General features: G+C 30.6%; 1 protein-coding gene and 1 non-coding gene across 2 annotated transcripts; both read right to left on the reverse strand.

The window, feature by feature from the left end:
* Positions 1–710: 710 nt before the first annotated feature.
* Positions 711–225,692, reverse strand: LOC142328370 (uncharacterized). The gene is made up of 5 exons (XM_075372076.1): positions 225,392–225,692; positions 24,838–24,950; positions 11,807–11,848; positions 4,826–5,015; positions 711–739 (listed from the first exon to the last, which is right to left on the reverse strand). Exons 1-5 carry the CDS (start codon positions 225,660–225,662, stop codon positions 711–713), a joined length of 645 nt encoding a protein of 214 aa, XP_075228191.1. The 5' UTR covers positions 225,663–225,692.
* Positions 1,215–1,296, reverse strand: TRNAS-GCU (transfer RNA serine (anticodon GCU)). Its single transcript has one exon. It is a non-coding gene; the product is annotated as a tRNA-Ser (tRNA).
* Positions 225,693–288,358: the final 62,666 nt, after the last annotated feature.

A 288,358-nucleotide genomic window follows, 5' to 3' on the forward strand; every position in this document is an offset into this window, starting at 1 on the left:
TCGCTTTATATGGAAGTGAAACTTGGACGATCGGAGTACCTGAGAAGAAAAGATTAGAAGGTTTTGAAATGTGGTGCTATAGGAGAATGTTAAAAATCAGACGGGTGGATAAAGTGACAAATGAAGAGGTATTGCGCAAGTAGATGAAGGAAGAAGCATTTGGAAAAATATAGTTAAAAGAAGAGACAGACTTATAGGCCACATACTAAGGCATCCTGGAATAGTCGCTTTAATATTGGAAGGGCAGGTAGAAGGGAAAAATTGTGTAGGCAGGCCACGTTTGGAATATGTAAAACAAATTGTTAGGGATGTAGGATGTAGAGGGTATACTGAAATGAAACGACTAGCACTAGATAGGGAATCTTGGAGAGCTGCATCAAACCAGTCAATGACTGAAGAAAAAAAAAAAAATCAAATTCTTATTGTCTTTAACTATATTGGTAGATTAAGCTACCTAGAGTCAGTTAATTAACCAAACTAAACAAGATTCTGTTTTAATTTTAACTCTTAGCATTTTATGTTTGTTAATGGAATTCTAATCAAATGTATTTTTCAATTTTTCATGAAATTTTGCAATAAGATTCCTTGCTATTAAAAACAAATAATTTAAGATATTGGATGAATTAAATATTAAAAGGCAGTGAAAAATAGTTTAGTGTACAGAAGTGCCTCGACCAGACAACTAACGATGACAAAATAGTTTTTTATATCTATGTATAATCAACATCACTTGCACACACTATAAAAGATGTATAAAAAAATTAAGCAAAATATAGATTTTTTTTTTAATAAATTGCAATTTAAAATAAAAGTAATACAAAAACATATATAATAAATTCATTTGCGAGAAAAATATTAATTGTTATAATTTATGAAGTAAATTGTAATTATAAGAATAATAAAAACTGCCAAGATTAAACATCCGATCTGTTACCTGATTTTTAAACACTTCCATTTTAGATTTATAAATTTTCATTGTCTGACAATATATATCGCTAGTCAAAAAAAATACCTGTGAAGTTTTCCAAACTAAGGAAAACTATACATACAATCTTAATAAATTAGTATTCATATAATGAAAATTTTATTTAAAAACTATGTTTAGTGATATAAAAAATTAAAATAATAAATTCAAATAATTTTTTTTAAACGACTGAAATCGAAAGACTTTTTAAAAAATTTACACTAAATAATTTATAAAGTAAAAAAAAATCCGACGAGGATGGGATTCGAACCCACGCGTGCAGAGCACATTGGATTAGCAGTCCAACGCCTTAACCACTCGGCCACCTCGTCCTTGAATCATGCAATGAAAAGATTCTCTATAACAGTATAACCTCTTTTAATGTTTCTATAAAACAAGTTACGTCGTCACGACAATCGAGAAAAAGAAGTCTTGAAAAATTATTCTATCAAAGATACGATTACTATCAACAGTAATTAAACTATACACAAAGACTTAAAAATAGCACAAAATTTAATTTTTAGTTTAATTTTAACAAATTTGTATGGTATGTAAAAAAAATTTAATTAACATTTTCCTTTAGATGTCACATTAAAAAAAAAAAAGTAATAAATACAACTGTATAAACAAAAAATATCAACACGTAAATCAGTACAGATTATTCCCTAATAAATTTCTGTACGAAAACTTGGAATCCTTAATTGATACTATGAAAAAGAAGCGAATTTCTTTCTGTGCACACTTGTTACCGCATGATAGGATTACTAAGAGAATTATCGATCGATTTTGGTCTTTAAAAAATCGGCCATTATGGATCAATGAAATTAAAGAAGAGATGCAAGAATTAAATTTGACTTACGAAGATTTACTTAATAAATCCGAAACATTAAAAGTTGTTATTAAAGATCCGAATACCAACTTTAAACTAAGAACTTTTAATTATACAAAAAAGGTTTATTCCGAAGAGGATCGTAAAGCAAGATCATTAAGAATGACTAAATATTGGGAGAAAGTGAAAGCTAAGTGCTTAAAGGTCAAAAGATCGCCAAAAAAGACTTGAATTATTCTGACTAAAGTGGTCCTTAGCGGCTTTAAAAGTAAAAAAAAAAAAAAAAAAAAAAAAAAAAAATACAACTGGAAGAATGAATAGTAGTACATATCATAACAGTAACTTTATATTATTTTTCAATTTTTTTAGGCTCACCAAAATGAGAATAATTTTTAAAACTATGTTGCCAGTGATGTTTATTTGATAAATATTTCTATTTATTGGCCACGAATCAGAGGCGATACAAGTGAAAACCTAGAGTAATCTACGAGAAAAAAACCAACAGAACTGTTCAGTAATTTCTGAGCCAACGGAAAAAAGATTCAAATGAGAATTTTTAAATCTGCATAAATAAATACATATTAAATCTACATAAATATAAGTACAGGAATTTTCTTCATATCCACAAAAAAAAAATGATATAGGTGTACGTGGATTTAAAAAAAATATTTTGAAAAAGGTGTTTTTCTCATTCATTAAAAAACAGAAAAGCTTTACAGATTATTAAAAAATTACTTTAACAACTTAATCTAATTTTTTTCTCATTTAATTTTCATTTTAATCTAACCTAAAATAAACATAAAAAATTCAAGAACGAGAGGAAAAATGTTACTGTAATGCGTCATACAAATAAAATTCACTGGTACTTCACAAAACTGTGGTAGATATAAATAAAGAAATTCTTCTACCCCAGGCAAACATTCAAATGCGTTGTAAATTTTTAATATCTGTAGTAGAAAAACAATTTTTATCCGTTTGAAATTATGTATAAGATTTCTAAAGTACATTTATTAATACATAAGATTTAAATTACTAAACTTTTAATTATTATTATTTTTAAATTAAAAAAGGTAAATTCATTAAAAGCAACTATTTTATCTATTTTGTCTTTTTTATCTTCTAAACAGTTCAAATTTTATTAATTAATTAATTTATTTTTTTTTTATAATTTTAAGCAAATAATATTAAATAAAAATTCATATACGTGAATAATAAAAAAATCTGTTGAATTGGAAAATTACGTAATAAAATCAAAACCTCTTCATTTTCTTTAATTTTCTGTTTTAAAAAAGGTTTTTTATTTTTTCATTACGAATGAAAAAACAAAAGACCAAGATTGACAGCGATTCAAATCCAGACTATCTTTCTGCTTTAAAAAAATATATATATCGTACAGAGTATTTCTAAAATGGGCTGGCTATACTTTTTCGGATTCTACTTGTAAAACTGAACAAAAAATATCCTTAGGAAAAATGACAATTTCTCCTTCGTTCTTCCCGTCCACAACTTTGTTATTTTATATATAATAATTTATATTTCAAGTTCGGATACACGAATGACATTAATATTTGGTAAGCGTCTCAGTAATAAGGTTTTAAATTTTAAAGGTTTTAAAAATGGCGGCCATGTTTATTTTTCAATCCATTATATCTCCATAAATATTAGTTTTATCAAAATTTATGTATGTTATTTATTAAAATATTAAGCCATTTAGTTGGAACAAAATGACATTTTACTTTTGAAAATCGGTTAACAAGTAGCCGAGTTATGACAAAAATTGATGTAATTATGTGTATATTTTTATGTCCTCCACTTTACGTTCAATTAAATGAAATATTAATTGCTTTTATTTATTGTTAATTCTAGTACTGCAAATTAGTATCAAAGAATCAATTAATAATTTTCTCACAATAACAGACCTAATAATTATGACACAACATTACATAAATTTTCTGCTATAACTCGATTACTTGTTAACCGATTTAAAAAAAAATAAAAGTCATTTTGTTCAAAATAAAAGGCTTAATATTTTAGTAATAACATAAATTTTGATAAAATTAATATTTATGGAGTTATAACGGATTAAAAAATAAACATGGCCGCCATTTTGTAATTTGCGAAGGTATTGAAGCCCTTATTTTTTTCTAATTTTAAAACTTTATTACCGAGATGCTTACCAAGTATTAATGTGATTCGTCTATCCGTACTTGACATAAATTATTTAATAAAAATAACAAAATGGCCGACAGGGGGAGAACGAAGGAGAAACTCCCATTTTTCCTAATGATATTTTTTGTTTAGTTTTAAAAGTAGAATTCGAAAAAGTATAGCCAGCCCACCATTTTAGAAAAACTCCGTATATAATTAATGATGTTTTAAAATAGCGTTCTTTTTTTATAATTAAAAAATATTTTTATTTATATTTTTAAATACATTTATGATAATTAAACATTTTTTCTTGTAACGGGAAAAGTAAATTTTTTCCTTAAGTGGCAGGATTTGTATTTTGTTGGGAGTAGTGTAAACGCGCCTCAGTATGGGATGGACACTTCATAGTCGTATAGGTATTATTCAATAATTATTCAATAATTTCTAAAAAAGATATTGTTAAAAACGAAGTGTCTAAACACCATTTTAATCTTACATTATAGACCCATACTAAAAATAAAAAAAGGTTATTTTATATTTCGAAGAACAGACGCCGACAAATCTTGTTAAAAAAAGTCATTGCTCTTGAAACCACAGCTATTCAATTATTACACCACCCACAAACGTTTTCAAAAAAAGCGTTTTCTTTTGTAGAAAGTAATGAAACACTAGAAAAGACAATAATAGCTAGATTTTTGTAATACAGTACAAATACACAACATAAATGACTTGTGACATAACGGCATTCAAACGTTGAAATCATTAAAACATTTACTGGAAAAAGATTATTTTTAACTATGGAAAAACTTATCTAAAACTGATAATTGAAATAATTACTTAAATAAAAGCTTAAATAAATGTGATTAATAAATATATTGACTTACCTAATGGAGAAGATGGTGGCATGACTTCCTCCCTCAATGAAACAGTTTCACCTTCTTGTTCCTCTTCATCCTCCTCTAAAAGAGGTGGGGCAGCAGGGGCACCGCCATCATATCCCCATCGTTGTCTAAACGCTTTCGCACCTCCATCTAATCGTACGCGTGGTAATTCCACAAACAATGCGTCTCCTATCTATAAAATTAAAGTTAAAAAAGACTTTAGAATGGTAAACTAAATTATTTTTTTTAGGGTGTAAAAAATTTGGTTTATTTATTGATAATTGTAAATGTGATGATAAAGTTCAAACCAGCTTTAAAAATTCTTTTGTATTGTGATTTATATTAAAAAAATAATTTGAAACATACAACATTATTTATTAATTTTTATAGGAATTTGAATGCTAGATCGTCTATACCGGCGTTCTATGGTGACTCTCACTTTCTCTTTTCTTTTTCCTGTTTAGCCTCCAGGAATTACCGTTCAGGTATTACTTCAGAGAATGAATGAGGATGATATGTATGAGTGTAAATGAAGTGTAGTCTTGTACATTCTCAGTTCGACCAATCCTCAGATGTGTGGTTAATTGAAACCCAACCACCAAAGAACACCGGTATCCACGATCTAGCATTCAAATCAATGTAAAAATAACTGGCTTTACTAGGACTTGAACGCTGGAACTCTCGGCTTCCAAATCAGCTGATTTGGTAAGACGCGTTCACCACTAGACCAACCCGGTGGGTTTTTCTTTGGTTGCTGGGTTTCAATTAACCTCACGTCTCATGAGTGGTCGGCTTGAGTTATCAAGACTACATTTACCGTTTAAGTTGTTGATGCGACTATAAATAAAAATATTAAACAAACAACAACTTATCTTGATCCCGCCTAATAAAGATAACACATACTGTAGGTATGTTAAAAAGCCTTACTTTTAAAAATATCAACATCAATCGATAATTAAATTGGTAACCAATATTTAGACCAATGTAATAAACTTAAATTAAAAATACAAGGGGGTATTTTTTAATAATTACATTTCAAAAAAATTTATAATGTATAAAATATATTATCAAGTAAAAAATAAATTTTAAATGACCTTTAAGAAATGTTGGCCGTTTCTATTTATAGATTTATCAAAAAAAAATCATCTACCTTTCATTTGTTAACAAAAAATTCAAAGATATATATATAAAAACTATCCACTAAATGTAATAATACGCTTTCTCATTTATTTTATCCTACAAAATAAATTCACTAAACGCCTACTAACGAAGGTACGATAAATCCACATAACAGTGGTATAGAAAGGATTGCCTACAAAAAGAAATGAAGGAACTATTTCTTAAACTGTAACAATGTAAATAAATGGAGACCGGATTATATGCAACATAAAAAGCTTGAAATATGCATGAAAAGTGTCAAAACATGCAACTTTAAATAACAAATAAATAGTAATTTTCAGTTTTTTTTTTTTTTAATTTCAAAATCAGCATCAATTAGTAAGCAGTTGAATAACATATCGATAAATAACAATTATTTAACATTTTGTTACTTTTGTATACATAAATAATCAGAGGTACTGTTCCGCAGCTGCTAAGAGCGCTCTAAGAACCGTGGAGCTAATAGGTTTGGCCGGCTACAACGTAAGATTTCATTTATTAACAAGGTACCCTACCGAAAAATATTGTAAATATACTGAAAATATGCATCACCACTAGATTTTAAGGAAAATATGCAATAACCCGTGAGAATGGGCTTAATATGCAAATGCATATAATGCGGTCTCTATAAATAAATAATAAACTTTATTTTTCTCAGTTCTAAAGTTACAATTAACTTACATATAAATTAATATTAATTACTATCGTTAGTAAAATAATACTTAATAATAATTTTCACTGTTTAACAAATCAAATAGTACTAGTTGTAATATATATATATATATATATATATATATATATATGTACTAGTTATAATAATAATATATATATATGTAATTAACATTTTGATAAAATTAGTAAAAAAAAGCACAATCTATAATCTAGAGTCTATAAATGCAAAAAAAAATAATGGAAATATAAAACAATTTCTATTTACACGTATTAAAACTGTAATATATAAATAACTGTATTATATAAATCTGTAAACCAATTAACTGAGAACGTAAATAATTCACAAATAATGTTACAATTAGTTAATTTTTAGGAAGTTAATTAATAAAGATATAAAATATCATAAACATTACAAGTTGTTCAACTTAAAGATCTATAACTTAACAGTTTAAATAAATACTTGAAAAAAAAGCTTAAATATTCACATCAATTTCATAAAACAGCAATCTGCTTATTTGCTGTGTAATAGTAGCACATCTAACTTTTTTTTTTTAAATACAAAGGAGATTCAATAAAATTTTACCCGGATTTACTGTTCACGTTTCGATAGATCTGCCAATATATTTACAAACTGAATTGTAATTTTTCATCCAAGTAAAAATATACAAAACCTATAAATGTTAATTTTGCCTCCAATCAAGTTTATCAATTCTCAGCATAGTCAAAAAAAGTTTAGCACAATCAATAATTGTCTGTTTGCCGTGCATTGGATTGGATACAAATCCAGATTGTATCAATTGTACCAATTTTATTCACGTTTGTATTAGCTGCTAGAGAAATTCTTATTTACTGTTAATTTCCTTATAAATTTTCGAAGAGAACATAAATGTTTCTTGAATATCATACATTATCTTTGTTGTTGACAATGTCCCGTTAAAGCCCATCACGGCTAAGAACGGCGGGGGGGGGGGGGGGGGGGGTGACGACCGAAATTGTCACAAGGTCTTCCCCTACGGGGGTTAGGATGTTGTTGACAATGACCACATGAATTTACCTTAAGTTTTTTAAATAAATTGTTTTCTTTAATTATTAATTTATTTGTGAATAAAAAATTACAAAATTATATAATGGATAAGATACAATCTTATCTTCAATCTATCATACCTTAATAACTAGGATTTCCCCAGTAATTCACAAAACTCGCACATGTAGGCCCTGATCCGGTTTTTGATACTAACTACAGTTTTACCAACTTTGTGTTCATATCAAGACATTTTACATCAATAGAAAAAAAAAAGACAAACAACGAAATTTTATTTTTTCCTGGCATTGTTTATTCATTAATAATTACATAGTGGAAAAATGATAAATGAAAAAAGTTAAAAAAAATCGATATTTACTTTTTTCTGTTCTAAATTTTTAACTCCCAAGAACATTTTTGGATTTCTCTACGCGTTTACCATGTTTGAAAGAAACTAAAAAAAAAAAAAAAACAACCAATAAAAAGTTGTTGAAAATCGTACAACCAATAAAAAGTTATTTAACAATTGGGAACTTCAGCCTTACATGACTGATAATGTTTACATTATTTTACCTTTTGACGATAAATTGTTATATTTATAATTTTTGTTTTTAAAATTCAAGTTATTAACGATATGTGAAGTAAATAATTATAATTATAACACATCAATGTTCCTGAGAATGGATTACTTATCCGAAAGCCTCGAACATATTATTAAAGATTGTTGGTAATTGGAAATTATGTAAATATATAAATACACAATAAAAAGTTAACTAAGATTTCTTATTTTTGGGGAGTGCGGGTGAATTAAAATGAAATTTTAGTTTATTTAAAAGATTAAATAAACCAAAAAGTTTTAAAAAATTTCAAAAATCTATATTTTTAAACTTTGATTGGCTCCCCCCTAATCCCAATATTGCCCCAAATCTTTTTTTTTTGGTCGTTTTCACTATTAATAAGCTTTTTTTTCTTGTTAAACCTCCGGGACTACCGTTAGGTATTGCTTCAGAGGATGAGATGAACGATTTGTAGCGTGTGTGAAAATGCCATGCCTTACCGGGATTCGAACCCGGCATCTCCGGATGAAAGGCCGAGACGCTACCACTCCCGCCACGGAGGCAGGCACTACTAATATGCCTAGAAAGACATAAAAAAAATCTGTTAAAAATATGCAATAAATAAAAAGCTGTTGTCGATTTTGTAAGGGGATTTTTTTAAAATTGGTGAAATAAACATTTCGCATGTACTGAGAGGTTAACACATAAATTTGGAGTTATGTTTGGAAAATTTTAAGAAAATTTATCCCAAAGAAACTATCTGTCCCATCTCTTGGAAATACTGTTCCCAAACTTCTCACAAATTACACCGTATACACGACGAGTCTCTGTACCAAATTTCATTAAAATGAGTTTACCCAGACAAAAGTTATTAAGCTTTACACAATATACGCCAACACACATACATACGAAATTTAAACCCAATTTTTTTTTGTTAGGGGGATCCCTGGGTCATCAAACGTCGAGAAGAAATACAGAAAACCCATACTCCATTTTTTGACTAACTATCAAACTTTCCTTCCTACAGCATAGCTCTAGACTTAAGATGCCAAGAAAATAAAATTGTAGATAAAGGAATAATTAAAAATTTACGGTTGAAACTGCAATACGCTTTTAAGTTGAACAATCTGTATTATTGCAAGAATGGTTTAATAATTATAGAGATAAATGGCTGTAGAAGAATTATTATTTATTCAATGATAATGAAGCATAATCCCTGACTACAAAGACATTTGTCCCTTCTTCCTGTGAGCATTCTTATTCTGGTAATAAAAAATAGATCATTTCATTGTCTGAGCCATTCTTGAATCGCTTTTTTGCCCTCCTCATTACTTCCAAACTCCGTGCCAATAAAAATCTTTGAGAAGACCAAACAAAAAATTGTTTCATAGTTCGCGATGGGGACTGTCAATTGGACAAGGCAACACCTCTCGGCCTGAATTTTGAATAGTTTCTTGTGACTTTTGTGCGGTATAGAAGTGGGAATTTCAGGAAGTCTCATAAAGCTCAATTTTAAAAATTAAGCTTTCTGCGGAAGAACGGTTTCCTCCTTAAGGCGGGTTTCAATTTACTTTCTAGTATATTACAATAGTATTCACTGTAAATTGTACATTTTTTTTCTCAATAAATTGGTCCTTTATAGCCCAAAACACAAGCAACATTTTACCGGTTGACGCATTGGTTTAGAATATTTTCCTGATGGAATCATTCCAGTTTCCATTCTATATTGTTACGTTCGGATTAGGCTCAAAGTGATAAATAACTGGTGATGAGGTTTCACCACGAGTTATTATGCGACCTTAAAAAAGTCTTACCACCATCCTATAAAAACCGTCGTTGAAGTTCCGTACGAATGTGAATTCGAATGGCTTAGTTATTTTCAGCTGACCGTCTCGGAATTTACATCTAACATGTTTTATGGTAATTCATCTTACAATAATAATTGCTACCCGCACTACAAATTTCACCGACTAACCAAATTTTAATGGGTCTATCCTTGCGAATAAAATCATTAATGCAATCTTGCAGAGCGCCACTCGAAACTTCCATCTATCTTTCGCTACAATGATAATCTGTAAAACTTAATCTGGTCGATTTAAACCGTTCGAACCACATATAAAAATTTTCACAGTTAATATACTTTTTACCATACTGTTTTAACATCCATAAGTGAATTTCGGTCGGTTTTAGATCTTAGGAAAATAAAAATCTTACCACAGCTCGATGCTCTTCCAAGATATACAAGCGGAGCCAACGATTTAAAATAAATTAAAGAGGTTATAATAGTGGAATTTTTTTTGAAACAGCTGATCTGATAATTTCTACTTCAGGAGTGCCAACGTGAACATAACACAGTTTAATTTATTTAACCCATCGGCTTAGTCTAGTGATGAACGCGTCTTCGCAAATCAGCTGATTTGGAAGTCGAAAGTTCCAGCGTTCAAGTCCTAGTAAAAGTTACTTTTATACGGATTTGGATGCTAGATCGTGGATACCGTTGTTATTTGATGGTTGGGTTTCAATTAACCACACATCTCAGATATGGTCGACCTGAGACTGTAAAAGACTGCACTTCACTTACACTCATACATGTCATCCTCATTCATCCTCTGAAGTAATACCTGACGGTAATTCCCGGAAGCTAAACAGGAAAAAGGAAACGGAAGTTTATTCTATTTAATATTTTTCCTCTATTGCCATTTGTCTCTTTAATTATTAAACGACTCTCGTATTATAACGTAAATTAAATATAATTATTACGTAAATGAAACGAATAATTAATATATTGAGTAAATGTATAATTTAAATTTACCAAAAACGGATTAACACAGCATAGAATACACAGCATAGTAGATATATACAGCATAGAACTCAATTTATGTGTGCTATTTTATCGTATGAAATCTAAACGCAATTGCAACCTGTAACTTTTCTCTTGTTTGTTATTATTTTAATTTTTTAGAATTTTTTTTTTTACATAAAATATTTGAAACTGTACATCAATAGCTCTGTTATATACCACGTGATTATATATATATATACATATATATATATATATATATATATATATATATATATATATATATATTGTCCCTATATATATATATATATATATACAATACTAAATAATAGGGACAATACAAAATGTCCCTATCTAAACAAGTGTAATGTAAAATAAGAAAGATTATTTTATTACCAATGGCATTTCTTGGTTATAAAAGAACTTTTAAAAAATTATTATACAAATGTATAATATGAAATTAAATGAAAAACACAGATTAAAATTAAATTTAAAACTACATAACAAGCAGAATTAAATTAAACACACTAAAACAATTAATATTAAAAAAAACTATATTTAAATAAATAAGTAAACTCGGGTAAAATTCGGGATAAAACAGAATCAATTAATAAAAATATATACAAACCAAAAAATTAATGAAATAAAATCAAAGCTTAAAAAAAGGAAAAAAATATTGAAAACACAACATACAGATGCATGCTAAAAAAAATCAAAACAGAAATACAAATGAAAAAAAACACACTAATTATGTAATCATTTTCTTAATAACAAACCTTCATTCGATTTCTCAGACCAAAATAAGTTCCCGGGAAAAGCTGCAGAAAAAAAGTATGATTTCATTTAGAATTATTTAGTACGTATTAAATTTAATATTAATTTTAAACATATAACTTGTGAATTTTTAACTATTAAGTTGAGAATAACATTTTTTAATTGAGTTTAATTCTTTAATGATTTCGAGATACTCGAGGAAGTTCTTATATAAAAATTAAGAAAAGATTTTGGAGTAATCTATAACTTTTCGTTACTTTAAAATTAAATACCTATTATAACTTTAAATAAATCTAATTCTTGAAAATTTTATTTAATAAAGTAAGTTTTCGATTAACGTCGTTTCATACAAACGACCATTTCTTTTGTTTTACAAATATTTTGAATATGTTTCAATTAAAGTTCTACATATTTCAGTATTACATCGTTTATGAAAAAAATAGCTTTCCGAAAAATATTTCCTATTATGAATATCAAATATTAGAAACGTCCAAGCAAGTTTCATAATTTCAACTTCCAAAAATATTTCACGTATACCGGAATTAATAAATCAATATATTTAAAAAATATCGTAAAATCTTAAGGAAAGAAGGCAATATAAAACATTTTCCTCAAAGGAGGCTTATTATCTTTTTAAAGGCATTTCCATAGCTCATTCCCCTATTATATATATATATATATATATATATATATATATATATATATATATATATATATATATATATATATATATATATATATATATATATATATATATATAATATAGACATATTTTACTTAAAAATATTATCTTTATTAATCACTTGGGTTAACCAGTCAACTATACAAACTTGTAAATTAAATTCATTATGATTCACTTAGAATTCTCAAAGCTTTTTCAGGTGACAATACACATTCACACAAAATTGTGTGCATGAATGTGTACTGTCTTGTTACCTGAGGAAACTTAGAGAATTCTAAGTGAAACGTAGTGAATCTAATTTATAAGTTTATATAGTTGATTGGTTAACCCAAGAGATTAATAAAGATAATATTTTTAGATAAAATATATCTTGTTATATTTAATTCTATCCAATCAAGAGTTATAAACTTAAATAAATTACATTTAAGTTAATATGTATATATATATACGGAACTAGAAATTAATTAAATAAGGGTTGTCAGGAAAGCTCCAAGATGTTACAATGAACTTAACGAAGTAAAAATTAATAAGAATATTGGCAATACTTAAAAACAGATTGTCAAAATAACTTGTTTTGTGATAGGAGAATATAAATTAATAAACATTACTGTTTTCTTGAACGTAACTATGATGAACGTTAACACTTAAACTAACTAATCGTATATAACAATTATTATTTTCAATAAATCTTACAATTATTTTTACATAATATTAATCTAAGAGTAAAAAATAATAACTTTAATTTAATTGAGATATCGATAGGTCCAACCACACTTGGATAGAAAAGTGATCAGACAGTTAGATAACAAAACAGTGGGGAAATAACAAACGAAGTGGATAAGAGAAATGTAGATACATAGATAAATAGATAGATAGAGAAAGGGAAAGAGGGAGAGAGAGAGAGAGAGAGAGAAAGCATGATAGGGAAAGAGAGAAGCTAATCGGTTTGATTTTACGTTACACTATAACGTAATATTTAAAACTGTTAAAGCAATAATATTTTAACGCCTTACAAAACTTAATAATAAGCCATTAAAAAAATAAATAAGTATAAATTTTAAAAGAAAAAAATCCAACCTGTAAAGAAACTGAAGAAGCAAACGAAGATCGTGACGGGGTTATCTGTATATACGTATGGAATCTGTTATGATTTTTTGAAAAATAACGACGTCTCCTCTGCCAGTTCTTCATCATGACTGACTGACTGACTGACTGCAGACTAAGGTAGGATTAGGCGATGTTACAACCGACCTACAAGGTCGAAGAATATAATACGACGCATTGAATTAAGACGGGATGAGTAACAAATAACTTCCAAGCCAGCCGACAACGTAATAAAATAAAATAATATAAATTAGGTGCGTGTGAACCTAGAGAATTTTCTTTTCTATTTTATGTTCTTTTATTTACAGACCTTGATGAAGGTCACATAAGTTTAGATATACAATATGTAGACAAGAAGTTAAATAATTAAACCATTTGATATTCATTTATATCGGAAGTGGAATATTCTCAGAAATACTTTCCTTTGGTAAAAATATATATATATACATATATAATAATAAAAATAAAAAGTTCAATGTACTTTAAGAAATCAAAATTTTAAAATGGATAAATAGAAAGAAATTAATACATAAAACAATTTAAACGACTAATTAAATGGACTATTGATAATTTTAGATAGATTATTTAAAAAATAAAATACAGTATTATATCCATGAGAATGAGAAAGATATGAATGAATAAAATACAGAAAAAACTTTTTTATAAATGAATTTTTTTAATATTTTCACTAAAAGAACATTGAAAAACAAAAATGAAAGTGTTTTTTTTCGTGCATCTCTTAGGGTTGATCGTTAACGTAATTAAAGATCGGCAATTCGATATAAAAAATAAATTATTGATTAATCCAGTTAAATTATTATTGTTTTTTTTTTTAAACACAATTCGTTAATTTACAATCTGTTACAAGAAAGAACCAAAGTAAATACAATTACAAAAAGCGCTTGATGAGGCGTTTCTCTTCAATGAATCTCATCAATAAAACGTAAGGCAATAGTTTATTTATATAAATTCTCTTGAACAGATTTACTTTATAAAAAGTGCAAAGTTCGTAAAAAACAAACGAAAAATCAAATAATATTAAAGGACAAAGAAAAAGAAAAACAAAACAGTTACATAATTTCCTTATTAAAGGAAATTAGGCTCTTCAACAGGCGTAGAGAAGATGCTAATCACTTGGTAGATAGATATCGTCTCAACTCAAGAGTCACTCAGAGTACCCCACGTCCAACCCGCGAAGGCGTTTGAGTCGCCGGACATCCTTGCCCTTGTCTAGGAAATTCAGCGCTAGAGAGTTGTTCATACGATTACCTAGCCGTTGTTTGTAATATGAACCGAATAGCTTTATTTCCTCACGAACGTAAGGCAATTTCAGACAGCTAAGAATTTCTTCGTTCTGTGCCAACCACGGCGCCTCTGTGATGTTTCTTGTCAGCTTATTCTGAAAGCGTTGTATAACACCTCATGTTGCACTTCCTCGACGTAGCCCACAGCTGTATACCGTACGTCCAATTCGGTTTCAGAATGACCTTGCATATTAAAAATTTGTTGGGCATAATTAAGTTACTGAATCAAAATTCAGTACGCATTACAGTAATACGACAATATATTGTTCTATTAATTTATTTCATATTATTCTTCCAATAACACAACACTGTGAAAAATTGAATTACAGTTACTTAATGGTAGATAATCGGGATTAGAACCCAAAACCTTCCGTATGAATGACAACAATTTGTTATTATTCCGAAAAAAAATATCGGCCAATTATTGAATTATTAAAATAAAATAGTAAATAGAACGCATTAAAAAATCGTTGATGCAAATTACGATATCGTAATTTGTATCTAGATTTTAATCTATATATATAAAAATGAATGTTTATCTGTCTTTATGTCTCTTATGCCTTCCTAAACCGTTCATCCGATAGCGATGAAACTTTAAGGAATGGTTGGACGCATGCCAGGGAAGGTTTCTGAATTAGTTTGGACACGCTAGGTGGTGCTGGCGTCGAGATATTTCGAAAAATTGTATTTATGGTCCGATTTGGTTCGTATTCAGAATATGAATATTAGTTACGTGAAAAGAAATATTTTTGCAAAACTACACAGGCTAGGTGGGGCCGGTGTCGAGATATTTACGAAACAAACAAACAAATATATAAACAGACTTTTTTATTCTATATATATATAAAAGGCATGTTCGTATGTGTGTCCGCTAAAGACCACACACCAGTTACATTGTTAGTAAATTATGTAAATTGCTAATCCCAAGAATAACAAACACCTAATGCCAAATATACTAAAGAAAATGATGAGTGAAGTGGCTTCCCGTTATCTTATTCAGTAATATAAATTCCATTATGGACTAAAATACAGAGAGAGTACTCACATTTTATTTGATTCATGGAATGTAGTTAAGTACAACTGGTAATGTCTTACAGCAAATGTTGGAAATGTTCACCACTTTCCTAAAGGCAGGTCCGAGCTCTTTACAATATATTTTTTGACACCCTTCGTAGGATATTAGGACTAATGTAATTCATCTCTGGAGTAATGGCTCGCTCCAGGTCTTTTAGAGAACGGGTTAACTCGATATACACATCCTTTCAAAAAATGCGAGAGAAAGAAGTCTGGAGACGATAACTAAAAGGAACGAGGCAGCCACAGACCTTTTGATATCATGATATCAACAAACATTTCTTCCAAAAATTTCCACGATGTTTTTAGATGTATGGCACGTTGCCCCGTTTTGTTGAAAGTAACAATAGTGTTCATCAGGCTGGAAAAGAGCTAAGAATTGGATAATTAAGTCCTGGTATGCCATACTTTCAAAGGTTTCATAAACAAAACACAATCGGGCCCATTATTCTTCGTCGAGAAATCGCACATCAAACCCGCTACCTACTGTGAGTGTAGCGGTGATTCATGCTTCAAGATGTGTGGTTTTTGTATTGACCAGTATCTGTTGTTCTGACTACTGATGTAACCACTAAGGTGAAAATACGCCTCATCACTAAAAAACACATTATAATCCAGTATGCCTAACTCATTACTTTCCATCTGGATGATAAACCACTAACAGTATCTTATTTCTTTAACAGTGTCTGGGGTTTCAGTTCCTAGACGCAACGTATTCGGTATGCAGTGTAGACGACCTAATTTCTTTGCGACCTTATATGTTCTCCTGTATGATATTCCTATCTGCGATGAAATAATTTCTACCCAAACCTTTCCTTGGAGACTGTTCAAATAATGCATGTAGGGCGCAATAAAATAATCGCACTGTACAATTATTTCAGACTGTCAAACATAATGCTAATCATTAGCCGTACAAAAAATCTCACAACTCAGCTGTCTACTCGTTGTCTAACATCATTCCTTTCAGGAAGAGCAACTCAGATTAGTAAATTGTTCTTCAAATGGTCTACATGAATTACCGTAATAAAGATGGAGACAAAAAGGAACAAATTAACTTCTGAAAAGATTAATTATATAAACCGTCTTCAGTAATCAGGGAAATCGTTGGATACAAAAATATTCTCAAAGGGTGAAACACTTTACTTTAGGTATAATTTGCCATTTCAGGTCATCCGTTCTAGTTGATAGATAGATATTCATCAACGTTGATTACTATATAGATTGATTTTGAACTCATTACTGTGATAGTTACAGGATTTATTAAATTCCAAAATTTTGGAAAGTCGATATTCCGAAATTCAATACTTCGAAAAGTATCGATATAAACATTCATCTATCATTCTCTACAAATGACACAAACCCCAAATTTCATTTTCTAGGTAACTTACGGTAACTAAAACGAAAAAAAAACGTTTCAAATCGATACCAAAAAAACGCTGCAAATCCGATTGATAAAATGTAAAAGATTTACATAAAGCTACAAAAATTTTCCTTTACCTTAAGTTATATTAAACAAAATGACACTGACAACATAATATTACCAAATCGGGTATCATTTTAGAAAACTATTACGATTTATAAATTAAAATATTATATTTTATCTAGCTAATATATATATTATATTTTAGTTATCATTCAATTAATTATAATTAAGTTTTACAACTTATTTTCATAATTATTTACGTATTGGATGTTATTAAAAATGTAAATTTAGGTAGTTCATTTAACACCCCATAAAGGAATCTTTAATTTTTGATAATAAGTAGTGTATATTCTATTTAGTAATCTAGATTATTGAAACGGATACGTCTAATGACTACCGCCTCAATTAGAAATCATGTTGTGTTATTTTTAACTAAATAAATAAACTTATAAAATAATTTAAATATTTTATTGAAAGTTTCTAACTAATAAAATAAATAGGGTTAACAGGTCAATTTACCGTTTTCGGAAATAAACAATATTTTTATTTTAATCTACTCATTGTGATCTTAAAAGCAGTGGCAACAAAATGTAGATTATTAACACAACAAAAATTGATAACTGAATTTTAGGTAGATTTCATCAGAAATCTATCTATTGTTATGGGTACCATGATTCGACTTCTGGAATATTTCGACGTCTTCGCGTTTCACGTCCCCCACACTCCAAAACCACCGTCAGTTCAAAGTTTACACATACATACATATATATCTATATATACTCGTGTTTCCCTTTCTTGTGAACACGAGAACTGCCGTTATAATGGGCCAATCACTTTCAAATTGATACATAAACTATAACAACCCAAAATCTCAGTCGAGTTCATTAATGGAAAAAATCGGATCATGATCATCGGAAATAGGAGGGCTTTTTCGAAAAAAAACAAAATATAGCTATAACTTTCGTATTAAGTAAAATATCGAATTCGTTTAAAGTTCCTATTATTTTTTGGATAAGGTCCTGAAACTTATCTAAGTAAAGTTATTTGATTGGCCCAGGGGGTGGAAAAAAATGGGGTTTCGAAGATAAAAAAAAATCATACCTCCCTTAATACGCACAGCATTGAATCGGTTTAAAATGGTCGTTATTTCTCTAAACATTACCTAAAACTTTTATATTACTGTTACAATTTTTGATATGACCAATCCTTACGACAAGGGATGATCAAAATGTTACTGGAATTGTAAGGTGGGACTTGTCGTATGCTAAACATGTGAAAATCTCTTTCACATGCAACCGTTGTCGTATTGAGTAAATTTTAAGTTTTTCTTAAGTTTAGCGAGGAAATCTTTTTTATCCCCTACTTAGCACCGGTGAAATCTAAAGGGATCAGGTGTGCCTAAAGGGATTTTTTGTTTTTAACCTGAAATTTCGTTACGCTTCGTTTTATGTTATTTTTTTCAATTTTTAATCGCTAAAGATAATTTTTTATATTATAATTCTATTTTCTGATAAAGTAATAACTTACTTTTTTTAATTGTTTAATCTCTTAATGTTTAGTTTTGAAATAAAAACGTAAGTTATTATTTTTTAATTAATTTGCATCGTCATGGACGGACAACGTATATTTAACAGCGTCATTAAATAAACAAAAGGTAAATATTTGAAATTAAAAGATACGATATTTGAAAGATCATTGCTCTTTTTGTTCTTGTCTAATTCCACCGTGATTTTGTATTACATTAGCAAATACTTAATTTGAATTTTGAAAATCAGAAGATTGGTAACGAAGATGTAACAACATTTCAGAATAACCGTGATCTGTCAGATCGAGGGAGTACCCGACGGGCGCAAACATTAGCCTTTTACCTATAACAAATACCCCGTTTGAATTATAAAAATCAGACGATTGTTTGCAGAGATACTATAAGAACACCCCACTGTACCTCCCAAAACAGCGCCGCAGAGGCAACTCGCTTTTTACCCGTTGATGGTGGGGATCGGTCTAGCCTTCCACGAGGTTCTCGCATCATTTCGCCGCTCTAGCCCACGCAACATAGAGCGCATCATACGTATGATGCGCTCTAGCCGCGCATCATACGCTGTTCCCACGGGAAACCCATTATTATTAAACAAACATTTTTTAATTTAATATTTTATTTAACGTAAATTTAATTTTATTATTTTTGTAATATTATTCATTCGATTGATTCGAATAATTCAATTCAAACCCTGATCACACAGTGATAGAGAATCACCAGTTCACAGTTCATTAAGTCAATTCATTAAATTTTTGCTTCAACCGTCAAATCTCTATTAGTACATTTATATAGCCTATGGCACTCCCTGTAACGTAAGGATTCCAACGCGGGGTCATACATCAAAATCGTTCAATCGTTGAACTGGTACGATGGAACAAAATATGCATATTTTGTTCCACTGTACCATTAAATATAATTAATATAAGTTGAGGGCTTTTGCAGAACTCTTTGCTTCATCAGAATGTATGAATACATAAATTCCCGATTAAAAATATACAGAAATATATATTATGTCAGGGGATTGAGATAATTAACATACCTTTTCATACTTAATTTTTTTTAAGTATTGCTTTAATCCAATTTTTTTCCATATTTTTGACGAATAGAGAGATCTGTGCAAAACGCTTAATGCAGAGAAAAAGAGACAAAAAACAATAAAAATCAGTAAATAAAAAATTTAATTTTTATAAATATTAATAGTAATAATCGAAGAACATAAGAAAGAAGCCGTAATAAGAAAGGGAGTCCGACAAGGATGTTCCCTATCTCCGTTACTTTTTAATCTTTACACGGAACTAGCAATTAATGATGTTAAAGAACAATTTAGATTCGGAGTGACAGTACAAGGTGAAAAGATAAAGATGCTACGATTTGCTGATGATATAGTAATTCTAGCCGAGAATAAAAAGGATTTAGAAGAAACAATGCACGGCATAGATGAAGTCCTACGCAAGAACTATCGCATGAAAATAAACAAGAACAAAACAAAAGTAATGAAATGTAGTAGAAATAACAAAGATGGACCACTGAATGTGAAAATAGGAGGAGAAAAGATTACGGAGGTAGAAGAATTTTCTTATTTGGGAAGTAGAATTACTAAAGATGGACGAAGCAGGAGCGATATAAAATGCCGAATAACACAAGCTAAACGAGCCTTCAGTAAGAAATATAATTTGTTTACATCAAAAATTAATTTAAATGTCAGGAAACAATTTTTGAAAGTGTATGTTTGGAGTGTCGCTTTATATGGAAGTGAAACTTGGACGATCGGAGTATCTGAGAAGAAAAAATTAGAAGCTTTTGAAATGCGGTGCTATAGGACAATTTTAAAAATCAGACGGTTGGATAAAGTGACAAATGAAGAGATATTGCGGCAAATAGATGAAGAAAGAAGCATTTGGAAAAATATAGTTAAAAGAAGAGACAGACTTATAGGCCACATACTAAGGCATCCTGGAATAGTCGCTTTAATATTGGAAGGACAGGTAGAAGTGAAAAATTGTGTAGGCAGGCCACGTTTGGAATATGTAAAACAAATTGTTAGGGATGTAGGATGTAGAGGGTATACTGAAATGAAACGACTAGCACTAGATAGGGAATCTTGGAGAGCTGCATCAAAGCAGTCAAATGCTGAAGACAAAAAAAAAAAAAAAATTATATACAATCCTTCCAATGCAAAGCAAACGATTGAAGGAATGCATTCGTCTCTATCTTTTAATTCATTAAGATTTAACAAAATATAAACAGCCTAAGGAATTATGGCCAAAAGTAATAAAAAAATACAATAGATAATTCAAATAACGGAAAAATTTGTTTTTTTTTTTTTTTTTTTTTTTTTTTAATACGGGAATCGATAAACTATATATTATTAAAAAATATCAATTAATATAAATTTTGATTAAGATATAACGAAACTCTCGTACAGAAAGTGTGTAATATGCAATATAAAATGTGGAAGATATTTTAAATATCAAATGCATATATTTAAATCTGTAGGAGTAACCTGTTGAATACAGGACCTACTAATAAAACCTGTTAATGTGGAACACAATTCAGAATGCAGACCGCCAACCAGTAAGCCCAAATATAGCGTATGCAATGACCAGATCTGGTCGTTGCATACAATATTGAAAGACTTTCTTGTTTAGCAAATTAAATAAGATATATTAAAAGAAACTAAAATTTAAGAAAAATATATTCTGTTTGTTATATTTAAATGGAAATTCAAATATTGAAATGAACATAATTAACTTAAATTCTTTCTTTAAAATCAATTTAATTTCTATGAATCGAATAATGCATAATATCTAATGATAAAGACTAATTTTTTTTCTAATTCATCACTGGGCAATATAAATATAGTGGAAATATACGTATTTTTCATTAAATTTAATTTTCACTGTAGTTAATGTTTCAGAAAGTTTCTGCCACACTTTATAGGTATATTCCTTTCATTAAAATAATGAGAATAGTCTGTATAAACATAGATCTGGAAATACTACGTTTTTTAAAGTTTCAGGTAGTAAAATAATTCGCTTAATTTCCTCTTTAAAGATCAAGTAATTTTATATTTAAATTGTAATGAGAGAAATCACTGAACAAAATTAATATATTTTACATGCACGTAGATTCTTATTAATAAAATAGGCCACAAAACAGTAGCAGTTCTAAAAAAAATTAGTATCAAAACCCGAGAGTGTAATTTGAAAAGTTACGATTTTTTTGAAATTTGACGTAAATCTACTTTGTTAAATTGTCATAACAATAAAAAAAAATTATGGATAATTTTACCCTGAAATAAGTAATGTAAGTAAAAATCCAGTAACCCGCCGGGTTAGTTTAGTGGTTAAGCTTGTCATCGCAAAATCAGCTGATTTTCGAAGTCGAAAGTTCTGAAGATGAAGTTCTTGTAAAGGCAGCTGCTTTTATATGGATTTGAATGCTAGACGTTGTATACCGGTATTCATTAGTGGTCGGGTTTCAATTAACCACACGTATCAGGAGTGGTCGGCCTGAGTCTGTTCAAGATTACAAATTTACCGGTATATTTGTAATTATACGCCAGACTGCGCGCAGATGCCTTGGCATCTCTGAGAGTACTTTCTTTTTCCTGTTTAGCCTCCGATAACTACCGTTCAGATAATACTTCAGAGGATGAATGAGGATGATATGTATGAGTGTAAATGAAGTGTAGTCTTGTACATTCTCAGTTCGACTATACCTGAGATGTGTGATTAATTGAAACCCAACCACCACAGAACACGGTATCCACGATCTAGTATTCAAATCCGTGTAAAAATAACTGGCTTTACTAAGACTTGAACGCTGGAACTCTCGACTTCCAAATCAACTGATTTGGGAAACGCGTTCACCACTAGACCAACCCGGTGGGTTTCTCTGAGAGTACTGTTGACATCATGTCACTGTGCTGTTACTCAGTGACTTGGTATTACAGAGACAAGATGAAAATAAGGAAAAGATCCGAACTGGTGAGCCGACTTGCCATGCCGGACGTACTGCCGGTAGGTGGGGAGGCTCATTAGATTCGCAAGGACACTCCCCTGGGCTGAGTAATACTTGATTGTTGAGCCGACTCAGGGAAGCAAAAGAACAAACACAATAAAACCAAAAAAAAATCTGGTATTACATATATACAATCAAACCTCTCCAATTCGAATTTCAAGGGACCAATATTTTTTTCGGTTTAGAGAGTTTTCTATTTATAGAGATAAAATAATGAAACTCAAAAATTATAAAGAGAAATTTCATAATTTAATAAACATTTAAGTTAATTTATAATAATGTACTTCAATATTAAATTACGTTATAACAGACAAAATATTATGTAAAAATGAAATAACAAAGAAAAAAAAAACAAATGAAATACAGTACAACTCGTATTTCTATTTCTTTTACTCGTATTTCTTGAAACCTTTAAAATATACGTTTATATTATTACTTGAAAGAACCTACAATTATTTTTTTTTTTTAGTTTTCTTCTGGTAGATTTGAAAATCAAAGGCATTTTCAATCTTCATTGATGCACTAAATATAAATCTTTAACATACTCGTGAAGATAGTGTATCTTCACTAAATATACCATCTTCGCTTGAACTTTCGAAGAATGAAATTGAGAAAGGATATACAAATTCATCTTGATTTTATACACTATTAAACTGAATTTACTGCTATCTATGCTTATTTGGAAATCGTGTACAATATGTATATTCTTTATTGAAAATGTTTAAAAAACATTTTCATCAAAGAAATAATATGTATATCAATCAGGTCCTCGAAATTTTCGAATAAAGAAGGTGATTTAATTCGATTTAAATAGGATTTTTAAAGGAGAATAAGTAAATATTCGATTTAGGGAGTTATTCGAATTAAGGAGGTTCGATTTAGGGACGTTTGACTTATACTGAAAAACAAACAAAATCAAAAAATTCTGAAAATTTTGCAATAAAGTAATTGTTTGCGAGTGTATGCATTAGTTCAGTTATTCCTAAACTGTGCACCGCGGCGCCCCAGGAGCCACGGTCTCTACACAGGGGTGCCGCGAAATATTGTAAAAGCTTCATAATTAATTGAACCGAGACATTTATAATTATTAATTTAATGTTAATAAAGTAAAAAAATAATGAAGATACACGAGTTTTATTTATTTTTATTTCTTACTTACGAGTAGTTATACTTTTACTTACGGTAGGGCGCCACGGAAAAATTTTAATTGAAAAAGGGCGCCGCAACTCGGAAAAGTTTGGGAACCATGCTTTAGTCTCTATCTCATTTAATCTTAAAAAATAGTTGTTGAAAAGACTTATAATTTTGTACGTTGATTTCTTTGTACGGGCTTTCATATCATTATTTTTTTAAAATTCTATCTACGAGATGACGAAATACAAACATATAAAACTAATTGAATTTTTTTAACGAATTCTTTAATAATTTAATAGTAAATTATTATTGAATATTATGTTGTAGGGATGCTTTAATTATAGTTTTCATAAACTTTTTAAATGGGTGGAAGGGTACCCGATTTCATTTTTCGGTTACATCTTAGAACATAGTTTTTATTAAATTTTAAATTAGGTAAATTCCATTAACGAGACATTAATGATATTAAATTGTAAAAACATTACGTTCTTATCTATTTATCTCCTCTAAAAGTAATAATTTCGGGGGAAAGGTTTAAAAATCGTTCCCCTACCAAAGACAACAAATATACAAGTTTCTAACTACTTTATTAATTGTGTTGATTATTAGTGTACAAATGTTTTAGGGAAATTTCTCCGCTTCGTTGTTAATTTTCATTATTTAATGACAGGAATAAAGTGTGACAGAAACTTCCGATTTATAAATAAATTCTAAGAAATTAATATTTAAATAAATAAATTTAGACTTACCGCGAGATCCTCGCTTCGGTAAGCAGTTAACGTTTGTTCATCCTGCAAGAGAACACAAAAGTATGGTTCCCAGGCAACATCGTTAATTCTTGTACCAGGTCCAATCTCTTTATCTGTAACAAATAAATAAAAAAAAACAATAAATAATAAAACAAAAAGAGATGTTATTAAATTAAGAAACAAGCTTATAATTCTATTTTTAAATTTATATCATACTTCCATGCCTGTAAAAAAATGAAATATGCGTCATAAAAATGTCTAGCTTTTTTAAAAATTAAATTGTAAAAACTGAATTTAATGTTTATGAACGAGCCATAAAAGTTTTTTCCTTTTTTTTAGCCGGTTATATATATATATATATCGTACGTTTATTATTTTAAACGGATTCCTACAGTAATTTAATTACAATAATAGTATCTTCATTTAATTATTCTTTAATTAGCAGAGTTAATTAAAGAATAATTTAATATTTACTTTTTATTTGTAGGATAGATAATTAATAATAATAATTCCTATTAAATTTTATTAACGTTGATAAACGATTATTGCAGATCATATAGAACACAATTGGTCTCGGATTCTATTCCTGGTTCTCGTTAAAATAGATGTAAAAACATAAAAGAGCCGTAATAATAAAATTGAAAAGAAAAGAAACTTTTTTCTATAACTAATAAAAATATCCGTTCCGGTATATTTATTACACGGTAGTTAAAAAAAAAAACAGATTTTAAAAAGTATTTTTTCCAGCTAGAATTAAATCATTTTGAAAAGATACACTAATTTATTTTCTTAGTAGTTTAGTCTCTGTTAAAATAAACTATCTTTAGTGGGTGGAGTTATAATAATTAGAGAAAAAAATTAAAAAATGATTGGATGCGAACTGACCACGCTCTACTATGGGCTAAGAAATGAAAGAACTCTAATTATTATATTTTTTATAATAACATTTTGTTATCGATAATAAAGTATAAATTGTGGTTAATATTATATTAATAAATATAATAATTAATTAATTCACAGTGATTCATGAAGACTGTAAATGAAATCAGGGCGTATTCCACTGAAAGAGAAAGGTTCATATAAACATATGTTCGGAAACGCTTCGTTAGCGAGTGTCGGCTGGCGAAAGATTTCGCTCTGATTTCTGCGCCTTCGGTAAAATTAATCCAGGCTGTAATAATTCTTCGGACACAAATTAATGGATAAATTTAGTGGTTTTATATGAAATCTGATGTGGAAAATCGAAAAAAGTTCAAGAACTATATTTTTAGTAGTTTTCGAGAAATTTTGGATAAAAAACAAATGATTGGAAAAATTGACTAATTCGAGAAAATCACTACTTTATGATTGATGTAAAATAAATTTGTTAATTAGGGAATAAACACAGAAAGTTTTAAACAAAAATTGCAGAGAATTTTATTCTGACTAAAATTATATGAATAAAGTTCACATAAACTATGAATAAACTAAAGAATTTTGTAGTATATTAAAAACAAAACATATCAAAATGTGACAAATTTTAAGGATTAATCGAAACAAAATTTTCAATATTAAAAAATAAAAGAAATCAATAATTAGGAAAAAATAAACTACAATAACTTGAAAAAAAAAAGAAATTTTTTTATTAATAATTCTACCCTACTAAACAGCATTTGTCTCTCTCTCTCTCACTCTCTCTCTCTCTCTCTCTGTGTGTGTGTGTGTGTCCTTTAACTCAGTACCGGAATGTACCGATCATTTTTGGAAAATCCCGATCTGTTAGTACAAGTCTCGTGGTGGTCAAGTGCATACTTTTTATATTATTATACATCGATATAACGCATATATATCATTATGTGAAATATAAATCAATAATATATTTTTATATATATGTAACTGTTTTTCTTCATAAAATAGTGAACTATAATCAAAAAGTAGGCACCGGAAGGTACCGATCACTAGCGGAAAATCCCAATTCGTTAGTATTAATGTTTAGAGTTAAATTTCTAATTTAACTTTCGTTATATCAATTTTCATCATTCCAAAAAAAAAACAACAAGAGGTAATCAGTTTTGGATACCTAATAATCCCATTCTGCGACGCCACCCGCCAGGACAACCAGCCCGGAGGGCCTAGTTGTGGAGGGCGTACCCACGGTACGCCTCTGCAGCTAGTTTTATTAATAAATTGATATATACTACTAATAATATTAATATTTAAATATATTTATATAATAAAATAATTAAGAAATAGCTACATTCGTCCGAACCTCCGTTTATCATCAATTGATGATGTAGATTAACCCGATTATCCGGATCTCTTTCATTCGTATACAGACTCGACGTCAGAATATTTTATGGTTAAAAACAGATAGTAGAGCGTGTCATGGCGTCCCAAATACACCCATAAATATGTAAAAATCAGTACAAACAGGCAGCGACTTGTAAACCACCGGGTTGGTCTAGCGGTGAACGCGTCTTCTCTCATCAGCGGTTTAGGAAGTCGAAAGTTCCAAGTCCTAGTAAAGTCAGATATTTTTACACGGATTTGAATACTAGATCGTGGATACCGGTGTTCTTTGGTGGTTGGGTTTCAATTAACCACACAACTCAAGAATGGTCAAACTGATAAGGTACAAGACTACACTTCATTTACACTCATACTTATCCTCATTCATCCTCTGAAGTATTATCTGAACGGTAATTACCGGATGCTAAACAGGAAAAAGAAAGAAAGATAGGCAGCGACTTAATATCAGAACGGAGAGTATAGTGTAGGGAATTCAAATTGAAATCTTTGTTTTCAACAGCGTTCAGAGTCTTCATTAACGTTCAGATCCAAATAGCAGAAATTTATGGAACTATCTATTTGGTCAAATCGCAGCAAATTACATCATAACCGTATTAAGTAACGAAAAAATTGTGAAATGAGGTAAAAAATGATTTAAATACAAGTAAATTATCATTTAAAGAATGAAAAGAATACAATATAATATAATGTAGCTGTTCACATTCATATGTAATCTAAAAATCATAACACGTTTTTCCATAAAATGTGAAAAAAATTTGGTATTCTCTATGGAAGATGACAAACGTTTCACTCGTACCGACACAGTTATGAGTATCTTTCCCGTTCCGTTTTATATACGTATTACTTCCCTATCCTTTTAAAGTTCCACATTGTAATTAATTATTTTCACTGCGAATAATCTCTCGTGACAGTTGAGCAAACGGCATATTTGTAACGGTAGGCTTGCTTACATGACTAACAATTCCGCTCCACATTGATGTATGTAGACAGTAGGCTCCCGCCACTCCACGCTCCGCTATTTGTGTATTTATACACTTACATACTATAAGTTTTTTTAATTTTTTTACAGAACTTCAGAACTATTTATTTCGTAATTTTAGTGTGATTTTTTAATTTAAAATCTGTATAGTATTGTGAAATGAAATTTATTTCGTAAAACATGTTAGAATAAATGAAATTTATTAATATTTTCTCAGATCAGAAAACTTGACTTTTTTTCTTCTTTTTTCCCCCCCTGCCTCCAGGAACCAGACCCCCAATTAAGTATGAACACGGTTCCGGGAGGTGCGTTTGCCTCTAGTCACTAGACGAAGAAAATGCCAGCCTGGCTATGCCGTTCCCGGCCTCTATCACCCAGCAACCGGGACTTGGTCCTTTGTGCTAAAAAGAAATCCAAGCATTCGAGGTTTATTTTTATTATGATTAATTAAAATTCATGGACAGCGTAATATTTTTTTGTGTAAAAGATAATCTTTTAATAATATTTAAAATAAATTAATAGAAGAACATTTAAATGTTTTCAATTTATAAAAAGGTCCTTTTTTGTACACTGAATTACTTCGCTGAGTTATGGAGTCAACTGTATGAAAGCAGTTTTGTCCGATTTGACAAAGTAGATATTATTTTTTTTTTTATTAGCGAAGACATTATTCATAAATATAAACGTAATACAGAAAAAAAAGAAAGAAAAAAATTCATAAATAATTTTTTCTTTTAAATCTAAACATTAAAATTTTCAACGAGAGAAATTAAAATACATATATAGTATATGGGTATAAAACAAATCTAACAAAAAAATATTTTCAGGGTCAAAAATCTTCAGAATAGAACAACAATTAGAATATTCTTGTCACGACTTATACGTAAAATAACGTACGATATGATTTTCATAATTTCACTCGTGTAATAATCAATAGCTTTTATATGAACTAAACTACTCATTAAAGAAATAATTTGATGTGCACATTATATTTTTAGTTCAATGACATCAACGAAGAATGCGCTGTAAAAAAATAAGAAAAAATCTTAAGATGTTAACAGGCAAGGTCATTTATTTGTTGGTTTGAATGAATGAAAAAGAGGTTTGAAGACACTTTGATCGTGCTTAGTATTTTTCATTTTCTTTATTACTTCCTACCTTACAAATCCTTCTAAGTTTAGAAATAGTTAGAACAATTTGTCAGAAGATTGGTCTCGGATGAAAGAACTAAGAATCTGGTGATGTGAAAAACTATGCGTAAGAGTAGAAACGTGCGGTGTTAGCAAGCACGTATACATTATTATTTTTTTTTTTAATTTCATTTAATCTTTTTTCTATTTTTAACAAAACCGGTCTTAATTTTGGTAATTCACGTCGATTGCGTTATATAGCAAAGCGCATGGAAACTATATTGCTATGTTAATTTTATTTAATACGCTTAACTCTAGGCTACATCATACCCACAGGTTAACATTTATAATATATAACTTTTATTAACTTATTATCTTAAAAGTAGTTTTCCTATGGATAATTATTTTATAGTTTAAATCTGTAATTTTCATAATGTTCCTTAAGCAGCAACCATACGATATATGGAATGTAAAAATGCCTTCAGGCGTAATAATTTTATTATCTTTTACAATGCACAACATAAACAAAAGCTTCAAAAAAATAAAAGATTTTAATGGAATTTACCCAATTTATTTAAAAATAATTACGCCAGAAAAGTAAAACCTAATAACTTTTATAAAATCCAAAATATTGAAAAAACTTTATTAAGAAACTAAATACACCAACAAAAAAAATTATCGAAATATTTATTTGTTAATAAAAAAGAACTACAAAAAATCAGTTTTTAATTTTTATGTCCAAAAAGAAAAAATAAATATAAAAAGTAGGATATAATAAAGGGATACGCTAAACGATTATTGAAAATAAATTGAGATATATTATTATGCTTAATAACCGTTTACTAAAAACATCAGTAGACACTCAGGAAATAATATATATATATATGCATGTGTGTATGTATTTATAGAATGCTGATCCACGTGGTAGAGAGTGTTAACGTCTCTAATGAGACAAGGATTTATTTACATTTTATCGGGAGGTTCCGGATTCGAATCCCGGTCAGATATTGCTTTTTTATACGCAATAAAATGAATTATAAAATATTTCTTTAATAAGACTAATGTCATTTAATAAAAAAATTAATAAATCCGATTAAAATGGAAAAGAAGAGAACATAAAGAAAGATAAACACAAAAATAGAAGATATAACTAATAAATAAAGTTTGCATCAAATTTAAAACCTAAGTATGAATTTTTATAAAATAATTTACATCACAATATATCCGTACACTATTATTATTTTTTATTTTTAAATGCAAATGTGTTCTTTTGCGACATGTGATATCCTGAAATATGGTTGTATAAATTATAAGTAATGTATAAATAAAAGTTTGTAGCTGTTTCAAAACAAAAGAAGAATAATTACTATTTATTTCTAAGCCATTTACTTTATATCAATGCAAGATCAGGAATAAATTATAATTTAAATCAAAGAAATTGTTTTCACATTTTTATATTACTTATGTTAAAACAGATATTAAAAAAATAATTCAAATCTAACAGAAAGTACTTAGTAAATATTTTTTTTATTATTAAATGTCTAATACACCCATGTACCATGCGCACTATTTTGTCCGGAATGACGGGTGCAAAAATAACCTGAGCATCGTACATAGATTTATTTAAGGTTTCAAGTGATGATGATGATGCAGTCATTAAACTTACATTAATATTAATCAATCCATACAATTTGTTATACAAACTGCTTTGTTCTACGAACCTACATCTAGTGAAATTAAATGATTGGGATAAAACAAAAAATTTGGCTTTGAATAATAACCGGTATAAGAAAATTTAACTCTTATCTACGACGTGGCGTCAGACTTATATGAAACTGTCCTCTGCATTTTGACAACGAACGTTCAATATATAAAAGTCTCGTGTACAGTAAAACTACAGAATGATTGAAAAGATTGCGTTCATGCACGGTTGCAAAAAAGAATAACACCTTTACGCAAAGCAGCATGGAAATCAAGCTACAGGTAGAAAATTTGGTATAACAGAGGCCTGATTTGATACCATAAAAATTTGAGGCAAATTTGATAGCAGAGGTATTATAGTATAGTACATAGACGGAATGCGCCTATCCATTTTAGTAAAATATGATAAGTGAGCGGTGGGACACGCAAGCGAGTGGTGTAGGGCACCACGCTTATTCCGCTCACGCAGTTAGGTAAGCTCTAGTAGCTAATTAGGATATTGGTTGCTAAACCGTTTTGAGGAACAGTAGCCGTTTGTGGTATGGACATTCGGTCTTATGCTTTATGGCGACCAAATGGGGTGGTGGTAGGAGAAATGCCAGACAAACCAAAGTAGCAGAGGCCTACATATGTGAGTGGCTAAAGTAAAAAAAAACGAATCTCTCGTTGCCGATTAAAACAAGAGAAACTTTCGACAGAAAATCTCAAAATATCCGGAAATAGAAAAAAATTTGCAAGTTTGGATACTATCGTGATGGAAGTCCAGTTAATGAAAATCCATTCTCCCATTTCCCCAAAATCCATCAGGAGATCAAGGTATCTTTTAACGAGAATGGGAGCAATGATCCATGCAATAATTTGCGCGGATCCGAATACAATTTAAATACATGCTACAACTAATTCGTTTTCATCCAGATACTAAAACTATTTAAGGTGAAGCTACCAAAAGAAAAACCCTCTTTCATCATTAAAATCTTGCCCTACGGGTAATATTTAATTTCTTTTTTTTAAAGTTAAAAAAACGAAAAGTTAATACTTCAGAGGATGAGAAGAAATGACAATTTTGTAACGTGTGAAAATGCCATGCCTGACCAGGATTCATCGGGATGAAAGGCCGAAATGCTGCCACGTAGGCCGACCGGCAATAACTAATGGAATTACATAAACCGTTCAATTAGATCTGTAATGAGGTATGTCAAAATAAACACTATACAATTCCGATACATTTAATTAACATGGAGTTGCGGATTGATGCATAGCGTGCTATTATGAACTAAGAAGCTAGTAAAAGTATATATTTCAATATCGATCGCCATAATTTGCTTGTCTATTGCTTATAACATTAAGTCATTCATTACTCACCATATTAGAAAACAATAGAATCTGTTCTAGAAAAAAGCTACCAGGAAAACTAATATATTAGAAAAATGAAAATGATTCAAGAAAGAATCATCTTAGACGTGGATATCTAAGTGAAAATGTTATCGAGTACATAAATCTCTTTTGGATTTATTTCCAATCGCAAAATAAAAGTCCTCTTACAATCAACGAAATTAAATAGATAGAAGTAACCCATATAAATTATAGACACTGGTCAGACACTGATAGTCAAGAATTACGAGTGCAAGGGTCTCTACCAATCGATTTACTGGTGAAAGTTCGGGCAGCCAAGTGAAGATTGCGAAGAGGCCGGGAGGCCGAGGTATTTGGGATGCGGTTTCGAACCGGGCCAGTATCGAAACGGAACTGTGAACACAATGCATCGGATCTAAATTTCGTTCAATTGCTCATCTCCCGCCTGCGGAAGAGGCTGCAGAGCCTCGCGAGGAAAGCATGGCAGCTGGAATGGGACACCACGACTAAGGGAAGATTCCTGTACAAGTTTAGACGGGATCTGGGGGGATGGTATGCCTCGAGTTCGTTTTTAAGGGCAACGGGTCTCCAGGTGCTCACCAACCATGTTAATTTGAACCAATATTTGTTTCTGTTCCGCCTGGCAGCTGATGAGCTGCGCTCTTTGGGGGAGGGGGAAAGACCGAGCCATCTTGGAACTAAGAGGTCAAGGGGAAAATTAGCCACTCATAAGCGATGAGTCAATGTGGCGAGAGCTTCATTGTCGGACCAAGTGGGAGTTCGTAGATGCGGTTGCTATGTTCAACCGACATCAGTAGTTTACTTAAGGGAGACTCCTACCGCACTGCTGTCGGAAGCTAACCTAGAGATATATGGCCGACTACCAGCCAATTAAGGCTCCAAGCGCTTTAATATGGTGGACAGGTACTTGTTGGCATCCAGCAACCTAGGCGTGGCAGCAAATTACTCTCTAGACGAAGTAAATTTTAATTTATGGATCTCATATACATTTTTAATAGCTGATGGGGTGCGCCTACCCATTTTAATAAATATATGACACGTAAGCCGGTGGTGTATGGCATCGCGTTTAGTCCACTCATACTGTTAGATAAGCTCTAAGAGTTATTTAGGACACTAGTCGCAAAAACCTTTTCGAGGTTCAGTAGCCGTTTGTGGCGTAGACATTCGATCTTATGCTTTAGGGCGACCGAATGGGTTGGTGGCGGAGAAATGCCAAGCAAACCGATAACTTACGGTATTCTATAAAAAAATAAATAAATGTGTATTTTGTACCGCTAGTTTTTTCAAAATAAATAAGTTAATTACACGTAATAAATAAACAAAAAGTAAGGAAAAATGAAGAAAGATCTGAAAATTAACAGTTTATTAACAGCAAACAGGTAATAAAACGGTTAAAAAATGAATTTAAATCTCACCAATAATGTGTACCGTTCTACGGTATTTAATTATGAAAAACATTTTCGTGCAATTCTTCATATGAAGATCGACATTTCATCATTTTATTTTGTATAATATTTCTTGTATAATTAATTTATATAATTTTTTGAGCAATAAATATACAAAAAAAAAAAAAAAAAATTAAATGAGAAAACTAAAAGAGGCACATGTTTTTAAAAATTTAATATTAAAATATATTTTCTGATTATAAAGAAATTAAATTATAAAACCGTAATTTCATGAAATAATTAAAAATGACGAATACACTCTACACACAAGCATCAAGTTTAACTCGCCCACCAGTGTGACGCGCATAAGCGCGTATGAAAAATACACAAAAACAATTAAACATAACCTCAAATGGTGGTGTTATGTTGTATGTTGTTGACATTAAATTGAGCGTAACTGATCAATCAATTTTCATCAAATTTTTAGATGCACAACTTCAAATAAACGACTACAGGATATTTAAGTTTCGATGAAATTGATGTAATAGTTTTAGAGATTTTTTAGCCACAAAAATGTACATATGAATGATATTTTCGTAATCCTCATACCTCCAAATTGAAAGAAAATTCATTTTCACCACCTAAACCAACCATGCGACCGAAAAAAAAACAAATTTAGGTTATGTTTGTTGTCTATTTTAAGTTGAACGTAACTCAGGAACGACTCGATCAATCTTATCAAATTTTCATCCGCACAACTTCATGTAAATTGCTACAGCATACCTAAATTTCAATGATAATGAAGTAGTTTTGGGTATTTTTGAGCCACATATTTCACACACACACACACACACACACGCGCGCGCACGGTATATGAGGAAATTACATTTTAAGTGTATTAGAGGAGTATTTTCGTACTTCAAAACATAAAGAAAATTCAATTTCACCTCTTAATCCCACCGTGCGACTGAAATTAATAACGTACTTTCTTCGAAAAGTCGATGAAAAACGATCTTTGATAAACGTGTAAGCTAGACAACAATTTTGTACTCGTATGTATTTTTTAATTTCATCAATATAACAAAAATAAATAAAAAAATTAACTTCAGTACAATACAGTTTTCTGTAAATGTGAATTCATGAAGGTCAGAATAATTAAAGACCAGTTTTAAACAGCCGTATAAATACTTCTACCTTAACATTTATAAAATGTCAACCAAAAAGATAAAAAGACAAGAAATGCACTTTTAATTTTAAAAGTAGTTATAATAGTAGTAGTACGTAATAGTAACTTTATTACGTTCATAGAAATTAGAAAATATTAATGCATTTCTTATGTTATTTTATTGTAATTGCAGAGTATTTTATTGTAATTGAATAGACAAATAACTATAAAAAACAAAAATTAATACCTCCATTCAATCGTTTACCAGATCCGCAATCTTTTGGAAACCGTTATTATCTCTATTCTTCTACTGTTGTACTGTGAAGTCTCGAGTAAATTTTGTTGTACACATTTTCAAGACTGTAATCCGAAACTAATTCTGATAATTTTTAATTTAAAATTAAAAAATCTGATGTGGACACCACATAATTTCCATGAATGTATATTAAATTATATTACACATTTTTTGCTGCACATCATTTAAACTTATTTCATTTGACAGTGAGATACAATCCTCCAATTCTTTAATAAAGTGGACAGTTACACAATTGCATTGTGGTGGACATCACATTGCATCACATTTTTTTTGTGGTGTCCGTATCAGCATTTTACATTAGTTTATGTATTAATTTTGTTTTATATCGCTCAAGTAGTTATGTGGTGTAAGTGAAAATGTGTTGGATCTGTAACCATGGTCACATCGGTTTGAATCCGACTTCATATACATATATTTTTTTACCTTTTTTTTAATTTAAATATATTGAGTTGTTAATAATAATTATTAACCTCTGAGTAAAGTTTTGAATTAAAACTGATAAGTACATAACATTTTATTTCACTAATAACTTATGACTTCTTTTCATATTTTTTTATTTATTTTTATTATTGAATTATTTATCGTAAAACCTTTTCACAATCAGAGATTAATAATAGTTAATAAATCAATATATTTAAATTTTAAAAAAAAGTTAAAAAAAAAAATAGGATGAAGTCGAATTCGAACCGATGTGCCTTCCCCTATGATAAAAATATTTCATTAATTAAAATTTTATTTGGCTATAACTTTGGAAACAATGAAAATAAGTACTACTTATAATATATCGTTGAAAAGCTATCAATGAGGGCTTATTACTGCAGTTAAGAAAAAGTCCAAAACCAATTTGTTTTTAGATTTTGGGCTTTATGAACGATTGGTTCAGTCGATTGCAATCAAAAGGAGAGGTTCACAAGTAGATGTTAAAATAGTCCAATCCAAAATTTTAACATCCTACGGCTAATCGTTTTTGAGTTACTGTTACTTTTTTGAGTTAGCACGTACGTAAAAACGTCACGCCGTAACTATTCAAAATGGATTCAGGATGGTCAAAATGGATACTTCCATTGAAATCTGAAAACCGAAATTTATCGCGATCACAACACTTCCTTTACTTCGTACAAGGAATTAAAAACGGAGTGAAAGTTCATCTGGAGGGAATATTTTCATCAATACGGAGGCTATATTTATTCTATAACGTTATAAATTAAATTCAGTAAACGTTTGGGTAGTAATACTTGTCCACTTTCGATATTGGACAATGATATGATCATTTAAAGCGTCGGATGAAGAAAAAATTGATATTCTAATAAACTATCAGCTTTATATTATTACTATTATTTTTTATGTGATTAGTCTATTTATTTATGCTACCTTATAATTAAACTTACAATATTTATCGTGATTTTTTAACTGGGAAAAAAACAACTTTTATAAAACTTATATACACGAATTAAACAGGTTACGTTCTTGTGAATATAATCTCATGTAAATGATTATAATCTTTAAAAAAATAACAAAAAACCAGTAATTTGTTCGTAATTATAAATAATATACTTTCTCCCTGAAAAAAATTATCATAGGTAAGGAATTAGAAAAGTACTATAAAATCGAAAAAGTAATCGATAATTTGAATTTATAATAATAATAATTAACATTCGAATTAAAACTTATCAAAATATTTAGGATTTAGATTGCAGCACCGATCAAGAAATACCATATTACAATTTTCTTTTGACAATCTAGAAATATTGATTCAGCTCGATTGATTACGATCTATGCAATTTATTTGCTCTAGACGAAACCAAAAATTTAACTGAGAAGTTTACTTTGGACAATAATAATTAGCACTCCGCAAATATTGATTATTATTTTTATCCAATGTTATACGTGCAAAATCTATCTATCTGTATATATATATAACAGATTGATGAAAATTTGTGTACTTGTTCTTACTATGTAAGTACACATTAACAAATGTTTTTTTTTTGGAATTTCGAGTTTGAAGTGTTAAAATGAAGAAACAATGAAATTAATATTTTTTTTTTTAATTTCTCGATAACAAGTCAAGATATCAAGTTGATTTTTGTATGTATGTGTAATCTTCATGTGAATATCTAAAAACAGTTTCTACATTTTTTGAAATGTTACCTTGAAAACGGTGAAGAAAGGCAAAACATATTAGAACAACGACTGCGTAAATTTTCTCCATTTTTGACTGTAATAAACAAGATATTCACCAATCATAAGACGAAACAATGCTACCTCCCAGCAAAATTTGCGTTCAATTATGAAAAATATGGGAATAGACTGTTCCATTACTCGATATTTACAGAAGATAAATTGTGATAATTCTAACAACGTCCCGATGCTCTTGTTAAGGCTATGCAACATATACGCTCTTCTCGCGGAATATATAAAAATTACTGTGATAAAAACAGTTTTGGTCTCCTTTCATTTATAAAGTACTCATTAGTGTCAAAACCGTTCTTGAAAATTTTTAAGAGATTTTAATAGTTACTCATTTTTATAAGAATAACTATTATAAAATAAATGGGAAATAAACACTTTAAATTAACGAAAAACTGAGGACTTAATTTTCAATAACCCAATATAATCATCCAAATAATCCGCCAATTGTATCACCTTACGATTTTAAAACCTATCAAACAAAAATTTAAAGATCTGTTAAGATCCGTCGAATTGATCAATACTAGTGCGCACAAACGTAAATGTATGTATAAAACATGAAACATATATGTTGTTTTCTCCAACTAGTTTTCCAGTTATTGCCGGGTCTGGATGCAAGCATATAGATAAATGCAATTATCGCTATAGACTTGCCAGGCCTGGCGTAGCTGCAATGTACATGTACTGGTTAATATGTAGTCTTGTAGAAACTCAGATCGAAAACACTTTTGAGAAGTGTGGTTAACTGAAACCCAAGCACCAAAGAACACGGGTATCTCACAGTTTAGCACTCAAATCCATATAAAAACTCCTTTACAAGGACTCGAAAATTAAAGAACTCTCGACTCCGAAAATCGGCTGATTTTGTGATGGTGAGTTTAACCACAACAGTAACCCGGCGGGTTGTGAAACATATATATGAAAAAAAAAAAAAATATATATATATAAAACACATATTTTATATTTTTTCTAATATAATATAAAATATTATAAATATATATATATATATATATATATATATATAGTCGAAAGTTTTACAATTTTAATACCATTAAGTTGTGAAAACGATAACACATAAAAAAAATAAGAGTAACAAATAATAAACATTAGGAAATTATTTCAAAGAAAAATAAATATTACTAGTAAATTGTATTGATAATAATGAATGTAAAATAGAAAAAATAGATAAATATATTCTCAGGAATAATATTTATACTTAATAACAAGAAAGAATATTCGTAACGTACGTCACAGTTTAGTAATAAAATAATCATACATCGATCAGACGTTTTGAAGCAGAGAAAGTTTCAAACAATTTGTATTATTAAAGAATAAAATGAAAAGATTACTTAATAAAATTTATAGAAAACTTGATGATGATCAGTTTTGGGTTTTATGGAATATTTGTAAACCGTTTGGATTAGTTCCTTTCAAAATTTATACAAATAAAAATATCATTAAGAATGGACGTAAGGTAGGTGTAAATAAGAAAACTAAACTTACAGTTCAAATCTATAATTTTTTCTTGAATCTTTACCGCAATTCAATTCTTATTTATTCTACATAACTATGTCTATTATTAATAATCTTAAAAATGATTTACGAGGTGTGTGAGAAAAGTAATGAGATTGGTAACACTGCGAGTGATCTGGAAACGCTGTGTCTAGACCGGTTTATTCATCCCTTCCACATGCCAATTACGAGTTTCAACTCCGTACAGCCAACACATTATTTTTGACAGCGCCATCAGTGAAGTTGTGTTTTTGTTGTGCGTTACGAAAATGGAGTATCGGAATTTAGAGAGACGTTGTGCAATCAAGTTTTGTGTTAAATTTGGGGAATCCGGTTAAATTTGGGAAATAGGCCTACGGGAAACATTACTTATCAAGAGCACAACTTTTCCGCGGGCATAAATAATTTTTGGAAGGCCGAGAACACGGTGAAGATCAACCTCGCTCAGGGAGACCTTCAACTTCAAAATCTGACGAAAACGTTGAGGGCGTGAGGGTTCTTGTGGGATCAGACCGTCGTTTAACAATAAAGATAATGGGTGAACAGTTAAATTTAAACGCTTTCACCGTACATCACCGTACATTTTGACAGACGATTTGGACATGCGAAAGGTTTGTGCGAAATTGGTGCCAAAAAACCTCACAACGGAACAGAAGAACAATCGGATAGATCTTCTTGAGAGGACTGACAATGATCAAAAATTTCTTCAATCGTGTGATCACAGGTGATGGATCACTGGTGATCCAGGTAATCCTGGATATTTGAGTACGATCCTAAAACAAAGCGGTAAAGCGAATAGTGGCACACTCCCTCATCTCCTCGACCGAAAATATGTCGAATGCGGAAATCAAAGATTAAAACCATGCTGATTTGCTTTTATGACAGTAGGGGTGTCGTGCATAAAGAATTTGTTCCTCCAGGACAAACTGTCAACCAAGTGTTTTACAAAGGTGTCTTTGAAAGGCTCAGGAAAAGAGTGATTCGCGTGATACCAGACATTGCAGAAAAGTGGATGCTTCATCATGACAATGTCCCGTGTCACACGGTCATTTCCATCAGGGAATGTTTTACCTCAAAACGCATTCCTACGGTTCCTGAACTCTCCTAAGCACCTGATTTGAGTCCTTGTTACTTTTTCCTTTTCCCGAAATTGAAACATATCTTAAAAAGACTTCATTTTGGAACTCCGGAGAACATTTAAAAGACTGTAACCGATCAGTTAAATGCCCTACCAGTTGAAGCATTCCAGCGCTGCTACTAGGAGTGGGAAGAACGAATCCGCCGGTGTATAGCTGCCCAAGGGAACTACTTTGAAGGTGATAATATTGTTGTTTGAAAAAAATAAAAACTTTGGTAAGTAAAAGGTCAGTCTCATTAATTTTCTCACACACCTCGTACATGTACGGAATAAAATAATTAAATTTAAAAATTAGCGTGACTATAGTGTTAGTCATAGAGTTTTTCATATTTTTAATCAAGAAGTTGCTGTTTAAAGAAAAAGTAACTCTTCATATTTAAATTCTTTGATCGCTTTTTTTTACTTTCCCGTCTAGATAGAGTTACAGCGCTGCTGTATTTCTAGAAGGGAAAAAACTGTGATCGGTCCAATTTGGGCATACACGGTTTTCACCGAATCTTTACGTTTTGATACCTAAGGAACCCAAAAAACCGGATGGAAGTTTTCCAGATCTTCGTATGTACATACAAATGTGTGTTCGGGGTATTAGCCTCTAAATCACCTTATATCTCCAAACAACTCCAGTCTGACTGGGTCTCGAACTTGATCGTCCGATTGACTCGTTATCTGAAGCGTTAAGTCTCAAGAGTATACCAGTCTATCGACCGTCCCTCTCCGATCCCTCTCCTGAAGAACCCTCTTCACGAATCCTAGGGTGCTCACCCGCTCACTAAGGTGAAGCCCCGTATCGTCGTTGTCGTGCCAGTAAATTCGGGAGATTTTACGTTAAAGCCCCCCGTTACCAGTACACGTCGAACTCTGCACCTGGCTATCTTCTCCCCGAAACTGTCCAGAAATTCTACAAAGTCGTCGATCCCGATGTTGGGCGAGTAGTAGGAACTGAACAACATCAAGCTAGTAAAGTCAGCCCAAACAAAGCCGCTCCCTCCACCACAGCCGACGATTGGTACACTGGATAAAGGGAGACCAATGGCAGCCTTGGATGTCCGATTCACCATCCACCATCCACGGAGGCCACCTCTACCACCTCGTTGGGTTCTGATATCATACCTATATCCACTGCCTCTCACTGGGCCACCTCCTAGCAGAAGTCCATAACCCGCCTACTTCGGCCGGAGTTAAATTGCAGGAATCTTATTTTGTGGTCGGACACCCCCTAGCTCGGTGGGCCTCCGCACCACAGAACGCGCATACCGTTGTCCTTTACATTGCTCCCTTCTCTGCCCCGGATGTTCACAAGTGAAACGCAAACCCATCCTATTCGGATCCGAGCACTGCGACGCTAGGTGTCCCACTCCCAACACCTGAAACATCTGTCATCAACTTCTCCGATATAAGCGATTGTTTACAGAGATATAAGAACACCCCATTACACCTAACAAAATAGCACCCAAGGAGCAACCCGTTTGTTAGCGGTTGATGGTGATGATTGGTGTAGCCTCGCATGAAGTCCTCACATCACTTCACCAGTCTAGTCTCACCGCAGTCCCTACGAGTCTTGTAATAATATACAATATTTTCAACAATTAAGGATCAAAAGTAGATATCTCTAACAAATTAACATTTTCTTTATGGTTTATAAAGAAAGCAGAGCTTTCTATATTTTATTTAAATTTTTATTTATAGAAAATCTCTTTATGTGCTCCAAAATAAAATGGAGAAAACTAATTTACTATAATAAACTCCTATTTAAAAGTCTCATGAACGGATGAATAAACAGAATGTTTTAATTAAATGAAAATTAGACACTGATTTTAAAAAGATAAAGAGCTACAAATGTATCTCGTTATGAAACAAACAATTAAAAAAGAAACTACAAAAGTGTATGGGATTAAAATTAAAAAGTTATCTATTTTCAGTTTCAAATATTATATTTTTTAAAGTTATCGATGAACTTATTCATCTGAAATATAGCCGGTATAGATATAAGTAATTTAAAATATTAGTTATTAAAAAAAAAATACATTTATTATTAATTAATCTAATAAAAAAATAACATAAACAATTTTACAGGTATTTGAATGGGATATATTCGGTACAACTATGACAATTCTATGGATTACAAAATTCTCTTTTCATTACGCAAATCAACATCTACATTTAATCGAAGTGAGTAAGGAAATTTTAATATTGACATACTCAAGAATAACAAAAAAATTGTAATGTAAGGATGAAGATATTTATTTTTTATACTTTAAATACAAGTTTTAATTCATCAGTCAAAAAAAGTTTGGAATACTGATTTAAGAAATCCGCTAATATAAATCAACGAATTATCGCCGTAGAAAAATAATGATACATTATTCCCTCCTACAAAGCTACGAGTCAAAGCGTAGACGATAAAAGCATTTAATATCTTATTAGTATTTAAAAATATATACAACTCAGATTTACTATATTTTTTTTTTTAGCAATCTAAAAATTCATTATACAAATAAGTGAAATAAATAAACCTTTTATTCAGATCGATCTACTTTTTTTAACTCTAATCTATACAAAACTATATAAATCATCATAGATATTGGTAGAGAAAAGGGTAACAATGATGATTTATAATTTTGAGACAGATTATTAGTAAATAAGAAGAAAAGTAAGGGGTCTAAGGTACTTCCTCTTTGGAACCCCATGTTCTATGTCTTAAAATGAGCATCTAAATATTACGTGGGTTTTCTTATCGAAAGATATAACTTTAAATGTCTGTTTATAATTGATAAGATATCAATTTAATCAGTTATAAATAGCTCCTCTGATATCATTATTACTAAAATTTCTTAAACAGTAAAAAATAAGGAATTTAATGCTTTACTCGAATGCAAAAAAATAAAAAAGTACAAAAAAATGTGTCAGTACAAATGGATTTTTTTAAACTAAGCTGAAAGTTTCTCAATACGTTATAATTTTCAAGACATATTAAAAGTCCTTTTTTCATAATTTAAAAAAAAACCTATACTATACGTACTATACGAGAAATAAGGAAATTAACCAAATTTATTTTATTTAAGGACAAAAACTTTCTTTGAGGAGGAAAAACAATGGCTATCTGAAAGGAGCTGGAAAATACTGCGTTGTTAAAATATTCATTAATTACATTTATAAAAGGAACAGTAATAGCATTTACGACTTTTTTAAAAAAATAGTGGAATTAATTTCATCAATAGTTTATTTTTTATACTTAAAATGAAAGTTTTAATTTTTTTAGATATCGGGAAATAGAAATAATCCTTTATCAACAAATGTACAGACTTGTTTGAAATATTGGTGTTATTGGAATACAGGAAAATAATTTATTAAATTCCTCTGCAATAAGAAAAACAGATGAAATAACGGAAATCGGGCCCATAAAATTATTTATAAAGATATCCATGGCGGAGTGATAGCATCTCGGACTTTCATCCGGAGGTCCCTGGTTCGAATCCTGATCAGGCTAGGCATTTAGCCTAGCCTAATTTTACTAATTTTTAGCCACACTACAAATTTCCATCTTCATATTCCCTCGTATAAGTTTCATCAGTCCAAAAAACAAAAAAATTAGAAATATATATATAAACTATTTATTTTTAGTAATTCAGTATAATAAATCTAATAATGTTTATGTTTAAAGGTGATTTATATATACATAGAAGATGTAATTCTATCGATTAACAGAACAGTAACATTAGTTTTACTAATAATCACGACATATTATGGTCATAAACTAAAATACTTTTTGATTGATCTTCACAATTTGGAAAATTGTAATAAGTACGTATATGAAAAAGGTAGGTACCAACAAGATTATATAATCATACTAGGTTGGCAACAAAGTAATTTCGGCTATGTAGTGTGAAATAGAATTCACTTTTCTTCTTTTTTTTTTTACAAAAAATGAACAAATTAATTACATATTTTTTGTTTTGTCAGACAACCATTTTGCCATATTTCTGGAATCTACGTGATTCCGCGCTTATAGAAATTCTGGTCCTTATCAGCAAAAAACTGAACAGAGTGCGATTTCAGTTCATCATCATTAGTGAAAGTTTTACCATTCAAAGAGTTTTTCAAACTTCGAAATAAATGTTAATCTGATGGTCAAAGATCAGGGAAATATGGGTGTTGAGAAATCACTTCCCAACCAAGCTCCAGTATTTTCCCACGAGTTTCCAAAAATGTGTGAGGCTTGGTTCAACAAGATTGCTTTACTATTTGTCAATTAGTTGTTGACAGTAAACATCTGAATTGAGCGTTTGGTTCCTTGGAAACAGCTCGAAATATACAACACCTTTGTAATCCCATCAAATTGACATATGACCTTTATTTTATGAAATTAACCTTTCGATGTGGCTTATGCTGGTTATTACGCTTGGACCATGATCGTTTTCGATTTATGTAATTGTAGACGATCCATTTTTAATCACTGGTGATGATCGTTTCAAAAAAGGATCGACTTTATGAGATGCCCATCGCAGATTCGTTTTGTTAAGTAATTCTCTTTGGATTTAAGCGAAACCCGAATAACGAGCTTCTTAAGGAATCCAAGTCGTCGGATGTGATTTATAATTGTTATCCATGATACAATTAACCTCTCTACAATCTCTCGCACAGTTATAAGACGATCCGATTTAATTATGGCATAATTTAATTTTTTTGGAATTTTTTTGAAATTTTCATTTTTAAGTTTAATTTCCAAACAAAAAAATTTCTGTTATAATAAGATATTTATATTATACCATGGAATTGATTAATAATCATATTGCATCAAATTTTAATTCATTACTAATTATATTACTCTTGATAGACTTGGGTAGGTCGACCAAATTGTTGGTCATTTTTGAGTGAAAATGATCTCCAGAACGGAATTCTTTAATCCGATTATGACACGTATGTTCTATTTAGCAATCAACAACATAAACTTCACATATTTCTTTGTGAGCCTCAACAGCTTTCTTACTTTTACGGAAATATAAAAACTAAAATATGTCGAAAATGTTTGTTTTTGCACTCCACGTTACAATTGACCATAAAATAACAGGTGTAAACAAAGTTACGCGCAATTTTCTTCTAAAGTATACTAAAAGTGACAGCTATCAATACCAAAAGAAAAAAAAATCATAAAGAAAAAAACAAACATAAAGTTATCTATTTGTGAAAACCGAAATTACTTTCCTGCCAACCCCAATAAATAAATAATTTCAAAGTTAATATATTTTTTTATAAGTAATATATTTTTTTTCGTAGATTACATGAATTTTGTAGATTGCATGTTATTTTAACACTCTTGGTAGCTGATCTAAGTTTGAAATATATAATGGATTTTAAATTTAAATGGATCAGAATTGAGTCTTAAATAAGTTGTACCAGTAATGGACCTGTAGCAGAAATTATCTATTTGAACTGAAAAAAATCAACTGCCCTATAAGTTTAACCAGACTTACGATTTGATAGTAATATAAAAAAAAAAGATTTTTAAATTACTGTTCCTATAATTTAAGCGATAAAAGATTTTATGAAAGAAAAACCGTAAAATATGGGCAAAAAATATAAAAAAAGAAAATATTAATACCACAATCTTAAATCACCCATTAAAACTTTGCAGTATATAGAGCAATATGTAAACAATTAGTTACAATTTTAATAATTACGATTCTTTTATTTATTTTTATGAAAAAATAGGGAAGATGTCATCCGTTGTGTGAATTTGAAACACATTTTTTTATGTATGCCATAACGATAGAAAGTTATATATCGAAGATCTTTCCTGGCCATTCGAGTAAAATTGTTTTTAACATTATTGCGGCAAATTGATGAAGAAAGAAGCACTTGAAAAATATAGTTAAAAGAAAAGACTTATAAGTCACATATTAAGGCATCCTGGAATAGTTACTTTAATATTGGAGGGACAAGTAGAAAGGAAAAATTGAGCAGGCATGCAACGTTTGAAATATGTAAAACAAATTGTTAGGGATGTAAGATGTAGAGGGTATACCGAAATGAAACGACTAGCACTAGATAGGGAATCTTGGAGAACTGCATCAAACCAGTCAAATGACTGAAGACAAAAAAAAACCATTAATATTCTCTATATATACTATGCTCTGTAATTAGTAGTTATGTTTTTTTATTACAGAAAACTACAGAACAAATGAAAATTACTTCTTTAAAATAGTTTATTTTTATTACTTTACAGATATCTCCTAAGACTTCAATAACAAGCAGATACTCTCTCGTTTAATAAGCTCGTTGTCACTATATATGTGTGATTTGCGGGAAGTTCGCTCACTTAACTTATCATTTTCAGTCTACTACCACTGGTAGAGTATAACATCTATTACTGTGACATTTGGAGTGGGTGAGTCGAACTTCTAAATTCCAAACTGTATAAAGAAACTGGTACTTCTCTGGTCTACTTGACCCTAATTCTCTTATATTATTCGTATGATGATGATCATCATCAGCAATAAAAACAGCTTAAGCATACATACTTATGCACTATTACGCGTTCCTACAAAGAGATTATGTAATTAATTACACTGTCTATAATAATTAATTATAATTAGTCGCATTATATAATCATGTAGTATTGTTCAGGCAGAAATTAACGAACGTTACGCATAATTGATGTCAAGATGGTCAATATTTCCACTGATAATATAAGACAAGTTTTTTACACGGTTTATTGATTTATGATAACGGGTTCGATAAAAAAATATCAAATTAGTAAAACTTGTTCTTCGTTTTATTTCATAATTACGCTACACTATTACCAAAGAATTTGAGATTTCATAATGATGGCAAAAACTTTTCCGTGGTATTATTTTACGGTCTAGTTTTTAATATATTTCTATTTCGCTAGTCATAATTTCTTTTTAATAATTAAATTCAATCACGCCTACAGAAGTATGTCATGTTTACAGCTTAACTTGTAATTTTTAAATAACTTAATTGTTTTTCATTGTTCTCCCTCAATTTTAACTTTATCTTTTCCAGTCATTAAACATTTTTTAAGTAATGGTATTTATAGATCTAGAAAAGGCATTCGATAATGTAGACTGTAATAAAATGTTCAGCATTTTAAAAAAATTAGGGTTCAAATACAAAGATAGAAGAACAATTGCTAACATTTACAGGACCCAAACAGCAACAGTAATAATTGAAAAACATAAGAAAGAAGCCGTAATAAGAAAGGGAGTCCGACAAGGATGTTCCCTATCCCCGTTGCTTTTTAATCTTTACATGGAACTAGCAGTTAATGATGTTAAAGAACAATTATAGATTCGGAGTAACAGTACAAGGTGAAAAGATAAAGATGCTACGATTTGATGATGATATAGTAATTCTAGCCGAGGGTAAAAAGGATTTAGAAGAAACAATGAATGGCATAGATGAAGTCCTACGCAAGAACTATCGCATGAAAATAAACAAGGACAATACAAAAGTAATGAAATGTAGTAGAAATTACAAAGATGGAACACTGAATGTGAAAATAGGAGAAGAAAAGATTATGGAGGTAAAAGAATTTTGTTATTTGGGAAGTAGAATTACAAAAGATGGACGAAGCTGGAGCGATATAAAATTCCGAATAGCACAAGCGAAACGAGCCTGCAGTCAGAAATATAATTTGTTAATATCAAAAATTAATTTAAAGGTCAGGAAAAGATTTTTGAAAGTATATGTTTGGAGTGTCGCTTTATATGGAAGTGAAACTTGGACGATCGGAGTATCTGAGAAGAAAAGATTAGAAGCTTTTAAAATGCGGTGCTACAGGAGAATGTTAAAAATCAGATGGGTGGATAAAGTGACAAATGAAGAGGTGTTGCGGCAAATATATGAAGAAAGAAGCATTTGGAAAAATATAGCTAAACGAAGAGACAGACTTAAAGGCCACATATTAAAGCATCCTGGAATAGTCGCTTTAATATTGGAAGGATAGGTAGAAGGAAAAAATTGTGTAGGCAGGCCACGTTTGGAAACAAATTGTTAGGGATGTAGGATGTAGGGGGTATACCGAAATGAAACGACTAGCACTACATAGGGAATTTTGGAGAACTGCATCAAACCAGTCAAATGACTGAAGACAAAAAAAAAAAAATTAATAAGAAATAAGCCAATACACGTTCATACGAACATTACCCCTATTTTTAGTTTTTTGGGTCTCTGGGTCGTGAAAAGTCGAGAAATAAAAAAAACTTATACACAGTTTTTTGACTGATTGCCTTCCTCCTTTCAAAATAGCTCTGCAGATATGACGCCAGGAAAGTAAAATGTGTAATTATTTAAAAAGATGACGCACATTCAAAAGTCTACAATCTTGATACATGTTGTTATGGTCATTGTGTTAATTATCGATAAACAAGAAAAAAGTGTTGCTCGACCGTAGCATTTAACTTTTACAATCTTTTTTTTATGATAGTGATTCTTTTTTTTTTACTTTTTCTTAACGTATGAGAAGGGAACAAAACTCAATTATGACACAAACATTAGTATTCAAATAATTGTGTTCTCTATTCTAAAAAAAAAAAAAATGACTCATGGCTGGAAAATAATTCACATATAACATAAAAAAGCTTAATTAGGCGAGGTTAGCGAGATAGGTCATGTTTGCTGATAAATTACGAAATTCAGAAATTAGTTAAATTTAATTTTTGAAACTTGATCGCGTTAACTTTTCATTATAATTTTTAAAACTGAAATCAGTCACACAGGTTTCAATGAAGTATATGTATATATACATATATATAAAAAGTAATAATAAAAAGAAGAAAATGCAAACACGAGGGGACTGATTTAAATTCAAAACTTTACCCTCGCCGTTAAGATAATATCTCATTTTTTTTATTTTTCAATTTGAAACCGTTATAAGTCAAAAAATACAATAAAGCGAAACTTTTCTGTATATTTACAATAAGAGCGAAGAAAACAACAAAAGCCAAGATTTTCGAATGCGGGTCATTTTTCTTAACAACTACCTAAAAATATTATAAATACTCGTATATTTTAAATAATTATGCAAAAGAAGGAAAACAATAAATGATGAAACATCAGCTATTGATTTTAACTAATTAAAATAAATTAAGTATTATTTTTTTTCATTACTATTTTAATAGAGATATTGTTACTACACAACTTTGAAGTAATCTCCATTCTTGACTCATCAACAAACGCCTTGAGTTGATGATTCATCATTATTAAACAGCTGGACAGATTTTAAAACATTATTTATAAATTTAGACGTCAGAATTGCAACAAGATATACGTAACCACGCAAAGTTTTGTAATAAAAAAAATACTTAAATGGTGTGTACTGTCAATATGGTTATTTAGTAAAATACTTTGATATCTAAAGCAAAATAATTAAAACTGCAAATATCTATAACTAATCTAGACGCTTCAGTATACTTCAGCCGTTTATTATTGGTAACTGGACGTAGTTGTGTAATCGTAAAATTACTCCCTCCAAAGAAGAAGTACGCATGTATTTTCACCAAGAACAAAACTCAGCTACAAAGACGGTACAGTCATAGTCAAAATTATTTAAAAAAGCCTCTTCAGTTAAATGAAATTTTTTTTAGAAGATCATATTTAAAATTTGATATAAGTAGAATACCTTTGTTATTAAATACATGATATTAACATAATTGCATGGTAATACGCTTCTCACTTCTTTTGCTGACTGCACACGCACTGATGTTGAGAGCACGAGCCCAGTTATGGAATGAAATGCGCACGCGCTACTATTGCTAACTTCTAACGAACGCTTTAAAGCCAACTGTCCGTTGCCTCGCGCCGGGTGTCTGTCAAAATTGATTTCCCAAAATCGAACAGCCAAAATAAACTGTTCACTTATTCACAAATACAGCGATCACCACATTTTATTCCATCAGTTGAGCTTCTAATCATTTAACAACTTAAACTAGAAACTTAAAAGAAAGGATAACAAAAATAAAGGAACAACGAAGAAAGAATTAAATATTGTAAAGGAGTATGTACATCAATGAATCTGTAGGATGCGATCGGTAGGTACGGAGAATGATTTTATTTTCCTACCAATTGCTATAGTAGAACTACAGTTATAAAAGGTAAAGTATAGTAATCGGTCAAATTTAGGCATATGTGGTTTTCACCAGATCTTTACGTTTTGACGCCTAAGGAACCCAAAAAAGCCGGATGGAAATTTTCCGAATATTCGTATGTACGTGTATGTGTTCAGGGTGTTGGCCTCTGAATCATCTTATATCTCCAGAACTACTGGACCGATTTTGACCAAAGTTGGTCAGATTATTTCTACATACGGGGTTATGATGTCATTCAATTTTCTACTTAAAAGTTCAAGGGGGTGAGGCTGTAGAGCAAGTTCACCTTCAGTATCTCGAGATTTCGCCTAATTAAGGTCTTATATTTCTTAAGGACATTTTTTAAAATTAGAAAATAATATTTCCAAAAAAGATTTTTGCAAAATCGCACCCCGATCACAAATAAATGTTCTAAATAAACTAGTGGCTAAGTGGGTACAGTGTATCATTAGTACCACCTCTCACCAAAAGTATCGCTAGTGTAGCACTGACGTACGGTTGGTATAGTCGTTTTTCTTTCTTTTTCTGTTAAGCTTCCGGCACCAGCTGTGTTGTAACGTCGCAGGTGAGCGGTAGAATTAAATAAATAAATAATTTAAAGTGTAAAAAGTATTTAAAGTGGGCCGCTAGTACCGCGACACCCGCGCGAATGAAATACGGTATGCGCGCGCGTGCTTTAGTTAGAATTATTGAATTAAATAAATTTAAAAAAAATATTAAATTTAAATAAAGTGATAAATATTTTAAATTAGGTTGTGTGTATAAGCCGTGCATCAGAAAAAAATCCGCGTGGCGGAAAAGTCCTACACTGTGTTATCAGCGATTTAAAATGGCTACTGTTTAAGTACGATCTGTTTAAGGGAGTACGGAGAAGGGACCTGTAAGCAGTCCGCATTTTTACCATTTTTATTGGATGGAGTAACTGGAGTTAAGTAACGCTATAATGACTTTTGGGGATTAATACTTAATAACTTTAGTGACCTTAGATGATTAAAAGTTGATGAATGTTTTCCAAAGTATATCCAAATCAAACGTAATATTCATCATACGAATATAATAATAATAATTTAATTTGTGTGTGTGTGTGTGTGTGTGTGTGTGTGTGTGCGCGCTCACACACACACACACACACACACACACACTATATATATATACATGAAAGAATATGATTGGTGTTACAGAGGTGATTTTAAAAACCAGGAGAAGTGAAGCGATTTACATCAGTACATTTACGATTATCTTATTAAATATTTTGTTACTTCGAGAATATCTAGTCGTATATCCTAAAACGATGGGAGAATTTCAATATTTTTTTATGTTGGTAAGTCAAATTCTATTTAATTATTCAAATAATATAAAAGTAAATACAAATGCTGAGAAGAAGTACATACAAATTAAAAATTCTTGTTTAATTTTCAATACTATTAAAAGCAAAATGATACACGAATAAGACCAGCGTGGAAAAAACTTAAAATTTTTAATTAAAATTCCATGCACTTGTGAAATATATGCTGAAGAAACACATTCTTTCACCTAATCTACAGCCAGCCGAGAACAAACAGGCTCAAGTTGGGAGTCAACATGTGCTAAAATAGAATGGAAGTGATAAAAAAATTAAAATTTTTTTGAAAAAATTACGTGCTGCGACATCAGAGAAAAGTTTTATAAAAAAAATCATTTATGGTTTAATAAATCTATAATTTTAAGAAAAATAACAGAAATGGCCAACCAAAAATATGAAAAAGAAACCTTTATTAAAAAAGAAAAAAAGGATATTCCTTTGTATCCGTCTTCAGCAAGTTCTAGTTAATCTACTTCCCCTTAATTCAGAGCTATGTATTCTGCCGCGTACTTAACCACATAGCCCAATGAGATAAGGATGAATTGTAGATGAGATGTAGAGCAGTATAGACTCAGGTCGATAATTCCTGAGAAATGCGGTTTATTGAACCCCAACCACCAAAGAACACCAGAATCCAGTGTCTAATATTCACATTCGTATACAATTAACTTACTTATACCAGGATTTAAACCTCAGAACTTTCGTCTTTGAAAAATTGATTTCATGACGATTTTATCACTAGACTGTTGGTGGATATTGTAACAAGTGAATTGCAAAATATAACTGTAAAAATTCAGACTGTAAAACTATAATAATGTTAAAAAAAAAATATTTTATCGGGTTAAATGGTGGTACTACTTCTCCATATACTACTACATCGGCTGAAATTAAAACGGTTAAACAACATTAAAATGAAAAAATTATCTATATTGAAGGAATGAGCAACTTTTTAGTGAAGCATTGGCGTGGCGCGGCGAGTAAGCATATAGATGGTTAAGATAGGGTCTTTTGGAAGTTATTACAACGACGGCTGTCAATCAGAGATTTAATTTAGAAATTCTTTTTTTAATGATATGAAAAGTTTGGTTTTATTCGTAATTAAAAAATTACATATTTTATACATTTTCAGAATCTTTGGAGGCCTCCAATGATTTTGGCAGTTTGGCAATTTTGCATTCTGTGCTGGGTAATAGGAAACCGGTTGAAAACAATAAAAAGTAAATTGTCGGTATTAGTCTATAATGTTGAACATTTAGATGGAGAAAACAGGTGGTGCATAAATAGAGGTAAGTACTGTAAAATATTTATTTTAATTTTAAGTTTATATTAATAAATTAATTCTTTTTAACTGAAAATAATCATTTAAGCGTAACATTTTCAGGTGATTTGGAAAAAAACATTTCAGAAGTAATAAAAACAATAGATGATATTTACGATTTAGCATTGAAAACATTTGATGCGTTACAATTACAGATGATGTTCGTGTTATGGAAGTATTTTGTAATAACCCTATATTTAGGAAGTTCTTTTACTTTCCACGTCAATAAAGAAACAAGTAACGGTTATAATTTTCAGAAAAATTTTTTTTTGATATTTTACTTTTTAACAGTTTTTACATCTATCTGCTGCATCCTTCAAAGAATGGAAAATCAGGTACTGTAAATTAAATATTCTTTCTTATATTTAAGAAAAACTGTAATTATAAAATTTGGCTAAGAAAGATCGATATTTAAAAGAATCATTTCTTTATATATATCATATAATTTGGTTGACACGAACAACCCATTGATATTTCAACACGTTACGGTTCAAAGTGGTTTTAGATTTAACATATTTTTACAAAAAATTCCTTCTGTGGCTGCCAGCCAAGAGTGGCTGTTAAACTGATGGTCTTGATTTTCATTTCTGTCCCAGCTATGGTCTGAAATCGAACGGCGAAATAAAAACACCTTTCTCATTTAAAAAAAAAGGAAATGATCATTTTCAAACGAAGTAAAATAATTATAACATTGTTCGGGATGTCCGATACAAACTGGGATTTGCGCTTCCGCGAGCTCGGTTAGCTAGTTCAGAGGGTGACGATGTAGGACATTCAAAATATCCGGACGAGGTCTACAGCGAAGGAAATAAACTGAGTTATTAAATCATCCAACGAGGCCAGGCTTATTACTATGAGGTGTAAAAGTAACGAGGGCGATAGACGACTCCCGTTAAAGTCCAACATGGCAAGGAACGTGGGGGGGAGGGTTGTGTAGCGACCGGAAAGTTACTAGGCGGGTGTCTTCCCCTAAGGGTTGGGATGTGCGATACAAACTGCAAGCTATCAATCGGCTAGCTATAAAATTTGAATCGATTATCTTACTCCCCCACATTTTATCGGAATGGACTTGTCCACAATCTGTCTATTACACCAATATAGTAGATTACAACGATATCCATAACAAAGCGACCAGAACACTCAGTGCATTTTTAATAAGATGGTGTTTTCAAAAGAACGTATTTATTATTGGGTCGTACTTCAGTACGCGATCAGTACCTACAGGGCAAGAATTTTTTCGTTGTAAGTACCGCAACAGACCGTTCTTAATAAGACATCAGTATTAAAATTAATTAAAAAATTTAGAAAGACACGTTCTGTTAATAACAATAACACAAAATATTGATGACAGTGTTGAATGCTTGTCACTGAAATCAATGACCAATTAACTACCTCGTCAAAATAAATTAATTGACAGACGCTTTTCAGCTGAATTTAATTTACCAAAATCTACCAATCATCAGGCGACAAACAGTTAAACCTACGATCACATCCAATTCAAAAAATTCATCGACTTGTTTGTCCTGAAATAAAAATTCCTAGAATATTGTTATCAGTTTCATTGATTTGTGTACGAGAAGATTAGTTGAACTTTGTCTGACGAGGCGTTGTTTCATTTGGACGGTTATGTAAACAGTACGATTAGGAGAGCTGAAAATCCCCACGCGAATCATGAAAAACCACTTCAACCGCAAAAGTTGGTTTGCGATAACACGAAAATAAATTATTAGTTCTATTTTCTTTGAGTATATCATGAATGCAGAATGATATCAGAAAATATTTCACTCTTGGAGAGGAAAATTGACACTGTTGATTACAACACGGCGGCACAATATAACACTAAGCAAACTCAAGTACTAGCTTCATTAACGAATTCTTTGGTGATCATGTACTGGTCGTGGCTTATCACCATAAAGATCTCTTGATTTGACAATGCTAGTTTTCTTCTTGGTGTGGGGGGGGGGTTGTTTCGGAGAAAACGTCTACAACAAACCACGTTCACTACAAATAAATGAAGGTCAAGTCGAAGACACTATATTAAATATTACAAGGCAAACAGTTTCATGAAACAGTAAAAGGTGTTGAAGTGTATATTCAGGAACATGGAGACCACTTTCAGCATTTAGTTTAGAATTAAAGGTGTTATAACGTATTTAATAACTTATTCTTTTTTCAAATATATCTACTGACATAAGGCTGTGAAAGATAGGTTCCATTTTATATGGAACACTCGGTATAAAACATTTTATTAACTAATACGGGTAGTGAAAAGACAGCAAAATAGTTAATCTGGAGAAGTCCGATAAGACAGTGGTAAATTGAAAAGATTGACCACCATGAATTGCTGTACGTGACCGAGCACCGATATTCGTCTTCCATCATTACAAATATTAGTGAAAATATTTCAACTAATATTCCAAATATTTCAGAAATATTTTAAATATATCGTTTGATATACTTAAATGATGAGGCAAGATGAGGCTCGGGGACTCTCGCATTCCAGAGCAAAAAAGACCGAGTCCCGGCTGGGAAGTCTCATTCGGGGTGTCCCCGTTAGAGGCATTGGCATAAAGACCGAGTCCGGCTCCCGGAATGGGGACCCAGGGACGCCATAGCCGGGCCTGGTGGATCCTACTCTGGAGGTTTGAGGCGGGGGCAAAGTGAGTCAGAGGTGACCGAGACGTGGAGACTCCTCGAGTAACGGACACTCCCCTGGGCTGTATAATACTTAACTGCAGGATCCGAAAGGGGGGTGAAGAAGAAAAAGTGGAAAAACACTGGTTATCTATTATCATTGGATTATAGGATAAAACAATTCACAAATGGAAATAAAAATATTAACAGTAAAAAATCTCATTAGCAGCCGTTCAATAAATACCTTTAACTGACCAAAAGTAACTAAATATTATAATGCAATACTTTCGTATTTAAATAATATATATAATTTATACACAAAGATATCTTAATTGTTTTATACTCAAAAATTAATTTTCCAGTAAATTACTTAGTGCTATATATATACCTATAAAGCTACTTGTCCTGACTGGCTGATTAATCAACAACGCCCAGTATAGAGTGCTGAAGATAAATTGTTGAAAATTTGTATACAAGTTCTTCTTATGGTGTAAGTGCACACAAAGAAAGGACTTTTTGAAATTTCGAGTTTAAAGGGTTGAAATGAAGTAACAATGAACTCTCCTATTTTTTTTTTTTTTTTAATTTCTAGGTAAAAAATTAAGATATAAAATTGATTTTTGGTGTGTGTAATTTTCATATGAATATCTAAAAATTAATCTGTAGATTTTTTAAAATTCCAAGTTTAAAGAGGGGTAAAATGGATTTTGAATTTTTTTTTTACACCAGGCTTTTTTTTTAAATTCTCGGTTACAAATGAAGATAAATAAACTTGATTTTTGGTGTGTATTATTTTCACGTAAATTTCTAAAAACTAGTTTTAAAATTTTTCAAAATTCGTCCTTGGATAGGGTGAAGAAAGGTAAAAAATATTTCAACAATCGTTGCAAATTTTCCCCATTTACGACTATACTAATCGAGATTTTTTCCTAGATTGGGGTCAGATACTTTTCAAATAAATATCTAAAAACCATTTTCCAGTATATTGAATTACGATTTTTTAAGGATTGCGACGGTGTACGGCGCGGAGTATATTATATTAAAGAATCAACGTAATATATGCTCTCTCTCTCTCTCTCTCTCTCTACATATATATATATATATATATATATATATATATATATATATTATATTATATTAAATATACATAATTTAATTTTTTGTTTACAAGTTTGATAAAATCTAAAAAAAAAACTAAAGTGTGATCATAAGTTGTCTTCATAAACTCAATGGTTTTATTTTGTTTTCATTGTCAAAGCACGAAGACCTATTATAGCTTCAAATCCATGTAACTTGTATAAATAAAGAAATAAGCTACTGACAGAGAAATAACAGTGTGTATATGAATATATTTTTTTATGAAACACAATTTTATGTTTATGTACATATAATTTTTTTCAGGACAAGGATATAAAGTGCTTGTTTAATCAACTAGATAGCACGTTTTACAAAAAAGAAACGAGACATGCAGTAAGTCAATATTATTATTTTTTTTTTTTTATTATAAAATACTATGGTACAATCAATTTTTCACGTTTCTTTCTGTTGTGTAGAGGAAATGCTCATGTCAGTAAAAAACGATCACACTTTTTTTTTTAATTAAAGTTTGTTTAAACATCTTGAATAATGGAGAGTAATGTAATTTCAGATGTTTTAAATTATGTTTAAGATAAGAGTAGTCTACCTTAGCATAGAATAAATTTTTACTGGTTTAAAAAAAATCATTTTTTTAGAACGAATTTTTGTTCTAATTCTGAAAATTGTTGATTTTGCTCAACTCATACTGAATTTAAAAAATTAAGCTGTATTGAAAAAAAACCGTAATAATAATAATAATAATAATAAAGTGGAAATTGAAAAAATATAAAACGGAATAGCTTATCGTAAACGATGGTGATAGGTTTAGTCCATTCACAAAATATATATAATATATATTTTAATGTGTTTTTCACTCTTTTTTTTTATTTTTAATAAAGTGTCTGAGAAGAAAATTACAAAAATAAGTTATCAAATAACAACTTAAAATTAATATTTTTAATAGTGCATTGAGTCAAGTGCGATATTTACAGTAACAAAAGAGTGGTCTCAGAGATAAACGTCAGTCTTATAAAATAGAGTAAAGCATTTAATAAGTGAAGTATCTAACGGCAGCCGCTGAGGAAAACATTGCAAGTAGTGTGCGATGTCAGGAGTTTATGGGAAACAACGTGCTAAGTGTGCAACAACGGTTTCTTGGCGTAGCGAAACTAATTCTGACCACAAATTTCCTTAACAAATTGTGTAAAAGGGATGACCCCCATTTTAAAACGGAAAATCTATTGAAAAATCGTTTCACATACGTCGTTCCCCCTGCTAGTAAGAAACCGTATATCAAAATTTCAAAAAATTGGTAAACTTGTAACTATGTCACAAAAAAACGAGTGTCTCAAGATCAAGCCTAAATAGGACCTCGATTAATAATGTTAATAATTATTTTTCATAATAAATAAACAAATAAAAAAAACAAAAATAATCTCATAAGAGCACTAACATTTATCATTTGATGAAGAAAATTAAATTTCAAGCTGTTTGCAAATACCAGGAAAGGTTACGAAAATAACATGACCAATGTGTTTCTTTTATTTAAGATTAGAATGGCGTGTTTTTTTACACTGCACAGCAGAGAATCACCATCCTAATGAAAGTGATAAAAATCATTTAATCAATCCTCTAATGACAAAACTAAAACAAAGAAAAAGTTAAACTCACAAACATAGTTAAGTAGAGATTTTTAAAAAGAACGACATATGGTACAAACTTAAGCATAACACTGTCAGAGAAAACAAGTAAATTATCACAACTAAAAACAAAAACCAACATTTTATATTTAACGAATAACAATCGGAAACTTATAAATAATTAAAAAGCAATGTAAATTTATAGTCACGTAGGTATTTATTTTAACTTATGAGGTATGTAACTTAAAGAGTTATAACGAAGAATTTATTTCCTACATTACTATATAATTGTACACACCAGTTAATATATACATTAGATTCTTTTGTTTTCATACGTCTAAAAATAAATTTAAATATAAATAAAAATTTAATGAATAAACACAAATACAATTTTTTAAAATTAATTCAGTATTATCCACAGAATATAAAAGCTACCACTAGTACATCTGTAAACTGTAAACCTCACTTATTTCGTATTGAATTTAATAAACTCAGATGAACAATAAAAATAATTAGATAAGTAAAAACTAAAATACAGTATAAGACGAATCATAGATTGTGGCCGGTATGCCTGGCTAATGCCAAAAATAATCTACAATAGAAATATCGTAAGGACACTGTTTCACAAAGTACAACTGACATTACTGAGCGATTCGAGAAAGTATAGGAAATATTCTATTTCTGTTACAACCGGTTTTTGTTGGTATTAAGGAAAAAACAAAATAAACTTATACAGAAACAAAAGTAAGATTAAGAATTTAATAATATTGTAAGATGTGGGTGATAATCTACAGTAGATGGAGAATTTAAGAGTGAGTAAAACGTGAAAGAGTGAAGTAACTAATGTGAAGCCGTTGAGAGTCAGACTTGAAATTTTATGAATACTTTATTTTTTGAGCTAACATAAGACCAGCTGAATCACTCCTTATTATACCTCTACTACATATGTATTTCGTTATATCAAACGTTACACTAAAAACGTTAAACTGAAAAGAAAAAAATATTGCAAATGAAATAATCGATTACGGAATTGTTGTTAATTTATTTGCTAAATTAAAACTGTTTTAAACTAGCGAAAGAATAATGATTGTTAACAATTTTACTTCCTTGTAGAAAAGACAATGAAGTATTTTAATCGCGAAAACTTTCGGTTTTCAATTTCAACGGAAATATTCATTTTGACTAGTTTCGGCATGACGTCTGTACGTACGTATCTCGCATAACTAAAAATGATTTGCCGTAGAATGTTGAAATTTTGGATTTAGGATTGTTGCAATATCTAGTTGTACACCTCCCATTTGTAATTGACTGGACCAAAAGTGTCCAAAAAAATCCCAAAATTTAAAAACTTTGGATTTTGGATTTTTTTCTTATCTGCAGTAATAAGTTCTCATTGAGAGCTTTTCAACAATATATCATAAGTGGTTCTTATTTTCATTGGTTCCTGAGTTATCTTACAAGAGGAAGGGATATCGGTTCGAATTAGACTTTATATCCTTTTTTTTTAATTTAAATATACAGATTTATTAATAATTATTAACCACTGATTGTAAAAAAAACAAAACAAAAAAATACAATAAATAATTCAATAACAAAAAAAAAGTATGAAAAAACAGAAGTATTAGTGAAATAAAATTTATTGTACTTGTCATTTAAAGAGAAATGTGTATACGTAATTTAAAAGGCGTACAAGGTGGCCATGTATGTAGTGTTCACATCAGATTTTTTTTTTCTACATTTAATAAAAAATATCGGTTATTTTTTTTAAATATTCAATATAAAATTAAAATAAAACCGATTAACTATTAATTAATTTAATATTAATGTATTTTATACAAAAAATATGAAATGGAATTAGGGTATAATATTGCAAACCTTACAATCTAAATATATTTAAAAAAATTAAGAGTATATTTGAAATAAACGGTTATGTATTGCTAACTACCACCATTGCTTACATCCGCATTTTTAAACAAAATAGATAAAATTTTAATAAAATATGAGAATATTTAAATAAATTTTCAATAGTTACACAATAAAATGAAATTCAACAAATTCTCCAAACACAAAACCATTTTTTCTTCGGTATAAGATAAATACACCTCCAAGCTACCACGGCGAAGCAATTAAACTTTTTTGAATGGAAAGGGCGAACACACCGAGTTGGTCTAGTGGTGAACGCGTCTTCCCAAATCAGCTGATTTGGAAGTCGAGAGTTCCAGCGTTTGTCCTAGTAAAGGCAGTTATTTTTATACGGATTTGAATACTAGGTCGTGGATACCGGTGTTCTTTGGTGGTCGAGTTTCAACTAACATCTCAGAAATGGTCGAACTGAGACTGTACAAGACTACACTTCATTTACACTCATACATATCATCCTCATTCATCCTCTGAAGAAATACCTGAACGGTTAATTCCCGGAGGCTAAACAGGAAAATGAAAGAATGGAAAGGGCGGATTTGTAACCCATCATATTAAAACGCATTAAAAACAAAACTTTAATGTAAAATAATTCGAAAGAACAATCCTAACAAAGATGGATACCATTTAATATTTTTCACGGCTAGTTTCAAAAGCAGCCAGTACACTCTTAGAGTACACTCTAAGAAGCGGTTTTAAACACATAATAAAAATAGATCTTTCGAGATATGAGCATTGTTGTGTAATGATTTAAAAGGTACTTTACACCACTTTTGAGATCACCAGCGAAAAATATTGTGGCCTTTATTTTTGTTAGGATTTTGAAGCTTTTTACGTCAACGTCTTTTTTTTCAGTGCCCTTTAAAATCATACATCAAAACCCGATCCTTTCCATTTAAAGTTTTTGAGCTTGGACCCATGGCCACCCCCTAGTGGTTTGGGTGTGCGGTGATCTCATACCGAAAACCGTTTGCTTCAAGGTAGGAGGAGATTGATAAATTTCATTTTTCAGTGTCCAACGGTAGAAAATTCTTTTTTAAGGGTTCCCATATTATATTAATATTCTGAATATATTTTTAACAACTTAATTAAAATAATTTCAGATTTTTCGTATAAAACAACGATTAAAATTACGTAATCTAACTTGTACACCGCTTGGATTAATGACCATTAACGTACAACTACTGAAATCTGTAAGTATTAAATATATTTTTAATTTAAAAAAAAAATTATTTAGGCTATAGCTAAAAACCGCATTTAAAGAAATTATGAAGAAAAACGAAATGAAAAATGTAAATGTACATAAAAAAAGGCCGAATCAGTTATTTTCAAGTATTTTTCAAAATAAAACTTAGGAATGCTAAATAGAAATTTAGAGAAAAGGTAAAAAATAAATATTTTTTAAATTAACAACAGAATTGGATAATATCAAAATGACAGCAGAATGGGTATGTTATAGTACAAATATTTTAAAGACAAAACCTAATTCCGGAAATAAAAGAAATTTCACCAATAATTTACAGAATGTATCACGACGTTCTCCTGGGACTCTCGTAACCCACTCTACTCGTGAAAATGGAAAAAGTTTATGATAAATACATGTCCTAAATGCTTCGTTTGCGAGTTACGACTAGTGAAAGATTTCGTTCGGGTTTTAGCTACCCCGATGAAATGAGATCGTACTAAAATTTTTAAGGAGCAGAATTGTGATTTCTAATGGTTTTTGACTTGAAAAGTCGAATAAACTAGATTCCGGAACCGTATTAGCAGGAGTTTATGAGAAATCTGGACAGAATACCAATAAATTGGGGTAAATAAGCTTACTTTTTTTACGATTGACGTACAGTATCTTCATTAAATTAGTAGCAAACACATAAAGCATTTAAACAAAACTTCTAGAGGACTTAATTCTGGGTAAAATGGTTTAAAATAAGTTGAATACATTCTTTTGAGGAATTAATTGTCTTCATTATGGCTGCGACTAAGCAATTTTAGGACAGACCTGAAGAATTAAGAAGAGCAACAAAAGTAGAACAGAAGCGTGCCAAGAAATGTGTTGAAAATGGCGATTTATGAACATTTATTGTAAACTAGTGCGTATAATTATAATGCACTTAGGTCTAGTGTACAGTTTCTAAATAAAATTCGAAATTTTCTAACTTTTCTTTGTTTTTTTAATTTATTTTACACCATTTTGTTCAAAAATAAATTCACTACAAGTTTTGTTTAAAAGCTCTATGTGTTTATAACCCATGCAAGAAAGATATTGTACGCCAAACATAAAAACACAAAGTTTTTTACCCCAATTTATTGATTTTCACCACAGATGTCTCAAAAACAACAGCAGATACGGTTGTGGGACCTGTCCAAGTCAAAAACCAATTGAAATCACTAATTCTGCTTCTTAATTAACATCCTAAAAATTTCATTACTTCAATTTACCGGCGTAGCTGAAATCCGAGCGAAATCTTTTACTAGCCGTAATCCGAAAACGAAGCATTTGAGAGCGTATATTTATATAAATTTCTTCGAGTAGAACAGGTTATAAAAATCTCGGGAGAAATTCATGATACACTGTATAAGCGATTAAATTGTGTAGTGAATTAAGAGAAATACTTTCAAAAAAGTGAAACAAAAATAATCGCAACAATAACTGATGAGAGAACGCAAACATACTATGAAATATTATTATAAAAAAAAGTCAATAAAATATTAATATGAAATAAAAGTATTTCACTAATATTTTTAGAATTTAAACCATACGTTTTGATGGAAACAGATCAGCTCAAGTTATTGTAATATCAGTGACTGCAGGGTCAGCTAAATGCAATCACCACAATCATTTTGCCAAATCAAAATACAGTAACTTTTTTTTGCCTTATAACTCACCACTCATAGGTTTTAGGTCAATAATTTTAGGGGATATAAAATGGAATAAAATGTTCAGCATTTAAAAAAAATTAGGGTTCAAATACAGAGATAGAAGAACAATTGCTAACATGTACAGGAACCAAACAGCAACAGTAACAATTGAAGAACATAAGAAAGAAGCCGTAATAAGAAAGGGAGTCCGACAAGGATGTTCCGTATCTCCGTTACTTTTTAATCTTTACATGGAACTAGCAGTTAATGATGTTAAGAACAATTTAGATTCGGAGTAACAGTATAAGGTGAAAAGATATGCTACGATTTGCTGATGATATAGTAATTCTAGCCGAGAGTAAATAGGATTTAGAAGAAACAATGAACGGCATAGATGAAGTCCTACGCAAGAACTATCGCATGAAAATAAACAAGAACAAAACAAAAGTAATGAAATGTAGTAGAAATAACAAAGACGGACCACTGAATGTGAAAATAGGAGGAGAAAAGATTATGGAGGTAGAAGAATTTTGTTATTTGGGAAGTAGAATTACAAAAGATGGACGAAGCAGGAGCGATATAAAATGCCGAATAGCACAGGCGAAACGAGCCTGCAGTCAGAAATATAATTTGTCAAAAATTAATTTAAAGATCGGAGTATCTGAGAAGAAAAGATTAGAAGCTTTTAAAATGCGGTGCTACAGGAGAATGTTAAAAATCAGACTGGTGGATAAAGTGACAAATGAAGAGGTATTGCGGCAAATAGATGAAGAAAGAAGCATTTGGAAAAATATAGTTAAAAGAAGAGACAGACTTATAGGCCACATAGTAAGGCATCCTGGAATAGTCGCTTTAATATTGGAAGGACAGGTAGAAGGAAAAAATTGTGTAGGCAGGTCACGTTTGGAATATGTAAAACAAATTGTTAGGGATGTAGGATGTAGAGGGTATACTGAAATAAAACGACTAGCACTAGATAGGGAATCTTGGAGGGCTGCATCAAACCAGTCAAATGACTGAAGACAAAAAAAAAAAATTTAGGGGAAGTAAAGGACAATGAGTAAATTTAGTACATAACAGTTTCAGATTGAGTTAACCCACTGGGTTGGTCTAGTGGTGAACGCGTCTTCCCAAATCAGTTGATTTGGTAGTTGAGAGTTCCAGCGTTCAAGTACTAGTAAAGGCAGTTACTTTTATACGGATTTGAATACTAGATCGTGGATACCGGTGTTCTTTGGTGGTTGGGTTTTAATTAACCACACATCTCAGGAACGGTCGAACTGAGAATGTACAAGACTACATTCATACATATCATCCTCATTCATCTTCTGAAGTAATACCTGAACGGTAATTTCCGGAGGAACAGGAAAAAGAAAGTTTGAGATTAAGTTGTTGAGGTACTTTGCGTCATGTATCCAAACTATGCTTACATCGAAGGTTCTTTCCCATTCATACTACAACTCTGTTGAATAGGATTGATTAGAATTAAAAATACAATTACATAATAAACTATTTTAATATAAAATCCCATTTCCGTTCTTAGACCAACAGTTTCAGTACCGAACAAAAGAGAGCACACGTTTCTTTTTTTAATTTCTTACAAAGCAAAAATATGAAAAATTAATCAATAAATCAAATAAGGATAAAATTGAAAAAATTTCGTATGAAAAAATATTCAAAATATTTTATATTAAATTTTATTTCTGTTCAAAATCGAATAGAAATTCGTATACAAAAGTCTGAAAATCAAAGAATATCATGAAGTAAAGGACATAGTTTCGTTCATTCAATGCTTAATTCAAATAATTATTTTATCCCTGTCACAAGTAACTTGCAGGAACCACAAATTTTTCAAATCTTGTAATATGAAACCCAGAAACAAAAAAATAAATAAATTATAAAACAAAGTATTTGAGTTTTAGAAGTTTTTCTTTGAACATTATATGAAAAAATTATATATCTTTTCTCTCTCCTTAATGGATCTATTTTTAAGTTAGAGATAATACAAATTGTATATTTTTATACAGTTATTTACATGTGTGTATATATATATATATATATATATATATATATATATATATACTCACATCAACAACTCATACATTTATGTTTATTTTCAGGCAATAATGGCTATTGTAAGTACGTGGATATTGCTATTTCAATTTCGTAATATGAATCTATCAAGCAAATATTATATAAAATAATAAATTGAAGAAAAAAATGGATCAATGAAATATTTATCTCCCGACAGATTGTAAACAAAATCCAATTATAAATAAATAAATAATATACCTACAAATAATATATTGATGTAATTAGCACTTAACAACAAACTATAAAGTGATTTATAGATAGGAAAATAAGAACATAAATAAATAAAATAATCAAATTTGCAGTATATATAAAACGAAAATTATTTCACCCTATGTTCTGGACAATGGACTGGTTATAGACGATTATTACTAATCGAAGTTTAAAAAGTGTAAACATGCAGATGTGTAGTTCTATCTGGGATAACCCACCGAGTTGGTCTAGTGGTGAACGCGTCTTCACAAATCAGCTGATTTGGAAGTTACTTTTATACGGATTTGAATACTAGATCGAGAATATCGGTGTTCTTTAGTGGTTGGGTTTCAATTAACCACACATCTCAGAAATGGTCGACCTGAGACTGTAAAAGACTACACGTCACTTACACTCATACATATCATCCTCATTCATCTTCTGAAGTAATACCTGACGGTGAATCCCGAAGGCTAAACAGGAAAAAAAGAAAAGATTCGCCCTGGATAATTGAATTACGGTACTGTTAATAGCTCAATAAAGAAAGTAATGTATCTTAGTGACATTCATCGTTGATAGCAAGAAGCCAATTGCAATCCATCATCATTATGCGGGTCAATGGAGTTTTGTGGGCTTTGATGAGTTATAACATTCATCTTTAGTTAACATACAGGTATAATAAAACATTCAGCGGATTTTAGACGTTAACAAAAACGTAACATAGCAATGTACTTACGCATGTTTTACTGTTAGTTAAACAGCGCATTTTAATCGGTTTTGTTTATAACACTTATTAACTTGAAATAAGCTTCATATGTGCAACTTCTGTCGAGCATAAAATGTCTTGACGATACTCAATTTCATGTTACACATTACGTAGAATATCTGGAGTTATTACATTAATTACACCATCGATTCTTATTTTTAGTTGATCGATGTTGACAACATCGTTGAGTACACCCTGTCATTGACAAACCTCCAACGAAAGAAGTGGAGTGACTTAAAGTAAGGATTTATACTGTTCTTAAATGTAGTCCCTAACATGTAAACACCAATGTGTGGTGGTGCGCCATCTTATTCGAAGTAAACGTTGGGTTGTCATATTCAATTTGTGCTACTGTATACTTCTGTATCATGTCAAGATAACTAGCGCTAGTAACTGTCGGCTCGGCGAAGAAGAATGGTCCGATTACTTCATAAGCAGTTAACGGAATAAGCACCACACGTTAATTCTCTAGCTATCAGGTTGTGTTTGTCGATTGGTATGAGGATTCTCGTTAACTCAAATCTAATTAAGACAGTTAACGTGATAAGAAACATGGAAGGTAGCTTTATTCAGAGAAGAATACTTTTGCTGAACACGCCTTTGTTCAATTTATCGAGAACGGAAAAATTATAACGTTAAGTTTCTTTTAGTCGATCCACAACTTCCTCGGTGACGAGAGGTCTACCAGCACCTATTTTTTGTATCCTTTTTCCGTATTCTTAAACTGCTGATGATTAAGATTGGTTTGCTTGGCATTTCTAACTGCACCACCCTATTCGATTGTCCTAAAGCATAAGCAAACATCTGTATCACAAACGGCAACTGAGCCTCGAACAGTTTAGCGACCAGTATCCTAGTATATCTCCTAGAGCTTACCTTACAGCGTGAGCGGACTAAACGCGGTGCCTTACACCACCGGATTACGTGTCCCAATCGCTCACTAGTCATATAATTGCTAAAATGGGTAGGCGCACCCCGTTTACTACTGAAAATATGTATGACTTCCATAAATAAAATTTATTCGTGTAGACAGCGATTCGCTGCCACGCCTAGGTAGCTGAATGCCAGCAAGTACCTGTCCATAATTTTATAGTGCTTGGAGCCATAATAATTGGCTGGTGGACGGCCATACTCAGGGTTAGCTTCCCACGGAAATGCGGTGAGAGTATTTCCTTTAAGTAAACTACGGATGCCGGTTGAACAAAGCAACCGCATCCAGGAACTCCCACAAGGTCACATTGACTCGCTCCTTTTCAGTGGCCAATTTTCCCCTTGACCTCTGAGTTCCAGGATGACCCGGTCTCGGCTCCCCTAAGAGCAGGACAGTCAAACATCGGGTGTTCATTTGACTGGACCTCTCCGCAGTCACACAACTCAGCAGCTGCCAGGCGGAACCAAAGCAGATACTCATTCAAGTTAACGTGGTTGGTGAGCACCTGGGCACCTTTTGCCCTTAAAAACGATACCATCCCCCCACATCCTGTATAAGCTTATACAAGGATCTTCCCTTAATCGTGGTGTACCATTACAGCTGCCATGCTTCCATCGCGAGGCTCTGCAGCCTCTTCTGCGGAAGATGGGCAACTGAACGAAATTTACATCCGGTGCATTGTAATCACAGATCCATTCCGGTACTGGCCCGGCCCGAAACCGCATCCCATATATCTCAGCCTTCCGGCCTCTTCAACATCTCCACATAGTTGCCCGAACTTTCACCGATAAATCGATTGGGAGAGGGCCTTTCCCAATACGGTGGTAGCCTCGTAGGAGGTTGTTTTAAAAACACCAGTGCATACAATTAAGGCTCTGCGCTGAGCTCTCTTTGAATTTTGATGAAGTGCTGTATTCATATCCAACCTGTGTGCCCAAATTGGCACCCCGTTAGAGATCATGATTTCGAAGAATCTTCGGTACCCCATGTACATTTGACGGCTCGACAACCCATAGTCTTTCCGAGCAATCCTCCTAAGTTTGTGCATTAATGAATAATTTACGCCGTAAAATTCATTCATTTATTCCTTTAGTTAGCAAAATATGTTAATCAATTTTCGATCTACTACTGTTAGCACTACTATTAGTTTTCTATGTTACTACTCTCGTCTATTGCTGTCAGTTGTAAACTGTTCATCCCTCAAGGTAGTGTAATTTCGTTCTTTGTAGTGTTATCTAAGTGCCTTATTACACCGAAGAAAGGGTTGCTTTATGAGAAGCTTATGTGAATTTTGCATTCTTTCAAGAAACGCGTCAAATATTCGCAGAAGATTTTCCGAATGCCAGTATCCCAGCAGAGAGTACTGCACACGATTCCGTTAAAAAATGTTAACCAACAGGATCGGTTTCAAACAGAAAACAAAATAAACGACCTTTCATTAGGACTCCAGAAGCTGTAACCGATATTCAAAGCAGATTGTCCGAAAAAATTTATAAGCAAGTTATCACAGCAAAGTTTGTAAAATATACATCTTAATATGATTCTTCACGATTTTAATTTGAAACGGTATCGTGTAACAAATGTGCAATTTAAGAAAATGGACAAACCGAAACGTCTTAATTATTGTGACTGGCACTCAAAAACATTGTCAATGTTCAGATAGACCCGATGCAGTATTTCATATCACTTGAGGAACGGTTTCAGTTACCTATACAACTTAATATGCACAATAGAGGGATCGGATGACTGAAAATCCCCACCGGATGTTTGAGGGTCCACTTCAAGAGAAGAAAGTGTATGTTGTGCTGTTTCTGGTAGTTGTGTAATGGTGCCGACATTTTTTGAGCGGACTGTCAATACAAAAGTATACCGTAGAATTTAAAAAATTCTAAGCTCAGTTAGTAGGTCGTGAAAACGACGAAACGAGACGAGAAAACATGTCACAGTCAAACAATTCACTAGCACTGTTTGAGAGCGGTAATAGCATTCGCATTCGTCAGAATTGGCTAAGTCCGATTTTTTCTTTCGGGACTGTTTGAAGGATGGAATTTATGAATCAAATCCCCATACTGTCGATGAACTGAAGGCGAACATTTAAGAAGAAACAGTTAGCAAAGACAACGTTTTGCCTTAGTTGACTCATATGAAAACTCGAATGCAATAGTGCATCGCTGCACTTATATCTTCTGTAAAAATATGATAAATATTTAAATTTTTTTGTAATAAGATAAATATGTAAATACAGAAGTTTTCATTTTTTCATTTCATTCATAAAACGCTACGTATCACAACTGTGTTTAGTTACAATAATGTCACAAAAGACATTAGTTATAATAGCTTTTCCTGAGATTAACAAAGTTTAAAATTCAAGGTTACGTTGATATAAAAAAAAAAGAAGTTGATTATAGCGTTATCCCTGCGATGAGTAGATTGCACGGTACTTAGACTTTTTGAGCGAGAAGGAGTAAAAGTAATCTAGATTTTAATGGATCAGCTTTGAATTCTGATACGATACTGTATATTCAATTCAGAAAACAATGAGAAACCTCGTCTCACGTTTCCTAGTAAGTGTGAATTAAAGCTCTTCTTATCAGATCATTTACAATCGCCTGAATATAGCATCCAATAAATATAGAGAGATTTCATAGGATTTATTGATTTATCAATTAGGAAGAAATCATTTTTTTCTTTATTTTATCTATTAATCTCATAATTAGTTACTGGGAATTTAAAATTTAAAGAGATGCGAGTTTTACAATTAAATTTAAAATCGATTTCGTCTCAAAGTAATTTTTAAAAGGGAAAAATTAATAATATGATGCCTGAGAAAGTAACACAACTGCGAGTAAGTAAATTACCTAATAATTTTTTCACATTCTGAAAAACTTGTTTATTTGTGTTAAAACAACAAATCGAATGAAAAAGGCTCTTAAAGATAATAATTTGTTGAAAGTATTTAATAAATAAACAATCTTTTACGAGATAAAAAAGAAAACATAACTAAAGAATAATAGCTTTAAAAAAAATTAATAATATATCATAATTAATTTAATAAATAATATATCATAAAAAAATTCAAAGTTATAAAGCATTTAATACAACAATAAATATTTCAATCACTCAAAAATAAATATAAGCCCGGTTGTTCATTTTCATTAAAATAAATCAGTTTACATAAGAAATATAAATAAAAATTTATATCGGACAATATTATTCCAATAATTTCAATTATAATAACGAGAAAAAAGTAAATGATTCAATATTTTCACATTTAAATTTATATTCGAACAAGGAATTGGTTTTTCATAAGATATTAATTCTTTTTTTTTTTTTAATTTTAATATGGTGCAAAAATATATAAACGATGCTCTTAAATTTAATTTTTTGTTTTCTTTTATTTTCGGTACAGTAATCGCAATGCCAAGATCAAAAGTAAGTGAATTTATATGTTTATTATTATAAAAATTAATCATTAAATACATTTACAATTAGTATCGTTAAACGATTATAAAATTCTTTGTATCTAACTACTATAGAACATATTAAAAAAATGTTATAATTACGTTGGTTTATTAAAATATTGTTTTGTTTAAAGACTGTGTATAACTTCTAATATTTATAATTTTTAACTTATGCTTTTATACCCTTCGTTTAATTAATTTTTAAGTGTACCCGAATTTAAGAATCTAAGATTTTACGGAAATTTAATAAACGGTCCTTTTAAGCATGCCAAACGTTACGGCCGCAGTAATGAAACGAAGGATAAAAATAATTTAGAAGATTTGATAATATTTTCAATAAAAAAAAAAAATGTTATCTAAAACTGTAGTACTGTATTTAAGTTTATGAAGTAACGGTAATTATTTATTCATAAATAAAAAAATTTAACTTTAATATAAAATCAACAACAAAAAAGGAATTGTGATAAAGAATAATTTATTGAAAAAAAATTTTCTGTCATTATTTAATACCTGAATTTTGATTTAACAAGGTGAATTCTACAAACTATAAGATTTTTAATTTATTGATATTTATCACTCTCCATAAAAGGATAATGCGTGGGTTTGTTTGTCTGTTCTATGTGCTCACATTTTTATTTTAGCTGCTATTACAAAGCGGACTAATGGTGGTGCGCCGGGCGGCTGCGCGCAGCGCACGTTTATACTTGTCAAACTATTTATAGTTCTTGATATGAACGAATTATCTAATATTATATTTGTGTTTTGGGGTAGAAAATAAAAATATTAGGATCATAGGCTGTGTTAAAATATCACAACTCAAGAAATAGCTAAAAATGTTCAGGATTTTGAAGGTTTTCGTTGTAAAAGTTTTTGTTGTTAGTACGCTAAATTCAAAAATTTTATTTAGTTACAACCGGCAGAAACATTTGACAGAATGATGTGTAATGAAACATAAACCGTGTAACATTTTTGCGGCTTTTTCTGATAACTTCATAATTAGTACTTTATTTGTAGACATGATGTCATACGCAGTCTTTAATGACAATAAAAAAGATTTACTGATATATCGTTGTTGGATTTATTTTTTTTGCAAAAGGATAGAATATTCTTAATTAAAATCTTTAGAATATGATTTTTTTTGGCAAGCGTTAATGGTCAACCATAAATATTACATATAATAAACTTATTTTTTATTTTGAGTAATTAAAAATTTTATATCATAAAAACATTTTACGGATCCATTTTTTTTTTGTTTTTTTATTTTTTATAAAAAAGAAAGACTATGGTCGTTGGCAGAATTTTGTAGGCTACTTGACTGGAGCAGTTTCCAGTGTTTTAATGCAAACAAAATATGGAGAACAGTAATATTTTATAAACTACAAACATTTATAGATATTAATACAAAAAATGAAAATAAAAAATACAATAAAAAACATTTTTAGTTTATTAACTAAAAATGTTTTAGTTGTCATTTAAAGCTGTACCTTATTAGGTACAGCTTTAAATGACAGACAATAATTATGCTGAAGAAATTAAAATTAAAAATAAACGATACATTAAAGTTTATGTTTAGAAAGAAAAAAGGGGATACGCTATTTGAATAGGCGGATTTAAGGTTGCCGATAAAAAGTACATTCGAAAAAAATTGTACAGGATTTCTATATCTATTTTATAGACCGGAAGAAAACTTGTGAAGAAGACTATAGAATGCCGTTGAAGATTTTGAAAGACAGAAGGTTTAATAAAGGAATTGTACACGAGTCGGAAAGCGGTAACTAGAATAGGAATTTACGTAACGGGAACAGGAGATGTCAATTTCATCAACACTTTTCAACACGAATAAAGGTAATCTAATACACATAAAACAAATAGGTGTCAGAATAACTGAATAATATTACCAACATCGAGAAAAAGGTTACAAATGAAAAATTAAGATCAGTTAATAAGTCCTTGGAAGAAATGATTACAGAACAGGTAAAGTTTTATTTTATGAGCTCAAATACTTTCAAAACACAAATTAATTAGTTATATTTATGTTTTATTTTATTTTAATGAATATTATTAATAATATTGATTTTTAAAATTTTAATTTTATTTCTATGTGCTTCAGAGACAATCGATCGGAAGAACTATAAATATACTATGGATAATAATCTATGTACTACATTTTTGGCCAGTGTTTTCAAAGTACTCAGACATATTGAAGATTGTAACAAACATACCAGAAGTCAGTTAAAATAAACTTATAATTTATTCAATAAATCTAGATTATTTCCATTAATTATCTTACGCAGATAATAAAATATTACTACGCTTTTATTTAACTAAATATTTTCATTACTTTTAATTTTAAAATTTAATAATTATTACATTTATTTATTGGTTATTTATTAGATATTTATATAATTTATTTTTTACTTTTTAGTGCATTTTTATATTTGTTAATATATTATATTTTTTTATTTAAAATTCTCAATTTGATTTAATTCTTATTTTTTTACTTTTTAGAGGGGTTTTCTAATTTGTTTCCTTTTTTTTATTAATGTTAATAGTTAAATAAAAGCTTTTTTTAAAAAATAATTTTTTATATGTAATCATATATATTTTTGTAATTTTTTTTTGTATTTTTTTAGGATATTATACATGAATTATTAAATACAAATTATTGTATATTTAAGAAAAAAAAAATAAATGAAAATGTATTACTTAATGAATACTAAAAATAGATAATATAATTAATTTTTATTAAAATTTCATGTTCTAATTTAATCTTTCATGTTTGTCACTATTTTTTTTTTTTTTTTATTCTAGAAAAAAGAAAAGTTTCGAATCATTACAACCGGAATGACAACATTAACTTTATATATATCATTTTTTACGAATATAATGGTTATGCTTTTGAGCAATATTAACCAAAAAAGTTCGAGAGAATCTGAAGATATTGAAGATTCATCGTTAGAAGGTTTAGTTAAATACTTACAACACCTTGTAGATGAATATCCACAAATTCTGGGTAACATTGTAAATTTTATTTTAAAAATAAATTGATTTATTATATACTAATGTATATGAAAATAAAGAAACACGTTCATATAAACAGAGGTCCACAAACGCTTTTTATTGTCACGGCTAACGAAATATTTCGTCATAATTTCAGCTCCTAGGATGAAATGAAGTCATGCTGAAATTCTTGGAACTGCCAATTTATGGATTCATAAAATTTTGGAATAAAACAGTACAAAAAATTATATCTCTAATAATTTTAGAGAAAACTACTGAAAAATACAAAAATAATTGACGTCGCAAAACTAAATTTTTAGGTTTCACGTATAATAATTAATTAAATTTCCAATAAACAAATAAAATTTATATAGAATTTAATTTTGAGAAAAGAGTATAAGAAACTTTGAGTTTTATTAAAAACAAAGTACGAAACGTGGTAGAAAAAACTTACAATTACAATTTTAAATTCTGTAGTAAAGATTATGTAATAGAAATATTCCAAATCCGAGACTAAAACATTGTTTTTCCGACACGAATCTTTTGCGTGTTACAATAACGTTCTCTAAAATTACTGGAGATATAGTTATGAAAACTGTTTTATCAATTTTTCAGGTAAAAAACAACATAAAACCATCAAATTTAACCTTTAGTCAAAATTCATTTTGATTTCATTTTACTCTTGGATCAGAGATAAGGACGAAATTTTTCAAGTCATAATTAGAAAACGAATCGTTTTCGGACACGTGTTTAAATCAAATTTTTTTCTTTATTTTCAGTTGTAGAACGTGTTGTGAAATTCTTTTTATTTCTTTGTGAAACACTCTGTAAATATATCGGCAAAGTGAAAAATCTGAAATAAAAATTCCATAAGATACTGATATTTTTATGGCACTTGAATTACATTTTATTTTATCCTTTAGATAGAAATATTTCATATTGTGATTTTATTTCATAGTTTTTGCACATACAATTGACCAAACCTTGGCCGGTAAGTTCTTTAGACTGGGATGTAGCAACAGATCGAAGGCTAACCCCTAACGTGACCTGTCCCGACCAATATTCTGTCTCGTTCCCCATGACCAATAGTTAGATGAGTTTCATGCAGTACTTTAAACAGTTTAGAGTCTCCCAAATAAAACTCGATAAGAACACTTTCCTTTTATCCTTCAAAGATATATTAACTTGTTTTTATTTTCAACGATCATGAAATCATACTTTTTGAGTAGCCAGTAATTTTTTGGTTCCTTCTTAATTACTGTTTTAGCCTTTTTTCGTCTGTTTGGCTAAACTAGAACACTAATTAAGACTAACTTCGTAAATCTTATCCCTTAGCCCTTTTTAATAATTACAAGTATTAATCCTCGTTTTTTATATATTTTTTTAAACAAATTTCATATTTTCAGTTAATTATTATCATTCACTGATTGGAATTAATGTATAGATGCGTCCACATATAACAACCGAATTACGCAACGTCACACAATTGCATCGTATAACTATAAACAAAAAAATGTTTTCTCCTCCTATCACTTAATCGTACTACGCACCAAAGACTATTCCTGTTTCTTCATTTCCATGACACTAAATAAAAAGTATATAAACGCATATTTTCACTTTATTTTATACTTTAGTACTACAGTGTGCCGACGCGTATACATCAGTTAGTTAGGGGGACAGTATGTGATAAACTAAAGTGTGGCCGTCCAGTGTTCGTCATCAGAAATGAAAGTATAAACACTTTACTCCTTAACTCTCTCATTTTTATACCAGTTATTCAGAAGTTATGGGTTTCGCAAAACATAGTATGTCACATCCCTTTACATCGTGGATACCGGTGTTCTTTGGTGGTTGAGTTTCAATTATCAACACATCTCATAAATGGTCGACCTAAGACTGTACAAGACTACACTTCACTTACACTCATACTTATCATCTTCTGAAATAATACCTGACGGTGATTCCCGGAGGCTAAACAGGAAAAAAGTAAGTCACTTCCCAAATAAAGACATAATAATGAATAAACTGCTTTAAACTATTTATCTTTAGTCTTTCTTTTAGCATTTAACGTAACTCTCTGAGAATTACTTTTTACTATAGTAATTAATGATGCTCATGAAATGCCTAGATCCTGTCGTGAAAGTTATTAATTGTAGGGGATAAACGTCCCTTTGTATTATGATTGAATACGGAAAAATATATCTGTAAAAAGCTGACAACACAATTGTAGGACTTTCTCGTCACACGACTTTTTTCTTAATTTACAATATTTATGACTTTATTTACGTTTATTTAACATATATTTAATTCAATATAAAAGCGCGCGCTTGCATACCATATTACATTCGCACGGTTATGGCGATACTACTGGCCACTTTAAATACTTTTTTACACTTTAAATATTATTAATTTATTTAATTGTACCATACACCAGTGACGTCACAACACAGAAGACTACAGCAGTTGTACGCCAGTGCTACACTAGCACTTCTTCTGGCGAGACGGGGTACTATTGACGCAGTATACCCACTTAGCCCTAGTTTATTCAGAGCATTTTTTTGGGTAGGGGTGCGATATTCCAAACTTTTTGGAAATATTTTTTAATTGTTAACAAATGTGCTTAAGGAGAATAAGACCTTAAATTAGGTGAAATCTCGAGATATTGAAGGTGGCCTTGTTCTACAGCTCTTTGATCTTTTAAGTTGAAAATTTAAAGGCTCGATGCCCCATATACAGAAGTAATCTGGTCAAGTTTAGTCAAAATTGGTCCAATAGTTCTGGATATATAAGGTGATTTAAAGGGCGATACCGAACATAAACACGTACGTACGAACTTCCAGAAAATTTCCAACCGGTTTTTGGGTTCCTTAGGTGTCAAAACGTCAAGATCCGGTGGAAACCACATAAACTGGTCCGATCGCAAAACTTTCCCTTCTAAAAGCTCTGTTATAACGGTAGACGGGAAAGTTAAAAGGAAGAAAGAAATTACTTTCATTCTTTTACTTTATTTCTTATACTGTATTTCTTTAATACTTCTGTTTGTAATTTCTGTAGTCAGTCTAACATAAGATGTTTATTATTCCTATTTTGTTTTTGTAAGCGATTGGTGTCTAATGTCAGGTTTCCTACAACAGGTGTGTTATAAATCCAACATACACACAAAGATATTTATATGTCAACCCAAAAAATGATTTCCAAAAATTAGATTTACTGTAAAGCGGCAGTAAAAGTATTTCAAATGTCTTATTTTGTATAATCTAAGACTCACAGAATAACAATTACACAACAAAATTTTATCTTTTTCTGTCCCTCTTTAACAATTTACACGACTTTCTTGAGGATTATAATCCACAGTAGAACAATTCAAGATTAATTTAAGTTTCTTTTAAATGAAATCGGTTAAAATATCTACAACATCGATTCTTTGTTAAAACTTTTCAGATTCATTTCTAATAAATTAATTAATATTAGATTTAAAACTGACTTAATATAATTACTAGAACGCAAGTAAAAAATAGTCAACAGTTATATAAAACATGGATAATATTCTTTAATATGTTATAGATGGTGAAAAATTAAAAAAGAAACTACAAAGAAGATTTTTAACAGGATTGATTTGGTTCTTCATGCAAGTGTTAATAATTGCTATAGTAAATATAATACTACTTACGGTAGAAAAGCATATTTCTGAAAAACTAAACGTCGTGTTAGTTTTGTTTGCACAGGTATATAAAAAGTTGTTACTCATTCTTTTTCTATTATAATACTAACATTTTTAAAAACGTGATTCAATCACAACATAGCTCTAAAACATGAACAAATTTGAGCCTACAAAACATTAATTTAACTTACAGTAAATATAATAAAAAAATCAGTATATTTTATTGTATTTTAATTTAGGCCACACGACCGGCTTCAACACTCCTCCAAAAACGGATGATGATTATTTTTTACTATAAAATTATAACTATTTAATTCCAAGGACCTGAAAGCCGAAGGTTTGCGTCATCTTCTCTCATCCAGAAGATGCCAGGTTCATCTCATCTCCCGTCTGCGGAGGAGGCTGCAGAGCCTCGCGATGGAAGCATGGCAGCTGGAATGGTACACCAAAATTAAGGGAAGATCCTTGTATAAGCTTATACAGGATCTGGGGGGATGGTATCGTTTTTAAGGGCAACGGGTACCCAGGTGCTCACCAACCTCGTTACCCTGAACCAATATCTGTTTCGGTTCCGCCTGGCAGCTGATGAGCTGTGCTTCTGCAGGGAGGTACAGTCAAACGAACACCTGATGATTGACTGTCCTGCTCTTAGAGGGGCCGAGAGTGGGTCACCCTTGAACTTAGAGGTCAAGGAGAAAATTGAACACTCAAAAGGAGCGAGTCAATGTGACCCTGTGGGAATTCCTAGATGCGGTTGCTTTGTTCAACCGGCATCCGTAGTTTACTTAAAGGAAATACTCTCACCGCATTTCCGTGGGAAGCTAACCCTGAGTATGGCTGTCCACCAGCCAATTATTATGGCTCCAAGCACTATAAAATTATGGACAGGTACTTGCTGGCATTCAGCGACCTAGGCGTGGCAGCGAATCGCTGTCTATACGATATAAATTTTATTTATGGATGTCATATATATTTTTAGTAATTAACGGGATGCGCCTACCCAATTTAACAAATATATGACAAGTGAGCGATTGGGACACATAAGCCGGTGGTGAATGGCACCGCGCTTAGTCCGCTCACGCTATTAGATAAGCTCTAGGAGCTATATTAGGATACTGGTCGCTAAACTGTTCGAGGCTCAGCTGCCGTTTGTGGCACAAATATTCGCTTATGCTTTAGAACGAATGGGGTGGTGGCGGGACAAATGCCAAGAAAATCAATGCCGAGTTTGATTTTATATCAAATATAAAATTGTCATTGCACTGAGTTTATAATGAAGCGGTAGTGTCTGTGCACTTAACCCGGAATATTGCGGGTTCGAATCTCGGTCGAAACCTGTATTTATGAATAATAATAAATATTAATTAAAGCATCATCCAAAATTCAGTTTTTTGTAAAATTTAATTATTTATTATGTACGGAGGTCTGCCACTTCATATTAATTAAATAGCATGAAATTTGATTTTTCTGTTTTAGAAAATAGAAAAATTGAATTAAATTTCACTGCATTATAGAAACCGGTTATTTTTATTAAATAAATATTTTGTTCTTGTTTTATGATTTGAAGTAACTTAAAATTTATTAATCATCATTATGGCTGTCCCATAAATTCCAATTCACAGGTTAAATCGCGTTAAGGTTGAAATAATGTCAAGGTCAAGGTTAAATCAAAGGTCACCATGAGGTGTCGCCCTCCAATCTGAGTAACTTTTATTTTAAATAATTATTTTTTTATTGTGCGTATTTTACGAGAAAATCGCCAAGTGGCGATTAAAATGTGTGTATATATACTCGTATACATTTATATGTCTATGAATCTACGTATGAAAATCTCCAAAACTACTAGATCAATTTCACTGAAATTTAGAACGCTGTAGAAATTTATCAGAAGTTGTGAGTGTGAAATTTCAATGAAAATTGGTTGAGTCGGTTCTTCACAGTATATTTCGGCTGTTCGATTTTGCCAAATCAATTTTAGTTAGACACTCGGCGCGAGGCTATGGACAGCTTGCTTTAAGGTGTTCGTTAGAGGTTAGCATTACAAGCGCGTGGGCATTTCATTCAGTAACTGGGTTCGTGATGTCAGCATCAGTGCATGTAAAGTTAGAAAAATAAGTGAGACGCGAATTACAGTGTAATTGTGTTTATATTGGGTATTTATATTGTGTATTTTATAATATAAATGTATCCTCTATTTATATAAAATTATAAATAAGCCGCCTAAATAATCGTGCACTGGAGAAGCTTTGTTCAATAATTCTGACTATGACTGTACCGCTCTGTATCTGACTGAGTTTTTATCCTTGGTGAAAACGCATGCATACCTCTAATTTTGGACCAGGTAATTTTACGATTTACACAGGTATGTTCAGTTGCCAATAATAAACGACCGAAGTATACATAACTTCCAATTTGAGGTTATGTTGACTTTGCATCGATACTAATTTCTTTCAATAAGCTGATAAGAAGAAGACAAAAAGTGAACATTTTTTTATTTATCTTAAAACAAATTAATTTTTATTCGTTTATTTAACAATTTTCAGGAGTTTTATTTGAATATGATAATAGTTTACAGTTAAATTACAAAATAATCATTAAGCATTTTTTTTTTACAATAATTTTGTAAAATTCAGAAAAATTGGCAGTGATTTATAATTTTTACCTTATAATATATTATTATTTAACTCTTTCTATAAACGTTTCAGGTGGTTCCAAACACAATGCGTTTCACAGTAATTTTTCAGTATCAACTATTTTGTGAAATTATTCATTTTGGATTTGAAAACGTAAATAAAAATATTAAATGCGAACCAGCAGGTAGTACGTTAATTAATATAAATATTATACAGTTCGAAATATACTACATCTTTTTTTTTTTTTATATTGTGGCTTCAAATTTGAAGTCAAAAGTAATCATTTCTGTAGAAGTTATTTTTAATTATATTAAAAAGTAAGCGTTATCTACTACTGTTTCGTGATAGAAAAAGAACTTCAATCAAAAGAAATGTGTAACGATGGGATATTATTTTATAAATATATAATAAATCTATCAATACACATAATTATATCAGGCAATTACGTTACAGTGTCTGTAAAATCTAAATACAGGTCCTCCCTATACCCCGCTCCCATAGGAGTGTACCCCACTCTTTTAACCCGGCATGCTGAACACTTGCTACTGGTTGATACAAAAGTAATGCGTCAATAAAATAATTTAAGAACATTTTTATTTTTAAAATTTTAAAAATAATTTTCGTCCCGCAAAAAAAAATCAAAACATAATAGCCTATAATAAATAAATAACTCATTTCATAAACTTTTGTATCACGTCAGTGTTTCTGACTATTTATGGCATAAGCTTAATTTAACATACTTGAAAAAAAAAAAACATATACTTTCAAGAAATAAATAAATAAATTACTTCATATACAACTTGAACAAAATATTAAACATACATAATTTTATTTGTAATAATAAATTACCAGAATATATTTAGTTACTATAAAACTAACGTCATAACTGGATACGATGCAAGTCGTTACAAATTAATGTATGTGACTTTTGGAATACACTACTTCAGCTGCTGGTGTGAGAAGTCGCTGAGTAATGTAAGAGCAGTGGAGGGGATGCCGAAGCGCACTACTGACCCGCCTTCAGATATTACCTACACTATAGTGCACGTACGTTTTGTTGTTGCATACTGAACGGATAAGGATGGAACACAAGGTTTATGTTGTTCTTGCACCATTACTTAACAGCGGCAACCTTGGTGTATATCACTATGGTAACCTATTATCAACCAATACGAGCCAAGCACTTTCTCAAATTCGCTACATCAGTCAATAATTGCATCATTTTCTTACATAGATGAGTGTTCATCTATGTTGTTCATACGAGGTGTGATCAAAAAATACGGTGAATGAATTTTTATAGCGGGTACTGCCGACGCTACATCCATATGCTGTAATTTGTCCAATAACATGATCAACTGAGGCAGGGATAAGTTGTAACACGTTCAAGCTTGCCAGTCAACTGCCAGAGCCGCTAGAGTGAGGTTGTGTTTATCGTGTCTGTCGCGCAACATGGATTTTGAACAACGCATTAACATTAAGTTTTGTTTTAAGTTGCAAAAGAGTGCCAAAGAAGCACACGAAATGTTAGAATCGGTGTACGGCGATAATGTGGTAACTTTGAAGACTGTGTACAAGTGGTATGACCGATTTAAAAACGGAAATGAGTCTGTTGAAGACGAGCAGCGTGCGAGACGTCCAGTAACCTCAAAAACAGTTGAAAATGTGCAAAACGTGGAAACAATGGTTCGTTCAAACAGGCGAATGACTATTCGAGAGCTATTGGAAGACCTTAACACCTCGTACGGATCCGTTCAAAGCATTTTAACTAATGAATTGCAAATGAGACGAGTGAGTGCAAAATTTGTTCCCAGACTTTTGAGTGATGAACAGAAGGAAAATCGTGTGTCAATTTGCACGGAGTTGAAGGGTCGTCTTCATGCAGATCCGGACTTCATGGCCAAAATTGTAACTGGAGATGAAATTTGGGTCTATGGCTATGACCCTGAGACCGAAATGCAAAGTTCCCAATGGAAAACCAGTTCATCTCCTCGCCCTAAAGTGGCACGTCCGTCAAAATCCAACATCATGATCTTTGTTTTTTTTCGACGGTGAGGGCATAGTGCGATCAGAGTTCGTTCCAAGGGGAACAACTGTAAACTCTGAATTTTATAAGGGTGTACTGCAACGTTTGCGAAATGACGTACTAAGAAAGCGACCGGAAAAATGGACCAATGGCTTCCTTCTTCACCACGACAACGCGCCGTGTCACACCTCGCTTCTAATTCGCGAGTTTTTTGCCGAAAAAAGTGTTCCTGTCTGTCCACAACCGCCATACTCACCGGATTTAGCACCATGCGACTTTTGGCTCTTCCCAAAAATTAAAACTGTGCTTAAAAGAAAACGTTTTGACACCATTGCTGACAATGAGAGGGCCACGACCGAGCAGCTGAAAGCCCTTCCGAAAGACGCCTTCCAGAAATGCCTCCAGTCATGGAGTCAACGTTGAGATAAATGCATTGCTAGCCAAGGACAGTACTTTGGAGGAGATTAAATTGAATTCTATGTAACCTTATTACTTTTTTTAATAAAAAATTATTCACCGTATTTTTTTATCACACCTCGTATGAGTGTTCATCATAACACTCATGTTCTTACATGAGTGTTATAATATGTAGCATACAACCAGGATCTTTAATGCTGATTATTTCTGGGTGTATCGAAGATCAATTCTGATTATTGACTGTCACTAAATTTTATTCTATTAAACTTTTAAAATAAAATAAATGAAATTAAATTTAAAAAATAATTATTTTTTAAGAAATTATATTTTTATAACAAACGTAACTCAATTTCACTCAAATATGTTTGTTGTAGGTTTTTTAATAATTTTTTTAAATTACTTTTTTATGAAACAGTAGGACAGTAAATTTTAATTTTTGTAAATTCTGAATCTTTTATGAACAAATGTACACTCATTGAATTTTTTAAATATATTACTTATTGTATTTATTTCTTTTATTACGTTTTATGCATGTTATGGATATGTTTTTAACTTTACTGAATACATCTATTGTTTATATTTTCGACATTTTATTGACTCTCGGACATTTTCATTATCAACATTAAATATTATTATTTTTATGATATGTCAGTATGAAAAGATAAACGTTTTTTAATTTTCCAATTATCCGGATCTGTGATTATTCAGATTATCAATCCGGATAATCGGCGTTTTATTATACACTTTTAATTATCAATGTATTTTTTTTGAAATGTGTAAATTTGATGTTTCAGCACTTAGGCGAATTTACAGACTGCAATCAAAGTTATGTAACGTTCTATCCAATGTAACAAAGCAATATGAATATCGTTTAATATTATGTCAGATGGACTGGTTTGTTTCGTTAACATGTCACCTATTTATTATCTCTATGTCATCAAAGTACTTAATATACGATTTATCACTTGCAATAAATTACACATTACTTATCTACCCACTGATTTTAATGATTCAAATGTGTAAAACTTCGCATTACACCATTAAAGAGGTAATAATAAAAGAAATTATTTATTACGTAAAAAAAAAAAAAAAAGCTAACAACGTTGACTTTCCTGGCATTGGTTATTTATATATATATATACTTTTTTTCCTAATATGTGCGTTGAAATCTGCTCAACACCCCCCCCCCCCCCTCCCACCCCGACCCCTTGAGATGAGGATGATATATATATGACGTGTAAATTAGGTGTAGTCTTGAAGAGACTCATGTCGACCGTTCCTTATACGTGTAGTTAATTGAACCCCAACCACCAAAGTACATCGGTATTTACTGTCTAATATTTAAATCCCTATAAAAGAAACTACCTTTAACTAGGATTCAAATCTCAGAACTTTCAACTTCGAAAATAGGCTGCTAAACAACTAATTTGAGTTAACCACTAGATCAGTCCGGTGGGCTGAGAACGGAATCATAAGATAGTTAAAAAATTTCAAAAAAAATCGATATTTTTTTATTATTTTCAGTTCCCAACCTCCAAAATTACCAAAAAAGTTTTAAAAATCCAAAAATCGATATTTTTAAACTCTGATCGGCTCCTCTATCCCCAATATTGCTTCCAAAGTATTTTTTTTGGGTTGTTTGCACTGCTACTATGCCTAGGAAGATATAAAACAATTCGGTTAAAAAATATGCAATAAATAAAAAATAGATTTTTCGAATTTTGAGAAAGGGGAAGAATTTTTGTTTTTAAAAGTAAGATAAGTATGTACGCATGTACTGAGCTTAAAATTTTGAGAAAATTGACCCTAATGAAAATGTCTACCCCACCATTTGGAGATATTGTTCACAAACGTTCTCCAAAATATTACCCCATACACACAAGTCTTTGCCAAATTTCGTCAAAATCGGTTCATCTAGCCAAAAGTTATTAAGCATTAACATACTTACGTACGAACATTATCCCCATTTCTCTTTTGTTTTTTGGGTTCCAGTCATGAAACGTCAAGAAATGCAAAAAAAACCCACACCCCAATTTTTTACTGATTACGAAACTTTCCTTCCAAACTAATACTAGAGTTACGATGCCAGGAAAGGTAATATAAGTGCGATCACATCATTAATGAAATTATAGACTGAATCAAATTATAAAATTAATTTTCGATTATCAAGCAATTGCTTTTTTCTCTTCTTTTACTATAAAAATTAAGTAAAACTAAGTCGACTTTGAACTGACCCAGAGAAAATGTTTACCCCCACCCCTGGAGATACTGACTTCAAAGTTTTACTAACAAATTGCTCCGTCTCTGTGCCAAATTTCATCAAAATCGATTCATTCAGTTTGAAGTTATTAAGCTTCAACACCTTTGCACCAAGCATCTCCATTCTCCTCAATTGACAGCTAAACGTTTAACATCCTGAAAGCTAAAATTTCCTTTTAAATCGTCATATATTAGTTGTTTTTCCGGCCTCTTTTTTTAATACATTTCACTGATCCTTGTAGCACGGTTTTAATCATTCCTTCTCTTCTTAAGATATTCCTGACAATTAGCGAATCTCCTATGTAGAATTATTGTTCTTAACCTTCTATTCTTATTCACTCTTTGTCTATTTTGTTGTTTGTCTTTTGTTTTCCTCTTTGTCTGTTTAATCATCTCCGAACTCCTCCAAGGTCACATTTCAAACTCCTTCCAACTTTTCTTTTTCTCTTACTTATTGTTCAGGTTTCTTCGTCATTCATTCTCTGAAGTAAGAGCTTACGGTAGCCCCGTACGTTATAAAAAAACAGAGGTTTTACATCCATACTTAAAAAGGAGTACCTCACAAGACTCTTCTTTATCTCAAACCGTATTTTATTAAATAATAACTATTTCTTTCTATTAAACGCTTCCTTAGCTATTGATATTCTTATTTTTATTTAGTTTTTATTGTTACAATCTTCAATTAACATGGGACCTAAGAATTTTTATAGTTTTACTAATTCGATTATTCCTGATTTTGGAAGAATATTCATTGGCTTATTGTCTCCTATACCAATAACCATTTCTTAATATTCATTTTCAATCCATATTCAGTTTGTTTTCTAATTTTGAAATTATATGTGAAGGATATCCTATACTTTAATTCCAAAAAAAAGAACACCTAATTTGCAAAAATTATACATTTTATTAATCTTCTTTCAACTACGATTCCTTTTATCTACCTGTAAATCATTTTCGATAATATTTTCAACATCATATTAAACACGTTTAACAAAAAGGAGCACACTTGTCTTACTCCTATGTAAAAAAGACATTTTAATCATTATCACGCATTTATTATCATTTTTAATAAATTTTATGCAAAAAGCATTTTTTTTTTTGGAAAAACGAGTTTTATATAAAAATTGATTTAGATTGAAATTTTTGTAAACCGTTTATTAATTATTCCTTGTTTAATAATAACATTACTAATATTAACATTATATAATAATCATAATAATATATTATTATAATATTCTTTAATATATTCCTTATTGTAGATTTCATTACATGTATAAATTTGTATATAATTATTTCTTTTTTTTAGGGTAAAAAATGCAAAGAATTACTTAGTGAAATGAGAGACGTATGGTTAAATGAGGAAACAAAGAAAGAAGTAAGCATTGTAATTCTAACATTACTAAAATAATTTTATGATGTTTAAATACACACATTAAACCATAAAATTAGAACTATCGATAAAAGAGTAATTTGTAAAAAACTATCCTTACTCTCTGTTCGAGTGTACAACTAATCACTGAGTTATCGAGTTTCTTATTCACGAACTATAGCAATTATTATTATTTTTTTTTTTTGAAAGGTTAGATTAAGAAAATAATATATCTCAACTTTAAGTGAAAAGTTTTCGTAATTAACTATAGAAACAAAAAAAAAATAAATATTTATCCTTTTCTGTTTTAGATTTCCATATTTTGGGATATTTGTGAAAGTACACAAATTGAAATTAATCTTTGTGATTTAGTTAATTTAGATTTTCCTCTCTTACGAAACGTAAGTATTATTAAATGATCGACTATTTATTTATTATATACATAACTAAAATTATCAAACTTCATAACAGTTATGATGAGGTCATAAATCCTATTTTGTAATGTATGAAAAAATTCCAAGCCTGACCGGGATTCTAATCCCCACATGAAGAGACGATTCTCATTCCACTCCAGACATCGTTTAATATCATGATTTGATATGTGTAGCCTATTATTTAATTTTACCCGATGAAAATCCCTTAGATTTTAAAAGAATTTTGAAAATCACATAGTATTTTTAAACCTTTCAAAACTTTGTTTCAAATAAGGTTGCACATAATCTGAAAACTTGAAATAATCATACTATACAGGAATATCTAATTTTATAATTATTTTTTTTTTTTTACATTTGATTGTTTGATCCTAGACACAAGTTATTAGTTTAGTGATGACTGATGTCCCCTGTCGCTTCATCGCTGGGTCAGCTAACGACATAGACAAAGAAAATCAGTTTCTAGAAACTATAAGAAAAACACTAAACCAATTAATTATAATAAACGTATTAGAGAGATTCGATGAATTTGATTAAATAATATACGAGATAAATTTCCTCATTAATCGAACTCCCCAGTCTAATTGTTGGAAGTCACATTTTCATCAAGGAACTTTCATATAACCCGAAAATACGGATCCCGTCATGTTAATTCCTAGTCAGAGTTGCCAGTTTGTACCTGGCCCTTAAACTCTATCGCGATACGGTTTTTAGTCCAATCAACCGCAGGGAAATATAACATACTATAATGGCTTGACTACATTCTTGCATAATCAAGAATTATCAGTCGCTAGTCTAAACTTCTTTTAGTATCAGTCGAAATTTCAAAGTATGTCAATAAAATTCACTACTCCAAATTTATTTAAACTGAAAATTTAATAACAGTATAATAAATTAATAAATAAATAATAATAATAAAACAATAATTAGATATTTCAATTAAATAAATATTAAAACATTTTATTTAAATTTATTTTTCAGACTATCCTGACAGCGGTTAGTTATTTAGTTTTCCTTCTGCAAGTTTATTGAAATAAAAGATCATATTCTACATATTTGCGTTAGAGTATGAAAAGAAAGCATATATTAAAATGGTAGTAATATTTAAGATAACAATTAAATCAATCTGTATTTCTATAAATTACAAATAAAAATATAAATAAATAATACGATATAATTTTTCTCATCGTCTTTTATACCAGTGTATATAAATACACACATACACACACACGTGCGTGCGCGCGCACGCACGAGAACGAGTCAAAAATTACTTAACTTTACTACATAATCACCTCCCTTGTCAATGCATTTGGTTCAACTGTCCACGAGCTTGCGTATTCCTTCCAAGAAGTTTTTCGGTTGGTCGCGGAGCCACTTTTGGACCACTTCCTGTACATCTGAGTATGTAGAAAATCAACAATCTTGGAATGGATCCTTGGGTAGTCCAAAAAAAATATAAAATCGGAGGGAGCAAAATTTGGCTGTAAGGAGAATGTTCCAGTACCTCAAAATTCAACTTGATGTTTAGAACGATATAACAAGCCATGTGCGGGCGGGCGTTGTCATGCAATATACACTTTCTTTGACTACAGACTACGGAAGCCGAGATCGTTGTGGACGATTTGATGGGCAGAACCATGATGTTCAAAGAAGACGCTACCTTATTGATGGTTATTCACTTATTCGCCAATACAATCTCTCAAGCTTGCTGAATCTTGTCCGTGGTGGATGTGGACGGACGTCCTGCACCCTCTTCGTGCATCACACACGTCTGATCACTTCTAAACACCTCGATACATGAAAAAACACTTTTACGTGATAAAGGACTGTCCCTGTATTGCGATAAAGGTCTACGATAAACTTCAGTCCGTTTCACACCCTTCGACCAGAGAAAAATGTCTCACCATTTATTCTTCCTATATATTCCACAAGTATACAATTTTGTAAGTTTTATATATTAAAATAATAATTAAAAAAAAAGTTAATTAGAAATTTTTCATATTTCCTACAAAAAAAAAAAAAATGTTTGAATGTTTTAAGATTTGTGTTCATTTGATTTAAACAATACATTATGGTATCAGAAAAATCGAAATATAATAAAGAGGTTTGCATACTATTCAAAGATACAAATCAAATAAATTTGAATGAAATTTTTAGGATATTAGCATTAACAATTAAAAAAAAATTAAAATTATTAATAAAAGACTTTAATAGGACCTTAACTAATAACGTTTATGTTGATGCGTATGTATAGTACTTATACTAGGTATTTGTGTTATGAATGATTAAAAAGAAATCGTAAATATACTTTATATTTAGTCATACTATATTTTTAGTTTAATTGGGAAACTATAAAAATAATAGTTGATCGTTTCGATTGCTTTACAATCATTATCAGTAGATATTAAGAAAATAAAAAAGTAAAGTAGTTAAGGATAAGCAGTAATTAACTAATAAACAATAATTCCAAAACAGTATAAAACAATTATTTCTAATAGATTTAGAACAAAATAAAAAAGTAAAAACTACAGACCACTATTATTACTTTAGGCAATCCCAATCGAAAGCTGAAAGTTAATTTAAAAACATCAAAATCACATTAATTTTGTGATAAGTTTCGGAGCAATGATGGGTAACCGGCAAATTCGCTTGTTATCTACATTTAAAACGAGCCAAATTATGAGAATTACGAAACAGTTAATAAAGAATATAATTATGATTTTTTTTTTGTGCGTTTAACAAGAGTATAAAAATTGAGTTAGATTAAAAGTAATGACACAAAAGGGAATTTTCTTTTATATTATTTTAATAAAAGTTTTAATAATGAAATGACATTATATCGGTTAACAGAAAAGCGGTTGGGAAATAAAATATAAAATGTCTTAATTTTTTCCCGTTTATTATAAAGAGATATATTAAATTCAAGCAAATTTGCAAATATATATTCTGTAATTATTATAATGTTGATTTCCTTACTTAAATATATGATATGTATAAGGGAGTATTAACGTTTTTAAGTTTCATAAAAAAGGAACCCAAATTTCATTGTACAAAATATGAAATGAAATTATTTCAGTCGAGTATTACAAAATCATAATTAAATAAACGGATATAACTAAAAGTTAACGGAAATGCATTGTTACGACCGGATGCCAGAATTCGTTGTGTAAGTATATTAATACAACATATTTATTTGAAAAGACTACTGTAAAATTATCTGCAAAAACGTAATAAATTTTGTAATAATTATATTTAATTCAATGTAAAATACATTTAAATAAAAATAGTTAATTCATAGTTGAAAAAAATACAACATTAATCATTTAAAAATGTTTACTTTATACCGCTTGATGAATGAATCATCAATTCTGTGAATTAGTAAATAAATAATGTCTGATTTTTTAAATTATTCGAATAAAGTAAATAAAGATGTGACATCGCGTAGGTTAAAAACCTGGAGGAGACAGTTTACTTAAATTTACATAAGTAGCATACAAAAAAGTTACTGTGTTTTCAATAATAAATTATAATTATTAGATAAATTATATATATATATAAAATCGATTTTTTATTGAGATAAAGGGAAAAAAATATTTAAAAGTAGGCTACGTTTTCACATGAAGAAGTTTATAAATTTTAAGAAGGAAATAAATAAATATTGTGGAATCAGTATTACTCAGAGAATGTAGGCTGAGCTCTACAAAAACAGGTATCTGTTGAAATGTTGTTGCTTTAAAAGGAAAAACCAGAAGAAAAAAAACCGAATGAATTGGCAATATAATAGAAATAAAAGTCTTAAGACAAAAATTAATTTTTTTAAATCTCAAGCTTAGACAAATCTGATAAGAACTCCCATACAGTACAATACATAAAGGATTTCTCATGAGTATTTTTACTCATGAAAAAAATATTTTTTTTTACACAACATCCGAAGCCAAAAGCATATTATAAACACAGGTTAGATATTAACGCATTATTCTTTAAGTAATTTATGAGTAATACACAATAAAAACTTAAACTTATTATTTCCGTTTAAAGGAATCTTCCTATTGCAATGGTAAAATTTAGAACTGAAATTAGTTTTTAATAATTTTAAACACAGTAATAATAGTTATTTAAAAAAAAAATGGAACCGACATCAAAATGCGCTAAAAAAACGACATGCGTTTAATAGATGAATTTTCAGATGAAATTCTGAAGAATATGCCCTACTATTAAAATAGGTGATGAATATAATCGTGGTATGATATGATATTAAAAACAAATAGATCACGAGAAGCTGTAATATATGGGAAAACTTCCTGTTTGAATGTTATTCCCGTAGACGTCAATAACTGTGGTAGCCTGTTGCGTAATGTAAAATCAGCAGAGGGTTCAAGAGTTACTTTAAGGCGTATTATATCCATTTCTGATGGTTTAGTTAACGGCGGTATGGGAAATGTAAAGGAATTCAAATGGCCTGCCTTACGAACGGACCAACTGGAAAGGGGTGAGTTACCAAAAGCTGTGTTAATAAAATTATGTGACGAAACAATAGCTACACAAAATGAAAGATGAAGGTGGTTGTGTACCTATTACACCTTTAAGTAAAACGTTTCAAACTACTAAAGGATATGAAGATTTAGAAAAAACGTGTGCACCATTAATTTTAATTTGGACTGTAACAGTGCACAAATTGCAAGGAACAATATTAAATAGAGCTGTAGTAGATCTGGGGGAAAAAATATTTGCAAAAGAACAAGTTTATATTGTTCTAAGTCGAGGCAGAACGGCCGGTCTACGTGGCGAGAGCGGTAGCGTCTCGATCTTTCGCCTGGAGGTCCCGGGTTCGAATCCCTGTCAGGAATGGGTTTTTTTCACACGGGCTACAAATCACTCATCTCATCCTCTGAAGCAATACGTAACGGTGGACCCGGACGATAAAAAAAAATTAAAAAAAGTCGAGTAAGAAGCTTAGATGGTTTAGCTTTGAGCGATTTAGATCCGCATAAAGTACTGAATAGCCCAGACGATAAAAGAAAGTACTTTCTAATACAGAAAGATTAAAAAAACTTGCCCAGGATTGAATAACGTGCTAAATTTCGCTTAAGGCGTCGATACGTTAATTAATAATGACAAATCATTAGTGTTTCGATTAATATGAAGAAATTTAATAGTCTGATCTTGGGAGAGACCGTAAAAGACTATATAATTTGATGCACGTATAAAGAATTATAATATTCCCAATGACCCTACCTATGCTGTATATTACGTATAATGTACATTGGATCAGAAAGGTTTAAGACGAGACATCTCGATTTCTTTATCAATAGCCAAAAATGGAAAATGAGATTTAACTCGTATCTAGAAACGATCTTTTTTTGATAAAATACTACACCACCCGTTAAATGAAAAGGTGGGATGTGACAAATCATTTTAAAGGCCATTGAAAAACAAGACTTTCAAAGTAAAAATATTAGGGCTACAAACACCGTAACCAAATTGGTGTTCATGTAATATATTTCACAGCTAGTCTCGAAAGTGGCCTGCAGTACAGTTTTATACCAAGCATTTGCTGAATTTTAATTGTTAATGGTCCACTTTGAGGTAAAATAGAGCGCTTTTTAAATTACGAGTATATATGAAAAATATTATATACTGGTCATTTTGGTTAAGGTTGTCGTAACCCGAATTTTTTTTTTTTTTAATACCTTTTAAAACATCACGTACAATCTTATTCTTACCGTTTACTAGTTTTTCCCTTCCTTTTGAGTGCTTGGGGTGAAGTGATCTCATACCAAAAAAAATCGTTTCGAGGTAGAAGAATTTTTCTAAATTTCATTCTTCTATATTTAAATATCGATTAAAAGTTATTTAAAGGTAAACGTACTTTGTTAACATTCATGCTTATGTAACGTTTCAAAAATATGGTTAACACGTCAAAATGAAACAAAATAAAATTAGACGTTAATTTAACTAATTGATAAATAAATATACCTATTTTATCGAATAACTTACAAAGGTACAAAGTACCCATCATAATATTTCGATAAAAAACTAAATAAAATATGCCCAAAATTCATATACCTTTAAGATCCGGAAGGGTATAGTAAAAACTGAACTGATTCAACAATACCTAAAGTGGTAAAAAAAAAATCGTAACAAGTGATAATACTGAAAGAACTGCTACTACAGTTGGTAGAACAAATAAAAAAATGCTTTATTTAGCTTAACCAAAGTAATAAACAATTTTTTTTTACTTTCCCATCTAGCGCTATAGCAAGGGGAAGTGTTAAAATCGGTCCAATTTGGGCATATGCGGTTTTCACCGGAGTTTTACGTTTTGACACGTTTTTTTCTTTTTCCCGTTTAGCCTCCGGGAATTACCGTTCAGGTACTTCGTTAGATTACTTCAGAGACTGAATGACGATGATATATAAATGAAGTGTAGTCTTTTACAGTCTCAGTTCGACCATTCCTGAGATGTATGGTTAATTGAAACCCAACCACCAAAGAATTCCGACATACACGATCTAGTATTCAAATCCGTATTAAAGTAACTGCCTTTATAAGGACTTGAACGCTGGAACTCTCGACTTCCAAATCAGCTGATTTGGGAAGACGCGTTCACCACTAGATCAACACGATGGGTTACGTTGCGACACCTAAGGAACCAAAAAAATCCAAAAATCGGATGGGAATTTTCCGAACGTTTTTATGTACATGATTATGTTCGGTGTCGCCCTCTAAATTACCTTATATCTGCTGAATATAAGGTAACTATTCGACCGATTTTGACCAAACTTGGTCAGATCACTTCTATATATGGGCACTGATGACTATAAACTTTCAACATAATAAGTCAAGCGGGTCAGGCTGTAATGCAAGGTCACTCTCAGTATCTTGAGATTTCCCTAATTATTGTCTTATATATTTTTTTAGGAACACTTGTTAACAATTAAAAAATAATATTACTAAAAAAAATTTTTGCAAAGTCGCGCTCCTACCCCCAAAAAATGCTCTAAATAAACTAGTGGCTAAGTGGGTATAATACGTCAACAATAACGCCTGTCACCACCAGGATCGCTAATGTAGCAATAACGTACAACTGATGTAGTGACGTCACAGATGAGCGGTACAATTAAATAAACAAATAATATTCAAAGTGTAAAAAAGTATTTGAAGTAGCCGCTAGTACCGCCACACCCGCATGAATGAAATACGATATGCGCGTGCGTGATTTTGTTTGAATCACTGAATTAAATAAATGAAAAAATATTATATTTAAATAAAATGATAAATATTTTTAATTAAGTTGTGGTGTGTTTAAGCCGTGAATCAGAAAAACGACGCGTGACGAGCAAGTCCTACAGTCGAGAGTTTCAGCGTTCAGTTATTTTTACACGGATTTGAATACTAGATCGTGGATATCTGTGTTCTTCGGTGGTTGGGTTTCAATTAACCACACTTCTCAGGGATGGTCGAACTGAGACTGTACAAGACTACACTTCATTTAAACTCATAACTTATCATCCTCTTAAGTAATACCTGACTATGATTCCCAGAGGCTAAGCAGGAAAAAAAAATGGAAGGTGATTAAAAAGTTTCTTTTTTTAAACAAAATTCGGAAAAATCTTTGGTTATTATTCGTGAATCGTATAACGAAGAAATTTTTGAAATATTTATTTTTAGATTAATTTGAAAAACTACATTTAATAAAAAAATTTTTCAATGAGTAACAAATTGTACATTGCGTAATAAATTTTGGTTAAAAGAACAGATTTATTAAAATGAAAATGGGTACTATTAATATTTTTAATTTACTAATTAATTTTTTTTCTTTTGCTATTTTTATACCATTATAGTATTCATCATCACACAAAATGAATTCCATTAAATAGTTGAGATACCAAATCGATAGATACGAATATATATTTAATGAGGTAAACGTGTAATGAATAACTAATTGTACATCAGTAATCATTTTAATAGCAAGTAACAGTATAATCCATAATTTATAACAGAATATAACAATAGTCACGCTAGATTGAGTTAAATGTTTTGAATAAGCTGTTGAATTATGTCACTGGGTTGAGAGAGGTTAAGAACCTATACATTCTAACACAGTTGACCTGGAATTCGTTCTACTGCTACCCGACAGACCAACAAACCACTCACTCGCACACTATATTCGTTTGCACCTCAAATCAAGTCTCATCTTATAACTATAGTACACTCCCTTCCCGTAACAAGTTTATTTAACGAAGGAACAACTACCGATACAAGATATTCTTCCTATCACTAAACTCACGGTCTATCATAATCCATTATTTCTTTTTTCTCTTTCTCAAAACAACATTCTTCCGCATCAAACACAAATCATTATCTTCTCAAAATCGGTAGTTCAGGAAACAGTTCTATAAATCACATCAAAACAAACTATAATTTAATAGATGGTGCGTATACGTAACGGTTACAATAACTGGTCAAGTACCAATTAGATTTACTATTGGTAAAACAGTAATTGATATTGCATAAGACCGTTATTTTTTTTTAAATTCCGTGTTTTACCGTGTGACAGTGAATTATTGATTGGTGATGGTACGTCAAAATGTTTTCTCTTGTTTTGTTTGAAGAAATACCAAAACATATACAAAGTTGATTGGTTTTTATATACTGTATATACCTGAAATTCTTAGAATTATTTGTCATACGGTGTTCTACAGTGTAATCTTAACCTTGGGTATTATATTTTATTTTTACTAATTATTTAGGATATACAAAAAAGAACATCGGGGATTGCTTTAAATATATCTTAACCTTGACTTACAGCAATGAATCGTAAATAAAATGAGAAAGACTAACTTTTACAATTTTTCCCTACAAGTGTTTAATATAACACTGCATACATTCCAACGATAGGAGAATTCATCCCATACTTTAACCAGCATGTCTGGAGTGATGGAAGCTACAACTGCTTCAATCCTGTGCCTCAAGAAGGGTACATCATTAAGTAGCGGAAGCACATACACAAGATCCTTTATAAAAACCCCAAACGAAAAAAATCGCATAGGGTCAAATCGGTTGACCTTGAAGACCACCACAAACAAGAACTCTCATCGGGTCCACAGCGTATTCCGATAAATTTCAAAGCTTTTAAACGGTATGGGCGCATACGTAACCATCTCCTTAAAATATTACACACTTTCATCACCGGCATCGCTAGTTCGAGGCGGTCTTCCTAAGAGATTTTATAGGACTACGCATGACACGTTCAACATTTTCTTGAAACTGTTTGGCGACAACTGTTGATCGTTTGGATTACGCAGGGGGCACCACGAGCAGACAATCAACTTCCAATTCCCTACAGTTGCTGGCAGAACTTGAGTCCAGACAGATGAGAAAGGAATGCCATCCTCATTTATGAGCGCGTTCTTAGAAACGGGAGTGACTACTGGTCAAACAGTAGGGATACATGTCAGAGGCTAAAAACGCAAATGACAATTAGCCATGTGACAAAATCTATCACCTCAAACCTAGGCCTGAACTTTGAATTAAAAGAGCCTCTGCCAGACCTATCAAAACATGGTTTTTGGACGTCTCCGGTTACGGTTGCTTTAGAGTTAATAATATCAATCAATAAATCCTTGACTCCTGTGGAAGAACAAAAGGCGGTGGCATTGGCCAATATAGCTGAACGCTATCCTGAGCCAGAATGGATTCGAATATACACAGATGGATCAGCTACTGGTGTAAATACTGATGCAGGCACAGGTGTGTATACAAACCTGTTTCACATTTTAGCAGCTGTTGGGAAAAATGCCACACATTTTGACGGAGAGACTACTACTATTACAGCAGCCTTGGAAAAAAACGACAAATGCTTCGGAAAAAATATAGTGCTGCTGTCGGATTCGAAGGCAGAACTGTTTGCGATTGCCTCTAGTCAAAACCAGTCTACTTATGGAAACCTCGCGTGCCGAAAAAACATGGTCACCCTCAGTAAAACCGTAGATGAACTAGTGATGCAATCAATGGATTCCGACTCATTACGGTATCTACGGAAATGAACAAGCGCCTTCCGCGGGTGGGTGCATGCCAACCATAGTCCATCCTACCTATTTCATTGCGTAGTGCGAAACGAAAGGACTGCAGTGCTATCGTGGAGAGAACAAGAACAGAAAATTTTAGAGATTGTGATGAGAAATGCTGGGTGTCAATACTAAACCCTAAAAAACGACTTCCACTAACTTTACCTACAGAGGTAGCACTGGTATGTTTTAGACTATCCAATGGACACGATTATTTGTAATACCATCTAAATAGAATAGGAGTAGCTGAGACTTCACAGTGAGTCCTATACAACGAAGAAGAAATGACAGCCGATCATATATTTGTATGTTCGGCAACTTTACCTATGGTAACTGACAAGAACCATTTTATTATGGCGGCTGTATATTGGGCTGTGAGGAATAAAATGGCAGGAGTGCCTACTCCGGTGTAGAGAAAAAAATTTCATGAGACGCCCTGTGTCGTTCCGTACTTTTTCCTTTACGCAGACATCTGGTCGTTTCAAACCGATTTTCCTTTAGACAGATAATCAAATTATATGAAAAGTCCTGCGTAAATTCTATTATACTCAATAAACAATATTAAAACGGTTACTATAAGATAAAATGATTACTGTAATGGAACCGTTACTTCAATTCTAAGATCGCATGAAAACTATTCGTAAACTATCTTTTTTTTAATGGATAATGAAAACTAATACCTATTGAATTGTAATTTAGAGGTAATGCTAAAATAGCCTGATCAAAACTTATTTTTGTTTGAAATCTTAACACAAAAAAGAAAGTAAAAAACTTTCATTCTTTTTTTATAAATGATTAGGCGTTTCGATTATAAGGAATATTTTTTAAAGTTACTTACCATAAAAAAATGTACTGAAATAACCTTTTCTTATAAATAAACGTAATAATAACAGTATTATTATATATAATTATTATATAAACGTACAGATATATGAAAGTGCATATTTATAATATTATATATGATGTTACAACAGGCTTATTATACATGTGTATAATAATATACAGGTTATAGTAATTAGGAAAAGAACCAGTTATTTGAAACGTATTAAGTAAATTAAAATATTTTTATGTACACCTGAAAATAAAATACGGCGAGTTACGTAGTCAGTAACAGACATTACATACAAGCTTATATATCATTTATAACGTAATATAGGGTACGCTAGCTAACTCGACTATCCGTTATTCTCTAAGTCACTTTAACATCTTCAATGTCATAATGCGTCAGCTGTGAAGAAACATAATATATAGCATTACTAAACCGGTTTATATATATATATATATATATATATATTACATAATACCGTATCATAGAAAAAAGAAAGAGAAAAAAACAAACTGTAAATGATACATTTCAACCTCTATACCGGTATTTCAAGAAAGACATATCGCACGGTATTAAATTATTACGGTATTAAAAAATGTACTTATAATAAATTATATAATGACAATACAAGTAAATTAATAAATAAATGATACAGTGGATAATGTAACATTTTATAGATTCGAAAAAGTGATCTGATGGTTTTCATATCAATAGAAAAAAGTAGTACTAACATTCTACTTTTTCATAAGGATTTAAAAAATTATAATTATTACAAAATTTTATTTCATCTCCCGGCTCGGTTCTTACATTACTGAAATTTCTTCTTCGCTATTAAACATTTTTGAGTTCACCGGTTAAATTTTAAAAATTATATTTATGAGATAGCCCTAAAAAATAGTAATACGATTTGGGGTTTCAAGTTATGAACCGTAGACCCCGAACTTCCTTTGAAAAGGAAAAATCACACGATGCGGTAACTTATAATCGATATATGACAATGTTACGTAAATTTTTAAAACCGAACTTCTGTTTGAAAATAAATCGATCAGGTTTCAGCTTCATAACGCCACCGCTCGCTCATACAGCAAATTTTTACGGCTTTTTTCTCAGAAAAAGTTTTTCTAGGATTTAAAAAAAATTTATTTTGACATTTCATAGCCTATTAATAATTAACAATATTCCCACACGGGGAATAATATGTCCCCGTGTGCAGATTTTTCTGGTTATCTCAAACATAAAGAGTTTGAAATTCGACCTGTATAAATTTTTCATTTCAAAGGTTGTATCCAAGAAGAAATTATACCACAATCAATCGATCCAAAAGAAGCTTTAGAATGAGGTTAACTAGAATGTGAACAAACAGGGGAAAACATTGTAAAAAAATAAATCACTATACATTAAAATACAAATACGATTAAAAAGTTCTCAGAACAATCTGCCGTACCTTGTAAGATAAAAATAAAATATTTATTCGTAAAAAAAAAAGTTTTTTAGGACAATTCCAGTGACAATTCCAATTCGAGTGAATACGAAGCGTTCAATTTATGATTAAATTATATCGGGTGATTCAAAAACGACATCACAATTTTAAAAGTAAATAAAAACTTATTTAGATAACTTATAGGTTCGGTTATGGTCTCATTTCATAGAAAACTAAGTTTGCCACCCAACATGCATGTTGGTGAATATCGCTTCCATTTGTAATGCGACATAGATCCCACCGGAAGCCGATTTCATTCCAGACTGTAGCCAGCAAGTCGGGCGTTACCTCTGCGGCTGTGGCGTTAAATTCGAAGTCTTAGCTCAACTAGATCAGTAGGCAAAGGTAGTAAATAAACCCGATATTTAATGAAACCCCACAAGAAAAAAAAATAGCGGGTCAAATTTGGGGAGCGCGGGGCCAAGCAATTAGACTTTCTCAACCAATCCACCGACCTGCGATAGAGCATCAAGAAAATTTCAGACTTCTAGGCGGTAGTGAAGTGATGCCCCGTCTTGCTGATAGTAATGGCGTTTATTTTTGTCTTCATCGTCTATCTGAAGAATCAGAAAATTTTGATACGATACGCTTTACGGTTGTCTCCTTGAAGAAGAACGGGCCGTACAATCTTTGTTTACTTATGGCACAAAAAAGAGCTTTGACCTTACGGCTATCACGAATGTGCTGTAAAGTTTCATGAGAGTTTTCGCTACCCCATATTCAGTAGTTAGGGGTTCATTTTTTCCACTGATGTGAATCATTGACTTATCACTAAAAATTACAAAGTTTAAAAATGTATCGTTTCTGCAATTCTATCCATTATTTCCACAGAAAACTGCAACCGAGCAACTTTGTCGTCATCTGTAATGTGTTGAACCGCGGTTACTTTGTACGGTTTCAAGTGCAATCGTTTACCTAACGCGACAAACAGTCCGTTGGTGACACCAAATTGTGAAATCAAAACACATAGCGAGCACGTTCCGCACCAGTAAAAAATATATAAATTTTTAACAGTATTGGTGACAGCGTCGGTGGCCGAATTCGGTACTAATGAACTACTTTCAAAATCTGATGTGTTTTGCTATGAAATGAGACCTCAACCGTATCTGAAAGTTATCTAAATAAATATTTATACGTTTTTACATTTGTGAAGTCCTTTTTGAATCACCCGGTATTGTTTAATTTATATCTAAAAAAATTTGCTGTTCTTCCGGGGCGAACTAAACTTCTGGCGAGGAAAGACCCGTATTTTAACCATATTATAACTAAATATACTTCACCAGCTTTCCTTTGGCATTGTATGAAATAAAATTAAACATTTAACTTAAAGATTTATAATTTATTTACATTTATATTTAATTTCAACCCCAATACAGTTTACTAACATAATTAACAATTATTAATGACACATTAAATTTAATAAATTTTTATTTCTGAAAATGTCCTTAAGAGGATAATACATATTTAATTGCAATTTGTTTGAAATTGTTTGTTTGCTAATAAATTAAACATTGAATTTAATAATAACAAAATAATTATATAACATCAGCGATTCCCAAACTGTGCTCCCAAAAATTAATGAGAATAACCACGGCCATAGAGATTATCAGTTATTTCATCACTGGCCGACCACTCGCGCCACAGAGGCAGACTTACTACAGTGTTTGCATAACTTAAAAGTACTAATCTTCAGGAGTACAATGTTGCCAGATTTTTCAACTAATGTTCAGTTACGGACTCGAGAAACAGAAAATTAAATAGTGGAAGGATTATTCGTTAATTATATTTTGTTGCCATTGAACAACAGCTGAGTTATTTCTTTACTGCCCGAGTCTTGGACAATTACTGGAATACTGTGGGAGTGACAAAAAGTTAACTCTGACTACAGCGGTCGTATGATATAAAATTGTTGTAAAACAAAATTTTTGTTCAAACAAATTTTTGTTTGTTCATTAACCTTTATACACAATACGGACAAATAATTATTATATGAATGATTTTCAAGTTTCTATATCTTAGTAGACCTATACACAAATTGGACGTGAATGTGTAAGGACATAATTTTTAAAATATTCATAATTATTGCTTAGATAAATATACAAAAAAAAAAAAACAAAGTTTTTTACAAATAAAAAATATCTATAATATACATTACCGGCATTTCATTAAAAACACAATAAAACATGTCAAATTAATCAAAATAAAATTATATTAATATTTTCAAGCGTATTGACATCAGAAGTTTTATAGTTTAGATATTCCATTTATTTTTTAAAATAACAAAGAAATGGATTTCGTAATAGATCGTTAGGAATATTAATCATTAAAAGCAAATATTTTCTTTTAATTAAATAACAGATTATAGGAAAACTCCATAACTGTAAAAATATTATTTAAATATGACAAACAAAAATAAATGCATGTTTATTTTTATAAGACATCGTCTAATACAATTTTTCAACAATTTAAATCATAATAATAACAGATAAGTAACCAGTGTAATACTAACTACACAATGAGTAATAAAGATTATAAGAATTCTCTAACGAAAATTGATAAAATATTACTTGTATTACCTTCAAAAATAATTTTTATCATAAAAACATTTTATGGAGTTATGCCAATATCTTTATCAAAGAAGGAAAAATATGATTTTCATGGAAATGTTAAATCGAGTGATAAAAATAAGGTTAGTATTTTACAATTCCAATTATTATAATAAAGAAAATATAATTAAGCCCATCTTCTGTTTTTTTTAATATTATGTGTAGATCGTACGTAGGAAATCAAAAGTTCGATGTAATGAACCTAATAATACAAATGTGTGTATGTGTGTGTATAGTATGGTAACCCCCTTAAACAACACTCACCGGGTTGTTCTAGTGGTGAACGCGTCTTCCTAAATCAGCTGATTTGGAAGTCTAGAGTTTCAGCATTCTAGTCCTAGTAAAGGCAGTTCTTTTATACGGATTTGAATATTAGATCATGGATACCGGTGTTGTTTGGTCATTGGGTTTCAATTAACCACACATCTAAGGAATGGTCGAACTGAGACTGTAGAAAACTACACTTCATTTATACTTATACATAACCTCAATCAATCCCGTGAAGTTAATACCTGAACGATAATTCTCGTAGGCTAAATAGGAAAAAGAAAAAACCCTTAACAACAGTTTAACTGTTTAAGTTAAATTATTAAAGAGAAAATTAAATCCATCAAATTCTCCTACCTCGTAACGCTGTATTTTTGAATACGAGATCATAATACCAGAAGCCTTTACGAGAGGGCAAATCAAATATTTTAAAAAGAAAAGATGATAAGATTGTGAATATCATTTTAAAGGGCATTGAAAACAATGCCCTTTAAAATGGTGTCATACTCATCCTTTCGGCTGTAAATGTTATTTAAGAGTTGGCATAATTTATAAACACACCGTATGTGTGTATATATATATATATATATACATACATATATAGTACCGTATATATGTAGTAGATACTTATGTAGTAGATACTTCTACTACATTATAATAAACTAGGTGCTTACATTCCTCATCACCATGGTCTCAAACGCAGTCTCTACGGGAAGCCGTAGAGAGACTAGAAGTCGTAATTGTTAAGCAGACATTTTTTAAATTAAATATTATTTTATATCAAATAAATTTAATTGTATATTTTTTTATTATTTTTGTAATATTATTCGTTCGATTGATTCGAATCATTCAGTTCAAACCTAGTTCACACAGTGATAGAGACGCAGTTCACAGTTCATTAATTCAATTCATTAAAGTTTGTGCTTTAACCGGTAAATCTCCACTACTATATATATATTTATTTTCGAGATGAAATATATCTAAAAACGTTCTCAGTTATACAAAGAAACATAGGTAAAAATTCTGTTGCGACTGATGGAGTGGTTTTTTTGTTTATACCGAACAAAAAAAACCCTCTTCCTCTTTTACAGTAGTACAGATGTATAAAAATTTTATTAAAATAAATTCAACCTTGTTTTGTAAATTATATTTTTTTATTTTTTCCATTCCTGATTTTATCACGTGTGTATGATAGTTTTAAATACAAATATATAGTTCTTTATTAGGATACGAAATGTGAATAAATACTTGAGATCAAATATTGACAAATTTCAAATATAATGTGTACTTTTGTCTTCTTCTTTCTTTTCCTGTTTAGCCTCCGGTAACTACCGTTTAGATAATACTTCAGAGGATGAATGAGGATGATATGTATGAGTGTAAATTCTCAGTTCGACTGTTCCTGAGATGTGTGGTTAATTGAAACCCAACCACCAAAGAACACCGGTATCCACGATCTAGTATTTAAATCCGTGTAAAAATAACTGGCTTTACTAGGACTTGAACGCTGGAACTCTCGCCTTCCAAATCAGCTGATTTGGGAAGACGCGTTCACCACTAGACCAACCCGGTGGGTAAATACAATGTATACTGAATTTGTTCTTTATTTTTTAAATTTAGAATTCTTTAACCTGTCAAAGGTTTTGTTTATTAAACCATATAATATTTCATACTTCAAAATTACGGGATGAAAACGTTTCAGTTACCCATGCATGTAACATTTTCTATTGAACTTGTTTAACAATTCATTCACGTGTTTACAATTGATTTTTTTTTCAAATAATTTAAAACAAATGTTATTCTCTAGATTTCCAAATTGGAGAATTCTCTAAAGTAATAATCAGTGTAAGTTTGAACTAGTAATGAAATTTTATAATGACATTGTACGATACGGCAAGCATGTGTGTGTGGGCGCACACACACACACACACTGAGGGAGAGAGAAAGAGAGAGATTTTTTTACCTTTGTTGTATTTTTGAAATAAATCGGGCTACGAAGTAGGAATTAAAATTGCCTTCTTTATTTCGTTTCTTTTTTGTGTTACACAATAAATAAGAAAATGAGATAAAATTGGCGTTGACACGTAAACAAACACGCCTCTAACAAAAACCTTTTCGTTATAAAACTAATCTCGTGACCTAATCTAATTTAACCACCAAGGCAGAAAAAAGAAAATAATATATACCTGTAGTAATTTCAAACAAAATAACTCCTGTCAAACTGTACTAAAACCTCACGTATCAGATAAAATGAACGGCTTAAATAGGTCTCCAAGGAAGATTACTGCTATCTTTTATCTGTTACTTTATCGGAAACGTGGTACAGTCCTAGTAAATAAGTTTTTTAACGGTAAGTAGCGTGTAACTGGACCGTCGGCCTGAGTCTACCATATTAGTTGCTGTGAATTTCATCATTTGTCTTCAATAACTTCTTTTTTTTTAAATTAAATCTCAAGAGACCTTAGGATTTAATATAAATATGAAAATGAAAACAATTTTTCATGAGTAGTTGCATATTTTTTTTTTACGTTAGTGATTTTTTTTATGTGATCGTAGAAAATGTATGGCTAATTTGGAAAAGAAAATCTTCTCAACAGCCGCTTACATCAATAAAAATCTATTTAAGATTTATTTCGATGTTAAATAATCATCGGTGAATTCTGAGAAATTATTACATTAAAAAATAAATTAAGAAATACTAATATACATTAATTAAAAACTATTACTACTTAACAGCACAATAAAATAAGTATTTCTACCAGACTTATACAATAAAAATAAAAATCAGTCTTAACGAAAAAAATAAGAATATCGTTTTTAGACAACGCCAATCAAAGGCGTAAAGTTAGCTTTAAATTAATCTAAACAAAAAACTTCAACTGTCCACCACGACCTAACATAAGCACCATATATAGGAATGAATAAGTTAATTATTTATCTTAAGAAATATAGAAATGATGATAGAATGAATCTTAAACCAATCACGTCACTATTTACACCAATATTTGTTTCGGTTCCGCCTGGCACCGCTCTTGACGGGGGGGGGGGGGGGCAGAACTCAGGCCACCCTGGAACTTAGAGGTCAAGGGGAAAATTCACCACTCACAAGTGGTGAGTGCCCGCATTGTCGGACCGTGTGGGAGTTCCTTGATGCGGTTGCTTTGTTCAACCGACATCAGTAGTGTACCTAAGGGAAAAGACTCCTACTGTGCTTCTGTAGGAAATTAGCCGAGAAATATGGCTGGCTACCAGCTAGATTAAGGCTCCAAACGCTTTAATGATGGACAGGTACTTGCTGGCGTTCAGCGGCCAAGACGTGGTAGCGAATTGCTGTCTTTGACAAGTTAAATTTAATTATTGATAGTCATATGTTTTAGTAGTTGACGGAGTGCGCCTACCCATTTTAGTGATACATGGCAAGTGGACGATGGGACATGAAAGCGAGAGGTGTGTGATACCACTCTTTTAGGTTAGCTCTAGGAGCTAGTTACGACACTGGTTGCTAAACTGTTTTGAGGCTCAGTAGCCGTTTGTGGCATAGACATTCGGTCTTATGCTTTAGGGCGACCGAATGGGGTGGTGGCGGGAGAAATGTCAAGCAAACCAAACCATTCAGATAGATATTCCTTCTCAAGAAAAACGTTAAAATATAGGCTAACCGTTCATCGTTTTTAAGACAGATAATTTTCACAAGCCATTATTATGTATTTAAAATTTTAAAAATATATATATATTTGTTCTCTACAGTTGTTCAACAATTTGTTGTTTTTCTATCATTTTTGATTAAGTATGTTTTCAGTTATCCAAGATCTGCTAATTTTTAAAATATGATAACATTTCTGAAACTTTCATTTTCTATAAATTCATTTCTGACCATTTTCCAGCCAATTTTGGACTACAGCCGATTTGTTCTTTCTCATAAATTTAAAATGACCAAATCTATCTTTATTCAAGTTTTAATTTTTCTTTTAGTCCCTACGCATCATACTTGCGATTATCATTTTTATATATCAATATTTATAAATGCTCACTTTTCGAAAGATTTAGATTTATAATTAAACATTTTGAGAAAAGAATACAATTTTCAAAACGTTTACTAACAAAGTTGTGATTTTAAAAAAGGAAACTTTTATCACAAAAGGTAAATGTAACATTTAAAGTAATGTTATTCTGATTATTATTTTTACCTATTATTTTCTGCCTTCTATCAGTGGCTTCTCTAGTAAAACCACTGAACTCAGTTATATCTTTCATAAAAATAATTTTTCTGCGACAAGTTTCCACACCAAGTGGAATCCGATTTACACTGTAAACCATAGATTTTAAAATCTATCACCATCGTTTATGGGATGAAAAGAGTTGTTGGTGAAATGTATCGTTCATTGTATGTTCTTATCCTTTAAATGTTAAAAGCGATTTCATTATTTACAATTAATTTTAATCCGAAAAATAGTAATATTTGTTTAACTTCATAGATAAATTTTTTGTTTTTGTTGTTCTATTAAAATCTTTTTTTAAGTTTCAATATCACAGAAGGTACCGAAAATATTAGTTATAAATCTCAACCAAACTTGCAGGCAACACTGAAGTACTCGTTTTGCTTTCATTTCTGGTCTACCCGTGAAATAGAAGGGATTATAAAATGTTGATTTTCAACCAATTTATTTTTAAAAAAACGTAGTTAAATTAAAAAAATATTTGTTTCCTTGTACCAACTTTATATACTTTTCTACTTTACAAGAATCGATATATTGAGCGATCAGCCAAATCTTCATAATTTCCATTTACTTTGACTAGAATGCTGGCCTACAATGCAAGAACACCAGATTAAATTTTTTTTTTCAAATTATTAGATGAAATATATTTTTAATGAAGAAAGAAGCTAGTTTCTGTAATTTATTTAATATTTTTAATAATAATTTTGTTTAATCAAAAGTTACGGTGATTAATCTCTTTTGATTACCCGATTTATAAGTAATTTTCTTTTGCCCGCAGTGTTTAATTTACAATTTATTGGAACCATAACTAAATTTAAATTTGCCAAAAAAAGATGACATGCAAGATAGGGTTTCCATTCATATCCCTCAAAGAACGGTATACACAGTACGTATACTATCTTATATAGTATATAGTAGAAGGATATACTATCTTATATAGTAGAAGGAAGATTAAAGAAAAACAAACCAACATACTTGGCGTTTATAGACCTAGAAAAGGCTTTCGATAACGTAGATTGGAATAAAATGTTCAGCATTTTAAAAAAATTAGGGTTCAAATACAGAGATAGAAGAACAATTGCTAACATGTACAGGAACCAAACAGCAACAATAACAATTGAAGAACATAAGAAAGAAGCCCTAATAAGAAAGGGAGTCCGACAAGGATGTTCCCTATCTCCGTTACTTTTTAATCTTTACATGGAACTAGCAGTTAATGATGTTAAAGAACAATTTAGATTCGGAGTAACAGTACAAGGTGAAAAGATAAAGATGCTACGATTTGCTGATGATATAGTAATTCTAGCCGAGAGTAAAAAGGATTTAGAAGAAACAATGAACGGCATAGATGAAGTCCTACGCAAGAACTATCGCATGAAAATAAACAAGAACAAAACAAAAGTAATGAAATGTAGTAGAAATAACAAACATGGACCACTGAATGTGAAAAAAGGAGGAGAAAAGATTATGGAGGTAGAAGAATTTTGTTATTTGGGAAGTAAAATTACTAAAGATGGACGAAGCAGGAGCGATATAAAATGCCGAATAGCACAAGCTAAACGAGCCTTCAGTAAGAAATATAATTTGTTTACATCAAAAATTAATTTAAATCTCAGGAAAAGATTTTTGAAAGTGTATGTTTGGAGTGTCGCTTTATATGGAAGTGAAACTTGGACGATCGGAGTATCTGAGAAGAAAAGATTAGAAGCTTTTGAAATGTGGTGCTATAGGAGAATGTTAAAAATCAGATGGGTGGATAAAGTGACAAATGAAGAGGTATTGCGGCAAATAGATGAAGAAAGAAGCATTTGGAAGAATATAGTTAAAAGAAGAGACAGACTTATAGGCCACATACTAAGGCATCCTGGAATAGTCGCTTTAATATTGGAAGGACAGGTAGAAGGGAAAAATTGTGTAGGCAGGCCACGTTTGGAGTATGTAAAACAAATTGTTGGGGATGTAGGATGTAGAGGGTATACTGAAATGAAACGACTAGCACTAGATAGGGAATCTTGGAGAGCTGCATCAAACCAGTCAAATGACTGAAGACAAAAAAAAAAAAAAATAGTATATATATATATATATTATATTATATATATATTTATATAAATAATAAACATAGATAAATACATACATAGATGAGTTCAAACATAAAAAGCAAAGAAAATGCCAAAAAATAGTCCAATCAATCACATAAAGACTAACAAATCAAACAATCAAACAAATCAAAGAACCAACAAAAGTAAGTGGTGAAACAGACTGAAGAATTTTGAGGATACACAACACCCTAGGTTAGCTGATTCACCTCAAATTTCGAAGAACTTATAGATCTAATATATACAGTCGCTTTAGGCTGTTATCCACGAAGTTACTCGCGAGCCAATTCACATGTATCATTTTGTATCTTATACCGAATCGTCACACCTCCTCTCAAACGGTTGGCAATCCCAGATATTCGTGTATTTCAGTGTTTTTCGTAAACCACATTGCTTCTGTTATGTTTCTCAATACTTTGTTCTGGAGTTGCTGCTATACGATTTCGATTTTTCTCTATACGATTCGAGATTTTACTCGATTTTACTTATTTCGATTTTTTTAGCTTGTCATACCCTACAGTTGGATTCCGTAGGTCTAAATCGGTTTCAGGACCGCTGAGTGCAGCAACTGCTTGTTAGGTTATGATAGTTGCGACCCCTCTGCCTGACAACCATTATATCTCCCTGAACTTAATGTTAAGCTGCGTCCTTTTATCCTTGACATGATTCCTCCAACTTCTTCACGTTACACCCAGATGCATTCCTAGGTATCGCTCAGTGTTGGCATGCGGGAGAAAACGTCATTTAGTTAAACTCGCGGGCAGTCATTCCTCCTCATCGCAAACGTAACATGCGTAGACCTAGCCTTAACCTTCATCTTCCGTTAGTTAATTAAATCCAATACAGTTTGTAGTTGAGCTGAAGATACGATAGGGCATCTACAAACAGGACTGCCAAAATAATTAGCCTGCGTTTTTTTATTATATAATTAATAAATTTATTTGGTTAAGTTGAGGACATTCTGCAACTATAAATAATCCTGTTTAGTTAGATAAATGAAACTGGAAAGAAGGCTCTTCAAGTTATAATATATATATTTTACGGAGTTCACTTTTAAGAAAAGGTTTCGTTTCTTATTTTTACGAAAACCCTGTTATTATAATCAATTCTATGAAAAATCAAATCAGCATTACTTTTACCGTACTTAAAAAAATTCTATAAATTAATAAAAATTAACTAGATTAATTAGTTTGTATCTTTGTTTTCCTTCTCTCTTGCTGTTTGGTAAAAATACAAATTAATTTTATATATTGGGAGCAACCTAAGTTAGAATTTTAGATTATTTTTAAGTTAAATTTTCCTTTCCGATTAGTTTGCCTAAAATTTAACAAAAAAAAAAAAAATATATATATAAATACTCGTTCTGAGTGTTTCCTAGTTTTGTTTTAATTTTTTATTCAATGTCTATTATTATCTCTTCTGTTCATCGTCGCACCCCTTAAAAATTCGAAATTCAAAAACCCGAAAATTGTTTTTAGATATTTACCAGATGAGCATTTGCAAATCCTAATGTACTGAATATAAAGTTCAGTGCAATAGGAAGTAGGAAAAATTTTCAATCATTGTTCGTGTAATACATACTTTTATAACCAAGAAATTCAAAATATAGCCGGATTTCAAAAAAGATTCAAAAAATCTATTTTACCCCTTTACCCCTTTACCCCTTTAAATTCGGAATTTTAAAAATCTAAAAATTTATCTTCAGATATTCACTTGAAGATTACGCATACAAAAAAGCAAGTTGATAACTCTATATTTACTACCGAGAAATTAAAAAAAAGTAAATTTTATTGTTACTTCATTTTAACCCCAAAAATTCGGAATTTCAAAAAATCCTTTCCTAGTATGCACTTTTCCTTTTTTCTGTTTAGCCTCCGGTAACTGCCGTTCAGATAATACTTCAGAGAATGAATGAGGATGAAATTTATGAGTGTAAATGAAGTGTAGTCTTGTACATTCTCAGTTCGACCATTCCTGAGATGTGTGGTTAGTTGAAACCCAACCATCAAAGAACACCGGTATTCACGACCTAGTATTCAAGTCCGTATAAAAAGTAACTGCCTTTACTAAGATCTGAATGCTGGAATTCTCGACTTCCAAATCAGCTGATTTGGAAAGACGCGTTCACCACTAGACCAACCCGGTGGGTTTCATAGTATGCCTTACTCCTAAGAAGAATGTGTATATATTCATTAATTTATTTTCAGTAGTTTTTGCTGGGCGTTGATTATGAATGACTCACGACATGTTATTATTTTATATACATACATATAAATATTTCTTACATGGGTTTAATATGTTTTAAAACCGAATGAATTATAGTATAATTATTACAGAGAAATTAATTTCATTCATTAAAAGCCAAAATACGACTATTTTAAGTTAGGAAAAAAGCTGTAAATTAGCTCACAAAGGAATCTAAATTTTTTTATTGTTTTCTGGTTTTTACATTATTTTGAGTTAGTCTACGTAAAAATAATTATAATCTTTTAAAAATTCCTTAATAAATAATCTGAAAATTAAAATTTTTTTTTTTTAAATATTTGACAGGACTGGAAGATTTGCCTGTTTGGAGCATTGATGACATTACTGTGGATAATTTCATATACCAGTATACCAGTTATACAAAACTTTTTCCCTATTATTAACGTTGAAGTAATTAATGGAACACAAACATTTAAGGTAAATATTTTCAAACCTAAAGAATCATATGTTTGCTTAAAAATTTAAAAATAAATAATTATAATGCTTATTAAAAAATGTATATATTTTTTTTATTTTATGATTAATTCGATGTACAAGCTCGAAGGATTTGCGTAGAAAAATGGGATTGAACTTTTATAGCGTATAAAAAAATTTCATCCCTGACGGAGACTCTAACTTCTGGATGAAATTCCCAAACGCTACAACTCCGTACCATATTTTAATAACAGATCTTTTTATCGAAATTTATTTTCATATCAGAAATGACGCTAACACTTAATAGCTTTCTTTGAAAGTAACCATAATCAATGCGTGTACTTCACTAAGAACGACGTGCTGATGAATGGCAATAAAGAAGGCAACCGGGAAATCACTGCATTCCTCATGTTTCCTAGAATTTTATTTTTTGTTATACTTCAGGCTGTGACTTTCAGATGTCACCTGTAACCGGTAAATTAATTCCACCTGATAGAATATAATGTTTATTTTTCAGATTTTTCCAGGTTTCTGGGCTTCTCTAGGTTTCATGGAATTATCATGTAAAATATACGCTAAAAAAAATAAAAATAACTAACACTCACACACAAGACATGGTTAATTGATTATATTTTGACCTATTATTTGTTTCAGAATTATAAGATGAAAGCTTAATCGTTTATATTAATTCAAAGTTTTCAATCGCAATAAATATAATAATTTTTGTATTCGGTAAAAATGTTCAACATTTCTTAGCTTCGTCAAGATTAAATCACGTAACTAAGAAAGGTAGATAATTACTCGATACAAAAATTATGACTTTTTAGTACAAAAAACATATATATTTACATATTAAAAATCATTTTAATCTAAAAGCATTTTTTGCGTAATAATAATTCGACCATTAAGTCATATAATATTAAGAGCATATAATAGACAAAGAGCATACAATAGTACAGAATTATGAGATTAGATTCCATTTGAATTCCACACTAACGGATTAATTAAATCGTTGAGAAATGAAACAGATGAATGGACTAAAGACGGATTTATTTTAAATTAAATTTTCTGCAATAAAATAAATTCGATTTTTGTAATAAAAATAAATTACCTATTACACACATTTTATAGGTTATTCAATCAAATTGCATTTTGTAATTACTGATTGATATAATCCACTTATTGAATAGTGCAGAGTTAGGAAAAAATACGATTATAATACTGCATTTTAATTTCCAAGAGATATGTTGCGTACAAACTTACTACAGGATGTACGTCAAGTATATGATATTCTTGTTTGGAGCACATTTATATCTTTGATACAGTGCTACTAATTAAACAAAATGTAAAAACGAGGTTGTCATTTTATCTAGTTTGGTTTACGTAGAAAAAGCAAAATACTTTATAATAATATACATTTAAATTTAAGTACGACACAATTTAATTTTATTATTTTTATTACTTTTTTTTTTTAGGAGTCAAAATTGGGCTTAAGTAATGGAATTTCATGGTTAGCAGTTACAATATCATTTTTAACGATGCTATTACAGTTAACTGAATGTTGCAGTATAAGTAAATTTAAAAACACAATTTTAGATATTCTAATAAATACGTCTGATCTTATATACGGTAAGAATTTTTTTATTAAACTTACTTCGGATACGGCGAGAAGAAGGAAAACGAAATAAAAAAATCCCGTTCGGAATGCCGGAAGGCTGAGGTAGATTTCACCGGTGCTAAGTAGGGGATAAAAAAGATTTTCACCTTAAGTTAAGAAAAACTTCAAATTTACTCAATACGACAACGGTTACATGTGAAAAATGTTTCACATGTTTAGCATACGACAAATCCCATCTTCTTACAATTCCAGCAATGTTTTGGACATCCCATGCTGTAAGGGTTGGTCATATCAAAAATTGTTTCAGAAAAAAGTGATGTCAGTAAAAGGTAATATTTTGAGGAGCAACGACCACGTTAAACCGATTCGATACTGTGCCTATTAAGGTAGTATGATTGTTTTGTCTTCGAAACCCCATTTTTTCCACCCCCTGGGCCAATTTTTGGTGATATCAAGAAACTTTACTAAAATAAGTTTTCGGCCCTTATCCAAAGAATAGTAGGAACTTTCAACAAATTAGATATTTTACGTAATAAGAAAGTTATAGTAATATTCTGTTTTTCGAAAAAAGCCCCCCTCACCATTTCTACTCCCACGGTCCGATTTTGCCTATTAATAAATTCGACCGATATCTTGGGTCGATATAACTTATGTATCTATTTGAAAGTGATTGGCGCAAAATTACAGCAGTTGTCGTGTCTACAAGAAAGTGAAATATAAATATAAAATTTTGAACTAACGATGGTTTCGGGGTCTGGTGGATGTGAAATGCGAAGATATGTCGACATTTTCCTGAAGTCCAATCATAGTACCCATTACAATAGGTAGCTTTCCTATGAAATCTACCTAAAAAAAGTAATTTCATTTTACGATTGTCCAATCGGAGGTTATGTTCATTCACTCATTTTTTACTGGTCAATAATGTATACTAAGTCTACTTGATAATTCCCTGAAGTTTAGAAAAAATGATGGAAATAAAATATTTTCAGTCTTAATATTCATAACTACATTACAAGATGGAAGACTAATAGTAACATCGTCTATAGAAGTGCGTCCCAAAAAGAATAATTCGATTTGAATCGTTTATATTTTTAAAAATACTGAATAATAAAACCTGACATTAATTTTACATTAAAGGTTTATTCATGAAGTATTTTTTTCATACCAAGTCATAGGTGATCAATATGCCCCCTTGGGATGCACGGCATACGTCCACACGGTAGTCGAATTCGCCCCACACCTTAGCAAGCGTCCTTTATTCACTACAGCCATTGCTGTTGTTATGCGGTTCTGCGGTTCGAACACTTTAACCGGAAGGGGAGGAAACGGACGGAATCTTTTACAAAAACTCCACAAGTAAAAATCGCACACAGTGAGGTCTGGCGATCTTGGAGGCCAGTGATGTAAAACTGAATCGTTCCATACGGCCGATCCATCGTTGAGAAATCCTATCGTTCAAAAATTCTCGAACGTACAGACTCCAGTGAGATGGTGCTCCGTCCTGCTGGAAAATGAAATCTTCCGAATCGGCTTCTAACTGAGGGAAAACCCGTTTTCAAGCACGTAGAGATACGTTGTTCTGTAACAGCGTTCTCTAAGAAAAAAGGGGAACATGATGTTCCCCGGGTAAAGGCTATGATAGCCTTTACCCGAGAATGTGCACAAAAAAACTAACTTTGGGAGAGTCTCTCTCACGCTGTACTAATTCATGCAGCTTCTCCGTACCCCATATTCTAACATTGTGGCGTTTTACTTTTCCTCGTAAATGAAAAAAATAACCTCGTCAATAAATACAAAGCGTGTTGCAAAGCTGTCATCTTTTGCCACCTTGTTAAGGACGAATTCACGAAACTCCACACGTCGTTATTTGTCGGCTGCATAAAGAGTTTGCAGTAACTGAATCCTGTACGGTTTCATAAGCAAACTTCAACGCTAAATACGCCAGAGATATATTCTGGGAATGTTTAATCCTCTTCCGGTACGGCGTGTTGATTTTCCGAAGCTAAGTGAGAAATTCTGATGGATGCGCTCCAATCTTCGTCTGACACAAGGGGTCGACCACTTTATTTCCCCTTACACAGACAATCTGTATTATTAAATTGTCTATGCCATCGCCTAATGCTCTGAGCAGTAAGAGGTTCATCATCGTCTTCACAACGGAAATCACGCTGAACAGTATTTACGGACTCACACTGCGCGAATCGTAGGATACAAAATGATTTCTATTGTGGAGTTGCCATTTTCTCTTACACTGAAGTGAACGAAGTTCTGGTGCTACGTAATGGCAATCGCGTGAAACTTCTAACAGAAATTTCTTTCTTTGAAAAGTTCCATCTTTCTAACAGTACTTTGCTCGATCAAAACTGATTAAAAGCTGAATAGTTATGAAATTTTTAAATCGTTTGATTCTTTTAGGGACGCACTTAGTATGCATATAATGGAATGATAAAGAACGGCACACGCGAAGAGCGTTAAGCGCTTTGTTCCTGTTAAATAAGCTTGTTTATCGCTCTTTATCTTACGCACTAGCATGCAAATTTTATGCTATCCATCAAACCCTACAACTCTGAAAATAAAGTTAATACATTTTATTTTAATATAGTAAATGCGCTGTTTGTGAACAGTTACATAATAATTCTATTATTAATAACAAGTAATGTAATACGTATATACCCCACCCATGCCATTCCCTTACACATGCACGCTTACCAAAGCACAATTCTTACTTCTACATGAAATCTCTTTATCTTCAAAACATCCTTTCAGTAGTAGATTCCCGTAAAATTACATATAACTTTCCCTAACGAACGAAATTCTATTCTTCATGCCTCAATCGGACAAGACTTTAATGTAATATCAAAAGTTTTACAATACATAAGTAATTTTTGTAAAAATCTGATAACATTAAGCAAAATTATCAATAGCAATATGACAAGTAATGGAACTTCTAGTACAAATTAAAAAAAGCATAAATTTTACTAAATATCAGCGTAAATATACGGGTCAATCGGAAAGTTCTCGGCCTGATCTAGAGGTAGCGCTGTGCAAGTATGACAAAATTACTATGATATTTGACGAGTACGATCCATGGATGGCAAGCTGTGAAGTTTTATAATCGTTCGTTTAGGTGTTCGCTGGTATCAATCGAATAAAGCAAACAGATTTTGATATTTTCTGAAAAAATGGGAAAAAGCTAAAAAAAATGGGAAAGCTTGGAGGTGTTAAAAAAGTGCTTTGTTTTCAAAGGTTTAACCTGAAAGTACATATATAAATAGTTTGATTTCACTTAAAAAGGATTCTTCCCCCTTCATTTTCGATAATAAAATAAGAAGGCTGCTAAATTTAAACGTCATATATGTTTGAAAGCTCGGGTCGCTCAAAAATTGCTACGACCGACGAAATCTTCACAAAAATCCACAACGCCGTGTATTAAACGATCCCTTACTGAAGGAACGCGTTCTTGTTTGACATCGTAAACATTTCGATAGACCGGTGTTTTCTACTTTTTTACACGATGTTTTGAATATGAAAAAGATTTCCGCCCGATAGATGCAGAGTTTGTTAACAGTTGACCAACAACGTATTCGGTGAAGACTTCTTGAGATTGTTCAGACTAATTTAAATGCGTTTCAGCACATTTCTACGTCGTTTTATAACATAAGATGATAAATGAATTCAATTACACACCAGAGACCAAACAGCAGTCCAGATAGTAGGTAAGAGCAAGTGAAAGAGACTAAAGAAAGCGAAAACGGTTTTATCTGCAGGAAAAGTCAACGCTTTTTTTTTTTAATTTACGTGGTGCGGTGCTAATAAACTACCCGATAAAAGCAGGAACATCACCGGCAAGCTTTACGACTGGACTATTTGGAAGGGTGCTGTACAGGCTAAACGTCGATTTTGGTCAAAAAGAAAGTGCTTTTTCACCACGATTATGAGCCTGCGCTACACATCTGCAATACTCCATGATCTACGCTAAGAAATACTTCCACAAGTACTTCCGGTTTCAGCAGGCAGTTTTTGGTTTAATCGCCTGTTTTGGCTTCCTGAGGTTACTTCCTCTTTCCAAACCAAACGAAAGGACTCGCTGGATAAAGATTTACTTCAAATGATGACGTCAAAGCTGATTGCTTATTTTGCAGATTTAAACATATCGCATTTTACTGTGGGTGTTAATAACTTGGAAAACGGTTGGAATAATTGTATTGAATTTCAAAATGATTACGTTGAAAAGTAAAGAATTCTTTGTGTTATCTTTTTCAGGCCGAGAACTTTCCCGAACGACCATAGTAATATATGAAAAAAGACAAAATTGAATTTTTTCACACATATAAAAATAAATCATTTTAATTTGTAAATAAGTTAAAAAGATGGTTATTAAAAAAAAAGATTTTTTAAACATTCATAACTTTCTTCTCTTTTTAAATTATTATAACGAAATCCTTTTTTGAACTTTAAAGATTTATTAATCTGAAACATTTTTCACTAATAAAATTTACTTTTATAAAATAATAAACAATTTTGTACCATTACGCCGTATCTAATTTTGTCGTTTTTTATTTAATTTTGAACGATAATTATTTTGTAATTTTATTATCATATTCGAAAGTTACAACTTAACAAAAATGTAAATTAAGAAATTTGTCATTTCTGAACTAGTGCAAAGTAAATCATCAATTTTTATAAATGCTTTACAAAATAAATCTACTTATTTATTTATTCCTGAAGACACACAGAAAAAAAAATAAAAAGTTAGATATACATATTATTTACATTGTACAGTACGGTGCAGTGCAGTGCACTGTTAAGAAAATATAATATACTACTCTAGTAGAAATGCATTTACTATTTCTGATTGTAAAGAACCTATAAGAAAATTAAATTTAGAACAGTATTTGGCAATAGATCCGCGACTTCTTGGAAATCAATAACTACTTTTAAATCTGTAAACAGTGACATTTGCTGAGATGAGTGTATTACAAAAATATAACTTGAGTCGTATCGCGACAGAATTGAACGATATAACGTAACTTATTTATTAAATATTATCATGATTTAGACTTTATAAATATATTCCAGATATTTCACTATTTTTTAGATAAATTTTAACATATACTTTAGCGCGTTACCTAAATAAAGAGCACAAAATTAAAATTATGGCTATAAATACAACGCAGTAATACTACATACATCTTTTGGCAGCTACTACTAAAGTTTAAGTTAATCCACATTTTTACTCTGATAATTTATTTTCCTCTAAATTTCCTACTGCCTCAGTGGCCAGGCGATAAAAAAGTAATGCATTAAACGACATATATTGGCAGCTGCCGTTTAGTATTTAAATAATTCGCGTGTGCGTGCTGGGTACGTGTGCGTTAGTAAGAATTACTATTACAAAGTAAAACTAAATGTTTCCCTCCACCAGATCACTGGCTACATTCAAATTTGCAATACTGTAATACATCTGACAACACTGTTGTCCGCAATGATCTTTTCTAAACTTTGCAACACTATATATTAATCGTAATTATGTACTGCATTATAAAATATATTGAAATAATATTAAGTACGTACTATATAGATATGTTTCTTAAAAATGTTATCCTATCTTATTAATATGACATTATTACTCTAATTTTAATAATAATTTTATTTTAATCCCTTTAAGTTTTTTCTCAGATACTTAAGGGAAGTTGAAGTTTACCAGATAGTACCTTTCCTGCTTAAGTATTTAATTATTTAATCATTACTTATTTATTTAATATCTAATGATATAAATATAGTAATGTATATTTTTAACATTTTTTTTTTTGGTTATGATTGTCCGGCGGGTCTGTAATATGATATTTTACTCTAGAAAAGGAGAGAATGTGTACAACTTACATTTTTTGAAACGGTCGTAATGAGTTTTCATCATTATTAAACAACGGTTGAAATTTATATAGTCGGTAATCTTCTATTAAAACAAAATAAATATTATAATTAAAATAAAAAAATTAAAATAAAAAATATATTTCACAAAATGACTTTAAACGTAACTAGGAGAATGACGTGTAAATTATAAATAAGATTTACCTACTACTATACATCAAACAGTAAGTTACGTTTTAGAATATAATAAAAACTAAATAAGCTGTTAAGTGCTCTTACATATAAATATGAACGGACAAAGTACTTGCTTTTCCCATAGTATTAATACTTGTATTAATGCTTCTACAGAATTATTAGATTAATTCTTCAGTAGGATTTCAGTCTTATGCAATTTTTGTCTGGATAATCTTAACCAACATCGTTGAACCGCATACCACGAGCATTCGGCTACAGCGTAGTTCCAATGATATTCTCTGGAATAAGCAAGCCGAATTCTCTCCAGCATGGTTTCCTATCCTGCAGGAACCGATCGCACAAGAACATCGCGTGTTCTGCAGTGTCTTTCTCCCCATAATAATCAGAATCCGCGGAGAGTCTCAGCGTTCGCGCATACAGGTATCCCTTAAAACACCCGTGGCCGGTAAGGAACTGGGTTAGTTCTTATCCCAGTTTCCCGCGTTGAGATGTACCCCAGACCTGGGATACATAGCCATCTTTGGAGGTCCGGGATCAGTTTCGGTCCAACTGCCTTTCGTCGACTGATCTCATATCTCCTGTCACCAGCGGACAAGCGGTGCCTCCGCATCAATCTTATCCACTCCCCTGTAAAACTCCTCTCTTCCGAATGATGAGTTCCAGGGAAGCCGGTCCGGCCACTAAGCCGGAGGAATCATCCCCAGGGAAACAACCCGATGCTATCCGGCTAAAAATTGCACGGGATCTCCCCTTTCCAGCGCGACGGACCAGACTGGTGTTTCATATAAGATTTGTGAGAGAAACTCTTCAATAGGACTGTACATGTCGCTCCGTACGGTATTCTACCAAGTCCGCACTTGTCCGATTCAGAAGTACAGACATTCAACAGAATCTTCAACGTATGTCATGTTTTATTTACCAATGAATTTAGGCTATGAGTGTAAAATAAAGATGATTTGTTTTATTCAATTCAGCTCCTCCGAATATTTCTCGTAACAATAGTTTACGCTTTAATGTTTTATCAACTATTTTTTATATAAAAAAAACTATTTAAAAAATACATTATAAAAAACATTTTTTTTTTTCCAACTAACTACTCGACGATTTTATTTAACCTTTAATTACTATGATTCCTTCATTTTTCAACATACATATTTAAAAAATTGAAAATAAGCAAAAGAAGAAGAAAATATAACGGAACATAATTGAAGAGTTAACTAAAATAAAAATTTAACTTTCTATTCTACGCTAAACATTTATTCAACATATTTCTAGAAATATAATAGAGTTAAAAATAAATAGGAAAAATTAATTTACAATCGCTTACTTATTAATTTAAATTACTTAAATATAAATAATGAACATTTAACATAATTTACATTTGAATTCGTATTTATGAAAATGTACCTCAATTATGAAGAGGAGTCTTCTTTTAATTACTTGAATTTAATAAACGCCAAGATTGAACGAATAAGATGGGATTAAATAAACTCCTATTATATAATTTCTTTGTTGTTCAGTTAGAATATATAGTACCGACTCACCAGAAGACCATAAACCATTTTTTTAATTTATTTTTTAGATGCCGAAATGAAAAAGAAAATTATAAAAAATATAAATATATGGTTATTACCAGCAATTATGTTAAGCCTATGTTTAACTATGCATGGTTCAGTAGCTCTGTTTATAATACTTTTAAACAAGTCTCAATTGGAAACGACTTCAGGGTGGTTGATTTTGCTTTACGTGGTAAGTAACATTACCTTGTTTTTTTTTATCTCAGTGAAAATTACAAGTGTAAAATACGAGGGTAAGTCAATCATTATCCGCAATTTAGTTATATTTTTGTTTATGTTAGTAGTACTGTCGTTTTGCGTAGATGACGCATGCGTGGTTTAATAGTTATGTCTGTGCAGCTTTGATGCTGCTAGGTTAGTTCCATTGTCGCTGCCCTGCCGTTAACCATGGCTGCTCCGCTTTCTGTTTGCACCAAAGAAGAGCAACGTTCAGTGATCCGTTTTTTGTGGTCAGAAGGTCTATCAGGGGCCGACATTCATCGAAGACATAAGTACAGTACGGGAAAAATGTGTTGCCGCAACGGAGTGTCTACGAATGGATTGAAAAAATCAAAAACGGTCGCACAAATGTTACGCACGACGAACGATCCGGACGACCGTTTACCGCCACAAATGAGGAAAACATTGAGCGTGCACGTGACATGGTTTTCTTAGACAGACGATTAACTGTCGATGAAGTAGCACATTGTCTGAAAATTAGTCAAGGGTTTGCCTACGAAATCATCCACAACAAACTTGGGTTTCATAAAGTCTATGCAAGATGGGTCCCAAAACGACTCATACAGTTGCATAAACAAACGCGCTGGGACAATCCCAAAAACATTTGGATCACTACAGTAACGAACGGGACATCTTCTTAGAGAGAATCATCACCGGTAACGAAACATGGATCCATCATTACGAGCCGGAGGGTAAACGGCAGAGTACGGAATGGAAATATCCAAATTCGTACTGCAAAAAAAAGTTCAAGACCCAAACGTCCGCAGGAAAACTGATGCTTACGGTTTTTTGGGACTCACAAGGCCCAGTACTGGAACATTATGTGGAAAGGGGCACGGCAATAAACAATGCGCGTTACAATGAGATGCATAGTGCCAAGCTGAAGCCTGCAAATCGAAGCAAAGGCCGAGGGCTGCTGCCGAAATTTATGTTGTTGCACGACAATGCCCGTACACATACTGCTTACCCCACTGCTAATACGCTCCAGAAACTCGACTTTGAAGTACTGGCTCGTCCTCTGTATAATCCTGATCTTGCCCCTTCTGACTATCACTTGTTTGGTCCACAAAGAGGCTTAAGGGGCCGTCGATTTACCTCGGAAACAATGAAAGAAGCGGTGCATTCGTGGCTCCCAGCTCAACCGAAAACCATCTTTTATGAGGGCATCAGGAAGCTTGTGCAACGACGGACCAAGTGCGTTGAAATGCAAGTGGACTATGTTGAAAAATGATTTACGTGTAAGTTTTTTATTTGTATTGCAATAAAATGTATAATTACATTGCGGATAGTAATTGACACCCTCGTATATTAATAGTATTAACTCATATGATATATTAAAAGTAGGTATATTTAAAAAATAACAAAAACAAAATTCGATAAATTTATTATTAAGTGAGTGTTATAATTGAAAGTTCTGGAATTTCCTTTTCAAGTTTATGATGTAATTACGGACAAGGGCTTTTTCCAAGATTTATGAATCTCCCGAAACGTTTCTAGGTATATAGGTGGTATTCTAGGTTTCTAGGTATATACGTTTCTAGGTATAACGTAGATGGTATATACAGATTCTAGGGTTGTACAGTATAATTAAAGAGATAAATGGCAACAGCGGAAAAATTATTTAATACAAAAAACTGAAACTTAGTTTTTCGAATACGGGACCGATTGGTATAATAATTATTACATATAATTTTAAAAACAGCTTGCCAGATTCTAGTTTAATTCCCGTTTAATTTAACAATTCAGAAACTATTACAATACGGACGAAGTCACTTATACTTAAATTTTAACTTTTGATGAACAATAAAATGACTATTTTATTATGATAGTTTTATTATTGTTTTACTATTACTTCAATTATGATAGTTTTATTATTTTAATCGTAATTATATTCCTCTTGATGATGACAGAAAAGCCGAAAGCGCTCGAGGAAACTGGATTTTAGTAAGCTGTTTTTTTAAATTATATATAATAATAAAATGAAACTGTCTGACGTTCAAATTAGCACCCGTAATAGAAAATATCTGATATTCCAAATGAATTTCCAATATTACAACATCTTTTTTATTTCCTGTTACGAAGTAAAGGAAGTATTATGATCGCGAAAATTTCGGGTTTTAAATTTCAACAGAAATATTCATTTTGACCAACCCTAAATCCATTTTGACTAGTTTCGGCATGATGTCTGTACGTACGTATATATGTACGAGTATGTATCTTGCATAATTCAAATACGATTAGCCCATAGAATGTTGAAATTTTGGATTTAGGACTGTTTAACATCTAGTTTTGCACCTCCCCTTTTGATTGCAATCGACTGAACCAAAAGTCTTTAAAAAAGATCAAAATCCCAAATTTTTGGATTTTGGACTTTTTCTTAACTGCAGTAATATTCCTTCTTTGAGAGATTTTCAACGATTTATCGTAAGTGGTACTTATTTTCATTAATTAAAGAGTTATAGCTCAATAAAATTTTAATTAATGAAATATTTGGCTCTTACAAGGGGAAGGCACATCGATTCGATTGAGATCTCATTCCTTTTTTTTTAACTTTAAATATATTGCTTTATTAATAATTAACCTGTGATTGTAAAAAAAATTACAATAAATAATAATTCAATAATCACAAAAAAATATGAAAGAAATTTAATAAAAAATATATGCAATTTTTAGGAGTACAAGGAAGTCATGTGGTGTCCACATAAAATTTTTTATGTATTGTAAAGAAGCTGAGCGGTTTAAAAAAAATTCATTTCTTCCAGATAAAAATAGCTTCAATAAAATTAGCATGATTTTAACATCCTATTTATGTATATATATATATATATATATATATATATATATATATATATATATATATTTCTTTTAATTTTATTTCAGGCACCAAATCGTCTTCATGCATCAATCAAGGCATTAAGTCTATCATGGTTACAACTGACGATCGGTTTTATGTTTTCGGCTCTAAATGATGCTTTGGATAAACTAATACACGTACCAAAATTCAATGAAGCAGCAATGGAATTCAATAAAAATGCAAGAGGTCAGGTAAACTAAATTAAGGAATACAGATTTGTTACTAAATTTACAAGTGGATTAGCGATGGAATAATCTATTAATTCAGACGGGGTATTTTTATTTCTCTCTCTACCTTTATCCCTCCCTTTACTTTTCACTCCCTCTCTCTAATTCATCTTTCTCTTTCTCAACTTGTTTGAATCGACAAAACTCGAGCGAGCCCCTTTACAAACATATATAGGCTATGTCTATTCTTATACGTATCTTCGGCGTTAAGTATGCCATTTTTAAACTTTGACCCCCTCCCACTGGAAGGCCCTTCGATGTTTCAATTAAAATTTCCCAAAATACGTCCACCGTAAGTTTTTAACGGAGAACCCGAATGAGGTGTTACAACCCGAAGGGTGACTAGTCTGGATTCATCCGAACTGAATCGGTAGGTTATTCGGCATTAAAAAAGAAAGCGGAAAACTGCAGATCAACACAACTGTGTTGTTTGGGTTATTTCTGCTCGATTAAACAATAGTGAAAGTAAAACATTTATTGCTGATTTTCATTAATATCTTACTACATCGTAACATTGACATCGTCTTGTAATATTATCACACTGACATTGTTATTCTATTATGACGTCAGTATGTGACAAGGTACGTAAGCTGATCCTAATTAACCAATCGTATTTTGATTCACTCCAGGAAAAAGACATGTTATTGCAAAATTTATGCTGTCCGTAAACTTTCAATAACAAAGATTGACCACTGAATGTGAAAATAGGAGGAGAAAAGATTATGGAGGTAGAAGAATTTTGTTATTTGGGAAGTAGAATTACTAAAGATGGACGAAGCAGGAGCGATATAAAATGCCGAATAGCACAAGCGAAACGAGCCTTCAGTAAGAAATATAATTTGTTTACCTCAAAAATTAATTTAAATGTCAGGAAAAGATTTTTGAAGGTATATGTTTGGAGGGTCGCTTTATATGGAAGTGAAACTTGGACGATCGGAGTATCTGAGAATAAAAAATTAGAAGCTTTTGAAATGCGGTGCTATAGGAGAATGTTAAAAATCAGACGGGTGGATAAAGTGACAAATGAAGAGGTATTGCGGCAAATAGATGAAGAAAGAAGCATTTGGAAAAATATAGTTAAAAGAAGAGACAGACTTATAGGCCACATATTAAGGCATCCTGGACTAGTCGCTTTAATAATGGAAGGACAGGTAGAAGGGAAAAATTGTGTAGGCAGGCCACGTTTGGAATATGTAAAACAAATTGTTAGGGATGTAGGATGTAGAGGGTATACTGAAATGAAACGACTAGCACTAGATTTTTTGGTCATATTATATGACAAATACATCTGAGATGATTAAATTCATTTCGTTAGAAAAAAAATCAAACTGTACTTTTTTGGCTTTAAATCGCTTTAATAAAACTCTAAGCTTGAAATCATTATTGAATATTTATTTTGCTTACTTCTAGTCCCATATACCTCTTGAGGCTCTCTCAAAAAATCAGAACGAGTTTTTAAGATACAAAAATGGGCTGTTACATCATTGTTTGGCATTCGTAACTATGAATCGTATAGACCGGAGCTTAGAAAATTAGATTTCTCTTTATATTTATAAACGTGTAATCTTTTCTGATAAGAAGTCACTTATTCTTTAAAAAAACAACAACAATATTTATCAAACCAGACAATGGCGTTGTATTCTGTAACGCAATACAATATTTCATCTTACGAGAAATGGCCTTTTTAGGCTTGTTTTCATTTTTTATAAATTTAACAGATTTTTCCACCAATTTATTTAAAATACAATTAAAAGTTTTTGTTTTACAGAAAAAATATTACTCTGTCGGTAATTTTTAAATAAATTTAAATTATTTTTTTTTTTTTAAAGCAGTAGTTTCTGTACCCCGATCAAAATTTACATAAAGATATGTTACAATAATTTTCATTCTGAATAATGAACTATTTTATAATTTTTTTATTATATATTTATTATCTTCAAGTATTTACTGTAACATAATTTGTAACGTATGAAAAATATCATTCCTGAACGGACCTCCGGATGAAAGGTCGAGACGCTACCAATCCGTCAAGAAGATTAGCCTTTAATTTTAAATAATAAATATTAGATTTAATCTCATTTATATTTTTTGTTTCATTATTAACTGTGCATTTTATAATGCTGCTTTGATCAAGATTTTACTATCACATTTCCTTGATCCATCCAAGCAACTGCTATAGCAGTAGTTTTTATAACTATAATAGTTTATCTACCTGAAATAGTTTAAGTAATAAATTATTGTGTACCTATTAGAAGGAAAGATTTATTTATATAATACAATCTGCAAAATATAACACTCTGGTAACCATTGTGTTTAGAAATATTTTTAATCTAATCTCAATAACCAGACTTCGTCAGGATGAATGCAATTAATTCATGACCAATTTTAAAATTCGGCTAATTGTGGAAAATACTTAAAATTTTAATTAGTTTTTGAAATTTAATAAAATATCGATTATGGGAGATTAAAAAAAAAAAATAAACATATTTTAAGAAAAAAATAAGTTTAAAAATATCATCTTGTAAAATCAGACTATTTACTAATCGATTTATGAACCCCTTACTTGAAATACAGCATAACAAAAGAAAAAAAAAACAAATATGTTATTTGATTTTCACAAAATTATTGAAAAAATTACATTAGCTGTTTCGGTACACAGTACCTTCTTCAGGTGAAAAAAAAAAATGTTACAAATACTGAAAGATAATTTTTTTTTCTATTTTACCTTTTGAATTTAAAATTATTCCTTTTTTGTTTTTATTAGTTTTTTTTTTTGGGGGGGAGGGTTGAGTGGTTTATATTTTTGATTGTGATGCCTGAGAAGGGATTGTGTACCAAAACAGTGTTGTGATTTTTTAAATAATTTTGTGAAAATCAAATATATTTATTTTCTTTCTTTTGTGAAAATACTTTAGAAAAATATCTATGTATATATTAAGTAATTAATTTTTTATTTATTATTAGAATAAATTTATAATTAATTATTTCAGAATACGGTATAGGTCATGAAATATGGTATCGTTTGGAGAAAATTACAAGACAACACGCTTTACTGGGTCGATTATTAAATAAATTTCATGAAATAAATAGAGGTTCTTCATTATTAATAATTTGTTCCACATGCTGCAACATGGTAAACTCTGTATTTATTTTAACTGGAAGAAAACCACCCTTTATGGAACTGATCTGGAGAGTGTTAACTTGGAATTCTTTATTTTTATTTAATTTACTGATAATAACATTAACTGCTCAATTCTGTGCCGTACAGGTAAGATTACTATTATTCAATCCAAAAATATTAAATAAATAAAAAAACATTACGTTTAAGTTTAATAACACATATAAAACATTGACTTTTTTATTCTGAATCCAACACTTTTGCGAGGGTAAGTCAATTATTATCCGCAATTTAGTTACATTTTTGTTTATGAAGGTAGTACTGTCGTGATGCGTAGATGACGCATGCGTGGTTTAATTGTTATGTCTGTGCAGGTTTGATGTTGCTAGGTTAGTTCCATTATCGCTGCCCTGCCGTTAACCGTGGCTGCTCCGCTTTCTGTTTGGACCAAAGAAGAGCAACGTTCATTGATCCGTTTTATGTAGTCGGAAGGTATATCAGGGGCCGAAATTCATCGAAGACTTTCGGTACAGTACGGGAACAGTGTGTTGCCGCAACGGAGTGTCTACGAACGGATTGAAATATTAAAAAACAGTTGCACAAGTGTTACGCACGACAAAGGAGCTGAACGACCGTTTACCGCCACAAATGAGGAAAACATTGAGCGTCCACGTGACATGGTTTTTTTAGACAGACGAGTAACTATCGATGAAGTGGCACATCGTCTGCAAATTAGTCACGGTTCTGCCCGCGAAATCATCCACAACAGACTTGGGTTTCATAAAGTCTGTGCAAGATGGGTCCCAAAACAACTCGCACAGTTGCATAAACAAACGCGCTTGGATTTCTGCCAAAAACATTTGGATCGCTATGGTAACGAACAAGACATCTTCTTAGACAGAATCATCAATGGTGATGAAACATGGATCCATCATTACGAGCCGGAGAGTAAAGGACAGAGTACGGAATGGAAACATCCAATTCGCCCAGCAAAAAAAGTTCAAGACCCAACCGTCCGCAGGAAAATTGATGTTCAGCGAATACTGAAGATGAACTTCGCAGTATCGATCAGACCAATGCGACTGATGAGAGACACTAAAAGGACGTAATTAATGATTTAAAATGATTGCCGCGTCATACAACAACGGAATCGAGATAAGCACATAAAAAGAATGGGTAAGACAGATTATTTAACGATTGCAATACCGTAAAATCTGTTCGCAGTAGGTACAATGTAGATTCCCAGCATAGAATAAAACAACAACGAGAGTAACTTTAGGGAAAAGCTTTTGAGACGTTAATGTGAAAAATGTTATATTTTACATTGTACAAGAAAGGAAACGTGAGTGCGTCATTACTATCATCAAGAAGAAAAACGGCAAAGCATGGAATATAGATCCTATGGTTCGCCAAAATAAAAAGATTTGATGTGGACACAACCTGACTTCCTTGTACGCCTATTAAATTGCATATATACAAATATTTTTTTTTTTAATGAAAATAATATAAAATTTTATTTCATTAATAACTTCTGATATTTTTTAATTTCTTTTTTTTATTGTTATTATTGAATATTATTCAACGTAAATTTTTTTTACAATCAAAGGTTAATAATAATAATTAATAAATCAATATATTTAAATTTAAATTTAAAAAAAGCAAATGAAGTCTGATTCTAACCGACGTGCCTTTTCCTTGTAAGACCAAATTATTCATTAATTAAAATGATATTAGGCTAATATTCTAGAACCAATGAAAATAAGTAACACATGATACATCGTTGAAAAGCTCTCAATGAGGACTTATAACTACAGTTAAGAAAAAGTCCAAAATTCAATTTTTTAGGATTTTGGGCTTTTTTGGACACTTTTGGTTGAGTCGATTGCAATCAAAAGAGGAGGTGTACAACTAGATGTGACAACAATCCTCAATACAAAATTTGAACATTCTACGACTAACCGTTTTTTAGTTATGCGAGAAACATACGTACATACGTCACGCCAAAACTAGTCAAAATTGATTCAGGGATGGTCAAAATGAATATTTCCGTTGAAATCTGAAAACTGAAATTTTTTGCGATTACAATACTTCCTTTACTTGGTACAAGGAAGTAAAAACACAACTGTTTGCGAAAATATTTTCTTGACAGAGTTTTGGGATTCCAAACACGTGTACGTGACTCACCTTAGGATCTTCGTGTTTTAAAATCCAAGGGGCAATAATTCTATAACACGCTAACGCTCGACCACTCACATCGTGTGCAACCGCCTAGCCTGTTGGGAGTTGAAATTTGAACCAATTTTACACCTTTCATATTTCCTTTCTTTTCTTTTTTCTGGTTAGCCTCCGGTAATTACCGTTGAGATAACACTTCAGAGGATGAATGAGGATGATATGTATGAATGTAAATGAAGTGTTGTAGTCTTGTACGTTCTCAGTTCGACCATTCCTGAGATGTGTGGTTAGTTGAAACCCAACCACCAAAGAACACCGGTATTCACGATCTAGTATTCAAGTCCGTATAAAAAGTAACTGCCTTTAACTAAGATCTGAATGCTGGAACTCTCGAATACCAAATCAGCTGATTTGGGAAGACGCGTTCACCATTAGAACAACCCGGTGGGTTATACACCTTTCATATTTACCAGATTTGGTTCCCTACGATTTTCACTTCTTTCCCCGATTAAAAAGCTCATTAAAGGTATCATTTCATTTCACTACAAATTATGAACTGTAAGGTGTAATGAGATCGTGGATCAAAGAAAGTCCGATAAAATTATGAACAGAGTGAAAAAACTGGTTTACCATTGGAAGAAATAGGTAGTAAGTAAAAGTATTTTAAGCCATATTTACTCTTTTTATTTCCGAGGTATATAGCGGATGTCCATTATATTTCAGCTAAATCAGCGTACTAACAAAAATTTCAATGTATTTAAATCTAAATTACATCTTAAGCTAAACATAAATAATACGAAATTTTAGAATATAATTATTTAATACTGGTATTTAAATATATTGTTACTATTTTTGTAAATAGTTGGCCAGCATTTAATTGAAATACAAAACTTTTTTCTTGCAAATTTTGCATTGGGTTAATACATATACATATTCATTTTTGAAATACTCATTACTAATTCTTTCATATTCTTAATCATTACAAAGCTGAAATTTTATATATTTATTCCAAAGGGAATCTTAGAAAAAGTAAGAAAAACCTGTTAAAAAATCTAAAAGGTTTGTCAATTAAAAAATTTTATTCAGACAGAAAGTTTAAAATCGTAAAAAAAAATTTATAATCTCATCACTTAAATTTACCAGAATAATTTATTCTAAAGAATCTAATTTCCTTTACAATCGTCCCTTATATTCATCTGAATATTTTCAATAATCATCCATACCTGAACCTATAGTGAAAATAGCTTTTAATTGGTTGAGGGGCGGAGGGGCAGTTTATAATTTTCTTTTAATCTTGTTTTAATCTTTCTTTTAATTTAATCAACAAATTGAGATAGATGCTAGATGTTGACTCAAGTAAATCTTTAAGTCCAGCAATATATGAAAAAAAAAGGCGACTTCCCTTTTAACCAGATCTAAATGAGTAAAGTAATCTAAACAAGGTAAGTAATACGCACTCTTTAAGTGACAAAGAAAATTTTTTAATGTTTTGAATACAAATTAAAATTCAGGACACCTATAGCCTCGAATTCTATGAAAACGGATTGTTCTTAAAAAGGGTGAAACTGGATAAAAGTGTTATTTTATATTTCATGTTTATAAACCGAAAGTTCTTCGAAAAATTAAACAAACACATAACTTGGGTTTTAAATTTTAATATAAGGTAGCATTCACAAAATAATATTTGAAAATTTATTTGTGCAAAGTATATTTGTATTTATATGAAAGAAGAATTTTTAAACCGATGACCATTATGAGATACGGAAAAGTATCTATTGCAGACCTATTTGTTTCTGGTTTTCTACCAGGCGGAAGGTAACGGATCTGTCGGGTTTGATAGTTTGTCTACCTTCCGGTACATTTCATCGTTTTCAACCTGATTTTCTGGGTCCTATTTTCCTTTCTTTGTTTTCAAGTTTTTTTTATTTTTCCCTGGACTAAGACTGAGCATTTGGTTGCGCATAGTACCTCTTGTTTTACCACCATTGTTAATTCCTCAGTTCCCATCCTTGAGATTCGTTTCTTGTTCTTTGTCATCCCCCAGGCTTTTGTGATCCTGGCTTTATTGGTTTCTTATGTAACTTTTGGGCTGTGTTAATTCTCCAAGGTACTTAAAGCTGATAGCTCTATTAATTCTATCATATCTTGTGCTATTTTTATGTTTGTTTTGGGCTGTGTTTTTAAGATATTTGTAAGCCATTTTCTTCAATATGTTGATCTGTTCTTCGGCTATTTATAAATATTTTTCTGAAATTGCAGGATAGTCTGCAAATGCCAAACAATCTATCGAGAGGGCCTTTTCTTTTCGGATCTAATTTTACTCTTTCAATTTTATTTTCTTCGTACTGCTTTTGCCATTCCCTAATTATCATTATCAACATTTTCTGGTTCTTTGCCTAGTTGCAGGTCCCTTACTCCACCGTTGTTTCCATCCATCACTATCACAAGCTTTCTTTTTCATCTTCTTGTAGTTTCTAATCTTCACCTCATCTATTAATTTCGTCCTTCTTCTTCCACGCCTTCTTTCTCCTTGTACTAACTTTCCAATACAACTGTCAAGAAGATTTCAGCTCTTCTAACCACATGCTCTTACTTTATTTTTTGTGTACTTTCCGTATACGTGCTCTTTCTTTTTTATTCATTACATTCTCAGTCAGCATTTTATCCGTCTATCTTTCTTCACACTCACAACTCAAAAGTCTCAACACCTCAGAACCCCTCTCCCCTTTCTCATCGTCAATGCTCCCCTTCCATTCAACATGAAACTCCATATACATAGCATTTAACTAGCCTCTTTTTTAACTCTAAGTATAGACTTTTATTATATACTAATTTTCTTAAGGAAGATTTCTTTTGTCATTGCTACACTTCCTTTTATTTCCATTGCGCTCTTCTGTTCCTCTTTCACCATAGTCCCAAAATACCTGTAATTTTTTACTTTGTCTATTCTTCCTTCGTTTATCCTTATAACTAAATCCTCTTTGTTGTTTAATTCCAATACTTTAATTTATTTTCATTCCCCACTCTTTCATCTCTTTCTCTAGGGCTGTTAAAAAAACTTTGAAGAGCGTGTGTGAAATCAGCTAGAATTATTATATCATCGGCAAACTTATGCATCTTACTTTTGGTCCTCCTATATTTATTCCTTATTCTCTCTCTTATAATATGCTTCTTATCATATTTTCAATGTAAATGTTGAACAATATCGATGAGAAGCATCATCCTTGCCTAAACCTGTGTGTGCCGTGTATATTATATGTGATAATCTATACATGATAATTCTTATCATAGATAACGCGCATTAAATCATAGTTTAATACCTTATGAACTTCTGATATATAAAAATTATTTTTCAAGTAGATTAAGTTACACAAATAACTTTATGCTAATAATAAATTCGAAAAATTATTCAATAAAAAAAAATTTGTAACTGTATAAAAGTGTAATTAAAATAACAGTAATAAATCAAAAAATATATTTTTTACAGGCAAAAAAATCAATCTTTATTATAAGCAGTAAAGATGCTGATAATTTGGATGAAAAATCTAATGAACAAGTAAGTATGATTTTTCATTTATAAATCACAATTCCTTCATTATTATTATTATACGAGAATTTTGAAGCAGAATGAATTAAGATTGATTGTTGATGTGTTCTATAAATAATAGATATTTCATTGTATTTTTAAATATTTCTGTAACATATAATTAGTATAACTAAGAAAATATAAATTTTCTTCTGATCTTTCATACAGTTTTCCCAACATTTCAATAATACAGAAAACAGGAACTTGTTTTCAAACTATCATGATCAAATTGCAGATATCCTAAAAATTAAGATGTAATCAAGGTTTGTTATTTTTTAAATGGATTACAAATTACTTCAAAAAAGTTATTATTTCAGGTGATTTTACGACTGCAAAGTATTGAATTAAAATTCTGGCACACGGTTAAATGCTGTATTATAACTTCAAAAATCTAAACTTATAAAGTTCAAAAATCCTAGATTTAAAGATAAGCGGACTGTTAGCAAAACACTTCCAATAATGGTCTGATAACGATTATACTTCTTCAGTTGGACTCTTTTTGCAAGCTACACAAACCTGAGAATGGGCCAGATCGTTTCTTTGGAAACCAAATATACAATAGATCCGATGGGTCTTTAATTTCTGAAGGAAAAACTCATTTTTTTGTAATAGGTAAATGCAAAACTAGTGATAAAAACCAGTAATTTGTTGTCACAGCTGATTAAAAATGTTCTTTTATCTCGATGAATAGTTTTTTTTTTTTGTCTTCAGTCATTTGACTGGTTTGATGCAGCTCTCCAAGATTCCCTATCTAGTGCTAGTCGTTTCATTTCAGTATACCCTCTACATCCTACATCCCTAACAATTTGTTTTACATATTCCAAACGTGGCCTGCCTACACAATTTTTCCCTTCTACCTGTCCTTCCAAAATTAAAGCGACTATTCCAGGATGCCTTAGTATGTGGCCTATAAGTCTGTCTCTTCTTTTAACTATATTTTTCCAAATGCTTCTTTCTTCATCTATTTGCCGCAATACCTCCTCATTTGTCACTTTATCCAGCCATCTGATTTTTAACATTCTCCTATAGCACCACATTTCAAAAGCTTCTAACCTTTTCTTCTCAGATACTCCGATTGTCCAAGTTTCACTTCCATATAAAGCGACACTCCAAACATACACTTTCAAAAATCTTTTCCTGACATTTAAATTAATTTTTGATGTAAACAACTTATATTTCTTACTGAAGGCTCGTTTAGCTTCTGCTATTCGGCATTTTATATCGCTCCTGCTTCGTCCATCTTTAGTAATTCTACTTCCCAAATAACAAAATTCTTCTACCTCCATAATCTTTTCTCCTCCTATTTTCACATTCAGTGGTCCATCTTTGTTATTTCTACTACATTTCATTACTTTTGTTTTGTTCTTGTTTATTTTCATGCGATAGTTCTTGCGTAGGACTTCATCTATGCCGTTCATTGTTTCTTCTAAATCCTTTTTATTCTCGGCTAGAATTACTATATCATCAGCAAATCGTAGCATCTTTATCTTTTCACCTTGTACTGTTACTCCGAATCTAAATTGTTCTTTAACATCATTAACTGCTAGTTCCATGTAAAGATTAAAAAGTAACGGAGATAGGGAACATCCTTGTCGGACTCCCTTTCTTATTATGGCTTCTTTCTTATGTTCTTCAATTGCTACTGTTGCTGTTTGGTTCCTGTACATGTTAGCAATTGTTCTTCTATCTCTGTATTTGAACCCTAATTTTTTTAAAATGCTGAACATTTTATTCCAGTCTACGTTATCGAATGCCTTTTCTAGGTCTATAAACGCCAAGTATGTTGGTTTGTTTTTCTTTAATCTTCCTTCTACTATTAATCTGAGGCCTAAAATTTCTTCCGTTGTCCCTATACTTTTCCTGAAACCAAATTGGTCTTCTCCTAACACTTCCTCGACTCTCCTCTCAATTCTTCTGTATAGAATTCTAGTTAAGATTTTTGATGCACGACTAGTTAAACTAATTGTTCTGTATTCTTCACATTTATCCGCCCCTGATTTCTTTGGTATCATTACTATAACACTTTTTTTGAAGTCTGACGGAAATTCCCCTTTTTCATAAATATTACACACCAGTTTGTATAATCTATCAATCGCCTCCTCACCTGCACTGCGCAGTAATTCTACAGGTATTCCGTCTATTCCAGGAGCCTTTCTGCCATTTATGCGATGAATAGTAAACAGAGCTAATGTCCGTTGTCTTGAAGGAACATTAAATATTCCTTTGATGGAGTTGTCTAAAAGAAAATTTTAATTAAAAGGTGTTTCTTTCTTATGATCAACACCTTTTCCATATACAGTATTATATATACTTTCATTATATACAGAACATGTTTAAGGGTTCAAATTTGACCTGATGTCAGATTTTTGATAGCAGAATTAAGTTGAAATTATAAAAAAGATCAATTAGAAATTTTTGCTTTTACTTTTTATTAATAACATTATCCCATACTGAAAGTTAAGTCAACAACAGTAGAAATTCATTTCTTTACCCGTTATATACATGAAATTTGTTTTGTTTCAATAAATTTTCTTAACATATATTTCTGCTTACTTTACTAACTAATATATATATATACATCTTCAAATAATGAACCTTTCCCGTAAAGTGAATATGTAAAACCAAGAGAAGAAGGAAAGCGGCCCTTTGAGAATCAATTATCAACAGTGCCTTTAGTTTAGCTATTAAACAAAATATAAACCAAAATTGTGGTAGATAAATTATTCTTCTAAGATAAGATAATATTGCCCAATCAACTAATGTAATTAATAATGGAAATAAATTCGATTATGATTCTACGGTTAGATTTATACAAATTTTATACTTCATCCTGTGTTCATGCTTCCACATTCCACGATATTGGTTTGATTATTGCTTAAGGATTAAATAAAAGTAAATAAAACAAAATAGATTAAAAGAAAATCATAAGTAGAATATCAAAAAATAACATTTTCAGATTATTTCTGTTATAATTTCTAATAGAAGTACATCTTTTTCTTTTACTGCACAAAAAAAAAAAACTAACAAAGGTCGATTTACTAAGCAATACCCGATGACTGTACATCCCAACCCCGTAGGGGGAAGACGCCCGCCTTGTGACGCTTCCAGTTGCCGAACCAACCCCCCCCCCCCCATTCATAGCCCGGATGGACTTTAACGGGAGCCGATGACTATACATCTCAATTCCCTCCCGAGCGGAGAAGATCCCGCCTCGTAGCGTGTCAGGTCGCTACACCACCGCCTCCGTTCCTTGCCAACAATGGCTTTAACGGATGACATCTTCTTGCCCTCAAACTGATCACATTCCACAGTGTTCAGCCCGGCCACGTGAGAAGCCACCGATGCAAATGCCCCGAGGGACATCTACATCAGTAAATTCACCCCGAGAGATAGTATTGTGTTCTACCTTCTGAAGAAGACAGCTGACACCTAACGCTACCACGTTGCCCTCAGGAACTAAGCTAAAAGCCTACTCGCGGAAGATCTTAGACCCCGCGCCTGTCACCTTTAAGCCCTAAACTACACCTTAGTGCGTAGATGCATCAAGTATGCCACGACAGCATATCAATCTGCAAAATTCAGTCACCCGCAACGATGACTATACAGCAAACATTCTTATAGGTTGAAATTAGAGAATAACGTTAAGTATGAACTAATTTAAACAAGGAAAACCTCACAGTTCAGCTCAACGCGAAAGAGACAAATAAGTAGAATTAATAACTATATAGATTAACAATTAACAACTAGTTAGAAAAATCGTAAAAAACTGGGAGGTTATTTTTTTTAAAAATCTTGTGCTGAACTGCACAAGAAGAACGACTTTTCGTTATTTTGTTTCTACTTTCTAACTTGTAGCATCACAAAGAATCACGCTTCTAACTTGCCCCACTCAAATTTTTTCGACCTTCAATTGAACGAGCATAATTCAAGAACGACTCAATCAATCTTCATCAAATTTGAATATGCACAAATTCAGATAAAACTACCACAACACATCTAAATTTCAAGTAGTTTTAGAGATTTTCGGGCCACAAAATTTTATACATAGACCAATAAATACACATATATATAATCCCAATTTAAGTGAACGTTATTTTCGTACCCTTCATACCTCAAAACGTATAATTAATTTTTACTCTCCCCCTAACCAACTCAAATTATGCGACCGAAATTCATATCGAATTGTTCTTCGGTAAATCGATTAAAGACAAGAATAAAAACTCTTCTAAAATAAAGAAACAAAAGAGAAATAGAAAGGAAAATGCGTATCTAGGAAAGGAAATCCTTAAATTTAAATCAAGAAAAAAAACTTTTATTTAAAAGAAAAGTTAAAACAAAACTTTATTTTTAGAAAAACAATGAAAACCCGTTAAATCTAAAAAAAAAAAAACAAAAAAAAAACGTAAAAGTTTCATTAAGACCCAAGACGTAACAACTAAATTATAATAAAGTAACTCCAGAATAAGAATTTTCTTGAATAAACTTAAATAAAAACCAGGAAACAGTTAGTTTAGTTTAATAAAACTTTCGGAGGAAACAAATTAAAAGAAACTAAAGGAAAAAAGTACGAAAAACCAATAAAAAAAAAATGGTAGAACTGTATCGATAGGGGCTAGGTTTGATTAAGATGGTGGAGTGGTAGGCTCCCTACCCGTGATCATTTTTTTATTTGTTATAACAAGTAATTTTTTAATACAGTTTAAAATTTATTAAAATATTATTTATTAAACAAATTTCTCAAAATTTAATTTTGTCTTTAATTATATATAGTGTTTAAAGTAAGATTTAGTTAGAGAAGTGAAGTTTGTGACCGCTTGAAAGTTTTTCATGTTAGTGTATATAAACGGATTTCAATAAAATTAAAAAAAATTAACTAATCGATTTTGGCAACAGTTACTGAAATAAGAACTAGATTTAAGTGATAAGTTATGACCAAACCGGTTAACCGATTAAATTTTTTTGTCATACCATTTATTTTATTGTAAAAATACGTAAAAAAATATAAATAATTAACATTACATTTATATTAACGTACACGAATATGTCTTAACAAGGATGAATACAAACGTGTTTATTTGATATAAATACTAGCATGATTATGTCTAAGTCTAACACGGTCAATGCAATTGAACTTTTAAAAAAAATATTTTTTTTTCTACGCCAGAGTAGGCATTTCTGCCATTTTATTTCTCACAGCTCAACATATATATATTAACATGGCTCTTGTCAATTACCATAGGTAAAGTTGCCGGACAGAAATACATGATCGGCTGTCATTACTTCTTCGTTGCACAGGACACACTGTGAACTCTCAGCTACTTCTGTTCTGTTTAGATGGTGTCCCAAATAATGGTGTCAAATGGCTAGCCTAAAACATGCCACTGCTATCGCTCTAGGTAAAGTCAGTTAGGTCGTTTTTTCAGGACCGACAATTGACGGGCAGCGTTTGACACAAAATTTGTTGCTCTTGCTCTCTCCATGATAGCACTGCAAACCATTCGTTTTTCAGTACGTAATGAAGTCGGCAAGATGGGCTGTAGTTGGCATACACCCACCCGCGCAAGGCGATCCGCTTGTTCATTTCCATAGATACCGCAACAGGCCGGAATCCATTGCATCACTAGCCGATTTAGAGTTACTGAAGGTGACCATGTTTTTTTGGCACGCGAGGATTCCATAAGTAGACGGGGTTTGACAAGAGGCAATCGCAAGTAGTTCTGCTTTCGAATCCGACAGCCGCACTATCTTTTTTCGGAAGCATCCGTCATTTTTTCCTACTAATACTTGTACATAGAAAATTAATGTATTCTTAAAAGAATAAATAAGTATTGAAAAATTTAGTTAATTCATAATTTATTTAGACGATTAGCTTGTAAAAAGTAATTCTATAAATTATCCGCATTAACAATTAAAAAATAAAAAATAAAGACGTAATTTTGTAAGTAAAAATTCAATCATTTGAAAAAATAAATATCGAAGCTAATTTTGTTTCATTTTTTTTATAGTAAACTGATATTCTTCATTTCAGGCAAACAGATTATTCCGAAGAGGGTTAATATATGATCCAACATTCAGTTTATATGGAATTTTGGATATAAATTTGCGATTAGCGATTAGTGTAAGTATTTAAAAAAATAAATTACTATATTATACTAATAATATTACATCTTTGCCGATGAGTTTGAAACTATAATAATTTGTTTGATAATAACTTTTATTTTAATTCTCGATTATTATTCGATTAATAATTGGAACTTCATTTTATTATTAACGTTTGCTTCCTAAAATCATGAAAGAAAAGTAAATAAATGTAGCCTTTAATTTATTAATAACTGCTTTTACACCAATAAAAATAAATAAAAAAAAAATTTTTTTAAATATTATCAAGTTGTATTACGAAGTAATTTCCCGGGACTTTCATAACCCATCTACTCGTAAAAATAATGGGAAAAATTAAAATAAACATATGTTCTAAAACCCTTCGTTTGCAAGATAACTTACGGCTAGTGAAAGATTTCGCTCGGATTTTAGCTACCCGGTGAAATGAGGTCGTAGTGAGATTTTTAAGACGTTAATTAAGGGACAAAATTAGTGATTTCTTATGCTTTTTGACCTCAAAAATCGATTAAAATGGGTCCCATAACCGTGTCTGGAATAGTTTTTGAGAAATCTAGGGTGAAACCAATAAATTGGGGTAAAAAAACCCTGTTTTTTTTTTGTTTGACAATAACGTTGTTAAATGAATAATTAACACATAAAACTTTTAAACAAAACTTGTAGGGAATTTAATCCCGAACATAATGGTGTAAGGAGTAGTGTAAGGAATAAAATAAAGGAGAGTTGAAAAAATTCTTATTTTATTTAAAAACAGAACATTAGTACATTTCAGAAAAGTACTTATTTAATGTAAACAAAAATCTAATTCTTAACCAAATTCTAGCCGTAACTCGCAAACAAAACATTTTAGGACATATGTTTAAGTGAACTTTTTCCATTATTTTCATGAGTATAATATGTTATGAAAGTCCCGCAAAAACCTTGTGATGTACTCTGTATATTAACTGATTTATAACGAATTTTTAAACACTATTCTTATGCAGTTTGAGTATTTTTCGACTAAAAGTTTTTCCACTTATCGGCCATTTTTTCAATGAAAGTTATTTTTGAAAGAAAAAACTGATATGTTCATTTTAATAAAATAAATAATAGTGAAAACTGACCATTATTATGTCATAGATGAAATAAGCCGGCTTGGTGGTAGCATCTCGGGCTTTCATCCGGAGGTCCCGGGTTCGAATCCCGGTCAGGCACTGTATTTTCACACACGCTACAATTAATTTATCTCATCATCTGAAGCAACAACTAACGGTAGACCCGGAGGTTAAAAAAAAAGTGTGTTACTAACATCTTCCTAATACGCAAGAAAATTACAACCCGGCGCTTCTCTTAAGCGCAGCTGTGTAATCTTTTATTAACCAATCGTACCTTACTCTAGCAACAATTACATTTTTTAGGTTAAAAGTTATTTTTATGATTTAAAACAAAATTATTTAATTAAAATATTACTTCGTATCACTTATGGATAAATTACTTAATTAACTTTCCAATTCAAGTAATCAAAACAAATGTACAAGATTTATTATTTTAATTGTTATTAAATAAACGTTTTCTGGAATAATTAAACACCCAAATTTTTATTATTAGTGTTATATTTTTTTTAAATTTACATATAGATGGGTATTCTTCTCTGCCAAATATAAAATTCATCGTATCTAACACAGCGCCGTACTTAGAGGGTGATATTCGTACAAAATATATAAATTTTGTACAAGAGTTTCATTCGAATCTCGAATAATCCCCCATCATTCCACCAGAGCTAAAATAACAATTATTAATAAAATGATATATTCACATAAATTAGAGGAAAAAATAGAAGTTAATTAAACTGTTAAGCTGTCATACATTTTTCCGCGATTCATAAAAGTCCATTAAAAGAGTTTTTTTCTTTAATTCTTTCAAGGAAGATTTTAATAATAAATTGAAACTATAAAGATTAAGGAGAAAAGAGAATAAAATAAAATAAGGATACAGTCCTACACATCATTATATATCAAAACTATTAACAAAAGTGTAAAATAGTAACTTAATTTTACCTATGTGTAAAGTAACTTAACATAAATAATCTTAAGGAAAAGTAATTACTAAATACTTATTTATTTAAGATAAAACAATTTAATAGAGTCAATATGTACATTTATCGTCGTTTTTAAGGCTAACGTTAGGAGCATAAACCAATAAAAATCCTACAAAATATTTACACCCTAGATCGATAAAAAAAATTATAAAATATCAAAAACTTGTGGGTCGACTAGAACCTAAGAACTGTTGCGTTGAAAAAATTAAAAAAAATTTACTAGTTTATAAACAATACTCATTGAAATAGTAACTGGGTATCAAAAAATATTTTTTTAATCACAAAAAAAAATCACAGTTTTATAGAGTTAAAAAAGGAAGTAATTATAATTAAAAAAAAAAAAAAAAAAATCATGTAAAAATAAAATATATAAATTTATTTTGAATCTAGATAAAAGTCAAATGATACAATTACATGTACCGCGAATCTAATTGAACAAGACTAAGTTTGAATCCCGAACAGATCTGCGATATTTAACAGGCTAAAATATTTTTGACCACTCAAGCTTTAAAACTTATTAAAATAAAGTTTTAAGTTTTTTCTCGTCTCTGGGCAGACGAGAATGGCGAGCTCTGGAACCCTTAGTTCAGCCCCGTGATTCCTGGAAACCCCGGGGTTCTAGGAGGCGGAGTCCCGACCTGTTAGTGTTTAAATAAAATTTATTTGGAGTTGTTAACAAACGATCCAATAATAGGAAAAAATTTAATAAATTTTTAAATAATAATGTACATCATAAAATAGTTTCTACATTCAATTTTTAAATTTATTTTACAGATTATATTATGGAACATCAGCTTGGGTGCAGTGCTTCTAGAAATTGTATATAATTAATACCGTAAAAAACTACTTTTTTAATATATATAAAATAGTGTGTTTAAAGAATGCTACACTTTATTCAACTTATGTTCACAATATGATGCACATGTTTGTTCTCGCAACTAATAAAAAACAAGAATTTAAGTAACTACTAGGTAACTACTTAAGGTAGTCGATTTAGTTTTTAAAAAACTCTTGTCTAACCCTACAGTATTTTACGCTAAGTTAAAAAAGCGAATTATTAGATTACTTCGTTTTAATAACAATATTATTTATTACTTATAAATCTATATAAATAAAATACAACATTCGTTTTGTGTGTACCCTAAAAACTCAAAACTACTACCGATTTCAGTGAAAATTTCACAATTTATTATTATTTCTCTAGTGACCGTTTACATGTTACTAGTTCCATAATATTTACCAATATAAAAAATTTAATATTCAATCACATAATAACTGTCTGAGGAAGTCGATATTGACGTAGACAACGATCGATATATAAAAAGACATTAAATTTAGTAACAGAAGATTTAAGTTATTTATTGATAATTTTTTAATTCCTTGTACGAAGTAAAGGAAGTATTGTGATCGCGAAAAATTTCGGTTTTCAAATTTCAACAGAAATATCCATTCTGACCATCTCTGAACCGATTTTGACGAGTTTTGGCGTAACGCCTGTACGTACGTACGTATGAATGTATGTATCTCGTACAACTCAAAAACGATTTTACGTACAATTACCTATATTTGATTATTATATATGTGTTGATTAAAGGGATCGGGAGGCTTTATCGAAGTCTGCTTTTGCCAACGTTGGTCAGAGTATGGACGGGGTTATTAGCCGTAGGATATTGAAATTTTGGATTTAGGACTGTTGTAACATCTAGTTGTGCATATCCCATTTTGATTGCAATTGACCGAACCAAAAGTATCCCTAAAATGCCCAAAATCTTAAAAATTTTGGATTTTAGACTTTTTCTTAACTTTTTCAGTAATAAGCTCTCATCGAGACCTTTTCAAAAATGTATCATAGGTGGTACTTATTTTCATCAGTTCCAGAGTTACAGCCAAATAAAATTTTAATTAATGAAATATTTGGGTCTTACAAGAGGAACACACATCGGTTGGAATCCGACTACATATTCTTTTTTTTAACTATTTTTTTAAAATTTAAATATATTGATTTATTAATAACTATTAACCCATGGCTGTAAATTTTTTTACAATAACTAATAACTCAATAACAACAATAAAAAAAATCAATCAAAATATGTAATAGATTTGGCGAAACACCTGATAACTTAATATTAATTGAAAACTATAATTTAGAATCGTATTATATTTTTGGATTTTCTATTTTAATTTCTGTTTAATTTTATTTAATTATTTTGGAATTTCTGTTTAAGTTTATCTACATTAAAGTTAACTAAACAGAGTGACTAAAAAAATAGACCCTCACAAGAACAACATATACACATACATACCCGATCTTTAATAAATTGCAAAAAATTCTAATCCTTTAGTTCATTACTCTCTGATATTGTCGGACAATATTCTCCGTAAGTCGGAATTGATCATAATTCGTTTATTTGCTTTTTATTGCTAATCATTTAATCGCTTTTTGGTTTGATATAATTCTTCTCATCTTAATTTGTGTATACGTTCTCTAGTTTCAGCAATTGTGAAACTGTCCGTTTTACTAAAGAATTAGAGGATCGTATCGCACTTTTAAATGAAGTGCAGGAAAAAATGTGTACATGTAATTTAATAGGCGTACAAGGAGAACATGTAGTGTGCACATCAGATTTTTTATGATTTATATAGTAGTGAAATTGGTGAGGTTAAACTGTGGTAAACATTCTGGGAATAGCGAAGCAGTACCGGTTCTAACAGTAAAGAATATAAAAAAAGTCGATTTTGAAGTTGTTAAAATGTTCGAATTTTTACGATAGTACCTTCATTACTTTTCACGTATTAAATCAATACAATATATAATATTGCTTGGTTTCGATTAAAATGAGATACATTAATTTGTTACTTTTTCACTACTTGTACAATTTTTTTCTTATCGCAAGGACAAATGGAAGGAATCAGGTAAAAATGGAAGGAAACAGGACAACATGGTATCAGGTAAATATTGCTTATCTGAAAGTACTGAATACAAAAAACATCAGTTCTTTGGGTATTAGTATAGTAGGCGATCTACCACTGTAGTTAGTTAGTTCTTACATGGCGCCACTGAAACGCAATATTGAAATAAGAAAATAAATAGAACTGTAAATATAACCTAACCAAAATTTATTTAGACTCTCTAATTTTGAGTAGCGAACGATAAGTTGGTTAGATTATATTTACAACCCACCTGCTTCTTCCAAAATCAGCTGATTTAGAAGTCGAGAGTTCCAGCGTTCAAGTCCTAATAATATCAGTTATTTTTATACGGATTTAAATACTAGATCGGGGATTCTTTGGTGGTTGGGTTTCAGTTAACCACACATCTCAGGAATAGTCGAACTGAGACTGTACAAGACTACACTTCATTTACACTCATACATATCCTCATTCATCCTCTGAAGTATTATCTGAAAGGAAATTACCGGAGACTAAACAGGAAAAAGAAAGAAAGAAGATTATACTTTCAAATTCATTTATTTTCTTAGTTTAATATAGCGTTTCAGTGGAACCATGAAGAACTACCTAACGATCTACCGAACAGCGGTAGATCGCCTGCTTCATTAATACCGTTCTTTGTACAGTCGGTTTATGTGATAATAAGACCAAAGATGCTCGTTTCTAGGAATGGAATTTACAAATATATCATAAGGCATATCATGCTGATAAGTGAAAAGTATAACAGTTCAATAAGAAAGGCAATAGGAAACCAGTTCCGCCTTCACTTTAATACATCTTTCTTTTTCTTGTTTAGCCTCCGGGAATTATCGTTCATATATTACTTCTGAGGATGATGTGTATGAGTGTAAATGAAATGTAATCTTGTACAGTCTCAGTTCGACGTTCCTGAGATGTGTGGTTAATTGAAACCCAACCACCAAAGAACACCGGTATGCACGATCTAGTATTCAAATCCGTATAAAAGTAACTGCCTTTACTAGGACTTGAATGCTGGAACTCTCGACTTCCAAATCAGCTGATTTAGGAAGACGCGTTCACCACTAGACCAACCTGGTGGGTTTACTTTAATACATTCGGTATGGGAATTAGTTATTTTTGCAAATGGTTCTATCACTTTTGTTTATAACTTGTTTCTCGGGTTAGGCCTTCTACAAACGTTATGTTATTGGGATTAACATATATAATCTATTACAGTGCATGGCACTGAATGTATAACAATTTTCCTTCGTTTAATACTAACGTAGCTTCTTCTCTTTATAAGGACTAACCCACATACTATTTCATCTAAGTATCTAATATAACTAAAAAAACAAGAATGTGGTTTTACAGAGATAACTTCCAGTTACTAATTATTTTTTTTAGCGAAAAAATAATCAGAACAATTAGTGATCCAAGCAAACAGCTGTAAAGATAAATAAATGGACGTAAGTTGATTCTGTATTATATTGTACAATTGTAAGACAAATGATTTGCTAACAGTTTTCAATTCTTTCATTCACTTCCTTTTATGTATCCAACTGATAATTGAAATTATGAAACAAATGTACGATGTCCTTTTATCTACATTACCATTTAAACATTAAATAGTTATTATTAATAGTTATTATTAACATTAGTTGTTATTAATAGTACAGTATGTACATGAAAAAATTGTGACAAACCTTTTTAATTATAAAAATTAAAATTAAATACCGAGTACAGTTATTCTTTATTAAGAAACCTACATACAGAAATATGACTGCAATTTAAAATTAATTTACTTTACTCTAATAGGGAATTTATAAAAATAATAAATCCATCTGTAGATAATTTTTAAAAGCTACTATAATTCCATTACGTTAATTACTACATTGATAAAATAGATTTCTATATCAGGAAGCTGGTTTTTATTTTTTATTACTGGGTAAATGTAAACACAATATATTAATAACTAACTGCAGCATACAGTTTACAAAATACTATGAAACTCACATTTAATTTTATTATAAAATTCTTTTAGTGTTATCAACACAGTTAAAAATGTGAGTTTCTAATGCAAGCAGATTTAAATTTTAAACTGTTCTATAGCAGTGGGAAATTCAGGGTTTTGCAGTTGGTAATAATCAGCTGATATAACTACTCAGTTATTTACTTCAGTTTTAGATACCTCAGTTATTAATTTCAATTTTAATAACGGCGTTTAATACATAAAACAATAAATTTGTATGCTTTAGATTCTTTGGAAAAATAATAAAGATGCGCTGCAATTGTCCATAAAGAATTTTATTCGAAATCTAATTTTCCTATAACGACTCGTCAACATTTACGAAACCTGAACATACGAATTAGAAATATTCACGGTGTTCCTGATGATTCTTGATCATTTTAATCTACAAATTGTTGAAATTTAGAAAACAATCAACTGCGCTTATAAAGAAAATACTTATAGATTTATTTAAAATTTCAAAGTTTAAAATCAGTAAGATTTGGAGTTAGAAAGTATTCATTAATTTTAAACAATTTCTGATTCATGTCAGGAATACCAATTAACCTAAAAATTTGAAATTTGAGACAAATATTTAGCTCTCTCTCTTTCTCTCTCTCTCTCTCTCTCTCTGTATGTACACTTACATATATATATAAATGTTTTATATATATATATATATATATATATATATATATATATATACAACAAAATAACTAATATTCATCAAAAAAAACCCAATAGATCCAAAATTATAGATAAATAAACCAACCAACTTAGACCAACTTTTCGAATAGATCAGACAAGGGGTCATCATGGTACCACATTTTTTTAAAAAGTAAACTATATATTTTTTTTGTCTACAGTCATTTGACTGGTTTGATGCAGCTCTCCAAGATTCCCTATCTAGTGCTAGTCGTTTCATTTCAGTATACCCTCTACATCCCACATCCCTAACAATTTGTTTTACATATTCAAAACGTGGCCTGCCTACACAATTTTTTCCTTCTAGCTGTCCTTCCAATATTAAAGCGACTATTCCAGGATGCCTTAATATGTGGCCTATAAGTCTGTCTCTTCTTTTAACTATATTTTTTCAAATGCTTCTTTCTTCATCTATTTGTCGCAATACCTCTTCATTTGTCACTTTATCCACCCATCTGATTTTTAACATTCTCCTACAGCACCGCATTTCAAAAGCTTCTAATTTTTTATTCTCAGATAATCCGATCGTCCAAGTTTCACTTCCATATAAAGCGACACTCCAAACATATACTTTCAAAAATCTTTTCCTGACATACTATATTATTACCCCAATATTTTAACTTGCCGACAAGTTAAAAAACCCCAAAAACAACGAAGCTGAATGGGAACCAAATATGAAACATCATTTTTTTTTTTAATTTAAATTTTCAAGATTGAAAGTCCAACTAAATATAACACTAATGTAGAACACATGGGAACTTCTTTTTAAAACGATTTAAAAATACGACCCAACTTAAGAATTTAAAAAACTTTTTTCAATTTTTTTATAATTTCTGATGCTTTATCTAGTTTTAAATCGTGATTGTTAATTAATTTTTTTATGTGAGGTAGTTGTTGAGCAAGGGGCTAAAATTGTATTCAAATTATTTTACTAAAAATTTTTTTTTTTTTTTAAGCAATTATACTCTAAATATACTATAATTTTGATGAGAAAAACATAATTTGATCAAGGTGGGTCGACTAAGGCCAAGAGGTTTTTATTAATGTTTTTTATTTTTAATTTTTTAATTATTCTTTTGATACTACATAATTTTTAAGGTAAAAATGTCGTTTAATAAAGGATGTCAAATCGGATCCAGATATTTTTACCGGACATTTTATATATATATATTTTTTACAATTGCGTGTAAATTCTGCTTCCTGTATCGGATTAGCTAAGCCAATAAAAACACCATTTTGATTATTATTAATAATGATTATAATTATAAATAACTTATATATTCACAATTTTTATTTTCATTTATCTTATATTATTTAATAAAATTATTAACTTCACCGGAATAAATATAGTTTGATTTTTTCATACGTAAAAGCCGAATAAATAATTATAATTCAAGAACTTAATTTTATTACATTATTTCTATTTTAAAATTCTGCTAAACATACGGGACAGCGCCTGAAAAGTTTTGCAATTCTTTGCCGGTTTTTTTTTAATATAATCTATTAACGAAGTTATGGAACATTAAGCTTTCGCCAACATGGAAACAGGTGAAAAACGGGGTACGTTTTAATATTTAATTACCGTAATTCCCACCGGTGTACATCAAATAAATTAAAACTCTCAAGAAGAATTCAGAACAGAATAAAGTTTAATTTGATACAAAACGTAATCCTTCACATTAAATTGTTCCTAAGATATTATATTTCAAAGATAATTCTTTTTACTTTTTTTTTTGTTTAACCTCGGGGACAACCATTATGTATTCCTTCAGAGGATGAGATGAATGATTTGTAGCGTGTATGAAAATGCCATGCCTGACCGAGATTCGAACCCGGGACGTCCGGATAAAATCCGAGACGCTACCACTCGCGCTACGGAGGTCAGCTTTTATTACATGACCAATAATTTACTAGAACTTGTCGGCAATATGTCATAATCAAACTTACTGGGTACGTGACGTGATAAAAAAGTAGTTCAAGAATAACATGCAGCAATTTAAAAATATTATTAAACTTCACAAATCAATTCATTAAATTTGAGTATATCAGATTCATCAAAATGTTGGTTACGTGCAGGCATGTAAGTAAGTTAAGCATCCTTACATACCTTACATGTAAGCATGTAAGGCATGTATTGCAAATTAGACTCTATTCATCGTAAATTTTTGTTAAAAAATGATCATCACAAATCTAAAAGAAAATTTTTATTTACTTCAGACTGAATTTTTATTATGTATTTTTTTTATTATTGAATCAATTTTATTAACCGTTGTTTTATATTTTAACTACAAATAATTTGTACTAGTATTTATTACGTGAAAAAATTATAAAATAATAACGGAATTTCAAACAGTTTTAAATTAATAATAATAATAATAATAATTTTCTTTCATTTTTTAAGATATATTTTATGGTATTTTTAACATGTTGAGTTTGTATACGCGCAAATAAAAATGACAATAATAAATACAAAAAAAAAAAATTCTGATGTAGTAAAAACGTTATATAATATTAAAAAAATGATTCAATAAAAACGTAATAAAATTAAAAAGAATTACTTCATTCATTTAAATGTTTCATTATTATTCACATTTTATACGAACAAATAAAAATTGTAAAAATGCCAGTTGGCAAATTAGAGGACAAGCCCGTTTGCAGTCAACATGCACATGGAATCTTTTCGTACTTGATGTTATTTCTTAACCGATGTTATTTCTACTCAAGATCGTGCTTCAAGGATTGAGTATAATAAAGGTGAATGAACTACCGACCAAACCCAATAAAAATATCTCCTTAGGTACAACAAGTAAAATGTAATTTATCGCTGCTCACTGAAACGAATTTAAAAATTTAATACTAAAAACAAAACTATTCTTTAATATTCGAAAATGGATTTAAATGTACTCGTACATATTTTTTTTATAACTAAAATTCAATTACGTTATGAAAAATTTAATGGTTTTTTTTCTACTTTAACCTGTGCTGTATGTAACTGTATAAATAATTTTACATAACCTATGTAAAAATAAACTGGTAAATTTAGTTTTAATTTTACCGCAAATTACAAACCATATTTTAGAAGATTGAAAAAATATTTAAGTACACAAAAAAATTTACAAAGAATCATTGAAACATTAGTCAATATACCAATAAAATTATTCTCTTATAAATACGACGAATTATTATACAAAACCTCAATTAAAAGAAAAATAGTAATAATAAATTTAAAAAAAAAAAATTAGTCTAACTTTTCACGTTGCCCTCACAACAAAAAGCTAAATCAAAGAAAACAAGCCTATAAATTTGAAACACCACAACCGTAAAATCTGTAGGCGATCTGATAAAAACAAAATCACGCTCCAAAAACAACATGCCCATTTCCAAGAATAACAAATATTTCGTGTCGTACTTACCAAAATGAGGAATAAGATGATTTTATAATATCTTCTTTAGTAAACCAAATATACTGTTGCCCTTCAGAATTGCAAACCAACCGAATTACCCTACAAAAAATATGTTTACTAGGTTTACCATAGGGACCGTTTGTATGAAGAACATCAATACTCTTAGAGAAAGCAACTGAGACAGGTCTATTGCAAACTAAATCGCTTTTTATGGAACTAATCACGGTAATAAGTCACAGAGAGATAATATAAAGTAAGAAGTAAACTTACCCCAAAATGTATTGAAACAATGCGTTATACGATTTCCAATTCAGTAGGAAGTTAATTTAACTTTGTATGGCTTTTAAAAATTTTGTACCATTAATTCTCTAAGCTCACTACGGGCTAAAACAATATTATTTTTCCATCCGTTTAGTTAGTTATACTGTATAGCAATGTCTAAACTGTCTACACATTGTAGAACATAAGGGAAAGTATACTGATCTGAGTAAATTTTGCATGTCTGGATGACATGAAAAATTACGATGTTAACGTTTTTATGACCACCAAACACAATTTTAGCACTGAAAAATTCCGGAAGTTTTTATTTATATACTTCCATACGTATGGATGTTGACCAGTTTTAACTTCCTTGTACGAAGTAAAGGAAGTATGTGTTTCAGATTTTAAAGAAAATATACATTTTGGTCATCTCCGAATCCATTTTGACTAGTTTCGGCGTGACGTCTGTATGTATGTATGTATCTCGTATAACTCAAAAACGATTAGCCGTACGATGTTGAAATTTTGGATTTAGGACTGCTGTAACATCTAGTTGTGCACTTTCCCTTTTGATTACAATCGACTGAACCAAAAGTGTCCAAAAAAAAGTCCAAAATCCTAACAAATTTGCATTTTGGACTTTCTCTTAACTGCAGTAAAGCCCTCATTGAGAGCTTTTCAACGATATATCATAAGTGGTAATTTATTTCACTGGTTCCAGATTTATAGCCAAATTAAATTTTGATTAATGAATAATTTGGATCTTATAAGGGAAAGACACATCGGTTTGAATTAAAATTCATCTTCTTTTCATTTATTTTACTTTACTTTTTTTAAATTTAAATATATTAATTTATTAATACTTAATTGCTGATTGTAAAAACGTTTTTACGATAAATAATAATTCAATAGTTATTAATGAAATAAAATTTTATGTGCTTTTCATTTTTAAAAAAAAAAGTGTAATGTAATTTAATAGGCATAGAAGGAAGTCATGTGGTGTCCACATCAGATTTTTTTGGTTTATATCACCAGACTGGACTGGTACCGATATGAATGAAAATTGGCACAATGATTTTTGTAAATGGAGCATTGAAGATTTTGGTTTTAATTAGTAAAGAACATCAAGAGACCTTATGGGTCCGACTTTTCAAAATTTTATTCAAAGGGACCTAATTCACTTAATTTAATGCACCTTAGATTATGTACGATGCACTCTGACGGTTTTTGGGTTTATTCAAACTCCCATAAAAAGACAAAAACGTTTTTCCTCGTTTCTTAACCAAGCACATTGTTTTTGGTCAATTTTATCCATAATAACATGGATGATAAGATGGTATAAGTCTAATTTTTTTTTAATTTCCCCGGGTAGAACGTTCCCCGGCTATAGAATGTTTGTAAAGCTACAAAGGGCAAGTGTTCGGATCGGCAAAAAAAAAAAAAATCTAATAACGTGGTCTTTTTTAGTTTTGTGCCTTAATAAACATACTTAACAAAATATTTTACAAGAAAAATGTTGAAATAAATTGTAAATAATTCATGAAACACAGATTATTTCAATGCTCCAAAGCTCAAAAATTCAATATTATCCGAGAACGTTTTCTGCGTATGCATGTTGGCCTGTATTTGGTCTTGTAATTTTGAACTCCGTTCAATTTTCTTCAAACAAGTATTACCTTCAGGGGGAAAGAATGTGTTAAATATTTGCAAATGCTGGAAAAAAAGGTGGGGTTGTTTTGGTGAAATAAAATTTTAAATCTTTACTGGGGCATTCTAGCAAAAATAATTTTTTCTGTTGGTACATGAGCCCCTAATTTTCAAAAAGTTGAAAACATACTTTTCGAAATTGTGATACTAATATTAAAAATATTTATTATTGATTTTTTTTGTTGAGCATCTAAGCTTCACAAATTAAAAGATTTAAATGTAATAAAACACGTAATTTTATATCAATAACTAAAATTTATTACAATAAATGTTGTTTTTTTTTAATATATCGGTGAAGAAATAACTAAACCTGGCTAATTGAACATTTTTGGTTGATATGATGTAACACATTCGTTCATTGTAAAAAGAATTATTATATCATAAAGACTCAGAGATTAAAATTATTGAATTTTCTGGTTTCAAATTCTTTAAAATTCTATTCAAATATGAATTGCATAATTTGATCGGCGTAGCCGGGAAATTATTTTGATTAATATATTTAGAATGTATAAACTGATTTTTAAGAAATTTTGAACGATGACTTCTGAATATGGTTAATTGATGCTATTTAATTTTTTTCAATCGGTTAAGAAGCGGGCCGGGAAATATGGTCATCATGTGTCCTGCAACTTTACCGGGAAAGTTAAACAACTGTCAGCTTAATCTCATCATATTTATATATATATATTTTTGTTTTTTACAATGTGGAGAGACTCACTCTCTCTCTCTCTCACTCTTTCTCTCTCTCTCTCTCTCTCTCTCTCTCTCTCTATATATATATATATATATATATATATAATGTTCAAGTAATTAATAAAATGCATTTACAATTATAATTACTTCGTATGATGTCCAGAGCGATGAGATGTGGTGAAATAATCATTACGGATTATGAATATGATGGAGAGCTAATAAACAATATATATTCAGGTCGGTGAAGAATATAAAACAGGAAACCACTTCATTTCTTACTTTTTTTAGTACGCCTAAAATGAAGGTTTATATTTTTTGAAATGGCATTGCCATTTTCGGGAGCGAATGATGTTTGGTTATAACGCATAAATAAAGATATAGGGGCAATTTAAAAATACAAAAAAAAAAAATAATATAATGGATATTTTATTACGCTTAAAGAATGAAAGTTATATATCCAGGTATATAGAAAAAACTATTTTTTTTAAAAGCTATTATTTATAATATACTCGTTCCATAAAAAATAAATTAATGAGACTAATTGAAGTTTCTTTAACATTAATCATTAGCTGTTTTTGGTAGTGGTTTAAATGAATATTAAATTTTCAAACCCCTACATAAACTCACTTTTTTTTAATAAAAAGATAAATTTATTATGTACCTACATTTTAGGCTCTTTAGCTTTAATTCAACATATCAAAATAATAATTAATAACCTATAAATTTTATTTAAGATAAAATAACGGTGTAATAATCGTCGCTACGTCGTAAAGGTGTTGACCGTTTGTGATTTATTACTTTGGAAAAATGGATATCCTACTATAATACAAAATTTTATGTATATTTAAAATTAAATTATATGAAAAGAAAAAGAAACAAATAAAAATAAATAAATTCAAGGCTATATAAATGTATTCATTTTATTTATTTATTACAACTGAAGTTATACCTAAAGAAATATTACAAAAACCAGTTTATCTATAAATCTTATTTCTTTTTAATACATTTTTACTTAACATACCAGAATTACTAGTCCGGAAGTAAAGTAGGACTCAATTAGGGAGTGTAGTTTTGCATATTAAAATTAAATGGATTTCTAGAAAACACAAATTATAATAAATATATACCATATAATAATCTAATAATATTGTGTATCATAGATTTTAATATCAGACTGCTGATTAATCTCTAACATGGACATTTCTGAGTAAAATAATAATTTATTTAGCAAATATAAATCTTAGCGATCAGGTGCTAACACCAGCGGTTTAACAAAGGTAAACTTGTCATTATTTTACACACAAGGATCAAACGACATATACATACAATGTAACTGAAATCCAGTACTTTTTATTTGACGTAAAACTATAAATCAAATTCAAAACTTTTAAGCCTATACTATAACAGGGTTAAATAACTAGACCCGAAAATAGGTGAATATTAAGGCGGGTTTAGCAAAAGGATGGTCAAGCGGAGGACAGATACTTAACTTTAAAACAATCCTCCGACTGTTGCCGGCTTTCATGGCGCGAATGGTAGCGTCTGGCTTTTCATCTGGAGGTCCCGAGTTCTAATCCTGGTCAGGTATGGAATTTTCATACACGCTACAAAACATTCATCTCAATCTATGAAGCAATACCTAACGGTGGTCCCGAAGTTTAAACAAGAAAAAAAATCCTCCGACTGTACACACTATCAAATAATAACATTGTAGTAACTTTTGAAAACTTCAAGAAAGCATACGATTCAATAGACTGATAACCCTTTTCAATAACCTTGCAGAATTCGAGTACATGGTTCCTTGTATAATCCAAATTATTTATTAAATTAATAATTTTTTTAATCTCATAGATTTATAGATTAGATCCGTAAAGGAGAGGGATTATCGCTCGTTTCGTTTAATAAAGCATTAGAAAAGGTAGAGAACTAGAAGAGCGCAATAGAAATAAAAGGAATTATAACAATGGCTAAGGAAGCCTTCGGTAAGAAAAGGAAATTAAAATTTGGTAAAAGTCTGGACTTACGAGTAAAGGAACGAGTTAACCAAGTGCTACGTAAGGAGTGTGTAAATTGAATGTAAGTGAAGAATGGACGTTAAAGAACAGGAAAAGGAAATGGAATGAGGCTTTTGAGATCTGGTTAAGGATAAAGTAAGACGGTCGGATAAATACGGAAATGAGAGAGTAAAGCGTAATAAATTGAAGTAATTAAAGAAGAAAAATGGGTAGAATGAAATGGTTTGGGGTGAAACGAATTGAAACAGTAGTGGAGTAAGGATCCTGCAGCTAGGCAGAGCACCAAATAATGTTGATATTGAGATAAGGTAATTAGGGAATGGCGAAAACAGTACGAAGAAAAGAGAAGTAATTGAAAAAGTAATACTAGGTCCGAAAATAAAAGGCCTCTCGATAGATTGCTTGGCATTTGCAGACAATCTCACAATTCTAGTAAAAGATTTATAAATAACCGAAGAACAGATCAACATATTGAAGAAAATTGCTGAAAAATGGCCTAAAAACATCTTTAAAAAAAACCGAGCTCAAAACAAATATAAAAATGCACCAAAATATCTTAGCGCAAGATATGATACAATCAAGAGAGTTATCGGTTTCAAGTCCTTGGAGAAGTTACACAGCCCAAAAGTAGATAGAAACCAATAAAACCAAGATCGACAAAGCTTATGGAACGGCCAAGAATATATACAACACGAAGCCAATCATCTCAAGAATGGAGAAACTGAGGCATTAACAACAGTGATAAGACCCGAGGTACTATGCTCGGCCTAGTGTACAATCTTAGATCAGAAAAAATAATAAACTAGAATACAAAGAAAGGAATATAGGCCTCAGAAAATCAAGTTGAAAACGATGAAATATACCGGCAGATAGAAAAACTATCAGACGCGATTAGGAAATGCAGACTTGCCTTTTACAGATACCACAAGAGGATGTACGAAAACAGAATTAAGGAAACCTTTGATCAAGGAAAAATATAGAGAAAGACAGTTTCCAAGTGGTATAAACAAGTAAAAGAAGATCGATCTAAAAGAAGTAAAAATAGAAACACGAAATAAGAAACAGACTTCAGGCAGGTACTCAAAACATGTAAAGGATTCCAGAAGAAAAGAACAAGAACAGAATGGATGCAACAAAGGCGAGTACAATTTTTTGACGCAAAGTTAAAAAGTAATAGGAAAAAAAAAGATGCCAATAAGTAAAACTATTTATCGTGTTCCATTATTTAAAAAAACATCCTCAATCTAAAAAGTAAATACATTAAATAAAATACTCTCAACCTTATTTAATATATAAGTTTAACATAACATTTTAAAAAATCTCAAGAAGAGAAATGAATGAAGGGTTCAACAAAGCAGGTAGGAAATAAATTGTATAAGTTCCCAGTTGAAATAAGTTTTTTTGAAAATGAAGCACAGAATAATTTAACGGAATGATTTCAAAATTAAACACATGATAAAATGCGGAATGAAAATAGATGTAAAGAAAAGTAAATTGATGAAGGTAGGAGACAATAAGCCAATTAACAAACATACACACACGTACGCGCGTTGAATAATTGAACACGTAAAACAATACACGTAAACAATTTCTTAAAAAGCATGTTAGGAAAAGATTCAAAAAGTGAAAATGAAATAAAAACAATAATAATAACGATCAAGGAACTATTTAAAATAACTAATAATTATGTCGTAAGATAACAGAAGAAACAATTTATGTAGTGTAGAGAGTTATGCATATATATATATATATATATATATATATATATATGTGTGTGTGTGTGCGTGTGTGTTGTAGAAAAAAGTAAATATCAACATCAGTCCAAAAACGCTTCTTTATAGAATCATAGCTTGCAAAAAATTTCGCCCTGTAACATTTTCGTAGAAGTGTAATGGTTTAATACCTGAAAAATTAAAATAAAATAGGTCCCAGAATTGGATCACAAATAAGTTTTGTAAAACATTATTCTAAAACACAAAAAATTGGTATTGCAAAACACAATATTTAAGTTTGATATACAATCGTTTCATTTATTTGCGATTAAAGAAATAAAATTTGTATAGAATTTAATTTTGAGAGAATCTGTACAAGCAACATCAAATAAATATAAAATGAGTTTAAATTACTTGATTTAAATTAAAACAAAACAGACCAAAACGTGGAAGAAAAATACTGTACAACATTATATGACTTATTTATTTTTTTTTTAATTTTCATTTTTAGAACGTATCCTGAAATTATTTCCATTCCTTGGTGAGACATTCTGTATATACAGAGTGTCCCTTTACAGGTGAGGCCGAATTCTAGGAAGTGATTCTACTTAACATACAGAAAAAAAAATGTCCACTGAACGTAGATCCGAAAACGCATATTTTTCTGTACGTCCGCTATTTTGTCTTTAAAAAAAAAATGATTTTTCAAGAAAGGTTGAAGACAACGCAATAAAATTTTGTACTTTATTTTAAACTAACATTTTGAAAAAAATAACTATACTCCTCGTTGACAAATTTCAAAATGGCGGTCGTTTCAATTTTTCAATCTTAAATATCTTAGGAATTATTTGATTTATGAAATTGTTTTATATTAAAAAAATTATGAAGAATTTTATATATATATATATATATATATATATATATATATATATATATATATATATACAGAGTGTTTTTAAAATGGTGGGCTGGCTATACTTTTTCGGATTCTACTTGTAAACTAAACAAAAAATATCCTTAGGAAAAATGGCAATCTCTCCTTCGTTCTGGCTCGTCCATCATTTTGTTATTCTTATATAATAATTTATATCTCAAGTTCGGATAGACAAATCACATTAATACGAGTATTTGGTAAGCTTTTTGATAATAAAGTTTAAAATTAGAAAAAAAAATCAGGAATTAAATAACTTCGCAAATTAAAAAATGGCGGTCAAATTTATTTTTAAATCGTTATATCTTCGTAAATATTAGTTTTATCAAAATTTATGTTTTACTAAAATATTAAGTTTTTTATTTTGATCAAAATGACAATTTACTTTTTTTAAATCGGTTAACAATTTATAACAGAAAATTGATGTAATTTTGTGTCTGTTTTCATGTCCTCCACTTTATTTTCAATTCGATTAAATATTAACTGTTTTTATTTATTTTTAATTGTAGTATTGTAAATTAGTAGTAACAAATTAAGTAAAAAAAGTAAAAATTACAACATATTTTTCTTCCCATAACTCGATTACTTGTAAACCGATTTAAAAAAACTAAAATGTCATTTTGTTCAAAATAAAACGCTTAATATTTTAGCAAATAACATAAATTTTGATAAAACTACTACTTATGGAAATATAACAAATTGAAAAATATACCAGGCCGCCATTTTGTAATTTGCGATGGTATTTCAGTCCTAAATTTTTGATAATTTTAAAACTTTATTATCAAGACGCTTACGCTTATGTGATTCGTCAATCCGAACTTGATATAAAAATGATTATATAAAAATAACAAAATGATGGTCAGGGGAGAACGAAGGAAAAATTGCCATTTTTCCTAAGGATATTTTTTATTTAGTTTTACTAGCAGAATCCGAAAAAGTATAGCCAGCCCACCATTTTAGAAACAGACTGTACAAAAGTGTATATATATATATATATATATATATATATATATATATATATATATATATATAAGTATTATAGGTATTATTACAGCATGTCTCCTTTATAAGGTTTATTGGATATAAAATTTGCGTCGTTTACTACTGGTCATGAGATGAATAAAGAAGAAAGGTTTTGTTGGAGAACATTGAAAAGCCAATGAAATAAGTAGCCAAGAAAAAAGAAATGCATGCGCTAAGGATGACTACGCATTGCTAAATAGGTAAACAAGCTTTTTAACCTTAACTTAAGTTCTACACCGTACGAATACCATAACTACCAAACGTACGCATAGCAACATTGAACAAACTTATGTACCTGGCAGATAGAGCTGAACAAATAGAAAATGAAAATTACAAGGAAATATTATCAATAAAATTACTATTATTAGGGTTGGTACATCATCGTGCTTCTTACGACATTTTTTCTTTTTTTGTAAAAAATAACCATAATTCAATAACAATATATACTATAATAAATGACTGTTTTTTGAGAGTATGATTTTTAAGAAACAAGATATAAAATCTACGAAAATTTATTTATACTCAGATATTTGTTTAATGACGTGATTCATCAGGTAGGCAGAACTAAATAAAAAAAAACTTCTTCCTAAAAGAAAAAGAAACGAAATTTACTAGTATCAAATCAGACAAAAAATTTTTGTCGTTACATATTATACTTTCACCTACGGAAAAGACTTGTTACAATTCAGTTTTTATGTTTAATACATAACCAAAAAATGTTTTTTTTTTTTGTTTTTTTTTATTATGAAAGAGTGGGCATCAACAGCTATGTGTCATTGGCCCAGTGAAAACTGGTACCGTATGAAAAGATGACATACCCGACCGGGATTCGAACCCGGGACCTCCACACGAAATGCCGAAACGATACCTACTTAGCCAAGTAGATCGGTAAAAAAAAGTTTGAAAAATCTTCCGATAAATTTATTTTCAGTTAAATTAAAAAATTTATTTTTATACAAATAATGATAAGTTTTAAAATCATAGCTGATAATTAGAAAAAAATTTATTTTTGGCACACTTATCTAACATACATGTATTCCTAGCAAAAGCAGTTACATTTATACGGAATTCAATACTAGATCGTGGATACCGGTGTTCTTTGGCGATTGGGTTTCAAATAACCACACATCTCAGGAACGGTCGATCTAAGACTGTACAACACTACACTTCATTTACATTCATACATATATCAACCTCATTCATCCTCTGAAGTAAAACCTTATGGTGGTTCTGCAGGCTAGACAGAAAAAGAAGAATATACGTAATCAAATATTTATCAATTAACCCCTTTTTAAATTGTTATTGTATTGTTTAGACCTTTATTTAATTATTTTCATAAAGTTACACGAATATTATTTCATAAAATAATTACTTTTATTTAAATATAGTCGAGCCTGTGTATAACGAACATCGAAATTAATAAAACCTCGATTTTAGAATTTTTTACTGCACCGTGATATTTTAATAAAATTACGTATAAATTTACCTCTAACGTATTCATACTTTTATATAACTAACTGGTGACATACTGTATAACAACATAATACAGTATGCAATAAATAACGAACAGTAATTTTTACGAAAAGTTTTTTTTTTTCAAAATAAAGACATTAAATTTAGTATTTTGGACATCTCTGTGAGTTTCAGGTAGTTATTCTTGTATTCTAACACAAAGTAATCTTGACAACAGTGAAGAATGACAGATTATTTTTATTCAACTGATAAAGCGAAAATTCCCAAGATTCTCTTAAAACCAATTAACAATAAAATTTCACTAACAGATTTAAATACGTGTTGTACAGTTACTGTCTGCCTATACGTTTAAGTAGCGAAATTGCTCGTAATCCATTAACTAACGCAGAGCAACAAAATTACTGTGTAAACCTATTCGTTTATCTAAACGACACATTTATCTACAGTACGAAGACAAAACATATAGAATTCTTAGAAAATATTTAAAATAAATAACCTCGATATAACGAAAATCTCTATTTAACTAATTTTCCTCGGGATTATCGATTTCGTTATATACAGGTTCGACTGCATTACCGATTCTCTTTTTTATTTACAAATTGTACTTTTTAATTAGTACTGAACAATGTTTTTTTTTTACATTATTTCCCTTGATCCTTCCAGGGAAAAGATCATTCCCTTTTCGTTATTCGTTGGTAATGAATTTATTTTTCAGTTGTTATCTATATAATGGTAATAATTAAAAGTATTGGTTTAATTATTATAATATTTATTCAGAATGTAAGATAATTGTCTTACATTCTGAATAAATATTCATTTATAAATAAGATTTTAAAACTTTAAGCATTAAAATAAATACTTTTACGGAGGGAAAACATACTACAATCCAGATAATTCCTCTGTTAACTATTATATCCTCAGTTGCTTTGTTTCCAGTAACGATCACTATCACTAAGTTCCTACAGATTCTTTGGGAAACCTTAATAACATATTTCGAATAGACTCTTTTAATCATAATTTCTTTAGATTAATTTTATCAAAAACCTTTTTATAATTTCTAAAGACAACGTGAATCTGTACATTAAATTCTTTTCATTTCTAGGCAATTTATTTAGTACTAAAGAGATCATCGAGCAAGATCTTCCTTTAAGGAAGTCAGATTGTTCCTCTCACAAATTTTACTAAGTGATTCGAAGCCTTTCATTGATTATTTTACGATAAATTTTGTAACAGATTACCTCTACAATTACTTTGTATCACGTCAATCAATTTTTTTGAACAAGGAAATAACCTTGGTCACACTAACCTTGAAAAAGTTGATTATTGAATAAAAAACCCTGATATGTGTTAGTTTCAATCTATCTAGTAAAATATGATTGTATTAACTACATGGGTAAATATTCATCCACTGAAAAAAATTATTCAATTTTTTATTATTGTTAGCGAGACTAACTTATAATGTTATTTTAACATGTTTATAAAATTATTTAATTATTTTTTCCTAACCAACAATATTAACTATTGGTGATTTTAACAGCAAATTTCAATATAGAAAATTATTGTAAGGATAAATTTTAGGATAAAACTTTCTATATTACTAGGGAGCAATCTAGAAATCCCTATTAAATCCCTATTGTTTGGTTGTAAATCTCTATTTACAACCAAACAACTAATCATACGAGATTATAAAATATTGTAAAATTTAAATTCGATCTTGAGAATTCTTTACAAAATATTTACATGGCTGAATGTATGGATTTAACATTCATATTTGTTATAATACCATATCTACTTCTTTTCTCATTTTCTGTTGTAAAATAAGTGGAAAAAATATGAAAACTATTAAAACTCAGAATCTTTAGTACAAATTTATATATACAAAAAAAAATTCCACAACTTATATTAGTTAAAAATTTGAACAAGAGATAAAAATTAAAAAACACAACTGCCAAAAAAAACAAACAATACTCTTCAATACAGTTACTAATATAGAATAATTAAAGAGCATGTGGAGACAAATTTGTATAAAGTATTTGTAAATAATCTTTTTATCCATTTTTTAAATTTATTTAAACATATATATATATATATATATATATATATATATGTACATATTCTTTGGTGGTCGTATTTCAATTAACAACACGTCTCAGGAGTGGTCGGCCTGAGTCTGTTCATGACTACACATTTACCGGTACATTTGTAATTACACACCAGACTGCGCATACAGATGCCTTGGCATCTCTGCAGAGTACTGTTGACATCATGTTACTGTGCTGTTACTCTGTAACCTGGTATTACATAAACACATATATATCCGTATATATGTTTATATAGCCTATGCCACTCCATGTTACGTAAGAATTTCAACGTGGGGTCATACATCTGTATCGATTCAGCCACTGAGTATTTTTTTTCTGTTTAGCCTTTGGTAATTACCTTTCAGATAATACTTCAGAGGATGAATGAGGATATGTGTATGAGTGTAATTGAAGTTCGACCATTCCTGAGGTGTGGTTAATTGAAACCCAACCACCAAGGAACACCGATATCCACAATCTAGTATTCACATCCGTGTAAAAATAACTGACTTTACTAGGACTTAAACGCTGTAACTCTCGACTTCCAAATCAGCTGATTTGGGAAGACGCGTTCACCACTAGACCAACCCGGTGAGTTCAGCCATTGACCTGCTACGGAGGAACAAACATACATACTTACATATACCTTAAAAACATACACTCCTTTTTGAATATTCGTGTAATTAATGAAATTTAATATAGGTACAAAACAGTTTAAAAAAGTTACTTTCGAAAAAATTTAAAAAAAATGCAAATAAATAGTGTGATGAAAAAATATTTCTTAAAAAAACTTAGTTTAAATGTTTTTCTGACTTAATCATGGTATTTATAATTAAAACAGAAACCTGTTTCTAGAGATTTTTCTAATCTTAAAAATAATGAGCTGTGCCATTTATTCAGTTATGAAATTGACTGAAATACTAATAAGGTCAAAGGTGGGTGATAAGTATGCATCATTTATGCACATTGACGACTTCCCATAAATTGATATTTATAACAATTTCTCATGCATCATAGAAACACGTAAATAAACAATAATATAAAGTTCAACAGAAAAAAAAAATTAACCTTATAAATATTCCAAGGCTACCAAAGAATAAGGACTGGCTTAATGCGCTATTCAATTGTACTATGCGCAATTGACACAGTTCAGAGTTAGAATATTAGGTAATTTTTACACGATTACCTAAAAGGGAGTATAATGTATTTTGGGAGTATGTATGTGCTCGTATGTTTGTTTCACTGTAGCAGCTCAACGGCTGAACCGATTTATATGTAGGACCCCGCGTTGGAATCCTTACTTTAACGGTAGTGCCATAGGTTATATTTATACATATGTTTAAATAAATTAAAAAAAAAAATAATAATTATACTATATAAAAAAACTACATACAGATTGTCACCAGCACGCTCTTCAATTATTTTATATTGGCAGTCGTGGTTTTAACATTTATCTCTTGTGACCCATGCGAACGTTCCGGTAGTAGGCGTGCACGAAAAGAGTAAGTCCAATTACGTTTTCAGATCGACTACAATAAGTTAAATGAAAAGCAGAAGATGAAGTAATACATAATGACGCAGAAACACACAAAAATAAATTTCATTTTATGGTTGCATTCATTTGAGTTCGTTTTTCAAGCGTAGAAGACCAGAGTAAATGGAGCCGAATGGATTCTATGAGAATAAAAAAAAGAAGATAAATTCTAAAATAGGATAAAACGAGATTATCTTAGCACAAACAAATAGTATAAATCTTGAGTAATATTACCTTTCTCACGAATTTTCATGGCTTTGTGTGCAACGTTCCTGCCGAATGCTTGGTCAATAAATAAAAGTTCACTACACGATTTATGTATAATTTTGGTTTTAATACAGCTTTTATAAAATTAATTAAACGAACTTTAATCATAAAAGACAGAGAGAGAGGGAGTGAGTGTGAGGGGTGAGAGAAGAGAGAGAGAGTACTAAAATTACTTCAAGGTTTTAATGAATTAAAACTAATCCACCCGAGATAAATGATGCATTACATTTTAATCAAACAAATAATAATCTCGGTAAAATAACTTATTAAATATTGTGCATTTAAAATCGTTCCTGAAGGAATACAAACAAGACTTTGTATAAAATAACAGTAAATATTATCTGGTAACATTATGGGGCTAGATCAACTAGTACCCGGTTTGATTCTCGGTAATTTTTGAAATATAATGTAATCCATCTAATCTTTTTCCTTACAAATATGTATAACATGTACGAGGCCGCAATACTAAAGTAATAGATATATTAAAAAAATAAGAACTACATAATAATATTAATAAAAAAATTAAGGTAAATTAAAGTCATGAAAACGTTTAAATATCTTAGCGAAGTAATCAATAAAAATTTATTACCCAAAATATGTTAAGAAAATCGGGAAAATAAAATGGAAATGGCTTTCCAACTAACCAATAATCTTTACAATAAAAAATGGATTTAATACAACGCTAAATTCAGATATTACAACACGGTTATAAAACCTGAAAGTTTTTGCAGGCGGCGCAATGAATCTTGATGCTTGGTGCCACGGTGCTTGGTGACAGCCCCAATTCGAATCATTCTATTATCCTTTTAGCTTATTATTTGCTTTATATTAGCAGTGTTAGATTGTTTTCATCAAATAGTACTGTTTGATGAAAAGTTGCTGTTTAGCAACCATATCAAACAAGCAGCGGCGGACGGCGTCTCTGTGATGCAAAAGCTTAGGAGAATTGCTCGGAAGGACTTCAATTATTTTTATTGGCGGGCTGTCGGCCCGCCAATTGTACATGATGTACCGAGGATTATTCAAACGTATGACCACTTTACGCGACACCCGTATGGGCGCACAGGTTGAAAAGAAAGAGAACACTTATTCTAACTTTAAGGACCACTGGTGTTTTTAAAACAACCTCCTACGAGGCTGCTACCTTATTGGGAAAGGCTCTCTCAATCGATTTAGTGGTGAAAGATCGGGCAGCCATGTGGAAGTTGCGAAGAGGTCGGGAGGTCAAGGTATTTGGGATACGGTTTCGAGCAGGCCGGTACCCGAGTGCGATGATCACAGTGCACCGGATCTAAATTTCGAACAGTTGCCCGTGTTCCGCCTGCGGAAGAGGTTTCAGAGCTTCGTGATGGAAGCTTAGCAGCAGGATGGAACAACACGTCTAAGGGACGATCCTTGTATAACTTTATACAGGATCTGGAGGGATGGTACGCCTCGAGATCATTTTTAAGGGCAACGGAAGCCCAGGTGGTCACCAACCATATTGATTTGAGACAATATCTATTAATTTTCCGCCTGGCAACTGATGAGCTATGTGTCCGCGAGGAGGTCCCGAATGTACATATGTTGTATGACTGTCCCGGTCTTGGGGGGGGGGGGCAGAGCTCGGGCCACCCTGGAAGTTAGAGGTCAAGGGGAAAATTGGCCACTCTTATGCGGCGAGTCGGTGTGGCGCGAGCCGCACTGTCGGACCGTATGCGAGTTCCTTGATGCAGTTGCATTGTTCAACCGGCATCAATAGTTTGCTTAAAGGAAGACTCTAACTGCATTGTTGGAACAAGCTACCATTGCGTAATGATAGACCCATCTATCTATAGCTCCAAGCAGTTATAATAGGTTGATAGGTACTTGCTGGAATACAGCGACAAAGGTGCGGCAGGGAATAATTTCTGTCCTTATTTAATTAAATCGACGAAATTTATTTTTAATTTATGACGCTCATACATTTTATTATTCGAGGGAGTGCGCCTACCCATTTAGAAAATGACTGGATACAAAAGCAACTGGTATAGTAGACCGTGCTTATAACGTTCTCACGATTAGGTTACCTCCAGGACCTATTAGGAACTTGGTCGCTTAAGCTGTTTCTAGGTACAGCAGCCCTTCCAGGCACGGTCATTCGGTCTTATTCTTTAGGGCAACCGAATGGCAGGAGAAATGCCAGTAAATCCAAATCACCTAACAGCGAATGAGCCTTCGTAAGATATATTGTGATGTTAGTTATTTTCTGATCGCAGAAAAATTTTTTTTTAAATTTTAATCTCCTACATTTTAAAATTGTATTTAATTTAATTATATTTACACGTACATATATAAATGGAATAATTTGAATTGTTATACATACTCATATATATATATATATATATATACGTTATGCCAAATTTATTGGGTCACAGAACATTTTTTAATTAATAAAAGTCATTATTAAATTAACGTAATATTACTTTAATAATTAAAGTATAATATTATATAAATATTATATTATATTAATATTATATATTAAATAATTAATAAAAGTCTTAACAATCATGAGGATGATATGTATGAGTGTAAATGAAGTGTAGTCTTGACCAACTCAGTTCGATTTCCCTGAGATGTGTGGTTAATTCAAAACCCAACCACCAAAGAACACCGGTATCCACGAGCTAGTATTCAAATCCGTGTAAAAATAACTGACTTTACTAGGACTTGAACGCTGGAACTCTCGACTTCCAAATCAGCTGATTTGGAAAGACGAGTTCACCATTAGACCAACCCGATGGGTTCGCTCTTTGGACTTGAGATCGTGACAACCACACGCAGCTGCTGTTTACACTTTTTAATGCGAATCAGGTGTTTATCTTATTTTCCCGACTTCGAAAATCGATCACCTGCTTGTTTCATAAAGTTATATACACTATTTATTATTTCCCGGGCTTGCCGTTTTAGTTTTTCATAAAAACTAAACGGTAGACTTATGTTCACTCATGATTATAAAACACTAAAAAATACACAACCGATTATAAAATGTTATTACTTTTCTCAATCAAAACTCGAATAAGAAAAAAAAAAGAAAAAGGAATTTGCACAAATGTTCTTACAGAATCAACAAATACAGGACAACTACTTAAATAGATTATACTCAAGCAATAACGTAGGCTTATGGGTAATTATTTATTTTTACATTGGCCTGTGGCTATATTTGAAAACTACGAGCAGCAAACAATATAGCTGCCTATATTGTTTGAAGAAAGGTGACGCATTTCCTGAATTATAATACTTGGCTTGTTTCTGTTTATTTTTACGATAAATAAAATCACGACAGATTGTAAACTATGTCTGTATAGCACGATTATCATGTTTATCATTTGACTTTGCTGATATAATTATAATACTTGCTGAGAATAGGTCTACGGTTTTAAAACATTTAAAAATATATCATAACATTTCTTTTTATGGCAAAATACTTAATCATTTATAATAAAGTATAAATAGCAGAATTAAAAAATATATAAAAGTAAACCATAACAGTATCCAGTAACGTAAAAGTTGTATTTACAAGAAAGCGATTTGTTACTGTGCGTTAAAAATAAACTGAATTTCTCAGTTCGGATAACAGCTCTCTGATCTCTACGTAACTGAATAGAGGATTTCATGTGTTGGAAATGTTAAAAACTATCACCACCAAATGAGTGGCTATAACTAAATAAAATGAAACGGCGCATGCGCGGAGGTAATTGTAAGAGTAGGGATAAAACCGATGCAGTAGAATTATTCTGATTTTTGTATTTTGAACACGATATCTATATAAATTTTCTACAATTGTCCGTAAATTTCTGCTTTTTTTTAACCTCCGGAACCACCATTAAGTATTGCTTCAGAGTATGAAATTAATGATTTGTAGCGTGTCTGAAAATGCCATGCCTGACCGGGATTCGAACCCGGGACCTCCGGATGAAAGGCCGAGACGCTACCACTCGCGCCACGGAAGCCAGCTCTTTTGGTTATCTCACTTGAGTAAAATAAACATTCCTACCATCACGATTATAGTCGCGTAAGCGTACAATGGTTTTATTTACTTCCTAGCCGCTCATTCTGCGGTGCTGGAGTATACTTTAATATTGAACACTTAATTGTATTTTACGATATAAGGATTCTCTTTAATTTAATGGTTAAATAATCAGGATATTCTCGATAATATTTAAAAAAAGGAAATAAAAATATCAGGCCCGAAGAGTAAAAATAATAAAAAATGTTTTAATTTCAAACGAGGATATTTATAGAAAATTTGAAAACATAATCGACACAATTAAAAAACGGAGAATAACGCTTTACGGTCACTTAAAGAGAAGGAATGAAGTATGATTGACAATAAAGATTTTTCAACTTTTTTTAATAAACTCAAAATTAAAAACAATTTGCTTCTAGAAATAGGAAAGGATCTCCAGGAGATCGGAATACGAGAAGAAATTTTAGATAAGGAAATTTTCAAGAAAATAGCACTAATTAAAAGATTTTAAGTGGTTCAAGACAGAGGAGATAACAATGAAAGGAATTCCAGAAGAACACAGAGAAAAATTACGACCGAGAGATGGACAAAGATTAAAGCCTCAAAGGAAGAGTAAAGTTTGTTCACACGTCCATAGATGACTAATTCGAAAAAAATACTGTAGTGGAACGCACCTAGGCTATCACAAATAAGTAAATTTTTAATCTATAAATAACTGTAAATAATGTTACACATTGGACACCTAAACGATTTATGCTTACCTACTTTCACTACTATTATCAGCGCAGTTATTTTTACCCGTACTTCGTTAGATAGTACTTTTACCAGCAACGGTAAAATGGAAAGCTTATATATAAATTATACTTATTAACAGATTGTCTGGAGTTATAAGAAAACAAATAGCATTTGTTATGTGAAAAACGATGACATTTAATAAAATTTCTTTTATAGAATTACAAAAGAATTTTTTCAGATATTAAAAAACTGGCTATTTCAATGAACTTGTCTAGAAATTGCTTATAGCATATAATTTCACCCATTATCTAGAAATAAAAAGTAAAAAATTACTTTTTTATTAAAAATTTTATTTTAAGCTAAAATAACGTTGAAATTCAAAATTTATTAAGATACTTTCCTGAAATATGTAATACTGTTATATTATAATAATATACATTACAGTAATATATGAAATAATGTTCTGAAAAAGTAGACGAAAACATTTTACATTCTACATTCAAAAGAAAAACTTACGCACTACGAATTAACTAAAAAATAGTAATTTTAAAACTACTGTAATTTTAATAACGGCTAATGTAGAAAAAATTACAAAAATAAAAAAAAATTGTTTAAATCAATACAAAGAAACAGTAAATTGTTAAAAAATATTACAAATGGGATATGACGAAATCAAATTTGCTTCAAAAATATAGCACCATCAAAATAATTCCAATTATTTAAAACTGTAATAAAAACAACACTTAACAATCATCATTTAAAAAATTTCAAGATAAGTTTAAAAAATTTTTTAGTAATAAAAAAAGAATCAATGTGAACACATAAATTTCTATCTGGTATGATAAAACTTCTGGACAAATCATATACGTAGTTTTTAACATAGTATATACTTAAAAAAACAAAAATCTGATGTAGACACCACCTGATTCCCTTGTACGCCTATTAAATTACATATACACATTTATTAAAAATAAAAAGTACATTTCATTTATGACTTCTGATATTTTTTCATATTTTTTTTATTGTTTTTTTTAAATTATTATTTGTCGTAAAACGTTTTTATACAATCAGAGGTTAATAATTTATTAATAAATCAATATATTTAAATTAAAAAAAAAAAGATGAAGTCTGATTAGAACCGTTGTGCTTTCCCCTAGTAAGACCAAATATTTCACTAATTAAAATTCTAATTGGCTATAACTCTGGAACCAATGAAAATAAGTACCACTTATATCATTGAAAAGCTCTCAATGAGGACTAATTATTGCAGTTAAGAAAAAGTCCAAAATCCAATTTGATTAGATTTGGGCTTTTTTGGACACTTTTGGTCGGAAGATTGCAATCAAAAGAGGAAGTGCACAACTAGATGTTACAAAAGTGCTAAATCCAAAATTTCAACATCCTACGGCTAATCGTTTTTGAGTTATGCGAGATACATATGTACATATGCCAAGCCGAAACTAGTCAAAATCGATTCAGGGTTGGTGAGAATGTATATTTCCGTTGCAATCTGAAAACCGAAATTTTTCGCGATCACAATATTTCCTTTACTTCGTACAAAGAAGTAAAAATGATGGAGTTTGTCATGGAGAATATTTTCGTGAAGAGTTATGTCTGGAGTACATATAAAAAATGAGAACAAAAAATATTAATATATATTAATTAATTAGTTAATATTTAAAAAAGAATTAGAGGCATTTTAAATTGTGAGAATGGAAGGAAGTAGTATATAAATGATAGGGTAAAAATTAGATTAAAAAAATTTTTTGATAAGAATGATGAAAAAAGAAAATTAGAAAAACTTCAGAATAGGAAAGCTGACTGGGATATACCATGATGGTAGGGGGATCAACAGAAATCTGAATCAAAACGGCATAGATGGTTAAATCAGTATATTCGTTGCGGAAAGCTGATAATTTGACGCCTGACCAAGCAAGTTTAATTAACAATACAACCAAGTAGAGATTTGTTGATGTAAAAAATTACCTGAACAAGCGACACCGCAGCCTATAAACCCTTCTTCTTCTTCTTTTTCCTGTTTAGCCTCCGGTAACTACTGTTTAGATAATTCTTCAGAGGATGAATTAGGATGATATGTATGAGTGTAGTCTTGTACAGTCTCAGTTCGACCAATCCTGAGATGTGTGGTTAATTGAAAACCCAACCACCAAAGAACACCGGTATCCACGATCTAGTATTCAAATCCGTGTAAAAATAACTGGCTTCACTAGGACTTGAATGCTGGAACTCTCGACTTCCAAATCAGCTGATTTGGGAATATGCGTTCACCACTAGACCAACCCGGTGGGTTGCGGCCTATAAACCCTTTTCTTTCTTTTTCCTGTTTAGCCTCCGGTAACTACCGTTTAGATAATTCTTCAGAGGATGAATGAGGATGATATGTATGAGTGTAAATGAAGTGTAGTCTTGTACATTCTCAGTTCGACCATTCCTGAGATGTGTGGTTAATTGAAACCCAACCACCAAAGAACACCGGTATCCACGATCTAGTATTCAAATCCATGTAAAAATATCTGGCTTTACTAGGACTTGAACGCTGTAACTCTCGACTTCAAATCAGCTGATTTGGGAAGACGCGTTAACCACTAGACCAACCCAGTGGGTTATAAACCCTGGGCCTATAAACCCTGGATTAACAAAACCGCACCAGTTTCTAGATAGAAAGTTCAGACATATCAGATAAAAATACAAAGAAGAGAGGTCGGAAAAACTATTGTAGACAATCTAAAATGAAAAGCGAGTTATTCAAAATTTTATCATAAAATATAAGAAAATGGAAACTGTCGTGGTAAAAGCGGATTACGACACGATGAAAAGAAAATATATTTTCTCTGCTACACTACTACAGCCATTAAAATGTTAAGTAGACATGCAAAATGGAGATGGATTGTTGGACCGGTGATCTGACCTCTTCCTACCTATGAAGTCCTGTCGTGGTGTACTGTACTCGTATTCTTCACAACATTTGCAGTATCAACACAAGTTCAGACACCCTAGACAGAACTACTGCGCAAACTGATGAGTAAAGTAAATTTAACTCTGTTCAAATAAACGAATAAATTGCTTAAATGAACAATGAAAATTTATAAATGAAACGAAAACTTTGTTTAAATGATAACCCAAACTGGATAGGATTAATATTAACTTAATCATAAATATTGAACGCTGAATGTATGGATGACGCTTTTGTTTTATAGAATCCAAAAAATATATACAATGCGATTCATACCTCTTTTTTCTTATACTCTTCACATTCATTAGTCGATTTTGATTTATACACAAGTGAAGAATTAAGTTTAACTGATCTTTAATGAAACTAATCCATTACATGAATTTTCTAAAAAAGTAAAAAAAAGCAATGCGGCAATGTCGTAAAACTGCTTCTCAGTAATTTAAAATTAATTTTTCCCAAACATTAAGGTTACTTGGGTTCTGTTAATTATGTAAAATAATATATTACTTAAACAAGAAAAAAGAAAAAGGTTAAAACCAAGGATTTTAGTAAAATTGTTACCCGAGATAATAAAAAAATACTAGTTAACACTAAAACAAAATAAAAAATATATATTTATTTACCGACTATCCAGGTATATATAAAACAAAAGTGTTCTGATTGACTCATCAACGCACAGTTCAAACCAAAACTAGTACATTTAACCCAGACAGGTGAATTTTAGAGAGCAAAGGATGTGCAAAATGCACATCTGGCGCTGATTAGTGTATGGACGGGAAAGGCAGCCCTCCGCCAGAGGGGAACGTTGGCTGTTCAGAAGGGAGGTCAACGTCCCTCAATGAAGCTGCAGGGACCCGAAGGGACGCCCACAGGACCGGGCAAGACAGGTGGACAGTCAACTGCCACGACACTCCGACACAAGTGTGCATTGCCACTGAGCGGTGGCCAGGGATGTTGGGGGTGTTTAACAAGGTCCGAAAAAAGATGAATTTTGGAGGGTATATTTTTTTTTTATAACGAAGGTACTTACTAACGAAGAATTTTACAAAATTGCATCTATAACGGGATGAAAGGGGGAAATATTAAAATTTTATATCTCAGGAACCAAAGATGTAAAAATTGTATTTAACCTTATTTAAAACAAAATAAATCGATACGTATTTCACAATTTTTCAAAAATCAGATTTGGAGGGTGGCAAAATTTATCATGAAACTACACGAAGCCGAAGGGGTGTTACCGACGTAAAAATTTGTATTTAAACTTTTTTTGACGTGAAACGTTTTTAAAATCAAACCGAAACATACGGTTTACAGAACAGAAATTTGTAGCGTAATGAAAAGGTCTATATTGTCCCTTAATAACTCCCTAACTATTAGTCTCTGAGACGTAAATGCAATGTTATTTTATAACTTACATGATCAACTCGCCGATATGACTTTGAGTTTGCGTTTCGGGGGAGCGGGTTGGCGGGAAGGGGGCACAGCGCAGATCGGCCAAAACTGATGCTCTCTCTCATTTCCATTCAGTGTAGCTCACGACTTAGACCTGATGATTAGTGTGTTTGTGTTTAGAGTTTCTCGAGATAGATCGATTTAATTAATAATAAATGTATTTTGTACAATATTTATGGGTAAAACATTAAAGTAAACATATAAAAAAGTAAAAAAATTCAATATGTCAGCAGCCTCAGCCCGCGCAAAAGCCAGCCGGAAATGTAAATTACGCATATCGTTGGATATGGGAGGTTATGGGCCACGCACAGGTACCCCTATGTCCAGTGCCGACCGAGCGAATCTGCTTCGGGAGTGTCGCAAAGCTGGCACGACTCACTCAGTGAACGACGCCGATGGCACAGCAGCTTGACCACTGCTTATTATGCCTTATGTCTCTTACTTCTCATATCACAGACCAATTTTGAACAAAATTGTCGTCCAATATTGGTCGAAATAAATATCATTTACCATTTAGCGTCTGTTTATTGTTAAAATTAAATTTAGTACGCAGTCAATGTCTCATTTTTTTCAATCCAATACATTAAAAGTAACTCGCTCACGTACAGAGCGACAAATTTATCTGTAGAGTTGGCCAAATGAAGGAACTAAAATCTTCCATTGGAAACTTTCAGTTTTGTTAAAAAAAGACGACGGTGGCTCTCCCATTTAACTCTTGGTCGATCTGTAGCTCGGTCTACATCCAAGGTCTGTAACGTTTCAACGGCCGTGCGACCCGACACAGCCCCACCCGATTTTTTTGAGAACAAAAAGGCATGTTTCACCATTTTTAAAAAATCCAATTTAAGGGGTAACGTCGGACCAAAATTTGTATGAAAATTCAAAATTTTAACAATATATAATGAATAATAATTGATTCTAGGACACGACTCCGGTCCACTTTATCGTTCAAATTCGATGCGAAGTACTGCAGAGTAAATATGCTTAATTTAAGGTCCGGATCAATTTAAACGTAAATAAACAATTTGCCAGTATGTCCACTAATATTAACCGTTAAATTATGGTAAAATTTTAACAAATATCTAATGCTACTTTTGAAAACTTATTCTAGGTACAAATACAAAATTCACGCGAGCGAAGCCCCGGGCTACAGCTAGTTATATATAAATAAAACAACAATATTTTTTTAATATCTTGACCTATTTACATTAAACGAAAAGAAAACAGATTTGTTTCATATATAAAAGTAATATAAAGTTCAATAAGTAACACAACGATACAGGTTTATAAATATTAACGCCTAAAAAAAAAAACCTTTCATAAATCAACAACATAAGTATTTTAAATTAATAAATTGGGATATTTAAAGTACGATACATTTGTTAGGGTACTGTGAAATCTTTTTTTTTTTAAATTAAAATTAACATATTTCTTTAGGGCTTATAAAATACGGTCTATGTAAATAGTATTTTAATGCGATATTACATTAGTATAAAATTGAGGTTAATAACACAGAAATTGTAGGAGAGATATTTTAGTTATACCGCATAAGAGTACACTTCCGGATAAACACGTTATCTAATAAATATGACAAGCAGTTTATAAGTACAGTTCGTTACCAACATACACTGAAAATATATACTGTGTACATGTATGTATTATGATATACCTTAAAGTAAACGAAATAGAAATGTATAATAATTAAGAATTAACTTTAAACGAATACCGTATAGGATTTTTATTACTAATATTTAGATAATTAAAATAATTGAAGTTGTTACTAACGAATTATTAGCCTACGCAAATTCTAAATAGTAAAATAACGATACCTATAAATTTCAACTTAGGTTAGAGGTAATTTCTTTATAAAAATTCCTTCAGAAAAAAAATTGTTTAAAATAATGACTTCATATTATTATTTACATTTTTAAACATCAATATTATGATTACCTCAATTCATCTTTAAATTCCATTAAAAATAAATACAAAATAAAAAAACAATCTCAAATTTCTCTGGGATATAGAATTGAAAATAAAGAAACTTAAATATGTTGGGTAGTTCAACATTTCACTATCTTAAATTACATTATATCAACCTTTTATCAGAAAGGTTAAATTTATTTATTTTTTATTTATTGGTTATTTATTAGATAATTATATAATTAATTTTTTACTTTTCAGTGCATTTTTATATTTTTTAATATATTTTTTTGTTTAAATTTCTCAATTTGATTTAATTGTTATTTTTTACTTTTTAGAGGGTTTTTCTAATTTGTTTCCTCTTTTTTATTAATGTTAATATTAGTTAAATAAAAGCTTGTTTAAAAAATAATTTTTTATATCTAATCATATATATTACTGTAATTTTTTTTATTTTTGTATTTTTTTTTAAGACTAAAAAAAGAAAAAATATTTATTTTTACACATCGAAGTTACATACGTGTACCAAATTTCAATCATTTTATACGATAGTTTATGAGAAATGAAAATTTTCAACTAAATGCATGACTTTAGCGTAGGGGTTGTGTGTGGGGTCGTGGGGGTGGGTCATATCAAATTCCGACACCGTAGTGTTGTATTGTAATCGAAGTTACATACGTGTCCCAATTTTTATTGATTTTCACACGATAGATCAAACGATATAACAGTTGCAAGTTTTGATTATTCCTAAAGCGAGTTAAAAATTTTTAAAAAATTACTATTTATTTTGATTCATTATAATTAATTTTAACGAAATTGAAACTTTATATTGTTATTAAATCAAAAGACTTCCACAGACGTTATTGAGGGGGCTACTTAGTACTTTTTTCCTTTTTCTGTTTAGCCTCCAGAAACACCGTAAGGTAGTACTTCAGACGACGAATGAAGATGAGATGTATGAGCGTAAATGAAGTGTAGTCTTGAACAGTTTTGGGTCAACCGTTCCTGAGATGTTTGGTTAATTGAAACCCAACCGCCATTGAAACACCGGTATCCACGATATAGTACTCAAATCCGTATAAAAGTAACTGCCTTCACTAAGATTTGATACTTTGAACTCTCGACATCGAAATCAGCTAATTTGTGATGACGAGTTCATCAATAGACCAAACCGGTGGATTAGGGCGATTAAGTACTGATGTCTTCCGGTTTACGTTTAAATTGATAGGCGGCTACTGGCAGGCTTTTTCTTCATACAGATAGCTATCTATCTTTTGTGAGCGATTTCCATAATATCGCTTAAAAGAATATTTCGCAAGGCCGATATTCTTTCAACAGTATCAGTGTGCTCGCCTGATACGGGGTTCATGGACCCTGTGGTTATCATAGACCACTGTATGATGACTAATTGTCTGAAATTATACGAGTTCCGAGTGTAGTGCAATTAACAATAATAAACAGCAAACAATTTGCTGTTCTATTTTTCCACAGCAAACAAAAAACATTTGCCCATTTCACGGCAAATGCCAAACCCATTGCTATTTGGAAACCCGGCCGCCATCATATTTGCGATTCATAATCAGGGAGTCATCGATTTCGACAGTTAACACTGGCCCTCGTATTATTTTGGGTGTTTCTAAATGTTTAGCGGTACACACTTCTCGCAAATTGTTGCACCGATCGACTACTGCCTTGTGGTTTATTCATAGTTCACGATAGAAAAACTGAATATTCACCATCTCGAAGCTTCATCTGTAAATAAACATTTCCCGTAAGGTAATCTTGAGCGATCTAACCGGGAATTAGATCGTAATTGAGCACCGTGGTAAACTCAGTTTTAGTGCAGTACCAACTTTCTAGATTACAGTTACACAATGTAATGTTTTGCTTATGTTTTCTACTTTAACAAAATATTCACGTTTGTAAGTAATAAATACACTGTTCTTTAGATTTACACAAACAGTTCAAATTAAAATTATTTCCAGGAACCTACATAGCTTTTAATAGAATTACAAACTAAACAATATAACAGGTAATCAAATGGCCCGACATTAGACCGCGCATGAGCTGACCAGTATGCTTATCGGAGAAATGTGATTAGATAACGTCGCTCCCATAATATAAGAAACACTTCACATTAACGATTAATATAGTTTCTTTACTGTTATACAAGGACGTAAATAAACCATTTAAACTTGTATATATCAAAGCAATTTATCAGAGATTAGCAAAATAAGCGGTAATCTTAAGAAGTATGAAGAACACCAAATGACCAAATATTCAAAACTTGTGGAAGGCTGTAGGCATTGTCCCGCTCCCGAAAGCGGACCAAAGCAGAAAGAAATATTGTTATTTTCTGTAGAGACTTATTAAATTTGTGAATCTGTTTCTTGATTTTTAAGTAAATCAAGAGGACTTTGAGTAAATTGAACTGTAGGACAAAACTGTCGTTGATGCGATTAACACTTTGTTTAGTGGGTATGAGAATACTATTTTTATATTTAAAGACTCACTCAAGTAATGATCTGAGTGCATTGTCTAATGTAAGTTAGATGTAGGAAGAGTTTTTGTGTGAAACCTTAGGTGTTAAAGAAAGGCACGGGGATTGTGTTTCCGCGATCGGTTAATTTGTTAGTTGAGGATTATAAGTTATGATAGGTGGTCGTGGTTGGAAAAGGCCCAACGAAGGCGATAATAGGTTGTGTAAATACATTGATAGAAATGTCTATCGAGGCATTTGCATCGATGGCATCCTGACAGAGGCTAAAGTGATAACTGTGTTGTGTTGATCAAGTTTAGAGGGTCTAAAAGACCACCTCTAAATTATTTTAAAAAGATAATATTTTACGTCAATGACATTTTTTATACGTTAGTACTGTATTAAATGCCTCATTTATATGTAACAAAAACTCTCTTCCAAACCTTTTAGTGGAAGATGGAAGAACGATGTAGAAGAATGGAAGACGGATAATGATCTACTAGATCGGTTTGAGAAAAACTATCGTCTAGTGGTGCAAATAGAGTATCGCTATGAAATAAATTTTTTTTCGTAATTCGTCGAAGTTTAACTTAGATATGGTTTTTGCTTATACAACCGAACGTATATAAGCATATCGAATGCTTATCGTGATAAAACATTAATACGTTGGTTTTAAAAATAGAATATTTACACATTTCAAAGCTAAATTATTCCGAAAGTTTAAATTATATAAGAGTAATACATATACGTGATTACTATTTAATTTCTTAAATCTACTTTATTGTTAGCTTTTTTTTTTTTAATGCTAGTAATAAACAGTGAATATTTTTATGGCTTTATTTATGTATATAGCATAAATAATTACAAAACAAATGTTGTAGGATAAATAAATAAATAAATCGCCAAAAAGTAAATTCAAAATTTAAAATAAAAAATTTCGAACTTAAAAAATTCTAGTTATTTCTCTTCAAATTCATTCAAACGAATACAGCTGTTATAATGACCAAACAGCAAAAATACATTAACTTTTTATTGTACCGTACTTGCGAGTAATAATATGTATATCAAGTAAGCTTATATATTTTTACTTTCCCGTCTAGATAGCGGTATAGTAAAGCTATGCTCTAGAAGGGTAAGTATTGTAATTGGTCCAATTTGAGCATATTCGGTTTTCACCGGATCTTGACGTTTTGACATCAAAGGAACCCAGAAACCAGATGGAAATTTTCCGGATGTTAATGTTCTATGTACGTGTTCGGTGTTGGCCTGAAAATCACCTTATATCTCCAGAACTACTAGATCAATTTTGACCAAACTTGGTCAAATTACTTCTACATACAAGGACATTATGCCATTAAATTTTCTGCTTTAAAGGTCAAGGGAGTGAGGTAGTAGAACAAGATCACCCTCAGTATCTCGAGACTTCGCCGAATTAAGGTCATATTTTTCTTAGGCATATTTGTTAACGATTAAAAAAGAACAATATCTGGAAAAAGATTTTTCGCAAAATCGCATCCTCACCCTAAAAAAATGCTCTAAACTACTACTATGTTGTGACGTCACAGATGAACGGTAGAATTAAATAAATTGTAGTGTAAATAAAAGTGTAAATAAGTAACTGGATCTGGTTGGGTCTCGAACTCGATCGCTCAGTTGAGTCGATACCTGGTACGTCAAGCATCGCGGCTACACCAGTCTGCCGACCGTAAAAGCCAAATTTGTTCTATGTTTGTTGTGAAATTACATTAGGTTAGTTAGTGCCGACCATCACCTCTAGTATCGCCATAAGCGAATTAAATACGGTATGCGCGCGCGCTTTAGTTAGAATCATTGTATTAAATAAACGAAAAAATATTACATTTAAATAAAATGATAAATATTTTAAATTAGATTGTGTGTGTAAGTCCTGTATCAGAAAAAAAGTTATAATTGTAGTACTTTCCCGAAACGCGGCTTTAGCTGCGTGACAGAAAAGACCTACAACTGTGTTGTCAGCTTTCTTTATATTGTACGGAATGTACTTAAATATTGGATTCGGAGTGGATGCGGACGTTTAGCGAGAAGTCTTCGAATTGAGTCCAGCGCTGATATCAACTTGTAATTCTTTGTATTATATGTTACTTGACCATTTAATATCTAAAATTCCCTGTTTTCTTTCGACAGATTGACCCAATGAAGTTTTCTACACAGTAAAGTAACTTCAAGAAAAACTTTTAATTAAATATCTAAAAAAACGATATTTTATTAATACGCTTATCAACATGACCTTGCGTAAAAAAGAAATATATACATGATTAACTAAAGCATTTATAATGGAGAGGAGTGTCTATACTGTAGAAAACACGGTTCGAAATAAATGACCTTGTATTACCACGGCCAAGGTTTTATGTAGGAAATATATCTTCTCTATTGTTTGATTGTTCCCACCTTGTTCGACAACAAAATATACAGAATAAACAAGGCGGCATTTTGTGTTATTTTATAAAATTATATATAAATAAAAATAATTATATTATCTACATATATTCAAATCATGAGAAAAAAAAATTAACCAGCTTTAAACAATTACAAACTGACCGTGTACATAGAATATTTACATTATTTACCCCTTTTATTAACTTGTAATATAAAATTAACTCGTATTTACAACAAAATGAATAGATTAATTTAATGTTATCCGTTAAATTACGTACTAGCTAAATTAGTAACTTCCAGACAGTAATTTAGGAGAGGACAAACACGATTTTTTTTTTTTAATAACACTGACATAAAAACTAAAACTAATTATGGTAAATAAAATCACAATAAAGAATTTTAACAAAGTATGTTTGCTGTCAAAACAAAAGTAATAATTTAATAAAATTCTAAATGGAAAAACGGACAAGGTCTTCAGACGAATATGAAAGGAGAGAAATTTGAGACGGAACCTTTGAAGAGACGAAATAATTGGTGGGTCACATATTAAGAAAATCATTTTTATTTAAAGAGGCGAAAGAGTGACGTGTAGAAGATAAAACCGAAGAGGAAAACAATTGGAATACAAATAGTATCTCAAAAAAATGTTTACAGTCTTTATATGGTAATAGCTAGAAAACGAACAGGGACAGAAATGAGTAAACTATTTCAATACGTAATTCAAAACATCTGTTTTTCATTGTTACCGCTCACTGCTAAATTGTATTTTATTTATTTCGTATTAAACATGGCTTAAATTCAGTTGTTTTTAACCAACGTAAGTGGCTTTTGAAGTGTGAGTGGAAAACTGAGACTGCTAAGAGGTTCAAAGACGTTGAGTAATGAAATTTTGAACACCACCTACAACAAGAAATTGCAAGAATTTGTGACAAATTTATTGCTAATGGAACAGATGAAAATGTAAACAAATGATCGTCTGGGCGAAGAAAAAATTCACGTAATGAAAATGCTGTTTTAGTAATGCAAACCTTTACACCATCCCCAAAAAAAATCTTAGGCAATATATTCGTGAAACAAGAATTAAAAAAGACAATGAGCATAGAATTTTACGAAGGGTTTGAGGGTTTAATTATTTGGTCGGATGAAGCAAGTTTTAAGCTTAATGGAACATATAATAAACAAACAATATTTATAGGAATAACGCAAATAAAAAAAAAAATTGAATAAAAACCCGTTAATTTACCAGGCCTAACATTATAATATGGTTAATTAGGGATTGGACGGGCCATTCTTCTTTGAAAGGACTGTCACCGGTATCTCTTATTTAAAAAATAAAAAAAAATAGATCCACAAATTTAAAATTCCTCTAATGAAAATATACCCTATTCCTCTCTGCTGTAGTCCGCTTTCCCGAGCGAGGTCAGTGTTTACACCCTACTACACCGTAATTCCATCATAGACGTCTCCATACATTCTCATCCTAACAGCGAATATCTCAACTGACGGGAACTCGATGCCAAAATGCCTATCTTAGCGAAGTAAACACTCAGGCGCGTCTCTAGCTACCGGGTTGCTATTCTATCTGTACATTTTTAACAGCATCAGATCCTCTCAGCTGTCCTTCGCAGGGCTAAGAATCTAAGGGAGCCAGCAACTATGTTCCATTCCCTTTCGGTTTTCTAGTTATCTTGCAGGCGAAAACAAGAATTTATCCTCGAAAGTTCTCCAGCTACTTTGGTACGTTCAACTTCGTACCTGGGGCAGACATATAAGACATGGCGGATATCATCAATGGACCTCCGGTCACTCCGGTCACAAGCCTGAATTAATCAAAAAACATTTGGCCAACCTATATCGAAAAGCACTATGTCCAGAAAGAACAGTCATTGGGCGATTCAGTCCACCTGACCTGCCATAAATGGAAATTTTGGTCGGCAATTTTTTTTATGCTCTTCTTTTTCCTGTTTAGCCTCCGGTAATTACCTTTCAGATAATGCTTCAGAGAATGAATGAGGATGATATGTATGAGTGTAAATGAAGTATAGTTTTGTACAGTTTCAGTTCGACCATTCCTGATATGTTTGGTTAATTGAAACCTAGCCACCAAAGAACACCGGTATCCGCGGTCTAGTATTCAAATCCGTGTACTATTTCTTTTATGCGCCCAGAGGTAAGTTGGCTTACTTTCTTAGCATCTTAATGTAATTGGCGCTCCGTCACAAGGATATCAATGGGCTTAATAATAGAAGTAACAAAGGCTGCCTCTCGAAAGAGAATACTGTAGGCACCAAACACGGGTAACAACATGAGAGACGCTAGGCTCTCAGCAAAATATTCCTATAACATCTGTACCTCAATCGATGAGCCCAGACAGGTGCAGCATACACCACTATAGCTTCACATACACCCTTATATAGAACACGCATTGTTCTGAAATTAAGCCCCCGATCGGGTTAAACGGCTCTCCGAACACGGAAGAAAATAGAACAAGCCTTTTTGGCAACATATTGAAATTGCTCCTTGAATCGAACATCAAGGATAACATCTAGATACTTCTGCAACGGTACATACCTAATTCGATAACTCAACATCTAGATACTTCTGCAACGGTACATACCTAATTCGATAACTCCACATTGATACACGAGGTCGTCGTGTATCCATTTCGTGTATGGCTAAACACCATTTTATTTTACAAACTCCACAATTGGAGTATTTTGCAATTCTAGGTTGCCCTGAATTCGATCTTATTCCTCGAATCTCCTTTAACCAGCAAAAGCCCATCAACCGCAAACGCGATGACGCAGCATCCACTGGGTAACCTCAACCGCATCAAAGAATCGAATTCAACAACCAAGAGCAGAGGTCCTAAAACACTACCCTGCGGACAACCTTTAAATAGCGTTTTTCCTAATTCTGACACGCCGACTCGAAGAACGTCTCGATTGCTGAAGTAACTATTTTTTTTTTTTTTTGTCTTCAGTCATTTGACTGGTTTGATGCAGCTCTCCAAGATTCCCTATCTAGTGCTAGTCGTTTCATTTCAGTATACCCTCTACATCCTACATCCCCAACAATTTGTTTTACATACTCCAAACGTGGCCTGCCTACACAATTTTTCCCTTCTACCTGTCCTTCCAATATTAAAGCGACTATTCCAGGATGCCTTAGTATGTGGCCTATAAGTCTGTCTCTTCTTTTAACTATATTTTTCCAAATGCTTCTTTCTTCATCTATTTGCCGCAATACCTCTTCGTTTGTCACTTTATCCACCCATCTGATTTTTAACATTCTCCTATAGCACCACATTTCAAAAGCTTCTATTCTTTTCTTCTCAGATATTCCGATTGTCCAAGTTTCACTTCCATATAAAGCGACACTCCAAACATACACTTTCAAAAATCTTTTCCTGACATTTAAATTAATTTTTGATGTAAACAAATTATATTTCTTACTGAAGGCTCGTTTAGCTTCTGCTATTCGGCATTTTATATCGCTCCTGCTTCGTCCATCTTTAGTAATTTTACTTCCCAAATAACAAAATTCTTCTACCTCCATAATCTTTTCTCCTCCTATTTTCACATTCAGTGGTCCATCTTTGTTATTTCTACTACATTTCATTACTTTTGTTTTGTTCTTGTTTATTTTCATGCGATAGTTCTTGCGTAGGACTTCATCTATGCCGTTCATTGTTTCTTCTAAATCCTTTTTACTCTCGGCTAGAATTACTATATCATCAGCAAATCGTAGCATCTTTATCTTTTCACCTTGTACTGTTACTCCGAATCTAAATTGTTCTTTCACATCATTAACTGCTAGTTCCGTGTAAAGATTAAAAAGTAACGGAGATAGGGAACATCCTTGTCGGACTCCCTTTCTTATTAGGGCTTCTTTCTTATGTTCTTCAATTGTTATTGTTGCTGTTTGGTTCCTGTACATGTTAGCAATTGTTCTTCTATCTCTGTATTTGAACCCTAATTTTTTTAAAACGCTGAACATTATATTCCAATCTACGTTATCGAAAGCCTTTTCTAGGTCTATAAACGCCAAGTATGTTGGTTTGTTTTTCTTTAATCTTTCTTCTACTATTAATCTGAGGCCTAGAATTGCTTCCCTTGTCCCTATACTTTTTCTGAAACCAAATTGGTCTTCTCCTAACACTTCTTCCACTCTCCTCTCAATTCTTCTGTATAAAATTCTAGTTAAGATTTTTGATGCATGACTAGTTAAACTAATTGTTCTATATTCTTCACATTTATCTGCCCCTGCTTTCTTTGGTATCATAACTATAACACTTTTTTTGACGTCTGATGGAAATTCCCCTTTTTCATAAATATTACACACCAGTTTGTATAATCTATCAATCGCTTCCTCACCTGCACTGCGCAGTAATTCTACAGGTATTCCGTCTATTCCAGGAGCCTTTCTGCCATTTAAATCTTTTAATGCTCTCTTAAATTCAGATCTCAGTATTGTTTCTCCCATTTCATCCTCCTCAACTTCCTCTTCTTCCTCTATAAAACCATTTTCTAATTCATTTCCTCCGTATAACTCTTCAATATATTCCACCCATCTATCGACTTTACCTTTCGTATTATATATTGGTGTACCATCTTTGTTTAACACATTATTAGATTTTAATTTATGTACCCTAAAATTTTCCTTAACTTTCCTGTATGCTCCGTCTATTTTACCAATGTTCATTTCTCTTTCCACTTCTGAACACTTTTTTTTAATCCACTTTTCTTTCGCCAGTTTGCACTTCCTATTTATAGCATTTCTTAATTGCCGATAGTTCCTTTTACTTTCTTCATCACTAGCATTCTTATATTTTCTACGTTCATCCATCAGCTGCAATATATCGTCTGAAACCCAAGGTTTTCTACCAGTTCTCTTTATTCCGCCTAAGTTTGCTTCTGCTGATTTAAGAATTTCCTTTTTAACATTCTCCCATTCTTCTTCTACATTTTCTACCTTATCTTTTTTTCTCAGACCTCTTGCGATGTCCTCCTCAAAAATCTTCTTTACCCCCTCTTCCTCAAGCTTCTCTAAATTCCACCGATTCATCTTGCAACTTTTCTTCAGGTTTTTAAACCCCAATCTACATTTCATTATCACCAAATTATGGTCGCTATCAATGTCTGCTCCAGGGTAAGTTTTGGAGTCAACGAGTTGATTTCTAAATCTTTGGAAGTAACTATATAAACATTCAACTCATTCTGCGTATACGCATGCTCATCACGATTCTGTAGCTGAAACAGGACAGAGGGCCACCACCCATTATTAAAAGACCCTGATATGTCGAAGAAATACTTAAGACTCGCTAAATGAAATAATGTTCATAACCTTAAAAATAGCATCTTCCGTACTCCTGCCTGGATGATAACCATACTGATCATCCACCAACAACTTCTAGAATTCCAACTACCAGTAATACGAAGATAACTGGTTTGGACGTGCTTCGAACTATTAACTCTAGCGTTAACTATTTGCTCCACTCCGAAATAGTGAAATTTATGCACATATGATAGTAAATTATCAATAGTTTACAAAAATACAAATTTTGAAAGTTAAATCAACGTAAAATATTTCTCTTAAAATTGCTTTTAACCAATAAATTTCCTTCACAATAGAAAAGGGTTAGATCCATCCAAAACATCTACACTGCAAAACCTTTTGATTTTAAAAGATTGTACTTCAAGTTTTATATCAAAATAGTTGTTTTTTCTTCAAAGGAACCTTTTCCGTTAATGATTCTAAATAAATTTAGATGTTTTCGGGAATATTGTATAATTAAATATATATCATATCTAATTATATTTATACGTATAAATAATTTGTATAACATAAAAGAAATGATTTATGTTACGTATACATTAGATTCAAAATTAATAAAAATATACCGACTTTTCAAAATCTGACGACATAGAATTAAAGGAGTAAAAATGTTGTACAAGAATAATCACGATCCTTTAGAGTTTATGCAGCATATTTAAATCACCAAAAAACTTACGAAACAAGGCAGTAAACAATATCCGACAATGAAGTCAAATCTTTTTTTTAAAAAAAGTGGTTTTTTTAAACACCATCTCTTTTAAGGTAAAATAATAGTAATAAAATTTAAATTTACCGTTTTACGAAACGTTAGTTTTATGTAATATGTACATACCATTCAAGTGAACAATCAACCCATTATACTTTTATGGCTGAACTTTACCAAAAATACTGCACAATACGGACCATTTATTAAACTTATTTATTAGAGAAAAGAAACAAAAACAAAAAAAAAGTTAAAAAGAAAGGACGAGAAATATAAAAGAATGGAAATAAGTAGGACGTAGATTTTAAAACTCTACAATATATATATATCTTTAATCACCGCCATTGTGATAATAAATTAAATTTTTAAAATATGTATGTGACTTTTATTATGTTAAATACCAGTTTGGCAGGACTACAAATTATAATTTGATCGTATTTCATGCAAGTTTCCACACTGTCTACTATAATGCTTACACTTCCCTTAACCTGTTCTCGTTTTCCTTATTAAAAAAATACAGGATCTTCTATTTCCTTTCATGTTTATCTTATCCTTTTTAAATTTTATCTGCAATAGGAGGCTAAAGTTTTTTTTCTATTTTTAAATTTTAACCGTTATTTTTTTTTAAAACAAACTCAGTTGTATTACATGTTAAGTAATAAAACTTTAACTATTGTCGGCGAGCACATCTGAGTCATAAATCATTTTTGAAAATACCATATATATATTCCCAGAATAATAAACGTTTACCCTTAAAAAGTAGTGATGTGGTTTTTCTCAGTTGCCTTTTTGAGGAAGTCGAATATAATTTTGCGCATCAGCATTTCAAACCTACTGATAAATACATACAAATTATATTTATTTATTCTTACAAGCAACAACAACTTATTTCTTTTTATCATAAAATTGCAATGTAGTGAGCATCATTACTCTCAGCAACTCTTATATCTAAAGTGCTTTACATATAAAGAAACTTGAAAGGTTTTGAAACAGTGCATAACCATTTTATAGTTCAGTTAGGCAGGGAGGGAGAGAAATTAGTTATAATTATAAATGTATTTTTTAAGAAACAGGATGAATGAGGGTTAATACAACAAAAATGATCTAAATATTAAAATGCTCGCCCTAAATGCCAATTGTTGATAAAATAAATACAATGTCCTGTTTAATTAATAAAAATAAACGTAAAAAATTATGTCATAATAATAATCAAGGTTAAACTACTTTCTACTGGACCATTTAAAAATTACGTCATTTTAGACTCCTTCTATTATGCCATATCTTCGTCGTATATACTTAAAACCACCGTTTACCAAACAGCATATCATAATAATGTACATGTTCATGTGAATCTTCCGTAATTACAATAATAACATGATTTCTTAATTTATTATTATTTTATTGTAATTATTTATTAATTTCATTGCTTTAATGTGTAATTGTTGTTTACCTTTTACGTTGTTTTCATTTTCTACCTTTTAATAAAAAGGTTTTTTAAGAGTAATTTTCTTAACCAAAGGGAAATTTTAGAAAAAAAATATTTACTAGAACTAAAATATTTTGATTTTTTTTAATTATTAAAAATATAATTTTTTTAAGACAGTTAATCGCTACTCAGTTATATCTAATCGATCCTTAAATTCGTTTGATTGGGGAATAGGCCTAAATACCAAGTACACTAAAAATTTGCATCCCAAATTATAAAAAAGAATACACTAAAAGAAAAAAAACGTTTTTCTCGTATAACATGTTTAATGCAGATGGACAACACTTTGAATATTTTCTTTGATCATATATACTTGTGCAACTTTTAACCACTGAGTTACACATTTTTACAATAAAATTTTGAAAAACTGAATATTTAATCGACAACTTAAGCCAGTTAAAGTCACTTGGATTTGAAGAAAATACCATATCTTACCCCCACTAAAGGGTTATTTGAAGGTGGATCTACGTGTGTGACCGTCCCCCTTAGCTTAGCATCGGAATGTACCGATCACTGGCGGAAAATCCCGATTCGTTAGTACATGTCTCGTGGTGATCAGGTGTATACTTGTTATATATAATTATATATCGATATGTATGAGAAATATATATTAATAATATATATTTTTATTTATGTGATGGTTTTTCTTCATAATATAACGAACTATAACCAAAAATTAGGCACCGGAATGTACCGATCAGTAACGGAAATTTCCGATTCGTTAGTTTCAATTTCTAATTTAACTTTCGTTATATCAATTTTCATCATTCAAAAAAAAAATATTTTTACACAAGAGGTAATCATTTTTGAACACCTAATAATCCAATTTTGAGACGCCGCCCGCCAGGGCAACCCGCTCGGAAGTCGTGCCTAAGGCACGTTTCTGCAGCTAGTCTTTGACTATATCTTAAAAAAAAAATTGCAAGATTTTAAATTATATGAAATCAGTATTGAAGAATTAGGAAATTAATTATTCATGGAATTCTTTCATGGGTAGCAGTAACATTCTTATTATTTTTCCATTGACAATAAAGAACACAAAAATCCCGGTTTCTTGCTCTTAAACGCCATTATTTGCAACTCAGGTACAAAAATGGACAAAACAATAATCAGCTGAATATTAATTGTGTAAGCCTCTTATTATTAACTAGCTCCCTGTCGCAGCTTCGCCCGCTTTATGTGGTTACTTGCGTTTCCCGTAGCGGCCAATCTGTTTATTTTTTATAGTCAAGTAAACGAAGGAAAGTGAAGCCAGTTAACATACAGAACATTGGCAGTGGCTGGGTTCGTTGAACCACAGCGCCGTATACTTCGCACTACTTAAAAAAATCGGAATTAAAAAAACCCGAAAATGGTTTTTAAATATTTATCTGAAGAGTATTTGCAAGCTCAAATCTACTGAATATCTCGTTTAATATAGTGAGGACTAGGAAAATTTACAATCATTCTTCAAAACTTTTTTTATTTTTCTTCATTTCCGTTAAAGATAGAATTTCAAAAATTTTGAAACTGGTTCATTGACATGAAGATTACAATCGGAAAAAATCAGGCTGATTTCTTCATTTATTAACGAGAAATTAAAAAAAAAACAACAGGGTTTAAAAAAAAAATCAAAAATCTATTTAAGCCTAGAAATTCGAAATTCATAAAATCCAGAAATTGGTTTTTAGATGATATTCACAATCATTCCGTTCAAGCCCAGCTCAAACAGTGAACAACACTCACAGTTCATAATTCATTAAAGTTTTGGATTCAATCGGCAAATATCCACTACTACATATATATATATATTTTTTTTTTTCGAGATGAAGTATATCTAAAAGGCTTCTCAGTTATGCCAAGAAACACGGGTAAAAATTTGGTTGCAATTGATTGGATATTTTTTGTTAATCCCGAACAAACCAAAAACCCTCTTCCTCTTAATATAATAGTATAGATTACAAAACCAAAATCCCCCTCTCCGTTACAGAATTTTAAAGGAATTAAATCTGAATGCTAGAAACACTGATTTTTACCTCTCTCCAAGGTATTTTAATTTATATATATTACAAAGAAATCTACAAAACAATGAAATATCTCAAAGAATAAAAATATCAAAACTAATTCGAGACAAATTATTTTTATTTAAGACCTGTTCTGTATTTACTTATTTAACATTAAAACTAATTGGTATTAAGTGTTTGAGTTTTAAAAGTTCCATACGTATCCTAACTTAACAAGGGGCGAAATGCAATTATAATTTTTCTGTAATAGTTTACGCAATTTCCCAGAATTTCTTTATATTTTAAATAAGCTGTAGCAATTTTTAGTTTCAAATGAGGATTTTTAAAATCCTCTAAAAGTTAGTTGTGGTAAAATGAGCTAATCTAAATAATTTATATAAACTTCACCCATTATGAAATATAATAATGAGGTAAAAATCAGACTAATGGATAGTTATAAATCATAGTAGCGTAAAACATCTGCTATTGGACCGTTTAAAAATTAGTTACTTGTGATCCTTCCCACCACTACACACATTTTTAAAGTCCTTTAGAAATCAACTATGAATAAAATATTAAATTTGCTATTTTAACTATAATTATAAACTTAACTATAAACTTCAATAATTATGCTTAAATTCAGAATCCTCGTAAAGGCAGTTGCATTTATATGGTATTAAATGCTAGACTGTGGATAGCAGTGTTGGTTGGTGGTTCGGTTTCAATTAACCACACGTCTTCAGGAGTGGTCGGCCTAAGGCTGTTCATGACTACACATTTACCGGTACATTTGCAATTACACGCCAGACTGCGCACAGACATGCCTTAGCATCTCTGTAGAGTACTTCTGACATCACGTCACTGTGCTGTTACTCTGTAAACTGGTATAATCAAAGTACATAAAATAAATAATCGAAGTCCTACTTGTTACTGGACCGTTGAAAAATTACGTCACTTAAGAACTCTCCAACCACTTAATTCTCGTCGTAATTTAGCAAGCGGCCATATTTTAGCAAAAGTCCTTTAACTACATTGTACATATTCTTGCAAATATCTTTCCGTTATTTATTAACAAATAACGAATTAATAAGTAATATAAGTCAAATAATTTTTTATTCATCTTTAGTATCAGTAAAATTATTTTAAAAAAAGATTTTTTTCTGAATATTTAAAAAATAAGTATTAATTTCAGTAATGTCATGAAAACACCTCGTAATATTTTGATAAAATATTAATACGTGTTTTTTAATACGAGTTACTAAACATATTATAATTCATTTTTTTTTTCACGTCCTCCCCCGGGCCGGATCCACGTAAAGCATAAACACAGCCCGAGTTAGTGTCCATTACTCTAACGAGCCTATCCGCCTACCGGCTGTAAATCCGGCATGACAGGGTGGCCTGCCGGAAGGATCGTAATTTCCTTACCCTGCCACTAACCTCCAGTGCAAAAGCCACCAGGTCCGATAAAGTCGTGCCCAGCGACCCCACCCTGGGAGCCGGGACTCGGTGTTGTACTGCCTGCTTCAAACGGAGGCAACCCGAAGGTCACTTTCCCCAGGACTCGGTGTTTCAAGCGCCTGCCTCTAACAAGCGCGATCCACAGGTCGCACCTAATAATAATTCAATTGAAATATATTATCATAAGTACCTCTAGACAATTTAAAAAAAAAAAAATGTAACAAATAATTTTTTTTTAAATCTGATTTGGACACTACATGACTTCCTTGTACGAATATTAAATTGCATAACTCATTTTATTTAATGAGAATTAATGCAAATTTTATTTCATTAATAATTTCTGATATTTTTTCACTTTTTTTTATTATTGAATTATTATTCATCGCAAACATTTTCTTTTTTTAATAAAAGGTTAATAATTATTAATACATCAACATATTTAAATTAAAAAAAAAATTAAAAAATACGAGATGAAGTCAGATTAGAACCAATGTCCCTTCCCCTTGTATGATCCAAATATTTCATTAATTAAAATTTTATTTGGCTCTAAATCTGAAACTAATGAAAATAAGTATCAATTATGATATATGTTGAAAAGCTCTCAATGAGGGCTTATTACTACAGATAAGAAAAAGTCAAAATCCAATTTTTTTTGGATTTTAGGCTTTTTTGGACACTTTTCGTTCAGTCGATTGCAATCAAAAGGAGAAGTGCACAACTATATGTTACAATAGTCCTAAATCCAAAATTTCAACATCCAACGGCTAATCGTTTTTGATTTATACGAGATACATACGTCACGCCGAAACTAGTCAAAATGGATTCAGGGATGATCAAAATGAATATTTCCGTTGAAATCTGAAAAGTGAAGTTTTTCGCGATTAAAATATTTCCTTGTACGAGTAAAAAGAAATCATTTGCCATAAAACGAGTATACAGTTATAAAAATACCACTTGAAGAATTAATGCTTAAAATAAATTTTATAAGGAAGAATCTTATTTTACACAATGACAAAGGTTTTTTTTTACAAAGGGTAAAAAATTTTAAGACATAATAAAACCGGTTCCTTTTTAAAAACATATCCTTATTGTTTCACTGATATTACAGATTTTTTTTTTGCTGCATAACTATTCGTTTTTTTTCTTTTTTTAATGATAAAAAGAAAGAAAGGAAGCAATCACGGATATAAAAGATGTCAATTACATAATGAGATTTATTATATATTATAGATACAATTTAATTAAATTTGATTAGATTTCAATTAAAAATAAATTAACAAAATAATAAGAAAACAAAACATCAAGCCAGATTCTAGTTGATTAATTTTTTTTTTTTTATTATTATTTGTTGAACACAGCCTTTGTTTTGTAATGTTTATAATTAACTATCGCAGTAACACACCTTCATTAAAATGAACTATAATCAGAGTAAATTTAATTTTTCTTTGTCTCATAATACCACATTTAAATTTTTTGTGAACTATATTTAAATATCTAATCATAGCTATAAGGAATATTAAATTTCATGAACGTTAAAATTACGCTGATTTTACCTTGGATGGATTCACACTATTATAAAAGGTCTATAGTAATAATTATGTCTGCGTGAATAAGAAGTAATTGTAAACAAAGTTTCCGAGTGGAATGTTTATGTAACGTAACCCACGTAATTACATTGATATTTATGCCCTTGTGTATAAATTACTGCTCAATAATTCCCAAAATTGCAATTTCCCAATCAAAAAAGAGTGGAATAAAAAATTGTGTTTGTAAATGTCTCCTCTTTCAACACTAACGAACCAATCTAATCGTTATTATAAGCCTCATTTTTTTAAACTGTCCGTTATTGTTAGTGATATTTTGTTTTGTACATGATTGAGTTAAAGGAGTAAAAAAATTTATTTTAAATTTAATTTTTAAATTCGAGAAGACAACAGTGAAGACAAAAAACATTTTTAAAGAATACGTTTCTTATAAATTGATAGGTTGGGTGTCATTTAATAATAATATGGCACTGGGAATAATTTTGATGAGAATAATGTAATTTAGGCGTTTCAAAAATACAGTAATACATCCAATGAAGATAAAAACGTTTTTAGGAATTCTTCAACTGGCATCACCGATGCAGAAGTTAAATAAAATTCGTAAAATTATCAATACAAGTAGGACTCACCATTGAATTTTGTCGAAAGAAATTCGAATGAGCCACTTTACAGCAATAATAATAAAATAAAAATATCTATTTCAGTGGCGGAGTGGTAGCGATGAATCTTGACATTTTTCATATGTTACAAAATTTCCATTTTCAAATTCCAACGCACAAGCTTTGAGCTTATGTAGTGAAATTATTTATTGAGCAAAAAAAATCCAATAACAAAAAAAAGTCGTTCGTGTTCATGGGTGCAGTTGGATCAAACACGACATTTATAACTCATCCACCCTTGCGATTTGATTTTATTCTCAATTGTTATAGAGAACACACGTAACATTATTAAAAGTCTTTCATGAGCTTAACTTTTATTTAATAATTTGGCACGATAGAGGGAAATTCTAGATATATTTGCAGAACATGTTGAAAAGTTGACGAAAATGACTTCAAGCAATTTTTTCTCGAATTAATCCTTCTGGAATCAACACAATGTTCAAGCAGGCCATTATTTTGAGGGAAATGAAGTAAATTATTGAAGTTTCTGGATTTCAATAATTTAATTTCAATACATAATCCTATTATTGTAAAACGAGTACTACAATAATCTCAACACAAAATTAGTTCTAAATCTTTAATTTGGTGAAAGACACGAAACCGTAAAATTAATTAAATAAATAATATTAATTAATTAAATATTGAAAATTATTAATATTTTCTAAGAGTTAATAAAGCGCTTCAAACAGAAAATAATACAATGAGATTTATCTGCGGATTTTTACGTCAATAAACCTCAAGGGTATTAACAAAGCAATACATAATTATTTTACACCCTTTCTAGATAACGCTTTAGCAGAGCTATATACCTCTAAAAGGGTAAGTATTGTAATGATTCTAATCTGGACATACGCGATTTTCAACGGATGTTGACGTTTTGATACCTAAGGAACTGAAAAAACGAGAAAACCGGATGGAAATTTTCCGGATGTTAATGTCGTATATGTGTGTGTCTCTTCGATGTCAGCCTGTAAATCACTTTATATCTCAAAAACTGCTGAACCGATTTTGAAAAAAAACTTGGTCAGATTACTTCTATATAAGCGGCGTTATTGCCAATAAATGTTCAACTTAAAGGTCAAGGGGGTGAGGCTGTAGAGCAAGATCACCCTCAGTATCTCGAGATTTCGTCTAATTAAGATCATATTTTTCTTAGGCATATTTGTTAACGATTAAAAAATAACAATACTTGCAAAAATATTTTTGGAAAATCACACTGCCACCCCAAAAAATACTGCTGTAGTGGTCAGCTATGTTATGATGTCACAGGTGAGCGGTAAAATTAAATTAATGAGTAATATTTAAAGAGTAAAAAAGTAACTCGATCGTCCGGTTGACTCGGCACCTGGTGCGTTAAGCCTCGTGACTACAAGCGAAATTTGTATCTGCCGACCGTACAAGCGAAATTTGTTCTACGTAAATTGTAAAATTACATTAGCACGAAATAAATACGGTATGTGCACGCGCGTTAGTTAGAATCAAAATATTATATTTAAATAAAAAATATTTTAAATATTTTAAGTTGTGTACGTATGTTTGTGTAAGCCGTGACGGAAACAACACATGGTTGTCAGTTTTTTAAATAAAAAATAAAATTTATGAAAAAAAGGTTAAATTAACAGTAAACTGAAAACATTAATTTTTACGCGATCGCACAAATCAACTGAAATAATATAAAACAAACTAACATTTGTCAAGCATAAGATAGAAAAATAAAATATGTTATTTGAGCCATAATTGTTTATTAATTTACAATAAATAAATTGAAATAGGTATTTTGAAAATACTTAATTCAGTCAAATGTACTACACAGGGAGTTAAGATAAATGTTACAAAAAAAGAAAAATAATATCGTTTTCAATTTTAATTAATTTTCCTTTTAATACGGTTACATTATAATTAATGTACAAACTTAAAATAAATTACTTAGATTTTTTTAAACATAAACACAGTTTTCTTTTTAAATAAATTTACTTTAATTTAATATTCTCAACAAGAGATTCAATAAAGTAATTTGACACGAAACAAATTTACTGTTACTAGAATTAATATTGAATGTCCAATTACAATCCAATTACATCCAATTAAACTTAAAAAGTTTAACCACATTTAAATAAAGAAGAATAATCTTCTCTATTTTCAAATTAATTATGTGCATGCAGGAAAGCATAGCTATTTAAAAAAAAAAAACACAGAAATCAACAAACTGTTTAAGGAAGTGAAATCGAACAGAATAATTTAAATACGGTCAAACAAAAAATAATAATAATAAAAATACTAGCATGAAACATCCATTAAAGTTATAAATACTATTACGGAATTTAATTGAAGAAAAAAATATAATATTCAAATTAGTAAAATAATAATTACAGATTTAATAATATGACAGGAAAATTATTAACGAGAAAGATATACGTCATCTGTGTAATTAATTTTCATAAATTAAAAACAATTTACCGATTAACACCACCACCTACTTCAAGAGACAAGAATTCTAGAATACCATCATTGGAAAATTCAGTAGCCAAAGAAATGTTTGAAAACTAATCTTATACACTGCTCATAATTGTGAGAATTTAAACAAATTTTCACTTTCCCGGCTATAGCAGAACGGGAAAGAATACAAATTTAGTAAAAAAACTAAAAAAATTGGCTTTTTTTGTTTTGTGCCTTAAAGAGATATTAAAAAAAATTAGATTTAAATAAATTGTAAATAATGTGCGAAAAAAACTTCTTATTGCAATTCTCCCAAGACCAAAAAATCGATTTTAGTGACATACGTTTGTGCGTAAGTAGGTTGGCCTGTACTTAGTCTTATAACTCTTTCTTTTTCCTGTTTAGCCTCCGGTAATTACCTTTCAGATAATACTTCAGAGGATGAATGAGGATGATATGTATGAGTGTAGTCTTGTACAGTCTCAGTTCGAACATTCCTGAAATGTTTGGTTAACTGAAACCCAACCACCAAAGAACACCGGTATCCAAGATCTAGTATTTAAATCCGTGTAAAAATAACTGACTTTACAAGGATTTGAACGCTGGAACTCTCGACTTTCAAATCAGCTGATTTGGGAAGACGTGTTCACCACCAGACTAACCCGGTGGGTTAGTCTTATAACTCTGGATCCCGTAGACTGATTTTCTTCAAAGTTGGTACACAGGTACTACCATAAGGAGAAAAGAATACATTCATTTTTACAAACCCTGGAAAATGTGTGCGTGTGTTTTGGCCGAAATCTTATTTCGGCCAAAAAACTTCTTAGAAAAGTTGAAGTTTTTTTTAATAAGATCACAAATTATCAAAACGTTTTATTTAACATTCACCCTACTTCCCTGAAAAATAACTACTTTGTTTTAATTTTTTACCTATATCTTGCTTCAGAAAAATTAGTTAATGGGAGTTTTTTCATCTACATTTTCTACAACAATACACCTTCAAACCACTCTGAACATTTTTACCCATCCCACCCCAAATTCGGAGGTAACAAAGAAATTTTGTTATTTTTAAAGTAATTTAAAAAACTTCATTTAAAAATAAAATTTATAAAAATTACTTTAAAAATAAGAGTACAAAATTCTTTAAAAGTACAAAGATCCAGCCATAATTATAAAACTCCGCTCGCTAACCTAACTAACAAGGGAAGGTTAGCGAGCATAGGTTAAGTTTGGTCAGATTATATTTATAATTTCCAATTAGCCAGACGCAATGCAATAATCCTGATTTTTCAATTCGCCTACGACACATAAATATATTTAGTTAAATATTATCAATTTTAACTAATTATGTATTCGAATTTCATACTTCTTTCAAAACTATAAAACATCCAATACAATGTAGCTTTTAAAATTAAGATAAATTTCAAAAGAAGTAAATTAATTAAGCGAAGGAATACAATTCAAATATAATACATAAAAATAAATATATATATTATTATACGCAAGTATATTCATTACTAAAAAAAAAACCTATGTTTTATTATAATTTGTACGAAATGAAGTAATAAAAAAATTATTATTCTTAAATTAAAATATTGCAAATAATAAATAATTGAAATTAATAAGTAAAATTAAAAAATAATTTGATAAAACTTACTTACATTAGTAATAAATATCAACTCCAATGAAGTACATACCTGTAACAAAAAAAAAATTAAATAAATAAAAGCATAAATTGCTTAAACATTTAAATTTGAATTAAATACTCATTGAATATCCCACACAAGGCTATTAAAAATTATATATAACGAGATAGTGTCGTTTTATTAACCATAATTGCTATTTGAATGAATTTTGATGGTAAAAATACTCGTATATTGTTATAAGTAAAATATTAAAGTTGTTTTAAAATAACTTGGAAATTATGTCCCCAAGGCAAGAAAAACATATGGTTACTTTTATATGATGTACCGTTACTTGTCCGAATTCTATACTTCCTCATAGCATTTTAAATTTCTTTCAATTGATTAACTAGTTTTATTCATTCAATAACCTTATTACAACACACAGCATCGTTTGTAACATATTAAAATACTTTTAACTGGTAATATTTAATTAAAGATTTTTAAAAACTATAAGGTATAACACAAACAAATATTTTTAAAATTAAAAAAAAAATTAAGGACCTTTTTGCTTCTATTGCTCTACGTATCAAGAAATTCCTGAATAAATAATTCCTCTCTATCACGAAATAAAGAACATTTCTCAAATCAATATTCACAAAGGACGATTAATAAATCAGTCTCAGAATAACAATTTACTGAAACTAAATAATATTTTTAAAACTGCAAATAATAAAATAAACATAGATAAGTTGTCTAGAATACCGGATATGTGTTAGAACCACATTTAAACCACTAAAACCTAAATATGATATCTTAAATAGAAAGAATATGTATTCTGGAATATTAAAAGCTTAGCTTCTCGCAAAAGATACCGCTTATAAATATTCTAATTCTATTAGAAGATGAACAAAACGACTTTAAATCTGAGTAATCATGATTCTTTTAAAATACCATTTGCAGTTTCTCTAAAGTTAAGTTGGGGTTAATTTGGACTAAAACTGCAGATCGAGAGAAATCTTCTCTACTCTCGATAGACATATATCCAGAAAATAAGTTCCGTTTCTAAATACTGGCACCACAGCGCTACAATCGTGATTCTATTCATATGTGTTGAATCGCCTGACATACTAGTAAGCGATTGTGACCCTTGTGCCGCTCCCCTGTTTCCCCCGCCGTAGCATCCTGATGGCAGTTCAGGTAAGTGTGCGGTCGAGGTAAGTGTGATAGCGGCCAAGTTAAGTGGTGCTGTGTGCAGGTGTGTATGGGTGGGTGCGTATAATTGATTGTGGTCAGCGTATGTGTGTATGCCAGTTGTGGGCAATGTAAGTTGGTGCGATGCGATGTTCTGAATGGGATGCTATATTTGTTATGATATGTGTGCAGTGAGTGCATGTGCGTGGTAGTAAGTGTGTATGATGTTTGTACCAGTCTGTGCTAGTATGTGTGTTCTTGAGTTCATTGTCTTGAAGTTGGTGCTGCGTTTGTTCTGATGCGTACGAGACGGTTGGTATGGTGACTGTTGGTGTTTTTTTGATGACTGAATGAGTGCGAGGGCGTTACCTCCCCCTTCCGGAAGTAATGCTTCATTAGCGGTGTCCAGGAAGAGGCGGGTTGCCAGGAGTGGAGGTATAGTCGGTAGTGCGCAGGTATACATACGCACTTAATAGCATCTTGCAGAACCTGTTAGCGAGCCCGACACTGTTTCGGCGCCCGTAAACGGGATTCCTCCACCTCTTTAAAAAAAAAAAGAAAAAAGTCTATATTTTTCTTAATGTGTGTTTATAATTCGATCTGAGTATCGTTCATTAAATACAAGCAACTATTTATGGATTGAAGTTCATCAGATCTGCGATGTTTATGGAGAAAATACAATGAGTGATTCCATGTTACGAAGAGAGGTGCAATTGTTAAATTAATACGCAATATCGGGGATGCACCACGATGAACAAAGCGGACGATCATGTTTGATTACTGATGACTAGTGTATTTATTAAAAAATGAAAGAGAACATTATCATATCTTTTCCCTTGGATTTTCAAGAAATTTCACTTTCGCTTTTGAAACCGTCTGAGAGATTCAATTATCGGACGTTGGATGGCTAAGATTTTTACGGAAAATGAAAAAATAAAAAGATTGGGCCGTGTGTTGATATTTGTAAATTTGTCAGAGAACGAGACGATGACTTTGGGCCGTAAAACGATAAGCTGTGGAATTGCGATACACTTTGACATCCAGAAAGACAAATGCAAACTGATGTTTTCCATTCTAAGATCATAGTGCTTAGGATCAAAGTAGCAGTTTCGGTTTTCGATTTCTTGCTTCCGGTGGTTGCATAATCAATAATGATATTTACTGCGAAAAACTGAAAAAGTTGCAACAACCGATGAAGAACCGATGTGACAAGTTTACCCGAGGATATTTGTGTTAATTCAAGATAATTATTGCGCACATGCTATTACCAAAACGCAACGTCTTCTTACAACTTTCCGCTGGGAATAGATCGATCATTAACAGCATGGATTTTACAGGAAGAGACTATCACCTGTTCTTGTGTTTTAAAACTTTGCTGGGCGACAGTTCTACGACAATGACAAGGTTTACTAAATGGATTGCGTCACAGAAGGCATCGCCTACATTGTATGAGGAACGGGCATAACTTCTGGTGACCTAATACGTGCCTCAAAAATATATATATATATATATATTTTTTTTTTGCCTCGGTGTTTAATTTGCAATTGGAAAAATTGTAAATTAAAAAATTTTTTTTCTAAGAAATAACAAGGTTTTTTAAAAATAAATATGAACAGAAATATACTTTAAACCAACTTTGGTATAACAGGAAACTTTGTACAGAATGTCATACAACACATGTTACAGGGAAATTCTTAAAACTAATAGTCCAATAAAATAACCTAAATTCTTTCATAAAAAAGAAGAAAGTCGAAAATGAAAGATGAAAATTAGTACTATGTTTATTAAATAAAAATGGAAAAAGTTATTAAATCTTTAATTGATAATTTACTTTTTTTTCAGTGGTATGCAAAAGTAGAAAATAAAATTCGTTTAATACTAAGTACATCAGCTGCAAAATTCTGCCTTTTACTCTACTTCTTTTTTTGAACGGCGATCAACGAAAAATCGGCAATACCATGGTTGGATAGTCTTTCCTATATAAGATATTGAAAATAAAGTGTAAAAAAATTGATTCTGTACGTTCGTGAAAATATCGTTTGAATAATTGAATAAAGTTAAGGTATGATAGACAAAAGACGAATACTCGACTGATTGAAGAAATATTGAACGATGGAAACTAAGCTCCTATATAATAACTAACTAATGAAAATATAACATTTACAAATCTGCAATAAAAATATTTTGATCGTGTATTCGGAATCTCTTTATTTCGTACACCCCTAATTCCTAAGCAATTGAAATTTGCTTAAAAGTTAAACATGAAATTAAACCAAGCTAATAACCCACCGGGTTGGTCTAGTGGAGAACGAGTATTAGCAAATCAGCTGATTTCGAAGTCGAGAGTTCCAACCTTCAAATCCTAATAAAGGCAGTTACTTTTATACGGATTTGAATATTAGATCGTGGATACCGGTGTTCTTTGGTGGTTGGATTTCAATTAGTCACACATCTCAGAAATGATCGACCTGAGACTGTACAAGGCTACACTTCACTTACACTCATACATACCATCCTCATTCATCCTCTGAAGTAATACCTGACGGTAATTTCCGGAGGTTAAAAAGGAAAAACTGTAATAAGCAGTAGTACATACAGGAAACTACACGCAAACAGAACTATATAAAATAATTAAATTGGAGAAATATTTATTTTCCAGTTTTAGTGGAAATTTATACGTTTCAAATGCAGTCGAATGGCACGCCGATTATCCGGGTATCAAAATATCCGGACTGCTTACATCTATACTAGGCAATTCAAAAAATAATAATTAATAAATCTAAAATACTATTCAAATAAACCTTTGTTTCAACGAGAAATGTATTTCATCCCAGTTTTTACTGGGGTTCTTTTAACTGATATTTTTTGCAATTATGTCACAAAACGTACATATATTTAGGTTAAGTTTATATAAAATTAACTTCTAAAAAAATTTATGCAAATGCATTAATTGTTCAAACATGAACTATGATATATATTGATGTTAAGACCATGCATCCCGTGCCGTCGTAGGAAAAAGTTTATGAATGTTTATCTGTGGCTATGAATTAATTCGATCGACTAAAAGAATGCGATTCTACATAGATATTCTGCTTAAAACAATTACGTGATCTTGCAGCTCATAAACCAAGATTATAAGCATAACATAAAAACAAAACAGAATAAAAAACTTTTTACGAAGAAATAATATTTTAAAGGTATGGTTTGTGTACCGAGTATCAATAAATTTATACTAATTTTTATTTACACTAAATTTTATGCGATTAAAAGTAAAATATTTTTTCGATTTTTTTTGTCTTCTTTCATTTGACTGGTTTGATGTAGCTTTCCAAAATTCCCTATCTAGTGCCAGTCCTTTCATTTCGGTATACCCTCTACATCCTACATCCCTAACAATTTGTTTTACATATTCTAAACGTTGCCTGCTTGCACAATTTTTCCTTCTACCTGTCCCTCCAATATTAAAGCGATTATTCCAGGATGCTTTATAATGTGGCTTAACTATATTTTTCCAAATGCTTCTTTCTTCATCAATTTGCAGCAACACTTCTTCATTTGTCACTATCCACCCATCTGATTTTTAACATTCTTCTATAACACCACATTACAAAAGCTTCTAATCTTTTTTTCTCAAATACTCCGATCGTCCAAGTTTCACTTCCATATAAGGCTACGGTCCAAACATACACTTCCAAAAATGAATTCCTGACGTTTAAAATAATTTTTGATGTAAACAAATTATATTTCTGACTGAAGACTAGTTTCACCTGCATTACTCGGCATTTTATATCGCTCCTGCTTCGTCATCTTTACTAATTCTACTTTCCAAAAAACAAAATTCTTCTACCTCCGTAATCTTTCCTCTTCTTATATTTATATTCATTGATCCATCTACATTATTTCTACTACATTTCATTACTTTCCTTTTGTTCTTGTTTATTATCATGCGGTAGTTCTAGAGTTGGACTTCATCCATGCCGTTCATTGTTCTTCTAAATCTTTTTTACTCTAGGCTAGGATTACTATATCATTAGCAAATAGTCGCATTTTTATCTTTTCACGTTGTACTGTTACTCTGGATTTAAATTGTTCTTTAATATCATTAACTGCTAGTTCTATGTAAAGATTAAAAAGTAACGGGGATAGGAAACATCCTTCTCAGACTCCCTTTTTTATTACGGCTTCTGTCTTATGTTCTTCAATTATTACTGTTGCTGTTTGGTTCCTGTAAATGTTAGCAATTGTTCTTCTATCTCTGTACTTGAACCCTAATTTTTTTTAAATGCTGAACATTTTATTGCTTTCCTTGTTCTCATACTTTTCCTGAAACCAAATTGGTCTCTTTCTAATAGTACTTCTACTCGCCTCTCAATTTTTCTGTACAGAATTTTAGTTTAGACTTTTGATGCGACTAGTTAAACTAATTGTTCCGTATTTTTCACATTTATCTGCTTCTGCATTCTTTGGTATCAAGACTATAACCACTCTTTTTGATGTCTGACGGAACTTCCCCGTTTCCGTAAATATAACATACCAGTTTGTATACTCTATCACCTCACCTGCACTGCGCAGTAATTATACAGATATCCTGTCTATCCCAGGAGCCTTTCTGCCATTTCAATCTTTTAATGCTCTCTTAAATTCAGATCTTATATTGTATCTCTCTTTTCATCCTCTTCAACATGCTCTTCTTCCTTTATAACAACATTTTCTAATTTCTTCCATTTAACTCTTCAGTATATTCCACCCACCATTTTTCGATATTTTGTAAATTTTAAGAAAATGTAATTTTTATAACGCAGTAACTTAACTCAAATTCACATCAATACATTTTTACATGTTTTTTAATAAATTTTTAAAATTACTTTTTTTATTTAACGCTAAAGTAGAAATCTTAATTTATTTCAGCTAATCTTTGTATTTTTGTTTCTTTTATTAGCAAATTTCTATCCACTGAATTTTTTTTAACGTAATAATGTATCTTTTTTTTATGTTACATTGTTCATAACCCTTTAATGTTACTGAAATAATTGTATTATTTATATTTTCGAAAAGGTAGTACGTTTGATAAACATTTTTTAAAAATTTTCCAGTTATCTGGATTCCGGCTTGTAAAGGTCATTCCGGATAATCGGATACGGAAAGCAAGAGAACAAATATGGAGTAATGGTAAAGTGGGAAGGAGACACCGATCAAGACCAAGAAAAGCTTGTCAACTGGAAAACTGGCAACTGTATTTTGGGTCTCAAAAGATTGATTTCCTGCAAGAATGAAGGACGGTAAATGCAACATACTACTGTCAGTTGTTGGATCACGTCAGAGCTGCTTATAGCAACAAATGACGCCGGCAATCAATTCGCAACGCCCTCTTTCCATAACGCACGGCCGCATACAGCAGCTCAGATTCGCTAAAATTCATTGGAAACCTCTAAAACACCCATCATACATTGCTAGACTTGTCATTTCAACAGATTTCAACATATTTGGTTTGCTGAAAGAAGCTTTAGTAGAGGAAAGATTAGAAGACGATGCCGCAGTTGAGTATTATATTCGCAATTGGTTGTTGGAACAGCTATCTTGTTTTTTTGATGAGGGGATTAGGAAGCTACCTATCAGGTAGAGAAAATTACAAATATTATTACTGAAGGAAACTATGTTGAAATATCAAAAAAGTTATGTAAACAAATTCCGGTTTTTATTTGAATGAACATCATTCATATTAAGTCCAAATATTTTTTCACGTAAAGCACTACATTTCATTAATTTTGAAATTATTGAAATCATATTAGAGTCTAGCAAAATTCATATTAATTCTACTAGAAAATCTTAAAAACATTACTTTGTAATATTTCTCAATTTTCAAGGTTAAGTAGCGAAAGTGTACCACAGCAATCGTATGCCTTTATTACGTACACCAAATAAGATAGTACATAAATACACACACACACACACACACACACACATATATATATATATGTATGTATGTAGCATGTCAGATTATTATTTAGTAATATTAGTTAATAATACACGCTTTGTAGGTTTTAATTCAGGGGAATTTAACAATTAGAGTGGAACAGAATGGAATAAAAAAACTTTTAGTATATCTTCGTAACACTAAAGATTATAAATCACATAATTTTTATTGTTAGGTCAAACATCACATAAATTATTATTTATCGTCTGGAGATGAATAAAAAAGCACTAATATATATATATATATGTAACATGTGGGATTAAAAGACAATAGGTAGGCGGAGAATTACATCTTGTAAAGTGGTACTAAGATCTAACAATGAAAAAAAACTATTTTTGCCTTTTCTTTTGTAACATTATTTTTTTTCTGTATACAAAATATTCTCATAGGAACTGGTTTTATAGGTAGTTTTATTATTATTATTATTATGACTAAATCCAAAAGTATATTTATAACCAACTATCATATGTTCCAAACGTATCACATTATAAATTATTGTCTATAATCATACCACAAAATTTCAAATTGTAGTGTATGTTAGTTTATAAAATTTTTTAATAATATTAAATAACAATAAAAAAATAATAATAAAAAAATACAGTAAGGAAATGTATATATGAAAGAATAAAAAAATTATATCATGAAATTATTAAAGAAATACATGACCCGTAAAGTACAAATCTTTCAACCATTCATCGATCTATCAATAGGATATAACAACGTGAAAAATAAATTAATTTTATACCTTTCACTCGATCGTTTATAATTTAGTCTAATCATATCGATTAAATCATATTAATTATATTTTAACAATAGAAATCATAACAATTAGTTCAACGTCTAATATCACGTGACAAGATATTATTCATTAAAATTTGTATAGTCATTCAAAATTGTATTTTTAAATTCAAAGTGTTTCCCAATATCATTCTTAATTATCCTCTTCACAGATAATATAAATCTAATAAAAGATAATTATTTAATAGGAAGGATTAAAAAATGTATTCATTGGATTGTTTGTAACTTAAGAAAATATGGATAAAAATGATTAAATTTACTACTCAGATGGACCCACGTTACTATTACAGTGGGACGTACTCGTGTTTGATAATGTAGAATCAACAAAAAAAATTTAACTCAAATATAAGGAAAACGAAACATGTACAAAATGTGTACAACGATGAAAAAGGTATAAAATGAAGAAAAGCAGGTTTTGATCCAAAAAGGATTGAGACAAGGATTATAACTGTAATTATATTTGTCGATTTTTATGAATACAAGAAGTGAAAAATATATTTGAACATAGACCTTACCTAAGGAAAAAAGGCAAAAAATTTGATTCCCAGATACAAAATTTTTCTTTTAACAGAAACTAAAGATGAGATAATTTAGAATAAAAAAATAAAAGTAAAAACAAAGAAATTGAAAAAAATTGAAAATGAGCAATAAATATTAAGGTAGTATATGACAATTTTTATTTTGTCTTCACTCATTTGACGACTGGATTGATGCAGCTTTCCAAGATTCCCTATCTAGTGCTAGTTGTTTCATTTTAGTATACTCCCTACATCCTATATCCCTAACAATTTGTTTTACATATTCCAAACGTTGCCTGCCTGCACAATTTTTTCCTTCTACCTGATCCTCTAATATTAAAGCGACAATTCCAGGATACCTTAATATGTGGCCTATAAGTCTATCTCTTCTTTTAACTATAATTTTCCAAATGCTTCTTTCATCATCGATTTGCCGCAACACCTCTTCATGTGGCACTTTATCCACCCGTCTGATTTTTAACATTCTCCTATAGCACATTTCAAAAGCTTCTAATCTTTTCTTCTCAAATACTCCGATCGTCCAAGTTTCACATCCATATAAAGCTACGCTCCAAACGTATACTTTCAAAAATGTTTTCCTGACGTTTAAATTAATTTTTGATGTAAACAAATTATATTTCTGAATGACGGTTCGTTTCGCCTGTGCTATTCGGCATTTATATAGCTCCTGCTTAGTTAGTAATTCTACTTCCCAAATAACAAAATTCTTCTATCTCCGTAATCTTTTCACCTCCTATTTTCACATTCAGTGGTCCATCTTTGTTATTTCTACTACATTTCATTACTTTTGTTTTCTTCTTGTTTATTTTCATGCGATAGTTCTTGCGTAGGACTTCATCTATGCCGTTCATTGTTTCTTCTAAATCCTTTTTACTCTCGGCTAGAATTACTACATCATCAGCAAATTGTGGCATCTTTATCTTTTCACCTTGTGCTGTTACTTGCATGTTCTTTAACATCATTAACTGCTAGTTCTATGTAAAGATTAAAAAGTAACGGGGATAGGGAACATTGTTGTCGGACTCCCTTTTTTATACGGTTACTTTCTTATGTTCTTCAATTATTACTGTTGCAGTTTGGTTCCTGTAAATGTTAGCAATCGAATCACAATATAAACGAATTAAGAGAAGTTTTCCACTTATAAATTAAAATTACAAACAATGGACTTTTTAAACTGCAACAAACAAGAAAAGCTTAATAAAAAATAAAGAAGTCTACTAGCATCAAATATAAACCTAAGTGTATGAAATAAATTCGTTAACATATTTATTTTGTTTTTCCTGGCTTCACGACATATTATCAGCGCCCGGGTACAAAATTACCATAGTAAATAATTAAAAATTAACAATTGAAATTTAAAACGATGTAAAACGTCTATGCGAAATGCTAGTTCGAAATAAATCCAAAATAAAAACATTATTAGAAATCTGGCATTAAACAATAAATTTGCCGCGTCAAAAGGCAGAAACATGAATGTTTTAATCACATGTTTGAATTCAGATGCACGATCTTAAGAAGTCGTAATGCATTAGACAACATGGTAACATTGTTGCCAAAGATATTTTCTATGTTAGCCCTAGTTCTAATTCCGACGCAATGCCGCAAAAGAAACACAGTCCACAAGGATGTGGTGCACCGTTAATTGGCAGTCGCAACGAACACAAACGGGTGCATCAGCCTGAGAACTAGTATATCTATGTGTGAGCCTTGCGTGCCCTATTCGCAAACGGCAAATAATAACCTCCTCACGACGGTTATTCCTTCATGAAGAGACCCACGGTGACACAGTGTTGAAGTTTATTGTTGATTGTAGCATTCCATTCACTTTTCTACTCATCATGAACCATCCTCTTTAGAAAGGTCGTTTAAAATAACGGATTAGTGAATGGAGGCTACAAACAGGCCTCAGTTTCCGCACGATCAGTGCGCTCATTGCCTGAAATTTCAATATGACTAGAGTTTTAGGAGAAACTCCAGGTTACGGTGAGTTATTTCAAAGATAACTGACTGTAAAAATACAGACAATATTTTCTGAAGTACATGTCATTAATCGTCTGCAAGGCACTCATGGAATCTGAAGTGACAAATAAGTGTCGGAATGTTGGGCTAAGTATATTTAAGGCCTTGTTAATGGCATGCAGCCCTGCGAAGAAAACATTGGCGATGCTGGGAAGGCCAAACATATATGTTCTATTGTCAACTGCGAAAGCATAACAAACATAATTATCGTGTCTAGAGCCGTCAGTACAAACTATAGCATCTGGATCAACGCTATTTACAATATTAAAAAAAAAAATCTTCTCGTACAAAAACAGAATTTGTGACCTTTTTTTGATATCGACCGAGACTAAGAAAATAATTCACGAAGGAAGGCTGCCAAGGGAAGTAATAAAATTGAGTAACAAGAGGTACTGGAGGTAATTGTAATATTTATCTAAATTCTAGGGCTTTAAGGAAAAGAGTAGAGGTTTTTAAGATGTGATGTTATAAAAGAATGTCCAAAATTAGGAAGGTTGCTACGAGGATCATTTAATTATTAAAGAGACAAATGGCAAAAGGGAAAGATTATTTAATAGAAGAATCTGAAACAGTCTGGCCTTTAAATTGGCACCCCGATATATAAAAAATACACCGCTGTTCGAAAAATTTCGATTGTTATGTCTATTTTGTTTATTTCATAAAGTCGACTCTGCTCGTGGAATAACAGTGTCTTGCGATAAAGTTTTTATTCTCTAAACAGTATGGTAAAAAGTGTATTAACCGTGAAAATTTTTATAAGATACAACAGATTAAACAGGGCAGAACAAGTGTCACATTTTTATCGTAGAGGAAGACCGGTGAAAGTTTGGATTGACGGTTTGAAAAATCGCATTAATTTGCATAAAAATTTTGGAGATCGTTTAGATTTTTAGTGTGAGTATCGATCGTGTCCATTCCGGCTTTTCGGAGCTAAATTACTCAAACTTGTACGAGGTAGTTTCCGAGACGGTTGATTCAAAACCACAGACACCCGAATTCATATTCGTATGAAATTTAAACGAGTTTTAGAAGAAAATATGAGTTTTTAAATTGCATATTGTGTATTCATCATTTTCATCAAAAGTTACGAATATCGAGTGGAAACATTCAAGTTCATCCGCCAGGAAAAAAATAAAAAAACTACGCGTTAGCAGATAAAATGAAAATAACGGTATTTTGGGACTATGAAGGCCAAATATATTTAGATTATTTGGAAGAACAAAGTATAATCAATAGTTAGTACTATTAAGAGTGAACACGACTCGGTTCTCTCTTAAAAGGCGTAATTATTTATCTCATGAATATTCCGCAAGTTTCCAGATATTCCATGCAGTTTTCTGGATTCGGGATCCGTAGCGGCAGCCGTGATCCTTATTCGTGGCGTGTGAGTGAAGTGTACTCTAGAACAGACTCAGGCCGACCATATCTGAGGCGTGTGGTTAATAGAAACCCGACTACCAAAGAACTCCTGTATCCATAATCTAGTATTCAAATCTGAATAAAAGCAACTACCTGTTGAATAACAGGCGTAATTCTTCTGTATGATAACGCCCGCCCCCATACCAAAAAGACACTATACACCATACCAAAAGACACTAGAAGCTACTCTCAAAAGTCGCTCGGGAAATGTTGCCACGTGCACTTTACAGTCCTGATCGGACCATCACTAATTTTTTTCTTACTCTCAAGGTCTTCTTACTGGCACCGAAATCGGCGACAAAGAGCGGGTCAAGTATGCAATACAAAAATATCATCGAAGTGGGTAATTCTTTACTACTGCAATAAGATAGCTTACAGGAAGATGGGACAACTGCCTAAATATAACCGGGAATTATGTCGATAAGTAACGTTAGATTCATTATTATTGTGACCCTGCTATCCCACCAAATAGAATTTAGGGCCCTTACAATAATTCTTTCTTTTGTTAAACGGTCTGTAACTTGATCATGGCTGATTCCCTTCTTTATAAAACAATTTAAGTTTTTAACTCCTTATTTTTCATGTAACTTCATTTGTATTTTTCGGAAATTTTTAATTAAAAGATTTTGAGATTAAAAAGCTTACGACTTTTAGAAAAATCTTTAAATATACTCAGTCAAACTTGTGGGGTTTTCTAAAAATACAGTTAGGTGTAATTCGAAATATATAAATAATTAATTATCGATTGCCGATAATTAATTATGGTTTAATCTAAAAATAATATAAAAAATAAATCATTAGTTACTTTTATAATAGTGAAATATATTTAAAAAAAATTATAGCAAGAAAGAGTCGTAAAACTTTTTTAAAAAACGTGTATAAAATTATTACTAAACTTTTTATTAATAAAAAATATATTATTTACTACATAATTCTTTATTTAATTATAATTAATTATTATTAAACATCTTTTCTTATAATATGAATCTATTTAACAAAATGGTGTAATAAAATTGATATCAACGTGAACAATTTTTTCTGGTACATGAGTAATAACATTCTTCTGAGAAGCAAAGGAACTGATCATTATTCTATAAATCTTGTTTAAGATCGAAAAATGAATCTTAGTGCTGGGTAGGGTGTTCTATTTTAAAAGATATAAAAAAATTTATAGCATCTCCACTGTTAAAGAAACTAGACTTCTGACTTGATTTATAAATCGAACACGCACGTACGCACATATTACAAAATCACAAAAAAACTTCATACATGTATGCTAATATACATATAAATATCATTATTAGGCAAAACAAGCATTTTAAAACCCCTGCATATAACTATTTATTTAGTTTTTAAACTGCATAAAAACATTTTCCAGAAGTCACGTGAATACTAACTAATATTTACTTGAATATTATCAAATAAAAAAATGGAAAAAAACTATTTTTTTATCCCAAAACATTTCAAGATTTAACGAAATATCCAGAAGACACGTATAACAACGTAAAACTGGTTTTTTTTTCTAAACCGAGAAAAGATAAAATTCTAATTCCACGGAATCAGAAACCCGGTTAACAGGAATCGTCCATTTTTTCGTTTAAAGAAAATAGAATAATTAGAACCAGTTTCCAATGAAACACATTATTATTGTTACAAATTGACATTTGTTAATGTGGATTACTTAATAGCAATAAATTAAAAATTATTACAATTTATTATCCCGTAACAAAATCTAGAAGATGCATATATATATATATATATATATTTTGATGGAATTTTAAAAAGTAATTCATGTTGATAATTTAACCTAATAGCCAACATAATGAAATGTAACGGAACTTTAATCAAATACGAAAAAAAATTAAAAACATCTTACATAATAATCGTAATATTTAAGTAATTTATGTAAAATTGTCATTGTTAGGCTATTAAAAAAATTTTAGGTTAAAAACGATAAAATTATGTGACCTCCAACGTTTTATTTTATTCCCTGTTTAGTACAAAAAAAGAAATTTTATTTTAAAAGGTTACATCTAACAATATTTTTATCTAGGAATACTTTAAGAAAAAAAATTAAATAACAATTAAGCTGTGCTGACACGAATACAATGCGCATTTTAATTGTTATATAATCATCATAAGGAGTTATAACAGAATCATTAAACAAATATAAACTTTAAAAAAGAATTTAATAAACTAAATCCACATTAATTAAGAATAAAACAAACCTGAATGAAATACGCGCGTGCGCACACAAGGTGTCCCAAGATGAATTCGTGAAACTTAAAAACTGATTTAGGACATCAAAGTAAAACGTTCATGTGGGCAAATTTACCTTGCTAAAATTTCCTAACGAAAATCATTTTGTTTTTTCAAGAAAAATTTATATCTTAAGATCAGATTGAAATATTTTATTTGAAATTGTTGTACAAGTACCAAACATCGATAAAACAAGAGGAAAATATTAAAAAGTACGACTGATAAAAAAAAATTGTCCTTTAATATAAGATAATTAAAGAGCGTGCGAGTGACAATTTTGTATATAGTATATAATTTTTTTTTCCAAATTATTTAAATTATATATATATATATATATATATATATATATATAATTAATATTATATTTAATCATATTTATACAGCCCGGTAACGTAAGGAATACAATGCCGGGTCATACATCTAAATCGGTTCTGTCGTTGAATTTCTACGGTGGAGCATACACCTTAAACACATTACACTCCTTTTTGGGCGGGCAGTCGTACATTAAAAAAATTTGAAAATTTACGATTTTAGATTCTAAAACGGTAACTATTAAACTTTTGTAATCATTAATGTGGCTCCAGGGTTTCAAGAATAAATTGGCGAGTTACATCATAGAGGCGCCGTGGTTTAAGAAAATTATTGAGATCCATGAATGTTTGGGTTTACGATGTGTCCGGGAAGAAATTAAATGCTTTCTTTTTTGTAGTTATGAACGCGTCTAAAAATCTAAACGTCTAAACAAACGCATGAACCACTTAACCGTTAACCTCTTGGACAACGGAGAAAATGTTAGTAGACTTAAACGCCTCCACATACTAAACCTTAGTGATTCCATGTAATTTATAATTTGATTTGTGATATGATTATGAAGGGATAACTATGATATTGGACATCTTGGGACATCAATGTCTTATTTTCAAATCTGGGAACAACTAGACGAGGAGAAAAATTTTGTGTAGAATGTTGATATAAAATAAAACCTAGGTTTAGTTAATTTGATAAAAGAGAGATCTGCATGTAAAACTGCAGATGAAGACAAAGGTTGAAATCTATAAAGAACAATTTCCTTTGATGTAGAATGTAATAAATATATTAAAATTAAAATATTAGCACAAACCAGACCACTGGCAGACTGTTAGCATTTCAGTCTCTTGTTTGGTCTGAGTTTGAACAGGAAAATTAAATAAATAAAAAAAGAGAAAAAATTCATAAATTATTAATGGAATTTATTGACTTGCAGTTGCTGAAGAATGAAAGAACAAACATAAGCACGAAATTAATAGAGAAGAGCATTGAAAAAAATCAGGTAACTTAATGTTGCTTAAACTGGAAAAAAAAAGCATTAATAAAGGATACAAACTAATATTATACATTTAAACGCTACCCGAATTAGGAAAGACAACCCTTTCTGCTAATAATGCACGCAACATTTAAATGAAGTGCGGTAAGAATATAACGGAACAACGGTCAATATCCTCCTTCAGGAAAAGACGACCTTGTTTATGTGTAACATTTATAAAAAAAATATGATGTGGACACCACATGATTTCCTTGTACGCCTATTAAATTACACATATACGTTTTTTTTTAACGAAAAGTACATACAATTTTATTTTATTAATAACTTCAGATATTTTTTACTATTATTGAATTATTATTTAACGTAAATATTTTTTTTTAAATCCGTGTGAGGTTAATAATTATTAATAAATCAATATATTTAAAATAATATAAAAACATATGTATATGAAGTCGGATTCGAACTGATGTGCCTTCCCCTTGTAAGATCCAAATATTTCATTAATTAAACTTTTATTCGGTTATAACTCTGAAATCAATGAAAATAAGTACCACTTATGATATATCGTTGAAAAGCTCTCAACGAGGGCATATTACTACAGTTAAGAAAAAGTCAAAAATCCAAAATATTTTGGATTTTGGGCTTTTTGTCCAAAAAGTTGGACACTTTTGGTCCAGTCGATTGAAATTAAACGAGGAGGTGCACAACTAGATGTTACAACAGATCTAAATCCAAAATTTCAACATCCTACGGGTAATCGTTTTGAGTTATGCGAGGTAAGTATAGACGTCACGCCGAAACTAGTCAAAATGGATTCAGGTATGGTCAAAATGAATATTTCCGTTGAAATCTGAAAACCGAATTTTTTCGCGATCACAATACTTCCTTTATTTCGTACAAAGAAGTAAAAAAGTTAAGACTATTTCATTTTGTCTTCATCGGTAATTAATTTTAATCTATCGCACAGAACAACTTTTTTCGTTTACACCGATTCGGATAAAGTGTAATACAGATGTTTTACTGTATTTAATTACCGTTTATTCATTAATATAGTGAGACGCCGATTATCCGAAAATTAATTATAAAATTAACTTCTGAAAAAATTGATAGAATACATTAATTGGTCAAGGTGAAGTATAATATAATGATGTAATGACTTGAATGTAGGGCTGTCAAACGATAAAGTTCATGAATGCTAGTCTATCGCTACGGACTGGTTGGAGCGACTTTAAGAATGCGTGTCAATACAAATTCTTTGTTTAAAACGATTACGTGTTCTTGCATCTCATAAAAATTTACATCAATGTAAAAGCGAGTACAAATAACTATACGTATTTTTCTTTTATTTAAAGAAGAAATAATGTTTTGAAAGTTATGCTTTGTTTTTAACTGTTACTCAATTATTGTTCAATTAACGTACTGTAATTTTTTCGATTTTTTTGTAGTTTTATAAAATGAGATTTTTTAAAACACAGTAACTTAATATCGGGTCAATACATTTTTTCCTACATGTATTTTAAAATACTTTCTATTTCTGAAGAGTAAGGCAATAAATTTTAATTTATATCAGATAACTTTTGTAAATTCTGATTCTTTTAATGGCAGATTAAAAGGATTGGATTTTTTGCATAGATCAAACTGCAAGGAGGAAAGTAAGGTAATTTGTCTAAAATGGGGTACAGGTTTTTGCATTTTTCAAAGGTTCAGACTCAAGTACCCCCAAAAAAAGCACGGGGGATAATGCTCGTACGTACGTGTATTGGGGTGTTTGAATAACTTTTGACTAGAAAAACTGATTTTCATGGAATCTAGCACAGAGACTCGTGTATATGGAGCAATATGTTGTTAAAATTTTTGAAGAGATTATCTCCAGGTGGTACGGTAGACAGTTTTTTGGGATCAACTTAATCAAAGTTTTGCGAACATAACCCCTGGGTTATTTTCGCAGTGTGTTATCTAGAGTGATTCCAAATTGCAGGGCAATCTCTGAGGAGATGATTTTTTCGAAAAAATAAGAAAAACCCACTTCATATAAACACAGGTCAGAAAACGGTTCATTAGCGAGTTTCGGCGCTCTCTCTCTCTCTCTCTCTTTCCGTTTAGTCTACGGAACCACCGTAAGGTACTACTGCAGAGGATGAATGAGGATGATATGTATGATGTGTAAATGATGTGTAGTCTTGTACAGTCTCAGGTCGACCGTTTCTGAGACTGTGGTTAATTTAAATCCAACCACCAAAGAACAAGGTATCCACGATCTAGTATTCAAAACCATATAAAATCTGCCTTTACTATTTGAACCTTAGAACTCTCGACTTCAAAACTTTCGACTTCATCGAAATCAACTGATTTGCGATGGCTCGCGAAACATTTGACATGTTTTCTGCTTCATCTGTTAAATTAAATCGTACTAAAATTCTTTGTATCAACTTGTACCAACGAATAAATTAACCTAAGTCTGGGGTATGAAGTTGAGTTCAGTAAGGGAATTTGGAAAATTTCGTTGTTGCGAACAACATTTTTGGTGGTATGATGTGTTTAAATTTGCTTCGAATCTAGAGACATTCACAGAAATTGGCTCAATAAAAGTAGAATTAGGCGCGGGGTTCGTGCTTCCGTGAACTCGCTTAGCTAGTTCAGAGGGAAACGAAATAGGACATTCAAGATGTCCGGACGAGGCCTACAGCGAAGGCAAAAGCCGAATTTATAAATCACCGATCTAAATGTCTACCGAGGCATTTACATCGGTGGCATCCCAACGAGCCCATTTAGAGATATATCCCAACGAGCTTATTACTATGAGATATAAAAAGTCAGCGGGCGATAGACGACTCCCGTTAAATCCCAACAGGGCTAGAAAAGGGGGGGGGGGAGGTTTAGCGACCGGAAGCGTCACAAGGTCTTCCCCTACACAAGGTTGGAATGGTACCAAGGAATCAATATTTCTTTTTATCAAGGAATCAATATTTCTTTTTATCAAGGAATCAATATTTCTTTTTATCAAGGAATCAATTGGTTTCTTGGAATCAATTGTTATATTAGATTCAGCAGGCAGATCATTTCCTGACCGGGTCCTGTACCACCACCTTGGACCTCAAGAGTGGCACTGCGCCACCATTCTCGCGGTGACACTCCCTTGATTTTGTCTAAGGAGTATAAATCTAATTTTACTAGGTGTGTGCCACTTATTCCATCCATAGACCAAGAGCAAGATTGCCCGTCCGTCTGGAGATAGATAGTCGACGATCGAGGGGTAAATTTGGTGCTACCTTATGGTTTTCGATCTAAGAAATTGAATAAAAGTTGTCCCAAATCTCTATCTCACTTAGGTTTTAAGAAAACCAGGGTAAAACACGAAAAGGTTTTGTCAGAAAATAACCTTTTTTTAGGTTTCGAATAAAATAATTTTGTTAATTTACCAATAAACAAATACAAATTTCTAGTTAGCATTGTAGAGAATTTAATTCTGAGTAAATTCGTTTAAATAACTTCTAAAGTGTGATACCCAATAAACATTACAAATAAATATGTCCAGTACGAATAATAAACATGTTTTTAATTGCAAAGGCCAATCTGGGTATTTGGCGTTCTACTGTAATATCGAAAAAAATTAAACGTATGTTACATATTTATTAAAATTCATAGTAAATAATAATTAATTGTTTGCATTTTTATTAAATTAATATTTTTTACATATATAAAACACGTCAATCAAGTAAGTGTTTTAAATCTTAATACAAAAATTATACGCTAGGAATATTTAAACCAGAAGTAAAGAATGAACTAAAAACCCACACACCTAATTTACATTAAACTTGTACTGAAAGCGGCCGGATGTATCAGGTGGAAATACGAGTATATACAGTCTATATAAAATACATACTGTGCGTTATATGTAGATTAAAATATATGCTGAAACGATAAATGAAAAGATAATAAATGCCACGGACCAAGGACGAGAGCAGTTTAACTATTATATCACAATTTGATTCTTACTAAAATATCTTGCAATAAAATAACAGTAGTCAATATAATATTTTTAATCAAATTTAACCTTTCGTTTGGCGATATCTGAAAACGTAACCAACAATCGGTTTTTAATTTATTACAGACATAAAGTATCATATGTAATAAAAACAATAATTAATTATAATCATTAATAATTTAACAAATTTTAAAGTTTATTTATTTGTTTTCAACATAGACTGATAATTATTTTAAAACTATAATTTGATGAAATAAAGAACCAGTAAATCTAGAAATTTATACGTTTAGAAAATTATTAGAGCAAAATTTCATTTATCATTATCTGGCTTAATGAGGCAAGAAACCAGTTTGAAAATAAAACAGATGTTTTAATTTTATTGTTATAATAATTAGTATTATTATTAAAATGACCTCCCTTGAAACGTATTTTCAAGTACAACCTAAATACTCTGCTGTGGTTTTGATCTAACCGAATAAAGTTACGCCGCATCATTAATTCAAAACAATTTTATCTTAAATCTCATATCAAGAAACATTTCCTTCACCCTTTTACACTACTTCCTGTTTTTATTTGTCTACTTACAAAATCAGCTTCAAGAAGTTTTAATTATTTTGTTTATAAAAATATAACCCCCCACACTCAAAATAAACAGCTGCTGGTGTTTTTATTCCGTAAATAATTTTTTTTTTTATATATGTCTAGAATGTCAAAACCTTTTTTTTTGTTCATTATAGTGTTAAATTATTCGTATGATTTATGTATTATTAATTTAGACTCACATACTCAGGTTGTAGTGGCTTGTCAAAACTAAGAACACAATGTACCGAGAAATTGGTTCAATTTTTTGCGATTACATTAATTTATTTGTTAAGAATTAAGATTTCAGACAAAAATATCTTGGTTTACTTAAAAAAAAGGCTCAAATGAAGATAGATATTTTAATGTTAATTTAATAATAGTTTAAACAAACCCTTTTATTTTTTTAATAATAACTAACTCTTAATATAGTACTAGATAGAAAATTTTCTGCTGGTCAATTTCGAAGTAGTACATCCTCCTGCTGATAAATATTTTATTTTTTTTTTTGTCTTCAGTCATTTGACTGGTTTGATGCAGCTCTCCAAGATTCCCTATCTAGTGCTAGTCGTTTCATTTCAGTATACCTTCTACATCCTACATCCCTAACAATTTGTTTTACATATTCCAAACGTGGCCTGCCTACACAATTTTTTCCTTCTATCTGTCCTTGCAATATTAAAGCGACTATTCCAGGATGCCTTAGTATGTGGCCTATAAGTCTGTCTGTCTCTTCTTTTAACTATATTTTTCCAAATGCTTCTTTCTTCATCTATTTGCCGCAATACCTCTTCATTTGTCACTTTATCCACCCATCTGGTTTTAACATTCTCCTATAGCACCACATTTCAAAACGCTTCTAATCTTTTCTTCTCAGATACTTCGATTGTCCAAGTTTCACTTCCATGTAAAGCGACACTCCAAACATACACTTTCAAAAATCTTTTCCTGACATTTAAATTAATTTTTGATGTAAACAAATTATATTTCTTACTGAAGGCTCGTTTAGCTTGTGCTATTCGGCATTTTATATCGCTCATGTGCTTCGTCCATCTTTAACAAAGATGGACGAAGCACATGAGCGAAAACCACATTTCAAAAAACAAAAAAATAAAATGGTTTTTACCAATTTTTATTAGAAAATAACAATATATTACATTATATTCTAAATAAATAATAAAAAATATGATATTTTTTAACTTTTTTTTTTACTAAAAAAAAAAAATACATCTGTAAGATTACTTTCAACAGATTAAAGTTGCATTTAACATATATAAACGAACAGATACAGCTTTAGGAAAAAGAAAAGAGGGAAAAAATTTAAGTAAAAATAAACAAGACTTATAACGGGATGAAGTTTACAATATAAGAAGTTTATTTACATTGTCACTAATGTTAAAGTAAAGAATCAAGTGAATAATAAACAGTTAGTGGAGACAAATATAAACCGAAGTATATATTGTAGAGAACATAACGGCTACCTTAATAGGATTTAACCTCGTATCACCCCTCTCTTACGGTAATCAAACCATAACATATGTGTTTACTCGTGCCTACACTACACCTCCATATAAATATGTAGACGTTTACGCATACATCTAACAACTACAATAATACACTGTTATCTTTTTTTACAATCAAATTATATTTTATTATATTATGTAGGTACAGTTATATTAAAATAAGCCTAATGAGTAAAATAAAGCGTACAATAAATCTACTTCATATATATATATATATATAAAATTGCTGACGGTATATACAATTATCCAGCAAATGATTTGACAAGGGCAGGCGGTCAGCTTACAAAGAGTTTTACAGATGAATTTTGCAGGGTTATTGGAAGGGGGTTTCTACTTTAAATAAAAAATGGCAGTTTCCATTTTTTTCCCATTGTGAAGTAAAATTTATTTAAAGATTTTCGAGTGCTTCAAGTAGATTATTCATATAATCACAATAACATTAGCAGCAGCAACGGAGAGGCGAGCAATTGAATTTCTAAATCCGAAAGGTATTTTGTTGGAATCTCCGTGTCAGGGTTTTTTTTTATTTTTATACACTAACGCTGAAAATTCTTTTCATTTGGAAAAAGCCTACTAGGAACTATGTTAACTAATATCGTTTCTTTTTTATTTTCCACAATGCCTTCATTTTCTCGGAGTGTAAACGGATGCACTCCGAGAAACTCTTCTGCTTATTTTATTATACAGTTATATTTTTTTACTTCCTTGTACGAAGTATTGCGATCGCGAAAAATTTAGGTTTTCAGATTTCAACGGAAATATCCATTTTGACCATCCCTGAATCCATTTAGATTAGTTTCGGCGTGTCTGTACGTATGTATCTCGCATAACTCGAAAACCGTAACCGTAGCCGTAGAAAATTGAAACTTTTGATTTAGGACTATTGTAACATCTAGCACCTCCCCTTTTTTATTGCAATCAACTAAACTGAAAGTGTCCAAAAAGTCCAAAATCCGTTTTTTTTTATTTTGGACTTTTCCATAACTGCAGTAATGAGCCCTCATTGAAAGCCCAATAAAATTTTAATTAATGAAATATTTGGATCTTACAAGGGGAAGGCACATCGGTTCGAATTCAACTTCATCTCCTTTTTTTTAAATTTAAATATATTGATTTATTAATAATTATTAACCGCTGTAAAAAAAAAGTACAATAAATAATAATTCAATAAAAACAACAAAAAAAAAAAAGAAAAATTATCAGAAGTTATTAATGAAATAAAATGTTATGTAGTTTTCATTTTATAAAAATGTGTATATGTAATTTAATAGGCGTACAAGGAAGTCATGTGGTGTCCACATCAGATTTTATCTATTATTTATAACAATATAGAAAAACTATGAATTTCATATTGCTTATTATTATTATTATTATTATTTCTATTATTTTATTTGAATTATTAATCTAACAAACAAAAGTTTGTTTTATAAAATTTATTTTAATTTTCAGCTTGCCTTTTACAATCCAAAAATAGTTAGTTATATTTCGTTTGTTTTATGTATATATTATAATTATCCTCCTACGAATTGTAACAGAATATAATGATAATTAAATTAATTTTAATAAAGTTTTATAAAAGAAAATCTGTTTCTTGTCTATTTGTTAATCCTTTATTGTCCATGCGATTCCTATTTCTGCATATTCATATAGATTTTTAATTAATTTAATGATCCTACTCTTACAGTATGATTCATCCAAGTCTATAAAAGAAGCAAATTATTTCGAAAGAGATAAACATACTTAGAAACAAATAATCCCAAGGTAGTAGAATTGTGATGAGTAGAGGAATAAAAAAGAATCGTGTTACATAATTCGAACAATTTTACTATTGCAATTGCAGAAAAATGAGTGAAATTGATGTATTATCTTAGTAAAAAAGAAATTTTCTTTTTCGTCAAATATGGTAGTTTTATTTTAAATATGGACAAAACTATCCAAATAAAAAATAAGTAAATACTTTAATACCAACTAACATTAATAAACTTCATTAAAGAGTAATATTATATAAAATTTAGTTTATGGGATGTAGTTCAACTTTCATCAAAATGGCAGGATAACAGTACTTAACCCAAGTAAGTATGATACTCTACTATTGAAGGAACTTAGTATTTAATAGGTTCAGCTAATAATTAATTTACATGACAAGATTACATAAGAGCAATAAACGAGCACGCTAAATAAACTTGAACTTTCCCATAGTTCAACAGTATGTAAAGAAATATAAGGGAGTTAATAAACGATCTAAGTTTTATACTCCATCCTATCTAAGCTTAATTTAAACTTCCAATCCTTTGATTAAAACCTACAGTTTTCAAAATAAACTTTAATCATTCTCACAAATAAATTTGGTTTACTGAGAAAACTTAAACAAAATTAACGTGCTTAAAGTTAAGGATTTAGTGGAATTTTTACGGGCCGATGCCTTGCTTTACGCCAAGGTTATTACACGGTAAATGTTATTGAAATCCAGCGTAGAATAAATCCCACACCTAATTGGCATTTTAACTCAAAACATTAGTTAAAAAATAAAAAATGCAACCGCTCTAAGTCGATGGTTGTATTAAGATAACAGGAGAATGATTCAAATTTATAAAAAACGATCTTAATAAGAATAAAAAGTATAGTTTTGCCGCAGTTTTTAATTGGAACAATCGATTCCAATTTACCGGAACCATAAATAAATTTGAATACGAATTAAATAACATGCAGAGAAGGGTTTCATACAAAAGAATAACAACTAATCAAACATGCATCATTCAAATTCTTCATCTCGTTTCGTCACTTACTTTTGTCGGTTCTTTAATTTGTTTTACTATTTCAATTAAGGCTCTGCGCTGGGCCACCTTAAATTTAGAATAACTGCTCTATTCCTGTCCAACTTATGTGCCCATACAGGCACCGTATAAATGGTCATACTCTCTTAAACTACGGTACACGATGTACAATTGACGGCCCAATAGCACATAATCTTCCCATGAAATCCTCCTAATTATATGCACTGCTGTTTTTAAAACAACCTCCTACGAGGCTGCTACCGTATTAGGAAAGGCTTTTCCAATCGATTTAGTGATGAAAGTTCGGGCAGCCATGTAGAGATTGCTAAGAGTTCAGGAGGCCAAGGTATTTGGGATGTGGTTTCGAGCCGGTCCAGTACTGGAGCGGAACGGTGATCACAACGCACCGGATCTAAATTTCAAACATTTCAAACATTGCCCATCTCTCGGCTGCGGAAGAGGCTTCAGAGCCTTGCGATGGAAGCATAGTAGCAGAAATGGAACACCATGACTAAGGGACGATCCTTGTATAAATTTATACATGGTACGTCTCAAGTTCATTTTTAAGGGCAACGGGAGCGAGTTGCTCATCAACTATCTTAATTTGAAACAATATCTGTTCAGGTTCCCCCTGGCAACCGATGAGCTGTGCGTCTGCGGAGAGGTCCAGTCTAATTAACATATGATGTTCGACTGCCCCGATCTTGGGGGGGCCAGAAATCGAGCCAATCTGGAAATTAGAGGTCAAGGGAAAAATTGGCCACTCACAAACGGCGAGTCCGACAATACGGCGTGAGCCGTATTGTCGGACCGTGTGGGAGTTCCTTGATGAGATTGCGTTGTTCAACCTGCATCAGCAACTTATTAAGGGAAAAGACTCCTACTGAGCTGCTGCTATAGGTACCTTCAAGGAATGGTCGGCTATCGGCCAACAGCTCCAAGTGATATAAATGGTGGACAGATACTTGCTGGCATTCACCGATCTAGGCGTAACAGCGAATTGCTGCTTTTAGATTTAAGGTGAGAAGTTAAATTGTATATTTACGATAGTCATGTATTACAGTACAGACAGGGTGCGCCTACCCAATTTAGTTTCCTTTTTACAGTTTAGCTTCCGGGAATTACCGTTCAGATAATATGTATGAGTGTAAATGAAGTGCAGTCTTGTACAGTCCCAGTTTGACTATTTCTGAGATGTGTGGTTAATTGAAACCCAACCATCAAAGCAAACCGCTATCAACGATCTAGTATTCAAACCTGTATAAAAATAACTGATTTTACTAAAACTTGAACGCTGGAACTATCGACTTCCAAATCAGCTGATTTGGGAAGACGCCTTCACCACTAGACCAAGCCGGTGGGTTACCCAATTTAGTTTAATACATGAAAATGAACGGTTGGAAACAAAAGCTACTGGTGTATTTATCAAGCTTATACCGTTCACGCTATTAGGTAAGGATAGGTCGCATAAACTGTTTGAGGCAGAATAACCCATCGTGGCACAGACATTCGGTCTTATGTTTTAAGGCGACCGAATGGGGTGGTGGCGGAAGAAATGTCAAATAAAAAAAATCAGTCGCTTTAGGCGCCTAATGTCCTCGCTGTTATCTAGGAAGTTAATCGCAAGCCATTTCACATGTTTGCTCAGTCTCATTTTGTATCTTATACCCAATCGCTGTATCTCCTGTCCAAAGGTTGCCAATCCCAGGTAATCGAGCATTTCAGTTTTTTTCGAAAACACGCAGTTTTTTTGTTATATTTCTCAATAGTTTGTTCTGGAACGCTGTACGACTTCCATATTACTTTAAAAATTAAATATTCAGCCTTTAAAATTTATTATTCAACACAATTTATAAAATTAGAGAAAAGATACTTCTAATAAATAAAGTTAAAATAAATTTGTCAATGAAAGAAATATTTACGAGTTTAAAAAAAATTAAACAGAATATTTCGATATGTTTATATTGACTAACTATCTTTACAGCATGAAAAAAACAAATTTACAAAGGAAAGGGGGTGTTTATTAGTTATTACGTATACAATTTGTTAAATTAACTAATTTATTGCTATCTTCCACGTCATCATTGTTAACTGTACAGCTGTGTTTACATCATTTCTCCGTATACAACAAAATATTATCCAGCATTACTCATACTTTAATTAAAACTAATAAAACTCAAACAATAATTTATAATTTTAAAGAAAAGGGTAACTTTATATTAGTACACTCTAGAGTAAAGAGAATTCTCAAAGTTCATGTAACCAACATATTAATTTATTTGATGCAAATTAAGGAAAAAATTGTTTCTGATACATATTATTATAAAAGAACATAACAAAGTACGGGACAACCAAGTGTGTCTGAACAAAATGTTGAACTTATCAAGGAGTCGATCTTGCGTAGTCCTAAACACATTTAAAGGCCAGCCGCGAACTAGCAATGCTGGTGTGGACAGTGTGTAATATTTCAAGAAATTCATAAATACAGAGTGATTCCAAACTGCACGGCAATCTCCCAGGGAACGATTTTATAGTTAAAAATAAGAAAAAAAATCCAAACGTATAAACATACCTCAGAAAACAGCTTTGATTTTAGCCTTGATTTTTTTCTCCCTCTGTGAAATTAAACCGCACTAGTTAAATACCGTATAAATAATCGTACTACTGAAATTTACACTTTGTTCAAACAGTGATGCAAATTGTTCTGTTTAAAATCGTCATCACTTTTCCAATCCAGTTTTTGTTTTTGTTTCTAATAGAAATTGAACTTCTCAAATTTATGTTTAATTTTAATAGACATTATTTATATCAATTCGGATTTTCGCCGGTATATGTCTACAAACACAGATAAGCTCTGATGGGCATCAAATCTAGAAATAAAAAAATAATAAATAAAATCACCCGATATCAATCTCTAAGGTTTGAATAAGCGAATATTTCGGTCTTTCACCGAAGTATTTGGCATGTGTTGACATTCACAAGAGAATACAGACATTTGGAAGGTACCGGTTTTTCACGGTAACACACGCACGCGCGACAATTATTGTTTTAAAATATTATTTTATCTCTTTCCTGTCATCAATATAGCTCATTAGCTGTTTTCTCATAAGCTAATTGTTTAATTCAAGGCAGCACTGGTACTCTCGCACCCCCGAACAAAAAAGTCGGAGTCCCGGCGAGGATGCCCTATTCAGGGTGTCCCCATTAGAGGCACTGTCATAAACACCGAGCCCCGGCTTCCCGAGTGGGGACCCAGGGACGGCATAGCCGGGCTTGGTGGATCCTACTCTGGGGATTTGAGGCAGGCGCAAAGTGATATTCGGCCGGCGGGCCGAGACGTGCAGGCCCGTTAGAGTAAAGGAAACTCCCCTTTTCTTTTCCTGTGTATAAACCTCCGGTAATTACCTTTCAGATAATACTTCAGAGGATGAGTGTAAATGGAAGTGTAGTCTTGTACAGTCTCAGTTCGACCATTCCTGAGATGTGTGGTTACTTGAAACCCAACCACCAAAGAACACCGGTAGCCACGATCAAGTATTGAAATCCGTGTAAAATTAACTGACTTTACTAGGATTTGAACGCTGGAACTCTCGACTTCCAAATAGCAGATTTGGAAAGACGCATTCACCACTAGACCAACCCGGTGGGTTAAAGGACACTCCCCTGGGCTGTGTAATACTTAACTGCAGGATCCGGCCCGGGGAGAAGAATAAAAAAAAAACTCAAGACATCAGTTGAAATATAAAAAATACAACCGTTTTAAGTCTACAGTTGTATTAAGATAACAGCAGAATAACAGTTTAATGATTCAAATTTATTACAAGTTTTCTTTAAAAATCAAATATTCAGTCTAAATAATTTAATGTAAATACAAAAAAAAATTATATATTTAAAGAAAAATAATCAAAAAATTTAGAAGTGTTTTTCCTCTTATTATAATAATAGTTTTGCTTTTTATTCATTATTCTAAATTTATTTAAGTACAAATCATTAACAAACTGATCTTCTTATTCTATAATTTTTCCCTTTGTACACCTACCTCTCAACTCCATTTAGATAATCTACAGAAGGTAATCGTGGTATTGGAAAGTTCAAACCATCTTCAGGCTAATTATTATTCATAATATAATTTCATTTATGATAATTATCAAATAAATTCTCTGCTTTTTACACGCTTTTCTTTAACTCACTTTCGTTCCACGGTTAACGGTTAACGGATAGTACGCATGTGCAGAAGGGGAGAGGAGTAGTACACATGCGCAGTAGATTTTTGGAATGAACATCGATGTAGTCGATTAATTAACGTAACGATTCGAATACCCTTGTACGAGATATCGAAAACTCCCGTATAATATTAAAGTTTTCAAGAGGTTCTTTAACAACCACAACACCTGCATCTTGCATCGAGGACTAGGTAGCATTTGTGTTAGCATTTAAAAAATTAAACATCGTACTAAAGTATCAAATTAAAAAAGATTTTTAAAACATGCTTTTAAAAAAATCTAAAAAATGGAATACCCATTAGACCACAATGAAAAGACGGAGCACGTTTTTATATTCAATATCTACATAAATTCTTTAAATATAACAAAGGTTTTCATTCAAAATGGAAATGACAGCTTCAATATGCAATATCTAGTAAATAACTTTGGATGAACTAAACTTAAGGTGGAAAATACAACTGAGGTGGCGCCCCATGCTTTTCATTTGGTTTTGCGAAAGTAGACAACTTTATAGACATTATTTTGTTGAAAACAAAATTATCTTCTATTTATGTTTACTGGGTAATCCATTTTTTAGATTTTTTTTTTTTTAAAGCATGTTTTTAAGTGTTTTTTATTTATTATAAAGTATGATTTGTTTTATTGTATAAGGTCGATCCAAAGTTTGAATTCTGCAATCTAATCCATATTTATTAAAGTAATTTTTATAATAATACATTTATTCTAAAATTTTTAATTAATTTTCATATAAAAATCGCTCCTGTGTTTCAACAACTGTAATTATTAAAAGCGTGAATACGATAAAATAAAAAAAATAAATTATAAATTAATCAATAATAAGATAAAAAGCTTTTATTTTCAACTTACCAAATCCAGAAAGAATATAAATGTTCGGCGGCGGTAATGGAAATCGTGCGCAAAATTGGCAACACAAACTGCACTCATCATCCCAGCATTCACCTTCCATTTCAGCATCATCATGATCATCATCTCTCGGTTCGAATAATGTTAAATCCATATCTGTTAATTCATCTTCACTAAACGGTTCAAAATCAGAACTATTACACGATTCTGCAGGCGATGGTGGATCTAAAAAATCACGCCACGATCCTTTTGTTCTCATTAACGGTGATTCCATTTTAAACGTAAAAAATAAATTACCAGTTAGTTATAAAAAACAATTCACTTTAATTTTAATCATGATAATATTATTAAATATCACGGTTTTTAATTATTTAATCGATGAGAATATTTTTATTGATTTAAATATAATCCATATATATATTTTAGTTTTGTAAAATCTTTTTTTTTCAAATATTTATTATTTTTCAAACACCCAAGTTGTATTAATTATTCTTGAAATATCTATAAATAAAACATGGAGTAATTGGAGAAAATAGAACTATAAAGATATTTATTTATAACTTATTTTTTTAATTCAGTCTTTGAAGTTATTTAATTTCAAATAATTTCTTAAAATCCAATAAGTATTTTTTTTAAATGTCCATTATTTTTTTTTAAATATTAAAAATAATATTTAATTACTAAAATTTTTAAATCTACGTAACGTTCTTTATTAATAATTAATATTAATGTTTTAATTATAGAGAAAATAAATATTCTTTCTATGATAGTCCTTAATGTATAATCGTATTAACTGTCCATAAATTATTACACAAATTTTAAAGAAATAATAATAATATAATTTAATAAAAACAAATTAATATTTTATAACAGAAGAAATATTCTCCGTTGATTTATACGGATATAAATTAAACCCCGTTTGAAGAACACAAAATCTTAATACGATCCACATAAGCCATACAAATAAACCACAAATTATTAATAAAAATGCAATTTTAGCATTTTTCTTTTTAAAAAAAGACTTATCTTCACCAGAAACTTTTTCAGTAGATTTTGATTCAGAATTCATTACAGTTCATAATATGAAAATAGTATATTTAAAAAGTTATTTTTATTTAAAAATTTCTAATGAATAAACTTTGTTCCACTCAAAACGTTCACAATTCTCTACGCAGAAAAAATTAATTAAAAACATTAATTTATTATTTACAACCTCTGCACAATATTAGTTCATTATATCATTCCACCTTAATCTAATGACTATTGGAATCGGGGAAAAAATTTCTTCGAATTCTCCCGATTTTTTTTTTGTTTAACCTCCGGATCCACCGTTAGGTATTTCTTCAGAGGATAAGATGAATGATTTGTAGTGTGTGTGAAAATGTCAAGCCTGATCGGGATTCAAATTCGAGACCTCCGGATGAAAGTTCGATACGCTACCACTCGAGCCATTAGATGGCTAAAGTAGATAGCTTTAGGATCGCATAACTTTACTAATATTAATCGTATCTGCTAACACCTGCACGTTTTCGAAACGTGACATATCACTTAATATTTTTATATTTTGATTATATTAGTTCATTTATTTAAAATGTATTATGTCTTGAAAATGATTAAAAAAAAAAAAAAACAAGAAATTCGATAAATTTTGAATTTTTTTTACAAAAGGGAAGATTGCGACTCAGCCTGCTAAAATTTTTTTATGTTTATGGTCACGATGCAGTACCACACGTATGGTACAAAGCTGGTTCAAGCGTTTTCAAAATTCTGATATCAATGTTCAACTACACTCTGGGCAGATAATGAATGAAAAGTCCATGAAATCAAGGAAAAATTGAGCAAAAGCGGTTAATTACTAGTAGTTATGATCTGTTTCAAACTAAACATCGGCCATAAAACAGTTTGAAGAAGGCTGCAAGAAAAAAAATCGATATTCGGGTGTAATATTACTTAAAAATGAAAAAATTAATGGATCGAATTTTCTTCTGTGAATCGTTGGTAAAACGAAAAGAAATCGAACATTTTTGAAACGGGGCATTAGAGGCGATGAAAAGTCGATCCCAATCAATAAAAATATACAGAAAAAACCGTGGTTGAAGCAAGGTAAAGATAACAAAGCCAGGACTGTAATGCTGTGTATACATGGTGAGATTGGAAAGGAATTGTTCACTATGAGGTAGTGCCACCCAATAAAACGATTGATTCTATATTCTATTATCAATCAACTATTATCATACGCCAATCAGTCGAGATAAAGCGACCAATTTAAGGATACGAAAGTTGTCTTCCATCACCGCCAAACTCCGTACATCTTTGGTAACCAATCAAAAATTGACAGAGCTTGTGTGGGAGGTTTTTATACATCCACCGTATAGTTCTGACCTCGCATCTCAGAAAACCATTTGTTTTGCTCTCTACAGAACCATTTTAACGACATAAAGTTCGCTTCAAAAGAAGAGGCCTGTGAATATCACTTATCACAGTTTTTCGAACAGAAAATTCAGAACTTCTTCTACAGTGACGGGATTATGATTTTACCTTAAAAATGTCAAAAGACAACGATCAAAATAACACATATTTGGTACAATAAGCATCATTTGAAATATAGAAAAACCTTGCTTTACTTTTGCACTAAAATAGGAAAAAACCTTTCCCCCTAACCCTTAACTTACTGAATGAAGTATTTTGAAATATTTTATTCTGTAACGTAACATAGTATTTTTATCATTTGTGATTAAATTACGACTCTCACATCAATTCGTGAAGAATGGTAAAATCTGTCACTGCCTTTTCTTTTTCTGCCATTATCTTTCTTTCATTAAATCATTCTGTTTTCAAATTCTAGTTAGAGAATACATATTTTTCACAACCAACAAAAGTAGCCTTCAGGTTTGTCGTGGTGAATTAACTATTAAAAAACGTCATTACGAAATACAATCAAACAAAAAATAAATAAAAATTAACAAAAATTATATGTGTGTTTAATACATTATGGTGGACATTATAACTATTTTATTGTATTTTTAATGCAACGTCACAGTTAATGTAAAGAATAAAAAGCATCCTATGCCAGGGTTATCTAACTTAAAGTGGAGAGTGAAGTGGTTTCCGCTGTTTTCTCCACTGAACCTTATATACTGTTACATACCATCATGCCAAACTCATCATGATGTTATTGTTGCCTACCTACAATAACTTTTTGTTCACCACATATACAAGATGTACATTTAGCATCAATACTATTAAAGAAATCTATTACAGACTAGTACCAATTTAACTCAGTTGCTTTATATGTTCCAAGGCATAAGATAGACTGGGATAGATAATCTGAAGGAAAAATTGGATGAATTCCTTTTTTCAAAAGACGGTATAAAAAAAAATTAAAATTCAGATATAAAAGTAAATAATTTCTGAAAAGAATCTAGTAGCCCTAAAGTCCCCTTCCCACCTTCCAATACGTAATTATAAATTTAATTTCAATGTTTGCATGCATTTGTATGTGTACAGTGTTAGCCTCTAAATCTCCTTATATCTTCTGAATTACTGGACCGATTTTTGTCTACACTCAGTCAGATTATTTCTATAATTAAGTCATTGCTGCCATTAAATTGTTAACATAAAAGGTCAAGGGGGTGAGGCTGTAGAACTAGGTCACCCTCAGTATCTCGAGATTTCGCCTAATTACGATCATATTTTTCTTAGGCACATTTGTTAACAATTAAAAAATAGCAATATTAGCAAAAATGTTTTTATATTTTAATATGATCATGTATTTTGTGATGCTCTGATCAAAAATTTACTACGGTTTCCCTTCATCAATCCAGACAAAGGCTAGTGTAGTTCCTTTTTTTATCCGTGGAGTAGCGTATTTACCCATTCCTAAAGTGATCTATGTAACGTATTTATATATAATGATCAAAATAAAATATTTATTTATGCATGTATAATATAATACATCCCCTATTATACAATAGGACAATTTAATATATAATACAGCGTTCAAAATATTTAAAACCATTTTTGATTAATCAAAACCTAATTTTGATAGCTACTCTCCCCCCAAAGGATGAATACAATTAATTCAACAACCAATTTTAAATTAGGCTAATCGTGAAAAATATCTAACACTTTTAATTTATATATATATATATTTTTTTTATTTTATTTTTTTATTTATTAAATTGCATTGATAGCAGATTTAAATTAATAATATTAAGTAAAATTTTAGAAAGCGCTGAATATTCAGCATCCCCATATATCGTTTACATAAATTTAAGGCCAAATAATTTCATTAACATCTTTTTAATCCTGAATTACTTTATAATTTTCAAATATTTACCGTAACATTATTTCATGTGAATATACTTTAAATAATTAATATAGAATTTCATGAAATCTATTTTTTTTAAATTTATAATTAACTGTGTATTTCATGATGACCGTAGTTTTCCTTGAGCCATCCAGACAAATTCTGAGAGGTATTTTCTTTTTTATCCGTGGAATAGGATATTTACACATTCCTGACGTAATCTATATCATGAATTATTATGTAACGATCAGAATAAAAAACTAATTTTTGAAAACGGTTTCAATAGTTAGAATTTTAAAATCCTGTTTAACGGCCAAAAACAATAGTTCACAGTGCAGGATTACAAAAAAGACTAGTATTTCTGCGAACGTTAAAGTAGATATCGCAATGAAAACAGCCAGTTTTGTGGATTTTTAAGAATACAGAACAGAACGACCAAAATTAAATCGCACGAAATTCATAAAAAAAAAAAAATTAAATACAGAACTTAAATTAAAGATCAAAATATGACTCGGAAGGTTTGAATAAACCATCTGATAAAAAAATTTCTCATTATTTTATTTTTATTTTTCAAGCTTTTTTCTGAATTATTACAATGAGAATTTCATATAAAAGCTGCGTATTCTATAAGAATTTGAACAATCGGTTTGTAAAAAAAATCTGTACTTCGCGACCGCAAAGTACGGAGCACGTACATAAATGAATGGTTAAGCTATTGAAGACGTGGCCGGTGTGTATACTAAAAACGTCAGAGGCTATCGAACACATCTAATTTTTTTAACAGCATGTTTTCGAATCAATACTATGGATAAAAATAGTTGTATGATGGGCGGTAATTTGTTTCATAAATGTTACGTTACAATTTTATATTTAACTATGAAAAGTTTTAGACTGTTGCAATTATATTACTTTTAAAGCCTTATAGTATTATCCTATAACATCACAGTCACCCTTAGTTGTGATTTTGGAAAAGATCTTGACATATCAGCAAATCTAAGATATTAAGAATTAGCTCTAGTATTGAGTACACCGATAGTAACATATAGTGGTTCGATAACAATGGAATTATATAAAAAATAACCTAATAAAAGAAATAAGATTATGGGCTAAACTGCTTTGGTCATTAGCCCAAATGGAAATCTGTAGCGTGTATGAAAAATGACATGGGCAATCGGGATTCGAAACCGGGACCAATTATAATTAATAAATATTTTATAATAAATATTAATATTATTAAATTATTATTAATAAATATGTAATTACATTATCAGATAATGCAATAAGCGTATACTTAAGTATAAAAGGCTAGGTTTAAAAACACATAAATCTACTTCATCACTGCATATTTATAAATAGTGTCATAAATGATGAATTTTATCTTAGGCGTCTCTTGTTTAAAATTTAATAGGGTAAAATAAATTTTATAAAATATAGATATAGAAGTATATGTTTGGAGTGTCGCTTTATATGGAAGTGAAACTTGGACAATCGGAGTATCTGAGAAGAAATGATTAGAAGCTTTTGAAATGCGGTGCTATAGGAGAATGTTAAAAATCAGATGGGTGGATAAAGTGACAAATGAAGAAATGTTGCGACAAATCGATGATGAAAGAATCATTTGGAAAATTATAGTTAAAAGAAGAGATAGACTTATAGGCCACATATTAAGGTATCCTGGAATAGTCGCTTTAATATTAGAGGATCACGTAGAAGGAAAAAATTGTGTAGGCCGGCCACGTTTGGAATATGTAAAACAAATTGTTAGGGATGTAGGATGTAGAGGGTATACTGAAATGAAACGACTAGCACTAGATAGGGAATCTTGGAGAGCTGCATCAAACCAGTCAAATGACTGAAGACAAAAAAAAAAATATAGATACACTTTACTGTTGTTAATTGTTAATAAAGAAAACAGAACAAGAATTTTAATTAATTTTCTACAAATATTATTTATTTAAACTAGGAAGATGCAAAGAGAATTTCTGCAATATGTTAAATGTAACGTAAGTAACGTTCGTAGGATGATTCAATTGATTTTATTTGTAATAAGGTCAAATCAACATTATTTCGCTTTGAAGTATTTTAATCAATCGCTAAGCTTATTATTAAATATGTATTACGCTTGCATATAGAATCTCATATTAAATACAATATAATAATATCTTGAAAAACTATTTCAAAAAGTTAAAATGTGTTTTCAGGATAAAAAAATGGTTTTAAGATTTTTATTCGGTGTCGGTGAACATGACTGATGTAAACCCATTTTTAATAAAATTATGATACTTCCATGCGCTTGTGCTTGAGGAATGTAAATAGCACTTTACATATTAAAAAAAAAAAATCTATTTCTAACAAACCCAGATGACATTTTCTGGGTTCCTCAGCGTAATAAAAAAAAGGAAATTATCATGCAACAATTGTTATTTTTAACTGCCTTTAGATTTAAAAGATTTTCCAAATAGCACATTTAAAATACAATTAAGAAATTTCCTATTCCAGAATCAATATTACTCAGTCAAAATAACGTTTTATAATTCTATTAATAAATTTTTTTTTTTTTATGTTTTCTAATTTAACTTGCATATTATTTATTATTCCTAACGTGTACGTTGTAATCAGTTTAACTAGTGAACAACAAGCACTCTCCCTCATGGCCAAATGAGATGAGGTTGAGATGTATGACATGTAAATGAGGTCGGCATGTAAATGAGATGTATAACATTCCCGAAATGTGTAGTTAATTGAACCCCAACCACCAAAGTACACCACTAATACGATATCCGCTGCATAGTATTCAAATCGGTAAATAAAAACGACTAACCTTTATTAGGATTTGAATCTCAGAACCTTCGACTTAGAACATCAACTGTTAAAAAATTGATTTTCAACGACGAGTTTATCATTAGACCAGCTCGGTGGACTAACTTACACATGTAATCAATATTTATTATTTTACACCTTCAAAATCGTTATTTTAATCTGTCCAACACTATAAATTTACTATATAGCATATAGTAGCAATTATTTTTATGTATTAATATTTAAAACAATTAATTATTTCTCATTTTTATTAATTATTTTAGAAAAAAATTAATCCTGCTCTGATCATCCTTGGTTTCCCTTGATCTATTCAGATAAAGGCTGTAGGAATTCCATATTATTATCTATAGATTAAAATACAAACCATTCCTAACGAAATTTATAAAACTGATTATAGCCAAATATAAATAAACTATTTATTTTTTTAATGTCTGATATTTCAGACTATTCGAGATTCGGGAGTTTTAGAAAAAAAATAATCAGAAAAAAAAATGTATAAAATCTGTTTATGACTTGTGGTTTGAGCTAAAAACTTTTAAATAAAGCTAAATTTATAATACTTTTATTAAAGAACTAAAGACAAAGAGAGAAATAATCACGATAAATAAATAGTTACAAATAAAAAATAAACAAAACTTACATACCCCACCATCTGTCTTTTGTTATACAAAACAGACTTTTGTTTTCTGTCCTAATATGCTGTTTTATAATCTGACAATAAAAAAACACGAAAATAGCTCGTGTATATTGATCTACAAGAAAAGAGACAGTATAAATTATTTACCACTACAATTGAATGTCGTAACCGTGTAAAAATAATTCAATATAAATCAATATTCCTGAACTGAAATAGGTATAGACAACTTGGAACAAATAAGACATCAACCCCATAAAAATTTTAATACAAACTACAAAATTTTACTATGTACTCGTATCTTGGCCTATTACGGGAACTGTACTTTTAAAATTCTTAACAAATCAAAAATGAAGACCGAAAAAGTTTCCGCAGAGATAATATACTGGAAAAACTTTTATATGTTTAAAATACTGGTGAAACTTATTTTCCTTTGTGACTTAATAATGCACAATCCCTCTGCACAGAAATATAATCTAATATTGTATATAAATAAAATATAAATTTTTCTCCTTACATTGTGCATTTATAATTGGTAAAAAATAAGTTATATGTTATTTATAAGAAAAATAAGTTATAATATTAATTGCATACATTAAAAAATAAATAAAAAATATTTTTAGATAATAATATAATTTATAGATTTAATAATTTACGGATATAAAGATAAACTGATCCAGCAATTTTCTTGAAGCATCAAGAAAAACCTTGATAAAAACAGCATTACGAAGTAAAAAATTAGAAATAAAAAATATAAATTATTCCTACCATTAAAAATATTTTTTTTTTATAAAATAATAGTTATGCAACTAATTAAAAATAATAAATAAATAAATTTGGTTGAAAATAATATAATGATCTTAAATGCGATAATTAAAAATATTTAAGTATACCTTAAACGAGTATTTAAAACACCCAGGTTTATCTAATTATTAGAAAGAAGCTATTACTAGAAACTCATTAAAAAATATACGGTTCTGTAATAAGGATATCTTTTATTTTTATTATAAGTAAATTGATATGAAGTTCTGGTAAATCGTCAGGTTTGAATTGTATTATATTACAAATTGGATCAAATCAAAATAAGATCCTCTATCGTAGGCCGAAGTACCCGTATTATGAAGTTTAAAACACGATAATCTGCTTTGATACAAATGAATACTACTTTTGACGTGAAACGTCTTTATAATCACTCAGACACATACAGGTACCAGAACAGAAATTTGTAGTATAACGAAAATGTTTATATCGTCCTGCCTTAATAACTCCCTAACTATTAGTCTCAGGGACGTAAATGCGATGTCATTTTATAACTTACGTGGTCGACTCGCCATTACGACTTTGAGGTCACTGGTGAGTTGATGAGGAGGGGGTACAGCGCAGATCGGCCAAAACTGGCGCTCTCGCTAACTTCCATTCAGTGTAGCTCACGACTTAGACATGATAGACCGGCGATTCGTGCGTTTGTGTTTAGAGTTTGTCGAGATAGAGCAATCTAAGTAATAATAAGTGTACTTTTGACAATATTTATATGTAAAACATTAAAGTAAACATGTAAAAACGTAAAATAATTCAATATATCAGCTTCAGCTCGCGCTAAACCAAGCCGGAAATGTAAATTACGCATGTCGTTAGAAACGGGAGGTTATGGGCCACGTAGAAGTACCCCAATGTCCGGTGCCGAGCGAGCGAGCGAGACTGTTTCGGGAGCGTCGCAAAGCTGACACGGCGCGCTCAGTGAACGACTCCGACGGCGCGAGCACCTCTAGCGCTGCTGTACCCAAAATAATGGACATAACGAATGAAGATAACACTCATAGATCTGTCGAAGACTTCCCCGGACTGATGGATATCAACATCAGCCGAATTGATGCGATGCAAGACCACTGGCGTACAGCGGACAAGCTTCAAAACGGTATTTGAAAACAATCCGTTTGGTCTACCTTGCAGCGTTTGTTTCGACAGAAATTTAAAGTAGGCCAAAGCTCGCAGCATTCCTCTTCTTCAGACTAAATTCCCCGACGAAAATGCAGCGGCATTTCGTTTATGTAGTACCTGTAGCAAGTCTATAGATTCACTTAACGTGAATCTATAGACTTGCTACAGGTACTATAGATTACGGTACTATAGACTTAACGTGTTTCATGTTAACCATGAAAGACGTTAAACGTCTTTCATGACGTTAAACCAACGGCCGTGCGCCCCGACACAGCCCCATCTGATTTTTTAGAAGGAAATGTCGCTTCAGCAAACGTTGCACATTTGTAAATAAAAATAAAATTGACATTAAATCAACATAAATCATAAAATTACTAGCAACAAGCATGATATAACGCTCATTTTTATATCCTTATGTAGTATACCTCATCCAGAATAGGTAAATACACTAACTTCTTAACAAAGATACCATACTTAGCGACTGATTAAAAGAAACTTCAAAGTGAAACAGCGTGTTTATGTATATAAATAACTGTAATCGAAAGATAACAATACATTATGTAAAAAGTATCAAAAGTTGGGAGATATTTAAAAAAAACCGAAATAAAACCTTGATCAGGACAGTATCACTAAATAAATATAAAATTAATCATAAAACTAAAAATAGATTATTAAAATCCATATTAATAATTAAATATAAACATATGAAGATATTAAAATTAAAAAATAACTCAAAAAATAAATAATTTTAAAGCATTAATGAAAATTACTTAAACAAATATTTATGTTTGCTAAATCATATTTAGGTTTACTTGTGTAAGATTTGCGGATGACAAGGCGATACTGGCAGATGATACCAAAAAAAAATTAATGTAGGAAAAACAAAGTTATGAGAGTTAATAACAAAGAGACTATGAAAGTGCAAACAAAAGAAGGGAAAGTGGAACAAGTTGAGAAAAATAAATATTTGGGAAGCATGTTAAATGATAATTGAAGTAGCGATACAGAAATTAAGTGAAAAATAGCCATCTCAAAGGAGGCCTTTAATAATAATATGAAGAAGAATAAACTGCTTTGTAACAAAACAGATTTGTATCTAACGAAAACGCTGGTTAAGAGTTATGTATGGACTGTGATTTCATACGGATACGAAGCGTAGACTTTGGGTGAGAGAAAGAAGGGTAAAATTCAAGCTATAGAAATGCGGGTGTGGAGGAGAATGGAGAAGAAGATTAAGTGGGTAGAAAGAGTAAATAACAAGGGCATATTGAAAAGGGTAAAGGAAGAAAGAACACAGTTAGAAACAATAGGAGTAAAGGCAACTGGATTGATTATATATTAAGAGGAAGATATATATATATATATATATATATATATATATATATATATATTATATTAACAACCGTGAATGGGAAAAGGGGAAGAGAAAGAAGACTAAAGAGGATAGATAACATCAACAATGGTTGTTACAAAGATACTAAAGAGCTGGTTTGAGTCAGAAAGTACTGTAGGTGTCAGGGACCTGCTAATGGACAAAATACGTCACGATGATATTCATGTGTAAGTAGAACGGGATGCAGGAAATTAAGGATTTAAATTTTTTTTTAATCAATATTATTTAAAAATTCATCGACAGAATGATTCTGCAAAAGAAAATGTTTTAATTGTATTTTAAATAAATCGGTGAAAATATTTTTTTAATGTAAGTAATCTACTAAAGCATAACGATAAGGTTTTTCTCCTAACCCGATGTTTATGCTGAGATATGTGTGTTCACTAAAACAGTTCTGTTGTTTGGTGTAGTAGTAGGTGGATACCGTTATTTTTTTAAGATGAAATGACATTTCATTTTAGAAAAGATAGCATATATGCAAGGAAGATGTACTTCAATATAAAAAAAATATTTATTTTTTCATTTTATTACATAACATATCTATATAAAAATAAAAAAGTTAAACTCAGATTATAAATTATAGTTATTTTTTAACTTTTAACGGAACGATTTCCGTTATTACTCAATTGAATAACGGATTTCACACTTTAACGGTAATATATATAAATGTATATAAGTATTATGAAATACTGTCTATTCAACAGAGAAGAAACTAAGTATTAATATAATATTAAGGTAGGCTTACCAAATTAATATTTCTAAAGAAGATTAAAATTCCTTTAAAAAAAATAAACTATTACTCGAAATATTTCAATCATATTACATATTAAAATAATCGGGGATAATCATAAATTTATACTAATACACATGACTAAATATCACCATGAAAAGCTTTTTTTTACGACTGCCCAAAAAGAAGTGTAATGTATTTTAGGGCGTATGTATGTTTGTTCCAACGTAGCAGCTCAACGAATGAACCGATTTAGATGTATGACTCCGCGTTGAAATCCTTATGTTACCGGGAGTGTCATAGGCTATATATGTATGTTTAAATAAATTAAAAATAATCAAAAAAATATACTATATACAAAATTGTCACGCGTATGCTCTTTAATTACCCTATATTAGTAATTATCTTATATTAAAGGGCAGTTACCTCAAACAAAAAATAAACTGGAAAGAAAGAACACAAAAGCTTAATTATGCGCAAAATATTTCCAAAACAACATATAACAAAAGATGCATCTCAATAAAGAAATAATAACGATCCCGACTCAAACATTACAAAACTGTAATCAGACCTATAATATCATATGTAAGCGAAACATTCTTCAAACTGAGATCCAACATTTCCTACTCACCAGAGATGCAAAGAAAAGAAAGAAGAATTCTAAGAACATGCATAAATAATTGACGACTTAGTGATGAGGGAGAATGGAGACCCGTACCAAATCAAGAGGTACAAAAAGACATAGAACCAGCTCTGGACTTCTTTAGAAAGAAAAAACTCCTTCTTTGAACAGATAATAAGAACAGAATCGAACAGGCTCGTCAGGAAACTTGTTGAGAAATACTGGAAAATGTCCCAAAACACCGACCTGGATAATCGATAATAAACAAGATATGCAAGAACTAGAAATCAAAATAGAAGATTTACGAAAGAAAAATGACAATATAAAAATACTAAAAGAAGCAAACTCCAGATTTAAAATTAAACACAAGAAAACTACAACGAGATATTGTTCAGAAGAACTCAAAAATGCAAGATCTGATTGAATGAAGTATTGGGAAGCAATCAAGAAGAAAATTAAAAAAAAAAGACGAACCAGCGCTGACTAAAGTGGTCCACTGTGACCTCAAAATTCTCAAAAAAAAAGCGCAATATCTGTTTTTGGGAATTGTGGTTTTTAATTTTTAATACCTATTTTTTCTATTCTATTTTTTTTTATAAAGAATAATGATAAATATAAAACAACATTAACAAAAAGGAAAGACACCTAATTGTGATTTTATAGTAAAGATTGGTCTGATGAATAAAAAATGTACAGTTTAGAATCTCTAAACTTAACGGAAAAAGGAAATTGCAGAATGTTTATTACAGAATAGCCACTATAATATTTCATCAATGAACTTCCCATCATGGTAAAGAATATACTTCAATGACAGCTACACATAAAGTTTACCTAACGGTACAGAATAATTATGAAAAAAAAAATATATATATATATATATATATCAAATTCAAATATATTTGTAACTCATAACAAATCATTAATGAGTGAAAGTTAATGATGATTTTTTAATAACTTTCACCCAATAATATTGTTGTTTTTATTGTTTTATTTATTTAAAATATTATATATTATTGTACTGCAACTTTTGTATTTATTTCTCAGTAATATTTCAACAATAATTTATAAATATAATTTAACAACATTAAATAAATGGTCACTAATATAGTAGGAAACGCACCAAACAATAATAATTATTAATTCATCCCGTAGTTAATACGAAGCAGTTCCTATTCCCACAAATTATATCATTATTTTATTTATTTATAATGATCTCATTTAATATTTTCTCATAACAAACATTTATATAATTTTGATTTTTTTTTTTTTTTATAAATATTTAATTATTTTTTTATTCTATAGAAAGAGAAATTATAACGTTTAAAAATAGTTAAGAGACGAACAATTGAATCAAAATAACAAGTTCTCATAGAAACAAAGAAATATAAAACCATATTTCAAGTAAAATCATGACTTTGTTAAAAAAACCCTTCGATAAATTATATGGAACCCTTGTACAAATTTTACGGTATCAGAAGATTAGAAACCCGAAATTAATTACGATATTTATAGACTTTTCAAAAAGCCACGATTCCGTACATCACGAGTTTTTATTTAAAATAGTAAGAAAAATTTAAAATTGACACAAAAACTATTAAAGAGACGCTTACAAATATAAAATCAAAATTTAAATTTCCTAGAGATCATTCTGAACAATTTGAAATAAAAGCAGACGTCAGACAAGAAGACCTACTTTCTCCGATCCTCTTTAACTACATTCTAGAAAACATAATTAGAGAAAGGAAGAAAGAACTAATGAAATTAAATATTGCAGAAAATGGTAAAACGGGATATAAAAACAGATTTATAAACACAACGTAATAATTTGCAGATGATATCGCGATATTTGCAAAATACATGGACGAAGCTCTCGAGTTAAATTCCAGAAATTAAGCGAATGTGCTAATAAAATGGGCTTACAAATTTCTTTCGAAAAAAAAAATGGTTCTCCAACGATAAAAAAAATAAATTACAAACACTAAAACTACTTGAAAATCAGGAAATTAAAGAGTATCACAGAATTTAATTATCTCGGAGAAGTAACAATGACAAACGCTATAAAAAAGGAAGCGCTGAAAGTGTGAAAGCAGAAAATGGCATTAGCGTTAAACTTAACATAAAATTTATATAATAAAATTCGCTTTCGGATAATGCTTAACTCCGATATTACAAAACAGTTATTCTTCCGAAAGTGTTATATGGCACTATTTACGAAATTTTTCGGATATAGACATTTTAAAAAAGAATTATAAATTTAAGAAACACATTATATGGATGCGATTACCAGGACGGATTTATAAACTAAAAATTGAAACAGAAATTTACAGAAAAAATAAAAGACACCATCCGGTGAAGAAGATTACAATTTTATGGGCATTTATACACAATGTGCGTAAACAGATTAACAAAATAATTATTTAACTTTTAAAATGTAGAACTATTAAAACTAGCCGTTTTAAAGAAGTAGAAAACCTACTTAAAACTTTAAAAATCCCCAAAGAAACCTATTTAAATGGAGACCAATTTAGAAAATTAATCAAAGAATATAAGGTTCCGAAGAAGAAGGATAAGAGAAGTATAGGAAAAAATGGACCGAGGAAGAAAAACAGCACAGTGAAAAAATATTGGGAAAATAAAAGAACTTCTAAATTATTATAAAAACTAAAATCTTAGTGGTCCGGACGGACAAAAAAAATTATATGGGACCATCCATACATAAAATTATAATTCTTAAATTATGGATATGTATTAAAAAAACTGATAAAAATGAAAATTTATAAAACAATTAGGAAGTAAACTACTTGAAGTATTACAAAATTACAATATGTCTGATCCAATTTGATAATGAAATCTTTACTTTAAGGAAAATACGTAGTCAAAATCTGCAGAGCCCGAATTAATTTTTTATTCTATTAATGAACAAGAAAACGGTAAGTTCATTAGAAAAAAATGATGTGGACACCACATGACTTTCCTTGTACGTCTATTAAATTACATATAAAAATTTTTGCAAATGGAAAGTAAATAAAATTTTATTTCATTAATCTTCTGATATTTTTTTTTTGTGTATTGTTATTATTGAATTATTATTTATTGTAATTTTTTTTTAACAATTAGATGTTAATAATTACTAATATATAAAAAAATTTAAATTAAAAAAAAGAGAAGGTAAGAAAACAGGACTGAAGCCTGATTCGAACCGATGTGCCTTTCCTTTGTAAGATCCAGATATTTCATTAATTAAACTTTTATTGGCTATAACTCTGGAACCAATGAAAATAAGTATCACTTACGATAAATATGAAAAGCTCTCAATGAGGCCTTATTACTGCAGTTAAGAAAAAGTCCAAAATACAATTATTTTGGATTTCGGGCTTTTTTGTACACTTTTGGTCCAATCGATTGCAATCAAAAGAGGAGGAGCACAACTAGATGTTACAAAAGAGTCCTTAAACCAAAATTTCAACGTCTACGGCTTATCGTTTTTGAGTTATGAGAGACTTTCGTACGTATAGAAACTAGTCAAAATGGATTCAGGGATGGTCAAAATAGATATTTCCGTTGAAATCTGAAACCTTTACTTCGTACAAGGAAGTAAAAACGGTAGTGTTTGATAAAATTCATAAGAAGGATAGTTAAATCAATTTATTATCAAACACCGTTGACCGTTATAAGTTGGCTGTTGATACCATTATGCAACACCGTTGTAAATAAACGAAATTCATACATAATAAAAAAAAAAATGCAGAGCTACAATTTAGTGTATATATCAACTTATACTGGAGAAAGTTGGACTTTAAACAAAAAATTAAGCAATAAGATCATTATTACAGAAGTGTGATTTCTTAAAGAAGTCATAATGAAAACAAAGATCTTAAGAATTAGTGGAGAAGTAAAGCAGGAACCAATTCCGTCCGGTGGAGTTATTAGAAAAAGAAAACAGGATTTTATTGTTGCCTACTAAGATTGGATGATCAAAAGATACCGGAAAAAACTGCAATCTAGACCAGATGGAAAGAGAACAAACGTGAAAATGATTTCCAAAATATATCAACATAATATGTGGACAGGGAAATTATAAAATAAAAAAATAGAAAAGGGGATTTCTATGCATAGATTAAAGTATTAAAACTGACTGAATATTCTAAATCATGGTTGTAGATAGAAGGGTTTGGTAAAGCCATTTGAACAGTTTTGGAACAAAAACAAGACGTTATAACAAAGGAATTAGATAAAATAATAATAGCTTCATTATTTAATTAGAATGGAATAAGAAAATTTTTCAATAATAACGTAATAAAAATAATATTAATAAAAGTGTGGGTTTTATTTAACAGAATGCAAAACATAGCGCAAAACTGTTAACATAATATAAAATAAATAATGTCTCTTCAACGAAATCATAATAAAACAACGAATACCACACACCATAACATGATAATTCGAAGCCGTCTGTCTGGTCGACAGTACTAACTATACATCTAAAACAAAAGTGATAAAGACTTAAAACAAAGCAAATAAAAAAAGTAAAAACTGAAACAAACCACTCCTGAACATTCTTTAATAATTAAATCCATTTATATTTTATTTTAAAATTCACTTATTCTAACCTAAACCGCATTCAATATAATTATTTCATCCTTAGCAAAATTATTCCTATTATACCACGCGTTTCTTTTGCAACATCTATAAAATGCTGCCCATTTAGCTTTTTTATAACAATTTTCCAACAAACTTATCTCAAATTCACTGTACAGTCTATGAAATTCTAACGCTTACTTCGCTTCATTCATACTCAATAATTATTCTACTTAATTTTCTTTAATAACCGCCACAAATTGCATCCCCTCTACCAAATGAAATCTAATTGACAACCGTACTTCACAGAAAGATGCCTCCACTTCTCTCACTATCAACCCTAACTTTTAGTCGTAGCCGCCACGAACCTCCGAGTCAGCCTAGACTCCGTTTCTTAAGAGTACTTAGAAATTTATTTAAAATCTTTTCTATAATTTTAAAGATAATTTAAATTCAAAGTATACAATACGATTAGGAAAAATCCCTTTCGGCACGCCGGAAAGCGGAAATAGATTTCACCGGTGCTAAGTAGGGGATAAAAAAGATTTTCACCTTACATTTAAGAAAAACTTTCAAATTTACTCAATACGACAGCGGTTGCATACGAAAAAATGTTTCACATATTTAGGATACAAGCCCAATATTCTTACAATTCCAGCAAAATTTTGCTCATCCCTTGTCGTAAGAGTTGGTCACATCAAAAATTGTTTCAGACAAACGTTTTAGGTAATACACCGAAAAGAATAAACCGATTCGATACTGTGCCTATTAAGATAGATTTCATTCATTTTTGTCTTCAAAACTCCTCTTCTTCAACCCTCTGGGCCAATGATTGGTGATGTATAACACATTTACTTATATATACGTTTTAGTTCTTATCCAAAGAATAGTTGGAACTAAACGAATTCGGTATTTTACTTAATAAGAAAGTTATAGCGATATTTTTTATTTTTGTCATCCCTTACCATAAGGGTTGGACATATCAAAAACTGTTTCATACAAAATTAATTCGTTTAGAGGACTAAACGACCAGTTTAAACCGATTCAATTCTGTACCTATTAAGGGAGGTATGATATTTTTTCCTTCGAAACCGCATTTTTTCCACTCCCTGGGTCAATAGTTGGTGATATCAAAAAACTTTACTTATCTAAGTTTTAGGCCCTTATTCTAAGCACAGTAGGAACTTTAAACGAATTCGATATTTTACCTAATAAGAAAGTTATAGGGTTATTTTGTTTTTTTCGAAAAATCCCCCACATGGTCCGATTTTGCCCATTAACGAACTTGACTTGGTCGTTATATTTTATGTATCAATTTTAAAGTGGCTGACGCAAAATTACGGGAGCTATCGTGAACACAGGAAAGTGAAAAAATATATATATATAATCAGATGTATAAATAAACTTTTGAACTGACGGTGGTTTTGGGGGATGTGAAACGCGAAGATATGTTGAAATTATCCGGAAGTCGAATCATGGTACCCATTACAATAGATAGCTTTCTTATGAAATCTACCTAAAAGATAACGGTAACACAAAAATTCTTCTCCATTTCTCAATTACTTCGCTCTGAGTATATCTCTAAACCCAAGTACTAAACATTTTTGTTTTCTTTTTCTGTTTAGCCTTCGGAACCACCGTAAGGTATCGCTTTAGAGGATGAATGAGGATGATATATGTAAATGTAAATGAAGTTTATAGGTCTTATACAGTCTCAGGTCCACCGTACTTGATATGTGTAGTTAATTGAAACCCAACCACCAAAGAACACCGGTATCCACGATCTAGTATTCAAATCCATATAAAAGTAATTGCCTTTACTAGGATTTGAAACTTGGAACTCTCGACTTCGAAATCAGCTTATTTGCCATGACGAGCGAGAACTACTACTAGCTGATTACACAATTTAACACTTTTTATAATAGATGAGAAATTAATTTTTTTAAGAAAAAAATACCAACGCTTGATCGGGATTCGAACCCGAACTTTCCGGAAGAAAATGTGAAGATGCTACCTGTACGCCATGAAGATCAGTTTAGATTATAATATTAATTTTACAAGAATGTAGATAAAATGATTAATAATAAAATAAAGGTAAAAAATTAAAAATAATTTTATCATTAATAAATAAAAATAATACGATTTAAAAGGAAAGCGAAAAAAGAAGGTTAAGAAATAAACGTTAAGACAAGGTGCACGTGCAGTACTTGAGATAACTATTCATTACAAAGTAACGTATGCTTCAGTATTATATTTAAGTTTAAAACTAGTTCGTAATTTCACTTTTTGTTTCAATGCTTGAGGAATACATTAAGCTGCTTATTTTTTTATTTGGAATATAAAATAAAACTTTCATGAACATTTTAAATTATTATATTTAGCATTATATGGTTATAAAAAACGAAGAGATTATTATGATATTAAAAAAAATCATACATATATCTTATACACCTTAAGGATTTCAATTTTCACATTACCACTATATTTACAATTAAATAATAGTAATTATTTGTGATTAATTAATGTAAAATTTATGGCCGATACATCTAATTTTAAGCGGTAAAAAGTCACAAATCAATAGAAAGGATAATATTACATGATAATTAAAAAATAATAATTTTAAAAAGTATAGTGAACAACATGAAGTAAAAGCTTTATAATTTTATTATCGAAACTAGTAATTTAATTTCTCGCTAAAGAAATTTCACCCTGGGATATTCAATGTATGCTATAAATGAAATAAATATCTATCTTGAAATATTTACGTATTAATAATAAAGATTTATTACTATTTTTTTCTTTTTTTTTTTTGTTATAAAAAAGCGGGCATCAACAACTATGGTTATTAAGCTGCTGGAAATTGGTACGGTATGAAAAGATGCTATACCTGACGGATTTAAACCCGGGACCTCCACACGAAATGCCGAGATATTACCTACTCAGCCACGGAGGCGGGCAAAAATTATAAAAAAAGAAGAGATTAAAAAAATAAACGAATAGCTAATCGCTCCACGTGTATATTAGAAATTCATAAAAATAAAAAAATATTATAAAATATATTGATTAAAATAAAAAATAAAATTCGAAATTCATAAAAATTGATTAAAAATTATAAAAATTAAATTATTTGAAAAGCATACTGGAACAATAATACAACTTTAGAATTTTACGTTTAAAAATCCATTAACAAGAGATAAATATTTAAAATTTAAAAAAACGACTGTCCAAAAAAAAACATTGTTCTTTGATAAAATTACTAATATAGGGTAATTAAAGAGCATTCAGGTGACAATTCTGTACATAGTATTTGTATACAGTATACTTTTTCAAATTTTTTAACTTTATTTTTAAAAACTATATATACACACACACACACAGACACTCCCGATAACTTAAGGATTCCAACGCGGGGTCATACATCTAAATCGGTTCAACCGTTGAGCTGCTACAGTGGAATAAACATACATACATACATCCTAGATACATTATACTTATTTTTGGGCAGTCGAGCAATAAATTATTAGAATGTAATAATAATAACTATTATTGTTTTGAATTTTTCAACGCAAAGCAAAATTTATTTGCTAAAAACTGCTTTTTTAATTTTTACAATTCATACGATTTTTTAGTTAAGTTTGTTATTAATAAAAGTTGATTTTTTTTCATGATTTCATTAAATAAATTTTTTCAGAATAAAATTTTCTACACGTTTGAATAAGAAAATTTACGCATTTATTAGTCATTTATCAAAGTTATTGTATTTCAAACCTAAAAAAATGTTTTACATCATCGAATTTTTATGTTTTATGTTGGATATCTAAACAAAACTACGGGAAATATAGTTCTTTATTAAATTTTTCAGGTCAAAAAACATAATAAACCATCAAGTATACCCTTAATATACTGAAATTTCACCGGGGAAACTGAAATTTTTCGCTAACTTTAACACTAGAAAAAAATGTTTTCGGACATATGCTTGTATAAAATTTGATCCTTTTTTCAGGCTCTAGAATCAGTCACTAAATTATTTCCTCTCCTTTTGAATCAACTTCATATATATAGTTTACGACCCTCCCGTTAACATAAGGACTGCAAAACGGGGTAATACATCTAAATCGGTTCAGACGTTGAGCTGCTACAATGGAACAAATATACATACATATAACCTAAATACATTACACTCCTTTTTCGACAGTCCTGTAAAAATCCGGCAATGAATCGCATTAATTTCCCGGCTAAACCGGTCAAATTAAAACTTTCTGGCTAAGTCAGAAACTCTTTTCGTTTCAATCGTTTTCATTTTAAGTTCTATTCATATTTTTATGATAAAATAATTCTTTTTTATTACAAAACAACAACCAAAATTATGAATTCTTTTTTCCATATTTAAAATAAAATTTTAGAAGTTTTATGACTTTTAAAAAATTTTTAATTGATTAAAAGGAGCAGAATTAAATATTTTAAAATTTATTTCATAAAAGGAAATTTTAAAGCAAGTAAAAAAAAAATTGCATAATTTTTTTTAAGTAGTATTCGTTTTTAAAATATAACTTTTAAATGTTAAAGTTATAAAACCTAAAAAAATTAAAACTTTAGTTTATTGTAATAATCAATTGTTTTAAAAAATGTCAAATAATCTAAATAATAATATAATATTTCAGGATGATCATAAAATTGTTGGTTTTACGTTTTGTAGCAATACTTTCAGCAAGTGTTAAAATCGAGTCTCTATTATGAACGTTGGTAAAATCAAATCACCACTGGAAAATGGGAATAAACCTAAAACTAAACAAAACATAATCCAAATTGAACAGTTAAGAAAAATTAACTGAGCATTTCAATATTTTTAACTTTTAAAATATTCATTAAAATTGAAATAAAATTTAAAATAAAAAAATATTATATATTTATAATAATTTATAAATTGAAATCGAAATTATAAAATTTTGTTTAAACCTTTTTTTAAATTTGGGAGCTTCCCCATCGGAGGAGGGATATTAAGTTATTTTAGTAACTTAAAAAAATACGTTTTGAGCATTACACTTTGAATTTGCGGTTTTTTTTTCATTTTGGTGCCCCTACACTCAACGGGAAGCATTTGGGTAAAATTAATTTTTATAAAAATAATTTCTAGTAAGTGCTGATAATAAATGACAAAAGATAACGTTTTAAAATTGTTTAAAAAAAAAGAAAAGATACCAGCTATAATTCTACATAGACAAAGTTGTAATTTTTTAGGAAGAGGGTGAAAAATAGTGGCTAATTATTTTTTTCAAAAAGCACTAAAGAGGAACGGCTATTAAAAAATTAAGTTTCTTACATTTCAAATTCAAAGGTTAATTTGCGAAATGGATTTAAATTTAAAAAGTTTATTTATAATTAAATATTGGGATGGTGAAAAAATGTTCATAGTGGTTTGAAGGCTTACTGAGATAGAAAATCCAGATTCAAAAAACTCTCAAATACATTTTCTAAAGCATGGTATAGGTAAAAGATTAAATATATATATATATTTAATCTATATATATATATATGTAATATATTAGTTATTTTTTGAAAACAGGGTTAATTTAAATAAAGATGTTTGATAATTTGTGATCTTGTTAAAAAAACTTCATTCAACTTTTGTAAGAAAAATGTTTTGCTAAAGTGCCAAGGTGAAAACTGAAATTTTATTTCGGTCGAACATCCCCACCCCTTTTTTTTAGCTTTTACAAAAACTTAATACATCATTTCCCCTCGAAGTTACTACCTGTTTATCAAGTTTGAAGAATATAGGTTACCAGGATCCAGAGTTATAAGAATTGTTTGTATATTAACTATAACTAAACAGGCTAACCTACGTACGTACGTACATACGCACAAACATTCGTCTGATAACAATAGATTTTTTGGACTTTGGGAGTATTGGAACAAAAGTTTTTTTTCGCAACTTACTTACAACTTACTTATTTAAATCTATTTTTTTTTAGTCTCCTTAAGGCACAAAACTTAAAAAATATCAATTTTTTTGACCGGCAGATTTAATTGAACCAATTAAACTTGTAGCAACACATATTACTGTAACCGGGAAAGATTTTTTTCTTTTTTTGTTTAGCCTCCGGAACCACCGTAAGGTATTACTTTGGGGGATGATACGTATGAACGTAAATGAAGTGTGTCATGTACAGTCTCAGGTCGACATTTGCTGAGACGAACACCGATATCCATGTTCTAGTATTCAAATCCGTATAAAATTAACTGCCGTTACTAGGATTTGAACCTTATCAATTAGTATACTTATTTTTTTTAAATTCTATATAATCTGCCCTAAAAACCTGAAATAAATAATATTATTGATGTTTCTTTCCCGATCAATAACAGCAATACAAAAAGAACCGTACATTAATAACCATTAATCCAATGAAATAAATTCTTAAATAAGTAACATTTGCTACTCTTCCCACAAACAGATTATACCAAATTATATACCAACCGAATCCGTTTATTGTATATTATCTACTTTACTAAATCTTTTTTTTATTCTATTATTTTTGAAAACTACTATTTTTGATGCAATTTTATGAAATTCAAAAATCTTTATTTACTTGAGAATATAAGAAAGCATAATATTTTGGAAATCTTTACTGGTAAAATACTAGAAGTGAAATCCACCCTAAAAGAAAAAAATTACAAATATATTTTATAAACTATGACAAATTTTTTAAAAACATTAATGTTTAAGTAAAAATGGACTACTGCTCTAAATTATTTTTGTATTTAGCAGTGACACCTAAAAAGTTAACCTTCGTAGTTTATTACGGTCGTAAAATGCTAGTTAATTAAAAGTACATGAAATGTAAACTGAACACATCACGAAGTTTGTTATACGATATATGTTAATTTTTTTTTAACAGCTTTGACCGCTAGGGTCATTAGCTGTTATTATCATTATTAAATAGCACGGTAAGAACCACGCCTTTAAACAATAAAAAACAGACTTCATTCGGTGTAGTTTAACTTTAATGATCTAGAAAAAATTGTTAATAAACATACCATTGGCGGTAAAAATTTTAACCTTATTTCATAACATCTAATTTTTCAGTATGCTACTACTTCTTTGGTCTGGGACCACCGGCTAAAGAGAAACAATTTAACGTCTTACGCCACTCTCCAGCGGAAATGTAGTTGAAAAGTTACATATATACACTCGCCAAACAATTCTTGTGATAGGTAAGTGTATTCCTTAATGAAATTTTAACGTCATCTCAGGTGACTCTTAATTCATATCTAAAATTTTTTTAGAGTTTGTTGGATACACCCTTTACATCGGGATACACCCTTAACATTTTTTCAGATGTAAAAAATGTATCCAATTCTTATATAAAATTATTATTATTGTGTTTCTTATATAATCACATTAAAAAGATTATTTAATTTTTTTTTAATTTTAGGCGAGGTAGTTTTTGTGATGAAACAAACCGATATCATACTATGAATTAAAAAAATTAAGCTCCATATGTAAGCCTGTAATTTAAATTAAAAAATAGCTATGATATTAAAAAAGAACATTGTAATAACTACTATATAAAATTACAGTAAAAGTGAAATCCTTACTTTTAAAAATTTTTTAAATATTTGTTAACTTTCGGAACAACCTATATTTTTAATGTATTTTTTTAGGATACCCTGAATACAGTTTTAAAGAAGAGCTAATCAATGTCTTCTCAAAAACCTTTCTACTTCAAATAGAAACCGTGATAAAACACTTATTTAATTATATTTTTATATGGAGTGTGATCAAAAAATAACAAGAATGTTTTAATTCTGCGCTAATTCTTTTCGACTGAATTCGTCTTTTTCCTACGCGATGCCAGTACAGACTATAATGTTTATAAATATTTTCATCCATATTTTACGCGCAGTTCGAATTAAGCAACTAAGTAATTATACGTATTTTATTACGAGTGGTCATTTATTTTTGTTTGAAAATAACGGAACAAAGGATTTTCATTAAATTTTATGTTAAAAATGTAATAAAGAGCAGAACATTGGTGAAGATGTTAAAAAGTCTTTTGGTGATAATGTTATATAGACACCAATAGTTTACGAGTAGTAAAAACAGTCTCAAGAAGGCTGTGAAGACAACAAAAGGGTTGAACGTTCTAACATACCCCCAACCGCTAAAAATATTAAAAAAATAAAGGTCATAATGATCAGCAATCGTCGTATAACTATAAGAGAAATTGCGGAAGAGATTAGAATATTATGGATTGTGTGAAACAATTTTGACTCGTAACTTCGGTATAAATGAGAAGGAGTAAAATGAAACGAACGTCCAATGATTTTAATGGAAGCTACCCGATATTCGGCAGTGTTCATCTTGCCACTGATGTGAAACATTGACTCATCCATCACTTAAACCAAAACACACAGAGAGCACGTTCCCCACAGCGAGTAAATGTATCCAATTTTAATAACACTGGTGACAGCGCTAGTGGCCGAATTCGGTACTACTTAACTACGTGAATTAAAACTTGATGTATTTTGCTATTAAATAAGACATCAACTGAATGTGTAAGTTATGTAAATAGATTTCTATACGCTTTTAAATTTGTGAAGTCCTTTTTGAATCACCGGGTATAACAAAATAATTACAATTATTATTTCAAATAAATTGTTTGATTGTGTTTTACGAAGTTAATTAAATTTCGTTCTGACAATGCAAGCTAGTGTATTCTCAACCGTATTTGTTTTAATTTGAAATAAGAAATAACAGAAAACCAGGTATTAATGAAGTGGAATTAATAGAAAAAATTCTGGTACATAAAAACCGTTAAATTTTGTTGCGCCGTATTTCACAGACATAAAATATCAAATAAATGCTAAATTAAAAAATTAGACTTTTATACTTAACTAATTTTTATGAGAAGTATTCATATATATTGTTGTATATTGTACATTAATTTTAAAAACTTTCTTATATATCAGGAAAATAATAAAAAAATGAATAAATATAAGTAAACAAATAAAATCAAGGAACAATGGAATCCGATATTTCATTGTCTGGTGGTAGTAAAGCAAAGCACTATTATTATATGTGGTCTTAATACGTCTAGTCACCAACAGACTCCCAAATTTTTTTAATCTCATACAACACGATTACATTCAGTACATTATACACAGTCACATACACACCTATTATACAATATATATATATATATACATACACGCACACACACACACACACACACAAGGTACACTTATATTGTTTTCTTTTTTTGTACCAGCATAAAGAACACAATTCACTATAACAAAACCCGAAGGTGACAGTTTTTACTTTCACTTATATTATTACTACAGTCAATAATGATTGTATCTTATACAAAGAGATACTAAAGGCTTAAATCTAAACCTTATATAACAGTAAATAAACCATATAACTTATACACAAAAAAAACGCAACAAGGAAATAAAATATGTAATTACCAATTAAACCTAATTCAAACCCAGTAAAAATTTCGAACATTTTAATAAATTTGAATTTAAGTAATAATGTGAGTAGTAAATCACTCGTTCATTTTGTACTGAATTTAAGCTCTATAATGAAATTATATTAACAAAGCCAACATTAAGAAAAAAAATGGAACTGATATTATCTAATTGTAGAAAGATCGAAAATAATCTTACCACACTATCAATAATGTATATATTGTTTCTAAGATCACCAGAAAATTTGACTCTTCAGAAAAACTACCGCTAAATCTGTGATTCTTTAAAATTATTTTTAAATTCTCCTGGGAGGAAAAAGGATAAAAAATAAATTTATAAAAAACTAACGTAAGATTAATAATATACTGAGAAAGACATAACGCTGATAGAACAGTCAATCTCAAAAAAAAAAAACCATTAGATTTGAAGATATATTCTTAGTCAATACGAGATTACATGGAAATGGTGAGTGACATCATCAATGGAAAGACTACGAATTGGTGCAATAGAAATTTTCCAAAAGCACTTACTTTCTGTCTACGAAAAATAATAGCCATCATTTTTTAATCAAAAATTGTGTTGAAAAAAATAATAAATAGTTTAAACGTACCTTGTTACACCTAATAATTACTAGGATATTTACTGCAAAATTTCATAAAAATCCGGAAACGGGTGTGATTACAACTGCGTCACAAATACACAAAGGAAGAGGTTCTTGCTTCGTTTAATCATAGAAAAAAAGAGATTTTCAATTAGGTAGGTATATATATATTTTTTTTTTATATGTTTAAATCTTTTTTAATCAAATGCATAATTTCGATAATTTTTTGTTTTAATTTCACAGGAAATTATATTATACTTTTTCTAGATTTACCAGAAGAACTCACCGGGGTGATCTCGTGGTGAATTCGTCATCGCAAATCAGTTGATTTCGAAGTCGATATTTCTACAGTTCATATCCTATTAAAGGCAGTTACTTATATATGGATTTGAATACTAGATCGTGGATACCGGTGTTCTTTGGTGGTCGGGTTTCAATTAAACCTGAGACTGTAAAAGACTACACTTACGTATCATCCTCATTCATCTTCGTAATACCTTACGGTGGTTCTAGAAGCTAAATAGAAAAAGAGAAATAACCAGATGATATATGAAATAAAACAAATTTAGTTTGCATCCACGATTTTTTAGACATTTTTTAAAGTTAATTTCTCATTTTCTTTTACTGAATTTTTACAGCGCAATGACAATATTGGTGATGTTAATCTATTATACAAATTAATATTTTCAAAGAACTTGAAAAAGCAGGACTGCAAATTTCTTTTAAAAGGACTGAATATATGACCGGTTTAAAGCAAGGATTAGTATATAGCGTAAAGCAAGAATAGCAAGTTTCCCCCCCCCCCCCACCCACCAGGCAGAAAAACTTGAAACAAATACGAGAAATTAAGAAAACTTAATAAATTCAAACATTTAGTTAAAGTAACTGAAAATAATGTTTCAGAAAAGAAGCAGTAAATCAGCAAAATAGGACTAGCCTACCAGCTTGTCAAATATCTATACAACAAAAAATCTATTTCTTTCAATAAAAACTTAATATATTATATGACAGTGATTCGACCTGAAACTCTTTATGCAGTAGAATGTTTAACCCTTAGCAGACGTGGTGATCTAAGTAAACTGGAAATGGAAGAAAGAAATAACTGGGGAAAATATTGGGACCGATCAAAGAAAAAGGACAATACCGAAGACGACATAACAAAGACTTGTATACAGACAATATCAGAAAACGAAGAATTGGATTCTATGGACATCTACAAAGAACGGACCCAAACAATCTCACAAACAAAATCTTAAAGAAACAAGGAAAAATTTTAAGAATGCTGAATCCCGACATCAAACAACGATCACCACTAAGGAACAAATTAGAAAGGATAGCAGCTTTTCAGAAAAAACAAAACATCAAACCGGAACAACTTTGACTGAAGAAAGTTAAGAGAAACACAAGAAGATTATGATAAAAATGTAGAAGAACAAAAAATTTTCCAAAAATGAATTAACTGGATCTCGTGGTCAAAGGAGGCCTATACATGAACCGAAAGAAGAATTAAAAATTATTTTGAAAAATATTAACTTTGTACTTTATATTAATATATTTACTTATTAAGGTAAAATAAAATAATATACAGCTAATAAATTCCAACATTCAGTACGACCTTAACACACGCTCAGTAGTAATATCTTTTTCCTTACACTATAAATTTTTTTTTTTTTAAGAAATTATTTTTCGAATTTTTATCTTTTTCTTTCTTTTTCCTGTTTAGCCTTCGGTAATTACTATTCAGATAATACTTCAGAGGATGATATGTATGAGTGTAAATGAAGTGTAAGGCTTGTACAGTCTCAGTTCGACCATTCCTGAGATGTGCGGTTAATTGAAATCCAACCACCAAAGAACACCGGTATCCACGATCTAGTATTTAAATCCGTATAAAAGTAACTAACTGCCTTTACAGGACTTGAACGCTGGAATTCTCGACTTCCATTGTATTTTTATATGGACACAACTTTCATCACTTTTGTCTGTGTCTTACAGCCTTTACGAAAAGGTTTATGGTAAACAAACGGAAAAACTAAAACCAATATCAAACATTCAAAATAATAAAAAAATATTTTTCAACTGTTTTTACCATTTAAGTTTAATTTTTCCATTTGAAGTCTAAGCAAATTAAAGGTAAGAAAATTATTTTTAGTTGCTTGACTTTAATTAAGCTCCGTATTACATAATACGTTGCTTTAGTTTAATGCTACAATGTGTAAATGACTAGATGCATATCACACATTTAACTTATCAATTACGTATTTTTTACTTCCTTGTACGAAGTAAAGGAAGTATTGTGATCGCGAAAAATTTCGGTTTTCAGAACGGAAATATCCATTTAAACCATCCCTGAATCCGTTTTGACTAGTTTCAGCGTGACGTCTGTACGTACGTATGTATCTCGCATAACTCAAAAACGATTAGCTGCTATGGTAATCGTAATAGTTATATATATATATATATATATATATATAAAATGTTTTGAAATATTACACTTTCGCACCACATCTGTATGAGAAACACATAAATATACTTACATACGCAATGGCTGAATTACTTAAATAGTGTTTTTCAGTGTTAGAAAGACAATGCACTAAACGTATACACTGCAAGATAGTTATAGTAGTTAAACTAGTAATTTCACGTACACTGAACAACAATTATGAATGTAGTTAATATAAAATGAAACACAACCACTCACAACTGTTTTTCTCTCGCTCGGATAAACTCGGCTCCCGCGAGTTTACCCGAATGAGCAAATTACAACAATGCCTTACGGATCATATTTATTCACTAATCAGTAAACTGTCTCCGGCACTCGCTAAACTCGACTCGAATTTACACTAACCTTTCACTTCACACCATTTTTCTGTTTAGCCTTCGGGGGCACCGTAAGGTATTACTTCAGAGGATAATATATATGAAAGTAAATTAAGTGTAATCTTGTACAGTCTCAGTTCGACCGTTACTGAAATGTGTGGTTAATTGAAATTCGACCACCAGAGAACACCGGTATCCACGATCTAGAATTCAAATCCGAGACTTCACAGCTTTACGGATCAGATCTTTTCAATGCCCATCCAAAAGTGCGCGGCGCGCTTAAAGAAGTTTTCACTAAAAAATAAATAATAATAATAATCTAATAAAATATAAAGTGATATTTTAGTTCACAATCAGGTAGGAAGCGAAACTAATACTTCTGGGAATCACTGTTCCAAATCATTTTATTTTTATAAAAAGCATAATCATCAACTCTCTACCTCCTTTCTACATTTAGTTTTTTCTTATGTTTTTTCGAGAGAAACGTCTATGTTTTATTTTATCCATGATTTACGTTATATATTTTTTTTTTTAATTTCACATAATGTTATAAATTAAATAAGGAATCTAAAGCAAAAAATAAATAAATATTTTCTGTATTATTATATATTATAGGCTGAAGAATAATTTTTCAGCTTTCCATAACATCTTTTGAAATTGTGGATAGATGCGCGATAAACTGAATGATACCCAATTTACCAAAATACCATAGGTAATAAAATAATTTATTACAGAAACCATAACGATTCGGTAGTTTTATTTATACAATCAAGAAACACAATTCGTTAAATTGCGTTAAAAAACTTATGCAATCGAATTTATAAACTACATAGACTAGAATTAAATATAAAATATATGAACCCAGTTCTTTATGATCAAATCAACCTTCTAGTCGACTAAGCTTCAATAAATCTGAACCAGTTGGTTAAGATAATATAGGTCAGACAGGATGTCAGTTATACAATATTGTCTGTGGGTGAGTCGCCGCGGATGTATTAACGCATTAACTTCTTTCGACCGTAGTGGACGACCGAATTGTTCTTAACTATCGTATCTTATACATGCGCGCGCGCGCACACACACACAAATACACACACACACACACACACTCATATATATATATATATATATATATATATATATATATTTGAAGTATTAATATATATATGTAAAACCTCAGAATAATTCATTACCAGATGCTTTTATTTAATCATTCGTAATTAAAATTATAAAATAATTTGCAAAAATGGTAAACCTTCCTGAAAACAGAATCGAGCTTAAGATTTAATCCTTTTCCCAGAGGTAAAATTATAAATAATTTTTACCCTTAAGAAATTCCTTGTTCAATTATTTTATTAATAAACAGTGGTTCCAGATATTTTTAATGACGACCGACTTTTGAGCGAGACTTCCGCTAGCGATACATATATGCGAAAAAGAAAGATCTCTATAATATCGAAAATAACGATTATTCTGCTTAAAACCAGTGAATATCATTAAAAAAAAAATCAAAGTAAGAATTTACAGTACAAAAACAATACAAAATATTCTATATGTAAACCACAGAACAATTTTTAAATATATTTATATCATAACTGTTCAAGAAGAAAATAATAGTCAGCAATAATGTTAATTTTTCCAAGGAATAAAATTATTTTAAAAATTTATCAAATGAAAAGATGATTAATATATAATGATAAATGTATAATATTCAATAAGAAGCCTGAAGAATAAATGAAATAAATAGAATGGTCTATAATCGGAAAACGATTTTCGGACAGAATCACCAATAAGTGAATTTTATTCTTTTTTGTACGTTGAATCTGAAAATGAAGTTGGTTTTTTCCATTACTCTTCACAATTTTGTTATATACCCTTCAAAAATTGCTAAACGTTATGAAATTTTTAAAATTATATAATTTTTTAGTGTTATATATATTTTCAATACGCATATTTTATTTTACTAATATAAAAAAAAAAACGGCACCACCTTGTAGAAGAAATAAAACATACTTAAAATAATTGATAACTTAATCGGTGAAATAATACATTACTTCTTCCTTTTGTGTAAAGAAGAGTCCTTTTTAATGCACCTAGCAAGATCTTTTACGCAAATTAATGCCTTTTAACCATGGAACAATCTATCTAATTACTAAATCAACCAGTACATTACTTAAAATGAAAATCTTTACATGTACAGCAAAATTCCAAAAAAAACACTAAAAAAATTATTGAAAGAGACCATTATCATAATTCCTTAAAAATTCTCCTTTGTTATCAAACAAAAAAAAATCAGAAACTTACTAAAAATAAATATGAAGTAATTTGTTACAAAACATATGACAATAGCGTAAAATAAAAAAGCACAACATAACACAACAAAGATATCAAGACAGATAGCGTGAAATAAAAGTATTAAAGCAGTAAAAGCAAGCTCAAATTAAGACAGTGAAAGACAGATTGTTAAAAAGTACTGAAGCAAAAGCAAGGTCATTTGAATTTTAAGACGTGACGACAAACTAAAGAATTAAAGCATTATAGTTCAATCGCTTTTATTCTAGTACGGTTTAATCCATTATTGTATTTAAGTGAAAGTCAGTTTTCTGTAAAATTAATAGTATTTTAACTACTTAGATTACAGTAGTTTTCTAATTTCAGTTGACATTGTCACGTCCAATCCTATTCCTTGTGGGAGATACGAAAGAAAATACTATACACATATCTTCTTAGATCAATTCGAAGTTCCCTTAGTATTTCTAAATTTTCGTTTAATGCATGCCTAATATTGCACAAACACATAAAATCTATGAAAGAGAAATTTAATATTTCCGTCTGGCGGCTAAGCCGCATTCCAGAAACGTCCTACAACTGTGGAGTTCTGATGCACGGCTTACACGCACAACTTAATTTAAACTATATAACATTTTATTAAAATATAATATTTTTTTTCGTTTATTAAATTGAATGATTCTAACTAAAGCGCTCGCGTATTTAATTCACGCGGGTGTGTCGGTACTAGAGGCAACTGTCGGCACTCACTAAACTAATGTAATTTCACAACTTACATACAACAAATTTCGCTTGTACGTTCGAGAGACTGGTGTTATCACGAGGCTAAACGCACTAGGTACCGAGTCAAACGGGCGATCGAGTTCGATACCCAGCCAGACCGAGATAATTATTTATACTTTAAATATTATTCATTTATTTAATTCTATTGCTCACCTATGACATCACAATATACCTGACGACAACATTTTTTGCTGTAAGGATGCGATTTTTCAAAACGTTTTTTTGCAAATATTGTTATTCTTTTATTGTTAACAAATGTGCCTAAGAAAAATATGACCTTAATTATGCGAAATCTCGAGATATAGAGGGTGACCTTGTTATACAGCCTCACCGCCCCTTAACCTTTTAAGTTGAAAATTTAATGGCATCTTCCATATATAGAAGTAATCTGACCAAGTTTAGTAAAAAATCGGTCCAGTAGTTTTGGAAATATAAACCACCGGGTTGGTCCAGTAGTAAACGCATCTTCGCAAATCAGCTGATTTCGAAGTCGAGAGTTCTAAGGTTCAAATCCTGCCGCCTTCAGGACGGTGTCAAGGGAAGCGGTTGAGGTGATTGCTGGATTCCCGCCTGTAGACTTGATGATAACGCGGCGTAGCAGAACTAGGGAACTGAGAATACTCCCATTAGAGGAAAGGAAGCGTTCTGCTAAAGAACTAGAAGAAGACATCGCACAAACATGGCAGGAGCGGTGGGATCGGGCCATGAAGGTTAGGTGGACCCACCGACTTATTGCAGACACCAGGGTGTCTGCAATAAGGTGTCTGCATGGCACGCTGAGTTTTGAGTTAATGCAATTCCTGGCGGGTCATGGGGGATTTAGGTCTTATTTGTATAGATTTGGGCTCGATCAATCTGAAAATTACTCGGAGTGCGAGGTGGAAGAGACCACCCCACATGTTTTCTTTTTGTGTCCGCGATTCGCCATAGAGCGTAGAGAGATGCTCGGCAACCTGAGACGTGGGCATATGTTTCGCCCTGAAGACACCCTACGAGTATTATTACAAGATGAGGCACAGTGGAATACTGTGGAAAGATTCGTGATGACGGTCATGAGGAAGTTCCAATTATATGAGGAGTCCTGGAGAGGAGAATGGCGTCGGAGGGTGCCGCGGCGGACAGGTCCTCGGCTGAGTGCCCAGGAGGCCCTCCCGTACGTGTGGAGGTTACCTGGGTGCGATGAGACCGGAGACACTCTGCTCGTGCGTCTGATGGTGGCTTCTGGTAAGTGGTGTGACTATTTAAGATTTCTGTCTTGACGGCTGTGTGGGTGTTGTGGATGTTAGTAGCGTGTTCTGTTTTGTACAGGCTCTTGTGTGTTGTTGTGTGACGTGCGTATGTGTTGCTTTCAGTAGTGTTGTTTGTGTGGTGTGTGACAATGTGTGATTGTTATGACTGTGTGTGTGGGCGGTTCCCTCTTCTTCTGATGAAATGATTTTATAAGCAGTCTCAGGAAGGGGGAAGCCAGGGGTAGAAGTTTAGTCGGTAATGCGCAGGTATGCATAAGCCCTTGGTTATAAGGGGCGGAACCTGTTAGCGAGCCCGACACTGCTTAGGGGCACGTAAATATGGGGTTCATCCACCTCTTTTACAAAAAAAAAAAGAAAAGAAAACAAAAAGGTTCAAGTCCTAGTAAGATTTCCTAGGACTTAACCTTCCGTATAAATGTAACTACATTTATACGGATTTGAATTCTAAAAATCGTGGATACCGGAGTTCTTTGGTGGTTGGGTTTTCAATTAACCACACATCTCAGAAATGGTCGACTTGAGACTGTACAAGACTACACTTCACTTACACTCATACACATCATCCTCTGAAGTAATCCTGACGGTGGTTCCAGAGGCTAAACAGAAAAAGAAAGAGGTTCTGGGGATATAAGGTGATTTAGAGGTCAACATCGAACACACCTACATACGAACATTAACATCCGGAATACTTCCATCCGGTTTTTTGGTATTTTAAGTTCCTTAGATGTCAAAATGTCAAGATCCGGTGAAACCGCATATGCCCAAATTGGACCGATTACAATACTTTCCCTTGTAGCTATAGCTCTGCTATACCGTTACCTAGACGGGAAAATAAAAGGCAATAGGCCACTAATGAGTTTCCCCGTACAACGTACAATTATTTGTGTTACTTCTTTACAAAGATGTTACTCGAAATGTAGGTTCGATACTACATCGATTATTAACAAGAAGACACGTCGAACGAGTTTATTGAAAAAATTATGTTGTAAACTGAGAGGATAAGAAAATCAAATATAAATTGGAAGGAATGAATTTTGATGCTAAGATTAAATATTTAAATAGATACCATTTAAGATCCGGTTCAGTAATGTAAATTTAAATTGTAAACTTTTGCTAATATAAATTTAAATTTTTTTTTTTTAATTTCATTAATAAAATGTTACAAGTGCGCAACTACGTTTAGTCTACAGCGGTTGGATTTTATGTTTCTCATCCGGTATTTTTATTTACTACTACGTATTTATATTTTTATTTTTATTTATTTTATTTTTTTATATTTTTATTAAGCGATTAATTTTATTTCATTAATTACCTTAGTGTTTTAATACTATCATTTCATTATTTTAACAAAAAGGAAAAAAAAGGAACAAAGGATAAGATTTGTTTTTAATTTAGCACTTCATCCTATCCACGTCATCTGTGCCTGTGTCATCTCTATCGTCACAGTCTGGTGAACCAGATTCATTAGAGCTACCGTTTGTTTGTTTTTTAATAATTTACTGGTTTTAAAAGTATGTAGTTTGATCGTATCAAAATTATCCAATTATTTTTAGTCCTCTTCTATCTAAAGCTTATATTCCAAAAAATTTTGTAAGTATAATTTTTCTGTACATCCGGGTGTTCTACTTTAAAAACCGTTAATGATTATTTTCATGTCGGCAATGATTTATACCTTATATGAAAATTATAAACAACATTTCTTAACGCAAACCATTGAAAGTTTTCAATGTTAACTTTTTTCTTTACACTTTTACGAGATTTTCCGGGAATATAGAAAATTTCTTTTTCTTTAACTTTATTTGATTCTATAATAACTTAAAGTATGCGAGTAGACATATCGCAACTACGAAACCTTGGACTGTTGAACGTAATATTTTAGTATTTTTTTCATTTCATTATTAAATATTGCTTTGAATATTTAAAGCCACTTCTCGACTTAATCTGCGTTTACATTTTTTTCTAAGGCATTGCGAAATTATGCGTGAATAGAATGTAGTTCTTTACACTCGTTTATCATCTCCTCCTTATTATTTTGTAAAAGTAAATAAATATATTAAATGTACAATTTTCTTACTCGTTGTGAAATAAATGAATTTGTCTATATTCAGCTAGCCTTTAACAGCATTTTATATTAATAATATAACAATTATTAATTCTGTACCGTTTAGTAGATTAAGTACTTGTACAGTCAACATGTACACTCTCACTAAACCATATATTCAGTAACAATGTAATACTATTAATGATACATTAAAGGATCATATTTAAACATAAATGAACAGCGTCTTTATTTATTATTATTTGAACCAGCGATTTATATACAGGATAATTACTCCTAAGTAAGGTATTATACCACGGCGGAAATTATTCCAACAGTTGTATTTTAAAAAAGAATACTGTTTATGAGTATAGAAAAATATTGTTTTTTTAAAATGTGGCAACTAAGCATGTAAAATTAGGAGCGCAACAAAGCGACCTGCTTCTTGCAATCAACGCCGTCTTGTCGCAGTACACTACCTCCTCCACTATACTGCTGGTAATATCTATTCTACTTCAGACATCCCCGGTAGATATACTACGGCATGCGTTTACGTTTTCCAATATATATATATATATATATATATATATATATATACACAAGTATAATAAACAAACAACTAGGGAGTGAGAGAATACACATGGCAAAGCAAAAAAGTTCAGGCTACAGCTTGTTTTAATAATTCTTCCTTACTAAAAAAATTTCCGTTTAACATAACCAAGTACGTTAATTTATAAACATAGAACCAGCTGCTAAATAAACCCTAACAAACATTATATTAAATTAAAAAATAAATTTGATTAACTTCTAATAGGGAATGTAAAAAATCCATTTAAAAATAAAACATACCCAAAAAAACGTTGCTACAATATTAAATTAAATACGAAGTTAATTTTAAGTCTGTCAAACTGAATAGGGAAAATTATTTAATATCTAAAGGATAGTTAAAACGCTAATTCACATAAACTGTTTTTGTGTAACAAAAACGACTTCTAAAACACTTCTCTGATAATATATTAAAAAAAATTAATAATCTTGATAATATTTACGAACTTTATATTTCGAAATTCCTACAGTTTTTCAAATGAATTGTAAGTTTATCCAGAAAAGTAGGAGTTTAATTTGATAAAAAAATTAATTTTTTCCCCATTAGTAATTAATAAAATATAACTCTATACGGACAAGATGTTTTGTCAGTTAATCAGTTAAATTAAAAAATAATTCCATTCAAAAGTACATATTTATCTTGGATTCCAGCTTATATCTTTATTTTGCATTATATATTACCAGCAGGTATATTGAATGACCTCGTTTTGACCCATTGTACTTCAAACAATAGTTCTGATTTACAACAAGCACAGTCACCTTTAATAATTGTTCTATCAACGAATAGGGTGCCTGTAAAGTTATATTCTGAAATTCCAGGAATTTTTATTTAACTATTTTCTAGGTAAAAATAAAATTATTTACCTATCCATTTCGGTGGCGAATAATTGTAAGACAAAAAAAAAGTTGTAAAATAAACATAATGGTTTAGATGTAAATAAATAGCTCGATACTATAATACTAAAAATTAATATATCGTATTAAAAACAATTAAAAGTAGGAATAAAATAATTCAAAACAATAAATATAAAAATAAATCTAAGCTGAACCGGCCTCCGTGGTGCGAATGGTAGCGTTTCGGCCTTTCATCCGGAGGTCCTGAGTTCGAATCCCGGTCAGGCTCGGCATTTTCACGCGCTACAAAAATTGTCATTCATCTCATACTCTGAAGTAAATACCTAACGGTGGTTGCGCAGGTTAAAAAACAAACAAACAACAAATCTAAGCTGAATAATTCAATTGAAAACCTTAAAATGATCTTTCAGGGGCAAAAATAAACAAATAAATTCCTTCACTGGACAATCAAGGCGAAATTTAATAACGCAATAGAATTAAAAAAGCAAGTACATCATATCAACATCCCAATCCCCATACAGGAAGACACCCGCCTTATGACGATTTCGGTTGCCATACCAGCCCCCTCCCCGTTCCTAGCCTGATGGGCTTTAACGGGAGTCATTATATCAACAATTAGATTAAAAACTATTAGCACCCAGGCGGGCCTGGGTGCTTACTTCATCAAGATAGGCGTTTGGCTTCGATTCCTGGTTATATTAAATATTCACTGTTAGGATAAGAATAGAATGTGTGGAGAACTCCGTGATTGAGCTGCGGTGTGGGAGGTTGTGGACATTGATCTCACTCCGAAAATCGGACCAGAGCAGAGAGAGATAGAGTGAGAGAGAGAGAATGAGAGAGAGAGAGAGAGAGAGAGAGATAGAATGTTTTAATTAGACGCTTATTAAATTTGTGAATCCTTTTCTTGATTTTTCAGTTAGGACAATCTTAATATCTGCTTATCCACAAATTTAGTCTGTTCCAAATAAATTAACTTAGATACAGTACCCCCCCCCCATCAAAAACGAGGGTAAAAGAAGACGACTGTTGAACAAAAATGCGGTAAATTTAAATATATTTGTAATTAGACAAATTCGTATTGAGAATAAACGTAAAGAAATTTAAAAAAAAAGAACACTACAATAAAATCTGGACCCCACACGAAAAAGGAATCTGTTCTAGTTTGTTGTGGTTGTGTGTATGTGTGTGTGTGTGTTTGCGTGTGTATGTGTGCGTTTGTGAAATGAAATAAAAACAGATATATGATTTTTGTAAAATAAAACCGCCAATTACTATTCGGGAACAAAATTAACTGATAAATTTTAGTAGCACCATAAAAAAGTAGCGAAAATAAAGCACGTTCGGGAGTTATGCTAAAAAGATCTTAACTTTGCAACCTGAGGTTATAAAGATAAAAAAAAATGTATGGACAAGGATAAAAGATAAATTCAAAATAAAATGTAATACAAAAAAGAACAAGCGATTAAAATCTGTTGAATATTCGTGAAGAAGTAGATACGATGTGAGAAGTAACATCAACAGCCGCAAGAAAAAAGTAAAATAATAATAATAAAATAATATAATAAAGAAAGAAGATACAAAGTGAATGGTTCATGATCAGATCATCAAAGAAATATCTAACCACATTCCAAAGCATAATAAACGGTAAAAACAAAATTTAGATATGCTTTAATGAGATGATAAGGGTGAATTAAATAAAGTGTGTTATTTAGTAGAAAAATAGAAGGTAGATTCAATAAATATAGCACAATAAATTTAATTTTCCCAATTACGTATATACGACGTCTGTAAATAAAAATGAAACTAGTTTTTTTTTTTTGGCAGCCAAAGTGGCAACACTATAAAGTTACTAGTAAACAAACGGTTATATGAACAGCTGATTTATATTAGGTATTAATATTTTTAGTCTATTTTTTCCACGTGAGACGTAAACAAACTTTTCGTGAAAGGAGTTTTTGTGTGCGTTACAAAAACGAGTAATACTAATTATGAGAACGTCAAGTTTTGTATTCTCAACTCGGTGAGAATACTACTGAAACTTTTTCAAATTTGAAAAGAGCGTGCCACGCTCAATCACGTGCCCAAATTTTTAGGTGGTTTAAAGCATTTCAGATGGCCGGGAATCAGTTGCGGACGATCCATGCTCTAGAAGACGGTTAACGTCAAAAGGTGACGACGATGTTGAACGAATCAGAGACTTGATACGGTACGAACGACGATTAACTAAAAGTTAATTTTTAACTTCACAGTCATCAGGCAGGCGTCGGTCGGGATGCCACCGATGTAAACCCCTGGGCAGATATTTGCATCAGTAAAATCAAATTTTGCCTTCACGTAGGCCTCAAACGGACATCTTCGAATCCAACCTAGCATGATTCCCTCAAACTAACTGACCGAGACCGCGGACCCTGCGCCTAGTCCAAATTTGACAACACCGTTAGTGACTGTGAATGCCTCAGAAAACGAACGAGTTGTAAGTTAAATCAGTGCTACACTCATACCAGTAAAAATTATATTTTACGCTACATAGAAATTCAGACCTACCCCCAAATAAGTCGACCCAATTAGGTCACCTAACAAAGGGAACTTAGCCTCATTCCGGTCCGCGCAGGAGCAGGGGACAAACCCCGCACTTCCACCCGGTACCATCATGGAGTCTTGCGCGGCATTACGAAGTTACAATCGGGGACCGCTACCGGTGGAGCAACGAGACGCCCCCGGTCGCATAGACTACCATACCCCGGCGGCGGAAGCCTAAAATCGAATCACAAACAATACCAATATAACCGTGGCACGATGCCAATGCGCCTACTTTCAACCAATCGAATGCCTAGGTCGGAACCGTAGCCATTCGGGATCCTCCACCATCAAATATCACGATTAAACTCCCCCTGTAGACCTACACATCGCAAGGGCGCGAAGAAAACCAACTACTATAGACCCCTCCTCGCGGATCATCCAGTTAATACGGAGATCCAGAAAGGAATGTATTTTCTCCAGTTCCCTAACAGTTCGTGAACGTTGACCTCATATCGGGGACAAGACATAGAGGTAACGGAAATGTTAGTAATGATTAGCAAAAGAATATTGGATAATCTAGAAAAACAGAAAAGAAAAATAATGTTTCTTTTGTTTGGGGACCGTGCGAGGGGTTGCTTATTGTTTTCTAGTTGAAGAGATTGTAACGTACACATTAGGAAGATAGTAAATATTGCATTCAAAATTAATTTAAAACAATTTATAAATTAAAATTTAAAAGTAACTGCCTAAAAAATTTAATTCTCTTTTGTTACGCCAGAAAACAAATACTTTAAAAATTATAAAAAATAATTTCTTTCACTTCTTTTCTTTTTCTATTTATTCTTTCTTCCTAAATTTAAATTTAAATTTCATTTTGTATTACTTTTAATACTTTGATACAGTGTAACAAGTTTGTATATGCTGTAATAAACATACCGTTAACCTGTTTTCTTTTTTTTTAAGAGAACGAAACATGTGAAAAAAAAACTGAAATAAGCAGTAATCACCAAGAAAAATATCTGGGATGTCCTGCTATGATTTTTAAGTCGAAGAATGTAATTTACTTGTGGTAAACCACTATACCAGAATGAAATTTCATAACCCTAAAAAATTATGATTTATTTAAGATTTCCAATTTTTTTTTAACTTAATACATACAATACTATAACATACCCTGTGCATATATATGTATGTATAGGGTGTATATATATATATATATATACACACACACACACACACATGCTACAACAATACTTAACAAAAAGAAACGGATGTTACGTAGAGAATATCTTGCTCAGATAAAAATATTTTATTTTTGCTATGATAGATTTTTATCAAGTAAAGGCTTCATCCATCGACTAAAACAATACTTATTTAAATTAACATAATTTTACAGTCTTAATATAACCATTAGTCGTGTTTGAACTGATGACCTTATCTTACACTATAATTTATTTCTTTTGGAACATAAAAGTAACAAAAAAAATTATTTCAATTAAATTATAAAATTTTAATTATTAGCGTATACGCTGTAATAAAATATTTAATATTAGGATAAGAATAACGAAAGAATAAAAATAAAACAGATAAACCATATCATTAGAGACAAATAATAATTCTTTCTATTAATAACTACTACCATTAAAAAAAAACTTTAATTCGTTAACTCTTTTTTCTTTTTACTTCACATAAAACACAATATCAAAAAAAAAAAAGGTACAAGACACGCATCCGACAGTACTTGCTTGTTATTAATGATGAAATTAATAACGATGATAAAAAGCGTCTAACCTTAAAACCAGTTACAAAGATTAATGTACTAACATGTATCGCTTAGTTATACGAACATAAAGAATCCTTAAGGAAAGAGATACGCGTACATATAATAAAAGAATAATACATTATATTCCTTGCAGTAAAGTTTTTTTGAATAGTAATAATAATATAACGGTAAAGTCAAATATAATTGAACGTACGGTGCAGATGAAATACATATATATGTATTATACAATTAAACATTAATAATTCCTTACAATTATAATAATACTGGTGCCATATAGTTATAATTTCAATAATAAAAGATATATTATCCTACAGAAACGGAGGTCAAGAAATAAAGTAATAATAATAAAAATAAGATATGACGAATTGTTTGTTTAATAGTTTTTTATATTGACTATTGTAAAACAATTTTAAAAACGTACAAGTAATAAACTTCGTTATTATTTACCTAATTTAACTAAAAATAAAAAAAAAGAATTAATAACAAATAAAACAATTTTATTATTATTTTTTAATTAAAAAAAAAAAAAAATAGAAATGTTTTATTAACTTTCTCTATTCACGTACAAATATAAAAATAAAAAAAAATGAAAAACTAGAAAATCAGATGTCATGTCAAAAATAAACTAAAATTACTTTAACGCAGTAAATAATCATTCTTATTGATTACTATAATTTTAAGTGAAGTGAAAAAAATTTAATTCAATTTAACTTTCCAAATATTTTGAAGAGTTAAACCGTTTTCCTTTTTAAAGAAATTCAAATAACCTATTTACTATTTTTCAGTTACATATTCAAAGAACAACAGAATTATTATATAGACATAAAAATGAAACTTAATATATATATATATATATATATATATATATTTTTTTTTTTTTTCATTATTTAACCTTAATTCTTCATAAAACATAAAAACTAAAAGATAATTTTTTGAAATCAGACAGCCACTTTTTTCAATTTTTTCTTCCAAATCAGTGTGTATTTGCAGAGAAATAATAATCTAACCAAACTTAACTTACGCTCGCTAACATATTTTTTTTTATTCGCCGATTTTATTCAAACATGAGTCTTCCAAATGTATGTGAGAAAGGTCCAATATAAGCATTACGCTTATAATTATAAATATAATCTAACCAAACTTAACCTAAGCTCGCTCGCTAACCTTGACTAGCGAACAAGTTAAGTTTAATTAGATTATATTTAATTTCTCTAAGAATATTTATATTTAGAATATCTAATTTCTCTTTAGATAAACCCAAAAAATGTTTAAAAATCAAAGAACCAGTATTTTTAAATTTTAATCGACTTCCTACCCAAAATATATTTTTCTCATTTTTTTGGGCCGTATGCACCATCTAGGATAATACTAAAAAATTTGATTAAAAGATATGCAATAAGTAAAAGAACAACTTTTTTTAATTTTTGGGAACGGAGAATTTTGGGGTAAATTTTTATTATAACGGTAATATGTACATTATGCACGTTTTTTTTTTGTCTTCAGTCATTTGACTGGTTTGATGCAGCTCTCCAAGATTCCCTATCTAGTGCTAGTCGTTTCATTTTAGTATACTCTCTACATCCTACATCCCTAACAATTTGTTTTACATATTCCAAACGTGGCCTGCCTACACAATTTTTTCCTTCTACTTGTCCTTCCAATATTAAAGCGACTATTCCAGGATGCCTTAGTATGTGGCCTATAAGTCTGTCTCTTCTTTTAACTATATTTTTCCAAATGCTTCTTTCTTCATCTATTTGCCGCAATACCTCTTCATTTGTCACTTTATCCACCCGTCTGATTTTTAACATTCTCCTATAGCACCGCATTTCAAAAGCTTCTAATCTTTTCTTCTCAAATACTCCGATCGTCCAAGTTTCACTTCCATATAAAACGACACTACAAACATACACTCTCAAAAATCTTTTCCTGACATTTAAATTAATTTTTGATGTAAACAAATTATATTTCTTACTGAAGGCTCGTTTCGCTTGTGCTATTCGGCATTTTATATCGCTCCTGCTTCGTCCATCTTTAGTAATTCTACCTCCCAAATAACAAAATTCTTCTACCTCCATAATCTTTTCTCCTCCTATTTTCACATTCTGCGGTCCATCTTTGTTATTTCTACTACATTTCATTACTTTTGTTTTGTTCTTGTTTATTTTCATGCGATAGTTCTTGTAGGACTTCATCTATGCCGTTCATTGTTTCTTCTAAATCCTTTTTACTCTCGGCTAAAATTACTATATCATCAATTATGCACGTACTGAACTTAATTTAAAGTGGGGTTAGTTGCAACATTTTTGGAAAATTGACAACCAAAAACTTCCCTACTCTCTGGAGATACTGACCCCAAAATTTTACCGACAAATTTCCCCGTATACAGCAGTTGTACATTTCATCAAAATCGGTTTACCCAGTCAAAGTTATTATGCTTCAAACACGTTAACATATGTACCTATAAAATACGTACGAACATTATCCCCTACTTTTTTGTTTTGTTTTTGGGATCCCTTGGTAAAAAAATATTTAGAAATATAAAAAAAACTCGTACCCATTTTTCGACTGATTACCATACTTTCCTTTTTGCAACAGTTCTAGATGCACGATGCCAAGACAATAAAAAGAAAACTTATTTACAAGATATCGATAAAAAAATTCCGCATCCAAATGATAACTAAATTTTTTATCTGCTTAAGAGATGGCCCACTGAAATTTAATTATCATGAATTATCACAACAAGCTATTAATTTTACTAATCCAGAACACACACGCCCGATAGTATCAGTGAATTTAAAGATATTCACCCAAGTAATATGTTTGACAATACATACAAAAGAAAAAACATCCACAAATTATATAATTCTAAATGTAAACCACTAATAATAAACAAGACCAGGAAAAGATCACATGCTGTATTTACTGGGATAATCGATAAAAAATAATTTCATTGTTGCGCAGCGGAACTACAATAATTTAGAATTTTTGTATCCTACACTTAACGCTACAGCAGATATAAATTCAATCGATAAAATACAATCAAAGTATATTATACTGATTGCAAAGACAAATCCCTCGAACAAAACATTCAACAATTAAAACAAAGATTAGAAGCGTACAAGTAAAGAACTAATGAAGTTAACCGCTTCATAAAAATACGCAAGGAAAGAGAAACATAAAAACAGCTTCAAAAAAAAAATTGTAATAAGAAAATATCAAAGAAAGGATTTGTATTGAATTGTATAGACACAATTAATAATTAGACAGACGGTATCTTGTAACTAGACTGATATTTGATAACATTCAAACAAATCAATTTTGTAATAGTAATAATATCATGTAATATTTAATTTTACTTAAAAAAAAATTAAACGAATGGTAAAGTGTAACTACATATAAGAAGAATAGACTAAAGAGGCGGGGCTACCCGGTGAGTATAAGTTAAATATAGTAGACGGATGGGCTGTTACTTATATTAGCCAATGGTGTTTATGTATCCGCCCACATGCGATTCCCTCCGCGAAGGGAGCGCATTGAACCTTTCAAAAACTAGGATCCAATTAGGCACATTCCTACCAGATTGAAACGCACTAACTGAAAGGGAATCGCGTCGGGAAAAGGACGCAAAGATTTTGCTAATCTCCTAAGAAATAATCTAAGTAAGATGCTTTTAAACCCGATCAAAAAAGGACAGAAACGCAATCCTAAATTTCATCCATCTTAAACTAAATATAATCAGCACTTAAAATTGAAATACCCGCCAGATAAATAGAAAGACCCAGCAGCAAGGGATTGATGCTCACGCTCTGCAATAAATAGGGGATACCTCGTTATGCCCAGATATCCTTGTTTTCCGTTCCTTACAGACTAGTCCAGTTTGTTCGGAATGTATATGTGTGCTTTTAGAATTTGAAAAAGCGTAAGATTTTAGATGAAACGTTGTATGAGCTTAGCCTGTTTCACCGTAGGTTAGTCCGGACTCGAATCCGGGACCCTCCGCACAAAATGCCAAGATGCTATATATATTTTTTTTTTGGTTTTGATAAAGCTTTTACTGTTTTATGTAATGTAAATTAAAATGAAAGAAAATTTTAAAAATAACAGTAATAAAAAAAAAAAATACTAATAACATTTTTGTCATCTTTATAAAAGTAACATAAGCAAAAAAATTAATTTCGTTTATTATATAGTATATGTGTAATTCACAAATTAACTGCATTGTTTATCAACATCACGCTACATGACAGGGCATCACGACACATTACGTGATATTAAATGTTATAAAATTCAATTTTATAAATGAACATATTTTTTTTTATAAATTCATTCTAAGATTATAAAATACCCTATACCGTTTAAGTATATGAATACTGAACTATTAATAATGAGAATTTGGGATTTTCCAAACGCAATATAATAAAACTCCATCATACATTTATGCCATACAGTTTTGTAAAAAGACAGAAGTAATAAAATTTAAAAAAATTATGTTTCCATAAAAAAGAACATAGATGACATAGATGTGGTGGAAACCACAACTAGAGATGCCTGTACTTGGTACAGAAATTACGAGTATAATAAGATTGACACGAAATAAAAATCAAAAATCCTTTAAATATTATTTTTAAATGGAATCCTGGGAAATGTAATTTATGATTCTTAATCCACTTTAAAAATCTTAGTTTCAGATTTAAAAAAAGAATTTTCACTTTAAGTAGGTATGGTAAACGGGTTTCGTAAAACCCGTTATTATTGTTTTTACAAGACGTCTGACAGAAAAAAATATTTAATAAAAACGAAAAACTTTATTACTAATTTTATTCAGTTATCCTTTAAATTTAGACTTTTATAAGTTGCCGCTAAATTAAAGATAAGTAAGAGTATGTTGTACTTAAAGGTTCATTTTTAATATGATGCATAGAAAGAACTGAAAAAAAATTAACTTTTACGTGATCGCGAAAAATTTAGGTTTTCAGATTTCAATGGAAATATCCATTTTGAATAGTTCTGGCGTGACGTCTGCACGTACGTACATATGTATCTCGCATAACTTAAAAACGATTAGCCGTAGGATGTTGAAATTTTGGATTTAGGACTGTTGTAACATCTAATTGTGCACCTCCCCTTTTGATTGCAATCGACTGAACTAAAAGTGTCAAAAAAACCCAAAATCCAACAAAATTGAATTTTAGACTTTTTCTTAACTGTAGTAATAAGCCCTCATTGCCCTCAGGCAAAAAAAAAAGCTCTTATTGAGAGCTTTTCAACGATATATCATAAGTGATATACTTATTTTTATTGGTTTCAGAGTTATAGCCAAATAAAATTTTAAATAATGAAATATCTGGATTTTACAAGGGGAGCAACATCGGTTCGAATCCGACTTCATCTCCTTTTTTTAAAATTTAAATATTGTGATTTATTAATAATTATTAACCTCTGAAAGGAAAAAAAAATTTACAATAAATAATAATACAATAATAAAAAAAAAAAAGATAAACATTAAGTTATTAGTTAAATAAAATTTTATGTACTTTTCATTTAAAAAATATGTATATGTATTTTAATAGGCGTACAAGGAAGTCATTTGGTGACTACATCTTTTATAGTCCAGAGTTATAGCCAAATAAAATTTTAATTAATGAAATATGGATCTTACAAGGGGAAGGCACATCGGTTCGAATCAGACTTCATCTCCTTTTTTAATTTTTTTTTTAATTTAAATATATTGATTTACTAATAATTATTAACCCGTGATTATATTTTTTTTACAATAACTAATAATATAACAATAAAAACAATATAATAAAAATCAGAAGTTATTTGTGAAATAAAATTTTATGTACTTTTAAAAATATGTATATGTAATTTAGTAGGCACTATAACAAATGTGTATATGTAACAGATTTGGTGAACGTCTGATTATTTAATATTAATTGAAAATTATAATTTAGGATCATATTATTTCTGGATTTTCTAGTTAAATTGTATTTTATTATTCTGGAATTTCTGTTTAATTTTATGTACTTTAAAGTTAACTACAGACATTACCTAAAATTTTTGATATGACCAACTCTTACTGGAAGGGAAGCCCAAAATTTTTCTGGAATTGTAAGAAGATGGATTTGTCGTATGCTAAACATGTTAATACTTTTTTTTCACATGCAAGCATTGTCGTATTGAGTAAATTTGAATTTTTTCTTAATTTTATAGTGGAAATCTTTTTTATCCTCTAATCAGCACCGATGAAATCTCTACCCCCGCTTTCGCGTGCCGAAAGGGATTTTTTTTAACTTTTTTTTCTAATTTAAATATATTGATTTATTAATAATTATTAAGCTCTGATTATAAAAACGTTTTTACGATAAATAATAATTCAATAATAAAAATAAAAATATGAAAATATATCAAAAATAATTAATGAAATAAAATCATGTACTTTTAATTTTAAAAAGATGTGTATATGTAATTTAATAGGCGTACAAGTAAGTCATGTAGTGTCCACAACAGATTTAAAAAAAAATTAATATATGAAAATGTAACCCTTTTCATGTGTTCAAAAATGAAAAAATTACCAATTAATTTAATACGTATTGAAATGAAATGAAACTAATTTAAATGCAACGTTCTTGTTTTAACTTAAACAATAACATTTATTTATTACTGCTTATAAAGAAAAGTTCTTTCCGATATTTGTTGGACTTAATTCTAGGGATTTTTCTAACAAGTTGTGTACAAAAAATAATTCAAACTGTGGGACAGTCCTATGAATCATTCATATTTCAATCCGTGCATTTTCTGATACCTTCAATGTGGCTAGTCATAAAATAATTATTTTACGGATTTTAATTCGGTTATAAAGCAATATAAGCTTATCGAAAAACCTTTATATCAAGAGACAAGATGCAGTAAAGGAATGTACTCCTCGAAATTGTTTCCAATAGTTTTCTTCAGCTAATGACAGCTTTCAGGATACATCCGGAACCGAATGACCATTTTTCCATAAATTAAACAATTTTGAGAACTCCAATCTAGATGAATTCGACATTGACTTATAAAGTACTTGCTACATATTTAATTTTAATATAAAAGTAATAAGATCCTGGGGTAGAAGTTAAATGAATGGGTGCCTTACCAATTCATACTTAAGAAAAAATTTAATTGTTTTCAAAACTATCACAATATGTGTTTCTCTTCTCACTCGGTCACAATCTTAACATACATTCCTTACAATTTTAACACGCGATGAGAAATAAATCGCGTATTCGGATTACAAGATATCTCATCAGTGGCTGCAATCGACTGTTTGATACAAACATCAATTATTCGACTGGCCCAAGAAAGGTTTTTCTATCTGTAAAATGGATTTTTCGCAGTAATCATTCATCAACAGTTTTCAGGTGTGAAAAGCTATCATTGCTTGTATCTTCTATGATCATTCGTAAAGAGCTCAGGGAAAATTATGAAAAATACCAGCCAGATCGGTAAATAGGAAAAAAGATCTGCTTCTTCAGCATAACTTTCCATCTCATGCGATAAGGACGATTCATGACAAAATAGTCGCACACGAATGGGATATTTTTTCCCGTACACCATCCACCATATATTTAATTCGTCCGCCATATACCCCAGATCTCTCATTAACAAATTTACAACTGTTCCTGAATCTGGATAATTATATAAGGAACAAGCAGTACAACCTTAAAATTATCTAATAGTAATTATATTGTCAAGATTTTTGTCAAAATGGCAAAAAGGTTTCTAGAGATCTGTATTCACAGGACATTTTTTGATCATTTCACCAATCAACTCTTTACTCTTCAAAAGAGATATATATAGATTTTTAATAATTTATAATAATTTAATTATTACGTCTAAATACAGTATATGCATAAAATTAGTTAATGATGTAAGAAGAGCAGACAGTATGAAAAAAATAATAATTAACGTTAATAAGATAAACTATTAAAGATTTGTAAAAAAAAAAAAAAATAAGATAGAAAGTGAAATTAAAGAAAAAAAAATCTGTAACAAATGTTACAGTTAACAATATATTTCATTACAAATACAGTTAAATTAATGAATGTTACAAAATTATGTTAATCAGCAAATCATTATTCAGTCCCAATTAAAGAAATTCATTAACCGTAAACTATGTAGGCTGAAATTAGTAGTAATATAATGACATCATTACTTTCCTAATAATATTTTATACCTATATTTTACATTTATACAAAATGCACGTACGAAATAAAATCTAAAAAAAAAAACATTTTAAAATTACTAACAAATAAAAACCAGACTGTATTTAAAAAAAAAAATATTATTATTTAAAGTCGCATTAACAATTAAAGTCATTAGCGACTTACCAGTGTAATGTAACTATACCGGTAATTGTGTAGCGTAAACCAACTCAAAGCCGACCATTCCTAAGATGTATGGTTAATTAAAACCCAACCGCTAAAGAATACCGGTATCCACCATATTCAAATCCGAATAAAAGCAACCACCTTATTATTAGAATTTGAACCTGAAAAATCTCGACTTCAAAACCAGCTGACTACGACGAGTTTACCACTAAATCAATCCGGTAGGTTCAGACTGTACTGGGTTTGTAATTACTAGAAAAAAGATGGACCCGCCGCGAAAATGTTACATCGTTTATGTTTTATTACACATGATTTCGTTAAATGTGTTTACCAACTGTAAATAATGTTCATGAACAACAAAAACGTTTACAACAGAACTTCAAAATCCTGAACATTTTATCTGTTTCTAGAGTTGTGGTTTTTTAACACAGCTCTAACCCCCAATGTTTTCCTTTTTTATTACCAAAACAAAAATGTAATTTTAGATAAATCGTTCGAACTAATGAATCGTTAGTGCGCTTCACGCAGCCGCCCGGCGCTCCACCATTGGTCTGCTCTGCGTCAGTTGCAGCTAAAATAAAAATTTGAGCAAATACAATAAAGAAACAACCATTATGTTTTTTATGGAGAGTGATTCCAGTCAGATATTACATTTAAATATCAATTAATCAACATTTCCCCAAATTTTATAATATTAATTTCTTAAAAGAACAATTATAATATTAATAAAAATAATAAAACCTATTACAGTTTACACGTAATAAACAATTATTAATAAATAAATAAATTTTTTATTCAGATCTACACATAATAATGCATTATATAGATTATATCAGGAATGGGTATATACGTTTCATCACGGATAAAAAAAAATGAACTGTTCTGGCATTTGTCAGAATAAATCAAGGGAAACGTGATAAAATCTTGATAAGCATAACATCACAAAATACACAATTATAAAATAAAAAAAATCCTTTTTGGAACGCCGGAAGGCGGAGATAGATTTCACCGGTGATAAGTAGGGGATAAAAAAGATTTCCATCTTAAAGTTAAGAAAAACTTCAAATTTACACAATACGACAATTGTTGCATGAAAAATTTTTACATGTTTCTTACAATTCTTTTTACAATTCCAGCAACATTTTGGTCATCCTTTACCGTAAGAGTTGGTCATATCAAAAATTGTTTTACACAAAAGTTTTAGGTAATGTTTAGAGTACTAACGACCACTTTAAATCGATTCGATACTTTGTATATTAAGGGAGGTATGATATTTTTTTGTCTTCAAAACCCAATTTTTTCAACCCTCTGGGCAAATGGGTGGATATCAAAAAACTTGGCTTACATAATTTTAGTCCCTTATCCAAAGAATAGTAGTAACTTTAAACGAATTCGATATTTTGTTTTTTTTCGAAAAAGCCCCCCCCCCCCCCATTTTCACCCCCATGGTCCGATTTTGCCTATTAACGAACGTGACTGGGATTTTTGGTCGTTATATTTTATGATAAATCTCAAAGTGATTGACGTAAAATTACGGCAGTTATCGTGCATACAAGAAAGAAAGTGAAGGAAAAAAAATATATATATATGTAAAATTTTGGAATGACGGTGGTTTTGGGGTCTGGGGCATGTGAAACGCGAAAATATGTCGAAATTTTCCGGAAGTTGAATCATGTTACCTATTACAATAGGTAGCATTCTTATGAAATCAACCTAAAATAGTTCAGATTAAAGTCTATAATTATTATTTAAAATACAAACATTTTAATTAATATTATCGAAAATATATAAAGTTAATAAATATATAAATTAACGACAAAATAAATTACAATTACTAAGGAATTAGTGAAATCATTTGAGCATAAACTTATGGAACGTTGCATTATTATTAAAAATTCATCACGGAGTAATACTCTTTCTGTAAAATAAAATCCTTTAATTACATTATAAATGAATTGGTGGGAAGATTTTTAGAATGGTTCAGTAATGTATGAAAAACAACAAGGAAGCATAATAAAAGTACTTTCTCGTAAGCCGAAGTATTATGTTGAGCTATACGAAAACAATTCTCTTGCCTAGTTTTATAGAGATGGATATTGTGTGTATTTTTTTTTTTTAAGAACAAATCATTATTCTTTTTAGCAACGATTCATAATTATAAATACAAAAATAAGTTGATAATTTAATTTTTTTTTTAAATCAGCTTATTGCCGTTTTATTAAGATGTTTCAAAGCAAAATACTACGGTTTGATTTTGTTAAAAACGAAATCAGTTTTATCATCCAAAAGGGAACTTGTCATTTAATAAAACACCAAGAAATTTCGATTTACGGACAACAGAAATACTATTATATTATCATTAATGGAAATTCCATCCATGAGATGCTGCATCTACTTAAAAAGTATAATGCAAAACTTTTATCCGTCTTTAAAATTAGATAGTTACAATCCATCCAGTGAATTACTAACGTAACATTTTCAAATCCTTTTTAATACTTTTAATACAAGAATTTCTGGGGAAAAAAATATTCTATTCATCCCATATCAGGTAAATAATAAGAACAAATACAAATAAGAAGTTGGAGAAAAAATTGTACACCTTTAAACTTACCTATTGTATGAAATTAAAAAATCAAGCTCTATGTAGAAATTTCGTTGTTTTAATTTTTATATTAACTGCTTTTAAACACAAAACCGTGAAAAAACATTTTACTGTATTTATTTAAAAAGAATAACAACAACAATAGTTAACTAAAATATAATAATATAATTTTCTTTTTGGATAGTCCTAGTTGAAAGTAAAAGGTTAGCTTTGTACAACTTAAACTTCCTATTCGCCGGCGTCCGTAGTGCCAATGGAAGCGTCTCGGCCTTTCATCCGGAGGTTCCGGGTTCGAATCCCGGTCAGGCATTGCATTTTCATAGCTACAAAAATTGTCATTCATCTTATCCTCTGAAGTAATACTTAACGTTGGTCCCGGAAGTTAAAAAAAAAGAAAAGTTCCTATTCAATACCAGCAACCAAAATATAATGCAGGATACAAAACAATAAAATTTCTCTCAATTGGAAAAATAAGTATTATAAATTTTCAACCATTATCATTAAAATATCCTTGCTAATGAATATAAAACAAAGGTAACGTTTGTATGAAAAAATGAAAAAAAAATCTCAGATACTAGTCGTTATTTTACACTGAATCTACTGTAACAATCTGAATAAATAAGACTCCCAATTCCTATTTATAATGGACATTGAAACATTAATTTTTAATTTTTTTTATGGCCAGTTTCCAAGCAGCGTTGGAGGGAAGTACCTTTGTAGTACATTGATTTAACTACAAAGATACAATAAAATGTTACAATGTACCAAAATATGTCCTTATTAATCGGCGGTCCTTGCATTTATCTTAAATTCAACTATTACTTTTAAAAAATATATATTAATTTATACAAACCCGCTCTATCAACAGATTTAGAATTTTTTAGCGTTCCCGAAGACAAGGTCTAATTTTCTAAAACTAGCCAGACCAGAGTAAAGTAACACTTTTAAAGATTATTTTTTTAATCTACTTCCTATCGAGGGGAAAAAGTGTTACATTTATTTAATTCTTTAATGAAACATATTTATTTTTGGAGTTTTTTTCAATTAGTCTTTCAATAATGCAATACCTAATTCTTTATATATATATATATATATATATATATATATATATATATATTTACTTTACTTTACTTTACTTTTTTTTTTTTATTGTACCTAAAGACCCTCCAACTTTCAAGAAAAAATTGGTAAATTTTTTTTTGGAATTCATTACGCCATCATTCAAATGTTATCATTAAACACAAGATTTTTTGATATTTAGCAAAAAGGAGGGAAGTGGAAGTTTGGATAATACTCCTTACCATCCGTTATAAAAAAACTAGAAAAGTCTACAAAAAAAAAAAGTTGCTCTATTGTCAAAAAAAATTTAATTCAATAACCGGTCATCTAGACCGGATTTGTCATATTAGATAACATTTGTCATGTAACATGACAAAATTATTTATAAAATGCAAACGCAGTAGAATATCATAGTACACTAGACACAACAGTTGGGGAAGTGAAAACTCAGTTCACGGGTCGTAAGCAACCGTGAAAATTTTAGTATGATAAGCAAGGTGATAAGACATAACATATAGTTCTGTTTTCCCTCTGTTACGGGATAGAAAAGTTTAGATTTTTAGGCTGGATTATAATATTAAATTCAAATCTGATGTTAAATCACAATGAGGAAAATTTAATAAATATATTATCCAAATCATAAAAATGTGGATATAAATCTTTTTTTTTGTTTTTGAATTTTGATGAATTTTTATAACTTTTTAAAAATTAATTAAGAATAATTAAAACAATTAAATTTAATTTCATTCAATAAAATGAAAGGTTAAATTTTATTTATTTAACTCTTTAATACTCTGAATAAAACAACAGGTAATATAGTAGTAAAATAACTGGAATAACCAGTTAGTTTATAAATTTATAACTTAGGTCATGAATTGACCGGTCTAAAGTTCCAGCCTCAGGTAATATATTCTTCTTTTTTTTTTTTAATACTAAAAAAAATTGATCAACACTGACCTAGATTCACGAAACTTTTCTTTTAACAAAATACTTTTTTTAAATTTAAGTGCATTTATTAACGAATACAAAGAAAGGTCTTATATGCTAAGAAAAATAAATATAATATTTTAATGAAGGAAAAAAATTAGTAAGAGTAATATGTGTTGAAACCGATCTTTGTAATAAAATATTACACTTCGTAAGTTACGAATGAAAATATGAGATTCTAATTTACAAAATAATGGGGAGAATAAGAAAACATTTAACAATTCGTTTACAACAGACCGCAAGAAGTCGCTTGATTTAATACCGGGTAATTGAATTCTAACTATAAAGATATAATGAAAATAAAAAAAAAATTCATCCCTTACAGAACTGATACATTTAAATAAAATATTTTTTAACAGACTTCAAAAAATCTGATGTGGACACCACATCAGATTTTGTACGCCTATTAAACTAAATGTACCCATTTTTGGCTGCACTTCATTTAAACTTATTTCATTTGAAAGTGAGAAACGATCCTCCAATTCTTTCATAAAAAATCTTATTTTATTTCAATTTATTTATTTTTTTAAATATTTTTTTTTTCTATTTTTTTGTTTTTATTATTGAATTATTATTTATTGTAAACTTTTTTTACAATCACAAGTTAATAATTATTAATAAATTAATTTTAAAAAATTAACAAAAAAGGAAATGAAGTCAGATTCGAACCGATGTGCCTTCCCCGTTTGTAAGATCCAAATATTTCATTAATTAAAATTTGATTTGGCTATAACTCTGGAACCAATGAAAATAAGTACCACTTATGATATATCGTTGAAAACTCTCAATGAGGGCTTATTACTGCAGTTAAGAAAAAGTCCAAAATCCAAATGTTTTGGATTTTGGGCTTTTTTGTACACTTTTGGTACGGTAAATTGCAATCAAAAGGGGAGGTGGTGCACAATTAGATGTTATAACAGTTCTAAATCCAAAATTTCAACATTCTACGGCTAATCGTTTTTGAGTTATGCGAGATACATACGTACGTACAGAAATCACGCCGAAACTAGTCAAAATGGATATTTCCATTGAAATCAGAAAACCGAAATTTTTCACAATATTTCATTTGCTTCGTATGAAAAATAATTAATAAATAAAAGAAACTGATGTGATAATTTAGAACGTATGGACGAAGAACGTTTTCCACTGTAGATGAGAACGTACAAACCCGAAGGTCGTCGGAGTGTTGGTCGACCGATGAGAAGATACTTCCCGGAACAGGCATTGCTGCCTACTCCATGAAGTGGAGAAAAAGAAGAACTTTACTATGTCCTGATTGTACAGTCTTCGACCGCTTTAAAAAATGTACATCAAGGTTATAATAGTATAGTAAATTAACGCCATCTGAATTATTGTAGACTGATATAAATCGGTGTAAATACTACTATTTTCACGTACCTATACGTTCACAAAATTAGCTCGAAATCCGATGTTCTGAATGGAAGTTCAATTGGCCTTCCAGTTATCAGAAATCTTTATAAGAAAATTCACATGTAACGAAGGAAATTTACAAAAAAATCTTGTGTTTAAAAGTAGGTGGAGAAAGAGGAATGTTATTTGTATTTCCCACAGTCACTACACTGGATCGATCGCCATACCAACGCGTACAGAGATCGTCTTTACAATGTCTCCTGCTCAACATACACATTCGAAGTCCTTTCTCTCTCTTTTTCTATTTAAGCCTCCGGAACAACCATAAGGTATTAATTCAGAGGATGATACATGTATGAATATAAATGAAGTGTAATCTTGTACTGTCTTACACCGACCGTTCCTGAGATGTGTGGTTAATTGAAACCCAACCACCAAAGAACACCGGTATCCACAATCTAGTATTTAAATCCGTATAAAAGTCTTTACTAGGATTTGAACCTTAGAACTCATTCGAAGACCTAATATTTATGTTCAAACTGATCAATTTTTTCTTTATATGGGTTGAGCTCGATAATCCCATATTTTTGATTTTTTATCTATTTATTCATTTCTTTGTTATAGAAGATTTAAAGTAATGGTTACAAATTAATTAATAATACTCATAAAAAAGTTAAAATAATAATATAAATACATAATAATAAAATAAATGATACGCATGACACTACAAAGCTTCACTCATAAGCTAAGTTTGAGCAAAGAGCAGAAGGTTTTGTGAAGCTGCAATGAGAACCGTTTAACGGAAAGTTTCATCATCCACTATAATAAAAGGCGATGGATCCCGAGCTACGTGGTATTGACTGCGGCGGAGAAATATGTAGCGTTCCTCTTTCCCGTACCATCTTTCTCTAGCAGGTGACCTAAATTTGATATCCAAAAATACCTCCATCTCTCGATTTTCTATATTCAACAATGTCGATAAAAATAAACTGCATCTACTAAAGCCAGTAACTTACAAAAGAGGTACAGAACCCTTCCCTTCTTCGTCAACACTTCAGAATATGCTGAACTGTGAATCTAATAAGGATTTATTTTTTTACTTTTTTATTTATTTCTCCTTTAATAAAATATTTAAAACCAGCAAAAAATAACTACGTTTTTTATGCTTGATTCATAAATTCAGATGAAAGTTGCATTTATGCAATTCACACATTCACTTTGAAGCGTTCCTAATGATTTCCTTCAAATATTGCGTGGAGATATTCATCTGCGCACGCGTGATTGTTATGTAAGTTGACATATAACTTGATAAGTATAGCTTCAACAGTATATAACACCGAAGTAGCGAACATGGGATTAGCATTCTGCTGTTCCAACACTGGAAAAAATTCACTCAAGCTGGGTAATCTGCAAGTGTAAGTACTTGAACTCGTTATATGTGGTATAAATACAACTGCTCGTGTAGCACTCTCCACGCTGCTGAATGTCGTAGTTGTAGCATGTCTCCTAATGTCGAGTACTTACATGTGGCTCTTCTTCAGCGCAATTTAAAATGTTGTCCTCTAGAGCAACTGTTCTTGTTTGCCTTAGTCTTGCTCGGTCCTCTGTTTTAATGTGTAGATTTTCACTCTTAGAAAGCTTTCGAAAAATTGAAGCGAATATGTTATGATTAGGTTGTTGCCGGTTAGAAAATGCTTCCAAATACAACCGGGCTGCTTCCTGGCCACTACCACTGACTCGTCCGTACATAAAAATCATATCCGCCAGCTCACAAAAATAACAAAACGTTTTAAATAATATTAAAACCAACAAATCGAGTGATTTTAACAACGCAAATTTAAACAATAACAACTGCTCTAAATAATTTTTTTTTAAATATCAGTTGATTAATAAAACTTTAATTTTAATGCATTTCTTTATTTATTTTTAACAACAGATGAATGTAAAATCACGAATGAAGTTTTGTTGTGCGTTAGTTCACCCGAGGCCTGACTTATTACTGTGAGGTGTAATCAGTTAGAGGGTCTGAAGATGACTCCCGTTAAATCCATCAGGGCTAGGAACGGAGGTGGTGGTGGGACGACCGGAATCGTCACGAGGTGGGTATCTTTCCCTACCGGAGTTTGGGATGTGCGTTAGTTCGAACATCCTGTTATGCAAATGATATACAAATAAAGTCGATAACTTTGTTATTTTATGAACCAAATAAATAAATCAAGTAAGCTACTGTGTTTAAAATTAAAAGAGAAGAATTTTTTTAACTCTTGTGGTTTTTCAATAAAATTGATCGTTTTCGAGTTATTTGGAACTAAAAATTTTATACGGACGCCATTTTGAAAAATATTATTAGATAAGGTTGTTTATTTTTCTAACAATATTAGAAAAGGTCTTAACTTAGTAAGTACCGTGCAATTTCAACAAATTAGTCAAAAGATACTAAAAATTATGTTATGAAAAATATATAATATAACGTAATATAAAAATTATATAATTATCAAATTGTTTTTGGAGATAAAAATTGTATAATGAAAAAATCAAGATGGCGGCTAACGGGAAAACAAAGTAGTTCCGGTCCAGTGATGAACTCGTCATCGCAAATCAGCTGATTTCGAAGTCCGAGAGTTCTAACGTTCAAATCTTAGAAAAGGCAGTTACTTTTATACGCATTTGAATAATAGATCGTGGATACCGGTGTTCATTGGTGGTTGGATTTCAATTAACCACACCCCTCAGGAACGGTTGACCTGAGACTACAAGACTACTCTTCATTTACTTCATACAAATCATCCTCATTCATCCTCTGAATACCTTATGGTGGTTCCGTAGGCTAAACAGAAAAAAGGTCCTTCGTTTACAGGTTCGTTTTTCTTTATTTTAATATAAGAAAACCAGTGCAAAGGTTTGGCGGTCTATTTTAGTAACACCCGGTATATATCCTACGACCTTCCCGCTAACGTAATGTTAAGGATTCCAATGCGGTTTCATACATCTAAATCTACGGTGATTCAAATATACATACATACACCCTAAATATATTACATTCCATTTTGGGCAGTCGTGTAAAAAGAAGTCATTTATTTCACACAAAAAATACTGGTACGTATTAACGCCACCGCAGCTACAGCTATATTTAAAAAAGTGGTCAATGGGATTTCGGTGGAAAATGAACTGTCTCTTTATTAATTTTAATAAATGGTTATTTATATTTATTTATTTTATAAATATAATTTAACCAAACTTAACCTACCCTCGCTTACCTTGACTAATAACACCGTAATTTTTGGAGTATTTGTTTAATAATAAATTCAGTAATTATTGCAATTAATTATTATTTAAATAATCAAAACACTCCTGTTAATTAGTCAAGGTTAGCGAGCGTAGGTTAAGTTTGGTTAAATTATATTTATAAAATAAATAAATATAAATAACCATTTATTAAAATTAATAGACTGTTTTGAATCTATGTTAAACTCTATATCGGCCCATTTTCAACCGAAATCAGATTGACTACTTTGTTTTTAAATAAAGCTGTAGCTGCGGTGGCATTAATACGTAAGTACCCAGCTTTATTTAAAAACAAAGGGGTCAATCGGATTTCGGTGGAAAATGGGCCGGTAATTACGTATTAACGCCACCGCAGCTACAGCTGCTGTTTAGGTTATGTTGGCTTCGTGTACTGACAAAGCGTACGTATATCAAAATAACCTAACTAAATATAACCTACGCTCGCTTCGCTCGCTAACCTCTTATAATTAACATTAAATATGTATAATATATACAACTTATTAATAATATAACCTTAATGTTATAGCACCGAAATCCAATTAATGTTAATCCACCGAAATTCGATTGACTACTTTGTTTTTAAATAAAGCTGTAGCTGCGGTGGCGTTAATACCGAGCGTAGATTATATTTAGTTAGGTTATTTTGATATAACCCACCGGGTTGGTTAACGCGTCTTCACAAATCAGCTGATTTGGAAGTCGAGAGTTGCAGCGTTCAAGTCCTAGTAAAGCCAGTTATTTTTACACGGATTTGAATACTAGATCGTGGATACCGGTGTTCTTTGGTGGTTGGGTTTCAATTAACCACACATCTCAGGAATGGTCGAACTGAGAATGTACAAGACTACACTTCATTTACACCCGTACATATCATCCGCATTCATTCTCTGAAGAATTATCTAAACGGTAGTTACCGGTGGCTAAACAGGAAAAAGAGAGGTTATTTTGATATACGTACGATTTGTCAGTACACGAAGTCAACATAACCTAAACAGCAGCTGTAGCTGCGGTGGCGTTAAAACGTAAGTACCATGGGCCGATAAAGTTTGGTTAAATTATATTGACTACTTTGTTTTTAAATAAAGCTGTAGCTGCGGTGGCGTTAATACGTAAGTACCAAAATACTTCTAAGAAACGAAACAATAAATCTGTTTTCGTGTAATTAAACACGAAAACAGACTTACGACGAAGGGCTGGGCCTGGCCCGATTATGACCATTTTCATTTTCAATAACTAAAGAACTATTTAAAAAATCTTCCAATCAATTTATTTAAAATACAATTAAAGTAGGCTTTTTACAAAGAAAAAAAAACTTTTTTCTGTCAACGAAACTTTAAGTAAGATTAATTAAAAACACCAGAATTTTTTTTTTCCTGTTCAACGTTTATATTAATATGTGCTCAAATAATTTTCACTAACGCCTTCCCAATTGCGATCTATTTTGTAATTTTTTTTATTTTTAATATTTCTATGTATTTACCTTAATATTATTTCACGAATTTATATTTTAAACAATTAATATGGGTTGATTTGAGTGTTATTTTCCGCCTTTCGTGGCATTTTCACTCTAATATTCGTGGTTGAAGCGTTTCAGAGTACCTTCATTCTCATAACTAGTTTTAGCACTCATGAGAGGAAGAGCAGAAAATAAAACTGAATTAAATTATGATAATCCTAATGGAAATATAAAATAATGTGGAAATTAATATGCATTTTAATCACATCTGTTTTTATAATTACTTGTGTAATTCTGTGAAGCTCTTTTAATTAATGTTTAAAAGTTTCCCTTGGTCCATCCAGATAAATGCTGGGCAGTACCTCCTTTTATTATCTTTGGAGCAGCACATCTACTCATTCATAAGTGATATTTTATAATGTATTATTATTTACCGATCAGAAAAAAATAAATAATTAATTTATAAAATTATAATATGAAACAAATTTTAGCATAATTAAAAGAAAAAAAAATGGACAACGCAAAACCTTTCTTAATAGTTTCATTAAATATTGGGAATCCCAAAAACAAAATTAAAAAAACTGGTTTTTAAAATCCACTTAAATATTATCGGGATTAAATGTTTAAAACAAATTTTTTCTTTAACTGAAAACCGTCCGCCGGCCTCCAAGGCGCGAGTGGTGGCGTTTCATCCGGAAGTAAAAAAAAAAAATTGAAAACCATCCACTGATCAGAATCATTTAAATGTTCTATCACCTGATTCGTAAAATATCATGTAATCACACGATCGAATTCGATTACTTAGATACCTAAAGTAAGATCCAAGGATAAGTTCATATACATATGAGGCAGTAAATCAAACCGAAATGTTACGCCTTGAATCGCGTTAATAAAACAGTAAGCTTGTCATTATTAAATATTTATAACGCTTACGTATATTTCCGTCTAAATAAGAGTATAATATAAAATCCCCCCGTGTCTCCCTCAAAAAGTCGCAAAACTTTTTAAGGTACAAAAATGCCCTATCAGATCATTATTTGTTGTCCGGTAAGTATGAATCGTGTACAACTATACATATATATTTTTTTAACCTCCGGGACCACCGTTAAGTATTGTTTCAAAAGATGAGATGAATGACAATTTTTGTCCGTATGAAAATGTTATGCCTGACCGGGATTCGAACCCGGAACCTCCGGATGAAAGGCCGTGACGCTAACTACTCGCGACACGTAAGCCGGCCGTACACGTACATTTAGAAAATTAAATATGTTGATTTTTTCATATGTTCATAATTACGAATGAAAAAATCTTTGTTAAAAATAACCCATTCTTCTTAATAAAAAATAACAATATCCAACTCAACAGTAATGCAGACAATGGAACTCTATTCGTATAATTTAACACAGTACTTCGGTTTACGAGAAAGGGCCTTATTTTGGTTACGTTGCTATTTTTAATAGATTACCGAACTCTTCGGAAACCTTTTCATCAATTTATTTAAAAACAATTAAAATATTTTCTTTTACGGAAACAATATCAGTTATCGCAATAATACTTTGTCGGTGAATTTTAAAATAAGACTAATTAAAAAAAAAACCCTGATTTTTCTGCACCCTGTTCAACATGTACGTAATTATGTGCTCAGAATAATTTTCAATAGTATCTTCTGAACTGTGAATTATTCTGTTGTAGTTTTTAAGGTATTTATCTTACCACTCTTTCATATGTTGTCTATATATGATAATAATTATGATAATTATAAGAAAAATAATTAAGATAATTATAAATAATCATA

Source organism: Lycorma delicatula, chromosome 7 (genome assembly GCF_047948215.1).
Source record: "Lycorma delicatula isolate Av1 chromosome 7, ASM4794821v1, whole genome shotgun sequence".
Classification (NCBI taxonomy): Eukaryota; Metazoa; Arthropoda; class Insecta; order Hemiptera; family Fulgoridae; genus Lycorma; species Lycorma delicatula.

What these genes read in the sequence shown, in the direction of transcription:
- LOC142328370 (XM_075372076.1), bottom strand. Translation starts at nt 225,662, where the DNA reads ATGGAATCACCGTTAATGAGAACAAAAGGATCGTGGCGTGATTTTTTA. An exon ending in TTATATTCTTTCTGGATTTG is followed by an intron (nt 24,951 to 225,391) that starts GTAAGTTGAAAA and finishes TATTTGTTACAG; the next exon opens with ATAAAGAGATTGGACCTGGT. An exon ending in GCCACCATCTTCTCCATTAG is followed by an intron (nt 740 to 4,825) that starts GTAAGTCAATAT and finishes CATCTTTTATAG; the next exon opens with TGTGTGCAAGTGATGTTGAT.